At 36.8% G+C, this 288,358-nt stretch overlaps 1 protein-coding gene across 1 annotated transcript; it reads left to right on the top strand.

Annotated features, from left to right (window-relative positions):
• The first annotated feature begins 47,414 nt into the window (after positions 1 to 47,414).
• CNTNAP4 (contactin associated protein family member 4) lies at positions 47,415 to 287,578 on the top strand. The gene is made up of 24 exons (XM_069879913.1): positions 47,415 to 47,601; positions 95,779 to 95,889; positions 125,553 to 125,746; positions 196,401 to 196,548; positions 207,396 to 207,599; positions 207,767 to 207,945; positions 209,906 to 210,049; positions 212,630 to 212,891; positions 222,197 to 222,346; positions 227,436 to 227,607; positions 233,803 to 233,909; positions 236,472 to 236,591; positions 241,458 to 241,655; positions 248,469 to 248,625; positions 252,423 to 252,550; positions 261,096 to 261,266; positions 266,103 to 266,321; positions 269,157 to 269,396; positions 270,584 to 270,808; positions 271,782 to 271,915; positions 273,096 to 273,183; positions 282,183 to 282,401; positions 282,759 to 282,830; positions 286,939 to 287,578. The coding sequence occupies exons 1-24, from the start codon at positions 47,517 to 47,519 to the stop codon at positions 287,130 to 287,132; spliced, it is 3,921 nt and encodes a 1,306-aa protein (XP_069736014.1). The 5' UTR covers positions 47,415 to 47,516; the 3' UTR covers positions 287,133 to 287,578.
• Positions 287,579 to 288,358: the final 780 nt, after the last annotated feature.

Genomic DNA, 288,358 nt, shown 5'->3' with positions numbered 1-288,358 from the left:
CTCCAGGGGAGGTGAATCAACCACCTCCCTGGGCAGCCTGTTCCAGTGCCCAATGACCCTTTCCGTGAAAATTTTTTTTCTGATGTCAAGCCTGAACCTCCCCTGGTGGCACTTGAGGGCATTCCCTCTTGTCCTGTCCCCTGTCACTTGGGAGAAGAGGCCAGCACCCTCCTCTCTACAACCTCCTTTCAGGTAGCTATCGAGAGCAATGAGGTTTCCCCTCAGCCTCCTCTTCTCAAGGTTAAACAACCCCAGCTCTCGCAGCTGCTCCTCATAAGACTTGTTCTCCAGCCCCTTCACCAGCTTTGTTGCTCTTCTCTGGACTCGCTCCAGAGCCTCAACATCCTTCTTGTAGTGAGGGGCCCAGAACTGAACATAGTATTTGAGGTGTGGTCTCACCAGTGCCGAGTACAGAGGGAAAATAACCTCCCTGGACCTGCTGGTCACACTGTTTCTGATACAAGTCAAGATGCCATTGGCCTTCTTGGCCACCTGGGCACACTGCTGGCTCATGTTCAGTCGGCTGTCAACCAACACCCCCAGGTCCTTCTCCTCCAGGCAGCTTTCTAGACAGACTTCTCCTAGTCTGTAGCACTGCACAGGGTTGTTGTGCCCCAAGTGCAGGACCCAGCATTTGGCCTTGTTAAACCTCATGCCATTGGACTCTGCCCAGTGGTCCAGCCTGTTCAGATCTCTTTGCAGAGTCTCCCTACCCTCCAGCAGATCGACACTTCCACCCAGCTTAGTGTCGTCCACAAACTTGCTAAGGGTGCCCTCAATGCCTTCATCCAGGTCATTGATAAAGATATTGAACAGGGCTGGACCCAGCACTGAGCCCTGGGGAACCCCACTTGTCACTGGCCTCCAGCTACCATCTACCACCACTCTCTGGGCTCGGACATCCAACCAGTTTTCCACCCAGTAGACGGTTCGCCGGTCCAGTCCAGAGGGTGTTTCCTAAGCAGAATGCTGGGAGAAGTTGTGTCAAAGGCTTTATTGAAGTCCAAGAAGACCACATCCACAGCATTTCCCTCATCCAGTAGGGGAGTCACTGTGTCATAGAAGGCAATCAGGTTAGTTTGGCAAGACCTGCTTTTCATGAACCTGTGTTGACAGGGCTTGATCACCTGGTTCTCTTGCATGTGCTTCATGATAGCACTCAAGATCACCTGTTCCATGACTCTTCCCGGCATTGAGGTCAGACTGACAGGCCTCTAGTTCCCTGGATCCTCCCTGCGACCCTTCTTGTAGATGGGCACAACATCAGCCAGTCTCCAGTCCAGTGGAACTTCCCCAGTCTTCCAGGACTGTTGGAAGATGATGGAAAGGGGTTTGGCAAGCACATCCACCAGCTCTTTCAATACTCTTGGGTGGATCCCATCTGGCCTCATAGATTTGTGGGTGTCTAGCTGGGCAAGCAAGGCTCTAACCACCTCCTCTTGGATCATGGTAGCTTTGTTCTGCACCTCTAACTCCTGGGTGTGTACACAGAGAGAACAACTTTCCTTACTATTAAAGACTGAGGCAAAGAAGGCGTTAAGTACCTCAGCCTTGTCCTCATCCTTTGTCACAGTTGTTCCATTTGCATCTGACAGGGACTGAATATTCTCCCTGGTTGTCAATTTAATGTTAATGTATTTATAGAACGACTTTTTGTTATCTTTCACCAACTTGGCCAATCTGATTTCTAGTTGGGCCTTAGCCCTCCTGATTTTTTCTCTGCACAATCTTACTTCCTCCCTGTAGTCCACCCAAGATGCTTGTCCCTTCTTCCAAAGCTCATAGACATTTCTCTTCTTTTTGATGTCCCTCAAGATCTCTGTACTCAACCAAGTTGGTTTTTTCCCCGCCAACTTCTTTTCTGCAACATGGGGATGGCTTGCTCCTGAGCTGCTACGATTTCCTTTTTGAGGAGTGCCCAGTCCTCGTGGGCTCCCTTGCCCTTAAGGACTGTCTCCCATGGGACTTTGCCAACCAGCCTTCTGAAGAGTCCAAAGTCTGCCCTCTGGAAGTTTAATGTGACTGTTCTGCTAATCCCCCTCTTCACCTCACCTAGAACTGAAAAACCTATCATCTCATGGCCACATTGTCTCAGGTATCCTCCAGCCATCACATCCCCCACAAAGCCTTCTCTATTCACAAACAGCAAGTCTAGGAGGGCGCCTTCCCTTGTCGGCTGACTCACTAGTTGTGTGAGGAAGTTGTCTATGCAGTGCTACAGACTAGGAGAAGTCTGGCTAGAAAGCTGCCTGGAGGAGAGGGACCTGGGGGTGTTGGTTGACAGCCGACTGAACATGAGCCAGCAGTGTGCCCAGGTGGACAAGAAGGCCAATGGCATCTTGACTTGTATCAGAAACGGTGTGACCAGCAGGTCCAGGGAGGTTATTTTCCCTCTGTATTCTGCACTGGTGAGACCGCTCCTCGAGTGCTGTGTTCACTTCTGGGCCCCTCACCACAAGAAGGATGTCAGGGCTCTGGAGCAAGTCCAGAGAAGAGCAACAAAGCTGGTGAAGGGGCTGGAGAACAGGCCTTATGAGGAACGGCTGAGAGAGCTGGGGTTGTTTATCCTTGAGAAGAGGAGGCTGAAGGGAGACCTCATTGCTCTCTGTAACTACCCAAAAGGAGGTTGTAGAGAGGAGGGTGCTGGCCTCTTCTCCCAAGTGACAGGGGACAAGACAAGAGGGAATGGCCTCAAGCTCCGCCAGGGGAGGTTTAGGCTGGACATTAGGAAAAAATTTTTCACAGAAAGGGTCATTGGGCACTGGAACAGGTTACCCAGGGAGGTGGTTGAGTCACCTTCCCTGGAGGTGTTTAAGGCACGGGTGGACGAGGTGCTGAGGGGCATGGCTTAGTGTTTGATAGGAATGGTTGGACTCGATGATCCAGTGGGTGTGTCTTCCAACCTGGTGATTCTATGATTCTATGATTCTATGCACTCCAGGAACCTCCTAGGCTGCTTCCTTTCTGCTGTATTGTATTTCCAGCAGATATCTGGAAGATTGAAGTCTCCCACAAGGACAAGAGGTAGTGATCTTATATGAACAACTCCCAGTTGTTTATATAAGAGCTCATCAGCAGCTTCTTCTTGACTTGGTGGTCTATAACAGACTCCCATCACATTATCTGCCTTCTTGTGGGCTCCTCTGATTTTAACCCACAAGCACTCGATCCCGTCATCACCATAACTGAGCTTGAGGGTATCAAAACACTCTCTAACATAGAGGGCTACCCCACCACCTCTCCTACCCTCCTGTCCCACCTGAAGAGTTTATACCCCACCATAGCTGCACTCAAGTTGAGTGGGCATGTTGGACCAGATCAACTCCAGAGATCTGTTTTAACCTAAGCTGTTCTGTGATTCTGTCTTGAAAACTGTTCTATTGCAATGGAAGGCTGTCTGGGATTGGTTCCACTTTTGTTTTACGTATCTTCCAACTCTGGTTACTTCCTTTTGCTTATGTAGGCTCACCAGTTAAAAAAAAAAAAACAGTTATGCAAAAATTTTGGCATTCTCCATTAATATATCTAAGAAATGCCATGATATTTACAGAAATTCAAATGAAGAGAAAAACAGGGAGGGTATCACAAGTTAAAATAAATTTTAACTCTATCTATCAGGCAACTTATATACGGTTTCTCCCTTCTTAGCAATCGGCACGTCACTATGCGATGTCAAAAGATATAGAATGAAACTTACTCTAGTAGTTAGTGAGAAGTGTGATGAGATATACTATTCTTAAAGTACAGTCAGAAAATGAAATATTTTCATCACATAAAACAAGATAAATAAGAGTTTGCTGCTGAACTGCTGAATCTGTCATTTAAGCTACAGACATTTTTGGTGTGTTTAAAGACAAGCAGTCTTAAAAAAAAAGAAAGAAAACTAAAAACATGTCTTCTATTAATAAAATTATATTTGGTTTACATGGCAAAGTTAGTGGTAGCAGGGCATAGGGAGAACTATGTGAAAGGCCTCTGTGAGACCAAGGGTTGTCCATTGTTGGACAGAATCAATTCCAGCTGGCTCAGAAAAGGACATCAACACCAGTGGAGAAGTAGGAGATGCTCCAGGCACCAGAGTAGAGATTCCCCTGCAGTTTGAGGAGAAAACCAAGGTAAAGCAGGTGTCCTTCTGCAGCCTGTGGAGAGGATCACAGTGAAAGAGGTAATCCTTGAGGCCTGTGAAGAAAACCATGCCAGAGTAGATATCCACACTTCAGCCCATGGAGAACCCCATGCTCCAGCAGGTGGGCATGCCCTGAGGGAAGTCACAGTCCATGGAAAACCCACACAGGAGCCATCACCTGGCAAGACCTGTGGCTTGTGGGAAGGAATAGGTTTTCTGGCAGAAATTGTAGTCTCTGGGATGCCGACAGTGGAGCAGTCTGTTCCTGGAGGACTGTAGCTTGTGAAAAGGACCAGTGTTAGAGCACTTGTCCTTTTTTCTCACCACCTAATTCTGGTTTCAAATTGGCAATACATGAAAATAATTTGCTCAACTTGAGTCTGTTTTGCCTGTCACAGTAACTGGAAAGTGATCTCTGTGGTTGTTTTTTTTTTTTCTCATAAGCTTTTGCATCTTTTTATTTCTGTCCTACTTAAGAAGAGAAGAGAGAAAGCAGCTGGATGGAGTTCTGGCAGTCAGGCAAGGTCACCATGTTACAAATATTTGTTTAATGACCCTGTACAATAATTCATAAAGCTTGTTCATTTTTGGAACGATACAATTATCTGATATATTCTTTTGTCTTTTATGATATATGCTACCCATTTCTTTTCATTACCAAGCAATGGTCTGGGACTTTTTATATTGACTAAGTCAAATATTCCCTAAACTGAGTGTGCTGAAGTCTGACAGGAATAGTTAATAGACCCTGCTGTTGCTAACTTTTCTGTGCATTGACTTCAACAAATATCTGATACTTTTGACAAACTAAGATATGTTCTGTAAGGCACTCAGTAGATCTCATCTTTTTATTTAGTGGTCTCTGTTTATTAGACAATTCACTTTGCACTAATCATTGCATGCAACTTAGCTAACCACCTTTCAATAGGAGGGACTTACATGAAGAGAGAATTGAACTATTTCTTTATACACATTGATCAGAAGAGAATATGTAGGGGGTGGTTTTAGAGGGATAACATATAAGAAAATTTCCTTACTGGTTGATTAATAAGACTCTTCCTCAATTGCTGCAATAGGATTCTTTAAAAAGAAAACACTGATACATGATTAAATAGGAAAAGACATTACTAACACTCCATGGCATTGGTAAAGACTCTTGTATCAAAAGCACTCATAAGAGTACTTATAGAAAACTAAGAAATTCATACCAGCATAATGGACAAGGCTGTTAATTTCCTAAAATGGATCTTGAACAAGATCCTAATACCAATTATTTCTATGCACATGATAAAAGGAGTTATGTATCATCTTAGTAAAAAAAAGACCGTCATCCTGCTAGTTTTTAATCAGTCACAATGGAGATTAACTCATCCCATTAGTCAATGAAATATCCTCTCTCTCTATCAAGTCATCCTTTGATAATTTTTTGTCCCTCAAATATCTAGTCATCTTCTTGCATTTAAATAATTTCAAAGGTAAGCTGACTGGCAGTAAGAAAGAAATGAAAAAACTGTCTTTCCCTTTTGCAGTAACTGAGATTATCTTGAAGAACTCACAGTGTAAAAGAACAGTTAGAACTCTAAACATCTGCATCAGGTAAGATATCACATTTCTTGAATTCAGGATTTTTATTTCTAACAATCCTGTCTCTATGCAAACAAAACAGTTTGATTGTAATACATCATGAAGTTTGGTGTGATTTTATGAAGAGAAAAACAACCAATACCTTATATAATCGCATAAATTTATACAACACCCTTTCTTCTGACAGCAGCATTCTGTTTCTTCTTCCAGACAGTTAGAACATTGAGCTACAAATTGTGTAATTTGTAATATGCAAGAGGGAACACTACAGGCTGTACAAGCAGGGACAGAGAACCTGTGAAAAGTATAGGGATGCTGCTTGTATAGGGATGCCTTCTATAGAAGGCCAAGGCACAGCTCGAGCTGAACTTTGCAAGGGAAGTGGAGACTAAGAAGGGCTTCTAAAGGTACGTCAGTCAGAAAAGGAAGATTAAAGAAAGCATGCCCCAACTGATGAGTGAAATTGGTGACCTGATATCAACAGACAGACTGAGGTACTCAACAATTTTTTGCCTCAGTCTTCACCAACAATCACTCTCCTCACCCCTCCTGGGTCAACGGACAACAAGAAGGGGACCTGGGGGTCCCTCCCACTGAGGGGAGTCTGAGGTTCAGGACCACCTGAGAAACCTGAACATATATAAGTCTCTTGGAACCTGATGAAGTGCATCCCAGACTCCTGAGGAAATCGGCTGATGTAATGGCCGAGACACTCTCCATGATATTTGAAAAGTCATGGCAGTCAGGAGAAGTCCCTGGTGACTGGAAGAATGGTAACAGTGTGCTTATTTTTAGAAAGGATAGAAAAGATGATCCTGGGAACTACTGATTTATCAGCCTCATATCTGTGCCTGGGAAAATCATAGAACAGATCCTCCTAGAAACTATGCAGCATATGGAGTACATGGATGTAATTAGCAGCAGTCAGCATGGCTTCACCAGGAGTAAATCCTGCCTGACCAAACTAGTGACCTTCTATGATGGAGTAACCACATCACTGGACACAGGAAGCCCAGTCAATGTAATCTATCTGGATTTCTGTAAAGCCTTTGACATGGTCCCCCACAACATCCTTCTCTTTAAATTGTAGCGATATGGATTTGATGGGTGGACTGTTCAGTGGATAAGAAATTGGTTGGATGGTCATATTCGAAGAGTAGTGGTCAATGGCTCAAAGTCCAGATGGGGATCCATGACAAGTGGTGTCCCTCAGGGGTCCATACTGGGATGAGTCGTGTTTAGTATCTTCACCAATGATACATACAGTGAGACTGAGCACACTCTCACAAGTTTGCTGATGACACCAAGCTGAGTGGTGTAGTTGCCACATGGGAAGGATGGGATGTAATCTAGAGGGACTGGGACAAGCTTCAGAAGTGGGCCTGTGAGACCCTCATGAGATTCAACAAGGCCAAGTGCAAGGTCCTGCACCTGGGTTGGGGTAACCCATGGTTTCAATACAGGATGTGGTATGATGTGATTGAGAGCAGCCCTGCAGAGAAGGACTTGGGAGTGCAGAATGATGAGAAGCTTGACATAATCCAGCAACGTGCACTTGCAGCCCAGAAGGCCAACCATACCCTGCATAAAAAGTAACCTGGCCAGCACGTCAAGGGAGATGATTCTGCCCCTCTGTTCTTCTGTTGTGAGACCCTACCTGGAGTACTGTGTCCAGTTCTGAAATCCTCAACCTAAGAAGGATATGGATCTGTGGGAATGGGTCCAGAGGAGGGTTACAAAGATGATCAGAAGAATGGAACACCTCCCATATGTCGACAGGCTGATAGAGTTGAGGTTGTTCAGCCTGGAGAAGATAAGGTTCTGAGAAGACTTTGTAGCAACTTAACTTGCTTAACTGGAAAGTTAACCTCCAGGTCTTGTAGGACCTGGAGGGCCTATAAGAAAGCTGGGGAGGGACTTTTTACAAAGGCTTGTAGAGATAGGACTAGGGGGAATGGCTATGAATTGGAGAGAGGAAGATTTAGACTAGGCATAAGGAGGAATTTCTTCACAATGAGGGTGGTGAGGAACTGGAACATGTTGCCCAGGAAAGTGGTGGCTGCCCCTTCCCTGGAAGTGTTCCAGGCCAGGTTGGATGGGGCCTTGAGCAGCCTGATCTAGTGGGAGGAGTCCCTGCCCATGGTAGGGGAGTTGGAACTCCAACTCAAACCATTCTATGATTCTATGATGTTAATTTGTACAGTCTCTTTGAATCTGTAATTTTGGCCCAAACTAGCAAAAATACCAAAGTACACTATAAATAATATTTCTACTTCTTGTGAATTATATTATACAGTAGTATCAGTCTGCATGTAGAAAATAACTCTAGCCATTGGGGTTGAAAAGGAAATAATTTTGTAAATTTTTGCAACAATCTGTCCAGAATCTTAACTCTTCCCTTCTAATTTACAGTCATTAATTCCCCTTAGAACTAATAATGCCTCTGTTTCTACTGCTGTTTTGACACACAATTCCATCTTTGACCTAAAAAAAATGGGAACTCCACTTTTCAATATACAGTAATTTTCTAAGAAAAAATACCTACCTTGGATTCTTAACGACCAAAACAAGCTTGTCTTCTTTATGACATACGAGATTATAACCAAATGAAGAACAGGAAGTTGCCACGGTGTTTCTGAGCAGAAGACCACTGTACAGGGAAGAGCTGGTGGCCCACACAACACTAACCTGAGCATGGGCATGTCTGAACTGTGCTATCCTGCATATCCAGCATGGACTTCAGGATGTATTGTACTGCACAGAACTTATGGTTGCAAGGGAAGTCCATCTAGCTGGTGGCAACAGACAGGCCTGCAAGCAGTTATCCCACTTGGTATCAGCAACTATGCTACCTTGCCTTTATCCAGAAGTTCTGTGTGAGAATCCTCTATGGTTGGCAGTGAAAATGATGAAGTTTAGTTTTTTTATTTTTTTTAATATATGACTAAAAGGAGTTACTGTACCACACACAGGATCTGGCCAGCTCACTTGTGTGCTGTGTCCTAATCAGAGACACATTTGATGTTGCAAAAATTGAGATTCCCAATATCTGAGATAAGTAAGATTACCTATACTATCCTGTCTTCCTATGCAAAGTTACCTTTAAAAAACAGTCTTTGGATCGATACTTTACAAAGCCTGAGTGCCTTTCTTACTGGGATCAAAGCAAACCAGCACATCCTGGTGTAAAACAGATGCTAAGAAGCTCTGCAGACATGATAAATTGCAAACTGCAGTGTCTTTGGAGGGAAGAGATGTAAGCAGTTGCAGCTGAGATGAGTGGTGTAAGCAATTCTCAAGTAATGAAAAATAAATCTCTAGCCTAGAGGGAAAATTAAATGTACGAGTGAAATTCCTACTATTCCAAATAAGATATAAGGTATAAGATACAGAATGAGTATGACTAATAAAAGAAAACCAGAAGAATAAAAATGTAAATACTCTGGATATCCATGTAAGCAGAAAGTCAGACTAAAGTTTACATGTTGCTTAGAGAAGACCACATATTCTAGTTCAGTGCATTGACAGCTGTCTCCACTGAATCAGAATGGCTCCTTTGAAGGGGATAAATGATAACAGGCTACTAGCAGGAAAAGAAAACCGTGATCCAAGGATTACAGCTGAGAACTAAATAGTCAGCCTGTTGGAACTAAATGTAGAGACTGCCACGTATTTGTGGAAAATACTATGAGGCCACCCCAAACTGGAAGCAAGACGTCTGCAGTAATTCTGTCATTGTGCACTTGAGTAACAAAAGCACACTGTTTTGTTTGCAAAGTAAAAAAAGAAGTCTTGAAATCAATATTCATATTATATATTGCCTTGACTTAGTCCAATCGCCTTCTCCATACAACGCATCCTAGTTATCCCTACAGAAGAATTATCAACTGAAAGACATATATGATGTAGGTATGCCAAGAAAATTATTCCCTTTCTACATTTTCACCCCAGGTTATTTCCCCTTCCATGAAATTAAATGAAAAAAAACATAAAGTTGAAAACTTTCTTAGTAGAGATTTTTCTCACTGAGTGGCCCAAAGAGACCTTTTTAAATGTTTATATCCTGCACTTGTGAAAAAGTGTAAGTGGCCCGTATGCAACACTTTCCACAGAGCCTCAAAATTTCTACTGCTAGTGTGAATCTGGCCACAGGTATTTGTTAAAGTGGCATATTACTGTAGAGAAACATCAGCCAGATCCATTATTAACTAATATGCACTGTCCAAAATATTTGTTTCTCAAACATTAGCTGAATCTTGACTATGAAGAATTTTCACATTGCTTCTGTTGCTAAGGTAACAACTTTTCATATTGTTCATGTTCATGTGAATCCTAATTTTTAATGGTTTCTAAGAAACAGAGAAGCAGAAAATGCATAACAGTCTGCAGTGAAAGATGGGGAACATGTCTGAACACTGTTCTGTCTTTCAAAAGTACTATTTATTTCTTCATGAGAAGGAGAAATGAGAATTTTCTCTTTAAGGTTTCTTAACCTCCAGCTACAGGAAGCATTGTGCTTACAGGCTCTCACCCTGATGGAGGACTTCATCCACCCAGTCATCTGCTGGAAAAGTAGCTCAGAAAGATGCAGGCTATCCAGGAGACTCCTAGAGTGCATTGATGACAACTTTTTAAGCCAAGTAATAGACACCCCTACCAGGGCAGATGCAACACTTGACTTGATGATCATCAATGTGAGTGAGCTAATCAGGGACATCAAGGTTAGAATCTGCCTAGGATGTAGTGATTAATATCTTCATCATTGGCACAGACAATAGAATTGAGCACACCTTCAGCAAGTCTGCTTGATACCCCTTAGGGACAGGATTCCATACAGAGGGACTATAACAAGCTGAAGGAGTGGGCTTGTGAAAACCTCATGAAGTTCAACAAGGCACAGTGCAAGGTCGTGCACCTGGATCAGGGCAACCTGTGCCTGCACCTGGTCTGGCACCTGGGTCAGTATCAATACAGGCTAGGGGATGAAGAGTTTGCAAGCAGCTCTATGGAAAAGGACTTGAGAGTTCTAGTGGATGAGAAGCTGGCCGTGAGCCAGCAATGTATGCTTGTATCACAGAAAGCCAACTGTATCTTGGGCTGCATCAAAGAAAATGTGGTCAGTGGTGGAGGGAGGTTACTTTGCCCCTCTATGCTGCTCTGGTGAGGCCACACTTGGAATACTTTGTCCAGCTCTGGAGTCCTCAGCAGAGGAAAGACATGAACCTGTTGCAGTGGGTCCAGAGGAGGGCCACAAAAATTATCAGAGGCCGGGAACCTGCCTGCTTGTTAAATGATATTTAACAAAAAAAGACATTTCAATGCTGCTCTAGAAATTCATTTCCAGTGACTTGCTAGTAGGAGATTATGATTTAAAACTTTCACTTTAAATACTACTGCAATCTGATACCTTGATCCTTTATCTAAATATCTAGAGTGAACTTACTAAATAAATTAATTGAAATTGATAATCTTGATTTAAGACATGTAATTAATGATAAGCGTGTTCTTGATTGTCTTTATTTGTAGGAACTCTCTCAGTCTATCAGAGACTGAGACAAGATTTCATTCCTGGTTCATCCAGTTAGGCTTTTTCCAGTGTTTGGGCTGAGTTTAGCACTGCCTGATGAACTAAAGGTCAAACAGGGGTAAGGCTGTTGATGATGGATGTACCAGGGTGTAATCAGAAGAAAGAGAAAATCTCTGTATAAAAGCTGCATAAGATGTTGGTCAATTTTGGCACACCTACAAATAGGTACAGATACCATAATGATTTAACAGAAAATTAAAACAAAAGTTTTTACAACCAACTCTTAAGAAATGTGAAGAAACGCATAAAAGTGGAAATACCTCTTCCTCTCCTGTTTTTTTGCCACTTTCAATAACAATATCAAAATCAAGAACAGAAGGTATATTTTCCTTCAGAGTGATTTACTCTTTGTACTACAAGTAATGAATTCTAGCTGCCTATTCTATCATGCCTATTTGATATTAATATAAGAATGTGATAAAAATTAGTAATATAAGGTTTGGTTGAAATGGTTCTTGAGTAAGATTGATTAATAAAATATGTAAGTATAGCATGGAAACTTACCATGATATTATGGACAATGAATTTCTGATGTGCTGCAGTGCAACAGCATAAGTATTAGAAATGCATTATTACTGCAAATTGTAGACTATATTACAGAACAGAACTTGGATGGTACCAGATGTTTTTCTTACTCTATCGCTAAAGAAGTAAAGTGTCTGACAATTACCTGTACTTTTTCTCACTATTATTAAAGAAGAATTGTTTTGTAGTGTGGGAACAAATGACAGATCGTTTAGTACGCATGTTTGGTAGAGAGAAAAAAATGAACATTTTAGTTTCTAGATAGTGGAGTAGCTTAATGTTTCTGGGAACCATTGCATAATCTGCCATTTTCATCTTGTTAACAAAGAATGAAGGAAAATGAATAAGCTACTTAACCTAAAGCTCTAATCAGGAAAAAGAAAATTTGCTTATTTCTATTCTAATTAGTGGCTTATGGCTTGGAAAATTAGCTATCTATGTCAATCACAAGTTTAAAATTCTGTGAACTTTAAATTGGGGTGGATAAAGACCCACTCTAGCCTTTAGGAGGCCTTGTTTGCCGTGGGGATACTTAGACTAAGCTCAATAGATTTCACGGAATGTGAAATTGCAATGATTCAAAAATAAGGCACCACATGCAGGCTGACAGTGGCCAAACTGGACAACAGTGACACTGAAAAGAGAAAATTTATTATTAGGAAAACATAAAAAACTTATGACTGACATTTCTGAACCAGGACTAGATGGAATTCAATTTATTTTTATGCAGGATCAGCTTCCTCTAAAATGCAGAAGACTGAAAACAAAGACTTAACTTTGGTGACAAGGTGGACAGCAAGATTTTTTTTTCATTTATTTCAGGAGCAGTATAGACTCTTCTTGAAAAAAAGAACTGAGAATTATAAGCAAATATATATATACTTTTTTTTAAAAGAAATGGTAGAAAACATTTACAAAATCAGACATAGCTTCTCAGGCTGAATTTTTTTCCTAGTTGAGTTTTGCTAGTACTTCAAGAGGTTTCTGCTAGCTGAGAAATGCTGCATTTATGTTTTTTCATTTTTATCATCTAACACTAAAAATTCACAGAAATGTGTGACCCTTCTTTTCTACATTATGGGATTTTAAAATGCTTTTTCACACAGTATTTCACAAATCACTTTAAACATGGTAAAATACATGTGTCACAGTTCTTGGTTAGCTGAGAATCATTATCCTTGTCTGTAAGTCCACCTTCTGCCAAGTGATTTTGACCGGGAAAGTTTACACCATTGTTAAATTATGAATCGTATATAAAAAATGCACACTCTTAATTGGCAGCTGGGTAAATGGTCCATTATCAGAAGACAGATTAATTTCAGATTCATTAATTGGTTTATGTCGTTACTTTGCTTTGCTTGTTTTATTGTTTTCCTTTTTTTAAATTAACCACATTTCTTTTGCAATCCAGCTTGATAACCTCATAGCTGCATTTATACTGCTTCTTGCTACACAGTATCCTTCGTGTAGACTGTGTGAAGTAAGAGAAGGCAAAGAAAGAGCATTAGTTAATGTCTTTGAGACTGCAATATTTTTATAAATGTCATTTTGATGCCAGTGAAACAGCATTTTTCTGGCACTGAAGTGCTTTTTCTGAAACTACCACATATGTACGGATTACTGCAAACAGTGGGGATTCAGCATTGTGAAAGATAATGTAATGCTCTCCTAAGCATGCAATAAAGAGGACAGATTTCTGCTAGCACTTTGAAGAAAATAATTATTACAAAGGGGTTTAAAGTTATAGGGTTTGGGTGCCATTGGTGAAATATGTTAGAAGAAACTGGATTATAAACAACTCCTTAGAATTTAATTTAGTAGCAGTTGAATGCATAAAAGGTGGAAACCTGTCTATGATTTTTGTGCAGTAGACCCACCGAGAATTAAAATTAAGCAGACACTCTCTGCAGTCATTCGGCATTGAAGCTTGCAAGACAGAACACATTTTGTAACACTGAAAATAGGGAATGGATTGAGTTTAACCTGCACTGAAAAGGCTTTTGTCCTGGCAAAGCGATGTAAATCTAACTTCATGTGTGCTTGAATCAGAATCTCACTGGTAGCCACGCTTATTAAGAAGCAAAGAATGGACTATTTTATTACACTGACAATTCCTCATTCTTCCTCTTCCTAAAAGCAAGTTTAAATATTCTTTGTTCCAAAGATAACATTTGTTCAAGTTGGAAAATATCACCTATTACAAAAATGAGTCCTGAGGAGAAGGAAAGGCAGACAACTGTAAAGAAGTAACTTGGAAAAGACAATCTAAACAAACACTTTACAATGTAGTCTCCTGTTTTCACCTAAAAGGAGGCAGTTTAAGACAGTTCATGAGTGTAGTAGAGATAACGGCAAAAAAAGGATTACTGCCAGCTTAAGTTTTGCAGTTCCATAACTATTAAAAAAATCATAGTGGCTGGAAACAGCACTAGCTAGACTAAACTCCATCACTTCTGTGAAGTTACATAACTTCTGTGAAGCTATACCACTGCTGAACAACCTGTAATACTTTATAACTGCTTCGATAAAAAATGCTATACCTTTAGTTAGGTAAGAAACAACAACAAAAAAAATTAGGTCCAGCAATTTTCTTCCTAGGAGTCCTTTTATGCAAAATAAGCCAAATATTCATCCTGATTCAGTGAGGGCAGAGTTAAAATAATACTGCTATACTTCTCAAATTCAAAGGAGATGCTCCTTATCTTTGTCCACAGACATTCTTAAATTTCTTGCACAACAGAATTGGGGGTTGAGGAGACAGTGAGGAGCAAGCTTCTCAACAAAGATAGCAGGTCACTAAAATGGGACAAATCTTTTCAGGTCTGTACAGTTGAAGTCAGGGGACTAGGAAAGTAAAACATTGTACCAAATAACAGTGACATATATTATATGCTTATGGGAAAGGGTCTCAGTCTCTTAATGACCCCTGTAACAACTACATTCCTTGAGTTTCTCCAAAATTCTTCTCTAATTTTGCCTATATATTGAACAACTTATTTTCACAGTGCATAGCAGTGTCCCTAAATATTCATCTCAACTATTGTACATATTTGTTATTTTGAATATAAGTATTTTGTCAGGAGAAAGTCTCATAAAAACTTTGCAGGTCATTGGATATGCTTCTTAATTTAAATATCCAAGAGTTTATTCCATCAGGCAGCTCTTTAAGCTTTGAATATAAAACATTCACTGCTTCCTTTACTGAATTTGATGCAAGTGTGAGAAAGAGCAAAGTCATCCAGCAGTTATGAAGATAAATATTTTTCCAGTTTGACTTATTTATGCACATTAATTGATTCTATTTACAATTAAACATATTGACTCAGTTTTGCAGTCTGATTACTCTCATATTTTTCTTGTAAAAAGAACAGGCCTAGCTGACTGTTCATGCACATATATGCATTACTTATAACACATAAAATTCTTCGCTGGTGTTCAAGTGCATGTAAGTTCTACTAAAAGTGAAGCAAGCTCTTTCTACTACGTAATATCTACATGACACCCACTAATAAAATCTACTAGTAAATTTAATGCAAAATAGAGAAATTAAGGCCCCCACAATATATCGTGTTTTTAACTGTGTCTTCTGCCGCTGTAAATAATGAATAGTTGGCATCACTACTGAAAATCCTCTTGACTTTTTAAAAGTTACCATCATAGCAGAGTGTTCAGTCCTCTGCACTTAAATTTGTGTCACTATTTTCAATATAATTTTATTCTTTGGATTAAAACTACTTTTTCAATAGTGAATTATCATAAGAATTGTTCTGTGTCAAGAAAACACATAAACCAAAAAATATACATATTCTATATGGGAAAAATGGTATGAAGTTCATGTAAATACATAAAATATCCCCTTCATTACTTCTGTGATTACATGTGTTGGTACAGACAGTTGTTAGTGTAGCTGATGAAAAGTGTGGTGTCTCTTTTACACAAACTGCAGTTAAACCCTGCAACATATTTGCAGTACTTGAATACTGTTAATATTAAGTACCATAATGTCAGACCTGAACCTCACGTGTTATAATTTAGGCTAATTACTTCAAATCATTCCCAAGATGAGAAACGAAAAAGGAATCACTTCCTTGTAGCATGTAAGACCCTAGAAAAAAAAAGGTTTTATTGATTCAGCAACCCTAATTTCTTTAGTCTTTCCTGATAGGTTGGGAATTATTATTTTTGTTCTCCTATACTAACTCCAGCTATCATATATTTATCAAAATAAGAGACAGTAGTTATCATCGTATTTGGGATCAGGTGAGAATAAGTTATAAACTGTATGAATAAATCCTAGTTGCATTATTCCTTGAGTAGTATTACGTATACTTCAGAGGAGGTAATAGTTTAGTTAAGTCGATATGGAAATCTCTTATCTACTTTTAGATATCTATAATGTAGATATCTGTAATGTAGCATATACATCTGAGCTACTTATCTGAGTTATCTTTATAGTTACTATTCAGAAAAAAGTACTACTGCAGAGTGTTTTGTGTAACCTGTTTTAGACCTCTATTTTAGGATGGGATGAATTGCAGCCTCTCAGCATCTCTATCCTTTATTGACCATAAAAGAAGCTTAGACAATTAGCCCAGGTGTAAATTGGAATACATGACTCCCATTCAGCCTTTGGATGAAGTATATGACAATTATTTGGGCTCTCTCAGTGTCCTCAATACCTTCGAGCTTGTGTATCAGCCATGGATTTGGCAAGAGGAAGGTTTAAACTTGGGTTACGGAATATCAGGTGCTGGAGATGGGGAGAGAGGAAGAAAGGGAGAACTAAATCCCAATGCTTTCCACAATATCAGTCTTCAAGTCTGTTCGCTTTTAAGAAGGGTGAGAGGAAATGAAGTAGAATTATTTTTTTATTTTTTTATATTCTCTTCTGTGCCAAAACATAATGCTTGATGTCATCTATGTGAATATTTTGCATTTTATTTACAAATGTTTACTTTTCACAAATTTTAGCCTCAACTAACCTGTTATAAGCATGGTTTCAGTGAACTGGCTGACTTTCAGAGGACACCTGTGATGTGACCTGTTCCACCTCCACTGCACATTTCACAGCAAATTCATGGCACAGTAAACTCTCTTTCCACTTAGCTTGACATATTAGCTTGAGAGTTGATAATGCCGTGGTCCATAAGTAAGAAATGCCTTTTGTTAATTAGCATAGCCAGGAAAACTGGGAGAAGATACATATCAGCTGTTATAGTTTGCAAGTGAAGAAAAATAAATTGTATGAAATGAGATTTATATTTAGAAAAATTTATGTGGTTTGCAGTCCTATAAGCTATTTTTTGGAACTTCAAGTTAAAATCAGTTTTAATAATTTTTTTAATAATATCTGAATCTTTTGAACACAGTTGTCGGCCTGTGTTTTTTATGTCAATAATGTATTTCAGTATCTGTTTTTGAAATATATTCTCATTCTCTTATGAAGGTGGAAAATGTAGCTTAACAGAAGGAAAAAAGTAGTAACATGATCATGAAAATAAAATTATTACATTTTTGTATTACTTTTAAAATCCCGTTGCAATAAGAACTTATTTGAGATTACTATTACCTCTCCTGCATAAATTTTGCAGTTTTTCTCATGAAACTGCAAGTATCTTTTAACATGTTAGTGAATCTTCCCCACCTATCCTACTCTGTGACCAAATTTTCAAATTGTAGTTGAAGATGTCAATACTGATATCACTGTCCTGGGTCTTGTAGCCCTTGGGATCATGTTTAAACATATGGACTTAAATCACCAAATTTATTCCTTACTTAAATCAGCAAGAAAGAAGCCTGCACTTAAAGAATATATTTTAGTCTTGGTTTATTTTCATCATATTAGTCCATTTCTAAATAAATTTGGAAATTATTGATTAGTAAAAATTGAGAGTAGGATGACAGGTGACTAAATTAGTACTTGTACTGCATTTAGTGTTTCTTTTTGTTGCAGCAGGACAATATAGTAAGTAAATATTAAGAAATACTAGAAGCCACTTAATAGGCATTTTAAAAAGTATCACTGAAAACGAAATTTAAATTTAAATTTAAAAAAATAGAAAAAACATCTCTGTAGCTCTTTGGATGTATTTTAATTTTTGTGAGTTTGTTGTAGTAATAAATGAAAGGGACATCAGTACTTGGGAGGTTGATAGACAACTATAATTAAATAAATCTATGTAATTAAGTAGATTTACAAGAAAAAGGGGAAAATATTCAGAAACTATTTGGCCACCTAATCCATTAACCAATGGATGTACTCCCTGCAGATACTGAATTCTGGACCTGTTCTTCAAGCTTTTAGAAAAAATAACTTTGTTTACATTTTTTTCTCATTTTGGTCTACAACAAGAACATAATTTTAGAAGTCAGATTTAGAAGGGCTTTAGGAAGTCTGTGGTACAACTTCTTGCTCACAGAAGGTTCAGCCATGATCTCACACCGGATTGCTCAGGGCTTCATCCAGCTGAGCTTGAAAAACTTGAAGTACAGAGCCTGAAAGGCGTCTGTAGACAATAAGATTTTCTGCCTGACTGCCCCAAAGGAGCAAATAATTCTCTTCACATACAGTCTGAACTTCTTCTTTTGTTATAGATAATATAAAAGATGTTATAACTTTTTCATTTTTAAATTTGTACATGCACAATGCAACTGATGGCAGAATGTTATCAGAATTTCTTAGAAACTTCAACAGCAACTTTTGAGTGCCCAAATATTATTTTTGTACCTTAATTTTAGCTTTTGTAGTTCTAGTAAGAATACATCTAGTTCTATACATCATATATCCCAACTAAAATTTAAGGCATACATTTATTACAGAAAATATATTTATTTCTTAACAGGTTTGCATTCATTTCAAATGTCATCACTTTTCTAAATTACATAAGTGCAGTCTCATGCTGTCAGGACACATGGCTGTTGTTTCCATTGAGACATTCTTGTATAAATGGCTGGCAGATTTTATGGTTAAATTAAGGCACAATTAACTGAAAGTAAGAATGAAATATAGAAAGCCAACATATAAATACATAAATTAGAATGGTTTTGTATTCTAAAGGAAGCTGAGAAGACTCATGAGTATCTGAGGATGGGAATGGGAAAGGAATTAATAAACATGTAAGATCTAAGTTGTAAGTTAGACTTCTTTGTTAAGTTGCCCCTTAAGAGATCCGTTTCAAGCTATTGAGAAATACATAAAATTAATAATTACCACTACTGTACTTGCTGTACAATCAACTTCAAAAGTAGATAAATAAGCTCATTTACTTACCTTCAAATAATAAAACTATAAAGATTCTGACATCCTTTTTCATAGAATCTCCTCAATAATGAAATATTTTATATATTTAGCAGAATGAAGTAAAATCTAGTTTCTATGCATTTATAGTAAAATAATATCAATACCTATCTATGATAAATGAACAGAAGAAAACAAACAATAAATATAAAAATGCCATACCTATACTGACATGAAACAGCTCTGACATATCTGAATAGCAATGCTCTCATTTGTTTCTATATTAAAACTCTATAAACTGAATTACTTGATTTTCACAAGCTCAAAGGCAATTTAATAAAGTAGGTTTTAAGGTCTGCTTTAGCTTATACTTTACTACCAATTTCTTGGAATGTCGATTCAATGTTGAACTTTCCTCAATGTCAAAAACAGGTAAGGGAAAATTAAGAGGTCTTTTATGGTCGAGGTTCCTTTGGGAAATGACAAACGATTATTTACCTCTGTATAACACACACTTCTGACAGATATCCAAATGCTGATAATTCTGTGGCCAGCAAAGCCAACTTTAGTGCGGAATTAGACTTATAAATCTTAAATAAGTGGGATTAGAATGAATATTTGAGCACATTATTAAGCTGATCTCCTGGCTCAGTAATACTTCTAGGCTATTTCAAATTCACTGGTATTCATACTTAGAAGTATCCCTAGACAATCTGACCTACCACAGAATGGCATTTCAAAATGCATATTGCTTATCTCCAAGAACTGCAGTCTTTCTCTGAACCCGCAGATCTTGAGGCAGACTTCTGTATATTTCTAAGAATACCTTAAGCTTTTTTCTGTTCCTTTACAACTGATAGGCTTCTTTTACTTCTATAACCTTCCCGACATATAACCATGGAAATAAATGGGGAAAAAAAAGTTTATAATCGTAATTATAGACTAACAGATTATTTTGTAGCACTGTTTGCATAATGCTCTGAAGGGTTACATTTCATAACAATGTTTGAATGAGTAAAATTACTTCGTTCATGAACACCTCTGTTACTCTTGGCATTGAAAACTCTCAAACTTAAATCTGGTGAAGACATGTATTTTGTGGTTAGGTAAGTTTTGTATCATAGACTTTACTTTGATGTTCATGTTTCTCAATCGATTACCTCTAAAAAAACAGATGTTAACAGCAAGAAAACGGAAATGTATTTACGTCAAAGTCTAAGCTCATTGCATGAAGGACCATCTGAGAGATGAATCCCATGACATGGACTTTTAAGTGCATTTTCCATGCCTCCTTGTAATGTAACATAACTAATGTATATGGTGGTGAGATAATTCAGAAGAAAATTACTAGTTTGTGTGAGCCCGGTCACCACCATTCACAACAGAAGAATCTGTGAAAGAGGGACATATACTGGATCTCTCTTGCCAGGGTGTGTTACTGGAAGTTAGAGGTCCAACACCATTTCTTCCAAGCATCTGAAGATGAAGCACAATTCTTTCCACATATGCCTTCTCACGAGTTTTGAATTGCAACTAGTTTAAATGTAGTTTTCAGGAAATAAGGTTTCTTCTTTCAATGAACTGTACTTTGACTAGGAAACTGATCTGAGCAAAAGACAGACATTTGTGGTAGGATTACCTGGTTGCATCTGTAAGTAAAAATAGAAATCTTTGTGAAAAGAAACTGTATTTATATAGGACTATAAGCGGATCTATAACTGACATTTTTATTTTCTCAATGTCTACCACCCAAGCATGTAGAAAAAGAGAAATAAAGTCTTGGTTATTTTAAGTGCCTAATTGTGACAGAAAAATATCATTTTTTACTAATCACGGCTTATATTTCATTAGTGAGATCTTCTTTTACCACTGTTATGAATATTCTAAACTAAATATCTGATACTGCTGCTTTATTAAAATTAGGAACTTGATACCGGTACAAATAGATTTTAAATTTATGAAGGCTGATATAATTAAAATAGACATGCTGAAAGAAAAATGCATCTATTAAAAATGTTCAAGGTGATCAGTGTCAACATTTTGATATTTAAAGCTAGGATTTAACTATCATGAAATATAATTTAATTAATTAAAAAGGGGAGGAGGTGTCTGCCTCCTTTTTTTAAGAATCAATGATACTGTTATCCTATTTCTGATACGGGATAATGTTGAAACTGAAGAAATAATTACGGGTCAAATTGAGTGAATCTGACTTCAAATTCATTGAATTCTGGTTTTTGAAATGTAAGACCATACTAAGATGTTACATCTACAAGATGTGCCCTAGTTGCAAAGACTCCAACAAGAGACGGAAAGAAGAGAGAAAATATTTTACTCATTTGTCTGGATATCTTGCTAGTACAGTGTGAATTACATGCTGGATCAGCAAATCTCATCTGTTCAGTGATTTTCATGCTGTAGAAGACCATATTCTAGTTAATGGAACCTTTAAGCAGGTTAATAAAATAGGTTAATTTTATACTGAATTAATAATTTTACAATTTCCAAGGCTCCTTACAATTATGTAACAATTATTTTCTCCTTTTTTATTCTTCTAAATTAATTCTCAGGATGATGAATTATCATCAATACTAGTAGCATGATGGAACAATCACAGAGTGTTTTTCTAGTCCAAAACCCCTTGCCATGGATAAAGATACCTTTCACTAGACCAGGTTGCTCAAAGCCCCAATCACTTTGGCCTTGAACACTTCCAGGGAGGAAATATCTTTGACTTCTCCAGGCAACTTGCTCCAGTGCCTCATCCCCCTCACAGCACTGAACTCCTTCCTTATATCTAATCTATATCTAATCTCTTTCAGTTTAAAGCCATAAACCTTAATCTTATCTCTATATTCAGTCATGAAAAGCCCTTCTCCTGATTTCTTGTAGGTCCCCTTTAGGGACAGGAAGACTGCTATAAGGTCTGCCCAGAGTCTTTTCTTCTCCAGGCTAACCAGGTCCAACTCTGTCTTCAAGAGGTGGTCAGCTGTCTGCTCATTTTTGTGCCCTCTGGACTTGCTTCAACAAGTCCACGTCCTTCTCATACTGGAGGCCCCAAAGCTACTACAGGTAGAGCTCATGAGAATGGGTACTGTTGGCTTTCTGGGCTGCAAGTGCACATTGCCAGCTTATGTTGTGTTCCTCATCAAGCAAAATCCCAAGTCCTTCTCATCAGGTCTGCTCTCAATCCATTCTCCACTCAGCCTGTAATTGTGCTTAGGATTGCCTCTACCCATGTGCTGGACTGTGCGCCTGCCTTGTTGAACTTCATGACGTTCACACAGGCTCATATCTCAAGGCTGTCAAGGTCCCCCTTGACACCCCTTCTCTCCAGCACATTAACCATACTACTTGCTTGATGTCGTCGGCAAAGATGTTGAGAGTGCACTGAATCACACTATGTCACCAACAAAAATGTTAAGCAGTGTGTGAATAACACCACTCATCGCTGGTCTGTGCTCAGGCATTGAACCATTAACTGCAATTGTATACATATGACCACCCAGCCAATTCCTTATCCACTGAATTGTCCACCCATCAAATCCATATCCCTCCAATTTAGAGACAAGGATGTTGTGCAGCACAGTGTCAAATGCTTTGCATAACTTCATGTAGATAGTACCAATACAGTTCACAGATTATGGCAAGAGCTTTGGTCTCCTTGGTGCTCTGCACACTGGTTGGCCTTTCCACCCTGAAATATGTTACTGACTTTCACTTAGAAACCATAAAGCTCGGTAAAGATTTTGCATTTCCAGAAAGCCATTCAATCTTCTATCTTCAGGAAAAAAAAAGTCTTAAAAATGAATAGAGCAGAAACAATAGCAACATTGTGTGATGAATTGACTAGTTTGTGTTTCATCTCTTAAAAGTAAATTGTGTCTGTTAGGCACAGGCTATCCTAAGGAAAAGTATGTAGCCTAAAAGTAGGTCTAGGTTAAGAACATATTTTTTTCAGGGGAGTTGTAAAATTGAAAATTATGATCCCCATAAATAATGGTTACACCTCACATTATATTCCTCACTCTCCTATCTGACAAAGAAACCATCATAGTCCTCTGAATTTAGTATTTCTTAAGTAGTTCATATCCATTTAATTTACAAGAACAATAGTTTAAAAGTTACCTGAGAATATGAGGTAGCCTGACAGCTAAAGTAGCCTTTTGGGAAGAGGAAATGAGAGAGAGGGAAAGAAACAAGTTCCTTGCTTGGAGAAGGGTATTAGTCACAAGGTTATTGCATAAAACACATCAGGAACTAATTTTTTCTTAATCTACTCACAGAAACTGCAGATAAAAATGTTCTCGAATTTATCTTAATTCATATACAGTTTGGGAACAACTGAAATTGTGTTTTCCCAGTGTCCAAAAAAAGAAAAAAATATTACTTAAATTTCAATTACATGCACTTTCAGTAGTAAAACGTTTATGGGAACAAGTACTTAATTATATATTTGCACTCAACTATAAACTTTTCTAGAACACAATTAAATAGCACAGTTGAATAACTACGTAATGCTCTGTACTGACTTTCTCCACTATAGCTTCACTATTGTTTCTCTATTAATAAAATTTCTACCACAAAGGCTGAATGATAAAGAAAATTTCTCCTTTCTTTTTCTCAACCTTAGTTTTCTGATGAAACAGCAGATGACATAAGATTTGTGTAAGAATCACAATGTTTTAATTCAAATAAACTGTGGCTTTTTTTCCTCCTAGTTCTATTGGAACAATAGAAGTCAGTCTTGGATTTAAGTTTGTGTCTGCATGGAAAATGAATTTAGTATATACTTGGGTAGTAAAATATTTCCAACACCTGAGATTCTAACAGGAGCCCTCACACTCTCACATGATTTGCAGTAAAATCCTGAGGTTTTTCGGATCACACAATATGCATCAGTGAATATATGAAGAGGCAAACACTTCCATAACGCTTTGCAGTGTCTAGGTTTCTACTTTGTATTGTTGAGCTCTGTGTACAGCCACCCACTTCCCAAATCCTCTGTGTTTATTCATGCGTTCTCTTCTCCTGAATTCCCTTAGAAGTTTTCAATACTGAGATTTCAGCCTGTTGTGGGATGGAAGACTGATTTCCTGCCCCATTCTTATCTGGCCTATTTTTTCCAAATTTCTGATAGATTACTATTCAGTTATTTTACACACCTTCTCCCTCTTTATTTTGGTAGGTTAAGCATGAGAAGTCAATACATCTGTATAATTTGTCGGTTTCTGTCTTCACAGTTGGCTTAGACTATTTTGAAAACCCAATGAATAGTGTCATGTAGGCAGAACAACTTTCTGTTGGCAACAAATTGGCAATAAAATCTTACTTGACTTCCAACACTCTTTTTCCTGATTGGCAACACTGACCTAAAAAGTGCTGAGGCCTTTCCATTCCTTATACTGACGTAGCTAGTGGATTTATGCTGTGGATAAACTTTGCCTGCTAACATTATTTCCCTTGTCTTAGAACTTCCTTAATAGTGATGAGCTATGTCTGTTTCTGACAAGGGTTGGATAGGTCTGGAATAGTAACAATTGAGAATGTTGATTGTCACATTTTTCCATAGAAGTTAGATTTTGTGATTTTTATCTTTGAAAAGAGATCCATAATTTCTATCACATGGAGATTCTTTGCATGTACTTTGCCTCCATGCATGTGCTAGTGAGCAACTAATGTAGTTTAGTTTGAACTGACAATTTTGGCTCTGGGCTTCTTGTGAGGCCAAGACAGAGCAGAAACAGTTAATAACTGGACTAGGTATCACAGCACAGGGCAAAAGGGACACTAGATTCAGTGTCTAAGGGTTTTGGGTATAAGAAAATAAGAATCTAAATACACAGTTTAAATTACAGTTTGCTGAAGACTCTCCTGCTGCTGTTAGAAAGCATGAAAAATAAATTGCTGGGTGCCCTCTTTGCCTTTCTTGTCCTGGGACTGTCCCTGTAGCATATGTGCTGGCAACTACTGAAAGAGTGCCAGACGTTGAGCAAAGCAGCTGCCTCCAATTTGGCTCTCAGGACTGGAGGTTCCCGGGGCAAGGTTACTGCATAGTGTTACTTGTAGCAGGTGCACCTGACAATCTGGTATACAAGCCCTCTTTAAGATAGGAAGTTTAGGTATTGCTGTAGAACATAAGGAAACTCATAAGAGTGGATGCTGTTTGGATAGATCTCACCTTCCCTTCCCATAGCTGTTTTCTTCAGGCCTTTAAAGTGGCATGAGTACTATTGTATTCATGGCTGAGGGAAAGTGTTTTGTAAACTCGTGCTCTGATTTCCCTATGCAGCAAACTTTTAATGCTATTTTACCCCAAATGACCCTGGATGTCACCACATGGCCTTGCCTATGAAATTAAGTCTAAATGAAAAATCCAATAAATAGCGAAATTTAACAGGCAAATTATTCTCAGATTTAAAGTTAAATATCCCGGTCCAATTAAAGTCTGCAGGTGGCTTGGATGAAGATTTGACCTTTAGACAACATACTGTCCAGTTATACATTATTTCAATATTCAAGATGTGGCAAAATCTGCTGTTTCCATAGAATCATACAATGGTTTAGGTTGGAAGGAACCCTTAGAGGCCACCTAATCCACCCCCCTGTACTGACTAGGGAAATTGTCAACTAGATCAGGTTGCTCACAGCCACATCCAATCTGACCTTGAATGTTTCTAAGGATGGGGCATCTACCACCTCTCTGGGCAACCTGTGCCAGTGTACATCACTGTCTGTAAAATATTTCTTCCTTATATCTGGTCTAAATCTACACTTTTTTAGCTCAGAACCATTACTATTTATCCTGTTGCTACAGGCCCTGCTAAAACATTTGTCTTCATCTTTCTTATGAGCCCTCTTTAAATATTGAAAGGCAGCAATAATGTCTTTCCTCTTCTTCACGCTGAATAACCCTAATGCTCAGCCTTTCTAGATAGCAGAGGCATTCCATAGCTCTGATCAGTTTTGTGGCCCTTCTCTGGAGTTGCTCTAACAGCTCCATGTCTTTTCTGTCCCAAGGGCTCGAGAGCTGGACACATTACTCCATGTGGGGTCTCATCAGATTAGAGTAGAGGGGCAGAATCACCTTTTTTGACCTGTTAGCCACACTTCTTTTGATGTAGTCCAAGAAACAAGTGTATTTCTGGGCTGTGAGTGCACACTGATATTTCATGTTCAAAGTCCTTCTCTACAGGGATGCTTTCAATCGCTTCCTCCTCCAGCCTGTATCAATACCAGAGGTTTGTCCTAACTACATGAAACTCATAAAGTTCACACAGGCCCAGTTCTCAAGCTGTGTGACTCACTTGGTGTTGTATGCAAAACCCACTGTCCTTGAACCCACTGTCTATATCATTGATGAAGATATTAAACATTACTGGTCCCAATGCAGACCCTTGAAGGACACTACTTCCCACCAGTCTCCATGAGAAAAATATTCCATGTGGAGAAGTATTTGCATTACCAATCTATGTGCAGCATATTCCAGTATAGTGGTAAATAGTTAACAACTTCTGCACATAGGAGTTACCTGAAAGGAAGAGTATCTTGTGGATGATAGTACATGCTCTTCTGCACTCAGTGAAAAGTACTTATGTTACAGTCTGTTAGTTTGGCACTTATTTTATAATACCATTTGTTTAATTGTTCCTTTTTAATTAAATACAACTTATTCCAGCAGACTGTGAAGAGCATCTAAATTAATCTACAGCCTTGTAGTGAAATTAAATTTGCTTATTAAACAATTGTCAACTGTTTAATGATTAAAAAAAATCCACTTTTATTAACTCCCATACAGTACTTCTTGGAAATCAATTTTCAGTGTTGTAACTTGAGTGAAACAAAGAATTTGTTTGAGCTAATTATTGTTTAAGAGATTTTCTTAGTTATAAAGTTTTTTTTTACTAAAAGAAATTTGAAATGCTAAAGAACTGTGAGAATTCTAATACTTCTTTTGTAGGAAAATTTGAAAGTTCTATTTCATTTTATGCAAAGAAAAAACAGCATTCTCTTATACTTGGAGACACATACTATAAGAATCTACAAAAACAATTTGCATTGTAAGTGTTTTAAATGTGGTAAAGGGATCTTTTCTGACCCCAGTATGACAGCGTGTGTATAATGTACTCTCCACTCACATATTCACATTACCTACTCTGCTAACTACAGAAATCAAAACTACATTAGGAAAACAGAGTGAAAGTTGGAAGAAAAAGGTTTAAGACATATTTTTCTTGGAAGTGTTTGACTAATAAGCAGGGAAAAGAAAAGGTCAGGTTCTGTGCCCTCTCTACGGACAGCTTTAATTTCTGCAGAGAGGTAAGACAAGCTGTGGTTCCTGTGCTATTCTTCTGCAGAAAGGTATTAGACTTTAGAGGAGTGAGGATCTAGGGAACTATCTGTGTTAACTATTGTATTCGGATGTTAATAATGGGTGACAGACAAGTGACGGAAAAGCCCATAGCAAGAAAAAAAGAAAGAAATTTAAAAAAAAAAAGAAAGAAAAAGAGAGAGAGATATTTTTTCAGAGTTTGAAAGCAAACATCAAGAACTCTATTTTAACTTTGTTGAGTTTGAGGTAATAGCTAGACTTCTAGCTAGACATGCCAAATTGACAAACAGAGAATTCATTTTGGAAAAGAATTTCTGTGACAAGGTATGTCTTTGCTTTTTAGCTTTTCCTTTTGAAAGGCTTACCACAAGTCAATCTTAATCTTTTAAACAAAGTTTGGGTTTGAAGAAAAGATATGAATAAATCAAAAGATGGAGAACACAGTGCTGTAGATTAACATGAAGATTTTACTGGTCAAAGTTCACCAAAATTAAGTATGGTCACATAAACTGTGACTGGAATCCAAATATTTTATATTTAGCACACTTTCAGAAGAGAAAATAATTTTAAAGTAAATTTTTACCTCAACAAAACACATTAACCCTCGTTTTATATCGGTATGAAATGATTAATTATAGTAAACTCAAGAATTTAATATCTCTGTTTAAAATAATATTTAATTATGCCTTTGTCTACACCTACATTCCATTAATGTGAGATGCATATGTGTGCTTAGCATTGATATAAAGACAGTAAAGAACAGTATGGTTTGCTCTAGGTTTTAAATATCTGAGAATGCCTAAAAACATCAACAACAGTATAACCTAATTATGCTCAGAAGGAGAGAGATATGTAAAGTTGCTGCAGCACATATATATTCTGGGGAATCACAGAGGTCAGATATAAGGAAATTTTTCACTGAACTAGCTTTTGAGATCCCAAAGTTAAGGTGTGCTGGTAAGATACACCTCAACACAGGTTATGACATAGTCACAGAGATGGTCAGTTTTAAGGATGAGAGATGTGGAAAATGTAGGCAGTACTGCAGGTTTGGGAGTGGGCTTGGGGTAACCGTAGCAAGCTTGAACGCTTCATGCCAAGCAGTCTGTAATATGCACTGGCTTCCTGGGTGTAGATAACTTCCTAAATATCAAAGCAGTTTGATACGTTCAGGATAAAAAAATCTAAAAGGGGTAATTTTTTTCAATAATAATAATTATTAATAATAATTTACTTTTTTTTTTTACAGCTTATTCTCAAAGTTGGCAAATGTAGGGCTGTAAATACCTTCACGACTTCATATTTTATATCTCTTTCCTCAGGAACTTAATAATTGTAGACAAGGGGCCGAGGTTCAAAATAAGCATGAAGATGATGGGGGACATATTTACATTTTCCAAAATAACTACACTAAGAATTTACTGTCATGAAATGCAATAACAAAAATACAAGTTGTTTTGCACAGCACTGGCAATTTACCTTGCTCTGATCTTCTGTGAACAAACATTAAGCAACTTAATAAATGATATGCATAGTCTTCCACCCTGATGCATCTTTAGATGGAATTACCAGTGGATTGCTTAGCACACCTGTAGCTTGAATTCCACTTGCTTAATTGTTCCCATTTAAATGAACACTACTTATTTCAGCAGATAGTGAAACAATTTTCAGTTAAAGTATGGTTTGGTAAAACAGGGACCAGTATAAGAGGATGGCTTTCCCCCCTGTTTTCTTGTAGCATCTACTGTTATTTGATTTTTCTTTAAGCTAGGTAAATCTATTATTTTTGTATCACTAGGGAAACTCATGGAAACTTTGCAACTTAACTCCAGGTCCTTATTATTTTTGACAAATCCATTAAGTAATTAAAGCTACTAGAAGCTACACGCAGTCATTAAGGTAAGATATGCATCAGCCATCTTCACCTTGACAGGAGTTAGCAGAGTAAACACCCACACTGAAGTTTTGCATGTGACAACAATTTCCCCTCAGAAAATCTCTGGGTTGTAATTCACAGTTCGAGTACTTAAGGGTGTAACTTTCTTTCTAGACATCTATCCTTGGAATCCTGAGTACATGCAGTGCCTTTGCTTGCCATTTCCTAAAGCATTTGCACTTAACTTTTGTGGTATAAATCTTGGTAGCACAGATAAATGAAGGCTTAGTATGGTGCAAAACAAACTAAAGCTTCAAAATAATTTTGTTAAAAAGAAAATGTTTAGTCCTTCCAGGAGATGAACATGACTCCATTCTCATGGGCTGCTTAGGATATAACTGCAAGCTATAATGAAGTGCTTTTAGAGTACTGAATGGTTTGATTTTTCTATACAGGGTTTTCTGTGTTGCTAATTCATATTGCAGTCACCTGTACCTTAAAAAACCCAAAAAATACAACGAACTGACCAAAGGTATCTTCCTTGACTCAGTTAAGAGTAAAGAGGAAAACCAATCTTGAAAAAATATTCAAAAGCTGTACCTAAAATCCATAGAGCTACATATATGTTTCAAAGATCATTCATCACTGGCTTTTCACTTGTTAGGTTAGTTTCAGTTCTGCTGTGTGCTTTTTAACAGTGACTAGTGCCAGGCAATTGTGTATGCTACTGTCTCACATCCAGCTATCATTTATATTCCACATATATTAGCAGTTTCTACATACTAACTTATATACCGCTATCCCTACCAGGAGACATTTTTGCTTGTATTCCCATACCCTTTCCAGAAATGCTGTGAATCTGTCAGGTATTGATTCATGTGTGCGACTCTAGAGCATTTTTGAGTATGCATATCTTCTAAACAAATGGTGTTTCAGAATTTGTCTGCAATTCATCTTTAGGATGGAGCTGGAGCATACTGTGGGAGAAACCCATAGCCATAGCTGAGGAGTTAGGAGTATAAAGACATCATTGTACCTTGTTTTAGTGACGCTACTGCATCTATGCTTCTGCCACAGGCACATTGCCTCAGAGCCTATGATTCTGGGATACTCACACAGCCAATACTGGTTAGGTCTCTTCAAATTCCAGTGTTGTTTCTGCTTTGGTCTTTATTAAGATACTTAAAGTAGCTCTACCTTTGTTGTGAGCATAGTTCAACGAAGCTTATAACATAACAAAGCCTGTCTTAGTTGTTGTGCACAGTGAAGATGCAGTTATTCTCAAGTAGAGAAATCTTTAATTGGTTTTAGTTATTCATTTAGTTATATACTGTACAAAATGCTTTGGGGTTAGCTGAAAATCTGTGTCCATGCAAACTATTATCTATATATTCAGCTATTTCCTAATTTGAAAATGGAATGTTTTATTTTAAATTTTTATTTACCTTTTTTCACAAAATGAACTATAAAAATAAAAGAATCCACTTGCCTTCAAAAATTGCTAAAACATATTTTTATGTTATTATGGTTTAAATTTTTATATAACATTTTCCTGAGAAAGAATAGATCAGTATGTGGATTTTCAAAGTAATATGAGGACTACTATTTTTAGAAATTATACTTTTTTTTTACTAATTGACAAACCACGTAATTTTACAATTTCCTGTCTGTTGCATTCATGCTAGAGGAACTTCCTGCTGATCAAATCAAGTCAAACTGAAATATTTTTACTTACTGAAAATGAAAACCTACCGCTATGGACTATTTATATATAATATCATTATCTACTCTAACACCACTCGTTAAAGCCCAAATATGACTAATTTTAGAGAGTGTAGCTTCATGTAGAATCTCCTAGGTTCACAAATATGATTGAGATCAACATGCGATCGGATATCAGATTTAGCTAGCTGAGTTTACCTTTTACCTTTCACAAAGCCGAGATTCTATCGAATACAGAATCTGACCAGGTATTTGGATTGTGAAATAAAACCATGGAATTAAAAGCTGCTGTAACACATCTCTATTTCTCTTTTGGTTTTCAAGGAGGAAAACTATATATAAACATCTTCACAAATACTTCACAGATAATATTTTATATTACAAGTTTCAAGTGATTGTGCCTGAGTACAGGTTGTGGACTGATTATAGCCAGTTTTACACAGGGGTACAGATGGTACATAAGCAGCCATAATAAGATCCTTTTCTTGTGTATTTTGTAAAAGAAAATCATGCTTCCCTGATTTGTGCATTCATTCTGAACAGAGGAATTGGAAACTCCTACTACTCTGGGACCTCTCAGCCACACACAACATGACAGAAAAGAATTCTCACTCACTCTAGCATGTATGTAAACCAGTTTTACACTGGGATAGGAAAAACATGTAACCATTTTCTGAAACAAATGTGTCAAAGTTTTGATTTTGCATTCTAGTTCCACAGAATGTGCCTTTAGGATAATTGGTTTATGATGCATTCCCGTCATAGCCAAATTCTGTCAGTAAACTTTCAAATCTAGAAATAATTCTGACGCACATTATGTGGAAAAAAAAATATGTTATTAGAGTGTGGCTTTAATGCACCACCATCTTTATGGTGGTATTTTTTTTTTTGTTGGTTGGATGTTTTTTTGCTTTTTTAACCCTTGTGCATTCTGTTGCTGAACATCTGTTTACCAGACTCAGAACCACCACCTAGTAGCCAACAGTAGACTGCAAAAATCTGAAAAGAAAACCATAGAAGCCATGGCTCTGCCCTCTGCAGGTTTTGATTGCTTTAGAACATCAATCAAGATGCCTGGATAATGTATTATAATCCCTCCTCTTCTATGCTCTTCCTCTTATCATTAAAGAACAGTTTATCAAAACACCTCTTGTAAAGACACCAAGTGTCAGTTTGACTGCCAGTCGCTGAGAACACAAGTGAAGGGGCTTTAAGTAGTATTCCTTACTACTTCAATTATGGAATAATAGTGGGAGACGTGAGGATTGCTGGGATATCACCTATAGATCTGAATCTTATCCCAATAGGATATGAATTCAGTTGATTGTCATTCTGTGGATAAAAGCTGTATGAGAAATGAAGGCAAAGGCTGTGACTCAAGGGCTAGGACTTGGATAATATGAAGCATCTGAATCTGCTTGAAAATATAAGCAAAGAAAATCAATGTATGTGGTACATATTGTTATAATAGGAGGTTAAGACATTTATGATAAATGAACCAATTCCTTCTTTCCTTCCCCCAGTTAATAAGTGTCACTTCTGTAATGGTCAAATGGGTATATTTTTGTACTGTCCTACATGGTGCTACTCCCACTGATATGTTTCCAATTAAAAGCAAAGAGGCTGCCTTTTCAGTCTTCTTTTGTATATTTTTCATCATAAATACTGTATCAATACAGCCTTTTTTTCGTTCTGTTTTATGCTACAGTGAGATCTACTTCAACAGCTACAAAAATAGGTAGGGGAAGCAGATTTTTGATAATCTGAATTTTGGTGTCAAACCAAGCTCCTCCTTAGGGGTTTCATAAACAAGGGATCTGATGCCAGTTGTACAGTTGGAATTTCACATTAAGCACTCATTTTGTAAAGTTAGAGGAAACACTCTTATGCGGGAAGACTTTCCAGAGACTAAGCAAAGAATTAAACAAAGATCTTTGGCTAGCCATTTTTTCCACTATTGGGCAAACATATAAAAACAGATACAGTGCCTTTACAGTATTCCAGTAGGTCATATTCACAAGTCCTAGGAGTCTATACCCAAGCTGAAGTCAAAAGCATGGGCTCTGCAATGGGGAGATAGCTCTCATACCAGTATCTTAACCTTGCAGCATTTGAAGTGAGTGACAACAAATGCCTTATAAATTTATATTCATGAGTTATTTAAAACATCAGGAATATGCTTATATGTGTTGAGTATGTCATATGCTGGGAATAATTTTCTGAGCTCTACTTTCAGTCTACATATATATTTCTACAGAGACCCTGCACATTTGAATTAGTGATGATAGGCGATTCGGAAAACATAAGAAGCCATACAAACATTTGCTTATTTCTGGAACTAATATTTAAGAAAATTCTGAACGCTTGGTTACATTTTTACTCAATAAATTTTCATCTCCCCAAAACTTTGGTTTTTGCAGTTTTCTGCCCTTCAATTAGTACTAAGGAATATAGTCACTTGGACAAAGTTACTATATGTTAAACCAACTCAGACAGGAAATGATAAAAATGTCATTTCAAAAGCATGTTCTTAGGAAAGTAAGTACTTTTTTATGAATAAAGAGGAGTAGATAGAGGTCTTCCATGAGACAGTTCACCTGTTTCCTTTATGAGAAGCTTAGCCAATCTGAAAGTTTTATAATGAGAAAACAGTGTATTTTGTCATTTAAAGATTTCCGGCACAATGCTGTCACTCTTCTGTGGAACAAATAATCACACTTTTTGCATTGTGCTGCCCTTTTAATTTGTTTTTTGCTTGAATAGCAAAATAACTGCTCTGGAATTAGAAATCCAAGCAAAGACTTTTTTGAAATGTGTCTGGTTAATTTGGAAATTCTCAAACCCTCACACAGTTATATTCACACAGACATCTGAAGAACAGCAGTTAGGATAACATTGCTAATACTGAAACATAATCAGTGAATTAACTACTGAGCTCTAAGAGCTGGGACTGTCTTTACATCCACTGTAGACTACCCTGCACAAATGTGTGCAGCATCTCTGTTGGCACTAGTAGGCTGATATGTTCTGCTTAGAATACTGCTTCTTTTGCAGCTGGGAAAACATAATCCAGGAGTGCAACGCAGGCTGGGATCTACCCACCTGGGGAGAAGCAGCTCTGTGGAAAAGGACTTGGGAATCCTTGTGGACAAGCTTGATATGTGAAGAGAGTGCTGCTGTGGCAAAGAAAGCCAACAGGATGCTGGATTGCAATAACAAGGGCATCAGCACCAGAGATGAAGAAGCACTCTTCACAGCACTTGTCAGGCTGCACTTGGAATACTGTGTTCAGTTTTTGTCCTTACTATGCAAAAAAGAGATGTTCACAGCATGTAGACAGTCCAGAGAAGGGCCATAAGGATGATCAAAGAACTGGTGAGCCTGCAATATGAGGAAAGGCTGAAAGAAATGAGTTCGTCCAGCTTTGAAAAAAATAGCACTTACAGGAAATCTTATGTTCCAGTATTTAAAGGGTGGCTACAAAGAAGATGGAGGCTCCCTTTTTTACAAGGATTCACATAGAAAAAGAGGGGTTCTCATGGGGAAATTCTGATTGAACATAGAAAGAAATTTTTTTGCATTGAGAACAATCAGCCATTGGAATAATATCCCCAGGGAAGTGGTGGATTCCCCAACACTTTTAATATTCAGATGAACAGGGTGCTGGGCCATCTTTTCTAGACTATGCTTTCATCAAGAAAGGCTGGACCACATGGTCTTCGAGGTCCCTCCCAACCTGGTAGTATATTCTATGATTCAACTGTATTCCATCCAGACAGTTTTTCAATATCACTTGCTCATGAGCTTTCCTTCTCCCAGAAGCCTGTACTTTGTTTCTACTGTAGAATATAAAAGTGACATTTCAAAATTATGTTTTTGATCTGTATTGTCAGCCAGCCTCTATTTAGAGAATGGAAGACACTGCTAAATCTGAATGATCAGCCCTGAAAGTTCACCTACGCTAGGTGGTTCAAAGCTGTTGTGTTTAAATTACTCAAAAATATTCTAGAATGGGACTCAAAGTGGAACGAGGCACCAAGGGCATCACTTGCTTAAAAAGTCATGCTCTGATTACCTTACATCCTTTACTTCTCAAAAAAATATTTTTTTTTTGTACACATCTTACCTACAATCTCAAATAACATTTTCTCTACCTAAATTAGGATTTGAACAGTGTTTTAACAGATTCAATAGTTTGATTCTTAAAATACAAACATAATTTGTCGGCTTTAAGTGTATGCTTGTTACAATAAATGACACAGTTGAGATCTAGGCGAAAAACCTCATTGAAACTGATGTAAGACTTTCCAGTGGTGTTATCTAAAGCCTGGATCAGGATCAAAAAGTGGATTTATTGGGTGTATATTTATATGTGAAACCAAGAAAAGTTTTCTGGTTTTGTAAATATTTCAGCCTAAAAAGCTGTCATAGAAAAAGAAAACCAGAATTAGATCATACATATGCTAAATATATTAATTTATTTTTTAAGTAAATGAGAAAAATATTATATTTTTCAGACTCATATAAAGTGTCCTTTGCAGAGGCTTTCTGGGGCTTTTCTTGCTCTTGTGTTGCTTTGCCCGTCCATAGTTCTATTGTATATATTACTACAGAATTTCCTGTGCTTAATTTCCTTGAAAATAATCCTGTCACACAGGAGGAAATTATAAAAGTAATAAAGGATAAGTAGCATCTTCTCTTACTGGTCATTGTAACAAACCAATATAAAGATTCTGTAAAAGAGGGGAGAGAAAAGTAAACAGCTTTAAAAAAATGTAAAATATAGCCTGGGGCTCTCTAAACCATAAGATTTCAAAGAGACTGCTTCAAGAGAGATGTTTTTTTATCACAGGTACTATATCCCATAAATATGAGGCAACTTCTTACCTATGTATTTCTGATCAGTCAATCCTATTAACAGCTTCTCTAAGTTTTTATAATTTACTTGTGCTTAAACTGTATAAACAAACCAAATATATCTTATCACAAAAAAACATAAGAAATATTTTGGCTAAAAACCGCATTACTAAATTAATTTATCTTAGGCATTAAAATGGTTTCATTATTGTATTGTCCATGCACTTTACAATTAACAATGTTTTCCTTTTTTATACAGGTTTGAGACATGAAAAAGTAACAGTTATTTCACTCTTTGAAAAATGGGGGAACTGGAATGATCATAAGACCTAATTCCCTGCACCTAAAATACAGGTAACATAGTGTTGGAGCTGAGTAACAAGCTTGGAGCTTTAGCCATGGAATTGTTTCTGCACTCTGCATAGAGCAGTCACTATGCAGAAGATGGACCTAGTCCAGGGAAATATAAGGGGAGTTCAGATGTATCCTTCTGATTCCTAGACTGCAAAATCATGCTTGTTTACGCACTTATTCTCATTTCTTAATAGCCAGGGAATCTTAAACTACTTTTTTGACAATGGAATAGTTTCTGCATATGGGAGACATTTCCCTCTACTATTCAAAGTTGACCCTTTAAGAAGTAGAGATATGTGGCTTCAGTTTCCATTTAGGATGTTTGGTGTTTTCCACTCATGGGGCAAGCACTGCAATCTTCAGACTGCTGTGGAAAAGGAAAGATAAACTGCTACAGAAACCACAGTTTGCAAAGGATGTTTTTGGCCATAATATCTTGCCCTAAATGGCTCAGACTTACTTAGGAACGCTGTGCAAGCAAGGTATATTCAATAGCTTGTATTAGACTAGTGTTAAATTATTGGCTTATAGTCCTCTCTTATTAAAGACAACTGACATTTCAAGTTAACTAATTTCTAAACTGGAGATAATCACATTTTAAGCCAATATCCAAGTGAAATTAGGGGTTTTTTTCATTATTCAAAATACCAAGAATCTATCATTTCTTTGCTATCCAGAATTAATAATTATTTAAATGTCATAAACACAAATTTAAACATAGAGACCTATTCTGAAGATACTGTTCTGTATTTAAAGGTTATGTTTTTAGTATTACTCTTTTTTCCAAAGAGTCAGTTTTCTGGCTTAATAAAATTCCCATGAATAGCTTTGTGACTGAGACTGGAACACTGGAAGTATAGTCGTTTTCACAGCTACAAGAGAGACTATTTTCTATTGGTTTTGTTGCGTGCAAATATTCTGAAGTTCTGGCACTTAAATCATATGAGGTAAAGATTAATACAGTTTTGCAAGATCATTTAATGGGGAATTTTGAAACCAAATCCATATAAAGGTTTTAGTAGCGGTCAACTAGTTCTTTTCTATGTACAGATTAAAAGCAAAGAGTCAGCATTATTCATACAGAGTTACAAATCACTGAGAGCTCATTACTCTGTCTTAATATAAAGTCCCAGGTTTTAATTATCTCTATTTCCTATATAAGTTATATAAGAAATAAAGAGCTTATAATCATTTCATTCACAAAGTGCATGAAGTTGCATTTCAAAACACAGCAAAGCCAGTTGAATACTTTATTTCTTCTGGATTATTAAAACATGAAAAAGTGAAAGAACAACTATAAAGCATATTGAACGTGACATCTGTGAGATTAATATTTTATCATTGACAACATACAAGTGAATAAGCAGATCCATCACTATACAACACTGGCTATGAATTTTATTCAGTCTTTTGTGAGATTTTTTTTTATTAAGGACATTATAAAAGTAAAAAAACCCATCCATTTGTAAACTCTTTATCAGCTACTGGACAAATAGTAACTTGTATTACATTGACTGTAAAAGTCAATGTCCTTTAAGTTTGTAAAAGGGTTACAGGAGAATGGAGAGAATTTTCCAGATAAAGAAAGTGGTCATGACCAGCATAGATGGCTTTCACTATGTGGCAATCTCTGTCTGGGCTCCCAGAATAAAAATAGGACTGGGAATAAAGAGAGTATAGAACCCTTTCAGCTCTTTTTGTTCAAAGTTGGAGAGTTTCTGCAGAAGGCAACGACAGCATTGTATGCAGGACCTTTCCAGTGATGCAAAGCTATAGTTAAACCAAAAATTGCTCTCTTTTTTTTTTTTTCTGTAGGTGGTTGTTTGTTTTTTGTTTTTTGGTTTTTTTTTTTTTTTAACCTCAGCAATTTATGTCCAGTGTATTCCCTTGAGTGATTCTGAAATGATAAATAAGACCAACACTTTGCCTAGTTATTTTGGTTGATTGTGGAATTCCCTTGTAGTCCTTTCCTCTATCACAGAAGTAATCTCTAGACTTGTCAGTTTGTCTGTTCTTTGCTTACATTCTTTCACATCTCCGTAAAATTTGCATGTTTCACAGCCCTGCTTAGTTTTTAACTGCACTAACGGTATTGCTGATATCAGCAGGGGCATGCGCAACTCAATCAAGGTTATATTACAGACAAATCATTCTCTTCTACGGGAAAAGTACTGAGAAAGATCAATACTAAACCTTGATTTGTGGAAAACCCAGAGCATTATCTACTGTTTCAGGAGGGATAAATGACAGAATGGAAGGCCTAAAGAATATAATCCTCCCTGTAATTGCATCAAGTGTGAGGATCTGAAGCGAATCTTGATTCCTAGTGGAAAGAAACAAATGCCTAGCCTCTGCAGTATTCCTTCAAGACATTCCTCCCAATGCAATGTGGATGCTCTGCTGCTGTCTTCCTTATTGCATATTAGTTCTTGCTTCAAAGAACACCAAAGTTTGGGCTCAGAATTTAATGCTGCTTTAGGTAAACTGCAGTGGCAACATACCATGAACTATTTGTAAACAAAGTACATCCTCCAGAACAAGGGTAACAATGACTGTGCAAAGGATATGAATTAAGCACTAGAACAAATAAGGCAATACTATGTCATGCCGTGTATTAAACCAACTGGTTACTGCCTTTTTTGTTATTTTACCAACCTTGTGAGAAAAATATCTTGCTGGCAGTAAGTAGAAAAAGGGTAGAATGACAGCTGGAGAAAGCTGCTAGGCACCTCTGATTCATTAGCATCTTGTTTGCTATCCCAGGACTTTGAGATGCTGTATCTTCATGAGGTTTCCCTGGAGATCAAACATAGAAATACGTAATTCCCATGGATCTCTCATTGTCAGATAAGAGCTTGTCTAGGTTCTTGATGCAGTATTCAGCAAAAAGGGCAGCCTAAATAAGTGAGTGAATTTGTCCAGTCATGTCTGTAGTAATGAAAAAGCACAAGAAGAATGTATTCTTTTTGGTTTTATATAAAAGAGAATCATACAAAAAAATTACTTATTCTATATTCAGAACGAAACAGCCTTTGCAAGAGCTTGATTGTTTCTTGACATGGATAGGGAGAACTATTCCTGTGGTTGCTGATCTTCTGTCACTGCTTGTATTCCAAACGCCTCTCCCTCTTAGTGTCTCTGTTTCACACTGAAATAAAGGCAGACTACCCACCTGCAAGGAAATTCTACTCCTTAAAGAGATCATGAACATATTTACTAGCTAGGCACTGGTATATTGAGAGTTTCTCATGCTATCTTGGGTTGTTTAAACCACATATAATCAAATCTTCACATTCAGGCTAGATACTTTGCATATAATACACAAAGGAAATAAGGAATTAACAACAAAAAGAGTAAAATGATTTTCTCTTATCTGATGTCTGCAAAATAATACCTAAAGGGAAAAAAACAAAACAAAACAAAACAAAAACCCCAAAAAACAACAAATCAAACCAGAATAAAATGGAAAAAGATTATTTACCTTCATAGAACTGTGTGTGTGTCTTAATGCTTTGAGCAATGCCAGCAACTGTTAACCTACAGTGTGTAGAATCTGACCCTGGTCCATAAGACGAAGTCCAGATCAGTGAAATACTGGTCATTTACAGCTTAGTCTAAGTGCTAGCAATGCTGGTGTGACCTGCCCATTCAGTCTAGAAATATATTCTTGAAAAACCAAAGTCCCATATTTTTGAAAAAGCAAAGTCCCATATTTTTGACCTTGCTCAATTTGCATGAGTCTGTTTACTGCTTTTCTTCTTTTATATTATCTCTCTGTTACACATTGCTTTAACAAAGCACCAGATTTGTATCCTAATGCAGTCACAAATTCTGTTGGCAAACGAACAGTTTCACACAAATTAAAACAGAGAAGCCAAATTACATGGCTTTTTCTCCTAACGCTGAGGAAACCAGGTTTGTGTAAGCAACATCCTCTGTTATATTGCAACTGAACCCTTGTCTGCTTTCCACTGAATTGACAGATTTCGAATACAAAATGATTACACACAACAAAAGTCTAGTAGTGCTGCATTTTTATTCATATAGTCTAAACAAATTTTACATAAACAACTTATTCAAGTTTATCTTCCTAATACTTCTACTTCAAGGAAGGTTGGTTTTTGTATAAACGAATAAAACACAGGCTCATTACATTATCATAGTTTCATGACTCTGCTTTCTTGGCAATGAAATCTAGGCTTGATACATAAAGAAAACCATGGAAGATGTTCTTAAACAGGTACAGACAGACCTGAACTATGTTTCTTATACACTGGGTAAACAGACACAAGACAGGTCCAGGCTGAATGCTTTGCTGTCTTATATGCATCAGATTGTGTACCCACAGCCTTGGATATGATGAGAGCAGTTTCACATCTGACTTTCAGGTACCTGAAGTTTTCCCATTTCAGCCAGGCAGCTAATCTCCCTATCTGGTGCCCAGAGAAAGCGAGCTGTGAATGAGAATTGCACCAACCTGAATGGTAAATGAGTCATGACCTAAGTTTATCTGCACAGTGCACTAAATTAAGGGAATAATCTTAATACATTGTTAATGTAGAAGCATTCACAGACTGGTCAGATTTCCATATCTATATCAAACAGGAGTCACAGCCCACAGCCTTTTCCAAAATTTAACTGTCTCCTTTGGAAAATGACAGAGGAGTTATTCCATTATTTGTAAACTTTTCCAGAACATCTGGCATTTGGACTCAAAATCCATGGTGTGGATCTTGGGTTCTCAGCCTTGATCACACCTAAAGGTTTCCAAATCCATATTTCTAAACCTTAGACAACAAAACTAAAAATAGGGAGGTGGGTTCTCTGTATCCTTTGTTCATTTCTTATCAGGCCTTTTGGCTTTTACTCCATTCCCAGCTCAGAAACCTTCCTTCCTACAGTAATATATTACAATACTGCATTCCCATTACAAATATCTCCCAGGCCCTGCCAAACTAACCTGATGGCTTTCTATGACAAGGTGACCTGCTTGATGGATGAGGGAAAGGCTGCAGATGTAGTGTACCTGGACTTTAGTAAACCCTTTGAAATCATTTCCTACAGTATCCTACTAGAGGAACTGGCTGCCACTGTCCTGGACAGGTGTACCGTCTGGTGCATTAAAAAGTGGCTGCATGGCTGGGCCCAAAGAGTCGTGGTGAATGGAGTTAAATCTAGCTGGAGGCCAGTCACAAGTGGTGTTCCCCAGAGCTTGGTGCTGGGTCCCATCCTCCTCAATATCTTTATTAATGATCTGGATGAGGGGATTGAAAGCACCCTTAACAAATTTGCAGATGACACTAAACTGGGAGGAAGTGTCGATCTGCTGGAGGGTAGAGAGGCTCTACAGAGGGATCTGAAGAGGCTGGATTGATGGGCTGAGGTCAATGGGATGAAGTTTAACAAGGCCGAGTGCAGAGTCCTGCCTAGAAAGCTGCCTGGCAGAGAAAGACCTGGGGATGTTGGTCAACAGCTGACTAAATATGAGCCAGCAATATGCCCATGTGGCCAGGAAATCCAATAGCATCTTGGCTTGTATCAGAAACAGTGTGGCCAGCAGGATCAGGGAAGTGATTCTGCCTTTGTACTCAGCACTGGTGAGGCCACATCTCAAAAGCTGTATTCAGTTTTGGGCACCTCACTACAAGGAGGACATTGATGCCCTGGAGCATGTCCAGAAAAGCTGGTAAAGGGGTTGGAGAACAAGTCTTATGAGGAGCTGCTGAGGGAACTGGGGTTGTTTAGCCTGGAGAAGAGGAGGCCGAGGGGAGACCTTATTGCTCTCTACAGGTACCTAAAAGGAGGTTGTAGAGAGGTGGGTGTTGTCTCTTCCCCCAAGTAACAGGTGATAGGACAAGAAAGAATGGCCTTAAGCTGCATCAGAGGAAGTTTAGACGGGACATTAGGATAATCTCAGAGGTCTTTTCCAACCTTAATGATTCTCTGAACTTACTGTACAATGATCTACCTTTGATAAATTGATGTGATGCTTTATGATATCACCACCTCCTTTCAATCTCCATGTCTTTAACTGTTCTGCTCTCAAGACAAACTCTACTTAGGACCAAAGTCACCAAAATAGCTTAGTATCAAGTCCTGCAAGTCTGTTTTCTTGCTTCCTTTTATTTTGCTCCATTTCTTTTCTTCCCACAGATTATTTTTTATGTTATCCTTTTAAAAAATTACCCCCTTCACATTAGACTTGTTAAAGATTTTGTTAAAAGATGTGTAAAGTCATTCCCTAGTGCCCTGTATTGAAACTCTCTCTTCCTTTATTGGGAGCCACAACACAGAGTGTTCACTGTGTAAGAAATAAAGTGCTTGACTATGAAATGATAAGTTTCACAATGGCTAATAGGATGTGTTTTCACAAAATGACAAAAACAGGTACCTTCAGCATCACTTTCTCACTTTCAGGTGAGAAATCTGAATGACCAAATAGCGCCAGCAGATAAACCATCTGTGCAGCCACACATGTGGTTCCATCCTTCAAACGCATGTTTACAAGTATGTTAAAGGCGTGAATTCTTCTGCAGGTGCATGGATCCACATATACTCTGTTCTGCTTCAGGTATCACTGAAAAAGAAAAAGGTTTTAAATACCTAATGAAGTAATATTTAGCTGCAATAATTTTTAAAACGTGCCATACATAGATAGCCTTTTTTATTTTTGTCTTTTTAAGAAATACAGCCTGAAATAAAACTTGCAGCTTTGTGATGGAAGACAAACTGTAGTATTCTACCCCAGTGTAAAAAAAAAAAATACTGTTAAGGGCTACTAGTCACGTTGCCTTTATTTCTGACAAGCATTTTTTATTCTATCCCATCCCTCTTATAGACATTTATGATTAAAAATAAAAGTGTACTAGTATAAGGTGGATATGAACTTTAGTTTGTCTTACAAATGATTAAAAAATGTTCCAAATCTCATTATTAGTGTGCCTAGCTTTATCTACTGCTGTTCATTTCTTTCTGGTTCATATTTGTCTCTGTGCACTTTTGCTCTCTGCAGTTTCTGGAGACAATTACTGCAGTGTTTTTCTGCAGGGTTGCTAATAGTGTTGGGAAGCAGATTTTACATGATCTTGAAAGAGTTCAGTTTGCATTAAAAAGGTACATTCTCCAGCTGCATGATATGACTAAAAGCAGTAAAGAGAAATCTGTAATACCAATAAAACCGCAGCAGGTGGCACTAGAAGGAATGTTAACCAGGGCCACGTGGCAGAAGAGGGGATCAAGAAAACAGAAATGAACAGGAGAAAAAGAACAGAAATGGTTCAAATTCGTATCTATTTCTCTCTAGTTTCTTGAAACAAAGGTAAAGTGGCACAGCTGGTTGGATACAGAAAATGCTGGCTTGGTGGAGCTGGGTTAGTTAAAAGTGAGATCAAGAAGGTAACAAATGAATAGGCAATTTCCAGTTTGGTTGATGGTTTCTGAGGACTTCATTGGGAATAAGGAATTTACCAGGGAAGATTAAAGCAAGTATTTTCAGTAAGCTAGTATTGATGTTGTTGACTTTGCTTACTTCTATGTTTGTGCTTTGCAAACAAATATTAATTTATTACATTTGTTGTCATTAAATAATGTATACTGAATATCTGTGATACACTGAAAATGTAAATAATTGTTCTCTTGTAAAACTGACTTTCTACCAGAGTTAAAAGAAAATGCTTTTGCTGGCTTATAGCTTATAATTGCCTTATGTCCATATCATCATTTGCAATTGTTTTACAATTAATAAGCAGATCACAGTAGTACTAGGAATACGGTCAACATGAATTTAAAAGTGCTGCCTCTTCATAGTCAGGAAGTCACAGTGACAATAATTTTGAAGAAGAATTGTTTTCTATTAGTTTTAGTCTACTAAGAAACAGGACTTCATTACAAAGTCCTTCATTTGTAAATGAAGACTGGAAGTACCCAAGTAAAACTATTCAAATTTTGCAAACCCAAATTTTGCAGATGTTTCCACTGTGAGGATGAATCTATAACAGTGCATAATCATTATGCTGTGGAACTTGCAGTCTTTCTAATTAATACATATAAGCAGATTTACTAGGAAAATCCTCTATTACATTTCAAAGAGATATAAAATGAATAAGATTTTTGGCATGCAGGTGAAATTTGAAAGGCAAGACATAAGAAAGAAAACAAAATACTAAAACAGTAAGGAAAATAAGAGGTTAATCAGAAAAGAGGCACGTAAAAAAACTGTGCAGTCAAACGGAAACAGGAAAGATTTGTTTGAGTTCCACAAAGAGGAGCTCAGAAGTTAAAGAAAACATGGACATTGAATGGAGGAGAAAGGAAAATGAGATGCTGGAACAGAGACATAAGATTACATGAGCAGAAATATGTCATGGATGCAGGAGGGAGATATGTTATGAAGCCAAAGCAGAGAGGAGGTTGCAATATTCTAGGTGAATCAAGCTATGTGCTTTTTAGATACCATAGATTCATCCTTGGGTAAAGATGATGATTAACTTGACATTCGAGATACATAGTGTTGTATAGACTTCTGTAATTCTGTTTGTCCACACATAAACATATGTACACATTTCAGCATACTTTGCTCTGATTGGCTTTTCCATAATTATAGAAGTATATTCCTACATTTTATTACAATGCACTATATATTGTATAGTACGTTCTATCAAACTATGAATTGACTTGTAATTTAGCTTAAAAATAATCCTATGACCTTTCTCTGTCAGATGCACCTTTTTGGTGACTGTAAGCTATTTTAGAAGACAAATATTTGCCCACAGTGCCACTGGCCTTTATACTGAATTTGCATTACCTTACCAGAATAATAATTCTTTTTAATTCCAGGCCCTAGGGTCCTTAGAGCTATTCCTAAGGAACATCACTCCACTGAAAGTTCTTGTCAAGATTTTATATGATATTTGTCCTATTTTTAAACATGAAATTTTGTGTAGTTGCAGAGTCCAGGACCATCTCATGAGATATACTTTAAAAATGGGATGCAGCACAGGGAACACTTCTATGCTCATATTAATTTAGTCAGAAGGTCAATAGTAACTGAAGGAACTATATGACAAAGAAAGCTAGCTTATAGACAAGTTACTCTACAGTTGTATTAAATCCTGGAAATCCAGATTATAATTTAGAGGAAGATTTAGGAGACCTGGAAGGCAGTTTATGATCCAAATAATCTTTAGTGAAGTTTCTCCATGCTTTTTTTTTCCAACTAAAAGTTGTCATGGAGAAGAAGACCAAATGCACAACAGATTATTTTTACTTCCCCTGAATCTTTCTGCCCAGTATGCTAGCTTAGAAATAGGCTTTTTTAATCTTAATCAAGCTGATCTGATGTTTTTAAAAGAATGTTAGCAAGAGGTGGATTAATCACCTTTCAAATTATATTTGTTTTAGCATTTTTATTTTCGATGTTTTGGCTTAGCCTTGAGTACATTTTTACAAAATCTGAATTAGTCTGGCTAAGGTAGCATCAAACTGAAACACTTACTCCTCCTTCTCTTTTTCAATCAGAGCATTTTTCAGGGGCTCAGGAAGTTGATTTAAATAAGCAACTAAAGTTCAGATGCTTGTCAGGCTTAATTCACAGTTCATTTGTGTCCTGTATTTGCTCCTGACACCAAACTGTTCTACCAGGCAATTTGCATTAAATGCCAGTCTTTGCAGCATGCAAGAAGGAAACTCAGCAGTATGGTGCCTAGTGTCTAACCCACAGATGTGAGAATCCTTTTTGTTGGAAACTGTTGCCGGTATATCTGAGCACAGTTCATCTGAGCACCTAAACAGTTCACAGGAAGCAGGAAAAAAAAAAAAAATGGGGTCACTGGGCTGAATTTGCAATTTCTAAGTCTGCTGACTATGTACGTGACAGTAACTTATTTAACAGTCCTTATTTAGTGCATTGTCATAGTAATTTCTGCCAAAATATAAAGACAGTGTGTATACTTCTGGAAGCCCTGCAGAAGTAGCAGTGATGGAGCCACTGATGTGGTCCTTTAATGCAGCCCTTGCCCTCATTAATCACAGAATCACAGAATGGTCAGGGTTGGAAGGGACCTCTGGCATCTAGCCCAACTCCCTGCCAAAGCAGATTCCAAGTACAGCAGGTTGCACAGGAGTGTGTCCAGGTGGGTTTTGAATATCTCCAAAGAAAGAAAATCCATATCCTCTTTGGGAAGCCTGATCCAGTGCACTGTCACTCTCAAAGAAAGAAATTCTTCCTCATGTTCATGTGGGAAGTTTGCTAGTAAGTGCCTTATTGGTCATACTTGGGGTCTGCATCTTTTCTATAGTTAACATACACAGCAATTTGGACTGTTTTGCAAAAAACATGTTTCATAGATAGTTTAACTATAATGATCTAAAATTCCTCTGAAGTGTTTTCCCAAATCAAGCTCTTTCCAATGTAAATTAAGTACAAACATTGGGACAGTTTTAAACACCTTCCTCTTTGCAAAAGTATAGAAAGCAAAATTTACTTTATGTAGGTATTTGGGGTCTAAGTATTTTTGGGAAATCTCAGCACAATCACACATTTATAAGTGTTTACTCTTAGGAGTTGAGAATTGAATTCTTTAACGTCAGTATTAATAACGATAAATCTGAAGAGGGATATTAATAGTGCATTCATCTGAAGATCAGCTGATCATTTGGTCCTACATTTACTTCATAAGTGAAGGTCGACTGCTATTTTTCCTTGTAAGTGCACGTTCTCTACTACAGTCAAAATGCGTTCATTAAACAATAACGTAGAACTGGAAGTGTAAAAACCATGCTGAAAACCTGCAGCACGCAGAGCGAGTGCTCTGCCCCGCCTCCCCATAAAAAAAAAAAAAAAACCCAAAACCAAAAAACCCCTCGATATATAATGACACAGTACTGGCCACGGCGAGCACCCACTAGGCGACTGCGTCTCCGTGGTCATGTGTTGGCTGCTCGGGCTCATTGTCTGGCTTTGAGCAGAGCCCCACGTTTCCTACCTGTCACCACAAGGGGTGTCCAGGACGCGCGGCGAACGAGAGGCTTAAGTCACCGAGCAAGTCTGGCAGTTTAGCCTTGAGTGATTCTGTGAAATCGAGGGAGAGCTTCTCGCCGCTGCTTCTCCGAGATCGCTGTCGTCGGAGGGAAAAACAGATTCGGGGGCGTGTGCGTGTGTGTGAGCAGACGCAGAGTGCATCTGACTGAGGTGTCTGGCCTCGAAGAAGCTCTGCGTGAAAAGGCAGAGACAGAAGGAGTAGGCAGCATCAGGACTGAAGTATAGAGCAGCTGTTTCCTAATATTCCGGTTCTTTTGGGTGCCTCAGTGAATGTGAAAATGGATTCTGTCACTGAAATCTTCTTGATGCTGCTGTTTCTGCTGTCTGTTCGTAACTGGCACACAACAGTGGCAGGGAATAAACGTAAGTATTGCATATGATTTAAAACTCAATCCAGAGCAATTTGAAAACTTCTGGGGTATTTTATTTGCATTTAGAATAAAAATTATTTTTAAGGAAAATGCTTACTGCTTTGAAATCATGGCAGCAAGTTACTAGGCTGAAAATGTTCTAAAATCCTGCTATAGATTTTTGTAATGAGTCTGTACAGAATACTGTTTATGAAGCTTACAGTCTAAAAGTCTCTGAAAGCAGCATTTTGCTAAGGGATGCATGTTCAGCTCCTTTTTCATTTCTATTTTCTGTTTATAAAAGTGCAGCATTTTTCAAGGAATTGTGTCCTACATGGAAATTACTGGCAGGTTTCTTTTGTGTACTGTTTCAGCTTGATTTTTAGGAATTCATAATTTTGAAAGAAATATCTGCATCTCCTGAATTAAGCTGACACTCAAATAACTCTGATAAACATCACTCTGCAGTTCAAAAGCAGTACAACTCTAACAAGAAAAAATGTGGATAGCAAGATTTTATGTTCTCGGCATTGACTGCTTAGGCAATATTCTTCATGCATGACAAAAGGAGAGAAAGCTATCAGTTCCAGCAGAAAGTTTTTTAAAAAATTAGTAATTCATAGTTAGCCAGTAGGGTGGTATTGCAAAATAAAGATAGTGATTACAGTCTTAAAGGCAATGTGCCCTCTAGGAGGCAAATCTGACATATACCTGAAAATCTCTGTTTCCAGTGTTTAATTAGATTATTTATCTTAAAATTAAAAAAAAGAGAAAAAACTTATCAAGAAACTAATTTTCAAGGGATTTTTCATTCATTTATAGTTCTGAGCTATTATGGTTCCATTTGATTCAGCTTCAGCAATCTGAAGAATTTTATTTTGCATCCGTGTGGTAGAATGGTAGCCTAAAATCCAGATGCTCGTAGTCTGAACTAAGCATATTTTCTTCCATTCCTATTAACGCACTGGTTGTGCTTCACAGGAATGGGGAGGGCAGGAGCAGTGCTTCTATGGGAGGAAAGTGCCTACTAAAGCAAGGAGGAACGTTCAGGAATAACCTTACAGCTCAGTGGCAGGGGACAGCTCCCTGGAAACACCTGAACAATGGCAGAGAAGTTTGAAGTGCTCTGTGGGTCTGTAGCATAGGGTTTTGCATATGGATGGTTTGTAAACTAAACGTTAGGCAGACGTTCACATTGTAGCACCAAAATGATCTTGTGCTGTCATTCAGTAATGATATCTCATTTGATACTTGAGTGCATACTATAGCCCTAAACATGAATACTAAGTTCCTCTTGTTAAACACCCTGCTGCAGTCCAGCCACAGCTTTAATTCTCTTCATAACTCTGCATTGTACAGCTTATGAATACATCCATTTTCACAAGACCATGATAATTGAATTGCACATTAATAGCATTTGGCAGTATGCATAGAACTAAATCAGTTGCTTACAAGGAGGCATATTAAAACTATTGCAGGGAAGACTTGCATCACACAGCAAAGCAGTGAAGCACTAGAGGTCACTCTTACAATTTAGGAAACAAGGTTTGAAGAAAGGGCTCAAGCTTGTTTGAAATACAGAATAGTGAAAGATAAAACAAATCATGTGTGAAATACATTTACTACTGGTTTTCTCATGTACTTCTTAAAAACAAGCCAGACTCAATTACAGTATCAAATGAGTGAATTGAATGAACAGATTTTTCACATACATTCTGGTATTTATTAAGGTATAGTATTTTTATTTATGAATAAGTTCTAACTTGGACATAAAAACACTCATCTGGAGTGTTTTGAGCTTTCTTCATGCTACAGGCAAGGAAACTGACTGTGGGAAGGGTGAATGAAATTAAAATAAGGAGTGGGTGCTAATATGTGAAGATAATTTGGCCAATCTATCAAATATTATTCCTTTTCAATATTAATGTGGGTAAAAAATTAAAATCCCTTTATAGATATATTATTTTGGAATTTTCTGGAGGAGAGTTAGCTTGTTTTAAAAATGAGTTATTTCAAGTGTCAAGGTAAGAATTTGGTTATTTTGCTAAGTTTAATAAAATGACCTCAGAAGAAAAGGTTTTTCGTAACTACTGATTACAGCAGATACATGCAGCAAACATTATCAACTTACTTGAAGTTATTTCGTCCTTTTTTCTGGAGAAGTTGACCATGATTTGAAATCCATTGTATTAGGTGGTTCTACTATTGGCATCTGTGTAGTCACATACATTTATAAAACCAGATAAGGTTCAGTGTTCGTGCATGAATTTTGGTGGTTAGATTGTCCAGTAGTCTTCCAGTCATCAAAAAGAATAGGATTTTTGTAGTTTTAATTCTTCCTCTAAATTAATCTATTTTTCTTCTTTTAATTTTATGATACTTTCTTTAAAACCAGATCCTCAATACCTAAGTTTTGGTTTGTCCTTGTTCAGAACAGCTGCCATTAAGAAAAGACCACAGTAAGGACCTTTACGCTTCACCTTGAAGTGTCAATGCTAATGCCACTAAGTCAGTTGTGTAAAGAACATTTCTTGGATCAAAACCTGATGTGTTCAGAATAATTTCTGTCTTAAGCGAATCACGGTATACTTCTTCTGAGTAAATTGATTTTGAATTTCTTAGGTTATCTGAAGGTGACAGACCCTATCATCTATAATATGAAAGTTTATTTCTGAAGTTTTATTTATATTTTTTTTTCTTTGTTTTGTTGGGTTTTTCCCTCTGAAAAATAGTGCTGTCATTTCCAACTAAGAGAGGTAGTAATTGCTGCTGGAAACTTAAATATTTTAAGAGATCTGTAGTAGTAGTGCTCCAAGGTTTCCTCTGCTTTCTTACTCCTGGAGAGTTGTAGTTCCAAAGCACTTGGAAGAAGTCTGAAATCATAGAATAACCAGGTTGGAAGAGACCCACTGGATCATCAAGTCCAACCATCCCTATCAAACACTAAACCATGCACCTTAGCTCCTCATCCACCCGTGCCTTAAACACCTCCAGGGAAGGTGACTCAACCACCTCCCTGGGCAGCCTGTTCCAGTGCCCAATGACCCTTTCTGTGAAAAATGTTTTCCTAATGTCCAGCCTAAACCTCCCCTGGCGGAGCTTGAGGCCATTCCCTCTTGTCCTGTCCCCTGTCATTTGGGAGAAGAGGCCAGCACCCTCCTCTCTACAACCTCCTTTCAGGTAGTTGTAGAGAGCAATGAGGTCTCCCCTCAGCCTCCTCTTCTCCAGGCTGAACAACCCCAGCAACCCTGACTAAGTAATTGTGTAAGAAATGTGCAACCCTCACTAAGTAATTGTGTAAGGTCAAGCTTGAGTTTTAAATGAAGGATTAAAGCAAGTACTCCTGTCAAGTTTTTTTCACTGGGGCTAGGAAACATTGATTTATTGTCAACTGTCTCTACAGTTGTAAATCAGCAAGTTACTAAATCAGCCCTTCAGAACTCTGCAGCAACTGGTACTTTAATAGATGCAGTAACTTATTTTTTTTAAACCCTCTAAAACTGAAGTGTTGCACAAAGCATAATTAAACCTCTACCTACATCAACTCAACTGTGACTAAAAATTAATAATTTTAACCGGATAGAAATAAAAAGAGAAAATTGGGAACTTTCAATGTAAATTCTCCCTTCCTTATACCTACGTCTTTTTGCTAAAACTCTCCAGTTTTGCAGAAGCTTTTATCAATTCAGATTTTAATATTGTACTGCAATGATCACAATTTCTGTAGATGCAGAAATGTTTCTTATCATTGTTGCTACTGGGTTTGCTGTTTTTTAATATCAAAGATTTCTAGCTCATGCTACAATTGAATGCCTATTCTAAAGCTGGCAGGGAACAACTGTTAATGATGCTGAAGCTTTCAAACAGAGGACTGAGTGATTGTATAACTTGACCATATTATCAAATGCAAGTCATTGTATAAGTAATATCCCCAGGGAAGAGATTACTTGGTACAAGGAAAATACTGTATCTTAATCCAGAAAACAATTTAATGCTGATGTTCGTCATTGATACCAAACAGTTCCATAGACTATTTGACAACATTATGGATTTGCAATAAAAATATACTGTAATGCTGTTTATCACAACAAAATTATTTCCTTAGTTTTAATTTATTTCCTTCAGTTTATTTTAACCTCATTAATATTTATCTTCTGTTTACTATTATCTACCTCTGCTCTGAGACAGCAGTGGAGACCCCATCAGAGATCAGGCCATCTCAGGGCAATTGTTTACATGAATAAAACATTACGGACATATCTAGTATATTTTGAATGTTTTTAGTACAGTAACATCAAAAGCTTGTATCAACATCAAGTCTAAGCTGATACTATTGCAAAAATCTATGAAAATTTATTCCAGACTTTCAAGGTTGAGAATTCACAGAAAGGCCTTGGGTTGATGATTACACTCAGTGTTCTCAACAATTTACATCCTATTGCTTTAGGCTTGCAAATTCCTGTGAACACATTTGTCCCTGAGTTCAGTCAACAGGATGGAAGGAGCAAATTTTGTTGTGACTGATGAGTAGTGACAGACAAGTAATGATATTCTCAAAGTGGGATAGAATCAATCTTAAAAAGAAAATGCAGTATGTTTTTTTTAAAGTATGTTGTTACTGCTAGTAGTAACATTTGCATTATATGTTAGGATCTGCTGTGTTTTAGTTAAGTACCAGTAAGGAGGTAAAAGTTATCACTGACTTCTTCACATCTTAATAATTCTGGAGTTATGGACATTCTGCTTGCTCTTGTACAAAATAAGTAGATGTAAACATATGTCTATGTTCATGTGTAAGAAAGACAACCTTTAGCTTAGGTGTTGTATCCAATTACCTATGTCTTACAAAATCACATACATTTCTATCATTGCATATAAAGTACAATGCTCAAGTTTAGTACTTCTTTCAGAACGCTTCTATGCAGCAGAGGAAAACAAATATTATTATGAGATATATTGTTAACATATCTCATCGGAGATATTTGCCATTATTCTGCTTAGTGGTTTGTCTTCTGCAAGAACTACAACAATTACAATTTAATAGTTTCTAACAAGTTTAGATGGGGAAAAATAGACCAAATCTCCCTTCCATCCCTTCTCACCCATGCTGCCTCCTCACCCCGATCAAGCAAATAAAAGAACATTTGAATGCTCACGAAGCATTGCGTCTTTCAAGTATTTATTTTATTTCCACCCCAAATTACCCTGTGCTTTGCTGCATCTTGGAAGTTAGAGAATTCAGTGTGCAGTATCACACCAGATTTGAGCTCTTTTCTGTGGGAAAGCTGAAACTGCTTCTCAAAACTTTTGTGCGTATTCCTTGTTAGTTGCTCTCAGCTATTCAAGTGATAACAGAGGTGGGTTCAGTGAGATCCATCACAAATTCCATGGGATTTCCTTCCTAGGATACACCAAGCAATTAGTTAAGAAGGATAAAGAAATACCAGAGACTAAAATTAGTCATGTACACCTCTGACTCCAGCAGTAAAATTTTTTAAGATGTTTCTGAAACAAAAGTTTCCCTCACAGTTTTCAGTTGTTTTTGTGAAGACAGAAGGAAAACCATAACAGTGATAACAGTGGTTTTAGTAGTTTCTGTACAATTGCGTGGGGATTTTTTTTCCCTGTTAAATATAACTGAGGTTAAATGTTTCCGTAGATTGATCTGGTAGGTCTTGTATATAAAATACTGATTTGTAACATACAGCTTCTAACTTTGGCATTCAAGGCCTGTGCATGACTTCTACATTAAAAGTTAGAGGGAGATGTGTCTCAGTAGACTGGCATGTTTTACATACGTGTCACTATGACAAAAGCTGTCTTTCTAAACTTGAAAATAACTTGAAATGTATATGAGATAAAGTGGGTTGTTATGATTAAAATAGTTTTGTTTCATTTCTTTGTAAAAAGTGATGCAGCTTTAATGCTAGGGTTTAACCAATTTCAGTTAACTGAGATTTTGACTCTGCAGGGTTTTCTGCCTATGTATTTAACTGTTCTTACCTATCCATTGCTTTTTGTGGTTTATATACCTGCAAGTATAGCATTACAGACTAATGTCTGTCAAACAAATACCCTGTAGGTCTCCTTCCATCAGTTGCAGCATATGCCAGTAACCTTGAGTTAAATCTGTGAAATGCAGAGGAGGGTTGGTGTCCAACTATTTTGGTTTTCAGAGGACAGTTTTCAGTATTTATTACAAATTGCTATTCTGTTTACTAGTAAGCAAAATGTAATGTGGACTATGAAGTAAAAATAATACTGTTTATTTTCTACTTAATGAGTATTTTGGATGCAATAATTTGAAAAGTAGTAGTAGTTTAAAATTACTGACTACATAATTATTATTTAAATACCGTAGTCACTTAATAGATTAGAGAAGAAAACTACGTCCAAGGTTTTAAATCTCAGAGAGATTTTCTTTTAAATCTCAGAGAGATTTAACAGAAAAGAGAAAATGTATGATTGGGGAATCTATCCAGATAGATAGCGGGTCTCGTTACTTTTTTATTGAGTAGATCTTGTTATTTAGTTTTGCTGGAGAATAAACTGTTGCTTGTCCTTGATGTTAAGAGTGCCTGTTAGATTTCTAACAATCTTTGAGCATTAACAATTTTACATATGTGGTCTTGAGGGAAAAATTGATTAGAAACAGCATGTTGCAATATTTGAATTTATACTTATTACATAATGTCCTTTATTTGGTCAATAGCTGAAGAAGAACTTGTTGTTTTTCAGGCACTTATCTGTTCACTTTTAAATCTAAATACAAAGCATTTTTCAAACCTCGAGCTGCTTCTAAAAGTTAGATTTATAAAGACATTTTCCCAGTTACATTTAAAATTTGCAACCAAAAATCCCCTACTGTATCTGATTGACCTGTTTAGAGTTATTGTGAAATGTACATTTAAAGAAAATTATAAACAACAATACAAATGTAGTCTTATAAAGTATGTGGTTAGACAGCATTTGAAAATATTGCACAGATGCTGTATAGTTTAATAAACAACATTACTGGGAAAGCAAATGGAATATGTGGTTGCTAGAGAAGTTCTAGAGCAGAGATCTTGAACAAGACCTCCAGAGGGTAACGCACACTATAAAACTGATGTTTCAGACAGGCTGAGCTGCATACAGGGAGCCTTTGTTTAGTTCATCTGCAGCATTGTACTGTACCCTCTGCTACATTAGACTGGATATGCTCAGTAGTGAGAGGACGGGAGAGGAAGGAAGATGGAAAAGTTTTCTCTTTGGGTTTACAAATTATAGTAGAGGTCATATGATGTGTATTGCTACGCAGTATTAATAAGAAAATGCTATATAATGCTATATGGGAAGCTAGAAGACATTTTGAATTGTAAATAGCCATGTAGGACAGAAGGGAGATTTTTGCCGGATTTTCACTGTTTCATTTATTAGAGAGTATGTCTTACTTTAGTTGCATGGTGATCTTTGATGGCTTCTACAGAGACAGGAAAATAAGGATTTATTTGACTAAAATTAAAAATCTGAAATGTGGATGCTTGCTTTTGAGCTAGCTAGGTTTCTTTTTAGTCATATGATAGAAAAGAATAATCCTTATAGGGAGAAGTCAGGTAGAAGATGGAAAGAAGAAATAACACATAAATTTCATTATCTAGTATAAGACAATTTGCAGTGTAGAAGTGCCATTTGTGTCATCATTTATTATGTCTCTGAGTCTAGATAACTAGGTCAGCTGGAGGCTTTGTATGCATTGAAACTTACCTGAAATTAGTTCCAGTTCCATCAAAATATCCTACTCTAAATGAATGCTAGAAAAAACTATAGCAAGTCATACTGAATGCCATGTACAGTAATCACCATCTACATGTGTTTTATATATATATGTATGTGTGTGTATGTATATATATATCTTATGGAATCATAGCACAGTTTGGATTGAAAGGAACCTTATAGATCATCTAGTTCCAATCCCCCTGCCGCGGGCAGGGACACCTCCCACGAGATCAAGCTGCCTAAGGCCCCATCCAACCTGTCCTTGAACACCTCCAGGCATGGGGCACCCACAGCTTCCCTGGGCAACCTGTGCCAGTGCCTCACCACCCTCATTATGAAGAAATTCTTCCTTATGCCTAGTCTAAATGTGCCCCTCTCTAGTTTATACCCATTGCCCCTAGTCCTGTCTCTGTGAGCCTTTGTAAACAGTCCCTCCCCAGCTTTCTTGTAGGCCCCCTTCAGATACTGGAAGGTCACTATAATGCCTCCTCAGAGCCTTCTTTTCTCCAGGCTGAACAACCCCAACCCTAACAGCCTGCCCTTGTATGGCAGGTGCTCCAGCCCTCTCATAAACATGTTATAACAAACGTGCTATGATGTATATGTATATGTATATGTGTATGTGTATGTGTATGTGTATGTGTATGTGTATGTGTATGTGTATGTGTATGTGTATGTGTATGTGTATGTATATGTTAGCATTTGGTGTTAAACCTCCTAGAGCCTCTCTTGTGCGGGTAAGTGGGTTTTTCTTGATTTCCCAAGGGTAAAGACTGCTACTGTTGATAATCCTAGACAAAATATAGGGCCTAAGTGAGGAGCTGGAAAGGTCCTACCAGTGAGAGCATATTTCACCATTTGTCCATATGCAATGTTCTAATAAAGTGAAAATCTCTTTAGCTTAAATAAACTGGAATTGTCCATTTTACTCACCTGAGACAGTCTGATCTTTCTACCCCTTCAACAAATCATGATCAAAGTGCCATTTTAACCCCAGTCTTGTCAAAACATGGTTTATTTCAGGTTTCTTTCTCACTTTTAAAGAAAGCACAAATTGAAAAGAGACTGTTTTATAAACAAAATCTGCAGAATAATACAGCACTTCTTTTCATAAAACAGTAGTGAAACAGATAATAGTATCTTGATATTTCTATGGTTACTTTAACACTGTTTTGCTATCCAGTTTCTAATGATGATTACAATTTAACTGGTATACAAGGTAGGCAGCCCATTTATGCTCCAAGCCAGCAAAATGTACCTCTCACTGTAACTGTTTTTCAGGATCAATGACAGGATACCTGTCTACTTTGCACCAGTCTAGTTTGCAATAGTTTTGTAATAATAGTGAGGTTTGCAGTCATTTTTTTAGAAAAAAATACAGTCTTCAGCAACGTTTTTTTTCGTTTTAGTCAATGAGAAATGAAACTGCATCGCGATGTCCTTATTCAAATAATGCTCCTAGGGAAATCAATGGGACTTTTGCCTAAATAAATATTGAATAAAAACTGTAGAAACAATGATCTTAATACTCATTAGAACAGTGGTATGCTGCATAGTTTGAGTATCAGTGGTCTCTTTATTTCCTTTCTATTTACCAGTCTTTTCACTTTGCCTTGTGTGAAGGTCTCATATACAAAACTATGTAACTAACAGGGATTAATCACTTGTCCCTCTTGACAAAAAGAATAAATATGTGGAGAAAAAGACATGTAGAATTTCAACTAGTTCTTGGGCTTAGGGAATTTATATGCCTGCGGTGAAAAACTACTGCTCTGTTTTTCTGAGCCAATGATTACATTTTAAAAAAAACCCAGAAAACAAACGCAAAAAAATGTCCACACTTAGTACTCACAGGAATATCTGAATACAGTGGAGCATACTGGAGGCTGCTGAGCTCTGCAGGTGTATTACAGTAACTCTTAGTTTTGTCAGCCTGAGTGTGGAAAATGTAGGGCTGTTTTCAAATAGCACCATGCCATCATGGTCTGGAGCTTCACTGTGCCCTGCAGTGATTACATTTCTGTCCTCAAGCAAAATCTCTCTCAGTCTGCTTTCCTATGGAGTAGACATGTCCTCCAGTAATTAAGACTGAGAACAGATCTCTTGGAGAAAGGAGTGAACATCATAACGCTTGTTTGCAAATACTAACCCATGATTTTAGCTTGTTTACCCTTACTCAAAATGCATCTGTAACTGCAAATATGTATCACTGAATATATTTATTTCTCTGTAAAATAAGAGAAACAGAGACATAGTGATTTGTGGTCTCATTTTGGAAGGTACTTTTGGAAAGTCTGGATGACAGTGATGAGCCTGGCGCAAGAAGAGGACTATGACAGCTTTTTGCTTATGGCACAGTGCTGTAAAAATTTTATTCTAACTTCATTAAATAATTAAATAACGCAAAATACAAAAAGAATTCAGTGAAATTTGGATTTGATAGCCTCACTGTTACTGTAGGAGACTATCGATGTACTTTTTTCCATATATAAAATATATATTTGAATTACATGTATGATATATTTGATATATATGTGTTTGATAGCAATAGTTGGACTCGATGATAGTGTGTTCTTTCTAACCTAGTGATTCTGTGATTCTGTATGCTGTATATGAAATATAAATGCATATAGCAATAAATAAATGTAAACCTCTCAAATGCACTAGGCACAGGTGACATGTTAGATGTAATTGTTGCACTGTCCTGAAGAAGCCTTTAAGATATATTAGGGAATGTATAAATCTCTTTTACAGAATAGAACTTTTTACCATCTACTCCTTGTCTATTGTTAATGTGCTTTGGGACATGATGATTTCTTTTTCTTTTTTCTCTTTCTTACCCAAGGGCTCAAAAAACTTCATCTGTACTCAACAGTAAATTTGTTTTGACTTTTGTGAACTGTGATTATCTGCTAGATCATTCTTATGCTGTATAGTTGTGCTTTACAGTGTCCTGATTAATTCTTCTTGAACAGGAGAATAAAGCGTTTAAAAATAGAGGCTGGGGGAAAAGTTGGTCAATGTGCAAGTACCAATATACACAATTTTGTGCCATTTGCAATTAAGGGTTGTTATGTTTGAACGCTTTGCAAAATATCAGCATTTTTTTGCTACCTTACTGTAGCCCAATCGTGGTAGATATCCAAGTAGATTGCCCCAAATTTTGAACAATGAGTAAGGGATGGATTTACAGTTACGCTGAGCTTGATATCTGTTATGCTTAGGATACTGCAGCAGAAAGCAAGCTGGTTTTCACCATCTTGCGTTATGGTTTTGGGAGGAGGGTAGAGGGGAGAAGGGTGGAAACTACTAAGCCAAAGATAGCTTTCCTTCTTCTATCTCCGCAGTGGCTGCTTAGAGATTTGACAATATTTTTTTTCTTGGCTAGGACAGTAATGTATTCTCTGTAGATGTACTAGGTAAGGATAGATTGAGAAATTCTAACTGAGATTCTCTGATCAAACTCTTATCACTTCTAGTAAAGTGTGTATTGGTGATGGAGGTATTGAAAGAGGTAGTTTCTGTTTTGATGTTTCTAATATATATTTTCAATGTCCCAGTGGATGTATTCTTAAGATACTGCCGCAGGTGCTGAAAATGTATGTTGAGTGGAATCAAGTTATGTCAAGTTTCAGTGCATGGTTGTGCATACTTGAACATTATAGATTGAAAGACATTATTCAAAACTCTGCTGGTGAACTAATATAGGTAAACTTAATACTATGATGGCTCACAATGCCTTACTTAGGAAATAACTGAATATCATGCTCGTATGTACATGTTTACATTTATAGTTATCTATAGCTACTTATATTCATATCTTGTTGAATGCTTTAACCACTTATCAGCAGATTTTTTTAATGAGCAATTAATCTTTCACATCTGTATAGTTTTTTGATAACAGCAGAGGTGTTATGCTTTTCTGATCCCATATATATGTATAGTTTCATACAGAATGCAGATTAGATATGTATAAATGTAAATACATTTACTACATTTAATTGTGTTATTTTTATGGCTTTAATTGATGTAGTACAATTGGAAAACAGCCTCACAAGCTAGATATGTCTTCCTCTCTTCAGTCATTCAAGTTGGATGAATATAACAAAAATAATCTTAAACCAGGGAGACCCCAACTCTTCAGGGTTTAAAAATCTTCTTGGGATCATAGAATCATAGAATCATAGAGTGACCAGGTTAGAAGAGACCCACTGGATCATCGAGTCCAACCATTCCTATCAACTACTAAACCATGCCCCTTAGCACCTCGTCCACCCGTGCCTTAAACACCTCCAGGGAAGGTGACTCAACCACCTCCCTGGGCAGCCTGTTCCAGTGCCCAATGACCCTTTCTGTGAAGAATTTTTTCCTAATGTCCAGCCTAAATCTCCCCTGGCGGAGCTTGAGGCCATTCTCTCTTGTCCTGTCCCCCGTCACTTGGGAGAAGAGGCCAGCACCCTCCTCTCTACAACCTCCTTTCAGGTAGTTGTAGAGAGCAATGAGGTCTCCCCTCAGCCTCCTCTTCTCCAGGCTAAACAACTCCAGCTCTCTCAGCCACTCCTTGTAAGAACTGTTCTCCAGCCCCTTCACCAGCTTGGTTGCTCTTCTCTGGACTCGCTCCAGAGCCTTGACATCCTTCTTGTGGTGAGGGGCCCAGAACTGAACACAGTATTTGAGGAGCAGTCTCACCAGTGCTGAGTACAGAGGGAGAATAACCTCCCTGGACCTGCTGGTCACACCGTTTCTGATACAAGCCAAGATGCCTTACCTTCCTATTCTGATGCTTGGCTGTATAGAGGTATCTATAGGAGAAATCAATGGTGAAGAAGGAGTTCCTCTGAATCTGAAACCCCACTGCTAAGACCATGTTCAAACTACACTTGCAGGAATGGACAGTTTCAGTCAGAAAATGAGGTACTATTTAGAGTAGAACACTGTAAAATACCAAATGTTTCTTAAGTGGTAATCTCTAATAAAATATGACCAGGAAAATGGGTGGTTAATGGCAGTGAGTGGTAAGCACTCAGTATGTTACTGGCTTGGAATATAAGGAAGAGTCTATTTTGTAGTATCCTTTAATGTCTGAGTAAAATTATTTGAAGGATAGTATCAGGACACACTTGAATTTCTTCTATTAAAATAATTCATTGACATTTTTCCTGCAATTAATGTTTGCTCTCACTGAAAGAAGAAATCATATGCCATATCATAGTGTATAGCAGTATCAGAACATGGTGTTTCTTATGAAGAAGGGATTGTGCTATTCCTTCAGACTGAACAGTTTTCATTTTCAAAGCCTGATTGCAAGACTCACACTGGTGTTATCTAAACACAGATGTTCTACTTGTCCAACACACAAGGCTTAACAACAATTAGTATGATGCATGTGGTTTTGGACACCCAGCTACAAATCACTTGAGTTTGTTTACAATCTTCCTTGCCAGTTTTTTATTATTTTCCGATATTTCATCCCCTTTCTTAAGAGGCAAATTCTGCTGGGGTGGCAAAGCTGGACACATTTTTGGGCTTGCTGGGTGTAGTGCAAAGTCGTTTACAGAGGCATGAAATAACATATAGAAAAAGGAACGAACATAGGTCTACACTAATGTTTTAAATCAGGTGTCCCACTCATCCTGTCAGGGAATTAAACTACTCAGCCAACCAGGCACCACCAGTAGATAGTTCTGTTTGATGCATCAAGCCCTAAAGATGTAGAATCATAAAATCATAGAATCACCAGGTTGGAAAAGACCCACCGGATCATTGAGTTCAACCATTCCTATCAAATACTAAACCATGCCCCTCAGCGCCTCGTCCACCCATCCCTTAAACACCTCCAGGGAAGGTGACTCAGCCACCTCCCTGGGCAGCCTGTTTACCCTCTATGCAAGCTGATTTGTCAGCTATGTTAAAGCAACACGTGCCTTCAAAATTGGAACACTGTATATGGTGTTGAAAAAGGAGGTCGTACACCACCAATCAGTTTTGTAATGGTCCTTGGCATACAGTGTATATTAACTCAGAAAAAATAGTAACGAGGAACCTTAATAGCAAAAGTACTTAGAATAGCATAATTCTGAAGTATAGCTACTGAGATTGGCACGCTAATGAAACATGTCAAAATATCTGCAGCTGCTAATCCTCGCTTAGTGCAAAAGGCAGATGACTTAGTCACAGTAGAGGCTGACCAGATCCAATTATTTACATGTTGATCTTTTGTAAATGTATCTAGTGCATGTGCCTGTAGTACAAGACTACAAAGCATGCTCAAATCTCATCAGGGAGGAAAAACTCTCATCAGGGAGGAAAACAGGAGTATCACCTCCTTCGAGTAATACAAACACAATTGCTCTAGCTCTTTCATCTATTATCACTCTGGGTTTGATGATCTGATATGGGGTAATTGCCCACACAGATTGAAGAGCTATGGCTTGTGCTTTTTTGGATTGAATTGCAATTCCATGTCGAGTTCACAACACTAATAATAACATTCCAAGATGGTGTCCTCTAGATAGGACACAGGTATTTATCAAAGATACCTGAAATAAAAGAACTTCAGAATATGATATGAATAATGCATGTAAAATAAGAGGAGAATTTGGGGTATAGAACCATATGGTATTCTCAGAAGCATATGAATCTTCACGTCTAAACTAATAAGTCGCAGTCCCATTATGCAATCTTTGTAAATAACTCCATTTCCTCTGTAGTTAATAGTTTGGGAGAGATACCACCTGGAAGAATTTCAGTTCTCACTGTGTTTTGTACTGGAGTTTTAATATAATCAGAGGGTGTTTGATTATGAATATTCCTGCTATTTAACAGAAAAAAAACCTGCCTTAGTAAGCTGTAGACTCCAGTGTTGTAAAGTGTTAGTACTGTTTATCTTTTCTAATTATTCATTCAACATCCTATTAATTCTTTAAATCAAGCCATCAGCTTGGAGTGGGTAGGTAACGTGGAATATCTAATTTATACCTAGCCCTTGAGCCCAGTCTTGGACATTAAGTCTGCTAAAATATGTTCCTTGGTCCATATATTGAAGAATGAATTGTTCTAATGCTGTATTTGTGTTATGTTGATAGCATATTTGGTGAGTTTAGTGAAAAACAGTCCTGACGCTATATCCACAGAAGTAAAATATATTGCTAGCCCTCAACAGGGACAGGGGCCTTAAGTGATTGATGTACCAGGTATTCAAGGCCCATTGACTCCATTTTATCTTTCCCCATGGCCTACATAATGCCATTAAAAGTAGCTGCACACAAATAGTATAATTACAAGCGTGTGATTTATAAATATGGAGTGGCTATGGAAAAGAAAATTTTAGCAAGACCTGCCACCACCTTCTATGTCTGGAATTTTTTTGCTGTTTTTTTCCATAAGGTTAACCATGTCTAGTACTGTAACTGCAAATGTTGGGGGTGACAGTATTCAATTCTGTAGAATCTACCATCATTCTCAAGTGCCGTCTGGTTTTTGAACAGGCCATATCAGATTATTAAAAGCAGTCACAGTTTTTGTAACAGTTCCCACTTGTTGAAGTGCCTGAATGGTTTCAGTAATTCACTTCTGGAGAGTGATAGATTGGCTAGGCCCTGTGGCATTGTGAGTTGTCAAAGTTGCGCTTGTTTCTGCAAGATAAGCTTGTTTTATTTGCAAAATAGAGTGGTTGGCAAGAAGGAGCAAGTGGCAATGGACAGCTGCATCTGGTAAAGCAGATAAATTGGGTGGTGCTCTCAAATTCATATCAACTAAGTGACATGTGGGGTGAAACGGATCCTGGTGTTGCTTCAGTTAAGAGCAAAAACATTCCCAACAGCACATACTGAGCTCTCCTTCTCAAAGGTACGGCGAACCTCCGGTCCCCACTTCTGACAACGCAAGTAGCCTTGCAAAGGGCTAATCAAATCCAACTAATTGACTTAGTCCTCACCTCACCAAGAGGTGCCAAAAGGTTTTCAAAAGTTATAAAACTGATACCTGAAAACCCTTTCTCGGGGAACTAAAAATGACCACCTTACATAACGGATGGGTTGACGGGCCTGGATCTCTCTTCCTCCACCAAGAAGAAATGTCTTGGTAAGAATTGCATGCCTCTGACTCTGCCAGACATTTGCCCAGAAAGATAACTGCTAACTTGAGTCTTTTATCGTTACTTGTTTTATATATATATATATATGTATATTCTACGTTCTAACCTTTCGTAAGTGTTTAAGCCCTAGCGCAGCAAGTGAGTTTATCAAGACAATGCCAAATTTGTTTTAATGCGACTCTTGAATTAAATTAATTACTGCCTCCAGCATTGCAAAATTTTCTCTCTGATGGGCTTTGCTGCAAGCAACTGCCCAGTTTGGGCTATAAACCACAAATATTAACCCTGTGTGTAGTAGTCTCGAAGGAGACTCTCACAGGTAACCAGATTCTGACTTGTGGCAAAAAGATGTATAATCACACACATATAATCCTTTAGTCATACACTGTTGACCAAGTCTGGGACTAGTAATGGATCTAGACATACCTGGGCTCCTCTCCAAGGGGATGCTAAGAAAGCAAGGTGGTACATTTTCAACCTCATGACTCAACAAGAGAATCTCCTTAGGCACCTGTCAGAATTTCACTTCTGTTTAACGCGACACCTTCTCCCTGTCCTGGAATACATTATTGTTTCACAATTACCAACTTGGCAGTCATGGACAGCACAAGATCCCTCTTCGGGAATCCATACAAGATGTTTATAGATGGAATAGCAAATACTGCTTTCAAAGTCCTGAAGCAGAAGCAACCATTTCGAGTTTCAACTGTTTATCCTGCCAACACATCAATACCCAAGATATAGAATCATAGAATCATAGAATAACCAGGTTGGAAGAGACCCACCGGATCATCAAGTCCAACCATTCCTATCAAACACTAAACCATGCCCCTTAGCACCTCGTCCACCCGTGCCTTAAACACCTCCAGGGAAGGTGACTCAACCACCTCCCTGGGCAGCCTGTTCCAGTGCCCAATGACCCTTTCTGTGAAGAATTTTTTCCTAATGTCCAGCCTAAACCTCCCCTGGCAGAGCTTGAGGCCATTCCCTCTTGTCCTGTCCCCTGTCACTTGGGAGAAGAGGCCGGCACCCTCCTCTCTACAACCTCCTTTCAGGTAGTTGTAGAGAGCAAAATGTTCTATGTTCTCTGTTCTTTAACTGGGGAAATTAACACCACTGTGGTAAATGGACTGGCATTTTCTATTGTTACAGTGAACTTAGCTCAGAGGGCAGGAGTTGGATTCCCCACTAGTCCACAGATATGCGATGTGGCTTGTTTATTATTACTATTACTATGTAATACTGTAACTTCAGCTCCAGTATCCAGCAGAACTAACACTTGTAAAATTCCCCTAGACCACCACTTTATAGTAAAAGGAATATAGTGGTCCACCTTATGGTAACAGGCTACAGTGGTGGCAATTTTGCAGAACCTGTCAAACCTTGATTTCTGCTGTTTGGGCAATTGCCAGGTAGTGCCTTTCTTTGAGGTTGCAGGCAGGGGTGGAAGGTAGGTGCAGATTTAGTGGTGGAGCCAGAGGCAATTGGATTTTTTTGCATAGGTACTACCTTTTGATAACTTTTCTGGTATTGTAATCCCATTTATTTCTGATTGTGGGACACCAGCTTGTATTAGATCATACCATATTTGTTCCCATGTGACCTGTGATGTAATTCCTTTGAGTTTTACTGGCTTTTCTTTATTCACCACCTGCACAGATGGTCCCAAAGTTACAGCCCCAATTTCCCTCAAGGTATTTACTAGAGTGCCTGGATTACTGGCAGGATTTGTGGCTGCAGGCATAATCAAGGCTTTTAGTGAGGAAGGTGCTCCTTGAAAAAGCTGCATTTTGATACTTCTTGTTACTGCTGCCCTGTCCAAATTGAATCCTGTAATCAACACATGAGCCATTCCAGTTATCAAAATATTCCTAGGCACAGCACAATAAGATACATGATAAGCAGTACAGCAGTACAGCAAGCACTGAAGGCAAAAAGCAGCCACTAATGAGCACTAGACTCTGGCGTACAGTAAGACAAGGAAGCCTCATGGCAAGAACAGGAGCCTGCTGATTAATAGCTCAACAGCAGTAGCAGTGATACATTCTATCTGGGACATTCCAATCAAATCTGTCATTATCTTGAACCCCCTATACCTGGTGTTGGGCACCAAGAAGGGCTGTCATGACTGGCAACTAAGCACCACACAGCCACTTGCTCACCCTGCCCCCGTTTTATTAGTAATACATGCTATTGACCGTTCTGCAGTATCTTGGAAGTGCTCCGCTTGAGTAATCATTAGTTTCTTATGTGATTGCCTATGAATCTTCTAAAATCCCAAATTCCTTTTCCAATTCTTTCATTTTGTGCCACAAATTCTTGGCCAAGACCTTTAAGACCAGTAACCAGTGGTAAGTATCCCAATCTTTCCACTAACTTGTGAAAAGAATCTGTTACTGCTTTCCATGCCAATCCATGCAAAACCATTTTAATTGTCTGGGGGACAACACCTTCCTCTTCTTTCAGGCCATGCTACTGACAGAGCCTGTGTAGCCAAGAAAGTGGCCACAAGGACTCAGCACTCAGGATGGGGTCATCCTGGAATACGGGGAGTCACTGTTGTGACCTCCCCGTTTCCTGACTTTTTTTGCCAGCCATGGCATGCTTGTTTCTGGATCCTGCTAACTGTGTCAAATGCATGAGCCAGCACAGGCAACTAACACAAGAACAACCACAAAACCACAGATGAAATGCAAAATCCCTGAAGCAGCACCTGGGCAGAGGGACACAAATTGGGATGCATGGAATGCGGAGCTTGGTCTGTGCTAGAAGATAAATGAACCTGCTGGTTTTGCTCTTTTATAAAGGATACATACAGACATAGTTTATGACTGTGCTTTGACCTTTCCCACAGCAAGGCAGAAATCTCAAGTATGTTTGATAGGGTGTGTTTAAGTTTTGACACCCCTGATACAAGTGACTTCAGCATGGTTACAAAACTCCTCACCAGTGTTCTGTTGTGTTCCCACAGGTCTGCAAACAAGTCATAGCAGGTGCCTTTTATACACCTGCCACACCACCAGTCCTGTGAGTGGTTTCATGGTGCACCTTAGCCTATACTTGGGTACATCTCTCAGCCCTGTTCTGCTGCCCAAAGTTGGCCTCTGAGGGATTACTGGTATGCCAGGATGGCTACGGACAACAGGGAGTCATTCTGTCTCTGTCATTCTTGCTCCCTTCTGCATTTTGGCTTTCTTGCCCTCCGTGCCACATCGTTTCACATTCACAAGTTTACCACTGCTGAGAAGTTACTATTTGAATTCCCTCTTCACTATTTTTGTAAATATGTAGCTTTTTAATTTTTTTTTTCATTATACTTGAGACGTTTGGCTTTGTGGCTGGTACATTAGATTAAAAGTTTCAGCAGACTGATGTATAATACTGCTATTGAAGGTTTAGATTGTGGGCATGGACAAAATACAGATGTCCATTGCTTAGTCTACTGTGATAGCTAAGAAAATTTAAAGTAAAGAATGTTGCCTAGACCAGATTTTTGAAAGAGCTGAAAAGTCATGCATTTACATAGAAATATTTAAACTCCCTTAATGTGCAGAAAATTATCATAGAAACAACATTTTCGAGCGTTGTTTAGGGTCTTTTATTTGGTTGGTTTGTTTTTAGTTAACTCAGTTTTACGTGGTTTTCAAGGGTGAAGTTTTCTTTAATATGAAATAATGTTACATGATTAATCAAAACAAAGATTTGTTGATCCAGTACTCCAACAGTGAAACAGTGTTTTGTAAACTCCCTCTATTCTCTTTTGCAGGCAACGTAAATTCAGTTGCTTGATCTTTTTACTGTGGCCTCATTCTTTCCCTTGGCATGTTCTCCAAGAGTTGGAATTGTCTCTATTCCTGACATGTAGTTTGGCTGCCAAGATGAGCCTTGGTTACTTAGCTCTTTATTGTTTTTTACTATTACTAAGAAATGTGAAGTTTTCTCAGTGATATGAGTCAATGAAGATATATCAGCTTGGAAATGTTGCATGCATGTGAATGTTTGAAGCAACAACTCATGAAAAAAAAAAGAAAGGAAGTGCCTACAAGTAACTTAAAATATGTACTGCTGGTAGGCCCTCTGTAATGCATCATCTTCTGTTATAGTAAATGGGTTTATGTACAGATTGTTTGTGTATGTCAGCACTCTGCACGTACAGTGTTACTAGCTCGTATAGTTTTTATGCTGTCTTTTGGTATCATAAGCCTTCTCTGAAACTCCAGTATTCAATTGTGCAAAATGGTAGCTTTCCAAGGATGTTTTTGAGATGTAATATTTGCAGTTGTGGAACAGAGAATAGAAACTTTTCATGAGTTATCTTATTGAAGGCATGAATAATCTCCGTGCATCTCTCAAGAATTTTAGGAGTGGGCCCCATTCTGGGCTTCCAGTCCTGGCTGTTAAAGGAAAGACTTCAGCAGGAACCTAGCTAATATCAGCACCTGTAAAACAGCAAGGCCTTTTAAATATATTGCCTGATTTTTCCCTAGTTGTGAGTCTCACAGTCCTTGTATGTCTTAGCTATTTTTGATTTTTGCTTTGAGAATTGATTGTAGTTTCAGGTAACTTCTGCCCTTATTAGGCAAAATTAGGGTGGGGGATGGGTAGGGCAGGGCGAGACACCCCAAAAACCGATCAAACAAAGGAGAAAGAATTCTTTCTAATTTAATTCTAATTAGTTAAACTTCTTAATAGTTTTATACACAATATCAATGAATTCTTTAGGCTAGCAAGATTGCACTTGTATCTGTGTGTTCAGAAATCTAGATTTAAAGAATAACTTTGCTGGGGGTGGGCTGGGGTTATGATTTTTAAGTTTATTTTGATATTCTGTTTTGTGTTTGCATCTTTTTAAATGTGCTTCACACTACAGAAGTCTCTTTAACCACTATTTTGTTCTCAGTTTTTACCTGATTTTCCTGTTGATGGCCATGGGTAGTTGCATATGTGAAATTAATACAGGACACAAGTAGTTTAATTGTGGATATCAATGCAGAATCCAAACGAGGGTCATAAGAAGAAGATCTATTGTTGCTTTTCTCTGTAAGTTTCAGATACAATTTTGATAAACTTTCAGAGAAAAAAATGCAGATGCAGAACATCCTGCCTCATTCACAGCTACTGTGTGTTGAGCTCACATCCATAAGACATGATGTCTTTGCAAATGACAGAAAGATCCTTTTTAATGCCTCTTTTCTTTCATTGGCAGCAGTTTTGACCAATTCTTGATTCTTATATGTCACACCATAGAAAGGAGTCTTTTTTTTAATTAGAAAAAACTACCAATTTGTTTGAAAAGAGATAAAAAATCATGACACTTAGGAAAGGTCTGGTTTTCAGTAAGACTTCAAGTGGCAATTAGTGTTCTCTTTATTAGATTAATAGATTCTATTTATAGGGTCCAGCAGGACTCCAGATGGAGAGCATTCCTGATTGGTGTCTGTGGAATTTTCTGAGCAAGGCATGTTATAGAGCATCCTGCCACTGCATGCCTTCTGTAGGTAGCAAGATACAGAAACTAGCAAGATACAGAAACTAGCAAGCTGGGCCAACAGGCAAATGTTGAAGAGGTTTTTATGTGCATTGCTGGATGCCTGCTTCATAGCTCATATAAAGTTTCTGCTTTTAAAAAGTATATCAACATAATGTCTATTCCTTTTGGTTCAATTATATTTTGACATAAGTATAGCTGAAGCAGGTACTATGGAGTTGTGAACTTTGGACTGTGCCTTTTCTTAAATTTTTGCATGTTGTCTGCAAGCGTTCAAGAAACATGGGAACAGCTTCTTATAGATCTTGTCTAGGTCTGTCTTTATCTTTTAGAGAAACTGATTAGACATACAAGTACGTATTTTACATGTAGAATAACTGGTTTTCTCCCTCTGTCCAATTGCAATGTCTTTGCCAAAGAAGAGTTTCATGTGACCCTGGGTTATGTAGATTATAGTTCTGCTGTATGCACAACAGTAAGCAAAATGGTATGATTGTTTTTTTACCATGTATTACACTTCAAGAGTGCATTGTTTTCAAAATCTTATGTTGATAATTGTCTTTGATAGTGCTGTATTCAGTCAAAATCCCCAAAATATAGCTGCTTCTCCACCTGCCCTCTGCATCAGGTTTTGATGTTGATCTAATCACAAGAAACACACAACGTTATACTATATTTAGATCCTGTCTTGAAGAGACAATGAATTCGTAGTACATAATTAGGGCAGCAGCATTCATTGGAATTATGAGATGAGCTTTCTTTTAATACTGGATAAATTCATTAAGTAATAATGCAATGCAGTGTTTTTCTAGGGACCATGCTGTGTTAGGAGATCATTCCACTTGTTTTCTTTAAAAGTGAATCTCATTTCTTTAAGCAGGCCAACAAGGTAAGGGATACAGCAAAGCAGAAACCTTTTGCCTTTGCAGGGATACAGACAACCATGTGTGGAAATATGAGGGAAATGTCCATAAAGGGATTTCCTCTCCATCAGCATGCAAAGACTGCTGTCACTGAAAAGGATGAATAAAGACTTGAAATGCTAAGTCCAGAGTAAAATGAATGAATACTGTGAAGCAATGCATACTTTTCAGAAAATGAAGCCCATACTTTCGCTGTCAGTGGTACCTTTGAGGTTTCAATGTTTGCCAAGAGATTAGGATTTTATCAGCCTAAAATGATGACTTTATTTATAGCTTCAGTAAACAAAGCAGTAGAAGCTCTCACAAAATTTTCATTACACTAAAAAATTGACGCACTGATAAGAGGTGAGATAATTTAGCTAACAAACTTAGAGTTTTGTGGGTTGGTCTTGTGACTATAAAGGCAAATTTCTCTCAAAATCTGATCTTCCGTATTGAAAAGAGTTATTGAACTACAAGATTTATTCTGCAAGTAAACTGAAAATTAAATCATGCCTCAAAGGCCTTATTAATTCTTTTAAAACAATTTAAATTGTGGCATTTATGAGGATTCTTTTGGAATATTACTTTTATACAGTATTTCAGTATTATTGCAAGATGAGGAAAGTGTAATAAAAAATTTTTCCTTTCTTATTTCTGTCTCCCTTTGATAGATCTTATCATTAGTTTGCAATATTGCACTCTGGGAATAAGTGGAATGTGAGGATTCCTGTGCATTACCTTTGTTTTTCATTGTTTCAGATAAGCACCCTGATTAGCTTTATGCTATACTCACACAAATATGGTAGTGTAAATAATCTAAATAAAGCAGGAGCTCTTCAGGTGTACAATCTATATGTCTATCCGCTGTCCCTCAACAGACCACAATTTCAAGTGCACTTGAAAAACTGAAATAATCATCAGGTGTAAGCTGTTGATTTTCATTAAAAGATTCATTTTTTTAAATTCTAGATTTTCTGTTCTGTATGATGAGGCCTGACATCATCAGTACATTTTATTGCTTTGTAGTGTGTTATTAGTTAACTAGAATTCTATCAATCGTCTGAGAACAAGGAAACAATAATGCTGAATTTTGTTTTCTATCCCACTTCTTTATTCTGCTTAGTGAATTTATAATGTGAAATGGAAAAATGAGCCCTGGAAAAGAAACTTTTTCCTTTTTATGAGTCTCATAATCCAGAGTGTACAAAATCACAATCTATTTTCTGCTCTCTCTTGATTGCCTCTCCAAATGACTGAGGGTTGTGGATAAGGTGCTATCCACTGCCATTGGCCTATAGTAAATACCCGTATCTTTAAGGTTGGGTTGTGGATTTGTAATTCCTCTTGTTAAGGCAGCAATTGAATGTGATAAATTTTAAACATCCACTTGCTTTTTCACAGTTGTTCTCACTAGTAGGTAATTTTATGTTATCTTATGACTGAATAATGCACTTCAGTCTGTCTGTCTAATGAGATTCTGACTTGACTTGTTATTTACTGTCAAGTACATGACCTTGGACTTTTAGTGCAGAATATCATTCTATTTCTGTTACACTGTCAGCATCTAGCTCTTTCTTATGGTTCTTTCTTATGATTCTGTTCTGTATTGTTGACAACTCCTAGTTTTATAGGGACATGTCTACTTTTTTGTTTCATGGTCTAATTGAAATTAAGGAATGCCTGGTTCCCAGACAGTGAATTCCCGTGCAGTTTGATTCTCCCCTTCTCAGTATCTCCTATTACCATTTTCCTGTCCTTATGCAGTAGGTAGCTTCTTCTGTCATCTACTCATGAATGACTGGCAATTTCCTGTGCAACAATAGATAAAATCAGCCACTGCTTTTCAATCTAAAAGTTGCCTGTCATAGAAAACCATAGACTACTTTGACATGATTTCTATTAGATAACCTTTGTTCCATTTGATCTAGTTTCCCATTTACCTCTATTTCTTTAAATATTCTTTTCTTTCAAAATTATTCTAAAGTTTTACATATTCTTGATGTCAGGTTTACAGGTTTTTACTTCCTGCTTTGCACCTCTTCTGTGTTCCTCATCTCCTCCATTCTGAATTTATACTACACAGGGTATTGTCCAGTTTTTCACTAGCAATTCTCCCTGACAGATCAATTCACTGTGCTTATTTCAGGATCTCTGGTATCTTGCATTAAGTTTCCAGAACTCAGCAGTAGGAACTTTATTATGGGATGTTACAGTCCACTGCTGGTTTTTTGGTTTTTTTTCATCATATTATCCGTCTTGTTTCTGCCCCTTGGGTCATCAGTCACACTTGTAGAATACCTTAGAATCATAGAATAGTTAGAGTTGAAAGGGACCCTAAAGATCAGCTAGTTCCAACGCCCCTGCCATAGGCAGGGACATCCCACTACACCAGGCTGCCCGAGGCCCCATCCAACATGGTCTTGAACACCTCCAGGGATGGGGCATCCACAGCTTCCCTTGGCAACCTGTTCCAATGTCTCACCACTCTCATTGTGAAGAAATTCTTCCTTATATCAAGACTAAATCTGCCCCTCTCCAGTTTATACCTATTCACCCTTATCCTATGACCACAAGCCTTCATGAATAGACCATCTCCAGCTTTCGTGTAGGCCTATCATAGAATCACAGAATCATAGATTCACCAGGTTGGAAAAAACCTCCAGGGTCATCGAGTCCAACCATTCCTATCAACCACTAAACCATGTCCCTGAGCACCTTGTCTACCCATCTTTTAAGTACCTCCAGGGATGGTGACTCAGCCATCTCCCTGAGCAGCTTGTTCCAGTGCCCAATGACCCTTTCTGTGAAAACTTTCTTTCTGATATCCAGGTGCAGCTTGAGGCCATTGTGCCTTGTCCTGTCCCCTGTCACTTGGGAGAAGAGGCCAGCACCCTTCTCTCTACAATCTCCTTTCAGGCAGTGGTAGAGCGCAATAAGGTCATCCCTCAGCCTCCTCTTCTCAAGGGTAAACAACCGCAGTTCCCTGAGCCTGTCCTCATAAGTTGTTCTCCAGCTCCTTCACCAGCTTAGTTGCTCTTCTCTGGACAGGCTCCAGAGCCTCAACATCCTTCTTGTGGTGAGGGGCCCAGAACTGAGCACAGTATTTGAGGTGTGGTCTTACCAGTGCCAAGTACAGGGGCAGAATAACCTCACGGGACCTTCTGGCCAAGCCATTTCTGATACAAGCCAAGATGCCATACCCCCCTCATAGACTTGTGAATGTCTAATTGGCCAAGCAAGTCTCTAACCACTTCCTCTTGGATCATGGGAGCTTTGTTCTTCTCCTATAGCTCCTGGAGATGTACGCACCGGGAACAACTTTCCTTACTATCAAAGACTGAGGCAGATCTCCCTGCCCAACCGTGCTGGGTTTTTTTTACTCTGCCAGCTTGGTTTCTGGTACATGGGCACAGCTTGCTCCTGCATTGCCAGGGTTTCTTTCTTAAAGAGTACCCAGCCCTCTTGGGCTCCCTTGCCCTTAAGGACTGTCACCCATAGGACTTTATGAACCAGCCTTCTGAACAGTCCAACGTCTGCCCTCTGGAAGTTCAGGGTGGTCATTCTGCTAACCCCCCTCCTCATCTCACCTAGGACTGAGAATTCTACCATCTCATGATTGCTTTGCCCCAGTTGTCCTTCAGCCGTCAAATCCCCCACAAGGCCTTCTCAGTTCACAAACAGCAGGTCCAGGAGAGCACCTTCCCTTCTTAGCTTTTTCACCAGTTGTGCGAGGAAGTTGTCTTCCACACACTCCAGGAACCTCCTGGACTGCTTCCTCTCTGCTGTATTGTACTTCCAGCAGACATCTGGTAGATTAAAGTCTCCACAAAGACAAGAGCTAGCAGTCTTGAGACTTCTCCCAGTTGCTTGTAGAAGAGCTCGTCAGCTTCTTCTGTTTGGCTAGGTGGTCTATAACAGACTCCCAACACAACACCTGCCTTCTTGTGGGCTCCTCTGATTTTTACCCATAGACCTCAATCCTGTCATCACCATAATCGAGCTTCATGGTGTCAAAACACTCTCTAACATAGAAGGTGACCCCACCAACTCTCCTACCTTTCCTGTCCTGCCTGAAGAGTCTGTACCCCACCATAGCACCACTCCAGTTATATGAGACATCCCACCACGTTTCCATGATTTTGACAGAGGTTGTTATATAACTTAGTAGCTAACTTCAGATTTGATGAGAGCAAAGAAATTTCACATTCAATATTAAATGTTTTCATACTTCTGGAAGAAATGAGATGTGTGTGACAGAAAGTAGAGTGTCTCATCAATAAACATAGGCACACTGCACTTGTTAAACATACTGATTTGCAGAGTCATGGATATTAAATAAACATGTACTCAGAATTCATTCTTAAGTTACAACATAAAATATGAGTGATAACAGCCAATAAATGTTTAAGTAATATGAACGGTGGAAATGTTTCTGGGATTATTGCTTCTAAAAATACTTTGCATACACTTAGTTTTATATTTGCTTTTTTATTATATATGGAGGGTACATTTCAATTTGACTTTGTACTATTGGTTTTTCTTTCACCTATTTTCCTAAGCTGGTTAAATCAAGTAGCGTACCTGAACTGCTGCAAGTCAACACAGGAAGGATATGAATCTGCTAGAATGAGTCCAGAGAAGGGACACAAAGACAAGCAGAAGGCTAGAGCACCTCCCCTACAAGGACAGGCTGAGAGAGTTCATAGAATCATAGAATAGAATCATAGAATAACCAGGTTGGAAGAGACCCACCGGATCATTCAGTCCAACCATTCCTATCAAACACTAAGCCATGCCCCTTAGCACCTCGTCCACACGTGCCTTAAACACCTCCAGGGAAGGTGACTCAACCACCTCCCTGGGCAGCCTGTTCCAGTGCCCAATGACCCTTTCTGTGAAGATTTTTTTCCTAATGTCCAGCCTAAACCTCCCCTGGCGGAGCCTGAGGCCATTCTCTCTTGTCCTGTCCCCCGTCACTTGGGAGAAGAGGCCAGCACCCTCCTCTCTACAACCTCCTTTCAGGTAGTTGTAGAGAGCAATGAGGTCTCCCCTCAGCCTCCTCTTCTCCAGGCTAAACAACCCCAGCTCTCTCAGCCGTTCCTCATAAGGACTGTTTTCCAGCCCCTTCACCAGCTTTGTTGCTCTTCTCTAGACTCGCTCTAGAGCCTTGACATCCTTCTTGTGGTGAGGGGCCCAGAACTGAACACAGTATTTGAGGAGCAGTCTCACCAGTGCTGAGTACAGAGGGAGAATAACCTCCTTGGACCTGCTGGTCACACCGTTTCTGATACAAGCCAAGATGCCATTGCCCTTCTTGGCCACCTGGGCACACTGCTGGCTCATGTTCAGTCGGCTGTCAACCAACACCCCCAGGTCCCGCTCCTCCAGGCAGCTTTCTAGACAGACTTCTCCTAGTCTGTAGCACTGCATAGGGTTGTTGTGCCCCAAGTGCAGGACCCAGCATTTGGCCTTGTTAAACCTCATGCCATTGGTCTCAGTCCAGTGGTCCAGCCTGTTCAGATCCCTTTGCAGAGCCTCCCTACCCTGCAGCAGATCAGCACTTCCACCCAGCTTAGTGTCGTCCGCAGACTTGCTAAGGGTGCACTCGATGCCTTCATCCAGGTCATTGATAAAGACATTGAACAGGGCTGGACCCAGCACTGAGCCCTGGGGAACCCCACTAGTCAGTGGCCTCCAGCTGGATTTAACACCATTTACCACCACTCACTCTTTGAACTCATCAGAAGGCTGGTTGGCAAAGTCTCATGAGAGACAGTACTTAAGAGCAAGGGAGCCCATGAGGGCTGGGAGCTCTTCAATAAGGAAATCCTAGCAGCTCAGGAGAAAGCCATCCCCATGTTCCGGAAAAAAAGCCAGCAGGGGAGAAAGCCAGCTTGATTAAACAGAGTGATCTTGAGCGATATCAAGAAGAAGAGGTGGGCATGTTCAGCCTGAAGAAGGCTCCAGGGAGACCTTACAGCAGTCTTCCAGTACTTAAAGGGGGCCTACGGAAAAGCTGGGGAGTGGCATGTTATCAGGGAGTGCAATGACTGGAAGAGAAGTAACAGCTGTAAGCTGAACGGGGAAGATTTAGATGAGCTATTGGGAAGGAATTTTTTACTGTCAGGTTAGTGAGGCGCTGGAACGGGTTGCCCAGAGTAGCAGTGGATGCCTCATCTCTGGAGGTGTTCAAAGCCAGGTTGGATAAGGCTTTGAGCAACCTGGTGTAGTGGAAGGTGTTCCTGCCTATGGCATGGAGTTGGAACTGGGTGATAATTAAGGTCCCTTCCAACCCAAACCATTCTGTGATTCTGTTAATAAATGTTCTGAATTTAATAAATATACCTAGAAAAAATGAAGACCCTCACCACAGAAAACCAAAGGTGACACAGTAGTGAAGTTCTCTGATTTCATAAGTGTGTTGTGCCCAGCAGAAATGTTTTAGTTTTGTAGTATCTTAAGTATTTTTAAAAAAGTAATTAAAAATATCTCTCCCAAGTTCCTGAGCAGAGGTTTTTTTGAATATTCTTAATTTTGTTGTAAAAGTTACTTATCTGTGCTACTCAGCCAATTCAGTTTCTTTAAAATGTTACATGGAATCTCACCAAGTGTGAAATTTAATGGTCTCTAAGTAATTTTGTTTGCATATATGGACATAACACATACATTAATAACTGTAAATAATTACAGTAGTAATATGTAGACATCTCTGTATGTGAAATGGGAAAAATACTGAGTTTCTTGGGAGCGATCCAGTATTGAAACTCTCTTGGTATGTATAAACTTAAAATGATTAAAATGTGCTACATTATAACAGTAATGACATGCCATTTTGAATAAATACAAGCAGTTAAATGTAATGATTATTTTATGGAAATTACATTGGCTCATTACCAATTTTTACGGTACTTCCATTATGTAAATTTAAATAACTTTTAGCTAACAATGGTATTAAACAACAATATGAGTAGTACAGTAGTACCTAACTGAATTAAACTAAATAAGAAATGCCAGTGGATTATATTAAAATGCCTTACTTAAATGGCATTCAGTCCCATAACTATCTTGAGATACTGTTTCTTTCCAATTTATATTATATTCTTTTGATAATATAGGCAGAGCGGCTGTTTCTCTACTTGACTTAGGGTTTTGTTTTGTTGATTGTTCACTTGCATGAAGGAAAATATTAATGTTCCATAGTGACCCTCTGCCTTCCCAGCCATTAAAAAAAAAAAAAAAAAGAAGAAAGTAAACTTAATGATGCTGTATGCTTTTCTTGGCCTCTACCAACTTTCATTCTATACAAGGTACTTAGGACTCTAAGAAATTAGGAGTGTAAAACTTATCTATAGCCAGTTCAAACTTGAGTTTTCTTGAAAGCTGTCAGTCTTGACATAGCCTTCTCCAACCTTGTTTTTTCCTACTAATATTTAAGCCACCATCAGTACATACCTTTAGTTGTCACACACTCTGATATTGTGTGTGTGTGCATGTGGGTGTACATAGGATATACTCCACTGTAGTGAAAAAAAAATCTATTTACTTTCACTTCTTTTAAACTTAACTTCTCTCATATTAAAAATTAAAACTGAGGAGGAAAACAAATAACGAAAGCAAAACTGATAGTAAGATCTGTCATGATCATAATAAAATTACACTCCAATGAATAAGGTTTTCTGTAAGGAGAAAAGCCTGGTAGTGGCTGAGTTCTGTACATTTCACTGAGAATGTGTACGTGTAGACATAACTTGTACTGAAAGAGTTTGTGGAATTGAACTTCCAGTTCACTGTATGTGAAATATGCAGTTTGAATTCAAGAATTTTGTTTCTATATGCAGAGGGAAAATGAACTAGAAAGTGCTAGCACTAAACAAGCCACCTTCTGAGACTGAATAGAGATTGACAGAAGACATTTTGAACTCCATTGTAAACATTTACAGGGCTTTGTTGTTATTTGCAATTTATGGTGTGCATTCCCTGGTGTCTTGTAAGATGGAAATCCATCTGGAAGCCTTGCCTATAGGCAGGACATGTACAATACTTTTCCTTTACAATCACAACGTTTTTAGGAATTTCACTATCTTTAGAACCACTCCCATTCTTGAAATTTTGTTGCAATTAGGTAACAGAATGAAGAGCTGGATAGCAATGAAAGGGAGACGAAATTAGTCACATACACTCTATATGTATAGTTACCTAATTATTATTGTTTAAGGAACCAAGTTAAACTGTATGCTTCTTTCTTCATTTACATGTTTTAAATTCATGGAAGAAATGGGAGAAAATAACTATCGAGTTGCATAATGCTAGGGAGACAGCCACTAAGCCTTTTCTTTGCTTCATTAACATCATCATGTATGTCACAAAAAGCAAGCTGAATGATAAGGGTGGAAATATTGCTGGCTAGTTCTGCTTCAAAGTGGGTGAATAAATATAAGTGTGATTTTTCTCTTATTAGCTTTTATTTGGTTTTCTGTTATTATTTTTATTATTGATCTGAAGGAGAAACTTACAAATATTATAAAATGAGCAAAGACATTTTCAAGTTTCCCAAATGCAGTAGTGTACCATCTCCATCTGAGGGTATGTTTCCTACTGAAACAGTATTAAACAATGCACCTTTCCCTGCGCCCCCCCCGTCCCCAGGAGCTACTACATTTTTCCTTGCTTTACTTTCCCCTCCTCTGAAGACAACAGGAAAAACATGTCCTCACTGACATATTTTTAATTCTAATTGAGCTGAATAGAAGGCTGAAGGCACATAATTGAAATCTCTATGAAAAATAACAGATTTTAGCAGACTGACTTAAGAAGCTGATGGGTTGCTATTGAGAAATGGCCCTGCCAGCCCAGGTGACAGGTAGAGATGAAATTTACAGTTGTCCTAACAACTCAGATGGAGTTTGCCGGCTCTGCTTCAATTCCATTTCCCATGAAAATAGATGCTGAATCTTATAAAAAAAAAAAGAAAAAAAAATTACCTTTGGTAAATTACAAAAATAAATTGCAAATACAGTGCAGGCTGCCATGCCAGTTCAGGTACTTTCCTTCATTCATAATATGTTTACTTCATAAAGAGGGAAGCCAATCAGTCTTTCTTCAGAAATCAAATTTTTAGACTGATTTATGGGGTTGTTCTTTTCTTCTTTTTCTTCCCATTTATTTCCTCCAGTCATTGCAGCTTTTTTACTATCTTTAAGGATAAGCTAATATGACTAAATATGAGCTAAATATGACTGCTCTTTAGACAGATCATTCTTAGATCAAATTGGAAATTTTACTTTTTTACCTTTCCAAAACTTAAATTTTATTTAATTTAAAAGACTTTGTATTGTTTAAATTAAATATTTTTGTTGCTGAATGGCCCCTACAATGAGCATTTCAAAGGCAGAATTCATTTATTATTGTAAGTGTAACATTTGTAAATTGTTACTTTCCCATTTATTGTGCAAATCATTCCTTCTTAAAGTGGTCACCTGGACTCCTGAGTATCGTTTCTTTGAAGGCAAATTGTACCCAAACCAGAATGCTTCCAAGCATACTAGAATTTTTGGAGTGGCAGTATATCATGATTTGAATTCAAGTCAAATTTTCAAGTGGGAAAAAAACCCAAACAAACTAACCCAAACTTCCGTAAGACTTTTCCTCACAGTTCTTAACTAATAGAGGGACCCTCCATAAGTTATTTAGGAAAAGGAAGAATAATTTTATTCTCCTTCCACTTCCTAAATTCTGAGATGGCATCATGCTTAATGAAGGGAAAACTGGATGTACCAAGAAACAGAAGTTAAAAATAAACTGCTATTTTTAGTGTGTACTATACTGGAAATAGTTAACGGCATTATTGCTGTTGGGAATACTTGTTAACTTAACACAAGCTGTTGTAAAGTATGTTTTACACAGTTCTTATTTCCAATTTGAACTTTAAATAGGCTTTATGCAGAATTAAACACTTGAAAATTGTCTCATAATATCAGTTAAAACTAAATCTCCAGAGAATAACTGATGCCATTAGATTGTGTGTCATTGTACAGAGTAGCCTTTCAGTAAATCTTATGGCAAAATTTATAATAAAATTTCCTATTAATTTTTTAACAGGTAATTGATTATGAAAGGCTTATAGTGATAGGCTTGTAATGATAGGACTAGGGGCAATGGGTATAAACTGGAAAGGGACAGATTTAGACTAGACATAAGGAAGAATTTCTTCACCATGAGGTTGGTAAGGCACCGACAGAGGTTGCCCAGGGAAGCTGTGGCTGCCCCATCCCTGGAGGTGTTCAAGGACAGTCTGGATGATGCCTTGCGTAACCTGATCTAGTGGGAGGTGTCCCTGCCTATGGCAGGGGGTTGGATCTAGATGATCTTTAAGGTTCCTTCCAAACCAAAATTCTATGATTCTATGAAGTTTACAAAAGCTATTTAATTATGATACAAATATTGGTATTGTTTTGTATGAAAAAAGTAAACAGGAAGGCTTTTCTATTAAAGCAATTACATGCCCAGCAGAATACAAACATGTTTTGTCACTGAAAGCAACTTTAATGTTTGGCTTGTAATCTTCTGTTGATTTAATATATATTTAAGTTATAATCCATAGAATCAAGAGTAGATTAATCCATGTATAGGTAAAGGAAGATGAAACATAGTGTCAACCGTAAAAAATTTTAACCAATTATGGTGTTTTAGTATCACTCTCTGTGACAATACTAATGCTTTAGAGGATAATATGGCTTAAAAGATCAAGATTGTTTTTTCCCTTCTTTTCAGTGCTGGATAACAGTTTAGAATTTCTACTGTCATTCATGCATCTCTTGGTAGATTTTATTATTTTGATCTGTAGCTTACCAAATTTGAAGTTGTTCTTCCAACTCCTTCTCAGTGCGTTTGCTTGCATGAAGAGGCTTGCAGGATTGTAAACCTGTTTATGAGAACAGAAAACTCAGCTATTCTCTTTCATTTATCCCTATCCTTTGAAATAAAGAGAAAAGAAGTGAATCTTAGTGTGTAACCTTAGTCTGATGCTACTCTACTCTTTTTTGTAATGCCTTGGCTCAGTATGATGTAGAAATAAAAGTACTTTCATATTCACAGAGTACTGGTCAACAGCTCGATGTCCAGATGGAGATTCTTAACAAGTGGTCCCTCAGGGGTCCCTACTGGGACCAGTGTTGTTTAGTATCTTCATCAATTATATAGACAGAGAAATTGAATGCACTCTCAGTAAGTGTGCAGATGACACCAAGATTAGTGGTGAAGTTGCCACGTCACAAGGAAGGGATATCATCCAGAGCAATCTGGACAATCTGAAGAAATGGGCCTGTTTGAACCTCATGAGGTTCAACAAGGCCAAGTGCAAGGTCCTACGCATGGATTGGGGCAATCCATGGTTTCACAGGATGGGGGATGATGTGACTGAGAGCAGCCCTGCAGACAAGGACTTGGGGGTCCTGGTTGATGAGAAGCTAGACATGAGCCAGCTATGCACGCTCACAGCCGAGAAGGCCAACCTTATCCTGGGCTGCATCAAAAGACACATGACCAGCAGGCTGAAGGAGGTTAAGCCCTCTATTCCTCTCTTGTGAGACTTCACCTGGAGTATTGTGTCCAGTTCTGGAATCCTCAACATAAGAAGCATATGGAGCTGTTGGAACAAGTACAGAGGAAGGCTACTAGGATGACACGAATGGTTGGACTCGATGATCCGGTGGGTCTCTTCCAACCTGGTTGTTCTATGATTCTGTGATTCTATGATCAGAGGGCTAGAGCATCTCCCACATGAAGACAAGCTGTGAGAGTTGGGGAAGAGAAGGCTTTGAGGAGACCTTATAGCAACCTTCCAGTACCCAAAGTGGAGTACAAGAAAGCTGGAGAGGGCCTTTTTACAAAGGCATGTAGTGACAGGACTAGAGGGAATGGCTATAAATTAGTGAGGGAAAGATTTAGACTAGGTATTAGGAAGAAATTCTTCACTGTGATGGTGATGAAGCACTGGCACGGGTTGCCAAGGGAAGCTGTGGGTGCCCCATGCCTGGAGGTGTTCCAGGCCAGGTTGGATGGGGCCTTGGGCAGCATGATCTAGTGGGAGTTGTCCCTATTCATGGCAGGGGGATTGGAATTTGATGATCTTTAACCCAAACTATCCTATGATTCTGTGATTCAGCTAAGAAGCTGCTATAAATATTTCTAGAAAAACTCCTGCCTCCTTCAGAGGGATTTTATCAGCACATATAATGTTTTCATATTTAAATAAGAGTCTTTAGTTGTTTTTGAAGACTTCTGTTGATCAGATAGTTGGTTTTGAAGTGTAATCTTAAGTAAGAAAAATTACTAGCCAATCAATAAAGTCAATCTTCCCTCATATAGATGTACTTAATGTATAAAAAATTCTTCAGTCTTGTATTTTAATGCAATCACCTATGAATGCTTTTTAACTTTGAGTACTACAAGATCTCACCTCAATTTTCTGAAATTAAAGAAGTTTTCAAGTTCTTTAGTTTGGCTGTGATGTTGAGTGCTTTTCGAAATATATATATATTCATGTTGGGAATAAACTAGCTGTACATGAAGTGACTGAAGGTCACTTTCATAAAGAAAATACGTTCAGAGATATGGCTGCAGAAGGCCAAGTAATTATGAAACAAATCTGTTGATTTACTTATAAAAGAACTCAGTCCTGTTGTAATGAATTTTTTTTCTTTCATTTATCATCTTAAGTGAGGGAAAACAAGAAAAACCTAATGCTTTAGACCAGCTGACTGCTCGAGTTTCATAATTTAAAGCAGTCAGGAAGCTAATGATTTGATAACCTCAAGATTCATCCTGCTTAGAGGGATCTGCATGACTTTGAGCTTTTATACAGGATCCTAAATTATATCAGTTCTATCCTTGCATTCCTGGTATAAAGGTTAAGGGAAAGCCTACATGATTTTTGGTAGCAAAGTTATTATTTTGTGGCTTCTATTTGAATTTGAACAATAAAGATTTTATTGTATTTAGAATCCTTTGTTCACCCTTTCCTGAGAAAAACAGTTTTGCTATCTAGGGTACACTTTCTTCAAGTCATGTCAAAAAAAGGTTAATAACATGTTCAGAACAAAACCCTGTAGTCTGATTCTATTCAACATGACATCTCTGTGATATCTATTCACTATCAAACTTAACAATGTATTAGAAAAAAAGAAAGAAAAGGCATCATTTGTGCATTACAGATTTCTTCTTTCAAAGAAAACATTCCATCAGTTGAAATGCTCTAATTCATTTTAATAAATTTAATTGCGAATAAGCTGTAAAAAAAAACCAAAACAAAAACCTCTGAAAGGTTTGTTTTATACTTTAATATTAAAAGTGGCTATTGGGGAAAAAAAACAACCAAAAGCCAAAATAAAACCCAAGAGAAGAAAAGTAGAAGGAAACTATTTCCCTAGTTTCTACAAGTAACTTAGGAACATTTAAAATTAACAGTGTATAACACTGATCTTCATAGAATCATAGAATTGCTAGCTTGGAAAAGACCTTTGAGATCATCAAGTCCAACTGTACCTGTCCACTACAGAATCATGTTCTAAGCACTTCATCTACCCTTCTTTTAAATACCTCCAGGGATGGTGACTCAACCACCTCCCTAGGCAGCCTGTTCCAGTGCCCAGTGACCCTTTCTGTGAAAAATTTTATCTAAAGTCCAATTATCATAGAATCATAGAATCACCAGGCTGGAAGAGACCCACCAGATCATCGAGTCCAACCATTCCCATCAATCGCTAACCCATGTCCCTCAGTGCCTTGTCCACCTGCCCCTTAAGCACCGCAAGGGAAGGGGACTCAACCCCCTCCCTGGGCAGCCTCTGCCAGTGACCAATCACCCTTCCCGTGAATAAGTTTTTCCTAATGTCCAGCCTGAACCTCCTCTGGCACAACTTGAGGCCATTCCCTCTCATCCTCTCACCTGTCACTTGGGAGAAGAGACCAACACTCACCTTGTTACAACCTTCTTTCAGAGAGTTGTAGACAATGGTAAGGTCTCCCCTCAGCCTCCTTTTCTCTAGGCTAAACACCCCCAGTTCCCTCAGCCACTTCTCGTAAGACCTGTTCTCCAGCCCCTTCACCAGCTTCGTTGCTCTTCTCTGGACGCGCTTCAGGACCTCAATGTCTTCCTTGTAATGGAGGACCCAAAACTAAATACCTTAACCAAGTTACGACAGCCCCAGTGCTGATTAGAGGGGCAGACTCACTTCCATGGTCCTGCTGGCCACACCGTTTCTGATACAGGCCAAGATGCTATTAGCCTTCTTTGCCACTTGAGTGCACTGCTGGCTCATATTCAGATGGCTGTCAGCTAACAACCCCAGGTCCCTCTCTGCTGAACAGCTTTCCAGTCACTATTCCCCATGCCTGTAACGATGCATGAGGTTTTTGTGTCCCAGGTACAGGACTCTGCACTTGGCTTGCTAAACTTCGTACTGTTGGTCTCAGCCCATCGATCCAGCCTGTTCAGAGTCCTCTGTCGAGACTCCCTACTTTCAATAAGATTGACGCTTCCACCCAGCTTAGTGTCATCTGCAAACTTACTAAGGCTACATTCAATCCCTTCATCCAGATCATTGATAAAGATATTGAACAGAACTGTATCCTGGGAACAGCACTGAGCCCTGGGGAGCAGCACTTGTGACTGGCCTCCAACTAGATTTAACTCCATTTCTCACTACTCTTTGGGCCTGGCCATGCAGCCAAGTTTTTTACCCAGCAGAGGGTATGCTTTTCCAGGCCAGTGGCAGCCAATTTCTCAAACAAAATACTGTGAGAAATGATGTCAAAGACTTTATTAAAAGTACAGATACACCATATCCACAGCCTTTTTCTCATCCATTACAAGGGTCACATTGTCATAGAAGGTGATCACATTAGTTTGGCAGGATCTGCCTTTCATAAACCTATGTTGCCTGGGCTTGATCACCTGTTTGTCATGTATACACTGTGTGATAGCACTCAAGATTACCTGCTCCACGACCTTCCCCAGCACTGAGATCAGACTGACAGGCCTGTAGTACCCTGGATCCTCCTTCCAACCCTTCTTGTGAATAGATGTAACATCTGTCAGCCTTCAGTCAAGTGGAACTTACCCAGTCAGCCAGGACTGATGGTAGGTGATGGAAAGGGGTTTGGTGTGCACCTCCGCCAGCTCCCTTAATCCCCTTGGGTGGATCCATTCTGGCCTCACAGGCTTGTGAATATCTAATGGGTCAAGCAGGTCTCTAATCATTTCTTCTTGGATAAAGGGAGCTTCGTTCTGCTTTTCCTCCCTGTCTTCTGGCTCAGGATGCTGAGTACCCAGAAAACATCAGGGACAAAAAGGGCATCAAGTACCTGAGCCCCATACTCATTCTTTGTTCAGAGCCTTGCAAGCCCGACTAGACACCCACAAGTCTATGGGGCCGGATAGGATTCATCCAAGGGTATTGAAGGAGCTGGCGGATGTGCTGGCCAAACCCCTTTCCATCATCTTCCAATAGTCCTGGAAGACTGGGGAAGTTCCACTGGACTGGAGGCTGGCTGATGTTGTGCACATCTGCAAGAAGGGTTGCAGGGAGGATCCAGGGAACTAGAGGCCTGTCAGTCTGACCTCAGTGCCAGGGAAAGTCATGGAACAGGTAATCTTGAGTGCTATCATGAAGCACATGCAAGAGAACCGGGTGATCAGGCCCAGTCAACACAGGTTCACAAAAGGCAGGTCTTGCCAAACTAACCTGATCGCCTTCTATGACAAAGTGACTCAGCTGCTGGATGAGGGAAAGGCTGTGGATGTATCTTCCTGGGCTTCAGTAAAGCCTTTGGCACAGTTTCTCACAGCATTCTGCCTGAGAAACTGTCAGCCTCTGGCGTGGACAGGTGCACACTCTCCTGGGTGGATGGCCGGGCCCAGAGAGTGGTGGGAAATGTTGTGAAATCCAGCTGGAGGCCAGTTACAAGTGGGGTTCCCCAGGGCTCAGTGCTGGGTCCAGCCCTGTTCAATGTCTTTTATCAATGACCTGGAGGATCGGGAGGCTGTGCAGCGGGATCTGAACAGGCTGGACCGCTGGGCAGAGTCCAATGGCATGAGGTTTAACAAGGCCAGGTGCCGGGTCCTGCACATGGGGCACAACAACCCTATGCAGTGCTACAGACTAGGAGAAGTCTGGCTAGAAAGCTGCCTGGAGGAGAAGGATATGGGGGTGTTGATTGACAGCTGACTGAACATGAGCCAGCAGTGTGCCCAGGTGGCCAAGAAGGCCAATGGCATCTTGGCTTGTATCAGAAACGGTGTGACCAGCAGGTCCAGGGAGGTTATTCTCCCTCTGTACTCAGCACTGGTGAGACCGCTCCTTGAATACTGTGTTCAGTTCTGGGCCCCTCACCACAAGAAGGATGTTGAGGCTCTGGAGCGAGTCCAGAGAAGAGAAATGAAGCTGGTGAAGGGGCTGGAGGACAAGCCTTATGAGGAACGACTGACATAGCTGGGGTTGTTTAGCCTGGAGAAAAGGAGGCTGAGGGGAGACCTCATTGCTCTCTACAACTACCTGAAAGGAGGTTGTAGAGAGGAAGGTGATGGCCTCTTCTCCCAGGTGACAGGGGGCAGGACAAGAGCCTCAAGCCCCACCAGGGGAGGTTTAGGCTGGACATTAGGAAAAAATTCTTCACTGAAAGGGTCATTGGGCACTGGAACAGGCTGCCCAGGGAGGTGGTTGAGTCACCTTCCCTGGAGGTGTTTAAGGCACGTGTGGACGAGGTGCTGAGAGGCAAGGTTTAGTGTTTGATAGGAATGGTTGGACTCGATGATCCGGTGGGTCTCTTCTAACCTGTTTATTCTCTGATTCTATGATTCTATGATTTGTTAATATTGTTCTGCTAGTGTCCAGTAAAGGCTGAACATTCTCCTTTGCCTTCCTTTTCTTGTTAATATATTTGTAGAAACATTTTTTATTATCTTCAACAGAATTGGCCAACTTAAGTTCTAGTTGGGCTTAGCTCTTCTTATTTTCTCTCTGCATGATCTCACTTCATCCTTGTAGTCCTCCTGAGATGCTTGCCCTTTCTTCCAAAGCTCATATACTTTCTTCTTTTTTCTGACATTCATCAAAAGCTCTCTGCTCAGCCAAACCTGTGGACAACTCATTTTCTGGTGCACAAGGATGGCCTGCTCTTTCACTGTCAGGATTTCCTTCTTAGAGAGCTTCCAGCCTTCTTCATCTCCTTTGCCCTTTAGCACTGCCTCCCAAAGAACTTTATCAACCAACCTTTTGAACAGTCCAAAGTCTGCCCTCCGGAAGTCCAAGGTGGCAGTTCTGCTGACTCCTCCCCAGTGCTTCTGCTAGAACTGAGAATTCTATCATCTAGTGTATCGCTATGCCCCAGACATCCTCCAACCATCACAACTCCCACAAGGCCTTCTCTGTTCACAAACAGCAGGTCCAGCAGGGCACCTTCCCTAGTCATTCCACTCACCAGTTGTGTCAGGAAGTTTTATTCCATGCACTCCAGAAACCTCCTTGACCATTTCCTTTCTGCTGTATTATACTTCCAGTAGACATCACATAAGTCAAGACAAGGGCTAGTGATTGTGAGACTTCTCCCAGTTGCTTGTAGAATATCTCATCAGACTGTTCTTCTTGGCTGTGTGGTTTATAGCAGACTCCCAACACGGTATCTGACTTATTAGGTGTTCCACTGATATTTACCCATAAACAATCAACCCTACCACTGCTACCATTGAGCTCAAGGCAATGAAAACACCCTCTAACATAGAGGGCCACCCCACTGCTTCCTCTTCCTTGCCATCTGTTTAGTGAGGTCAGACTTCATCATGCATGTCAGTCAAATTGACAGTCTATTACACTGTTTACTGTGAATGATGGTATCAGATCTCAGTAGATCTTGATTATTCTGTAGGAAAACATATTTATATTTGCAGGTCATGTATGTCTATATATTTGAAAATATAATATCACTTTATTTGTTGTTGGCATTTGTAAGCCATAGAGTAATTAACAGACTTGTCAGTGGAAAGGAGTATTTGAACTTAAATTAAGTGATAGTGATAGTTTTTAATGGCAGAAACATCCCTTCATAAAGATTTGGACATGACGTATGAAGACAAACTAGAGTAATAGTAAATTGAAGTCTAGTACAGGATTTCAGATAGGGCTTTAGTACTCGGATCAGTTTAACTTAAAACTTTCACTGATAATCTGAAGGTATCCAACATATTGGTTATACATCCATCATAAAAGTATTTTGTAAAATTTCTAATATGTGCTTGCATAACTCTTAGTTCTGTGATCTATTCATGTACAAGAATTGCATTTTATGTCATTAATGCAGGACATCTTAAATTGCATCAAAAACTGACTCGATAATCACAAAATATGTAGCTGTAAATAAATATCAATAAATTGAGCTTTGATTAGAAGTATGACTCAGAGACAGTTAATACACCCAGTCCTCTTTTGTCAATGACATACACATGGAACCAAATGACACAATAATATGTAAATAATAATAATAAAAAAAGAGAGGTAACTAGTTACTAAAGGATGGTCTGAATTGTCTGTTTATATATTGACAGTACAAGACATCATGTTTCTTATTGCAATTAATGTATACTGGATAGTATGGATGTGTATATTTGGGATCTACGAAATCAGGTTATGTCCATTAAAGGGGAAGGTATCCGAGGATCTACTGGCCTAAGAAATGCTTGAGGTCACTATGGAAAACTTCAAAATGGGATTTGTGTAATGCCATGATTAAAGTTTTGACGAAAACAGTATATGACAATAATTGAAAAAGGAGATAATGAAGTTGGAATCAGTTTGTTTTCAGCACACAGCACTGACCTCTGCTACTGATTTCTGTAATGGTAGCTTCCCTTCAAAGTAAGCCTGCAAAGTGATGCAGGAGCTGGGAGCTAAGGCTCACAGAATAACACGAAAGGAATTTGTCTTACTAGAGAAATGAGAGGTGACTTGATCACCATCTGTACAAACTTACATTTGAAATAATATAGCTGACAGTGTGGACAGGAGACTTTTCCTTTGTATGATGACAAGATAGCAAGATCCACAGGCTTACAACTGAAGCTAAATTTAAGTTCTTCTCATTGAAGTCTTATCTCTGAAAAAACGGATTTTCCCCTCAGAATAGTGATATTTAAATTTATAAAATTTTAAAGAAAAAGAAAAATTTACAGCATTGTCAACTGAAATTAGATTTTCTCTATGTGTATTTGAATTATGTGCTTTCTGTTCTGTTTCTGGGACAATTCTCATAGTCTGTAAGTGGAATCCATTTTGTATTGATCTTGTTTTTCCTGAAATTAATATATGTGTGTACTTTCTTGTTTCCTCTTTTCTTATAGCGCCATAACGAGGACTTTATATGTACTCCCCTCAGCATTCTCAGACCTCTTGAGTTTACTTGCTTGTGCTAGATGCTTTCAAGAGGAGCAAAGCTAGCCCTGTGTAGTCAGGGGCCAGAATACTAAATAACTAGTTCCTCTCCTGTATTTGACTAAAGAATCAATGGAAGTCACTAGTGTTGTGTCTACTATTGGAACTTTCCTCTTGGTTTTCACCTTTTGTCCAAAGGAATTGGTCCTAATTATATCCCTGTGATAAGTGCCGGAAGGGTTTTAATGTCCCTTTCTTTGAACCCTCAGCTGTGGAAATAGCAGGCAAATGCTTTGTAGTTGAAAAGATAACAAGAACTGTTAAAGTCTCCTAAAACCACTGCAAGTTATATTGTTAGGGATGCTTTAAGAATTATCTCAGTTTAACTGATATGCAATGACTGATAATGTTTGTCTCAAATATAACGTAATGCAGTATGACCTACCTGTGTTGATCTCTTAATAAATAACTGTATTTCCAGACTTGTGTACAGGAAGTTACTTTTGAACTCTTGCACTTCTCTTACAAAGAAGTATTTTTCTCTGACAATATAGTGATAGTAACAAAAGTAAATATTGATAAAAGTCATAAAATTGTGAGACACTTGCAGCTTAGATATTCCTACCTATGATCATTTTCCCTTAAACAGAATTCCCTCACCTTCCCCCAACCCTGTTTAACAGCAAGTAGAGTTTTGTCCTGCAAGCATGTTATGTTTTCACATATAATAGGATCTATAGATAAGAAAGATTACAAGCCAGTAAGTGGCTTGTAATTTAGTTTTACATATATATATATGTATGTATGTATATAAAACATTATGTATAAGCATAGAATTATGAATAATATTGTATTTGTTGCCATAAAACTTGTCTAGGAATTAGTGGCAGAGCATGACTGTCAGACTGGAGCAGAAAGTAAAGTCGAGGGTATTAAGTGTTGCCGCATTCTGTCTGTGGGTGGAATCTTGCAGACTTAGATTCTACCCATTTACAAATGTCTCCTTAGAGAGACTCTGTAAAATGACAAACATTCAGAAAAAGACAATTCATAAAGTTTTCATTCTAAGATGAATCTTACAAATGTAATTGCCTTTCTGAAAAAAGCCATATTAAAAAAGATATATTTTTTCTAAAATATTTGTGAGTTTTTCTTTGTATTTATATTATTGATAAGTGGGTAGTATTTTTCTGGTCTTGGAGAACTTTTTATTCGTGATTTGTTTAAGATTGCTTATCGCAATATCATAAAAATGTCCCTTTCAGTGGCAGTTGATGGGATTTACTTGCATGGACTTATGTGGAGTAGTTGTTTTGGTTTGTTGTCTTTTTTTTTTTTTTTGGTTTTCAGGCACTGGATTATGGTTTTTATTTTTCACTGAAACACTTTGATATAATTTTGCCTTCAATAAAAAGGAAGCATACTTTTCTAACTTTAAGTACGGGAAATTTGTTTTGTGTTCTTGTGAAATGTAATCTGATGGGAAGTCTCTACTGTTGAACTAAATTTGATTTAATAAAATCAAAGTTAAAGTCATCATTGGAACCAACAAACAAACAATCCCTTCCCTATTCTGTGTGAATTCTATCTGCATCTGCTAGTTTAGGAGAAAGAGCTTCACTTGCATGAGAAAGATGAACATTAACAAACTTCTTACAGGCTCTGACAGTTACTATTTCTTCTATTCTGTTTCATTAAGACTGTGTTTCTAGTTGTCCCTTGATGGTCTTCTTGTCTGAGGATTAGGGATGTAGTTTTTCCTGACTGAGGAGAGATTGATAAACTTTCTTTGATTTGGTTTTTTTGTTATTGTTGCGTTTTGTTTTCATTTGGCTTACTGTAACAGCTGTTTCTCTTCAATGTTAAAATGTTTATTACTGTGCTCATTAGGCACTCAGTGTTTTCTGTGAGTCCTTGATAAAGGTGAAGAACTGAATGATGTTTTAGGGAAGTCAGTCTTTCTAATCTTTTTTTCTCTGCTACTGATGTCCTGCTTTACAAGGAGTTTAGTAGTTTATTATGAAATTGCTAGTTCTTGTTTGCTGAGAAAGTGTTGAACTTGTAAACTAAGTTTACTAATTTTACTAAATTTTAAACTACAATTTAAAGAAGTAGGTGTGTGCAACAATATAATATCTGGATTCTATTTCATTGAAAATTTAAATAAGGGAAAATTTAATATATGAATTGGTATGTGCTCTTCTGTTGGGATATTTTTGTTTAGATTAAAATGTGTCTTAAGTAAAGTTAATATCTCAGTGTAATACGTATCCATTTTAGATATTTTTGAATAGAATCCTTACTGCATTGTCATCTTGTAGTAACTAGGCACTGGACTCTGATGTTTGCTCATTCAGAGTAAATTTGCAAGCATATTGAAATATATGAAAATATATGAATCTACATTATGGACTAAGCTGAAACATTAGATGACAAACATCAGCCTGTCACATTCAGACTCACATCATTGACGTATATCATTAATGTTGCAAAAGAAAAAAAGATTGTGCTCGTGAATGTCATTGTGTTTTTTTCACTGCACAAAAATATACACTTAGGCACCTTGAAGAAATAAATCTTAGGTTGTCAAAATATTCTACTATTTTTATTATTATGTTTATTTTAACAAGCTACTGCTTTGGTCAAAACCACAAAATTTACTTGATCAACCATTGTGCTGTAAACATAACTGTGATAAATGCTTTACTACATGATATCCTATTTTAACTGAATCTGTTGTAGAACTCATAGCATAATCTATGTAAATTATGATGCTGTTGTATGAATAATATCCTGATTTATTCTGATATGCATAATGAAATAGTATTTGAATCTGGAAGAGGAATTATAGGAATTCTTTGTACATGCAGAACTTACAGTTTTAGTCCTATGAAATGCCTCAGTTGATGTATAAATTTGATTGAATTTGCACTGGAAATTTAAAAGCATGCTTTATATAATTTGAATAACTTTTTTCATTTGGTGATGAAACAGGTAATATATTTTTTTATACACCCTCCCCCATCTGCGTATTCTTGTTTGTTTTTTCTTGTTATCTGTTGCATTTCAGCTTTTCACTTCTTATTCACAGAGTAATGCCTTTTTATCCTATTGAATACTACTCATTTCAGACATTGTTTTTTAAATAGCAAATATTACAGACCATGTCTGCATACTGCACTAGCCAAACCTAGCATTTCAGAATTATTCCTCCTATTTCTTACTGTACAGCTGCTTAGAATGGCTGTATGTCTGAGCTTGATTTTGTTTGCTGAAATGTCTCTACATCAGCTTAATACAATTAAATACATATTCTTTCCTTCATACAATTTAATACATAAGATTCATAATGATACGATATTTGATACTATATCCTTAACTACTGTTTAAAAAATAAAAGAATATTTATCACAAAAATCTAATAAGGTCTATAAGATGAATAGCTTTTAACAACAATTCTTTTAATATTCCTATTACAGTAAATTACTGAAGTATTTATTTAGCCTGGAGAAGTTGTGTGAAATACCCTTAGAAAGCCCTAGATCACCTTCAGCATTGAGAACTGCTCTGTTTATATAGGAAAGGTGTCCAAGAGAAAGGAAGAGCATGTGAGAAAACACTGAATTCAAAGTGTTTCTTGTGTAGTATGTCTCTCACTGTGAAAAACATATTTTCCCTACAGAATTGTCATGCTCTATACATTATGCTTTCATTTGCTTTTATTTAATTTGAGAAACAAGTTAATACTGACCATCTGTTCCCTGCCAATTTCCACAAAGAAGAATTTAAGTCTCAAATACTTACTAAATTTGGAGTTATACTGCACATTGGAAGCTGCAATAACAATATCTTTTTAAGCAACATATGCTAAAAAATAAATTGATATGAAATTCTTTTCATGAAACAAATAATTGCAAGTGTTGAAAAATATATAAAGAATTATTCAGAGTAGGTGTATTTGTTATACTTTGCTCATTTCTCTTTGATCATTTTTGTGTAAAGGCAGAAATGTCTTGCATTGTTCAATTTTTGAGAACATCTTGCATATATGCAACTGTTTATGTAACTATCTATTGTAAATTAAAATTGACATAAGTGATTATATGTTATGAATTATTATGGGGTAAAAACTATACAGGTGCTCAAAGCAATATATGGCTTTCACAGAAATACGTGCCACCTAGGCAGAATAATGCAGTGCCATTTATTCCTTTCTAGTTTGTATATTAGGAAGAAAAGAGGTAAAAACCATGGTCAGCAGAAGGAAATAATGCAAAGACACCTGTTACATCAGTCCAGTGGAAATGTGGGTTTTTTCCTTACAAATTAAGAATTTGTGGACACTTAGACAGATCTAGCAGTGTCGTGAAATTATGTATCTGTTGTTGTGCATTTGGTAGTGCTTGCAAGAATTAATCATGTGGTCTTGTTCCAGTGGTCCATTACATAACACATTCCACTCGTCAGCTAGAAAAGCAAGGTTGAAAGTATGAGACGTGAAAGTGATGAGCATGTCTCATCACCTGGAGTACTCAGAACAAGAAAGTAATAGACCTACCGGAGTGGGTCTAGAGGAGGGCCACAGAAATTATTACAGGGATGGAGCATCTCTTCTATGAAGACAGGCTGGAAGAGTTGGGATTGTTCAGCCTGGAGAGAGAAATCTCCAGAGAAACCTTATTGCTGCCTTTTAGTTCTTAAAGGGGTAATCTGCATCTGGTTTCACTACATCAACAGCTATAGTAGCATTCTGTGTGAAACACAGTTCCATTCTCTTTCTGGTGTAGCTGATGACTCAGCTCTTTTTATTTTCTGTGCTGTAAAGAAAACCTTTGCTGATGACATCCTTTTCTAAGACTTACCAGTGTGATGCATTTGCTTATATGATTAAAGTTTGTTTCCCTTCATTTTTTTTCTTCTTCTGTGCTTTTCAGTTGGACAATTTATCCAAAGTAGCACAGCCTCTTTCACCATTATAAAACTAACCATAAATAATGAAGTGAAAAATGAGCTTGTGGTTAGACAATGAAGAGTAGTTATAGGATTTTACAATTTTTTTTTTGTAGAAGGCTAGAGGAAGAAATAAACTTATGAAAGAAAATAATAATTCTATTTGTTCCTTTCACATCAATGAGATACTGTGAATTTGGTGGTCTTATGAAAAGCAAGTGATACGTTCTCCTTTGTAGTGACTGGATATTACTTATGGGATTTGAGAGAACTTATAATTGTAGCTGTCATAGTCAGTATCCAGCGTTCAATTTCGGAAAATCTTTGCTTAGAGAACCAGATAAACTAACTTTAAACAAAACCAAATAATTTTTGGAGGTGATAAATATATCCTTGTTGTGTTCATAGAAAAGTCTTGCTGCTAATAAAATTATCCATAATAATTCAGCAGAAATGCCTAATTATCCATGAATCAGGAAAGATTTTGTATTAATTAATATTCATTATTTTGATAGCAGAAACCTGGTAGACAAGCAGACGGGTTAGAAAAAGAATGACTCACCCATGACATGTCACTTACCAATTGCATCTGGAGAATGTGTTTGTCCTAAAAGAAGCATTTCATAAAGATTCATATTTTACATAATTTCCTGTCATTTTCTAAATAACAGATGCCAGCACAGTATATCTTGGAAAAGACCTCCTTACATTTCTTCTAGTGTTTTAAAATCAGTCTTCTTTCTGCTAAAACTAGAACTGTTGTTGATTCTCGATGTGTATTTTTCAAGTTTAAATGGAGAATGAGCACATGCCCTGTATAGCAATTGAGCTGGAGAGGCATTTAACTTCCAAAGTGTTGATTATCATTTGCTTGCTTATGCAACGTTGACTGTGAGCTACAGTTAAGTCTTCTTTTTCTGAAACTCTCAGATTTTATTCTGTATGATGTTAGGACTTATATGCTAAGAACTGTGCTATAATGATTTTGTGCTGCATCTTTATCTAACACACATACCACTGGCAAAGCAAAAGATTGTGTTCGTGGCCATTCTTACAGTGCTTAAAAGAGATTATTTTTTATTTAATTTGATTAATATTTTTTTAAGAAATGGCTGTATTTTATATGATCGCATATTAAATGTGGTTGCACAGACCTGTGCTGGCAGCAGGTCTAAAGAAAATGAAGGGTATGTGCTGAGGTTGTTGGTCCATGCTACAAGGAAGACTAGAAGGCATCCATTGCTCTCCATGTAAATGATAGTGAATGAGCTGTGAACCATTTATCAGTATGATCTCAGAAATTAGATTGGAAGTGGGCATGTACAGCCAGTTGAAAAACATAATAAATTATACCTTGGCAGTCTCATAAAGTACTGGGTAAAAAAAAAGGGGGGAGGAAGTGCTGCCTCAGTACTGATATGTTTTCATATAATACAACAAGAGGAAATATTTAGAGATATGCTGTTCACAGATACAGGACTGATTCAGATATTTTTCTACTGTTCTCTTTGATTATAGCTACAGTAAGCGGTGTTCATTGTATTAACCCGAACATGATATTTTTCACTGACAGATAATTGTGATGATCAGTTGGTGTCTGCTTTGCCTCAGTCATCATTCAGCAGTTCATCAGAGCTGTCTAGCAGCCACAGCCCTGAATTTGCAAGGCTTAATCGAAGAGAAGGTGAGTGCATATTATGTGTTGATTGATGTTATTTTTTTACAAGCTTTTTTAAGCATTTTATTACCTGTGCTTAATGTTGAAATGATACATGGTGAGGAAATTCTGGGTTATTTGGTCTGGAGAGAGTTATGTTTGTTTTCTTAAGGAGAAAGGGAAATTAAAACAGTTTCAAAGAAGTCACTTTGCCATGTCCACCAAGTTTTTCCTAGTAAAATTATACATTCAGACACTTGTGAACATTTTAGTAATTTTTTGTGTAAAGGATTCATCCTGACTGTAATGCAAATCTTCATTTCATTTTCCAGCATAAAATGTAGACAGCTTTGGGCATATATCTGTGCCTACTCCTAAAGCAAAATGTATATTAATACAATTTCTTAGCAAGACAACAATAACACAAATAATCTTTTTCTCTTAGAAGACAAAAGCAGATTCCTTTTGGAAACACAGGACCAGATACTAATGAAATATTTTTCAAAATCTGTTTTCTCTTTTTCCTGGCAATTTAAAATTTTCATTATTGTAATTTATTGTCTTCACTGAGCCTAATATTTTATTATGCTTATTCCGTGACACTGTGGCAAGCTACATAACTGGCATATTTTCCGAATTTTTACTACAGTGCAGGAAACTTGCCTGTTAGGTTATTATTTATGTTATATCTCTGTATTAGTCTTCTGAAAGCTTTTTATAATTTCTTAATTTCTTTGGTATATTTGTTAAATATATAATGTCAGTATTTTTGGTCAGTTATGGGATACTTTTATTCAATGCAATTAAACTCAAACAGCATTGTTATTTTTATCTTTTCTGACTTGTGGCTAAAAGGTATGGGACACCCATTTTAGCTGATATTTAGTAGTAACTCAAATCATACAGAATCATAGACTCAGAGAATCATTAAGGTTGGAAAAGACCTCTGAGATTAGCAATCCAAGCTTTAACACAATGCCAATATGCCTATTAAACCATGTCCTGAAGTGCCACATCTACATGTTTTTTTAACACCTCCAGGGATAGTGACTCCATCATTTTTCTAGGCAGCCTGTTCCAATGCTTCACTACTCTTTCAGTAAAGAAGTTCTTCCTAGTATACAATCTAAACCTCCCCTTGCATGACTTGAGGCCATTTCTTCTTGTCCTATCACTTGTTACTTGGTTGAAGAGACCAGCACTCGCATTGCTACAGCCTCCTTTCAAGTAGTAGAGAGCAGTAAGATCTCCCCTCAGCCTCCTCTTCTCCAGGTTAAAGGGTTCCAGTTCCTTCAAATGCTTCTCATAAGACTTGTTCTCCAGATACTTCACCAACCTTGTTGCCCTCTTCTGGACATGCTTTCACACCTCAATGTCCTTCTTCTACTGAACACAATATTCAAGGTGCAGGCTCACCAGCACCAAATCCAGGGGCACAATCACTTCTCTGGTCCTGCTGGCCACACCATGGCTGATACAAGCCAGTTTGCAACTGGCCTTCTTGGCCACCTTGGCACACTGCTGGCTCATGTTCAGCTGGCTGTGAACCAGCCCCCTCCCTGAGGTCCTTTCCCAACAGGCAGCTGTGCAGCCACACTTCCTCCAGCCTGTAGCATTGTGTGGGCTTGTTGTGACCAAAGTGTAAAACCGGGCACTTGGCCTTGTTGAACCTCATACATATATTTTGTGTCAAGGATACTGTAGGAATTAGACGTGTTTTCTTTACCTAATGTCAACAGTTTTACTATACTTTCTGTGTGAAGGACATCTATTCTGAAACAGTACACGGTGCCTGCTCGGTTATATAAAATCTGTCAAAAAACCCAAGCAAACAATCAAAACATATCTCAAGACTTTGTGCTGAGTTTGTGTCCTATTTGTAATAAGTAATAATGTTCAAAAGTCATGTTAAAAATTACATTTAAGTACATTGAATGTTACAGAGATAAAAATTAACTTTGAAATACCAAGAGATCTAAGTCATCAACCTCATTAAGCAAGTATCCAGGAGCTCGGTCATTCCTGTCAATAAGGTGATTTTTCTTCTTTTTTTCCCCAGCTTACCAACAAGGCTCTTGGACTTAACATTGCAGTGCTAGTATTAAGGAAGAATAAATATCTTTAGGAAGGACTTTATTAAAATGTGGCAATATGGTGCTATTGGTAAACAAATCTCACTTTTTGACATACCTAAAAATAATACTCTGTTTTAAAAGTATGGCTTTAAAAACAGCTGAAGTCTGGGTTGAAATTAATTAAGTTGATATATCCAAAAGCATATGTTGCTGTTTCAAGTCATTTTTGTCTGTTGTTTATAAACCAGCCATGATCCACAGTGTATCTAAGTTCAAGGAACTTACGAAGCACCCAACCTTTTGGTAAGTTTTCTGGCAATGTGAGCATACAGTGGCTGGAGCTGCTATATGGGTTTGGGGAAGAAGGAGCTTCTGTGGACACAGACTTCTGTTTAATCCTTACCCATAAGGAAGCAAGGAAAAAACTGATATAAAAGGTTTAGTTCTGGGAGACCTAACTGAAGTATTGAATCTTATGTCACAATCTAATCATAATAATTAAGAGTTAATACAGATGATAAGAACCATGCTGGCTATTTAGAGTCATTCAAATGCATTCAGTTCCTCCTTGTAGATGTCGTTATCATAGTATACATCCATGTATATAATTGACAAGTGTGTAAATTAAATTCTAAGGAAAACCTGACTATGTTTGTGGTCGTATATACATGAAAGTTTTATTTTGGTGGAGCAAAGCAAGTCATTATATGTACAAAGTTATGAGTAAATGGTTTTAGTCATGCAAGAAATGATTGTTAAATTATGTAGAAAAATACATAAGAACTAGAAGAAAAAAAGGACCTGTTATTAGGAGACTATGACTTGGATTGCTGTGTTGTCAGTGATCACCTATACACAATGAACACAATTACACTTCCACGATTATATTGTCTGATAACTGTAAATAGGTTTGCCTTTAACATAGATAATTCTCTACTTTGAATAAAACCAAATCATTCATTCACCAAAGTCAGGGCCTGGGAATGTCGACAACTTTCTAACATGCAGTTTATTCAAGATTACAGGTCCTTGTCCAATAATTTCCTTGTTTCTTAAAACACCAAAATAAGGGAAAATGGAACAGAATTTAGACAGGAAAAAAGTGTAGTATTTTTACATAGATCACTTAGGAGTCAAATTGTTTTCATTCAGCGGGAAAGAAATAAAACAAAGATATGTATAAACCTAGATTCATTCAATTAGCAAAGGAAGGGTGGAAATTTACAGAAAATTTATCAGGAATGTGGGAAATTGCACTGAAGCAGGGAATTGTTCTTTAACCAAACAGCTTTATGTTTACTAGTTGTAGAAAATTAATCGGAAATGTTGATGGAGAAGCAAACACTATAGTTTAAAAAACGTACACTAACCACTGAAGAAAGTGTTAACATCTGGCAATAACTTGTTAAATGTTCTTTGAAGTATTAATTATTATCGGTGCATTGGTTTCCTGGAGTTTTGCAAGTACTCAAGCACTGCCAGTGAGTATTCCTGCTAATTCTGACATCAGCTCTGCTTGCAATAATGGAAAAGTAGATAGAAGAGTCAAGTAACAAGAATTAAGTAAAAAAACCAAACACTAATAGCAGTCAAATATTTTTTTAATGGAATAATGTAGCTTATAAAATCCTGATTTAATTATTTGAGGTTAGTATACATAAATGCGGTGATTTATTATATGTGGAATTTTATAGACTTCGGGCCTAATGTTACATGACTTTCTAATTTTAAATAATAGCACAATATCAATACAGTCCAAGTTAAATAGATTAAGATCTAGCTGGTTGATCTCAAAAAGTGTTTATCACCACTGGTGTTTCAACAGAAGTGTGGAGGAAACTCCTAGGCCAACTGGGTTCAATACTTTTGTTGATTATATACAAGTACACATAAAACATCTTTGATGAAATATATAAATGACATGAAGATTGTTGAAATAGTAAATAATTATGGCAAAGCAATTATGCAGAGTTATGGTAAGAAATTTACCTATTAAAATAAACACTTTAGCAAGATGAGTTGTAAAGTGTTTAGAAGAAAGAATGGTTGCCATACATCTCAAATATGAACTATACACTTCAGAGATATCTTTGTAGCTGTATACCTCACCAGTACAGTGTGTGGAGGATCCTGAAAGATTTGTTGAAAAACCAGGCTGTTTTTCTGTGCTGGTTCCACCACTGTGAACAGATTACAAAAAAAAAAAATTGTGGGAGGTAATTTTGTTTATCTTTCCACATGAGGCTAAAAGCAACAAAAGGGAAAAAAAAGCTGAAAACCCCCCAAAACAAACAACAGAAGATACAAAACACAGCCTGCAGAAGGTATGAAAAAGACAGATGGGGACAGAAACATTCAAGCATTTGCATGTTTTAAAAGCAGGCACGTGGGCCTAAAGAGAGTCCTTTTTTAAAATCTTACTTTATTTTTATGATTTTTGTTGGGGACAAAAGAAGGGGGGAAATGGCCAGCATGCAGAGCATGCTTCCTAGGACTAGTGATACAAACCATAAGTACCAATATCTACCCTGGACCACGAAAGATGTCCCTCTGTTTACCAATAATTTTCATGATGAGTAGTCAGCTGAGGTTTGACACTACAGACTCTTTACTCCAGAAGAATTCTTGACATTTTATCTCCCAACCAGATCTATGGAAGAGCCATCTGCAAGAAAGGCAGGAGGTTGGGTCGTTGTTGAGGTCAGGATCTTTTGATCTGGCTGTGAATGACTTCTGCATATTCATACACAGTTACTTAACTGGAACACAATATAAGAAATTTGAATGTAGAAGCTATCAATCATCAAAAAAAATCTAGTTTATAACTTTCTATTTCCCTGAAGCAGGAAGAAACCCATTTTTTTTTTTAATTACGCTGTCAGTTTACATTGCCAGATTTTCAGAAGCAGGCTGAAAATTGAATGCATTAACAGGTCTGTTTTTTCTCTTATGTGTATATGGAGCTTCTTTCTCTTTCTCATTGGTCTTTACCCTACCATTAACTTAATATCAAATACACCTTATTGCATTTTTTTTAGTATAAAGAGCATTGAAAGAATAATTTATTCAGTACAGTACTGCAAAGCTGTTTGGTTTTTTTCTTTTGGTTTAAAACACTATATTTTAATCATTTTTTCGAGAGTTAACACTAAGTAGGTCAAAATGTATAGATTAGTTTTATCTGTCAGTACTTAAAGACATCAAGGAAACAGAGAAAAAAAAGAACATTTCTCACACAATAAGAAAAGTCTGTTTTCAACATTTTTTTTAAGAAATAGTTTAAGCTCCATAATCTAATGTAAAAACAATGAAAAGTAGACAAATTAAAATTCTTAATAACAGCTAGATTTGTTAGTCACCAAATGATAATTAGAAAAAGCATACTCCCTCCATTTGATTAGTATGCAAATAAAATTCATTGATGTTTTGTTTTAGTACAAGCAATGGTAAAATGAAGACGGAGTGAAAAAGATTCAGTCTGATGGTAGTCATTATGCTGTTATAAATTAACAGCAAATCTAAGCTGATCCAGCTAACATCAAGATTGAGATTTTTATGACTTCAATAGATGTGTCTGGAAAAGGCACAAGTGACATTCTAAATCTTTTATTTTTAAACTAAATAAAAAAAAGGCAGTGGCTACAATGACTTATGCGTAAAAGACCAGATGATGTGTGCTACTTTATTGTCAATTAAATTCCTGTACCATTCAGTTACTGTGGAAGAATTTTAATTACTGCAATAATTAGAGCTTTCAGTAAGGACACCATCAATCTCTCAGTATATTAAATACAAAATTGTTTTTAGTACTATTGTGCAGTTTCACTTTTTATGTGGAAAATGCTTTTAACACCTGCTTTAACCATCTTAAAGAAAATATTTGGTGTATATGAAACTTGTATATGGTATTGCAGATACACTACAAGTTTCAAGATATTATCAAGTTTACTGCAGCTTTGGTGAAGGTAGGATTTGAAGCAGTAGTATCTCAATTATGTCTGAAGTTAATTTATGTTGGATTTGTTTTGCTTTGTTTGAGTTTGTGTCTGTGTGTGTGGTATGATTTTGATGTTGCAAAAGATGTAAGGGAGAAAGAGAAAAACTGAGAAAGAAAGAGAGAAACTGAGAGAAAGAAAGAAGAAAGAAGAAAAAAGAAAAAGGTGGAAAAAGAAAGAAAGAGAAGAGTGAGAGAAGTAAGGTAAATAAATAAGATACAGAGCATTGCTTTCATGAACATTTATAAGGAGTAAAGAATATTCATACAGTTATTTCCAGAAACCAAATTCCAGCTTTGTCATCAAAATCCATTCAAATGTAACAAAGCATAACAAAAGGTTTCAATCAGAGTTATTTCATGTGTGAGAACATCTGTGGAATAGCAAATTCAAATTATGGTGAAATCCACGGAAGAAAAAAGATAATGGTAATAAGTGTGGTTTATTGTTGACATTGTTTGGGACTCTTTTTCTACCTGAAATACAGCTCTGGTAGTAGGAAAAAAGTGAGAACAATCTTTGCAAAAAGTTGTGTACTTTAGAATATTGTGTAGAATTGCAGTCTTCAAATACTCTTATAAGCAAACGTGAATGGGCTGAGAGCAAGATCAAATAAAATTTACTCTAGAAATAGAATTTGCTATAACTCAGGTATGCTAGCAAAATTGTTGAGCTCAATATAATAAAAAAGATAAATCTGGATCTGTCCATATTGGTATTTTTTTATTTAGACTGTTATAAATATTTTTGAAATCATAGAAAAAGGTGGAATTTTATCCAAAATTTGAATCAATATTCACTTTTTGCTAGAATGGTCAAGATCAGGGATTTTGGATAGTTTCCCATATTAAAAAACAATAAAAAATTTTCTATATGATGCAGTCTTGACTATTTTCCGTAGTAATACAAAGCAAATTTGAATGTCTTAAATTCCATTTTTAGATGAATTCTTAAATTTTTCAATTCTAAAGCTGAATAGTATAAAAAAAAAAAAAGGTTCCTCCTGCCACACCCCTACAAAAAGTTCAGTGTCTTTAATTTTGACAAAAGATCTGTCTTTGCCATCTCTTTTAAAGTAGTTTTCCTTGTCACGTTAGTGTTCATTTTTCTGGTATACAAGGTGTGCCTTTCTGGTTTATGATCCTACTCATTCTGGCCCTGGACTAGAACAGAACTGTAGTACCAGCTCCACTGGATGGAGAGCTCAGAATTGCTAGGTTCTAATAGACTGTAGCATTCTCGTGGATATCTTAGTCACTGTTTTCCTCAGTGTCATATAAGCAGGTATTTAAATAAACACTATCATAACCTTATACCATTATGTTTCATTTGTGATATTACATTCTAATCTAGGCCTTTAGACATCTCAAAAATGCAGAAATTCTTATACCAAGCCACTTCAGAAAATAATACGTAAGACCTGAGAGTAAATTAGTCATTAATTAAACATCTTTTAGAAATAAGACTCCTCATATTAAGTTGACTAGTATCTAAAGTAAGACTAACTGGTTGAAAGTAACATTTACTTGATTCTGCCTCATTTTTTACTATACAATTGAATAGAAATAAAACGTCTAATAATGGCATTTTATTTTTCTAATTTTATTTTTAAGTTTTAAATCAAAACCAATGCTAAAGATGGACGTAATATTAAATAATATCCTAAATACACTGATATATGTAATGGCATTGTATATGGAAAATGAACATTTATATTTTCATTCACATTTTAAGCTTTCTGTCACAATCTGGTCCTAATCAGGAGACAAATTAATGAGTAGAATTTTTGTAGTGAGATTGACAGTGGAATCCTATTACTTAGTAGTTTTGAATAAATTCCATTGGTCTCCACACAAGCTGAAGAACAGGAGTGTCTGTCTACCAGTCATATACCCTTTTATTTTCCTTCCAAAACAGAAGTAATTTATATTCTAGATTAATAGTTTTCAGTTACAAACTATTGTAGTTTGCAGAGAAATTAGTGTTAGATCATGAAAATTAGTGTGAAATAGAACCATTACATTATAATTAGTACTATATTTCTTCCAGATTTTCACTGAACAACAAAATGTATCCATGGTTCCTCAGTCATTTTTTACTGTGTTGTCCAGAAGGTCGAGTTATAGCCAGACAAGCTGTAATAAATTATGTGGATGTAGTGAATGGAGAGAGGGTGCAACAAAAGTTTCAGCTGTAGAGAACAGTGCGTAGTAGCTCACTAATATCCTTGTCCATGTTGGAATAAATTCCATTTGTTGCCTCCAGTATAAATATCTCAGAAAACTACTATGATCCACCATCTAAGCCTGCAAGATAATTGTGTGAATTTGCCTTTATGATTTTCTTCATCCACAGTGCAGTTTTTACCCATAACTCCTCCCAATGACTGAAACCAGTGGAAAAAGGACAAGTAGCTCCATGAGCAGGATTATTGATGTAGAAACAGAAGTGATAATGGACTTTAAGTTTGTTTTTTATAAAGCCATTCCAATTGTCATGATAGTAGACAGTGAGGTACAGTTAAGTAGGTACTGTTTTGGATGGAAATGGTAGAACTTTCAATGAACCTTTTTTTCCCCATTATAAAAGTAACAATTTTAGAGACTTACCTGCTTGCTACTTCATTTTTCTCTGTCACTGTTTAACACAAATAAGAACTCTGCTATATGCTCTGTAATATGAAGTTCAGTATTATATTTTTTTCATATATTAAGGTCATTTAGGAATTAGTAGACTATAATACACCTTAAAGTTAATATTTGTGTCATTTGCATGATGCAAGGTATTTCTGTTAGTTATTTTCTACAGGTAGGTAATTAATGACAATGTGGATAAGACACAAAGCTTTTGTATGTATGCTCTCTTTATTTTTCCTCAACTCTTAAATATGGGGAAAAAAAATTCCTTAAATATTATGGAAAGTCAGCTGCTTTATATGATATTGTAGTTTTTACAGCCCTCCTTGATTTTAAATATTAGGAACCAAAATTACAGTGTCATGAAGATTCTAAAATATAAATGAATTGGTTAATATCCTTTCTGTTGTTGTGATCTCTTCCTAGTGTCACATTAGTACTTGGTACCAGTTCATACCAAATGTAAACTTGACCTTTGCTTCCAATATTGTAAATTGTAGTTTATAAATCACGTTAAATGAAAGTAAAAGGTCATCAGTAAATTAATCTGCTAAGTCTTTGGTAGGTCGGGTAAAAAAAATTCTCTTCCATTGTATAGTACGTGAGTATATCTAGGCTACTGGAACTATTGCTTTTTTTGTTCCTTTTAAGAATAATTCACATTCCAGGTTTTTATTGTTTAGAAGAGAGGGTTTTGGTGTGCTTTTTGTTTGATTTTTTTATTTTTTTCTTGTGGTGGGTAGAAGAGCCTTCCTTTCGTATCAATCATAATTAAAAAAACCCCTTCATTTTATACAATCATTTGTTCAACACAGTAATCTGCTTTCATTCTGCTTTTGACAACTGAAAAACAGTTGTGCACCAAGTTTATCATGGGAAAGAAAGCGAACAAATAGTGCACTGCGTATGTTTGTGCACAGGTCTCAGTTCAGTCTTTTTGACAAGGGGTAGTCTGGGTTTTTTTTTGGTGAGCATTGCAGGAATAGAGTGATAGCCACTGTTAAAGTCAACTCTGCAAATACTCTGCAGTCAGCAACTGATTGTTTATAGTAGATGTATCATATTTTCTGGCTGATGTAGTCTAATTCTTCAGTAGGGAATTAGCCTGAATAGAAGTGGTGCTGGTAACAGTGTCACCTATTCATTTCTGTGCACTGAGGTTGCTGTCTTCCTTAAGCATGAATGGATTGATGAATGTCTCACTCACAGATTATTCCCAGTACCATTTGCAAAACAACATAAAGTGATCATTGCTGAATAGTCTGACCTAAAAAGCAACAGGAAAAATAAAATAAACTCACATTTTTTGATCCATAGATATTCTACATGGATATGAACTAATTCCACAAAAGCATTGTCAAAAAGGATAACTTGTTTTGGGACAGAAGATAAGCACAGAGAAATGCAAACCTAAGTAATTATGTTTGGGGAATTAGTTGTAAAAGAAAATCCAAAATAGAAATCAGAAATAAATATTCAAATTAAAAATTGTTACCAACATGAACAAAACTATCGCAGGAGAGGTTATCCATTGCATTCAAGCCTAATTAAATAATTTTCTGAATGCTATAGTAAATTTGAAATTCAGTAGTAATCCTCAAGATGTTTTAAAGTCTGAAATCCAAACCAGAATTTTCAGTCCATTAGCAAAGTATTTTGTGAAAATTTTTTTTTTTTTTTTTTAATAAAAGGGCCATGAAAAACTAGTACTCACTAAATCTCTAGGAAACATGAGAAGGACAAAGTTGAGATCATTTGCATCTTTGCCAGACCAGTGTTTATAATGCAAATTTTAAACTTTGAAAAAGGACTCTGAAGACTGAAAAAGTCTGTTTTACTCAATAGTGGCCAAAGATACTACATTTTATGTTAAAAGAAGTAGTTTTACAGACTTTATCAATATTTATTATTTGTTGATTATTTGAAATAATCTGTTTTATAACAGCTTCTCAAATGGAATGAAATCTATTCAGTAGTAAACTCCCTGCAAGTGTGAGCACTATACTACCTTACAAGTGTAGCTAATTCAAATTTGAAATGCATATGGAATTTTAAGTAGATAATTAATGTCATTGATCAGGTACTGATTTAAAAATATCCACAATTGAGATTTACAGCTGCAAGATGAGAGACAGAGGGTGGGAATTTTAACAAAGGCACAATCCAGAATACTTTGATGTGAATAAAGCTTTAAGTGCTATTGCTGATGATAGTTAATTTCAGTAATACTGCGAAATTCCACTGAAAAATCATTAAAAAAAATTAAAAGAGTATGTTAAAGAAAAGATTTAATAATTTAATAAAAATATACAACTAAGTGTATACAGTAGACTTCCTCCAAATTTTTTCAGTGTTATGATTAAAATGTGTTTTTGATAAGTAATTGAGTAAAAGTTATGCTTATTATTTTTAGAAATAATGCAGCCAAAATCTGCCTTTGATATTACGTACTGAAGCTGTAGAAATATTGATGTTCTCTGATGGGAAATCAAAAGGGTCTATTGATTCTAAAATAGTGTAAATTGTCACAAATAGATTGGCAGGAGCTCACTGACAAAAAGGGTTTTCAGACAGCTCTTGATATTTCAACTTCTAACCTTTTAAATGGGATTAAGCTGCCTCATGCCAAAGTGTGCCTGATTTCTAAATACAGAATGAAGAAATGAAGTGGAATCTCCACTTCTGCTCTTATGGAGCTCTAGAGATAAATAGGTTTACATCTATCAAGAACGACCTGTTGTTTGGTTATTGTATGTTTGTACTTCTGAAAAAGGATGTTTGAAGTAGAGAAGTAAGAGAATTCATAAAATAATTGAATTTTTAGTTAAACTCCACAAAATGGGTAAAAAGTGAACTGTAGTCAAATGTGGATTCATTCTAAATGCACGTGCTTAATAACTGTAAAAATAAATTAAACCAAACCAAAATCAGGATTGATTAAGGATAAGAAAGAACAGGAAGATACATCATTATGTATTAAAAATAGTTGCAGATGTTTTCTCAGTTATTTCTAGCTCTTTTTTCACAAAAGATTTTTTCTTAAGATATTCAGTGAACCATTTGCATGTCATTCAATGTATCTTTAGATCTATAAATTTCAAGATATCTTATAAACATGTTTTGATTAGTGAGCCATGACAGGTTAAATGGATATTTTATCTTCATTAATCATTAACTCTGGACAGTGTTTGCTTAGTCCTTTGTTATTTTATGTCTCTAGGTCTTCAGTTTCTTCTCAGAAGTAAACGCCTTGTTAACTACAGAAAATCCTTTTGATTTTTTTTTTGCTAATAAACATGGGACACATTATATTGCTAAAAAGAATATTGCATACTGAAGTGACCACTAGCTGACAAAAGAGGCATTCTTCTACTTGGAAACTAATTGCTCCTGATTAAAACTGATACTTCCATTTCCTTAAAAACTGATGTCTGTACTTTTTTCAAAATACAGCTATTATCAGTATGTTATTATGATTTACAAAAATGTAAGTATTCTGATTTAGATTTTCAAAGTTTAAAACGTGCATAACCATTTATTTTTCTATTTTTCTAAGATGCAAATATTCAGTAGAAAAATGAGTAAAGGTACTTTGAGCATTATCAATGTATGTCTCATACATGACCTAGAGTAACAATAAACTGTAACAAATTTTTGTTTGAAATGGATTTTTAATGATTAGTCAAGCTTCTTCTGTTTTAAAGTAATTCAATGGCTTCGTTTTCTATATATTGTGCTACTTGCAATTACCCTCTAACATTGCAGTTGTGTTTAGGTGTGATGTCTTCTTTATAAACTGAAAATTACTTGTCAGACTACCCTAAATTGCTTTTCTGATTTACCTTTTACCCCTTCTGATAGTTATAGCAGTAGTAGTTCTTAAATATATTTTGAAGAAAATTATTGTTTCTAATAAGTAGTTTATGTATATACTCACAAGACTAACTATTAATTCAATGCAGAAAGCCAGCTGTCTCTATTTAGTAAAACCTCAATCTTGAAACTGGTAAGCTTGCAAAGGTAGTCGTGGAAGAGCAGGCCAGGCAAAAATGAAACAACCCACTAAAATACCAGATTTCACAACTCATTACATCGTTTACTGTGTTTCCTCAAGGGATTGTTTTGCCTTTTGGAGAACTGAGAAGGCTTGATTACTTGTCTGGCCTGTGGAAATAACAAAAAGCTTTCATCATTTAATTTTTTACTCGATGGAAGTGCCAGAGATATAAATATAAAATAGAAGTAATCTCAGCTTATTACTTCCTTATAATAAAAGGAAAGCAAAACAAACAAAAAACTCCACTTCACCTTCTATTTGGATCTGCAAAAAGAATCTCTTATTTTTGCTGCCATATGAATATTTGTCACATAAAATTAATTCTGTGATCATCTGATGCCTTTAAATTTGCTAGTGTATATATGTAGGAACACAGGGTATATGTAGATGCTTAAGGGACCGTGTGCATGCATAGGATTCTTCATGCTCAGATGAGAAAGCACAAAAACCACCATGGCTCTGTTCTCATTTTTTAAGACCATGCAAAATACTTTTCCTCTCACAAATCCAGGAGAGTTGTCTGTGTCCATTTTGCCCAGGACTCCTAGGATTTTTTTTCCATATTCATGTGTTTCACTTTCATATCAAAGGTAGCTAAAAATATTTAACTAGATTGAGACTTAATGAGTCACTGTTAAGCAGTTGTCCCTCAGGATTTCATCATATGCTGGGACTAGCAATTGAAAAAAAAACAGGGAGAATTTGGCAAAGTTAGGACTGAATTGGGACTTCTGGCACATAAAATCATAACACCAGGAATGTCAGTATGAATATTGATACATTGTTTGACCTAGTGCCAGGACGTGAAGCAACTGGAACCTCCTCCTGGGAGGGCATACGTAGTGACAGACAAGAAGAATTTCCTAAATGCCAGAATTTAGAGAAGGCAAGATTCCCAGTGCAGTTTCTGGCTATATTCCTTGTTCAGTAGCTCTCAAGTCCTTTCATATGCTTTTTCCACTAATTTCTCTAATCTTTACAAAATTTCTAAAATCAGAACAGAAAAAAAGGCACAGTTAATTTTGTAGCTTCCTACTTGTTGAGGCAGTTTTGTTTTATGTTGTGGTCTTTAATCAAGGTAGATGACTGCTTGGACTTAGTTTCACCTTGAATTACCAGATAAGCAAAGCAGACGTGAAAGGCTGCCACATATAATTACTGACCCTGGAGGTATAGAATACCCTACCATGACAACAGTTTTCAGAAAAAAGTTCTTGCCTCAAAGCCCCTAAAGAAATTGAACGTTACCCGCAGGAACCTGATTCAGGTTTTGCTACTGATAAGCCTTTGACTTCTCATTGAATCAAATGCAAATAGTATCTTAGTGTCATAAAAGTTACCTACTGGCAATATCTGTCCTTGATTTGTGCAACATGCTTTTTCCCCTCACAACATTAATATTTATGAAAAAAATATGACCCAACAATCAGAGAACATGCTCTTTCTAAGACTGTAATTTATTCTCTCTGAGAGCATTCTTCACCATTCCATATTTTCAGTTCACTTCAAGACTTTCTTAATGTATTCTTCACACATTAAGTATTTTTGTGTTATTTATGACTAATCTGATGCAGTTCTATTAAAGCCAGCAGAGAGATCTGGGTGGATATCAGAAAAAAAAGGAGAGCATATAAGCTTTGGAAGAAGTGGCAGGCATCTTGGGAAGACTACAAGGATGAAGTGAGAACATGTAGAGAGAATACGAGAAGATCTAAATCCCAACTAGAACATAGATTGGTCAATTCTGTAAAAGACAATAAAATATCTACAAGATTCTACAAATATATCAATGACAAAAGGAGGTCCAATAAGAATCTCCATCCTTTACTGGACACAGTGGGGACATTAGTAAAAAAGGATGAGGATAGGGCTGAGGTAATTATACAATTAGAGAATAGTTTGGGTTGGAAGGAGTTTAAAGGTCGTCTAGTGCCAATAGCCCTGCCAAGGGGTGGGACACCTCCCACTAGACCAGACTGCCCAAAGCCCCATCCAGCCAGGCCTGGAACACTTCCAGGGAGCATACACAGCTTTCCTGAGCAACCTGTTCCAGTGCCTCACCAACCTCATAGTGAAGAAATTCTTCCTTATGTCTAGTCTAAATCTACTCCTCTCCGGTTTATAGCCATTGCCCCTAGTCCTGTCGCGACATGCCTTTGTAAAAAGGCCCTCGCTAGCTTTCTTATAGGCCCCTTTCAGGTACTGGAAGGTTGTTATAAGGTCTTCTCAGAGTCTTCTCTTCTCCAGGCTGAACAACCCCAACTCTCACAGCCTGTCTATGTGTGTGAGGTGCTCCAGCCCTCAAATCATCCTTGTAGCCCTCTTCTGGACATGTTCCAACAGCTCCATATCCTTCTTATGTTCAGGATTCCAGAACCGGACAAAGTACTCATGAGAGAGGAATAGAGAGACAAAATCACCTCCCTCAACCTTCTGTCCACACTTCTTTTGATGCAGCCCAGGATACAATTAACCTTCTGGGCTGCAAGCGCATATTGCTGGCTCATGTTGAGCTTCTCATCAATCAGTAACCCCAAGTCCTTCTCTGCATGGCTGCTCTCAATCCCATCATCCCCTGTCCTATATTAAAACCACGGATTGCCCCAATCCAGATGTAGGACCTTGCACTTGGCCCTGTCGAACCTCGAAGGGCCACACAGAGGCTCACACAGTTGCACTTCTCCTGCTTGTCCAGGTTGCTCTGGATGACATCCCATCATTCCCCTGTGGCAACCCCACCATTCAGTTTGGTGTCATCTGCAAACTTGCTGAGGGTGAACTCGATCGTGCTGTCAATATCATTGATGAAGATATTAAACAGCACTGATCCCAGTAGGATCCCATGATGGACACCACTTGTGTCTATCTGGACATTGAGCCATTGACCACTACTCTCTGAATACAACCATCCAACCAATTTCTTATCCACCCTAACAGTCCACCCATCAAATGTATATCTCTCCAATTTCAAGAGAAGAGTGTTGTGGGGGACCATGCTTTACAGAAATACAGATAGATCACATCCATTGGTTTTCATATGTCCACTGCTGTCATTATCCCATCATAGAAAGCCACTAGGTTGGTCAGGTAGGACTTGCCCCAGTGAAGCCAGGCTGGCCACCACTAATCACCTCTCCATCCTCCATGTGCTTTAGCATAGCTTCTAGGAAGATCTGCTCCATGATCTTCCCAGGCACAGAGGTGAGGCTGTTCCCAGGTTGGTAGTTCCCAGGGTCATCTTTTCTACCTTTTTTAAAAATGAGCACAATGTTACCCTTCTTGCAGTCACCAGGGACTTCTGATTGCCACGATTTTTCAAGTATCATGGAGTGTGGCTTCACAACAACATCAGGTAACTCACCCAGTACTCTGGGATGCATTAATAGGAATGGTCTCATCAGGTCCCATAGGCCTACATATATATTCAAATTCCTCAGGTGGTCACGAACCTGATCCTCCTCTACAGTGGGAGGGTCACCTTCTTGTCATCCATTGACCCAACAGGGGTGAGGAGAGCAGTTGTCAGTGAAGACTGAGGCAAAAAAAGTTGTTGTTGAGTACCTCAGCCTTCTCCTTGTCTGTTGATAGGAGGTCACCATTTTCATCTATGAGTGGGGGTACATTCTCTTTAACTTTCCTTTTCTGATTCATGTACCTGTAGAAGACCTTCTTGTTAGTCTTCATTTTCCTTGCCAAGACCAGTTCCAGCTGTGCCTTGGCCTTCCTGATGCCATCCCTACAAAACCAGACAGTGTCCCTACACACTTCCCAGGTTCCCTATCTCTGCTTGCACTGCCTGTGCAGTTCGCTTTTGTTCTTCAGTTTGACCAGCGGGTCTCAACTCAGCAACACTGTTCTCTCCCTGTCCGATTTCCTACACCTGGGGACTAAGCACACTTGTGCTTTATGGAAAGCACCCTTAAATATTTGCCAGCTCTGTTCTGCTCCCTTGTACCTGAGGACCATGTCCCATGGAGTCCTATTGAGTAACTTCTTGAAGAGCTGGATGTCTGCTTTCCTGAAATTTAGGGTCCTGACTACAGTCCTTGCTTGCCCTATATCCCCCTGGACTTTGAACTCTACCAGTGTGTGATCACTGCAGCTCAGGATGCCTGCAATCTTGATGACACTGATGAGTTCACTTGTATCAGTGATCATCAAGTCCAGTGTTGCATCACCTCGGGTGGAGGTCTCTATTAGATGGCTTAAGAAATCATCTTCAATGCACTCCAGGAGTCTCCTGGATTGCCTACTGCTTGCCATGCTACTTTTCCAGCATATGTCAGGGTGGTTGAAGTTCCCCTGTAGGAAAAGAGCTGGCAAGTGTGAAGCCTCCGGTAAGTGGAGGAAGAAGGCTTCATCAGCTGACTCTCCTTGATCAGATGTCCTGTAGTATACACCAACCACAAGGTTCCCATTGGTTCCTTGGTCTTCTATTCTGACCCACCAGCTTTCAAACTTTTCATGGCTACTTCAAAGACAGCTCACAGAATCACAGAATCAATAGATTTGAAAAGACCCACTGGATCATTGAGTCCAACTATTCCTATTAAGCACAAAACGATGCCCCTGAGCACTTCATCCACCCATCTTTTAAATACCTCTGGGGATGGTGACTCAACCACCTCCCTGGGCAGCCTGTTCAAGTGTCCAATGATCCCTTCTGTGAAAAATTTTTTTCTGATGTGTTGGAATTGGAGAGCGACGGAGGGAGTTGACCAAACTTGGTTAGGTGATCAAAGCTCCGTTTATTGATTTACGGTTGCTTCTTTTATACAGTGTTTAATTAGCTTATACATATTACAAAAATCTAGCTCATGATTGGTTACATATAATTAGCTCATACATATTGCAAAAGCTTAGCTTATGATTGGTTACATCCACCTGCAGAAGTTACGGTTTATCATGCTTGCACAGCTATATTCTATCTTGACTACTCCCTCAATGTGTTCCTCCTTTGACACTAAAGTTTCTGTTTAACCAGCATAACTCACATTTTACAAGGACGACACGTCCTTGATACCTCTTTCTGAAAGCCATTGTTGTAAATATGGCTCTACATCTCCCCCGTTTTCTTTAGGCATTGCTAATGCAATTTGATTAATACATTTTGATACACACTTAATGGCAACTTGTATGCCTATCAATATTAAAATGATGATGCCTAACCAACGTAAACCTTCTTTCAACAGCCCTTGGAGCCAAGGTCCTTCAAAGACAGTGTCCATTTGTTTGTGACCTTCAACCTGCAAGAATTTCTCTACACTGATGTCCAGCCTGAACCTCCTCTGGCAGAGCTTGAGGCTATTCCCTCTTGTCCTGTCCCCTGTCACTTGGGAGAAGAGGCCAGCTCCCTCCTCTCTACAACCTCCTTTCAGGTAGCTATAGAGAGCAATGAGGTTTCCCCTCAGCCTCCTCTTCTCCAGGCTAAACAACCCCAGCTCTCTCAGCCGCGCCCTGTAAGACTTGTTCTCCAGCCCCCTCACCAGCTTTGTTGCTCTTCTCTGGAAACGCTCCAGCGCCTCAACGACCTTCTTGTGGTGGGGGGCCCAGAGCTGAACACAGTATTCAAGGTGCAGTCTCACCAGTGCCGAGTGCAGAGGGAGAATAACCTCCCTGGACCTGCTGGTCATGCCATTTCTGATACAAGTGAAGATGTTGTTGACCTTTTTGGCCTCCCTGGGCACACTGATGGCTCATGTTCAGTCGGCTGTCAATCAACATCATCTGGTCATTATCATCCGGGTAGCTTTCTAGCCACTCTTCCCCTAGTCTGAAATAGTGCAGAGGGTTGTTGTGCCCCAAGTGCAGGACCCAGCATTTGGCCTTGTTAAACCTCATCCCATTCTGTAGTATACACCAATCACAAGGTTCCCATTGGTTTCTTCGTCTTTTATTCTGACCTACAAGCTTTCAACCTGTTCATGGCTAGTCTTCAAAGACAGCTCTTCACATTCTATCCCTTTTCTGATACATAGAGCAACACCTCCCCCACCTTCTTCCTGATCTGTCCACTCTGAGCAGTCTGTAGGCATTGATAGCCACACTCCAGTCATGGGATTCATCCCACCAAGTTTCAGTGATGGCAACTAGACGGTAGCTTTCTAGTAGCATGGTAACTTACAGCTCCTTCTGTTTGTTTCCCAAGCCTTGTGTGTTTGTATAGAGGTCCTTCAGCCAGGCTGTTGGTCGCATTGCCTTCTGAGTGGAAGACTCTCTATTTCCTTTAAGGTGTTTTGCGCAAGTTTCCTGCCTGGTACCTACAACCTCAGGAGCCTCCTGCTCATCTCCACAGGACTTCAACTGTGTTGCGACGTCCCCAGAATACCCCTGGAAAGCAGGTGGAGGGGCCCTGTCCCTCCAACCACTGTGTGTCCTCCCACCACTTGTCATAGGCAAGTCTGATATTATCCCTCTCCCCCTTCACATCTAGTTTAAAGCCCTATCAATGAGCCCTACAAGTTCCTGGACAAAGACCCTGTTCCCACTTTGAAAAAGGTGGCTCCCATCTGCTACCTGTAAACCTGCTGCCATGTAGGCCATCCTATTGTCAACAAAACTCGAAGTTATTATAGTGACAGCAGCCACGGAGCCATGTATTAATAGACTAGACCCATCTGATCCTAACAATATCACCCCCTATAACTGGAAGGAGGGATGAAAAAAATCACCTGGGCCCCAGGTTCCCTCACTTGAAGTCCCAAAGGCTTTAAAATCTCTTTAAATCACCCTTGGGCTACAAACTGCAACTTCATCACCTGTCACATGGAACAGCAATAACAGATTTCTGCCTGGTTGATGGACTTGCTTCCACTCACTCCATCCCTTTAATCCCCTGCCTACATCCTGGTTGGGGAAGATGTCTAATTGGCTAGGCAGGTGTTTAACCATTTCCTCATGAATCATGGGAGTTTGGTTATGCCCCCCTCTCCCTGTCTTCTGGCTCATGAGGCTGAGTACCCAGAGAATATCTCACCTTTTTATTAGGGGTATGATTTAGAAGTGGACAGGTATGGTTGGGCTTGATGTTCTCAAAGATCTTTTCCAGCCTAGGGATTCCATGATTCTATGATAAATATCTTTGCAATCCAGTCAGTAATATATATTTGTTAGCCATCTGTATTTCATACATGAAATAAGTGGTATGCTGGTTAAATTGAAAGGACTTAAGGAGACATGTGTGTGTTTATATGTATATGTATATGTATATGTATATGTATATGTATATGTATATGTATATGTATATGTGTGTGTATATGTGTGTGTATATGTGTGTGTATATGTGTGTGTGTGTATGTGTGTGTGTGTATGTGTGTGTATGTGTGTGTATATGTGTGTGTATACGTATATGTATACGTATATGTATATGTATATGTATGTTTATTTGACAGGTACTGTCAGGTTCTTATTTTATTTATATTTTTATATATATATGATGAATATTTCTATATGATGTGTATATTTCTATATGATGTGTATACATTTATATAGTGTTTATCATAATAATCTATTTTAAAAAAGTTTTAAGATATAAAGCGCCAAAATTTCAACTCAAAGAAGCCTACTGTTCCAGAACGTGTTTGAGATAATAAGACAGCCATAAATCTTTTCAGAAATAAGAGCAGAGAGTGCAGTCCCATTTCTTAATAATGTCCATCTATCAAATCCTAGTTACCTTATCACAGACTCATAGAATCATGGACTAGTTTGGGTTGGAATGGACCTTCGAAGTTATCTAATCTAACCTACCTGTAGTGAGTAAAGACATCTTCAACTTGATCAGGTTGCTCAGCATACTGTCCAGCCTGACCTTGAGTGTTTCCAGGGATGGGACATCTACAACCTCTCTGTGTAACTTCTTGCAGTATTTCACCACCCATCATTGTAAAAAAAAATTCTTTGATATGTCTAGTCTGAATTTACCCTCTTTTTGTTTAAAACTTTTACTTGTGCTACTGCAACAGGCCCCACTAAAATGTTCATATTCATGTTTCTTATTAAAAATTCAAAGGCCGCAGTAAGATCTCGGAGCCTTCTGTTCTCCAGGCTGAACATTTCCACCTCTATAGAGTTAGTTAAGCTGCCATGTGAATGAACACTTGTCCATAGACAGGAGAACCAAAGCAACAGTTTGGTCAGACATTAGTTTGCAATTGGAAATTACCAATTGTATAATTATAGATGTAAATGAAGCACAGATATTGTCTAGTCACATTTTATTTATGGTTATATCCATTTGTTGCCTTTTATTATGTCCTAAAATGAGTTTTAATATTTATAACTAGCATTTTATTTACCTATACATTAATAAAAAGAGATTAAAAAGAATAAGAGATTGAAAATAATATTCAAAAAAAGTGGGAATATTTCTAAATATATAAATATTTAATGGATTTTTGCTGATATCAGATTAACTTCAGTTTCTTCAGAGACACGTTAAAGAACTTTCAGTTTAAAAAATTAATTCTTGCAAGCAAGAAGAGACCGTGTATTATTAAATTGTACTGGATGACATAATATTTCTGAAGGAAAAATAGTTGGAATCACAGTAGCATGCAGAAACTGCACTGTTCGATTTATCAAGGCTTTTAACAAGAATATTACTTTTCTGAAATGGATGGAAAGTTTTCTACACATAATCTAATATGATTTATTTATTTTTTCATATATTACGTAGCCTGGTCCTAATAGTACTGCTATCCAAAATGGCTGTCATTAAAAGTAAGAAGCTGTGATGCTCTGAAAAGAAGGGATTTGAATATGCATAAATGCACAATTTTCAATGTGAGAAAGCTTTCAAGTTAAACATAGCTTTATAAATAATCCAGCTTATCTGTGCATTTTTTATACACTAGTTGTCATAAAACTGATGCAAATACAAAGTCCCTGAATTTCTCATTTGGCTGTTGAGGTTGGTTGATTTAGTTTCATAAACATTAATATGATATTTCTGAAAATCATAAATGAGGATTATTGCCATTATACTACACTGTAAAAAAAAAAAAAAAAAAGAAAAAAGAAAAACTGATGAGAAATAAAGCTTTGTTCCAAGGACAAAATTTAAGTGAATTGAATTGCCCTTTTTTCATTGCTAAGTACTTGAATTAACAAATTTTGTCCTCCAAAGTTGCTTGAAGCAGTAATAAAACTCTTAATCTAGTAATTATTATTGCTCTACTACATATAATTTAAACCTTTAACCAACAAAGATGTTATCTTCTATTTCTAATAATAAAGCCAGATGTGATTATATTTGCTGATCATGAAATTTCATTAGTCTAGCTCAATTTCATTTTCTCTTTTCTATTTTTCTAGCCATCATAGTTATACTCAGACTTCTTTTCAATAAAACTGAGTCAGGAGTGTGCATTCTTCTCTAATTTAAAGTGTACAGACACCAGAGTCATGATAGCTTATTTCTAAATTCTGTGGTGATTGACATCAGACATCCACGAGTTCTCAAAAAGCACAGGTAGTGCACAAAGACAAGAACAGAAATTCACTTGGATTTGAAGAGGAATCATATACCTCATTTTTAGTTCTTCCTATATGAGCAGAAATATTAAAACACAAAAGATAAATGAGCTAATGGGTTATTTAAATTGCGGGTTTTGGACAGCTACATACTAAATTGCTATATCAACATCTTAACATTCAGATTAGTATGGAAAAGAGTATTGAAAACTAAATACACTAACTTAAGGAAAACTAAATACACTAACACTTAACTAGTTTTCCTGCTAAGGATCTAGCACTATGAGTCTATAGATATAAACAAATTAATTGCTAAATAATCTTGTAATTATTGAAAAATGTCAGTAGAGTGACAAATACTTTAATTAATAATGTGCCTATTTTCTAAAAAAGTATCACATGACACGTAATTGCATAAGTGAACAGAATGCTGCTCTGGGAGTCATACCTGGAACACCAAATTAGGGAAATAGTGTTGATATAGGGGACATTGCACTTAACAGTTTGATCGCATCCTTTTGTGTTTTGGTCAGGTCCAGTAGCTGGCAAGTATACATGCACACAAATGTAACTGCATAACTACATTCATATTGAGAGTCTTGAGAAGCGTGCCTTACACAGAGCCAAGATGTAATCAGACTAGATCTTTGACTTGACTTATAGATTATCCATTGTATTCATTTTCTTGTGCACATAGACACAAACTGACTTTAAGCACCAGAAAAGTGAGACTACACTTGTTCTCTCAGTTATAAAGTTATGTTCTCTTTGTGTATGTCAGATCTGCATGCATGCCAATAATCAGCTGGAGTTGGCTGGTGTTTGCCTACTGCTAGCTGTAGCAGTTTATATGCACAATAATTTAAAAAAAAATAGAGCTTTTCTGTTTTAAATATATCCACTTAAATTATTTTGGCTTGGAGACTGTAGGTGCCAACTTTTATCTGTTGCCTTTGCTGTACTAAATGCACTATACTACACATGCTAAAACAGGTGTTGAAGCAGTGAATTGACATTTCCAGTATTGAAACGGAATTTTCAGAGGTACCACTATCAGAAAGTGAATTGTCAAAGACTGAGATTAAAGTAGTGATAAAAATGGCAGAAACAAATATGGTCATCTCCTCAGAGATGCTGCTCTGCACATCCTGTAGCAGGTAATATATATATCTCCCACTGAGTAGAAATGGAGATGATCTGTGTAGCTTTACATTAGAATTGGGTGATAAAAATCAAAGAGATTTAAAAATTAGTTTGATATTATTTTTAAATTTGTTGTCATTCTTTTTACAGTTCATTGATATAGCTGTTTAACATGCCCCAAAGCAGTGTGCCATTCCTCAAGGAAAATAGAAGAGTGTCTGAAATATTATTCTACTTTTTCTTGAAAAACTTTTTTCAGTCCATATCTATGTCAATCCAATCTCCTCTTCGTAAATGTCAGTATTTCCTATTAAAATGCAAGTGCTGGATTTATGTTTGAGGGGACAGGAACACTAATTATAAATAAATGTCTGGATCAAAGAAATACAACCTGTATGTATGTGTCTGTATACATATATACACACACACATATGTATATTTGAATTTTTCAATGTAATACACATTACTGAAGACTGTAGCTTGAGTTAGAAAATTTCATTTAATTACCCTGAAAAACACCATCAGAACACTGTCACAGTGGGATATATTTAAAATGTTTGCATTCTTCTTGTGTCATATGTACTGACGCCAACTGATCAATACAAAATTTTTAGTCTTGCTTTACTTTTCTTTTAATTGTTTGACAATAGCCAGTAAAATATTGGGATGGCACGCTGGCTTAAAGTGAACAGTGTTCCATAAAAAAGGAACCAGGTTTGATGTGTTTTGATAGGGTTTTTTTTATGTGGTTGTTTCACATCTGAGGGAATAGAAAGGAAACAACCAGAAAGAAAGACAAAGATCCAAATACCATCTTTGACCATATAAAAATATTTTTGTCTATGAAAGCTATCACTAATTATTAGTGCTGGCTTTAAACTGCAAGACATAATAATAATATGTTGGGAAAACACAGAAAACACATAAAAGTGGTTCACTGAAAGCAGCTCTATGTGAAGAGTATGTAAAAATTCATTAGAGGAAAGAAGTTGTGTAACTTTATTAAACCGTACTGAACAATTTATTGGAATTATTTGTGTTATTCTTTAGTTTTGTTGTAACAAATATTGATGCAATAAATGAACATTTTCAATTTTCACTCCTTATGGTTTATATTTGCTAGCAGAATGTTGTATATACACAATTAGAAATTAGATCAGTACAGAATTCTAAATGAGAATTCTTCTTAATTGCAGCAGTGTAAAGAAAGATGGTGCCAATGAGATTTTTATATTTTGTTTTTTCCCACAAAGGTTTCTATGTATGATCTACCTATGAAAATTATCTCCTCAGATAAAATTCACAATCATGAGATGTAAACAATCCTCGCTTTGCTGCAGAAAAAAAAGAGAGAAGATTTAGGATGAAAAGTAGTGACCCAAGCTTCACACACGTCAGGACTTGGTAATAAACTATCCTAAACCAGGATATAACTAGCAGCTGTAGAAAGAAAAGAGAACTTTAATGCAAGAATGCATTTTCCTAAGAAAGAAACAATGTCGTAGATTATGTCCTGACTTAATTTGAGCCTTAGACTATTGTTGGAATACGTGCCAAAAGAGTGTACTCTAGCAAACTATGTGAAATTCCTAGTTCCTGGTTTCAAGTAAGGGAGATATTTTATTGATGATCACCAAATAAAAGTGAATAGTAATAGCTAAGGGTAAAGCAAATCTTGCAATGAAGTGGCTCCCCTAAGAAGCATTGTCTGTCAAGAGCAGAAGCTGCATTCCTAGCAGAAATCTGTTGGAAGGACATTTTTCTACTATCTGTCTTCTGGGGTGGACAACCCCTTTAAAATAAATAGTAGGAATAACTCAGTCTCAGATTATATCCCACACAATCACAGCCTCATCATAATATTTCTAAAAAAAAATCTTTATTTCTTATTTATTTTGGTAAGTCTAAGTCACTGTCAATAAACTCTTCTTTTTCATAAAATATGACATTCACCTTTATAAAATATCTCCCTGGGAATATTAACATAATGATTGATTGGGGAGAAATGTCTTCAAAGCCTCCTGAAGGTAGAGTGTAAAATGGTATTCACTCACTCACTCACTCACTCACTCACTCACTCACTCACTCACTCACTCACTTACTCACTCACCTAAAATTGCTGTTAACATGGCAGAAAGGAGATGAAATAAAGTTAGCTGCATTCTTCTGTCTCCATAAAGTTAAAGCAAACTTTGTCATCATTATTACTATTTCCTAGCAACTTCTGTGATGCTGCATCAGATCCAAAATGCCTCTGAAGCTTCTCATGACATAGTAACTATTACTTGTACTTATACTAAGCTTAAGCTATCTTTGCAAGTTTGTAGAATATGAAGACAAAACCAGAAAATGGCTAAGAAGCTGTGCATAAAGTTGGGAGTATTTCTTAGTTTTACCAGTTCTTCTTAATAGTTAGGACAGCTTCAGATAGTACTTAGTTTCCTAGATTCAATTTACTTTATTTAAACACTAGTAAAATTGACAGGATATGATGAAGGTATTGAGTGGTTTCCTGCAGAATCCAGTTATGCAATGATGCTGAACCATGGCACTGACCTGAAGGACAGCTGTGGAGTCTTTTCTATACACTGATAAATGGCAGGCTTCTTTTAGTCTCATCCAAATGAGTAATATGCTTCTTTCATGCAGAAAGTAATTTCTTACTAGAAATTTTAGATTCCAAAACTATTCAATGTACTGTTTTTGTAATCTCTTTATTTAGAGGTATTTCTTTGTTCTTACAATTTATCTGAGCACAATATGTCTGCTAAACTCAGGAGTTTAACATAAGAAACAGAGGAGATTACAGAGAAGAAAGCACCAAGGACTTGGGTCGTTCTTCAGACAATAATGACCCTTTTTGAAGAACTGTGCTTTACTGCAGCTGAGCATTGAATGCCCTTTTGTCTTTTTAGGTGTTAGAATTAGGTATTTTTAATTACAGTTTTAAGTATAGGTAATACAAGAGCATGAGAAAGACTTATTAGTTTTGAAAATAATCTCATGGGAAAAAGTATGATTTTACTTAGATCAAAGGAAAAAGATGGTGCAGTTATCAAGCATTTGGTTGAAACATACTGTGCAGAAACTTTATATATGGAGCACTGACTGCAGAGCTGGCTTCTGGTCTAACAGTCCCTCTCTACTTCCTCTGTGTTCAAAGATCTGTCCTGTATTTCTTATTCGTAGTTCAAAGTCCTTCATCTTCTTAGGTTTACTTGCCACAGTTTACCCACAGTTTCAATTTTTTATGCTCACATTCATGTCTTTTATTGGTGAGATGCAACTCAGAACAATATTGTTGCATAGACTTTCTGAAAAACTAGCCAGGTTGTTCTTTACATTGCTTGGCATCTTTGGCTATTTAGGTTATTCCTGATAACTGCATTTCTTGCATTTTGGTAGTATATAAATGACAATTACTGACTGCATGATCTCTGTTTCTTGGATTGTCATGTTCAGAGAAAAAAACCTTTGCAGTGTTTACTTAAGTGTAGGCCTACAGTTTACAGTTATCTATTTGTGAAAAAGGTTGTCTTGCTTTTCAGCTTAAGAAAGGAGATTATGCCATATTTTGGTATTTTAGGTATTTTGGACACTGTAAAACATCAAATTTGACTTCTCTAAGTCTTGGATGCCTCAGTTGTCAATTTCTTGCATGCACAAAAACTGCTTTGCAATATATACAACTAAATTCATCCCTGGTGCAACTTCGTTGACTTCACACTAAAATCAGCTTCTGTTAAATGATCCATATGGGAAATACACTGTTTGGTTAATCAAAGGCAAGTGTCCTTTATGATGTGTGTTAGTTTAATTCTGGTATTTTACTTATGCGTATTGCTTGTAGTTATTATGATTAAATATGCAAAAATTGACTGAATTTGAAGTGGTATAACTGATGATGCTGGCTAAATTGTATAACGAACTATATGTGAAGAAGTTGATGGAATGCACATATGAGTGAACTGTGGCGTGGTTTACACAACAACATAGACAACGGATGGATGTTGAGAATAACAAGAAGGATGTTGAGGCTCTGGAGCGAGTCCAGAGAAGAGCGATGAAGCTGGTGAAGGGGCTGGAGAACAGGCCTTATGAGGAATGGCTGAGAGAGCTGGTGTTGTTTAGTCTGGAGAAGAGGAGGCTGAGGGGAGACCTCATTGCTCTCTATAACTACCTGAAAGGAAGTTGTGGAGAGGAGGGTGCTGGCCTCTTCTCCCAAGTGACAGGGGACAGGACAAGAGGGAATGGCCTCAAGCTCCACCAGGGGAGGTTCAGGCTGAACATTAGGAAAAAATTTTTCACAGAAAGGGTGCTTGGGCACTGGCACAGACTGCCCAGTGAGGTGGTTGAGTCACCTTCCCTGGAGGTGTTTAAGGGACAGGTGGACAAGGCGTTGAGGGGTATGGTTTAGTAGTTGATAGGAACGGTTGGACTCGATGATCCGATGGGTCTTTTCCAACCTGGTGATTCTATGAAAAGGGGGAATCTTTATATCAATTTTTATTCTCTGTAGTTCAGAGTCACTTCTGGGAATAACTGTAGTTGTTTTTAATGAGTTTGCTAAATAATTTTATCAGTAATTGTGATGAAGTGAAAATTCAAATCCCCACTCAGCTACAATCTCCATGACAGTTTCATAAGGAAACCATAGAAAATTCCTGTGGAAAATGCTATAGATAAATCATGGAACTGTTGTCTCCTTTTATGAAGAAATGCTTGAAAAGAGAAACTCAATGAGTAAAGGCAAAATATCTCAAAGTATTTATGTGAAGTTCTAAATCCTGATTAAGGTAAAAAGTGAAAAAAAAATAGATCTACTGTCTTTAATGTCATCCATAGATTTAAATCTGTTACATCTGAATTAGTTCATAAATGTGTCGACAAAGGAAATATGACTTACAGGGAGTTTAATGTATTTCTCTCCACTCTTCCAACTTACCTTGCTCTATAGAATGAACCTCACTTTTTCTGCCTGATGAACACCTATATGACTTCCCATCATTTTATTTCTAAATGACAATTCAAAATCCCTAATTTAAAATTCTTCTTTCTAATTTTTATTTCTAAAGGAAGCAGTTATGAGCTTGACTCATGACTGAACAGAATTCAACAATATGTGATATTTTATTTTGAAATGTTATGCATCTTGAGGCCTATACAAGTATAAGATTTGATTGCACATACTTCCAAATAATACAGTTTATTGATTGATGTGGGAAATAGACACGGGTTCATGTTCTGTGTCTGTATGCTTTAAGAAGTTTTCAGGATGCTAGTTATGTTTTGTGAATTTGTCTGAAGTAGAACCAAACCTGTGCTTACAAAATGTATCTTTTATCATTCATTGTCACCCCATTTTCTAATAAAACCCATCAGATGCTTGCAGTGTCTGAATACATGCAAATTTTCCAACATATATTAGTAAACCAGTATTTTTTTCCTACAAGAATGTTTGTGACCTACCCTTGGAATCTTCCACCCAACTTTACACACAAGGTAGTAGCCTGATCTGAGTATATAAAGGCAAATTAAAGAAGACAAGGGAAAATTGTATTAATATGATGTCTTCATTTCAACATGCTGTTTTGATTAGTTGAAATACTGTAGAAGTTCTAGATATAGCTCTGTGTTTTGATCTATACTTCATCTTTGCAAATTGGTCTGTCTCCTGATTGAAAGTGCACATACATACCTCTTACTCTCTTATCATTTCACCTAAAAACTGGTTAATTCCATTACGAGTCTTATGCAAACTTATCATCTAAGCGTGCTTTTATCAGTTTGGATACAAATCTGTATACCCATTCCTCAGATAATAGAATCAGGCAGAATCATTCAGGTTCAATGGGTCCTCAGGAGATCTTGTCTTCCATATAAAATGGAATTGAGATGTATAAAACAAATAAATAAAATTCTGACTTTCTGACTTGAAGAGGTTTGTCTGACTGTGTAAGATTACTCTGTAAAATTCATTACTAATCTCAGAGAGAAAAAAGGGAGTGAATACATTCAGAAGGACTTTTAATATTTATAAATGGTTACATATAACCAGTTATCAGTATCATTTTTTATAATACTTGCTAAATAGGATCAGGGCAGTTTTGGTGCAACCTTATCTGGTATTAGAATCATAGAATCATATAATAGTTTGTGTTGGAGAGGACCTTTAAAGGTCTGCCTTGGACAATGACATTTTTCACTAGATCAGGTTGCTCAAATGAATTTATTAGTTCTTGCATATACAAGTTTTGTTTTAATTTATGTCTGTAGGAGTACATTTAAAGTTTTTTTCATTCTTTTTAAGGTGCTGGTGGCTGGTCTCCTCTTGTGTCCAACAAATATCAATGGCTTCAGATTGATCTTGGTGAAAGAACTGAGATTACTGCTGTTGCCACTCAAGGTGGTTATGGGAGCTCTGATTGGGTAACAAGCTACCTTCTGATGTTTAGTGATGGTGGACAAAACTGGAAGCAATATCGTCAAGAAGAAAGCACTTGGGTATGTTCTGGCAATAATGAGAATTAAGTTTCTGCAGAAGACTTAAAATACTTGTACTATACATCATTGCAAATATAAGGAAAATAGTGGAATATAAAGAACTACACTGAAAGTATTTAGATAATTAAATACACAAATTTAGCTTTTAACAAGATAAAAGGCTGTAAAAACTAAAGAAACATCAGAAACCTAGCCTTAGCACATCTCTAGCAGGAGTATCAAGGACATATTTTGAGGACTAAAAATGTACTGCATAATCTCTTTTGTGTTGTTATGTATGGTAAAGTAGTTTTCCAAAGTATTAATCCTAGTATGCTAAATTTGACTTTTAATTAGGATAAAAAAGAATAAAATATTTTTTTTTCTGGAAAATTTAATATCATTTTAAATAATAATAAAAAACAATGCAAAGAAATCAAAATCATAACTAAACAAATCCCAGTTTATTTGAAAACAAATAAATAATAAGCAATATTTAATTTTTTGCCATCTAATTCAGAACCTACTTTCTACTATTCTAATTCAATTGTTTCCTGCTATCTTTGTTGCTGATAATAATAATTAATAAGACCTGTTATTTTCATCACCTTCTAGTCACATGATTTTATTGTGAGCAAAGGACACACAATACCAGAGAGGCAATGTCCAAAATCCACATAAAAAATAGAATGATACAGTGTTAGACTAGAATTGCATATTTCCTTGATCCCCGATGATTAGCAGCTTGGACCAAAGGAAGAATATTGATACCTGCAGTCTGCAATTTCATCCTGCTAGGTTTCTTCTGTACTCCACATACAAACAGCTGTTTAATTTTAAATTTTACTAAGCTTTAGGCTTTGCTTGTTTTTTGCTGCAGTTAAATGTTATGTTAAAAAGTATTTCATTTTATGCATTTTAGTTTTGTTGACTTTTAATTCAAAATGTTCTTGTCACTCTTATTGTCAGACCCTATCTATGGTATAATAAGATTATGCATTGGCTTAGTTGTTGCATAATTATCCTTCTTTTTGAATTTACTACATACTTCTGCTTCAGATTATGCTTTCATAACAAAGAGAAATAAATGAGTTTCTAATCCATATGGTTGTGGGGAATGAGAAAAGAAAAACAATCTTCCAAATGTTAAATGAGAATAAGCTGTTACAATATTGTCTTTGTTCATTTCCAGACAGGCTGATAAAACAAATCTGAGAGATAGAGTTGCTTGGTCTTTTCAGTGAGGGGTCTTTTCAGTGAGGGTTCTTTCAAAATCCCATATTGATATTGCAAACAGTGATACAGATAGTTATTGAATATTGCCACTAGTAAAATACCAAGAAAATGTTCCAAAAATTGTTGAATGCTGATGCAAACATTGGGATAAGGAGACTGTTAGATCTGTAGGAGGGGGGCAAAATAAGGCCTTAGTTCCATTATCTCAAAACTTAATAAAAGAAATTATTACTTTAATGACTGCAATGCAGATTGGAAGTATGGCTTGCAGGCAGTGATGCATAATTCGAGGACGTAAACCATCAAATTCAAGGATAGTCTATTGATCTTTTTTATGTATCTTTATTTAGGAGTTCTGCTTCTAGGAGTATATATTTTCTCTTTTGTAAATGAATGCATAGATGTAGTCTCGGAATGAAACTCTTAAATCTCTATTTATTTTATAGATTTTCTCTGACTATTTTCTGTTTATGTCAAGTCTTTTCAAATGAAGTGCTATAGTTCATTTCAGGCAAGAATATCCCACATTTAATGATACCTGCTGTGTCATCTCTATCCTCTTTTTAACCAAGTCATTGCCTTATTCCAAGATTGCTTGCTGGAGGTAATTTTGATCCTTTTTTATCTTGACTAATACAGTGTATTAGAAAGACAAAAGGCGCACAGTTTTGAGGGTCTCGCGTTGCTCTAAGTACTTCAGCATTCACTGTATATAAGGATTTCTTTTGTAAGCACTCTTTCTAAACTTAAGTAGAAAACATTTGTGTCTTCTCTAAAATTTCACAGCTCCCTACTTTTCATCAACTGTTTCAGAAGTTAGTTTTGTTTTGTGTTTGTCATCTTATGGTTTACCCTGACTTAAAGTTCTAGAGTTTCTCTTGTCCATGGAGCTGATCACAGCTTTTTTACTGACTGTAAAATTTTTGTAACAGTTGAGATACAAAGAGGACCGTCTAGACATCTGCAAATGATCAAGTTATAAAAATATCTGAACAATCCTTCAAAAGTACAATCTTTTCTAAGGTTGGCTACTCTGACCTTGGATGTCTTTGGTAGGTTGAAATGAATCATGTGTGACTGTTATACTTCCCCCATCTATAAAATTCTTCATTGCCTAGTGGTGCTGAATTTGGATGTAGATATTCTAAAGTTAGGTGAGATTAACCTCTTTCCCCTCTTGTGGCTGCTAAATATGATTTGTTTTCACTTTTCTTCGTACTAGGAAATGATTTAGAGAGGATCATGGTGACTATATACCTTACCCTGCAATATACCTTTATCCGAGCCGTTCTCATTAATATTTTACTAATGGCATAAATGCATACCTTACTTGCTATTTTATACCTATAACGACATTATCTTTCACATAGGTTGTATTTATTGATTAAAATCCTTGTATTACTAAAGATACTTTTGAACGACTAACTCCATTACAGTTACTAGGACTACTCTCATTGCAGATTAAGTACTGTAAAGTATATTTAGGTATAGGGCTTTTAAAAAATTTTCTCTTAGCTTGAAAAATAAAAACCAACAATGTTTGCACACTAATTTTGATTTCTTTCTTCACTGACATGACTATCAATGCAGTTTTAAAAGATATTACTAAATCTTTTCTACACTGCTTTTGATACTAATATAAAGCCTTTTCAGGTTTTTTCCATTCCTAGGATCAAAATCAACATGTTTTTAGAAGTTGTTATAGTTCTGGTGAAGATATAATTCTCAAGTGAAATAGTTGTTATTGACAGTTGTTATTGACAGTAAAATACGTACTTTTGGACAGAGGAAAGACCAATTCAAATAAATTTTATGTTTTCCTTAATGTAATGTAAACATGTTTGAACAAGGAATGTTGTTGCTTTTCTTTATGCATATCCTCTTAAACTTATTCGTAATTTTTCCGTTCTGTAGTATAATTTCAGATACAGTAAAGCCCACCCTCCCAAGTCCAAGCTTTTGCATAGTTCTCTTTTAACCTCTAAAATTTGCATTGGTTGCACACCTGTGTGTGCATATTAAACTGTCAGCTTTGTACTCTGGAAAAGACAATTCTTTTTGCTTGTTTTCATTCAAACTTCAGGAGTTGTGTGGTAGAACATCACTAAAAAACTATGACAAACTTAGGCTTTGGTTCAAGAAGCATTAAGACAAGCTTTACGTTTTTCAGTATTACTTTTAATAGTAGTACTACTATTATTTTTTTTCTGAGCAATTTGTAAACTAGTTATTAGCACCTTAGCTCATTTTGTACTTGATAGTTTATATTATCTGTTTGGAGCTGTGCATATTTTTCCTGTGAGAATAAATTGGGAAATTTCTGACTATTTTTACAACATCTGTTTTAAAAGACAAATCTTTGCAACACAGAAGTATATTTATATCTCTGTTTGTATGTATATTTAAATTCTAGATCTATTTTCCATTTAATTTATCTTAGCTTAATTTAAAGCTGGAAGTTTGCTTTATTACAATTTTCTCAGTCTTGTGAGTTCACATAGAAGTAGTTTCTCTCTAACAGTTACTGCTCTGATGGTATAGAATAAAACACATGAATGCTGAATGACCCGTTGCACGTGCATTACTATACGTATTTCCAACTTCCTCTTTAAAAGTATTTGAATTGTTGTAGTTTATTGGAAACTTCCTGTGCTGTAAAATGACTCAACATTATGGAAAGTTCCAGATTAAGGAATACCAATTCTCGTATTCTGTAATAGTGACATACAATTCAAGAGTGTGGAGTTGCTTCACTGTTTCCTTGAAGCCAAGGGCTCTTCATAAGTCTCAGGGAATCACGTTTGTTGGAAGCTATAATCCTTTTCCTTAGAGAAAAATAAGAGTCACTCTTCTTGATAATAATCTGCTTCACTGTAAAAGCAAAACACTGTACCTATATGTTAATTAAGACTTCTCTTAATTACTTCTTTGAACTAAAACAACATTGTATTGACTCCTTTTGCAGCCCAAGGCATACATAATAAAAATGGGTACTCCATCACTACGTTTTTCTTAGATACAGATTCCAAATGTTGTGGATTCAGGATGCAGACTGATGTGTCACTTCTTCTGTTGCTACTCATGGAAAATAAAGAACTTTTTTAGCTAAGAATTAAAGTAGGACAGATGGTGCTGACTTCAACACAGTTGGTTCTAATGCGCCTGTATTTGTCATAGATTTTTCATCATTCACTTATCTTGCATTTTTCACCGAAAAAATACCAATAGAACAGCTTTAACTACTTGACTCAACTGTATAAGTCAAGGATATATGAAAACTTAGCTGCAACTGTTCTCTGTCTTTCTGCAACATGCTCAGAGACAAAATCATCATAGTTAGCTAGACTAAGTAATTCATATGTAAAAACTCCAAAGTGCACCAGTATGTAAAAAGCGGTTAAAAAAATATAAATTATCGCAGCAAAGTCAAGCTCCAGCTGCACCTTGGGCTTCCTGACCCCAGCCCTACAGAACCGGGTCCCTGTACTCTTCACAGGTTACTTGTCCCTGCTTGCACTGCTTGTGCAGTTTGCTCCTATTCTTCAGTTTGACCGGCAGGTCTTGACTCAGCAACACTGGTCTCTTTCCTTACCTGCCTGATTTGCCTACCCTGTTCTTCTCCCTTGTCTCAGAGGACTGTTTCCCAGGGGGTCTTACTGAGTAATTCCTTGAAGAGCTGGAAGTCTGCTTTCCTGAAATTTAGGGTCCTGACTATACTCCTCACTTGCTCCATATCCCTCAGGACCTTGAACTCCACCAGTACGTGATCACTGCAGTCTAGGCTGACTCCAGTCTTGATGTCACTTCTATCAGTAACCATCAGGCCCAGTGTTGCATCCCCTTGGGAAGGGGTCTCTATTAGCTAGTTGAAGAAATTATCAGGAGTCAGGGTGGTTGAAGTCCCCCTGTAGGATGAGAGCTTGCAAGTGTGAAGCCTCCTGTAGGTGGAGGAAGAAGACTTCATCAGTTGACTCTCCTTGATCAAGTATCCTGTAGTATACACCAATTACAAGGTTCCCATTGGTTCCTTGGTCTTTTATTCTGACCTACAAGCTTTCAACCTGTTCATGGCTAGTCTTCAAAGACAGCTCTTCACATTCTATCCCTTTTCTGATACATAGAGCAACACCTCCCCCACCTTCTTCCTGATCTGTCCACTCTGAGCAGTCTGTAGGCATTGATAGCCACACTCCAGTCATGGGATTCATCCCACCAAGTTTCAGTGATGGCAACTAGACGGTAGCTTTCTAGTAGCATGGTAACTTACAGCTCCTTCTGTTTGTTTCCCAAGCCTTGTGTGTTTGTATAGAGGTCCTTCAGCCAGGCTGTTGGTCGCATTGCCTTCTGAGTGGAAGACTCTCTATTTCCTTTAAGGTGTTTTGCGCAAGTTTCCTGCCTGGTACCTACAACCTCAGGAGCCTCCAGCTCATCTCCACAGGACTTCAACTGTGTTGCGACGTCCCCAGAATACCCCTGGAAAGCAGGTGGAGGGCCCATACCAGCACCCTGTCCCTCCAACCACTGTGTGTCCTCCCACCACTTGTCATAGGCAAGTCTGATATTATCCCTCTCCCCCTTCACATCTAGTTTAAAGCCCTATCAATGAGCCCTGCAAGTTCCTGGACAAAGACCCTGCTCCCACTTTGAGAAAGGTGGCTCCCATCTGCTACCTGTAAACCTGCTGCCACGTAGGCCATCCTATTGTCAACAAAACTCGAAGTTATTATAGTGACAGCAGCCATGGAGCCATGTATTAATAGACTGGACCCATCTGATCTTTGCAATGTCACCACCCTTAAATGGAAGGAGGAAGAAAAAAGGAGTGTGTGTTTTTTCGTGGTGGGGCACACATGTTTCTAATTAAGACATGAGCAGTGGAAGTGGGCTTTATTATCTTCCACTGAATCCATCCAAGATGTGTCCAAACAAGAATCTAAAATCTCATTTGACATAAGAAAAATGAAGCTCAGTGACAAAGGGTTGGATACTGGAATATTTTTTTAATTCAGTCATCTGAAATGTTTGCTTAGTCTGTTACTTCACTTGATGTGAGGAGGAGAATAGAGACGTGAATATTTCATAACTAATAATTTATTCTATGAATGTTTTCATTTTCTGCCTGAGAATTGTTTGTTGGCAGAATATGATTTTGCATAAGTGAATTAGTGATTTTCAAATTATCTGTAGAGTAGTACTTTTAAAAATAGTTTGTGATTTTTATTCAGCTTGCTGCAGTATTCAGGAACATATCTTTAGCTGTTCTCAATATGTACACAGATCACAGTGATATGTTTAAATTCCCCAGCTAAGTAACCTTGAGTGTTAAGATCAGGCTTTCTTCAGTAAAAGTTCAGAATAATGAATTGAAATGAATTTCCAGAAGAGTTCTGTACTAATTTCATGACACTGTGATGAATACATTTATAGTACCCCATGAACTCAAAAATTATGTGTAGGGAAAACAAATGAGATATGAAAATGGTTAAATTAATTTAATTTGAAAAAGATTATGAGGGGTCAGTTTTAATGTCTCCACAGTTCTAGGGAAAAAAAAAATAAATCCAAGCATCTCAATCCTGTTAATCTGGGTATTTCTAGTCACATCTTATTTCTTGCCCTTCCTCTTTGGCTCCACTGCAGCTACTTATCTTTCATAGTTATCAGAAATAGTACATTGAATAACATCTTCAAATATTTTTGGTTAACTGATGAAACACAAAATGAAACTGACCATTTTGTTTTCCCTGCAACCCAAGCAGTGTTTTGGTGTAGGTACATGCATATACCCACAACCACAAATGCAGATACATTCCACGATAGAAAACTGACTGATACAGCTTCTAATCAAGAGACTTTGCATACAAATAAATCTTGTATATATATCACTGCAAATATTATGGCAGTCCAGATCTGGGGGACAAAAATTTCATGCACAGAGTTAAAGAAGCCATATTTAACTAAGGGCAGCAAGATGCCTTGAAAATATGCAAATTCAGCAACATGTAGAAGTAAATGTTCTACTAGAATTAGACATGCACAGGTTAATTTTAATGTATGTACTACTACTGCTGTTATTAAGTTGTCTTAATGAATAAAAGCTCTGGAAACCTAATATTAGTGCGTTACTTCATTATTTTAAAGACAGCTGTCCATGTAAACTGTTAATTTAGAACTAGAGTTAGATTCTGGGGCAGATCCTGTAAAAAACTTCGGGGCAGATCTTGTAAAGAACTTCTTTTCTAGCAGTCACCTGTGGCATTGTAAATTTCTTAGAGAATGCAATAGAAGAGCAACTACTGTTTGCTGTATTTAGGTCGCAGGAGAAACAGCAAGTAGCCAGTTCATTGCTTCTGCCTTTCTTTGCAGTTTTAGTTAGTGAGTTTGTGCTATAAAAGCCAAAGCATTAATTTGTGCTTCTAATCTGCACAGACCTTGGAAAAAGCAGTACTGTTATCTTATTTAGTGACCCGCCTACTGGATAAGGTTGTAGTATTCTTGGACTTCAGTAAAGCCTTTGGCACAGTTTCTCATAGAATTCTGCTTCAGAACCTGTCAGTCTCTGGCCTGGACAGGCGCACGCTCTCCTGGGTGGAAAACTGGTTGGATGGCCGGGCCCAGAGAGTGGTGGTAAATGGTGTGAAATCCGGCTGGAGGCCAGTGACAAGTGGGTTTCCCCAGGGCTCAGTGCTGGATCCAGCCCTGTTCAATGTCTTTTATCAATGACCTGGATGAAGGCATTGGGTGCACCCTTAGCAAGTTTGTGGACGACACTAAGCTGGGTGGAAGTGTGGATCTGCTGGAGGGTCAGGAGGCTCTTCAAGGGGATCTGAACAAGCTGGAATACAGGGCTGAGACCAATGGCATGAGGTTTAACAAGGCCAAATGCCAGGTCCTGCGCTTGGGGCACAACAACCCTGTGCAGTGCTACAGAGTAGGAGAAGAGTGGCTAGAAAGCTGCCTGGAGGAGAAGGATATGGGGGTGTTGATTGACAGTGACTGAACATGAGCCAGAAGTGTGCCCAGGTGGCCAAGAAGACCAATGGCATCTTGACTTATATCAGAAATGGTGTGAGCACCAGCTCCAGGGAGATTATTCTCCCTGTGCACTCGGCACTGGTGAGACCACACCTTGAATACTGTGTTCAGTTCTGGGCCCCTCACCACAAGAAGAATGTTGAGGCTCTGGAGCGAGACCAGAGAAGATCAAAGAAGCTGGTGAAGGGGCTCGAGAACAAGCCTTATGAGGAACGGCTGAGAGAGCTGGGGTTGTTTAGCCTGGAGAAAAGGAGGCTGAGGGGAGACCTTATTGCTCTCTACAACTACCTGAAAGAAAGTTGTAGAGAGGAGAGAGCTGGCCTCTTCTCCCAAGTGACAGGGGACAGGATGAGAGGGAATGGCCTCAAATTGCACCAGGGAAGGTTCAGGCTGGACATTAGAAAAATTTTTTTGCAGAAAGGGTCATTGAGCACTGGCACAGGCCGCCCAGTGAGGTGGTTGAGTCACCATCCTTGGAGGTATTTAAAAGACAAGTGGATGAGTTGCTGAGGGGCATGGTTTAGTGTTTGATAGGAGTGGTTGGACTAGATGATCCTGTAGGTCTTTTCCAACCTAATGATTCTATGATTTTGTGATTTGGTTTAATAACAATTGTAGCTGTCCATTAAGGTAATTATTCTATCTTTACCTCAGATTATCTCTTAATCTACATATAGTGATGGTGTAACACCATATTTTTATGAAAATAATTCACTTTGATTTATGCTGAATTATTATTTAATTATTGGTTGTCTTAAGGTCAATATCTTTATAATATCTTGTTTGTGGAAAATAGTAAGTATTACAAGTAGAAATGAATGGTTTAGTTCTTTGCTTCTCAGGTGCTGGCTGTTCTAGAGTCATATGATACTGATCATATCATTCTCACACTAATATGAGCATTTTGTGCTTGAACACATTTTCTTGTCTGAAAATGAATTATGATGGATAGGAAATAAACGTTCTATGGATTGGAAAGCATTACCCCTATTTTCTGCAACAATGCATTGTGAACAATGCAGATAACCTGAGGAAATCAAGTTGTCTTTGAAAAAAAAAACAAGTTCATCTTCAAAAACATAATGGGATGTGTTTATTTTTCTCAAGGTCTGTTGAACTAGAAAGTAGTAGCACACCTCATATTCATCTTCTCTGTTTACCCCAGCCACTCTCTCATACGTGATAAAAATAGTTTAAGAAGTTGACTTCAGAATTCTTTTGGAAGCATGTCTCTTATCTATATGGTTTTCTTTTATGCCTGGTACAACCCCTGAAGTTTAAAGTTAGCTAAAGAGAAGCTCCTAAGTTTTCATGAAACTTTGATCATTGAACTTTAGAGAAAACCTCAAGTTTATTTCGACTACATACAGTCTTAAATCTGATATTGTGATGGTCATGCCATTGTGAGAGTATATTATCTTTACAGAGTAGTCATATATGTATAATCTTCACCTTTCCCTTCTAGGAACTTAAAATTCCTTTAGAAAACTTTTTAAACATTGAAATTATAGACGCCTAGAGGTTGAAATAGGAATTTATATCTGTATCTCTTAAGACAGAGTTCATAATGGTTAATTATGCAAGGAGAGCATCTTTTAGAGTATGTATGAAATTTCCATTGATTTTTGAAGTAAATATTCATTCAATATCAATGTCTTATTTTATCAATACCACTTTCAATTGATATTGACCTGACCAATATATTGATAAAATTTCCACTGTGCGTATTTCTTAGTTGACTAATATTGCATGTGATCATTGTATCTTCACAATTTGGGGGCATTGTTCCTGTGTAATGCTACAGTATTTGCTAAAATTTTACAAATTTGTACTTAATATATTTTCTATTCATTTTTTGCAAAATAAATCATGTAAAACCAAATGATATTAATAACCTATATATCAATACTGTTTGGTTTCTTGTTGTCCTATTTTGGGAATTTTTTCACAGATGGAAATGAATATTATTCCTCTACTATATATGTGCCTGCTTCTTAGCAGCATGTATTCCATATTTAATAATTATATTTTCCGTGGTAGACTGGTTTTTAATCCACTTAAATCTACATTCGCTATTGCCAGACAGTGGCATTTGCTGCCAGTTGTTTTAAAGGTCACAGATAAGTAGGCTTAAAATTAACTTTATTGTACATTTCATCCTTTGTGTAAAACTTGCTACAGTTAAACTGTGAAAAGAATATTTCAGTGTTTTAAATAAGTGATTTAGCAATTACAGCACCACTACTTACCTTATATTTAGTAAAGATTTCTATGAGATCAGTTCTGCTCTTTGAAAATCCAGTGAAAAGCTTTTCTATACGACCTCTTAAATTACTTTATTTCTGAAGGTCACCAACCCTAATTAAAATATCACTGACAAATATCCCTCAAGGTGCCTTTTTCTCTGTTTCCTTGTATAGTTAGCTCTAAGGAAATCAGCTGGAATCTCATGGGTTTTTGGTCTCCAGAAATGAGTGGAAAAAATCAGAAAAGCTTCAAGAAACATTTTAACTTATGACCTTTAATGCATTTGAACATGCATCTCCATTGTAAAAATATTTATTTCTTATACTTGTTAATTTACCTGAAAATTTTTCAGTGGATTTCCTTGTGTGAAGGTCAACTATTTTATTTAAGTGGACATATTTAAACTGTATTTGACATAGAATGCTCCGCAGGCATCCTTGACCCATTTCATCTATGAAAAAGTAAAGGAATTGAGCATATATATTTTTGTGTAGAATTCAGTAACTCCCAGTATTTCCCTTAGAAAACAACTGAGTTTTAATATTCCCTGTTAGTTAAAGTTATATTTGGCATAGTAAACAGGTCAAGGATGCTATAAATTTGTCTGTCTTACTATCACATTCACCTCTCTGACAGCTTAGGTTGTGAAAAACATCAGGGAATTCCTTATGGGACTCCATGGCATTTGCAATAATCACCTTTTTTTTAACTAACTGTCTGTGCAGATTTTTGCTCCTATCCCAACCTTTATTATTATTTATTAGAATTATGGGCAGGAAAATTTAGGAAAAGTCATAGTAACTTAACGGCATAATGTCCTGCATCTGAATCAGATAGCTGTGGGATTTTTCTTCACATTTGTGAACTATTATTTTGCCTTTATTACAGAATATTTCTAGTAGAAATACATCTCTTTAAACCTTCCATGGCAGATGGATCCTGTATGAACTACTTATTTTATTTTTGGGGAATTTCACTACATTACTTTTAATTTACATTTTAAAAAAATAATCCCACCTTCTATTTCCTCTGTTTTCTGCATTTTACTAAGGAATTAAAATAGTAATATGGTAAAGAGAAAACTGAAATCTGAAAGATTTGGTGAGATGAGTTGTGTAAGATGCATGTAATTATTAATGAAAAGATCTGTTTTCTATTCATGGTTTATGAGCTAAGGTTGAATATATGTCACGTCTTTTCTAAATGCCAATATATTTAAATATTGTGCAAATGTGTAGTGTTAAGCAATACATTCTTTAACTGCTTGCAATTGTGAGATGGGAACAACACTACAAAAAGGAATATGTAATTGCAGATAATACCAGAGGACAAAAGGTTTAAATCTGTTTTAAAGGAAGTTATTTTACTGAATCATGTCTAGGATAGAGGGAGATGAATTAAGAAATAAAACTGGAAGAGAAAGGAAAAATCATTACTGGCACTGGAGAGATAAATTCCATTTTTGTGGGTGATAGAGAATAACTCATTCTTTGTCTTCTGGTTTACTGTCTGATTTTTCAGGTAAGACCATAACGGAAGTCCTGAAAGCTCCCTCTGTGGACAGAAAGAAAATTTTAATGCTGTTTCAGTTGTCAGTGCACACCTGTTCCCTCCCTGTCTTCCAGTGCAGTATACAAGATATTGATTGTCTAATGATTTCAATTTGGATATTGATATTTTTCAGTAACGTTGATAAATATTTTTTTAAGTGAAAGATGCTATTTAAAACTAAAATATGATAAGCAAGGAAATCTATTTAATTCCTTCTTTCAGATGTTGATGTAAACAAGGAAAAGTTGGGCTTGCTTAGGCTAGAGAAGAGAAGGCTTGAAGGAGACCATATACAAGCTTTCTAGTACTTAAAAGGGGGCCTACAGGAAAGCTGGAGAGGAGCTCTTTATCAGGGAGCACAGTCATAGGATGAGGGGTTATAGTTTTAAGTTGAAAGAGGGGAGGTTTAGATAAGATATTAGGAAGAATTTTTTACTGTGAGGGTGGTGAGACACTGGAATAGGATGCCTAGAGAAGTCATGGATGCCCCATCCCTGGAGGTGTTCAAGGCCAGGTTGGATGAGACATTCAGCAACTTGGTGTAGTGAAAGGTGTCCTTGCCTGTGTCAAGGGGGGTGGAATTTGATGATCTTTAAGATCCCTTCCAACCTTCCTATGTTTTATGATTCCATGATTCTAAAAGTAATTTATCTGGACATATATTACCAAGGTAATATTAAAGAAAATTACTACTATGCTCTTTGGGTACTATGCCTGTTAAATTACAGAGATCTAGTATAAATATTTGCAGTAGTTCTGCAAATTCAGTGTTATAGAATTCAGATTTTTTTTTGATGAAAGCCATGTGAACCATAAAGTCTTTTCCATAGAATTTTACATTATTTGCATAAATATGAGAAATATTAATAATGAATTGGCTGATACCTTGGGAAAGATGTTGAAGAACTTTACAGAGGCAAATTGATGTCATCAAGGAACTGCTGATGCACACATGTTATATGAACCATCTTTTGTGATACATTATTATTTTTCAAAGTATACTCATGTAACTGAATCACATGGCAAATGTAGTATGTAGCTAAATGAAACAAGAAGTGACATAACATGAATGTAAAAAGAGTAACGCAATTTCTCATTCTGTGGACTTGAAGTTCTTCTTAAGAAACAGCTGAAGTAGGCAAAGCATGCTGATAAGGGATTCATAATGTTGGATAAAATTGCCAAAGTTAAGCTGTCTACTGAAATGGAGTTTTTTGTGGTTTTTTTTTCCCTTGTTACCCTGCTTCTGACCTGTTAAAAGAAGCAGAAAGATTTATCTATATTGTTATATTTGATTTGATAAACTTCGACCATATAAGATTATGCACTGAAATGTAGAACTATACTCACTATGTTAAAAACTCAGTGTTCTTATTCTTGCTAACATTTTAGTTCAGTTATGGAAACATATTTATATCAAGATTTTATGAGAGGTATACAACCAGTATTATGCTTACTGTGTTAGGCTTGCTATGTATTTGAGGAATTTGTTTCTCCAAACACATTAGTTCTTTAAGATTACCAAGCTGAATAAAGAACAAGAAATACAATAGTACAAGTTTGGCTTGTTGTAGGAAAGAGCATAAACCTTGATGATAAAGCAAGGAAAAGAAGAGTTAGACTAAAATGGAGAAGAGGGAGAGTTAGATGAGGAGGATGGCATAAGGAGAAACATACATGGTGACATAAGCAGGAGTGAGAATTAAAAGACAGCTCTGTGAGCAGAATGAAGCACTAAAGAGAAAAGATCTAGGAAGGCAACATAAATAGAAATAAACAGAAATTTAGGCTGGCATATGATTCTTGTGAACAAGGAAGGCTAGGACTAGAACTAAAGAAAAACTTGAGGAAACCAAAGGAAAAATCCATTAGATTAATGGTTATTTCCCTTTTCATAAACACAAAAATGATATGCATGGAAAAAAATTCCATTACTATTTTTTCAGTCCTCCTGTGTTCTTGAAACTTTGTTTGCAAACTCACAGAAAATTTAGCATGAAAAAGGTTTTATATTTCAGTTGAAAACAACATCAGAAAAGCAAGCAAACAAAAAAATTAAGAAAAAAATGCCAGTAGAAGTTGTGGTTTGAATTTTTTTTGTTTTATTTTTTCTGTTTGTTTTGTTGTTGTTTTTTTCTCCTGAGGAGCACTGTGGTACTGATGCATAACCATATACCTAAGGAAAAAAGACTTGAAAAGCATTACTTTTTCATTTTTTCATTGACTCATTAATGACTGTACGTAAATCACTTCTCAATGCCATAAAGGGGAACATTAAAATATATTCTATAGAAGATACTTCATTGTCAAAAAAGAAGTTAGACTTTATGAATGTCAGAGTAAGTTCAATAATTTAAACATATTGTTGTATACCGGAAGAAGAAAATTGAAGATATTTGTCATTGGCTTCATCTCTCCATTACTTTTGTTGGAACAGCTCTACTCTTATTACACGAGGGAATAGCTAAGATTATTCCTCGGTTGTTGTTGATTTACTACAATTAGAAGACCCAGAGAAAATACTAGTTGTGGGGATGGAATTCTAGTTGTGTGGAATCTGGAATGTAAACCTCACAAGGTATCCTGGAGAACTTTAGCATTAAGAATTTACTAGAAAGAAGATGAGGAGTTTGAAAAAATATTAGAAAGAATACTACTATGTTTACAACTGTAACATGAACCTAGAAGAAATAAATGGTCAACACCAAGGAAAATGAAATATAGAATAATGGAAATATAGAATGGTTTGTGTTGAAAGGGACCTTAAAGATTATCAGTTTCTAACCCGCCCTGTCATGGGCAGGGACATCTTCCACTAGCAGGCTGCCAATGGTCCCATCCAACCCGGCCTTGAACACGTCCAGGTATGGAGCAACCTCCTTGGGCAACCTGTGCCAGTGCCTCACCACTCTCATTGTGAAGAATTTCTTCCTAATGCCTAGTCTAAATCTGCCCCTCTCCAATTTACAGCTGTTGCTCCTAGTCATATCTCTATGAACCTTTGTAAAAAGTCCCTCCCCAGCTTTCTTGTATGCCCCCTTCAGGTACTGGAAGGTTGCTATGAGGTCTCCTTGCAGCCTTCTCTTCTCCAGGAAGAACTCTTACACTTACAACTCTTACAGCCTGTCCTTGTATGGGAGGTGCTTGATTCCTCTGATCATCTTTGTGGCCCTCCTGTTCCAACAGTTCCGTATCCTTCATGTGATGAGGGTTCCAGACTGGACACAATACTCCAGATGAGGACTCACAAGAGTGCAGTAGGGGGGCAGAATCACATTACTCGTGCCCCTGGCTATGCTTCTTTTGATGCAGCCCAGGATACGGTTGGCCTTCTGGGCCACAAGCACACATTGCTGGCTCATGTCAAGCTTCTCATAAACCAGCACCCCCAAGTCCTTCTCTGCAGGGCTGCTCTCAATCACATCACCCCCCTTCCTGTACAGGAACCACAGATTTCCCCGTCCCAGATGTAGGACCTTGCACTTGGCCTTGTTGAACCTCATAAGACTCACACAGGCTCACTTCTCAAACTTGTCCAAGTCCCGCTGGATGAGATCCCATCCTTCTGGTGTGGCAACTGCACCAGTCAGCTTGATGTCATCTGAAAACTTGCTGAGGGTGCATTCAATCTTGCTGTCTATATTGTCAATGAAAATAATAAACAGCACTGGTCGCAGTATGGACTTAGCACGAATCTCCATCTGGTTATCAAGCCATTGATCACTACTCTCTGAAAGTGACTATCCAATCAATTCCTTACCTACTGAACAATCTACCCGTCAAATCCATATTTCTCCAATTTACAGAGAAGGATGTTGTAGGGGACTGTGTCAAAGGCTTTACAAAAGTCCAGATAGATCACATCTGTAGGTTTTCATATGTCTACTGCTATCCCATCATAGAAAGCCACTAAGTTGGTCATGCAGGACTTGCCCCTGGTGAAGCTATGCTGGTTGCCTCTAATCACCTCCCCGTCCTCCATGTGTTTTAGCATAGCTTCTAGGAGGATCTGTTCCATGATCTTCCCAGGCACAGAGGTGAGGCTGATAGGTCAGTAGATCCCAGGGTCATCTTTTCTACTTTTTTTAAAAATAGGGATAGTGTTACACAAGCTTTCAACCTGTTTGTGGTACTCTTCAAAAACCACATCTATCTATGATGCTCAGATTATTTACTTCAGGAAATATGAATATATTAAAGGCAGCACATACAGGTATATAAAAAATGAATAGGAAAAAATATTTTCAAACATGAAGAAGAACATTCTGTGTTGGGCAAATGATCTTTTAGTGAGTAAAACCAATTAGTGTCGATGAGATAGTAAAACTTCATAGCTTCATCTGAAGTTTCAGAGTGCCATGATTAACTATTTTTTTATAAGACTGTTATAGTTGGATTTTTTTTTTTTTTGATAAACAGCTTATCTTTCTTATCCCTGAACTGTCAATAGATAACTTAATATTGTGCTGGAGCATGTGCAAAGAAGGGCAATGAAGCCCATGAAGGGTCTAGAGCACAGGTCTTATGAGGAGCAGGTAAGGGAAGTGTGGTTATTCAGTCTGGAGAAAAGGAGGCTGAGGGGAGATTTATTGCTCTTTGCAGCTACCTGAAAGGTAGTTATGCTTAGGCATGTGTTGGTCTGATAGGATGAAAGGAACAGCCTTAAGTTGCATCAGGGGAGGTTCGGATTGGATATTATGAAATTTTACTTCACTGGAAGTGTTGTCAAGCAGTGGAATAGGCTGCAGAGGGAACTGGCTGAGTCACCATCCCTGAAGGTATTTAGAAGATGTGAAGGTGTGGTTCTTAAGACATGGTTTAGTGGCCAGCTTGAAAGTTTTAAGTGTACTGCTGGACTTCATGATCATTCTAACCTAAATGATTCTGCAATTCTGTGAAAACAGATATTCATAGGAGTGTTGCGCGTTGTATTTCACTGGAAGCCAAGTATCTTCAGTATATCTGAAGCCAGATCCAGGAGTTTCATGTTCCAATACTGAATGTTTCTGTCTCTTCTTCTGTCATTTTTAATAGATTTTTAGTAGATGAAGACTGGAGTACAGTGTTATAGAAACACTGATCAGTCAGTCAAGTTTCCTAACAAAGTAAATAAAATATAATATAAAATCTAATTTCCCTGACTATGAAAAATCTTCCCTAACTAGAAAGCCTGAAAAAGTACTTACAGATAGACAAAACTAATAGAGACTTTCAGTTAATGAGTCAAGGAGCTAAACTGTTGGTTTTCAAATGACTTTATATTACAAAATATTGTCCATCTGTAATATACTCATTTCCTGAAAGATGGAAAAATTGATATACTAGTCTACTAGTCTCCACAGCATACATGCACCTTCAGACATGTGTGTTGAAAAACTTTCTGGAACAATGATAAGAATAAACTTTTCTTCAATACTAAGCAGATTCTTTAAATTATAATATTTCAAAAGAGGTTTCTGAGTGAAATACAGAGAAGCTGTATCTTCCAAAAGAACAAAAATAACAAAGCCATCCCAGAATATTTTCAGATCAGGGAAGCAAAGGGAATGTTCTGTAAGCACCTAAAAATGTTCATCAATTTAACATGCACATAGTTTTCCCTTTAGTATCTTTTTTCCCCTGTTTTTTTTGTAAGATTGAGACTGATGGAGTTCTGTGGAATTTCATAAATTCTGACTGAAAAAATTAAAATCACTCAAAAGCTGGATGAAGGCTACTTGCATGAAGCCCAACTCTGACATTTATAAATTTCTCTGTTCTTTTCATTGAAATGCACACACAGGGAACAGTTTTGAGAAATCAAAAAAGTCTGTAACAGCTGTTTTTTGGCCTACGCTATGGACAGAAAAATAGCATTCCACTGCTGAAAATGTCAAGCAGAGATGGTTTTACAGTGACTTGGTTACAACAATTGCCTTTTTGGTCTGTTTCTCTGGACCAGATTGTAGTCTTTGTTTATATATATAAAAAAAAAGTTCTTTCATGTTGAGTGAGAAATACACGAACTAAGAGTAGCCCTGAAGAGAAGGACTTGAATTGTTGGATAAGAAGCTTAACATGTGCACTTCCAACCCAGAAATCCAACCATATCCCCAGCTACCTCAGAAGAAGTGAGACCAGCAGATCGAGGGAGGCAATTCTCCCCTTCTGCTTCACTCTTGTGAGACCTCACCTGGAGGTCTCCAGAACTGCATTCAGTCCTCAGAACAGGAAGGACATGGATCTGTTAGAGCAAGTCCAGAGAAGGGCCACAAAGATGGTCTGAGGGTTGGAGCACCTCCCATATGAGGACAGGCTGAATTGAGCGTGTTTAGCCTAGAGAAGAGAAGGCTTTGGTGAAGACCTTATAGAAGCCTTCTAAAAGTTAAAGGAAGCCTACAGGAAAGATGTAGAGGAGCTCTTTAGCAGGGACTGCAGTGATGAGATGGGAGGTTATGGTTTTAGTCTGAAAGAGGAGAGATTTAGATTAGATATCAGGAAGAAATATTTTACTGTGAAGGTGGTGAGGCACTGGAACAAGTTGCCCAGAGAAGTTGGGGATTCCCCATCCTTGGAGGTGTTCAAGGCCAGGATGGATGAGACTTTGAGCAACCTGTGTAATGGGAGATGTCATTGCCATAGCAAGGGTGTGGGAACTACATGATCTTTAAAGTCCCTTCCAACCCAAACCATTCTGTAACTCTGATTAAACAGAAATTTAAAGCACTAATTGTATGTTGTGGAAGTTGCTGTATATTTGAGTATGATGCTAAGAGGCAAATACAGAAAAATCTTAGAGGTTTGCTTTTCTTCTTTGTAGTATCTGTATTGATTCAGTGATACCCCTGCTAGCTTGTTCTGAGAAAAAATTGACTTTCTGCATTTGCAGTAGATAGACTGCAGTTCCTTTTAAAACACCATATACCTGTAAACCAGTTCCTGGTGCAAACTTCAGAAATATTTCTGCCAGGGTTCACAGCAAACATCCAAGAAACTGCTAAGGCACTGAGTCAGTAGAAAGCAGTGGCTTGAAGCTAGTTTATAATGAAACTTAAATAAAAGTAATTGTATTGTTTTACCCAGAAGGTAGTATGATACCCAGATGAATAGTTGAAAAACAGAAAGCTATTTGGCTACTGTGGTTGAAAACTTCTGAAGTCCTTCCAAAGCAGGTCTATCACAGTGGGAAACAGAGCCCTGGTCATAGTAGCTACCTTTTATTAATCATGTATTAACAGACTACATTTTGGATTTCCTGTCATATTAGAAGTATTATCTATGGCTATATTCACTGTAACATAAATTATTTTAAAGAAGGTCATAATTCTAAGAAAAGTAGAGACCTGTAGTAGTATCTATTCTATGTTTTGTTTACTGTTGTACATAAGGGAAGACCGAAGCCATATTTTGTGATTTGATGACACAGAAAGTACCTACTTAGTCTTGAGTCTAGGCACGTGGGTTAATGTCTCTTAATTTCTTTGATTAAAACTGCTGTCTGAGATCCTTAATTCTGAAGAGGTCACATTAGTTCCCTAGCAGGATTATGTCCACAGGCAGAAGAAAAGAACCTAGTATAAACACAACAGTCTCTGCCTTCTCCTGCACTTTGCTAAGTGAATCCTGGCCCTGTGAACAGAGAAAAGTCAATTCAATTTAGCCAGCCATGTCACATTAGAAAAATCTAAGCTCTGTGCACTGCCAGATTCATATTATTGTTGATAAATCAGGAAAAAAACCCTGCCGATGTTCAAAACAACATTCAGATCAACATGTTGAAAATAAGAGTCTCCCTTAAAGGTTTTCAGATGGAGAGAGAAAGAGTTATTTCACTGAGGGGGGAAATATCTTTTGCTCTGTTTAAGTAAGTATTCAAAGCAATGACTTGTTTATTCTTTCACACATTATTTGAAGCAATATGCAGTTCTAGCCAGTCATCTGAGACCCAAAGGAAAATGAAGCAACTCTGTATGAGAAAATTTTGTTAATGTAAAACCAAAAAAAGATTTTTTTTCAATATTGGCAAGATCGTATAGCAAGTTTACAGATGTAATAATTAAAAAACTAAATCCCTTACATGTCCAGGAGTACTGAGAAAATAAATATTAAAATCTAATGTTTTGTATGTTAGCTAGAAATCTAATTACAGGTAAAAGTGGTGTACACAGATTCACTGAGAGCAACTAGTAGAAATTATTTTCAAATTATTAGTCATTAGGAAACATAAAAATAGTGGAAAAGCTTTTTAGTTCCTGTGCATGAATTTTCTAATTTAAGTGATTGTTTTGCCACAGGTATATGTATTTTAACATTTAAATTGCAAGTTGCAACAGCTGAGTCAATTCCTTTTATGAGTCAGTTCAATATGTTCAAGCATATGTTAAATTTCTCTTTCAAACAACTGTACCTGTCAAAACCTAAAATGTATTATTCAACCCCAGACAGAAATATTTGGGCATATCTCTCAGTCTGCAATAACAAAGAACCTTGAAACCTTGATATTAGTGGGAAGCAAAATTAATTAAATACACCCAAAAGAGTATTAGTATTGAACATCTCCTGAGATATTGATGGTTATGCTTTAATACTTATTTGGTCTTACAACTTACTTGTTTTTCCTGTTTCCAATGGAGATTAAGAAAAAATAGGGAGGAGGAGTATGTAAGAACGTATGAAGACATAGTCAGCTTCTACACTCATGAAATACAATGAGAGTTATGGTCAAGCTTCACCTTCAGTTGCTAGGGAAAAATGCAGAAGCTTATTTTGAGAAGTGACAAACAGTGAAAACATCCTGTAATTCTAACTGTTTGCTTGCTCATGGAAAGAAAACTACTGACTTCTTCATTTTCCTCAAGTGAATGAATCCTCCAAAGCATGCAGAAGTCATTTAGTTAAATTTTCTTCATTTTTCCACTGTCTAAAGTTACAGTAGAAGAATGTTACTAAGAGACCGTGGTCTTCACCACGACTGGTCCGCAGGCCATACACCACTGTCTTATCAGGAACATTTGTCCAGTGTCATTTTTTTCAAAGATTTGTGGGTTGACAAGGTATAGGATGCTAAAGTGGTAACTTTACACGATTTCCTCGCACCTCAGTCAACTTTATTACCAGGTAAGACCCTGAAATTAATTGGATTTTAAAGCTAGAGACATAAACACAGACTTCACTTCATGAATGGAAAAGACTGAATCTTAAAGGAGGGATTTTTCATGCTTTTTTGCCTAGCAAAGTCAAAATCAATTGTGGTCAAATTCTTCAAGTTGCGGAAACGACACCTTGATTTCAATTTATTTGGCCTACATTATGTTTAATTAGCATACATAACTTCTTCTGGGTTTGCTTTTTTAAGGCTGAGGGTAAGTTTGACAGGCCTATAACACTCATGAAAGTTGACTAAAAAATTTGTGATCTGCAGCTTGAAAATTCCTCCCTTTTTAATTTTTTCTTCTTGTCTCAATTCAGTATTGCTTTCTGTAAGAGCAGTTTGAAATAAATCCTGGATAAGAGATGAGGAGTTAAATATGTAGCAAAACTGAAGTTAATCTGTAAAACCATCTAGCTTGATTTAAGACATGAGTTTGTGATTACATTAATCTTAAGATGTCTACACTTCTCACACTTCCTTTTTTAAAGCTGTTATTTTAGTATATTGGAGAATGAACACAGGAAGTGGTCTGTGTATTTTATTTATTTGATTTTGCTGTTAAAATGTCAAATAGTGAAATTCCTTTCTTTTCTTCTTTCCTCTGAACAATTCCCTCCTCTTTTTTAGCTTAAAAAGTTACAATTTTTTTCTGAATGTAAACAAATACAATTTTTCTCTGAGCAGTAAGAGTTGTAGAAAGAGGCAGTTGTGGTGATCTCAACAGCAAAAAAATCCCCTTTTCTCTACGTTGTTGAGATTTACAAGCACTCTGGATTCTCTTCCTGGCTGTCCATAGATTGCCATCAAGTTCTGGGACACAGAGTGGGTGGTGAGAGTTGAAAGAAAGTGTATCAGGTCCAGGAGAGAAAATTTATTCTTCATGTTTACCAGATTCAAATAATTGCTTTCATAAACTCAGTATCCCCACAATCTTACTGTACATTGATAGCAGAGTAGTAAAGAACCCAAATCAGCAATTGTTACCTGAGATTTTCTCTCAGTGAAGGTACCTATCTATCAGTAGGGTCTGAACTACTGTCTTCATCTACCCATGTGTTTATCTTCTTGTTTCTTCTGTGACAAAACCCTTTAAATTAGATTTCTTAGTGAAATTCCTGAAGACAGAAGTCTTGAATCTGGGACAGAGTACTAACATTCCCCATAGAATATTATAACCGATAAAGATATCTGTGAAGAGGGAGAGGCAAGTAAAATGATTTTATATATGTTTATAATAATTGTGGTTACTAACATGACAAAAATTGAGAATATTGCCTGGATGAAGGATGTAAAATTAGAGATCTGTGTAAATCTTTTCTCTCTATTTGGCACTGGTCTGGATATTATTAGACTTCAAAAGTAAATAGTTGGTGGAGAATTCTTTTGGGTCAGCTATGCCTGTTCAAATGATGTTTTTATGTGAGGGAAAGAGTGTACAGCTACATGTGAGGTCTTGCTGCCAGGCAATAACAACACTTCGGTGTCACATACACAGGAAGTAAAAGTTCCTGAATAACCAGTATACCCTCAAATATTTTCAACCTTTTACAGAATCATAAAATCATTTAAGCAGCAAAAGAACTTAAAGGTCATGAAATCCAGCTGTAAACATAATGCTGCTAAGTTCACCACTAAACCATTTCCCTAAGAATGATATCTCCAGAGATGATGTATGAGCCAGCAGTGTTGAATATGAGCCAGCAGCATGCCCCAGTAGCCAAAAAGGCCAAGCACACCTTGGCCTGTGTCAGAAACAGCATGCCCAGTAGGACCAAGGAAGTGATTCTGCCCCTGTACTCTACACTGGTGGGGCAGCACCTCATATACTGTGTTCAGTTTTGGGCTCCTCACTACAAGACGTTGAGGTCCTGAAGCATGTCCAGAGAAGAGCAACAAAACTGGTAAAGGAGCTGGGGAACAACTCTGTTGAGGAGAGGCTGAGGGAACTGTTTGGAGGTTTTTGTGGCAAGTGATAGGACAAGAGGGAGTGGACTCAAGTTGCATCAGGGGAGATTCAGATTGGACATGAAAAATTTGTTCGCTGAAAGGGTTATCAAGCACTGGAACAAGCTGCCCAGGGAGGTGGTTGAGTCACCATCCCTGGCATTGTTAAAAAAAGACGGGTACACGAAGTGATCAGGGATATGATTTAGTAATGGACATGTACAGTTTGACTCGATGATCTCGGAAGTCTTTTCCAACCTAGTGGTTCTATGATTCTATAATGACTCCACCACTTCCCTGGGTAGCCTATTCTGATGCTTGATAATCCTTTCAGTTAAGGAATTTTTCCTACTCTCCAGTCTAAACTTCATTTGACACAACTTGAGGCCACTTCCTCTAATCCTTATAAACTGTTACTTGGCAAGAGGTGAATACCCACCTCACTACAACCATCTTCCACATAGCTGAAGTTTGTAAACTGCAATAAAGTCTCCCCTCAGCCTCCTTTTCCCCAGACTAAGCAACCCCAGTTCCCTTATCCACTCCTCATAAGACATGTGCTCCACAACCTTCACCAGCTTTGTTGCTTTTCTCTGGATATGTTCCAGCACCTCAATATCTTTCTTGTTGTGAAGGGCCCAAAGATGAACACAGTATTTGAGATGTAGCCTCACCAGTGCTGAGTACGGGGGGGACAATCACTTTCTTAGTCCTGCTGGCTGCTCTGTTTCTGCAATTGGCCTTCTTGGCCACCTGGGCACACTGCTGGCTCATATGCAGCCAGCTGTCAACCAGAACTTCCAGGTCCTTTTCTGCCAGGCAGCTTGCCAGATATTCATATTCAAGCATGTAGTGTTGCATGAGGTTGCTATGATGAAAGTGCAGGACCTGACACTTACCCTTGTTGAAACTCATACAATTGACCTTAGCTCATCAATCCAGCCTGTCCAGGTCCCTCTGTAGAGTCTTCGTTCCCTCAAGCAGATCAATACACTCGCACAGTTTGCTGTCATCTGCAAACTTACTAAGGGTTCCCTCAATCCACACATCCAAATTGTTGGTAAAGATATTAAACAGCACCAGACTCAATACTGAACCCTGGGGAGCATCAGTTGTGACCAGCCGCCAACTGGATTTAACTCCTCTCACCACAACTTTTTGGGCCCATACTTCCAGCCGGTTTTTAATGTAGTGAAAAGTATGCATACCTGTCCAATTCATGAGCAGCTGCTTCTGTTTTTCAGGAGAATGCTGTGGGAAATATGGACAAACCAGTGGGGAAGAAAACTAGACTGGACGAACAGGGAGCTTTTACTGGAACACAAGAAGAAAAAAGCTAGTTTGTCAGCTTTGGAAGAAAGGACAGGAAACTCAAAAAGAGTGCAGAAAACTCATTAGGCCATGCAGGGAGAAAATTAGAAAGGCAAAAGCCCAGCTCAAACTCAACCTGGCCACTGTTGTAAAAGATTACAAAAAATATTTTTACAAATACATCAACAACAAAAAGGTAATCAAGGATAGTATCCATTCTTTACTGGATATGGAGAGGAACATTGCTACCAAGGATGGGGAAAAGGCTGAGGTGCTCGTTGCTTTCTTTGCCTCAGCTTTCAATAGTCAGAGCAGTTGTCTCAAGGTATTCAGCCCCCTGAGCTGGAAGACGGGGATTAAGATAAGGGTAGCAAACTCATAATCCAGGAGGAATTAGTCAGTGACCTGCCATGCCACACGGACACTCACAAGTCTGTGGGACCAGATGAGATTTGTACAAGTAGTGGAAGCTGGCAGAGGAGCTTGCCCATCCACTGTCCATCATTCATCAGAAGTCCTAGTAAACAAGGGATGTCCCAGACTAGTGGAAGCTTGCTAATGTGACACCCATCCACCAGAGAGGCTGCAAAGAGGATCCAGGAAACTACAAATCAGTTCATGTTGAATGCACTCACCAGACACGTGCAGGACAACGAGGGGATCAGGCTCAGCCACCATGGGTTTATGAAAGGCAGGTTCTGTTTGAACCAATTTGATATCCTTGTATGACCAGGTGACCCACCTAGTGGATAAGGGAAAGGCTGTGAATGTTACCTACCTGGACTTCAGTTAAGCATTTGACAATGTCTCCAACAGTGTTATCCTAGAGAAGCTGGCAGCTCATTTCTTTGACAAGTGCACTCTTTGCTGGGAAAAAAACTGGCTGGATGGCCAAGTTGGAAGAGTTGTGGTAAATAGATTTAAATCCAGTTGGCAACCGGTCACAAGCGGTGTTCCCCAGGGCTCAGTGTTCGGGCCAGTCTTGTTTAATATCTTTCTCAATGCTCTGGGTGATGGGACTGAATGCTCCCTTACTAAATTTGCAGATGACACCAAATTGGGCATAAGTGTTGATGTGCTTGAGGGCAGGAATCCTTTGCAGAGGGACCTGGACAGACTGGATCAATGGTCCAAGTTCAATTGTATAACATTCAACAAGGCCAGGTGCTGGGATTTGCTCTCTGGTCACAAAAACCCAATGCAATGCTACAGGCTTGGAGATGTGTGGCTGCAAAGCTGCCTGGCAAACAAGAACTGGGGAGGTGCTGGTCAACAGCCAGCTGAACATGAGCCAGTAGAGTGCCCAGATGGCCAAGACCAGCAGCATCCTGGCTTGTATCAGCCATGGAGTAGCCATTAGGAGCAGAGAAGTGATGGTGCCCTTAAATCCGGTGTTGGTGATGCTACACCATGAACACTGTGCTCAGTTTTGGGCCCTTCAGAAGAAAGATATTGAGGTGGGGTAGTGTGTTCAGAGGAGGGCAATGAAGCTGGTGAAGGGTGTGGAGCACAAGTCCTGTGAGGAGTGACTGAGGGAACTGGGATTCTTTAACCTAGAGAAGAGGAGGCTGAGGGGAGACGGTATTTCTTTCTACAACTACTTGAAAGGAGGTTGTAGCAAGGTGGGTGCTGGCCTCTTCAACCAAGAAAGAAGTGATAGGACAAGAAGAAATGGTCTCAAGTGCCAGGAGAGGTTTAGATTGTATACTAGGAAAAAATTCTTTGCTGAAGCATTGGAACAGGCTGCCCAGGGAAGTGATGGAGTCACCATAGCTGGAAATGTTAAAAAAATGTGTAGGTGTGGCACTTCAGGACATGGTTTAATAGACATGTTGGTATTTTGTTGATGGTTGGACTTGACAATAACAATTCTGTGATCCTATGAGATCTGTTTAGTCCAACAGGATCTGTCTTTCACAAACCTGTGATGTCTGCTCCTGATCACCAGCTCGTCCTAGACATTCTGCATGTTGACACTCAGTTCTGCTCTGTAAGTATTCCCAGCACAGAGATCAGACTGACAGTGCTGTAGTTCCCCAGATCCTCCCAGCTCTTCTTGTAGATGGGCATCACATTTGCTAAACCAGTCAACTAGGACCTCCCTGGTTATCCAGGACTGCTGATAAATGGATGAAAGTAACTTGGTAAGCATTTCTGCCAGCAACTTCAGTACCCTTGCATACTCAATCATAACAAATAAAAAGTTTTCCACAGGCTAGAAATAAAATGGATCTATGATTTTCTTTCTGGACTCCAAAGTTACCCCTGAGACTTAATGGGCTAAAACCACTATTCCACATTTTATTTGTTTCTTAGGAGTATTTCACCACCATCATCAGTCATTTTTTTATGTGTGTCGTTTAGTAATCACTTTCCATATGTGGATTTGAACTTTTTCTTCCCTTAACTTCAAAATAAAATTATTTCTTAGCTTTGAGACCACAAATAACTTTATTTCTGTGAATAGCAGTGTTGTCTTGAGCATATTTACAGATGTTTTATTACATCCCTGAGTTTTGTCATTTCCCATCTATGTAAATGTTTTCTTATGTTCCTCATATGCGTTGTTTTAATTCTTGAATCTTCATATTATTACAGTGAGGCAGATTGTATTTTTACTTTACTTTTTAAAAGCATTTTGAATGAAAAGAATACTAATTCTTCTCTGTTTCTGCTGATTGTATTTCTTGCATTGTAGAATTGCACCTAGAGCTAATTTGACACTTAGTATGATGTGAAAAAATTACAAGTGCTTATTTTGACCATTATAGAGAACTAAACCCTTTGCTACAAATCTCTGGCACAGAAAGCCTGTAGCCAGTTAACAGGTCTGTTTGCTTAAGCCATCAACGAATGTTGAATTGGGATACTGAGAAGTAACATAGCTGTTTCTTCACACTCTCATTCAACAAACCACATCATGTAGCATAATAGAGATAATTGTTAGTAACATCCGGTAGTGCCATTACTTTTTAGAGCTGTCTAGATGTGGCAAGTGGTGAACACGTGGTTTTATGGATATGTCAGAGATGTCAGTTAAGTTAGAAAATAAAATTTTACCGTCAGTAGACAGAAGATTGGCTTTGAGAGTTGCATTTCTTGCTTTACCTGTTGCCTGTCCAAAATGTGATGCTATTCTTACATTACAAGGCACAGGGGAAAATACTTGGCCAGTATTCACTGATTCATTGGCCTGTTGTGGTTGTTCTAGCAAAATTATAATATTTGAATACCTTTGATACAAAGCCCTGTCTGTAGGCTGATATAAAATTTTGGTGATTTATGATTAGCCAATGAAAGCACAGTAAAATCATCTTCTTACCTCCATCCATTTCTGTTCTCTGGATCTATTAATCCATTGATAAATCTGTCTTCGTGTTCATGTCTGTATCTCTTCCTATCCCTCTAGACTGTCTTACATTGAACTCAGTAACTAATTCCTTTCTCATTTTTTTAATTTCAGCACTGCAGTCATGTACCATTTTTCCTGACTCTTTAGCTCATTATACTGTAGATAGCTTATACACTGGTCACATATATTATAAGGCTTACCTTTACATATGTAGCCTTTATTGAGTATGTGTTAACCAATGTTCAAAAAGGACTCCATGTGATTTCTTGCTCATGCTCAGCATTGAAAAAAACTTGAAATCCTTTGTTATTGAAGGTCATTTGTTTCCCATATTATTTGGGAGTATTTGGTAGTAGTACACTTCTTTAAGAGTACATTTTTTCTTGAAAACATTATTATCAAGACTAATATTTCTTTGTTCCAACAAATATTAAGAAAAGATTTATTTTTCATGGATTTCTTGTTCATGGGAATACAAGTATGGTATGGTCCTCCATCATAAGAAAATGATGTTCAGGTAATGGGATAGATTATAGATCTGTACTCTTGTTTTCAAATTCTTCATCATATGTAGGTAATCGCACTGTATTTATCTATCCTGTTACAAAAATTTATTTGTTTCATTTCATATGGTACTATTCTATACTGCAAAACAGAGACTGATAAATGAAAGAAGTACTTTTTTTTTTTACCCTTCTTATATTTTCACAACTCATCTGTCATCAGGAGAAGACCTGAAAAAATTCAAATTGATTCAAGAAACTGACTAAAGAAATTTCTTGCTCTGGCTTGTGGGAGAAGAAAATAAAGAGGAATGTACAGTTTAGATCAAGTCTTCTTTGAGGGTTGGTTTGTTACAATATTTACTTAAGAGTTTGTGATTGACATTGGAGGAAAAAATCTAGATGTGCTAATTAAATTTTATGTTATTTCATTTGTGTTGTCCTCTTAGAAGGACAAGAGTAACTTATAAACAGAACTGGATAACATTGAGTATTGGAACAGCGAGAATGAAGAACCAGTTAGTAGTAACAGAGAGATGGTCATTTGGAAGAAACTCAAAGCTTGTGTTTCTTACCTGGAAAATATTTGTGATGTGTTGGCATGGTTCTGAAAAAAAAAATAAAATATGTGTGTATGAGGTAAAACTTCTGAATGAAATGAGAAGCACTTGGATAGGAGTCATGAGTAAATCTCCACTTGTTACATTTGATGCTATATTAGTCAGGCATTATACAGGAGAGTGCAAACTGGAACAGATACAGAATGACTGAATATTGACTAATATATGGAGAGCCTATAATTTAAGAGAAGGCAAAAATATTTTGATTTATTTAGCCTAGCATGAAAAGCTGAAAATAGCTTTTGTTCACTGTCTGTAAATGCATCAAACTAAAAGGAGATAATTATTTAATAGAAAATGGCAAGAGGAAGCAAAAACCCCTCTAAGTTGGCTTAGAATCAGTTAAACACCTCTTGTCTATTTTTTGATAAAAATCAGGAGAAAAACAGCTGACTGACTTTTAGTCAGGTTCCAGCAATAGCTTTTCAGCTATTACATCTGCGTGTATCTTTCATTCCTACTAGTGCTACTTCGGTTTGACGGTGGTCCTAAAAAAAGACAGAAATGGCTTTTATGATAATTTTTCTTCTCTTACTCTTTTTTTTTTTTCACAATGAGTTACAGTTGGAACTTCATCACAATAATAAAACTTTCAGCTGTGCTTGTTTGAATCTATTTTGCACACTTAAGCATTTTATTTGGACATCTGTTAAGCTACTCTTTCTCAGTGCAGGAAATTACTTATTAAAAGTTTTTCTATCTAGTTTTTGAGGATTATTTAATTACTGTTTTCAGGAATTTATTAGATCTTTTAATCTTTTTCCATTATTTTTTTATGATCATATTCAGATCTGTGCTTGCACTTTTTGCAAAGTTTTTTTGGCTTCCTCTGGTCTAAATATTTCAAATCCTTGAGATACTTGTGCATCCACTGATCACCTGCGGATGTTCCTCTGAAAGTACTTTCTTTTTTATAGCAAAGTAAACTGAGACAAAAGCCTTTCTCTTTAAAAGAAAGATTTAAACACTTTAAGGATTGTTTTATGAGGATTATTGTGGTGGAAATGATAGGACATGCTTACTTGTGACTTGCCTTTCTGAATCAGGAAGTATTGGTGTTAATAACATTGTTCACACAAAATCAATATATAAACACAAATCAATAGAGTGTACATGAATGCCTAAATGTTTGCAAACTGGGACTATAAACTGAAGTCAGCACTAGCACAATTAAACAGCTATATCAATAAGTGCTTCAGCCACACCAGCCTAGTACCTAGGTAATTTTTGCTTGATTGTGTTCTAATCCAAGAATGTTCTATAGTAATGGAGGTGTTTATTTCTATATTCCTGCTAGAAATCTTTAAGAACAAGGGAGGAAGTCTGTAGAAAACTAAGTAATGTAGGCCTTTGCAGACAGTAGATCTGAGCAAATTGTCATTATTTCTCCAGCATATCCCTTTCTGGGGTTAAAGCCGAAGCTTTTCTTAGCATTATTTTATTTCGATATCTCCGTATCAAATAAGATTTCTTTGGCAGAGAAAGTATTTAAAGTGTCATAGAATCATAAAAATGACAGGTTGGAAGGGACCTCTAGGATCATCTAGTCCAACCTTTTTACATGATATATAGTTTATATGAGATGGCTCAGCAACCTGCCAAGTTGAGCCTTAAAAGTGTCCGGTATAGGGAAATCTACCACTTCCCTGGGGAGATTTCTAATGTTTAACTGTTCTCATTGTGAAAAATTTCCTTTTGTCATCCAATCAGAATCTCTCCGGGAGCAACTTATACCGTTATGCCTTCTTTTCCATGTGATTCCTTGTAAAAAGGGTGTCTCCATCCTCTTGTTAGACACTCTTTATGTACTGGTACATGGTAATAAGGTCTTACCTAAGGTCTTCTCAAGGCTGAACAATCCCAGTTCTCTCAGCCTTACACTTCATATGTCAGTTTCCTAGTCATCTGATCATCTTAGTGACTCTTCTCTGGGCCCTTTCCAGCCTGTCCACATCTTTTTTGAATAGTGGGAACCAAAACCGAATGCAGTACTGCAGTTGTGGCCTGACAAGTGCTGAGGAAAGTGGTATAATGACTTCTTTATCTCTGCTGGTGATGCTCTTCTTGATGCAACCCAGCATCCCGTTGGCCTTCTTTGCTGCTGCAGCATATTGTCCATCAAGCCCCCCAGGTCCCTTCTCCACAGAGCTGCTCTCCAGCCAGGTGGAACCCAGGCTGAGCTGCACTCCACCCAGGTGGAACCCAGTCTGAACTGCACTGCAGGGTTATTTATTTCCAGGTGCAATTTACACTTCTCTTCTCTTTACATTACACTTATCTCCATTGAACTTTATAAGATTCCTGCTAGACCACTCATCCAGCCTGTCCACGTCTTCCTGGATGGTGTTTCTTCCCTCTATAGTGTTAACCTCATAAGCTTGCAGTTAAGCCAAGGGATTCTCTTGCCCTGCCTACTTCCCTTGCCATTTGAGAGAATAAACTGGTTTTGTGCATGTAGGAGAGTGTTTTTGAAAAACTCTTGGCACTCACTCCTTTAATCTTCATGGAGGCTTTCCATGGGATATCTTCAAACCAAGCCCTGAGCAAGCTAAACTTTGCTCTTCTAAAACCTAAAACCTTGGTCTTGGAACTAACCTTCAGCGTGTGCAGCAGTATTTCAAACACCACAATATTGTGACCACTGTGGCCAAGGCTATCACTTTCACTACAAAGCTACAAAGCAGGTTTTCTTGGGCTGTAAGTAGTAAGTCCAGCACTGTCCAATTCCTGGATGGCACATCTAACATTTGTTAAATGGAGTCCTCTGTGCATTCCAGAAACTCAATGGATGACACGTGAACTGCTGTGTTGTTCTTCCAGCAAATGTCTGAGTAGTTAATGTCACCCATAAGAACAAGGTTTTGTTGACCTGAAGCTTGCTTAATTCATAGAATCATAGAATCATAGAATAACCAGGTTGGAAGAGACCCACCAGATAATTGAGTCCAACCATTCCTATCAAACACTAAACCATGCCCCTTAGCACCTTGTCCACCCGTGCCTTAAACACCTCCAGGGAAGGTGACTCAACCACCTCCCTGGGCAGCCTGTTCCAGTGCCCAATGACCCTTTCTGTGAAGAATTTTTTCCTAACGTCCAGACTAAATCTCCCCTGGCGGAGCTTGAGGCCATTTCCTCTTGTCCTGTCCCCTGTCACTTGGGAGAAGAGGCCAGCCCCCTCCTCTCTACAACCTCCTTTCAGGTAGTTGTAGAGAGCAATGAGGTCTCCCCTCAGCCTCCTCTTCTCCAGGCTAAACAACTCCAGCTCTCTCAGCCGTTCCTCATAAGGCTTGTTCTCGAGCCCCTTCACCAGCTTCATTACACTTCTCTGGATCTGCTCCAGAGCCTCAACATCTTTCTTGTGGTGAGGGGCCCAGAACTGAACACAGTATTCGAGGAGCGGTCTTGCCAGTGCCGAGTACAGAGGGAGAATAACCTCCCTGGACCTTCTGGTCACACCGTTTCTGATACAAGTCAAGATGCCATTGCTGGCTCAAGTTCAGTCACTGTCAATCAACACCCCCAGGTCCCTCTCCTCCAGGCAGCTTTCTAGACAGACTTCTCCTAGTCTGTAGCACTGCATAGGGTTGTTGTGTCCCAAGTGCAGGACCCGGCATTTGGCCTTGTCATTGGACTCTGCCATTGGACTCATGCCCTCATGCAATTGGACTCTGCCCAGCAGTCCAGCCTGTTCAGATCCCTTTGCAGAGCCTCCCTACCCTCCAGCAGATCGACACTTCCACCCAGCTTAGTGTCATCTGCAAACTTGCTCAGGGTGCCCTCAATGCCTTCATCCAGGTCATTGATAAAGACATTGAACAGGGCTGGACGCAGCACTAAGCCCTGGGGAACGCCACTTGTAACTGGCCTCCAGCTGGATTTAACATCAATTAACATATTAACATTATAAATTATATTATATTAACATCAAATAACATTAATTGACTCAAGTATTGCTCTACCAGCCTTGTCATCTTGTTTTGGGGGTTTGGTAGCAGATGCCTATTGCAAGGTCTCCCTCAGAGATAATCTTTCTGATTTTGACAGGGAGGCATTTGGTAAGGCTTCCACAATCAATACTTGACTTCCATAAATTAAACTTTCCCCTTAATATAGATTGCAACTCCTCCACCTCTTCTTCCTTGTCTGTCTTTATGAAACAGCTCATAGCCATCCATCACGATCCTCTAGTTCTGTCAGTTGTCCCACCACATTTCAGTTATTCCCATGATAACATGACTTTCTGACTGGCCATGGAGCTCTAGTTCCTGTTTCCCAGACTGCATGCAGTAGGATACATATGTTTCAGGCAGTTGATCTTTCAATTCTCATTTAGGCAAGGCACATTCTACACTTCTCTGGCTGGGCTGGTTTGTTCACCAATGGATTGTGGTGATGATGGTGGCATGAGCATTACTATACCAGGTCCCTTTTCCCCAAGTATTTCAGTTTAAAGTCTGCCTTGGCAAGCTGGCCAGCTTACTGCCAAAAATCCACCTGCCTCAAAGAGGCATACCATCCTAGCAGACTGCAGTCTTTGTAGAAGGTTCTATTGTTATAAAAGCCAAAACCCGTGCAGCAGCACCCTTGCATCCTGCTGTGTAGGTTGTTCAGAGAAGTTTCAAGTTGTACAAAGAAATTTAGGGGAAAATATCTCATCTGCCTGGACAGACAACATACAAGTAGATATTGAACTCTTCATTAGTATATCTTGACACGAAGGAAAAAAATGAAGACAGGAAATGTGGAACATTAAATTCCAGTTTTCACAAGCTGCTATATTTTGTTGTTTGCAAAGATATTGAAAGAATGAGTTTGCTTAGGTCAGGAACTTAATGGCATTCAGAAACAGTTTATAGTGAAAAGAAAAGTTTCCTGGTACACCTCATAGATCACTTGTTCAATTTAGCTTTATAGTCTTGCTAAATTTCTGCTAGGTGGAAGTATTTAACTGTGAATAAATATACATTACACATATTTTGAAAAGGCTAAATTGTTTTTAATCTATATGTAAATGTGCTTTAAATGTATTGTGGTGTTTGTTCTACTTTATTATGTTACTGATGCAATAGATAACATACTAAATGCTAGAATAACTGAAACCTAAAAATTGTTACAGAGGAATATAGGCATTCATTATATTTAAAATGTAGTATGGCAATGAAAATGATAATGCCGTTACTAAAAGGAAAAAAAATTAAAGAGGAATGTTTTCATCGTAGTAATAGCAAACGTGTTGAGTACCTTGATCAGATTCAATAAATTACTTACAATATATAGAACCGACACACTGAAGTACTGAACAAAAGTCTCAAAAGATCCTTTAAAAGAGGATTTTTACATTGTGTAAGCCAAGATTTTTACTGTTGTACAAGTAAACTGGCCATGGTAGATAACATAATTAAGCTGTTTCCTTGATTTTGTTTGAAAAACTAGAGTTTACTTCATTATTAAAATACAAATGAGAAATAAAAGCACATGAACTTGGTTCAGAATAATATTTTTGTTTGTAGTTTTCAACAGAAATATTTTCACCCTTTCTTTTAGCAGTAGTTCAAAATATTTGATCTAGATCTGTTTTTTACAGATTTTTTTGCACTTGTTTTTTGTTTGTTTGTTTTTTTTAACATAGTTACATTGCCCTTCAAATCCTTCTGATAGTTTGTATCTCAAAGGGCAAATGTGCTTCTTGGAACTAAGACTACCTCACTTCTGTGCTGAGTCTCCTCTTATCATTATGGCCCATGTAGAGTTTGCATACAGGCCCTGAGGTTAAAAATGAAGGCCGTAAGGAGTTACTTACTTATGCAACATGTTTCAGTTTTATGGTTGGTTTACAGAATATGAGGGGACAGGAAAATAGATGGCTGCTATTACCATTATTATTACTTGAAGAACTTCTTTTCTGATCCTTTTTAAAAAAATCTTTCATTATGTGTTATGCCAGCATATTTTCCTATTGCAGGTGCAATTCATTCTCTTGAAAGGATGTAAAATACAATTCTTATTATGTCTTCTGTCTTTTTTTACTTCAAAAATCAGTCAGTAACTGGAAAATCCCATTGTCTCTCATTAATGTGAACAGATAATGGGTAGTTAGTAACTTTTAAGACATTTGGCCAGGTCAGCTGGGTTATCAAGACTTAAATCCTGTTATGTACTAGTTAAAAATTTAAAGATATAAACAAGTAAGAAGGATAAAGCTATGTTCATGTTTCTAAAGTCAAAGCTCATTTTCTGAACTATTCCTCACGCTTGGCTTTTTTAAGGAATAAATTTTCCCTCCTTCTCGCTCTGCTTGCCTCCCTCTCTTTCCTTCTCTCTCTCTCTCTCTCTTACTCTTCTGGTGGTTTAGAAAAACATGACAATGAAATCTAAGGTGCCTGCATTCTCAGAAATCTGACAAAAATGTATTACCCTTCGTCAGTTTATGTATTTGTGATTTTGTACCTTTTTATGGTCTTGGCAAGTTAATATTGGAGTAAGGTAATATGATTTTCTTTCCATGAACATTAACATGTTCAGATACTTCTCCTTATAAATGTAAAGGTCATTTTGTACCGAGGCACTTTTTACTAGACCTTTCTAGCAATGAGGGTTGGCTTACTGCCATTGACTTAAAAATCATTGAATCCAGTGCTGCATGAACCTGTGTTACAGCATCTATTTGCACCAAAATTCATCAGCCATGAAAATGATGAATTTCTGTGAAAACCTCAGACATCTTTGGATAAAACTATTTCTCCATAAGAGTAGTGCTGACACTAAAATGCGTTTCAGGCTAAATAAATTTAATCTATTTATCTCAAATGCATTCAAACTCAGTAAATTTTAACAAAAATATATTTGAGTTTAATTTCTTTATTTAAAATATTAGGAAAAAATCTAGTTTTAAGGTAATAAATTTTATTCATATTTTATGTTTCATGTAAAATCAGATCAACAGAGAACTTGTAATCTTATGTGAAGAGGAATTTCTTCAAAAAACCATTCAATTGAAAATAAATTTAATGAGCTCAGGCTTACTAGTGGAAATACATTTTGTAACTAGTTGATAATAAAGAAATTATCTGGTCCCTGAACACCTCGAACGTATTTCCAGCCATAACATTTTTTTTAAATAAGATTTTCATGCCAAGACACATTTTCAGCATTTCAGTATTTAAATTCAGTTCCTATGAAATACTAATATTTAATGTAATTTTTTTAATCTTTTTTAATATTCTTACAACGATCTATACTTTACCATCAGCTATGATTCTATTAGCAAATAAATGCTGTTCTAAGTATTGTTGAACTCTTCAAAGAAGTTCAAGTATTTTCATTGAGCTCCTTAAAAAATATTTCTGAGAGAGCTATCAATTTCGGCATTTGCATTTTGTAAATAATGACTTTGTATCAGTATGTGTTTGTTTCCAATGTGTCTTTGCTATTCATACACTAAAAATGAAAATTCAGAGCTGTGTTGTTGGAATAGGACTAGGCAGAATTGCAGTAACCAGCACCTACTTCTCTTGCCTGTTACTTCAATGGGCTCAGCTGCTTAAATGTCAAATATCATAGGTCTCTTGGAAGTCATTCATGCACAGAAATTGCTGTCATGCTGAGAACAAACTAGTAGCCTTCTGAATTATATGCATCCATTTTTCATTTTATGAACAAAGTCACAAAGCAAAAAAAAGTGGGTGGTCTGTTGAAATGAAAAGGGGAGGGGAGATGATGTGGGTAATACTATAGTTTCAACATCATTTAAGTTTATTATAGTTTAACATAATCCTGGTCCTGCTTATTTCAGTGATATTGGACTATATGACCTTTAAAGGTCCCTTCCAGCCTAAGCTATTCTATGATTCTGTGGTCAACCCTGATCAACCCCAGCAACACCTCTGATTTTCAGGTGAATGTGTACACCTTTTAGGTTACCTCTTGAACTTTCTTGTGTCTTTTAAAGTGATTAAGTTAATGACCATTCAGAAATTGTGTGTATAAAGTTATGCAATTTCATTAAAAGCAATTGCTTCTCTTTCTTGTAGCGGTATTTTAGATTTGACAGTGAAATTAAAAAGCTTTGTCTTGACCTGTTAAGTAAGACAGAAAAATTGGAATCTCCCATTAGAAAAAAAAATTCCGTTCCGGTTTCATTCAGGTACTTGAAGACATAACATTCCTTTTCCAAACACTTTCTACAAATCAATCCTCTATCTTCTTAGCAGATCTAATTCCTTGTAATGTGGAATTCAGGATGGGGAGGGAAGAAGTAACTATCATATTACTGTTATTCTCCTGGAACGTGATATAGATTATTTGACTTAATTCCTGAGCACCAAATTACTGCATAAATACTCAGTCCTACAGAGTGCTATTTAAAAAGGAACTGCAGTAGAATTATTTTCAATAAAACCATTTTAATTCTCCAAAGATGTTCATGAAAAGAAAAAGGCATTATATATAAGGGCATATGGAAAATTCTGCTATAAACAACATTCCACCATTCAAGAGCTTTATAAACCACTTAGATTTCTTTTGATCAGCTTAGAATTTAAGCTATATTTATTGCTTTTTATAACAGTACAGGATAACTGGTACTGTAGGGTGTCATATACTTTTAGATCTGCTGTCTTATAAACCAAGACCAATTTTATCAAATCCTGAAGCTCACTTCAGAGAAAAAGATTAAAAAGCAGAATAAAAAAATGTAGTACCTGTGGGATGATAAAGGTTTTTAGTTCCGGCAATCTGATATGAGGGATATTGAAATTAAACTTCAGCTGTTCACAATATAACCAAAGTCCCTTCCACAGGATCATAACATCAAAAATGTTCTCGATACTAGCTGAAGAAATCTTTCTCTTGATATTCACTAGAAGATGTTTCTCTTGATAATATGCTTGAGAATATGCATCTAAAAGAAGTGAAATATGCACATATTCTGAAACTAAATAAGCGTAAACTTATCCAAAGCTGTAACGGGAGTGGTTCTTTGGATGCAACATACTTTTAATGTGAAAAAGCTGTGTATTGGATGGAACAATAGCAAAGTTCTCATCTAAGTAGATTAACTTAGTGATGCTTAGATTAAAAAGCAGACAAGACATTTTATTTCAAGCCTTCTACTGTTTGTCTTAATTTTATTTTCAAAGTGGAAGAGAATTACCATAAGTAAGGTAATTTTTTGTGTAAAATTTGTAGGTTATAGTTAACTAAACATCACTAACCTTGAAGGAAAAAATAAGGTAATTACACAGTTAATGCTTTTTAAAATATGTATATATATTTAAGAAAGAGTTTCTCACCTGTATATTTCATATTTACATAAAGGAAAGAAAATTAATCTTAAAACCAGAAGTATTACATTATTCCCATTGTACATAAGTTGATGAAAACAAATAGAAATCTACAGCAGATCTTCTGTGTCCTACTCTACATTTTTAAGTTCACCAGTGTTATCACCAAGATCTTGTAAAGTAGTGTTAAGAGCATATATGTGTAATATGTAGTGTGCTCAGCAAAAAGAGTAATTATTTTTTACTACGTGGCAACAGGACACAGACTAAATAGAGAATCTACTTTCATTCTACTAGACCTCATCATTCCTAACATAGAAGAATCCCTTCCATCAGAGTACGTTGTATTGCAGTTTCCAGTCTGAGATGAAAGCTGATGAGACTCAGACCACAGGGAATATTGCCAGACTGTTTTGTAGTGTACAGAGTGCTAGACCTTTCCACTAGGAACTGAAGTAACATCAACAAAATCTTTCACATAGGTCATCAGACTGTCTTTAGACAATGATATTCAGTCACTGCTGAGTTGCAATGACTTTAAACTGGTCACCTTGAAATGAAAAGCTGCCTTTCTCAATTCTTACTCTCTGGAGTATTTAAATTCGCACACAGCCTTAACATCTGTCCTGGGTGAGATGTACTGAAGAGTGATGATTTCAATATGTGAATTAATTGGGCTCCTGACAGACACATTTAAAATGAGGGCAATGACTTAAATGTTATGGAAATAATTGTAAATCTGAAAAAGGTACTTCTATCGAGTTATAGTTCATTTTTGTTGATTTACTTGAGTGCTTGTTGAAGATATTCTTCAGACGTGTGCTAGAAGCTGAGAGAGTTCTACAATAAAAGTGATATACTGTGAAACAACAGCTATTCCTCAGCTGCAGTCAAGAAGGAAACTGTTCTGTGCTGTATTTTATTCTGTGTGTTCTCTTTGTGGACCACCTTTGATTTTGTTTTGCACCTTATATCCTAGGATCGCTTTATACTTAGAATGCTACTGGGAAACCTCTGATACCTCTTGCCTATTTTCTCAGATCATGTGATGCAGTATACTGTATGTCCTAGCCAAAATTACTTCTCCTTTTCGGTTTTTTTTTTAAACAAAGGTTGTGTTTGCAGTATCTGCCAAACCTGAATTATTTTTCTAAAACTTTCTGTGTTAGAAAACTGCCTCACTCTGAGGTTAGGAATGGAGGAAGATTTTCAAATAAATCTAACTGTTCACTTCTAATGATGATAAAAAGAAAAAAAAAATCTTTGCTTCCTAAAAGTGTGCTCTTTTTTTTTTTTTTAGAAATTATGATATATCTATTATCTGGGACACAAATTCTAGAAACAGGTACATCTTTCTTCTGCCCCTGGCTAGACCTCATCCTTATTAAAGATACTGTACTAGAGACTGTAAGTTAGGCTCCTGATTTTTTTAGTTTTTTTCCAGTGTTAGTGGAAGAAACCCATCCCTCCTAAAATAACGATTGTTTTCTACATGTACATAGTTATGTCTGTGTTCAAGCCATTTTATCAAGTACCCCAAATATGTTCTAGTACCCAAAAACTGACATTCTGGACATGCAGTCACAATATTATTTCCAAGAAATATTGCCAGAATTAGAAAGTGTTGTTATGAATATTCTTCCCACGTACAAAACTTACGAGACAAAACAAGTCTGAACTGTGGTTTCAGGATTTGCAGTGTTCAGCATCAGAACATGTGTCACTTCCTTGTAAAACCTTCTCTCATAATCATGAATAGAAACTTTCTATTCACTGACAAATAAGATTTTCTTCTGGAATTGCCATGTATGAAGAGCTAACACTTTTGTAAGCACTTCATTTCAACTCCTTTTGCAGTGACCCAACACTGCTGGGAAAACTGATTCATCAGGGACAGTGTACATCCAGGAGAAAAGGCTTGCTCCTGATTGAACAGGCACTGAAATAAATTTTGTAGTCTATCTATAAACTTAGTCTTCAATGCAAAGTGTCACCCACCATTCCCTCACTAGGTTAATTCTTCCTTTCCAAAAGAAATGCTTATGAAATGCATGAATAGATATAATTACTACTTACATGCTTGGACTTAATATTGTGCTTTTGATCTATTGAGAAGAGTTAACACTGTAGTCCCTTAGAACCAACGGTATCTGTGAACAGCCACAAAAATTTTCTGGAATATTACGAATATATCTTAGATAAAGTACAGAGATTTAACATTTTAATTGAACAGTCAGGAGGAAGAGTTTCTATAGTTTAAAGTTAGCTTATTGATTTAAATGCAGGTAGGACATGTTTTATCTAGGACTCTTTGTGTTGGACATTGTTACAGATTAATATTGCATATTAAGAGGTTTTAGCATTTTAAGAGTATTTCCTCATTTTTAAGACTACAGTGGAGTTCATATATCTTATATTTACTCTTAATTATTGACTAGTAGTTCCTTGTTATTTGCTGTAGATCTGTGCTGAGATTGTAACATAACTTACTGCTGTTAAGACAGATGATTTACCTTTCTGTTCTTTTTAACAGCAAGTTTGACTTCATAGGAGGAAATAAATCAGAAATCTATAATTTTTGGTAGGAATGCTGAGAATCTTCCTTTTTACCTAGACCTGAACAATATGCTTAAAAATATTTTGAAATAATTGTGTGATGATTATCTTACAGGACATTTAATGCAGTGCAATTAAAACAGTTAGATATTAGGCAGTAGTGCTACATAGTGTGCAAACTGAAGGTTTTATATGATCATTTGTACTTGTATTTGTAGTTTAGGTAGCTTTAATCCCTTTTATGGAAGGCAGTTCTCATAAAAAGTTTGGATAGCAATGTTATCAGGATATCCAGCTACAGCAGGTGCAGTGATGTTTTTAGTGTTACAATTTATTATCACTTTGGACTATAGCTTTGTAAACAGATGGACTTACAAAACATTTTCTTCTACAGAGAAGAACGAGCAGGTTTGTAATTAAAAAAAAAAATCTACATGTACGAAGACATTTAAAAGCTGCTCTAATGTGGAAAATTTACAGTCCCTTCCTCTTCAGCATTGGATTTATTTTTTCACTAGATTCCTGAAATTATTGTTTCATTTAATTCTTATTAAATTCTTATTTAATTCTTATTAAAAAATAAATTATTATTTGATTTTAAATCAATTACATTTCTGATTAAAGTTGCCTTTCCTGATTTTTTTCATAGATCTATTACATTTACCTGAACTTCATTACGATTTCAGCCTCAAATTCATTACAAGCGCTTATACTATTGCTCCTGCCCATACATTCCAGACCTTCAAAAAGTATTTTTTTTTAATTTGGTCATTCATTCATCTTTCCACAATGAAGGCTGTTGACCACTAGAATTATTCTAAGCTATGCTACAACTGCAGCTGCCATTGTGCAATTACGACTAACTGTAATTTTTCTTCAATTCTTAGGTTTAAAATAGTTTGGGGTTTTTTTTTTAAAAAAAAAGTCCTCATATGCTTCCTACTTCTGCTATTCTTATTGTATCATCATGTTTGGAGTTCAGTTGTCTTTCTCTTCTAATCTGCCTCTTCTATATAAATATCTTCCTCCTGTCTCTCCCCTAAAAATTCCACAGATACTGGATAATCCAGAAATACTGTTGAAGGATCAATAGTCTTCAAGTCATCTGTAAAAACTGTTTGTACTTCATTATAGCAAAATATTTTGCTGTAAGGCATTCTCAGAAATTTCCCAAAGTAACCCAATAGGCTCATCTTTTCATTTTGCTTAGATAGTATTGTTCCTGAATGTACCTTAAGAGACCTTCCTCGATTTACAGCAGTAAAAGAGTGAAACAAGAGCATTATTCCCCTGGTTCTCCAATGATGGATTTTCCCTGGGCTAGGGAAATAAAAAGTATCACAGTTTTGCAATGAATGATGAATTAACAACAAGTAAAGTTTTGTTTTTAAATTTAATATTAGAGATTTGCCACTAAGATATTGTTGAGCATGGTGAGATACGTTATTTCTTTATAGCATCCTTGAGATTTTATTTTACATTAATTCAGCCAACAGACAAAAAACAACCCAAACCAAACAAAAATCAAACAACCGAAACAGCAACCACAAAAGAAAACAGAACAATAAGTCTTCCATCATATGACAGTGAAGATGCATCACGTATTATTTAATGGGAGTCTGAATGCATTTTAACCTCCCTTTTCTGGGTCTAGAATTGGATATTGAGAAACTAAATGTCATTGAACAATTTTAATATCAATAGTGTTACATTATTATCATGACTAAAGGTATTTTCAGGGATTCTGAAAAAAATAAAATCATACTTTAAACATTTACTTTGGAGAAAATGTACTGCTAGGGTTACCTGAAATAGTAAGGATTTGATGAAAAAAAGAATAAGAATGTTTGCAATAATTTTATTGCAGTTACTTTTGATTGTCTTAATATAAGAATCTCAGCAGGTAAAATGCAATGGACAGCTTGATAAGAAAACAGTGATTTCAATATTTTTTTCAACAAAGTCTTTTGAAAAGTTACTATATGGAAGTATGAGTTAATAAAGATGATGATCACTGTCAAAAGCAATCATTGAAAGTGCTGTAAGTAACATAGCACTATATATATGCATGTTCTTATACATCATACAATATATAACACAATATTTTATATAATATGGAACCATATTATAATTGAATATTATATTATATTATATTATATTATATTATATTATATTATATTATACATTCATATTATATACATTAGACACTAGTCTTCTGCAGATTTATGTTAGGTGAACAATAGAAAAAACGGCGAAGATAGTATTTTGAAAATCGTTATAAGGAGGTAGATTAAAAGTTTCTATTAATTTTTTCAATTTGATTAATCCAATTCATTTGCATAATTTTAAAATGTTACTTGACATTTTTAGTATGATATTACACTGATTAGCAAGATCCCAGTTCTGAAGGGTAAACCAAAACAATTAAGCAAAATGGATAATAGAACTGGGTGTTACTAATTGTATCCTATGTGTGTTTATCTCAGCCACTAGAAATTTAGAAAAATTGTAAAAGGAGGGTAATTATTCTTCTTTCAGTTTTGATGCTTAAAAGTATTTTATGTAATGAAAAACATATGCATTATCATCAATCATTTTTCCTCCCTCAAAAGGGCAATCACTTTCAGATGTGGCTTGTTGATTTGGTATTTTGCAGTGCACCAGTTCACCAGTCAGACGAAAATAATTACAAAAAATGTAGAAAAAGAATTTGGTCTGCTTGCATTTCACTGTGAAGTGCTCTGTTTTGATTAGTGACAAAATTCTGTGATTTGAATAAGTCTTAGGCATTTCAGCCAGTGGCAGACTGCAGGTGGAGATGTGTATTTTTATATATAAAATTTATTAACTTTTTGATATGCCTAAGTAATGAAAATAAACAACTTTTCTTTTATTAACAATGGTTTTACTGGCATCGGTTTCACACTGTTTTGTTGATACATGAAGTAATGCCAAGTCTGTTTCCATTCTCCGAAGATGCAGAACACTTAATGCAATGGAGCTGGTAGAGGTGTACAAGATACTTGCTCTGTTGTAAATTATGTGAGCTGGTACTGTCATTAGTATTTTGCGAGCATACAGTGACAGATAGAATGTGACTGCAGAATTTAAGCACCTGGACTATGGATGCTGAGGTTGTAAAACAAACCTGAAAATGAGGCAAAAATTTATGAGTAGTTAATATGTTTTATGTGTTTTAATTATCATGGTATGAATATATATTTAAAATCTTAAAATTAGAAAGATAATGCTATTTATTAATGTCGTATATTATTAATATATTAGTACATATTCATTAAATATATCTGAATTCTCACATTTTTTTCCCCCCTGTTTGTAAATGGAGTTTGGGAATTGAATGTCATAAATTCCAAATAAAATGGGATTAATGATTCGTTTATATTTCCAGGAAGCTGACAAACCAAATGGTATCCTCAGAGTACTTCTGAAGCTGTTAGCTTTTAACAGATAAATAATAGCAAGATAACATAAAATCATGAGATATCTATTTCAGCTATCTTCAGAGAGATTTTCTGCAATATAAAGTGAAATTATTCTGTTGACCTCTGCCGTACTTTGTGTGGTATCTAGACTGTTATCATGAAACGTAGAGCTTCGCATAAGTGAGTTCATCAAGAGATGATATACTTCAGATCTTGGAAAAATCAAAACATTAATAAGCTGACATAAACTGAAAGAGTTTCTAATTATGCGCTCTGCTTGTCTCATTTCTTTTCTAACTTGCTCTACCACACAGTAAACCCATGACAGTTAATATAACTGACATTAAGCAGGCACTACGAAATGGTATCTTTGAAAAGTAATTCTTAATCTCTGCAGTAGCTGCTTAGAAACACATCTTAAGTGTACTTCAAGATAGCCCTTTGAGATACTTAAAGCACCTAGAAAAGGCTTAGCCCTTTCAGATCACTTTAGAAGTCCTTAAAACTTCCTAAAAATTCCAGACAAATATAAAGCCAAGCTAGTGGGAAAGTCCTGAGTAGCCTTATCTGACCTAATATCTGACTTTGCTTTAAGCAAGAAGTCAGATTGAATGACCTTTCCAACCCAAATTGCCCCACGGTCCATCAAAACGGTATTCTTTCAAATTATTCCTGAAGTTTACTTTACTGATTCATCTTTCCTTCTTTTTATTTTCCATTTCTCTATACTACTACTATTTTGTAAAAATACTGAGATGATGCAGAAATATACAAAAACATGCTAACATTTCATTTAGTTGCAGTGGAAGCAAGATGGTTTTAACATTGCATGAACTGATGAGCTCTCACAGAATCACAGAATCACAGAATAACCAGGTTGGAAGAGACCCACCGGATCATCGAGTCCAACCATTCCCATCAAACACTAAACCATATCCCTCAGCACCTCATCCACCCGTGCCTTAAACACCTCCAGGGAAGGTGACTCAACCACCTCCCTGGGCAGCCTGTTCTCTCATAACAGTCCTATTCCTTGTCTGAATTCTCAGTATTGAACTGTCACAGATTCATTGTCAAATGCCATGTAAATTAACAAAGATGATACTTTTATTCATATTATACACATATTTGAAAAGATTCCATTTCCAACAATGAAAACCATTAAATTCTACAGGTATTCTTACATGTTCACCACTCTCTGTTTCTTAAATACGCATACAAACTTCAGCTCCTAGTACTACCTTTGAAAAGGGTATGTGAAATTTTGGAAGTATGTTCCTGAAAAACATGACTTTTTACTTTTTTTAAGTAAACCAAATAAAAGTGTAAACTTTTTTTCATGAGAGAAGGGTGACAACCTTGTGCTAAGCAAGCACACGAAACTAAAAGTTGGCTGAAGACATCTCTTTATCACAGGTACAAAATATGCATTGCAGTGCCAAATGCATAACTAGAAACACATAGTAAATAGTAAAATTGGTCTGTTCAGTTTCCAGATGTTCTAAATTTGCCCATGATGTCATTCACGTTATCTTGCCATTTAAAATTTTCTCCAATATGATCAATGTATTAATTTCTTATTGCCTTTTTTTGGTACCATAAATGTTGGATAAATCACCCCTAGATTGAGTTATGGCTTAGATTTTGGTCTGGTGCATTTATAAGCTTTATATGAAATACTGTAGTGAAACAGAGGAAAAAAATCTGGCTTCGTTGATAACATAATGTACATGGTAAAAAAAAAAAAAAATAATCTTCTCCTCCAGAAAAATAACTCTGTCCTTCCGTGTTAAAATGACTGCATGTGGGCTGCCACAATACAAGAGTTTGGGACTGTAAACTGTGTATAAATATAAGCTGAATCCTCAGGAACAAAAATGTGAATGGAGTTTAAGAATTATTCAGAAATGAGACAGAAAACCTTATCACCTCATTGTGTAAGTATGTATTATGTTTGTGTTCAGTGCAGACATGATCACCCATTAAAAAAATCGTATTATAGAACTGGAAAAGTTTCAGGGAATGATAGTTTAAAAGATTAAAACATGGACAGCTGACATAAAAGAAATGACTAAATAGACTGACATTCTGGAAAAGAGGTTATTTGGTATGAATGCAATAGAAATCTCTAAGCACAGTGGCATGAAGAGAATGGAAGACATTCATTCATTGCCTCTACCAGTACAGCAGAGCAGGAATCATGTACTGTGCTCATGACTCAAAAAAAATTCTTCACTTTGAGGATGTTTGTTCTTAGTAAGCTGCTTAAATTTGTTCTTTGAAGACTTAATGAGGGGTGCATCTCACATTACAGAATGCCTAACCATTCCTTGTACATAATGAATTTTGAAAAGAAATTGATCTAATTGTTATAGCAATATCTTTATAGTGATGAAGGTAATAGTATTGTCACTAAAATAAAACCTTTTTATATGAAAGGTCATATATATGTTCTATCAAAGAACATATATATGCTAGTTTGCTAGCACAAATAATTAGGGACGTTGGTTATAACAAAACAAACATTCTGTGTTTGATAGTACTCCTAAAAAAAAATTAACTTTTCCTTTCTTTCAATTAATTTTATAGAGGATTTGTATCATAGGCTAAACCCGTTCTTGATACTCAGTTTTGGATGTTTGAATAACAGATAATCACTCTGTGGTATTTTCCATGGCTCTTATCTGTTTAGACAATATTTATCATAATGCTATTATAATTTGTTTGAAGACCGATTTGGTTGTTCATATGGAGTCTGGAATACAGTTTGGTTAATAAGTGTAGTGTAGAGATGAAATTATATTTGCATTTCACTATATCATACTGAGAATGCAAATATTATTCAAGCTGGAAAATCTTGCAGAGAAAATATCAAACATAGGAAAGAAAATATTTTGAAGCAGTAAAGAACTTGTAGTAACTCATGTTTAGTAAAGCCAGAAAATCATAGTCCTCGGTAAAAAAAGAATAGATATGCTTTTTCTGGACCCAGATAGCCAGTATAGTTATTGTCTTGCATGTAATAAAAAGCTAAGATTTAAAAATAAATAAATAAATAAATAAAATACAGAGTCAGATTTATTTTAGTGAGGGATCTAATCTTTTGAACAATTGTGACCCCTCCAGTTCTATTTGTCATAGTGAGCCTTAAGAACATGAAATACATTGCCTTTGGTGATGTAGACAGGAGAAGCTGAAAGCTGTAAAGGTACTTTTGTGAATGCCAGCAAGAAAAAGCTTCTGCGGCTTCTGTGAGACTGGAAAATTTATATGGTTTCAGTTATTGCAAGTCAATAATGTAAAGATTTATACAATATAATATAAAAATATATAAATGTACATGTAAATAGAGTGTACATAAGATTTTTTTTTTATTTCTTGTTGGAGTGAGGAAAGCCTCAATAATGCATGGTGCAGCTGTACTTTATCTTAACCTATAACTTTTTTAATGATAAGAAGTTGAGTCCACCAGTATGTTTAATTTTTTTTTTAAGGATGGTTTAGTCAAGTCAGTTAAATTAATTTTCATATTCAAACAGATTAGAGGTAGAGACACAGATATTATTTGGCACGGTAAAAGAAAAACATACATAACTTTTTAATGACAATTCAGCTAACTTTAATTGATTTTAAATTATTTTTATATGTTTATTAAATCATTTTTATACATTTATCTTAATATACTTAAAATTACCGGGAACAATATGAAACACGAACATTTGCATGTGTGACTTTACCTTAGTTTCTATTCTTTCATATATAATAATGAAAGAAAGCTTTCCAAATGTAGCCTATTTAAAGAGATTTCTTAAAAATAATTAAAAATAGAAAAGTAAATACACTTGCTGTATATTACTTGCTTGGCAATAATAAATTGAGATTTTATTTTAAAAAGTGTATATTTTTTTGCTCCCGGTCAAAAATAGTGGAAAAATATACAGTTCAGAAATGCTTTAAAAATATAAATATAAATAAATGTATATATTTTTTTAAAAAAATAGGGGACCAAGAGGGGAAAAATAAAATTAAAACAAAACCTCCTAAAGCTCAAACTGACTTTCTGAAAGTATGGCAATGAGAAATAATTAAGATTGCCAAATTCTAGTTTACTGGAGTGAAGCAACAAAAACAGTTATGTTCCTAATTGGATTAAGTATCCATAGCTAATGTTCTCAGAAAGAGATTTTATTTAAGAAGAGCTTGAATGGTTGATTAATCTTGCATTTTTTCCTCAGTCTGGATAAAGCATACTGCAATAGATCTAGCTTACATTATTATTTTACTATTACATATTTTCCACATTTTTTTTATTTCATCTATCATGTTTTCCTTTCTATTTTTTTCTAATTTCTGTACTGAAAATTTATATTTTAATACTTAAGCTGAAAATACTGTCCTGAAAAGAATGATTTCGGAATGTTGTGAAACATTGTGCCCTTGCTTTGTTTTAAAAGCAGTCCATTCAGGTGAAGTCAGTGGAATTATGAAGGGATGTTAAAGCTGAGCAAAAATGATCAGAAACGTGTTAGAATGTTAAACATTATGGATTTAACAAGCAGGTTTTTATTGTTTTTTTTTCTTATTGCTTCTACACTCCAGAATCAATGTACCTTCACAGAAAGCTTCCATTTATCCTGCTTTCTGTCACTGACAGTGCCCATCATTAATTTCCAGGCTTGGTTTTGCTCACCTATGGAGGTTATTTCTAACATAGCAGGGGTATTTCTTATACAATCCTATTTCATGACTTTCTGAGGGAGTACATAAATTCTAATAGATTTTTGGTGATATGAATTCAATTTCCAATCATAACAAGTATGAGATACTCAAAGCTTTGAGACATTTTTCCCAGCTTGCATGGCTCTCATGAGTTTTCTGTTAATTTGGCATTTCTGAGCTGGAGCTGGATTTCAGTTTCTTGGGCCATAGCTGGAGAAAACTACAGAAATGTCTATAATCAAGTTAATGTTTAGATTGGCAATACTGCTGGTAGATTTGGCTAAGTAATTAGAAATGTTGTATGTGGGGAAAAATAGAAACTGATGATTCTGTTCTTATTCTGGAGAAGAGAAGGCTGAGGGAAGACCTAATTGCTCTCTATAAATACCTGAAAGGAGGTTGTATAGAGGAGGGAACTGGCCTCTTCTCCCAAGTGGCAGGGGACAGGACAAGGGGGAATGGCCTCAAGCTTTGCCAGGGGAGGTTCAGGATGGACATCAGGAAAATGTTTCATGGAAAGGGTCATTTGACACTGTAACAGGCTGCCCAGGGAGGTGGTTGAGTCACCTTCCCTGGAGGTATTTAAAAGACGGGTGGATGAGTTGCTGAGGGGAATGGTTTAATGGCTGATAGGAATGGTTGGACTTGATGATCCTGGGAGTCTTTTCCACCCTAGTGATTCTGTGATTCTGTGTTTTCTGTCAGAGACCTCGGAGCAAGCTAGATGAAGGAATTTACTCCTTTGTGAAAATGATAAAAACTATGCTGTAAAACCAAGGAGCAGGGTAGAATTTGAAGAGAAATGCAATTTCTGAGTGATGATCCTCAATCCGATAAGGTGTAGAAAGTGACTTACTGAGAATATAGGCTGTCAGGAGACTTCATAGGTCATGACCAGAGAAAGAGCCTGGGAAAAAAGCAAGTCATAAAAGTTAGGTATTAGCCTAGCTCTCTGCAGATGCAGCCTCAGGTGGGAGCAGGTTGTTCGGGAATAGCGGGTGCTGTACCTAGAAGAAGCCTTGCTAAAAATTTTTTTATTTGTATACATCTTAAGCAACATGCAGTAGACCCATAATGCAACAGCAGTTTACCTCTGTTGTGCAAGAGAACTAGCTACAAACTTCATGGAAGATTGCTACAATTTCTGGTAAGATTACATAGAACTTTTTTTTATTAGCATTTAAAGGTGTTCTTTACATTCTGCACTGTAGCTCTGTGTGGGGTTTTCATGGATTATCCCCAAACTTAAAGCCAAGGATTCAGAAATTTGGACTGAGTGGTAAATGAGGACACACAGGAGTCAATTACAGGATCCTTTACAGCACAATTTATTATTTCCAAAGATTAACAACTATATACTTTAACAATTCTGATAATAAAATACACTATTGCATTTTTTATAATAATCTTCTCTTAAGTCTTTGTTATGTTACACACAGGTACACACAGATAGGTGCAGATTGGGACAGACTTCTGCTGCAGAATTTTCTCACTATATCTTTAGCAGCTAAAAGCTGTTAGAGCACCTCAGACCTTAGGAGCAAGCATTATTCAGAAAGACTTGATTTATCTGTCTAATATGATGCTGATGATAATTATTTTGGGCCACTGGCTATTGGAAAGAAAGCAAGACACGCAAGTGGGGATCACCTTGAATTACTTCTATTAGATTTTTTTTTCCTTTCTGTTTAATTACACGTGATCTGTGTTCAAAAAAGCAACTTTCATAACCTTCCATCAATAATAGTAACAAATAAACTGCACAATAATGATCTTTATGTTTTTTCTTCCTGTTAACTTACTAGCTTCAACAAGCCCAGCTCCTAAGTATAGTCCTAAAATTTCTTTAGTGTCTGTAGCAAAGCTTTAATTTCCTTTCTATGTCTCCTACCTCTTTGGCAAGATGAGTAAGACTCCTGGTTTGCAATCCCACGCATGCAAAAAGCTGATCAGTGCATAGACTTGCAGTTTTGAGAATGGCCTTCCTTCTATGAGAGATGCTAATTTAAATCTCTTTCTTTACCAACTAACTAGAAAAGACCAGGCAGACTGGCAAGCAGCATGATCGCCTAAGTCTTTTTACATATGACAGAGGTCTGAAGAAGTTTTATGCACTCTTGGTGATTATTCCTCTAGTAAGATTGCTCTTATGATAAGACTTCATACAGACTTAATGACGGTAAAATTTTTCAAAGACTTAATGAGAAACCAAATAACTATACGCACTGAAAGCAGATTCTGAAAAAAATCAAAGTTCTCTTTTTTACTCTTTTTACTGTTGTCAGTTTTGGTTGATAATATTGTGGAATAAATAAATGAATGTAAAAATACACGTCTCATAAAACCTTATGTTTTCAGCTAACATATGTAGCTTAAAAATAACAGAAGTATTTTCAAAATGGTAGCTTATTTTAAGTTATGTTAAGAAATTACTTAATATCTACTAAATTCATGTTTGTGATTAAGTCCTACTCTTCCATAATTGTATTGTGTACTTATTGATTGTTATTTTTTTTAATGTGTATTTATTCTAAATGTTTCTAGGGAAAACATTTTAAATACATCTACCAAACTCTGATATTACTTGTAAATATATTTTTTCATTGGCTTCTTTTTTTCTGGTATGGAAAAATGAATTTACAGCATATGACGTTTATTAATATTTTAAATACAAAACAAAATTACACTTTTAGTTAAAACATATTAAAAATTGTTTAGTCACTCTGTGTCATGTGAAGAAAATTTAAAATACCTGAAGAATTATTTCCATATTCTGACAGATCTAAAAATATATTCAATCGATACCCTATCAAATTTTCATGTCCTTTTCCTATACTTATTTTGACATCAGCTCTGATTGCCAAGATGTTAATTTGTCAAGCAGAAGCAGTCTTCTTTTATAATTAGCTTGATAGTTGATTTATTCAGTGATGACAAAGGTTTTTAGGAGCAATTTCTTGTTTCAAAGGGAAGGTGCCTATTATAAGTACTAAGATGTATCATAGAATAAATGCAGTATTGGTTTAATTCAAAACAAAACAAACAAACAAACAAAAAGTAGTGCGTTATGTAGCTGTCATGGAGAAGGACAGGATCAATTTTTAAAATAAACTAGGCAATATTTGGAAACTTGGATTAAAAGACCAGTTAACTCCAGCTGAAGGCCGGGCACAAGTGGTGTCCCCCAGGGCTCAGTGCTGGGTCCAGCCCTGTTCAGTATCTTCACCAATGACCTGAGTCATTGGTTGCATTGAGTGCACCCTAAGTAAGTTTGCAGACAACACTAAGCTGGGAAGTAGTGTTGATCTGCTTGAGGGTAGGGGGGCTCTCCAAAGGAATCTAAACAGGCTGGACCGATGGGCTGAGACCAATAGAGTGAGGTTCAACAAAGCCAGATGCTGGGTCCTGCACTTGGGACACGGCAACCCTATGCAGTGCTACCAACTAGGGGAAGAGTGGCTGGAAAGCTGCCTGGAGGAGAAGGACCTGGGAGTGCTGATTGACAGCCGACTGAACATGAGCCAGCAGTGTGCTCAGGTGGCCAAGAAGACCAATGCCATCTTGGCTTATATCAGGCACAGCATGGACAGGAGGTCCAGGGAGTTTTTTCTGCCCCTGTACTCAGCACTGGTGAGGCCACACTTCAAATACTGTGTTCAGTTCTGAGCCCCTTGCTACAAGAAGCATGTTGAGGCTCTGGAGTGTGTCCAGAGAAGAGCAATGAAGCTGGTGAAGGGGCTGGAGAACAGGCCTTATGAGGAATGGTTGAGGGAACTGGGGTTATTTAGCCTGGAGAAGAGGAGGCTGAGGGGAGACCTTATTGCTCTGTACAACTACTTGAAAGAAAGTTGTAGAGAGGAGGGTGCTGGCCTCTTCTCCCAAGTGACAGGGGACAGGACAAGGGAGAATGGCCTCAAGCTGTGCCAGGGGAGGTTTAGACTGGATATCAAGGAAAAATTTTTCGCAGAAAGCACTGGCAGAGGCTGCCCAGGGAGAGGTGGTTGAGTCACCATCCCTGTAGGTATCTAAAAGATGGGTAGATGAGGTGCTCAGGGCAGATAGGAATGGTTGGGCTCAGTGATCCTGGAGGTCTTTTCCAGCCTAGTGATTCTATGATTCTGTGATTTTGTGAATGACTAGAGAAGAGATGGCTCTGGGACCTTATTGCGGCCTTCCAGTACTTAAAGGAGGCCTTCAGAAAAGCTGTGGAGGAGCTCTTTATCAAGGAGTTTAGTGATAGGACAAGAGGTAATGGTTTTAAGCTGAAAGAAGGGAGATTTAGATGAGATATTGGGAAGAAATGTATTGCTGTCAGGGTGGTGAGGCATTGGAATAGGTTGCCTGGAGAAATCATGGATGCCCCATCCCTGGAGGTGTACAAAGCCAGGTTGGATGAGGCCTTGAGCAATCTAGTGTAGTAGAAGTTGTCCCTGCATATGGCAAGGGAGTTAGAACTAGGTGATCTTTAAGGCCCCTTCCAACCCAAACCATGCTATGATTCTGTGAAAACAATCCTCAGTAGAATTACTTTTGTCTGATGCAGTCTGCATTTATAAAGTGAAATAAGAACACTTTCACTAATATGCATCTCTACAACTGTATCTTTCCTACATTCAGTTGAGGAATATATTTTAGATGGATTACAGTGTTTGTTACATGAAACACATGTTAATTTGGTTTGGCTTTTTTTGAAGAGTCCTTATAGGAGATATAAAAAAAAATTAAATAGGAGCCTACTACTAGAGTTCAAATTTTGATTTGTATCTGAATTCCATCAAGTTATCAGATAGTTAAATCTCAGTTGAAATGCATTTCAGAAATATTTCATAATCAGTTTAACAGTTCAGATGAATTGTTTTCTCTAGGTATATAAGGCTAACTCTCTGTTCTCTTCTTCCTCTAACTTAGTTTTTTTCCAGACATATGGAATAGATAGGGATGACTGGCAAATTAGAAGTATACTCTTGAGGCAGCTTTATTTATACCTACTTCACAGCATCTGTGTGCACCAAAGACAGTTTAAAGATGCTACAATGTAACTAAGATCCATTAGGTTGTAATATTACAAAAAGTCCATGGCAGTAAAATTTGATGTTTCACACACTTTAGTACACACTACTTCAGCCCTCTATGCATATAAAACCAATCTAAAGTTGCTATTAAAATTATTTTGAAATTAGAACTCTTGTTTCACAAATATATAACCAAAGGTGTAACATTTTTATTGTAAAGATTCTTTACAAGGAAAGAGGATTTTATAGAGCTCTAAGCTCCACAAGCAATGTCTACATTTTTTTAAAAAAAGGAAATATAAAATAGTAAAATTCCATTTTTCTGAATATAAGGTATTACTTTCTTTCATGCAGAAAGCCATGAGATGATATCCATCCCCAGTTTCAATTTAAAGAATGAGTTTAGGAGCAGTTTCAATGCATTGTGGAATCCGGGTGCTTCTCTTAAAAAAGCTATTCCCACACGGTCTATTTAGAATACCCGGATTAATGAAATACAAATCAACATCAAGACTATACTTGAGCAAAGAGAAGATTAACTGGAAAAATGTCCCTATCCATGTACCTGTAATCATTTGATCACAATTTCCAATTTTGCAATACCCAAATGGCTCTTGCTGCCTCTCATCCTTCAAGCTTTGTCATGAATGTTAGACATAAAAGGTACTGAATATTCAGGAAATGATGATAATAGAAGCTGGGAAAACTTGTACTTCAGCAGAGCTGTGTGGTTTTGATTTTGGTTCACAAACATGTTGCTGGAACAATAGCCTCCTGCTAGGGGCAGCATGTAAAGCAAGTGAAAGCAATTCTTACTTTTACTTAAGGATAGTCATTTTTAACATAAAGAATTAATATTGATCACATTTCTTCGATTGCATTTTATGCAGTGGGAAGTCAATAATTGAAAGAAAATGGTTGAATTTCTAGGGGTAAATATCTTGTATTGTGGACTTCATAATGCTTGCAAGCCCCCACTCATTACAAACATTTTTCTAGTAGTCTGTATTTTAACTTTAACTTTCATTGACAGATAGACACATAGAGATGCGATTATTAATAAGCGCTAGGTGTGATTACATAAACTAAAGAGATTAACATGACAAGTTGCCAGCAGTATTCCCATATACTCAGTCACCTCCACTGAAGAAGCAGACTTATGGTTATTCATGTTGTGCACCAAATGGAATTTATTTCCATTAACCCGTGTAAGATCTGATTCTTGATTACTGGAGCTTAAACCCCTTGAAAGACCCTTGAGGTCTCAATTGAGTGCTATGCCCCTCCTGTTGTAACAATGAGATATTCATACGCTTGTGTATTCTCACTTCAGATTTCTTCTAATGCATTTCTCTCTTGCTTTAGCACCATTAGAGAGGAGCTAGATTTGACAATATTTACAGTAACACTAGGAACTATGAAACAAATATTTAAATGCCTATGTTTGAGATAAATCAATGCCAGTGTGAGTTAGGCTTATAAGTGGTATGTCATTTGACATGACTGCATTATGTATTTTAAAACTTGGGAGACAGCAGTTGAGACAATTAAAGTAAAATATCTCCTAGTGCAATTTACCTTTTTTTTTTTTTTTGTTAGCAAACAGAGAAGTTGAAGTAAAAGGTTCTGTAAAGGAGACAGGATTAGACTTCAATGACACTGATTTGGTTTATCTTGTCTGCACAAAGTAATGTATCAGAATTATTGTAAATACTATACTAGTACCTTACCGTATGTCATATTTTTCCTGTGATTGGTGGGGTTATTGAGATTTATATTTAGAAAGAAACTGTGTCACTGTCAAAGAATCAAAGGTATGCCTGATCTGCAAATTTGCCACAGGTTAACACATCTCTGAGCAGCAGCCACAAAGGCCGAAATAGTTTTCTCCCATCTGTATTTGGAGATCCTTTTGTCATCTGGGGTCAGCTGTCCCAGCTGTGTCCCCTCCCAAATTCTTGTGTACTCCCAGCCAACTCACTGATGGGGCAGCATGAAGAGCAAAAATAGGCCTTGACTCTATTGAAGCACTGCTCAACAGTAATTAAAACAACCCTATATTATCTATAATATTTTCATTCCCATACAAGCTGCTTTGAAGAAAATTAAAGTATTCCAGCCAAAACCAGCACACTTTTCCAGATACTTCCAGACTTTTTCCCAAACATAGAAAATTCTTTCTTCCTTTCCCCTCACTCCCCCACCTCAACTTCTCCCAAATAAATGAGTCATATTCTTTGAAACTATTCTGCTAAAACAGGATACACCGAAAGTACTCCTGGAAAGCCAAGAGACCTTTTACTAAATTTCATACCATTTCATTCCACAGATGCCAATTGCTTTCTTTTACAAAACTTTCCTTGCTTTGTTTAATTCAAGTTTCTACACCTCTTTTCTGCTGCTCTGCATTTCTGTACAGCCTCCAAACAGACTCCGTACTGAACTATCTCATACTGTTACCACTTGCAATGCTGACAGAGAATTTCTTATTAGTATTAGCAGCTTAACGTGGGTTGCTTTAACCTCTTGTCTCTGATTTTGAAGGCAGGACTTTATTTTTATTATATATCCTTATGAACAGCAAAGTTCTGCACTTGTGAGTGGAATAAGACTGTGTTCTATGATATCTCTGTCTCTTCTGCTTACATTGCATGTGTTTTTAAGCATCGTGTTCACTAAATTGTACCAAGAACTCATTCCACATTTAGGCTTATTTACATTGTATTCACGAATCACAAGAGGTTGCAACACAAACGTCAAAGTTATAAATCAAATCAATTATGAAATATGAACCTTCCTCTAAGAAGGAAGTAGTAGTATTTTCAAGCTTTCACAAATTCTAATTTAAGCTATGAGGATAACTGTGTTAGCTTAAAATATATGTGGGGTTTTTTCTCTGAAAGCATGAAGATTAAAAGTCTACTTTATTTTGACTAATGAATACATGAACAACTGACATTCTCACATAACTAATCAACTCCAGGAGCCAGGTTTTTCCTCTGAATGCTGAATGCTTCATGTATCAACCTACCCATGTTTTTCATCCCAAACTGATGAAGAAAGAAGAAAGATAACTTGATGAAAATGGAAGCCTTACACAGACGTAGCATCTGAATGATCATTTCAATATCTGTATCAATTAAGTGTGGGTTTGATTTTGCTTTGCCTTTTATTTCTATAAAAGTCTATTTTATAGTCTTCATCTGTTTCAATGTCTGTGAGGTATATAGCTGAAGAATAAAAGTAGTCAGCTAAAAATCTGGCAAGCTATATGAGGGATAGTTACAGAATGTCATCAGGTATCTTGAATTTGAGGAGTTATCCTGTTGTCCCAACTATTTTTAGTGTGGCTACAGAAATATTTTATACTTTGCATTTAATTTTTCTGAGTTACTGATAACTGCTGCTGAATGCAGCCTTAATATAATACATTTGCTGAACATTCTTCTAAAATTTAGTACAGAATTAGTATACAGAAAGGTCTTTGAACCTTATTGTTTACAGTCTGTTTGAAAAGCTTAATCTCTTCAGGGAGTATCTGTGGGGTTTAATTTCATGTATCTGTCAAAAGAATAAGGCACTGAAATGCCACTGATTTCTTTGGTGAGTCAAGTGAAATATTTGAGTAAATTGGAAACTGTAGTGACATAAGAAACTGATTATTATGTTAACTTGATGTGTGATACACTATTGCGAGTCCATAATGATGAGTTACAGAAGAATTAAAATACAGCCATTTCTGTAAAGTTAGAAATGGTATAGACTTTTCATAAACTTCATATATGAAAAGCCACATAAATAAATTTAATAGGAAGCCTTTTTATTGAATTCTTTTATTGCCAGTGAACCTCAGGACACAATAGCTACAAAGATTTGCTCTGCGATTCATATGCTTCATAGTGAATGAGGTTTTCTTCCTTTCTTTTTGGTAATTTAATTTCATTTCAGAGCAGTGTGTGAAATTGTATGCAAAGAAATGTTGTACTCTAATATTAGGACAAATTTTCTATATGACTCTGAGCAAACAGGATTCCCACATAGTGTTTTACATTTCAGTGCATGCACTGCTGTTGCGTTATAGCTATTGTACGTATAAATTACCTGAACTATCTTTATTTATTATTTCTTTCTGGTAGTGTCTGTGCTATGTTATGTGCTCTGGCAGTGTAATCATGAATCTTGATTCCTACGTAAATTTCATTCAAATAGAAATATACCATACTCCCAAATTTTACAAGTTTTAACAGTATATGGAATAAATACATTTAATACGTTATTGCTTTTTGAAAATATTTCTTTACATTTATGGAGTTTATTATTTCTAAGTATGTTAATGTATTTGATTTGACAATCAACATTAAATAACATTGGCAAAAACATTTCTTTATCCAGCACAATAGCAGTTAAACTTCAAACAGATTTGAAAGTAGAAAAGACAGTTACACTGTTGCTTCAATACAAAATTTAGTGTGTTCATATTTTACATATTAGAATCATAGAATCATAGAATATCCAGGTTGGAAGAGACCCGCTGGATCATCGTGTCCAACCATTCCTATCAAACACTAAACCATGCCCCTTAGGACCTATTGTTTCAAATAGATTTACTGAAAAAAGTGCAAATAAGCTTTTGCAATACTTTGATTAAAAACTACATTGCTTGCTACCCTTGGCGATCATCACAGATACCTTAAGAATATCAGAATGCAGATTCATGGACTACAACTCCATATTTTAAAAAGGTATGTGTAAATTAATTTCAGAGAAAGCATTAGCTAATCTTTAAGTCATTGTGGGTAAAGATTGTTTAGAATTCCAGTAATACTATTATGAAACACGTTCTCGTTTTAAATTTTCAGATAATATCCTTAAGGTACATGTACTTACGTATTAATAAATAAATAACTAAATAATAAATAAAGCAGTTTCATAATCACATATTGGGAATTAATAAAGATGAATTGTTATGATAATTTTTAAGAGAGAAATAAATAACAAACTTTAATGTTTTGCCTAACTGTGTTAATACAAAGGCTCCCTCCAAAGGCGGCAAGTTATTTCATACTACAGAAGGATAAATGAAATAAAATATGAGGTAGATGGAATTATTGAAAAATATAGTTGTCTCTGGTGGTTTACATTAAGACATGTGTAATGTATACATTAGTCCCTATGCCATGACATCTAGACAATGAAGTATTTTTTCATTTCAGATCTTCTGAATGACTAGCAATAGCCATTCAAGGGCCCTAGAATCATTCCCTACTGACATAGTCCATCAATGCCATTGAGTAAATGGTGTTTCCAGCTGCTACTGCTGCAAAAAGAAATGAAACCCACAAACTTCTGTTGTATCTTATTTTTCAAATATTAAAATCTTTCTCTTCTATTCTTGTATGAAAGTAAACTGTTTTAAACAGCAAATGAGAAAGACAGAAATGGTTCCTGTTACTGGGTCCATTCACAAAAGTTAGCTGTCACCTTTGATAAATTACTTGGTAAGTGCAGTTTCATTCTGTCTTTACCTCCTGCTTCTAGAGCTGATATCTTATGTAAAGGCATGCTGATAATCCACCCACACAGTGAAAGGCAACAAAGAGAAAGAAACATGACAAAATGTCCCAATGAATAAAACACTCATCTAATGTGAACAAATAACAGAAAGAGAGAGACTAAAGGAATATTGATACAGCTTACTCCAGTATCCTGTTTGTGACTGACAGTGGTGGAAAGCAGTAAGAACAGTGCAAGGATGTAGTAACTCTGCAGCAGGTATTGTGTCCAAGCTAGTTGTAATTCACAGCTTATTAAAGCTGTGAATTTCTCAGGAAAAGAAATAGGTAGAGGTCACAGCAATAGTGCAAAACTGCACCACCATCACCAACTGCATACACCAGAAAATCCAAATTGCACATCATTAAGATCAGGATTGAAATAAGAAGTTTGAAGTGTAAAGACAGGTCCAGTATTTTTACAGAAGAAAATCAAAAATTTGGGTGAAGGAAAGAGAAGAGAGTCTTAAAAGGGAATGTTTTGAATGTCAAATATCAACTTAACATTCAGAGAGTATTGAAGAGAATGTGTATCTTTGAGGGATGAGTTGTGTGTCAAGATTTTGGTGCACTCCCTTGCATTGCATTGGAGATGTTAACAGCAGTAGTCCATAAAATATGGAGGAGTCTGAGCCTTTCAGGGTTTCCACTGGGATTTCAGTCTGGTATCATGTTATGAGCTCTATTTTTTGCCTCCTAATCACCTGGCTCAAAAAACAGTCCACAAAAGGCCTCCATTTTATAATGTGAATTCAAATATCACAAAATCATAAAATCGTTGAGGTTGGAAAGGATGTCTGGAGGCCATCTGGTCTAATAATTCTGATTAAGCATGATCATCTAGAGCTGTTTGCCCAGGAAGATGTCCAGAGGGCTTTTGAAGATCTCCAAGGATAGAGACTCCACAACTTTTTAGGGTAACCTGTTCAACCTCTCTGAAAAAAAAATACTGTTTTTATTTACAGTAAAAGGTTTTCCTTATTTTCAGGGAGAATGTCCTGTATCTGAGTTTATGCCTATTGCTTCTTGTCTTATGATGGAATACCACTGGAAAGAGCATGACTCCACCTTCCTTGTGTCCTCCTTTCAAATATACATATTAATAATATCTCACCTGAGCCTCTTCTTCTCTATGCTGAACTGTCTCAGCTCTCTCAGCCTTTCATCCTATGGACAAAGCTCCAGTCCCTTCATCATCTTTGTGGCCCTTACCTGGACTGTCTCCAGTATGTCCATTTCTCTCTTATACTAGGAGGCCCACAACTGTACACAGTACTCCAGATGTAGCCTCACTAGTGCCAAATAAACACTTCCTGGCAATACTTTGTCTAATTCAGTCAAGGATACTATTAGATTTCTTTGGAATAACAACACATTGCTGACTCATCAATGTCATATGACTCTGGCCTGTCAGGTAGCACACACACACATACACATACCAGTTTTGTGTTATCAGGAAACCTGCAGAGGGTGCATTCTGTCTCTGGAGATGCTAAACAGAATTGGATCCAATATTGACCCCGGGTATGCATCATTCATTCATGGGCTTCAGCTAGATTTTGTGTTGCTGGTCACCATCCTCTGGGCCCAGCTGTTCAGCCAATTTTCAGATGTAGCAGAATTAAAGTCACCAGTGGAGTCATGCTTTTACTACATATGTACAATAGCTCAGTGTTTCTTTTGCATCTGATTAGAGTAACTAGTAGCTTGTATAGCTAAAGGTATTAGAGAACTGTCTTACAGCCCCATAGTTCTTCTTTCATACACTCTATTTAGGCATTCTGTTCTGTTTTGAGGTTTGATGCATTACTGTCAGTAAAAGTGATAGAGTGAGAAAAGCCTGTCAAAAAGTCACAGATGAGAAACTTTCTATATAAAGGATGGTGCTAACAGTGATATACAGCCTGTCCATCTGATTGCTGTGTCACTTTGCTACACTGGAATAACATGTTCAAAATTATTTGATTAATATTATAACAACATTAATGATTTTCTTAGCATTAACATTGCTAGGCTTTGGTTGCAAAGTAAAGAATTCAGTGACAAGAGTCTTAGCATGAAGGGTCCACAGAGATTTTTTTGATTAAGAAAGTGGAGTTTCTGAATTTCACCTTTTATTTATATTGAAGCTTGTGATATTCACCTTTTAATAAAAATTGCAGGGAACACAGTCATCCTGCTTCTACGTTACCACTGCCAAAGAGGAAATTGCAGTGATTTAAGTCTTCAGGTGGAGATACAGTTTTATATAGAAGTTTGACCTGCTGTTTCACAGTTTGCTGAACATTTCACCTGTTTTTTCTCAATTTTCCTCTCTGAGAATTGGTGATAATAACAACTACTTTTTCAAATGTTTTGACATTTCTAGAGGTCTCATTAGTTTTCATAGTTGCTGTTTGCTTGGTTCTCACTGTTCTCTAGAATGCGTTTGCAAATGCTTTTCTTTGAGGCTGTTTCAAGTTCATCTATCTGTTTTAGTTAATATTATAGGTAGAACATAGATTCACTGTTTGCATGAATCTATGTCCTGACCGTCTTTTTAAGGAGAATATGATCAGCAAAAAAAGTACAAAAGTAGAATGAAAAATAAGATGGCATGAAATACAATCCAGTTCTTGGTAGAAGGTATGTCATGGATTGCTGATGCTACGATTTTATTTTAGAAGCCTAAATAATTTGTCTTATTTTGGTTTTGATGTTTAGCTGTCCTCAAGCACTTTTAGGTGGAAGATAAATCTAGTTTAAAAGCCCTTGGGAAAAGTTCATTTTAAATGATGTTCAAAACAAAGAACTGCAAAGTTCTTTGAGAAGTTGAATGTAGTTTTTGTATGTCATAGAGGAATTCCACTAGCCATATGAATTTTCTTACTGATCATTTTAATTTTATGATGAATTTCTTTTATCCGTCACTGTCTGTTGTCTTTTATGCTATGGATTCTAGGATTTTTTTTTTTTTCTGTTTAAATCCTGGAAAGCTTTCAGAACTGTTCTATCATTTATTCAGTTTGTGAATTCTACAAAAGAAAAGAAAAATAAAGAGCTTACAAAAGTTAAGATGATTGAATAGCCAAATGACAGAACAATGTAACAAGATATGGCTATGCGCTAGTTAATATTAATATGAGCATAAGGAGATTAAGTTTTAAGCCTAAGAAGACACATCACTAAACAGCAGAGGATTAGGTCATGGTCATATTGGTCAACCAGTTTAATGAAGGAAAGCATTCCCCCCAATATGCTGCCATAAACAGTAAAAGGTGCTACTGGTAGGAACTGTTACCTTCTTCTGAAATGTTTCAAGGAATACTTTTGGATACTGAATAATTTCAAATTGCTATCTATATGTAGAAGCAACAGTTTTATTTCTTCAAATGATACCCACTTTCTTCCTGCATTTTGTCATAATACACAAGAATCACTTTGAGGTGTTCTGCAATGAACAGAGACACAGTTTAGTAACTTCTTATGAAAGGAAGCTATACATGATAATTATGTACATTGTAGTCTTTAATTAAATATATTTCCTTTTTACATTTCTAGCTTATCTTGTATTAAACTATTAGTGATACAGTTGCAAAATAAATAGTGGGTTTAGACATTCTGAAGAGCACTTAATAGTCTGGTTTTGCCATCTGTAATTTTAATAGCACTCAGAGATGAATAGTAATTAAATAAGCAATTTGCATCCCTCTTGGTAAATGAAATGATTTTTATAAGAAAAAAAATCAGTAGTATTTTCTGTGCTAAAAGCTACAAGATTGTGATTCTGAACTTTTGATATTAAAGTAGAATAAATTATACTTTAACAGAAAATTCTACAGTAAAATGAATTAAGAGTTATTTAAAATACAGTCTTGCATGGTATTCTTTAAAACATTCTTAATGGACTGCAAAAACTAAGTGAAAAATATAATTATAGATGAAGTAGTCTTTTCTTTCAGGGAATTATTTTTAATTTGTTTGGTTGGTTGGTTGGTTTTGAATAATATTGTGTTCAAATAGAATTGTGCTCTGTGAATCCCATGCCTCAAGTTTAGAATATTAAATGATGAAATCAATATGCCGTAATATTTTAAATAATTTAAGCAAGCACATTAAGAATATTTGTATCATAAGGAAACAGACAAGCAAACATGCCCAAACTCCACTGTAAGTAATGAAAGATGGTAGACCAAAGGAACCAAAGAATGAAATAGCAAACATAATATCTTGTGCATGACATCAATATACCCAACACTAATTGGTCATGGTTGCAGTATGGCAATGATTTTAAAATACCTCTTTGCTTGGAAATTGTGTTATTGCTATAGCTGGTCAGATATTTTTCTTCTGACCATAACATTGGTCAAATGATGGACACAAAGTGTTTTCAGAGTGAAAGACTTTCATATTAATCTTTTTCATTTTAGCCAAAGAATTCCTATCTATTGACTTTCAGGACCAACTTCGGGAGACTAACAATAACTTCTCACAGTGGTAACAGGATGAGAAGGAAGAGTCTGAATGTTTGGGTTCCTGTGCAGTGAATAATTAATTGATGTTGATGTTAATTGTACTGTGTGCTAGGTTAACTTAAATAGGCACACATGATTATTTTGAACTCCCTTGCTCTCAGAAGAGCTCAACTACTAAACTTCATCTTCTGACAACATTGTCCATGTTGAGGTCCTGCTCACATTCTTGTCACAGAATCACTGAATGGTAGGGATTAGAAAGAACCTTTGGAGATCATCTAATCCCCCCTCCCCTTGCTAAAGCAGGTTCACCTGCAGCAGACTGCACAGGAAAATGTCCAGGCAGGTTTTGAATATATCCAGAGAAGGAGATTCCACAGCCTTTCTGGGCAGCCTGCTCCAGTGCTCTGTAACCCTCAAAGTAAAGAAGTTTTCCCTCATGTTCAGATGGAACTTCCTGTGTTCCAGTTTGTACTCAATGTCCCCTGTCCTACCACAGTGCACCATTGAGAAGAGTCTGGCCCTATCTTCTTGATACCTGCCCTTTAGTAATTTATATGCATTGATTAGGTGCCCTCTTAGTCTTCTTTCCAGGCTAAACAGGCTGAGCTCATTCAGCTTCTCCGCATAAGAGAGGTGTTCCGGTTCCCTAATAATTTTTATAGACCTCTGCTGGACCCTCCCCAGTAGTTCCTTGTTTTTCTTGATCTGGGGAGCCCAGAACTGGATGGAATACTCCAGATGTGAACTCATTAGGCCAGAATAGATATGGAGTATAACCTCCATTGAGCTACTTGATACAGTCTTCTTAATGCAGCCCAGGATACAATTGGCCTTCTTGGCCATGCAAGCACATTTCTGGCAATGGTTAACTTGTCCAGCAGAACTCCCAGGTCCTTCAAATTGCTACTTAACCTGTATTGGTTCAGGGGGTTATTTCTCATGAGATGCAGATCTCCACACTTGCCTTTGTTAAATTTCATTGGGTTCCTCTCCAGCCTGTCCATATCATCATTCTTGCCCTTTTTGAATATTGCAGTGATAGAGCTTTTCTCCAGTCCTCAGGCTGTTCCTGTTCTCCATGATCTTTCAAGGGTGATGGAAAGCAGCTTAGCCATAACGTCTGCCTGTTCCTTCAATACTTGTGGGGGCACCCTATCAGACCATGGATTTGTGTTGTGTCCTGTTTTCTTAGATGATCTATAATTTGATCTTCCTCAACAAAACGACAGACAGTCTTCCTTTCTCCAGACTTTCTCTCTTTCCCCCTGGGATTCCTGAAGGCTGACTTTAGCAGTAAAGACTGAAGCAAAGAAAGCATTCAGCAACCCCACCTTCACTGCAACCTCCATCACAAGGGAATCCACGTCATTCAGCAGTGGGTACTCATTTTACCCAGTCTTTTTGCTGCTGGTGTCCTTTGCCAGATTTAATTCTAAGTGGACCTTGGTCTTCCTTGTTGTATCCCTACATACTCTGACAGTGTTCCTGTAGTCCTCTGGAGTAGTCAGTCCTTTTTTCCACCTTCCATGTACTCCTTGCTTCCAGCTGAAGAAGCTCTTCTTTACAGAAGCTCCTTGCTCATCCATACAGGCCTCTTGCCTCCTTTGCTTGATTTCTTATTTCAAGGGAAGCACAGATCTTGAGACTGGAGGAAGAACTGTTTAAATATTGCCCAGATCTCTTTGACCCCCTCTGCCTTCTAGAGCCCTATTCTACAGGATTTCTCCAAGTAGTTCTTTGAATAGGCTAAAATTAGCTCTCCTGGATTCGAGTTTGTAATCATGCTTATCACATCTGTTTATTAAAATCCTGTTTATTTACTTCTTCCGTGCAGGGTCCTGAACATCACCATTTTCTAGTTGCTGCAGCCAAGGCTGCCCCCAGCTTCCTCATCACCAACCAGACCTTCTTTTTTTCATACAAGCAGCAGCATACCTCTCTGCATTAGGTCCTCCACCACTTGTGTCAAGAAGTTATCATCAATATTTCGTATCTCTTGGACTGTCTGTGCCTAGCTATGTTTTCTTTCCAGCAAATATCAGGGTTGTTGAAGCCCCTCATGAGAACAGAGGCCTGTGATTTTGATACTACTTCCAGTTCCCTGTAGAAGGCCTATTAAACATTATTAAACATGAAATGACAATTTGCATCTAAGTATACTTTGTTAACATAATAGTATTTACATTTAATAGGAATATTTATACTAAATGTTGTTTCTCGCAATACACAATAATGTAAAGGTATTGTGCATATTATTATACTAAGTATATATTATATGTTATTACAATATATTTTTATTATAAATATATATGTAGTATGTTTCATATGGTATATATAGATAGTGTATTGTACAGTACAAGCTGCATTAGTAAATAAGTTCATCTGTTCTATATGATCTGAAGTATGGCTCAGTGCACACAGTGATGTCTCTTACTCAGCTTTACCTATGTGGGACTTTAGTTAACGAAGTTAACATGGTGCTGGTCTTATCCCTGGTCTAAAAACACATTTACTTTCTAGATGGAGACTGAGGAGAGAAATAAAGAATTTCCTTTTTACTTTATCTTGATGTAAGCTTGTCTTCACAATGATTCTACACTTGGTTGTATGTTTCCATGCACAGGATTTAGCTCTAATAATACAGTCTGGAATACATGTGTAATTTCTGATGCCATAATGAACTGAATAATTCTGTCTTCAAAGTAGGTTACAAATAGCTTGAGGTAAAGAAACTGCAGGGTTAGAAATTGAGTAGGAGAGTTCAAATGAGTTTGAGAGGAGGCCTTCATATCAGGCTTCGGTACGGCCCAGGGCACTCCTCCTTCTTGGAATAAAATAGGCTGTGAGGAGCTGTCTATGTAGACTTCTGTACTGCTGAGTGTCCTTCTACTGTTTGAGGCTAAACTGCAATATACTGTTTCAGTGTTTCAAAAACTGAATTCTTTGAGAAAGATTGTATATCTTTATGCTATTAAAGAGCCCTATAACATAGCATATATAAGAGCATCAACTAAGATTCAGTAGACAGTTATACTTGAGGGGTTAGCTTTACAACCCGATTAATATTTATGCAAGCAATGCTTATTATATCCAACATTCATATTTGCTGAGGGTCACACTGAGTCCTTAGTCCATATCAGATACCTGTATAGATTTTGAGGACTTTACATAATGTAGAATAATGACATGTTCACTTTGAGTGATTTGACACAAGAATGAAGTGACCTGAACAGTCTGAAGAAGGCAGAGACTAAGAAAGGAGCTCATTATATGGTTGTAGTTGTTATGTATTTAAATGATTGCTGGACTGGGTTTGTTGGACTAAATTTTCTTCTACTGTAAAGATAGGAGTGTATCCATCATGTTGAATATGCTTCCCCTCCAAAAAGCCTACAAGCAACTTTCACAGGCTTCAGGTATGCCTTTAGTGCTTGTAGTCTGGAGGAAAAGCTGTCTAAGTACCTCCTCTTTCTCTTTCTCTTTCTCTTTCTCTTTCTCTTTCTCTTTCTCTTTCTCTTTCTCTTTCTCTTTCTCTTTCTCTTTCTCTTTCTCTTTCTCTTTCTCTTTCTCTTTCTCTTTCTCTTTCTCTTTCTCTTTCTCTTTCTCTTTCTCATGAAAAGGTTTAAAACTGAAACACTATATATTCTAACCTTAAGAACATTTAAAATCAAGCAATAAAGACCCAATTAATACTCAACTCAATATTCCGTAAAATGTGTTCTTTCCAGATAAAAGCTGTGTAAAATGACAGTCAAAAATATTGATTTCTAAATTGACCATTCTGAATGGTCTAAGGGGTAGTTTGAATTACTTTCAGGCTGTTACTGAAGTGAAAACTCTAATTTTAAATAGAGAACATAAGGCCTAAGTGTGCCCTGTGGTAAAAAATCGAGCAATATGTATTCTGTACTCAAAACTTACAAGCAATTCTCATGCCTTTAGAAAACTGTTTTTGAAAAACTTTAAATATTAACCAAACACTTCATTTGCTCACAGTGTTTAAACTTCTGGAGCCTGCGTTCTGGTTCAGTCAACAACCTAATTGGAACTTTCATTGGCAGCTACATTTGTTACAGACTGCAAATAAGGATTTGAAGGGACAAGAGGTCTGGAAGAGTCTCACCCTCCAAATAGTAGCTCTTCTCTGGTGTTTGTTTTAGCCTGTTTCCACCTTCACCCATTGTGATAGTGAAATTATGAAGCATAAAGCCTAAAGTAGTGTGGACATTCAGAGTCACTAACTCTCACTGTTTATTCCTAGCTTAATAGGCTAGCTGTAATGAGCCCATTCACTAACTGTTTTCCTTTTCTTTATTCTTTCTGTAGCATGTTCAGTTATTAAAATTTGTAGAAATTTTACTAGCACAGGGGAGGGAAGGTGCAAAGATTCATGTACAGGAATAACGAATGGATTGAAACTCACCTCTGTTTCAAAAACTTATGCAAAGGGAAGCTGCACACCTAAACATGTTGGTTTCTATGTACTTCTGCAATTGCAATGTCTGTGGCTTATGGCCATAGGAGCAATAGTGTTCCCATATAAGGAAATGTATAAGCACGGAATCACAGAATCACGAGGTTGGAAAAGCCCCCAGGATTATTGAGCCCAACCATTCCTATCAATCACTAAACCATGTCTCTGAGCAACTTATCCACCTGTCTTTTAAATACCTCCAGGGATGGAGACTCAACCACCTCACTGGGCAGCCTGTTCCACTGTCCAATGACCATTTCTATGAAAAATTTTTTCCTAATGTTCAGCCTGAACCTCCGCTGGTGGAGGTTCACCCTTGTCCTGTCCCCTGTCACATGGGAGAAGAGGCCAGCTCCCTCCTCTCCACAACCTCCTTTCAGGTGGTTGTAGAGAGCCTTCTGTTCTCAGGGCTAAACAACTCTGGCTCCCACAGCCGCACCCTGTAAGACTTGTTCTTCAGCCCCTTCACCAGCTTGTTTGCTCTTCTCTGGACACACTCCAGAGCCTCAACATGCTTCTTGTAGCAAGGGGCTCAGAACTGAACACAGTACTTGAGGTGTGGTCTCACCAGTGCCGAGTACAGAGGGAGAATAACCTCCCTGGACCTGCTGGTCACACCGTTTCTGATACAAGCCAAGATGCTATTGGCCTTCTTGGCCCCCTGGGCACACTGCTGGCTCATGTTCAGTCGGCTGTCAACCAACACACCCAGGTTGTTCTCCTCCAGGCAGCTTTCTAGCCACTCTTATCCTAGTCTGTAGCACTGCATAAGGTTGTTGTGCCCCAAGTGCAGGACCCAGCAATTAGCCTTGTTGAACCTCACTGCATTGGTCTCAGCCCATCGGTCCAGCCTGTTTAGATCCCTTTGAAGACTCTCCCTACCCTCCAGCAAATCGACACTTCTACCCAGCTTGTTGTCATCCGCAAACTTAATTAGGGTGCATTCGATCCCCTCATCCAGGTCATTGATAAAGATGAACAGGGCTGGATCCAGCACTGAGCCTTGGCGGACACCACTTGTGGCCGGCCTCCAGCTGGAATTAACTCCCTTTACCAACACTCTCTGGGCCCAGCCATCCAAACAGTTTTCTACCCAGGAGAATGTGCACCTGTCCAGGCCAGAGGCAGTCAGTTTCCTAAGCAGAATGCTGTGAGAAACGGTGTCGAAGGCTTTACTGAAGTCCAAGAGGGCTACATCCACAGCCTTTCCCTCACCCAGTAGATGACTTGGTCATAGAAGGTGATCAAGTTATATTGTCAAGACCTGCCTTTTGTGAACCCGTGTTGACTGGGTCTGATCACCTGGTTCTCTTGCATGTGCTTCATGATAGCACTCAAGATCAACTGTTCCATGGAATTCTCCCCATCAAAATATTTCAGAGAGCATTTTCTATCTTGTTTATCGTATATATAGATCCAAAATGCTAGAACAAATTCTTTCTACTTCACATATTACAAGCAGGTAATGAGGGAAAAAATCCCTGCACAACAATGGCCATGTAACCAACAAAATTATGATTACATCTCTTTTTTTTTTGTTCTTCCTTACATTTGCTTATGTATCTTTATGGTTTAGTTATGTAACAAACAATGAAACTAGTCTTACTAGTTGAATACTACATTTTTTTTTATGTTAATAATTTACTTTTTTGTCAGTTATCTGGGAAAAAGGTTGAAATTTAGATTTTTCTTTTTCAACAGAACGTCGAATTAAAATATTTTTACAATACTCTGGATTCTTTCACTGGAAACCAGAGCCTTTCCAGGCCATGATATATCAGTAAAAAAACTTACAGAATTCAACATATTATGCACCTAAAACACAAGTTTGCAATGAAATTTATCTTACCTTTTGGTAAGAGGAAATCATAGCTCTTACTCTAATTCTTATGAAAAGATATTACGTGGTACAATATGCTGATGTGCCAGGTTGTTGTACACGTTTAGTGAAAGGAATGGTGGGTTTTGAAATGTTTCATTCACTTAAATTTTAGAAGGTGAAGATTTTTCAGTAAGTGTTGTGTCAGTAATAAATAGGCAGATAACAATACGATGAATCTATCCATTGTCCAGAGGAATAGTCAAGATTGACTGGGCAATCATTCCAATGGAATTAACTGACCATTATATTTTATTCCTGTGCTTGACCGTTTGCCAGATGAGGATATACAAAGAAAAGATTAGCATGACTTCCATATACTTCTGTATTCAATATGGATGTGGCTGATCTCTTTTTCATCTTCTTCCAGGCCTTTTCTGGAAACACAAATGCAGATAGTGTCGTATACTATAAGCTTCAACATTCCATTAAAGCAAGATTTCTCCGTTTTGTGCCTTTGGACTGGAATCCCAATGGCAGAATTGGAATGCGCATTGAAGCCTATGGATGCACATACAGTAAGTGTTCTACTGAATCAGCTAAATGAAACAACTTTTCATCATTCATGTCTTTTGCTACCTAAATTGGACTTGAAAGGACATTTCTAAGCTTGAATTTTATCTTGAATAAAACTGTTTTAAAAGGTTTGTGTGCAGACTTCACTGTTTCTGCATCATCTAACAAGATGTGATGCTTACTTTCCAGTTCTTTCTCTGTAGGAATGAATAGTGTGGATGTAATTCAATAACTAATTTACTGCAAACTCTTTTTTTATATACTCTTAAAACCTACATCTTAACAAGGTATGGTATCCATCTGAAGGGTGAAATGTGGAAAATGTTTTATATATATAAGGTCTCAGTCCAGAATCAAGAAGAATACAAATAGATAGACCCACAAATACACAGATGAAGGGTATTTGTTGTTATTAAGGGATACTATTAGAATGCTTTTTGTGCCACTAATAAAATATTAATAACCCATGTAAGCATTTGGAAGACAAATGCGTAAGTATTATGGCTGCATTGATTTGCTGGCAATGTAAATTTTCCTGTTGTCTTCCTGTCACTGTTCTTCACTGCTGGATGTTCTAAGAAGTATTCCTTTTATCAAGTTGTTTTTTCCTTTCTAGTTTCCATTTATTTTTCATAAGGGATATAGAATTTATTTTAAGCATCCTTTTTAATTACTTGTTTTAAGAACTTTTATCTGTTGGAGCTTTATTGTAGGATTTTTTTTTCAACTCTCGTGCTTAAGTCATGCTTTAAACAACTAATCTCTTCTGAATGGTCTCCATAAATGTCTCTTCTATATTCATTCATTAGTATCTGATCTATTACTTAAATCAAACATTAGTAGAACACACTTCTGGAGTTTCTGCCTTAAACTTGACTTTATAAAATGAGTAAAAGACCGTGAACTAAGGATATTGAATATTTCAGTCTGTTTGGAGGAGGTCAGGCAATTTCAGAAATTAGGGAACTGCCGTATCCTAGATAATAGACAGACAATGCCAGGAGAATGGTGTGAGAAGGTAAAACCACACAGAATTCCTCCGTGACACATGCTTGGAGACTGGGAACATGACTTGTTAGTTCTAGAACAGTCTGTGACCAAGATTCAACTTACCCTGCACTATTTTAAGAGCCCAGACTACTAACGATCAAAAAATGGAGGTTGAACCGATGGCTTCATAATGCTTAACTAAGAGGTCATCTGAGTTTCTGATTTGAAATGTTATCATTGTGATACCTGATGAGAGAACATTCTTTTCTGCCTTTAAACTTAAGTGAAAGTGCATAAGCTTTGCTTCTTCCCAGTGCTTTGCCTTGTGCATTTGACAATGTTTAAATTCTTACTCAAAGTCTTGTTCTCAAGCTGAAGAGCTCTCTTTTGCACATTTCTGAATCTAGATATTAATTAACTGTGTTAACTGATATTTTGTCTATCACACCTTGCAAAATATCTTATTGATCTCTTCTATGATACAGCTACTGTCACATTACCTGCAGAAACTATGAGTCTAAAAAACAAGAAGAGGACAGTCCATGCTATTAAAATAACAAAACATGTAGAATAAGCAGTTACACAGCTGAAATATTTTGTGTGTGGTCAGTAGCTACTTTGGGGGAAGATTATATATTTTTCTGTATTTTACTTATCTATGGATAAGCTTATGGAAAGAATTTAAAAGGAATATTTACTTCATTTGTTATCCATTGTAATGCAATAGGTAAGGACTGTGCAGTGTTAAAGTATGGAAACATTTTTTAAAGCTGGTTGAGTTTTTCTCTGTATTATGAGTTCTTGAAATGCTTTTTTTTTCTATTTATAAATGCATTTATTCCAAATGAATTGCAGATTGTTTATAATCTCTTCATTATTTTGAACTTCAAGAATTATTGTGTGCTTTTGTAGTTCAATTCAGTGGTTGCTGTTGAAGACAAACCAGGTGATCATGTAGTCTTATAGTCCTAAATAGAATTAATAATTTGAAAGATTAATTCTTTCTTCTTTCTCTTCAGTCTTTTCTTCTATTTATCAGACACATGTAAGACACATACAATATAGCTATTGTTACACTAATTGTGCCTGTCTGTTCCTGAATTGCTATGTATTTTTCCAGGCGGGACCAGAAAATAAAGAAATGCACAAATGCCAATGTTACCTATTTATTTTTTATTCACACTGTCCATATTTCTCATTTTGCATTCTTTCCTTCAGAGACCTCTCACTGGGCCTTATATTGTAAGAGTAAGCAACTCTCTTTCCATTCACCACCAAATAAGTGCACTGTGTCCTGTAGTCAAGTGCAAATGCAGTATTTTCTTCCTTCAATCTATCTGTTTCAAATTGTGAAACCAAAAATAAAACTGCAAGAATATATAAAGTTGAACTCACTGTTTCATAAAGTGATACTGAAAAATGCATGTCTGTTACATCCAAAAGCAGTCATTACTATCAAAGTGAGGTAATACTTACAGGGCAACTATGGCAGTACTTTCAATTTGCTTACTCTGTTATCTGCCAGCTAAATAACCTGTTCTAAATAACTTAGCCTAGTATGCTCAGAACAAGTGTTTCATCTTTAATTAAAGTCTCAATGAGATTTGGTAATATTCATGATAGATGTACATAGCATAAATCAAGTTATTGTGAGTCTAATTTACTACTTACTACAACTTTTTAGGCAAAGGACTATTGCATTGTATATATTTGTAAAGCATACATCTACAGCAAATCCATCCATCCATCCATTTCGGCCTCTTAAAACTTATGGAAGAGATAAGCTAAATAAGTATAGTTAGTCATGGAGTTCTGTGAAACTTTAATAGAGTTCCCCTGTATTCTTTGTGTCTAGTTCTTCTCACTCCTCACTCTGTTAACTCTGATATGTTCCTCAGTTCACCCACTCCAGTTCTATAGTCTTTTTCATGTAAGAAAGAAAGAAACATGGTTTCGATCTCTAGGTGACCTCCCTGCCTTCATGTGTACTAACAAAATCTGCATCACTACACAACAAACACTCAGTGCTGCCAAAAAAAATCCCACTCCAGAATCTCTCTCAGCCTCTGCTTGATGGTTCTTCCTATACAGTATGTGTAAAGACGGTCACTTCCTGTATCATGTTCCTGAAATGTCAGATTGTGACGTTAAGCAGTCTAAAATAGAGTTCAAATTAAGCTATACTCTGAAACTAAAAAAAAAGGAAAATTATAAGCCTCTCTGGCTTACTCTTTCCTCCCTTTATTACAGTGTTCTCTTCCTCATCCCATCCTCTGAAAACTAGTAGAATTAAAAAAAAAAATGTTTCTAATAGACAAAAAGAATCATAGAATAATAGAATCACTTGGTTGTAAAAGACCTTTGAGATCATCAAGTCCAACAGTACCTGTCCACTACTAAACCGTATTCCTGAGCAGTTCATCCAACTGTCTTTTAAATACCTCCAGGGATGGAAACTCAATCACCTCCCTGGCAACCTGTATCAATGCCTGATAACGTTTTCAGTGAAGAAATTTTTCCTAATGTCTAATCTGAACCTCCCTTTGTGCAATGTAAAGGCAATTCCTCTCATCCTGTCACCTGTCACTTGGGAGAAGATACCAACACCCACATTGCTACAACCTCCTTTCAGGTAGATGCAGACAATGATAATCCTCTTTTCCTCAATCTCCTTTTCTCTAGGTTAAACAACTCCAGTTCTCACAGCCACTTCTCATAAAACCTTTTCTCCAGCCCATTCGCCAGCTTCGCTCCCCTTCTCTGGGCACGATCCAGCACATCAATGTCCTTTTTGCAGTCAGGGACCCAAAACTGGACACGGCGTTTAAGGTATGGCCTGACAAGTGCTGAGTACAGGCGCAGAATCACTTCCCTGGTTCTGCTGGCCACACTGTTTCTGACAGAAGCCAAGATACTTTTGGTCTTCTTGGCCACCTAGGCACACTGCTGACTCATATCCAGCCATCTCTCAACCAGCACCTCCAAGGTCCTTCTCTCCAGGCAGCTTTCCAGCCACTCTTCCCCAAGCTTGTAACACTGCACAGGTTTTTGTGTCCCAGGTGCAGGGCAGAGCACTTGCCCTTGTTAAACCTCATGTGGTTGGTTGCAGCCAGTGATCCAGCCTGTTCAGATCCCTCTGGAGAGCCTCCCTACCCTAAAGCAGATAGACACTTCCTCCCAGTTTAGTGTCATCTGTGAACTTACTAAGAGTACACTCAATCCTCTCATTCTGATCATCAGTGAAGTTATTGAACAGAACTGAGCCCAACACTGAGCCCTGGGGAGCACAACTTGTGACAGACCTCCAATGGGATTTAAGTCTATTTGCCACCACTCTTTGGGCCCAGCCATCCAGCCAGTCTTTTGCCTAGCAGAGGGTGCCCCTGTCCAGGCCAATGGCAGCCAGTTTCTCAAGCAGAATGCTGTTAGAAATGGTGTCAAAAGCTTACTGAAGTCCAGGTACACTGTATCTACAGCCTTTGCCTTGTCCATTCAGCAGATATCCTTGTCATAGAAGGAGATCAGGTTACTTTGCAGGATCCACCTTTCACGAACCTGTGTTGACTGAGACTGATGACCCAGTTGTCTTGTGTGTGCTGTGTGATAGCACGCAAGATGACTTTCTCTACAACCTTCCCTGGCACTGAGGTCAGACTGACAGGCTGGTAGTTCCCTGGATCCTTCCTCCAACCCTTCTTGTAAATGGGCATTACATCTGCCAGCCTCCAGTGAAGTGGAACTTCCCCAGTCAGCCAGGACTGCTGGTAGATGGTGGAAAGGGGTTTGTTGAGAAGCAATTCTGCCAGCTTCCTTAATGCCCTTGGGTGGATCCCATTCAGCCCTATAGACTTGTGGACGTCTTATTGGCCAAGCACATTTCTAAGCATTTTGTCTTGGATTGTTGAAGCTTTGTTCTGCTCTCCTGCCCTGTCTCAGGAGGTTGAGTACCCAGAGGGCATCTTATCTGACTATTAAATACTGAGGCAAAGAGGACATTAAGTACCTCAGCCTTATCCTCATCCTTTGTCACTATTGTTCCCTCTGCATCCAGTAAAGGATGGAGATTCTCCTTGGCCCTTCTTTTGTTGTTAGTGTATTTGAAGAAACACGGAAAAAATGAATTTACATGTGAAAATGATTGTTGTAAAAGCTGTGGAATAAAGATGACTGGAAACTAAATGCACACTGTACTTTAAAACGTTGCTAGATGCAGTGCCTAACAACAAACACTGCAGATACTGTAGTATGCAAACCCTCCCCCAGAGCCCTCTAACATTGTTAAATATCTTGAGGCTTTTTTAGCACTCCCTTCCTGCCTGGAATACATAAAATCAATGGCACAGTTACATGAGTCAAAGAAAGGGCTTCCCATCGTTTTTAGAACTGGGGTAATGCACTTTCAAGGGCTTGATGTGAATGAGATTGTAAAAAAGATAATTTTAAAGGTGTTTGACTATGAACATTTTAACATGCCCTTTTTTCCTCCCAATGTGTTTCTTTAAAGTTATTCCTAAGTTCTAACTTACCTATAATTTCTGAACACTGCTTACATTTCCAGGTCCACTTTCCCAAATCTGTAAAGGGCCATAGAGTAGATTTCTCATTTTAATACAATTAGTCAGGAGTATCTGAAGACAACTAAAAAGGCCAAGTAGTTTCCACAGTTTCATTTTTTTTCTTAAAAAACATTAACATTGATTTAAATTAATTTAAAGTTCAACAAAAATCAACTCGCTTTCAAAAAAAGATATTACGACCAAAATTTTTGCTCAGGATCACTAGAACTCTTGATCCTATGTTATGTGAGGAGGCTTCCAGAACTTCCAGTTGCTCAGAGGCATTTCATCACTTCCAAAAGGTATTTTTATGATATCCTAAGGATTTATATTGCATTAATTTGAGAAAGTGCCCTGAGTTCAGCTGAGATAGAGTTAATTTTCTTCAGATTCTTATATTGCTGTATCAGTGAAAGGGCAGGAAGTTCACAGGAAGCTGGGAGGGAGCATAGGACTAGCTCCAGAGCAGAGCAACAAAGCTGATGACGGGGCTGGAGAACAAGTCTTATGAGGAGCGGCAGAGAGATCTGGGGTAGTTTAGCCTGGGGAAGAGGAGGATGAAGGGACACCACATTGCTCTCTACAACTACCTGAAAGGAGCTTGTGGAGAAGAGGGAGATGGCCTCTTCTCCCAAGTGACAGGGGACAGGACAAGAGGAAATGGCCTCAAGCTCTGCCAGGGGAGGTTCAAGCTGGACATTAGGAAAACATTTTTCACAGAAAGGGTCATTGGGCACTGGCAGAGGCTACCCAGGGAGGTGGTTGAGTCACCTTCTCTGGAGGTGTTTAAAGGATGAATGGACAAGGTGTTTAGGGACATGGTTTAGTGATTGATAGGAAAGGTTGGACTCGATGATCTGATGGGTCTTTTTCCAACCTGGTGATTCTATGATTCTATAGTGATGTCATTTGAGCCAAATTGGCCAATGGGATATTCCATACCACATGAGATCATGCTCAGTATATAACAGTGGAAGTCAAACATGAAGAGGGGTGATTTTTGCTTGGGAACAGTCTGGACATCAGTTTCCAAGAACAATGAACAATTTGACTGTGCATTACTGAGTTTGTTCTTGTCCATGAGTTTTATCTTTCTTCTTTTCAATTCTCCTTCCCATCCAGTCGTGGAGGGGCATGTGAGTGAGTGGCCACGTGGTACTTAGTTGCTGGCTGGAACTAAACCTCAGTAGAAAGACATTGTAACTTGTGAAAATGAAAGATGAGTTTTCACAAAGGAAATCAACTTTTTTAAATTTTCCTTATATACAAAAGTGAAGTAGAGAAAATCCATAAAGTCTGATGTTCAAGTCCAGGGACTGTTAGAAACAGAGAGCAGTTGGTAAATATGAAACAGGAAGATAGTATGGCACCCTGTGTATCTGGGCTCATTCTTTCTATACTAATAACCCTGAAGGACCCAAGGTTTATCACTCACAACTCTTTCAATTTATTTCTAGTGGTGATGCACAGATGGTATAGACAAAATATGTGTAAGAAATGTAAGAATTTTGATTAGGATCTGCAACTCTTTAACAAACTTCATTTAAGCATGGCGGTGGGGAGAAGCTTTGTTTTCATTAATCTTCCGGATTTGGACAGAGTAGTTTTTGCTTCACAGGATCTAGTCCTGGAAATAATAAAAGGGATTTTGGAGAACTCTGATAAATGAATTTATGACCTTATCTCAATAACTACTAACAAAAGTATGTTCCCAATGAAAAAAAACAATGTTTATTAGTACCTACTAAGAATATATCTAGTTAGCTGGTTTGATAGATACATAATGATGTATAAGCTCTATTATTGAAATTTTTAATGAAACTATTAAGCTTCACATGCGTAATTTAAATTCAACATTGATTAATACTTTTACAGTCCATATTTACTCAATGAAATGATGAAGTAAAATAGTCAACCTAGGATCCATTTTCAGGTAGAACGTCATAGTTATACATCGTATATTTTGTTAATGAATTCTTCATAAGTAAGAAGTATGTTATCATGATGTAAAGAAAGTCAAGAATATGTATTTAGAAAACATAGTTTCATTCACTTGACAAGAGTTTTTGAAAATAGAGTATAAATGACTGACTTAAAATACTGTAATTAATTTTAGTTGAGTTGATTTCCATGCTGAAATTGTGAAGAAATATTTTTAGTGAAGTTAAATAAGGTTAGTAAATAGATAATGGGTTTCAACTGACTTCCAAGAAGTCAACCACTCAATTGAAAAATAACTTCAAATTTTATTGAATGTCCTTCATTTCTTCATTTATTTCACAAATGTAATGTTCAAGGGCAATTATCTTTTTTCTACTTTACTTATGAACTGTGAATATTTATGAGCTTTTTATGGTATTACCAGTTCCTTTGTGTGTGTCTTGTTCATCTTTACTTACTTTGACAGATATTCTTTTGAATTATTGGTATAAAACTGGTTTGGGCTTTTTCTTTTCTCCTTTTTCCTCTCCTCTCATGTTCCACAAGAAACATTGTCCCTACCTTTTAGCACAGTCATGAGAAGTACAAATGTAAGCAAATGCCTCAGAAAGCATGCGTTCATAACATTATAATGAAAAATCCTCAGTGTTTCTCTTTACTTTATCTGTAAAACTGTGGAGTTTATTATTTTGTTTATTATAGTACAGAATCAAGCAGGCCAAGGAAGGTAATTCACCTTCTCTGTTCGACTCTCATAAGACCCAACCTGGAATACTGTGTCCAAATCTGGAGTCCCCAGCACAAGAAAAGTTAACACACTGGAGTGGGTCCAGAGAAGGGCTACAATAATCATCGGAAGGGTAGAACACCTTTTCTGTGAAGAAGAGTTGAGATAATTGAGGCTGTTCAGGCTGTGGACGACAAGGCTCTTGGGAGTTCTTGTTTTGGTCTTTTAATACTTAAAGGGGGCTTGTAATGATAGTGAGACAGTTTTTTACACAGCCTGTGGTGAGAAGGCAGTAATGGTTTTAAGGTGAAATAGTGTAGATTTTGATTGCACATAAGGAAGAATTTTTATTTAATTATTTATTTATTTTATTCTGCTGTAAGACTGGTGAGGCACTGAAACAGGCTGCCCTGAGAAGTTGTGCACACCCCTTCATTGGAAGTGTTCAAGGTCAGGTTGCATGGGGCTTTGAGAAACCTGATGTAGTGGAAGAAATCCCTGTCCATGGCAGAGGCATTTGAAGCAGATGATATTTAAAACATTCCTTCCAACACAAATTATTGTATGATTCTATGCTATGAATGTGTCCCTTAAGTTGTGTCCCACTTGTCCCCATTGCAGATGTTGTACGATACCCTATCTGTCTTCTTACCTGATTTCTAGGGGGTTTGCTGCTTGCTAGCAACTTGGATCTAGGGCATTGTGGATAGACATTAAGTCTTGTCCAGACTTCAGAATATTCCCCTCTGCTTCTCTTCCATGTAAGCACCAATGATATTGCCAGGGGAGACCTGATGTGTATCAAATCTAGTTACAATGCTTTAGTGCCAATTTAAGTGCCTTTACACAAACACATATAGCATGGGAAATAAACAAGAGGAGTTAGAGATGTGTGCGCACCTGCAGAGCTATGATCTCATGAGCATTACAGAGACATGGTGGGATGGATCTTATGACTGGAGCACTGGGAAGAGGGATACAGGCTTTTTCCTAAGGATAGGTGGGAAGGATGAGGAGGCAGTGTCACCCTCCCTGTCAATGACCAGGTGGAATGGATGGACCTCCACCTGAGGATGGACGAAGAGCCAATTGGGAGCTAATGGGTCAGGACTAAAAGGAGAGCAGGGACAGGTAATATTAAAATTGTGGTCTGCTACAGGCCATTGAACCAACAGTAAGCGGATGAGACTGTCTAGGGATAGGCACAGCCTCATGTTCAGAAGTCCTGATTTTCATGGGGGAACTTCAGCCATCCTGATATCTATTGAAGGGACAACACAGCAGAGCATAAACAATCCAAGAGGTTTGTGGAATGGGTTGATGATAACTTTGTTCTCCAAGTGACAGAGGAGACAACAAGGAGAGGTACTATGCTGGACTTTGTTCTCACTAACAAAACTGGGCTGTTGGGTAATATGGAGCTCAAGGGAAGCTTTGGCTGCAGTGATGAAATGGTGGAGTTCCAGATCCTTAGGGCAGTGAGGAGAGCGTGCAGCAAACTCAACACCTTATTGTTCAGGAGAGCAGACTTCGAACTCTTCAAGGATCTGCTGGGTAGGGAACCATGGAATAACACCCTGAAGGAGAGGAGGGCCCTGGAAATCCGATTAATATTCAAGCGTCGCCTCCTCCAAGCTCTGGAGCAATGCATTCCATCAAAGAGGAAGTCAGACAAAACCACCAGGAGGCCTGCATGGATGAAAAAGGAACACCCAGACAAACTTAAGTTCAAAAAGGAAGCTTGCAGAAGGTGGAAGCAAGGATGGGTAGACTTGGAGGAACACAGAGGAATTGTCCAAGCAGCCAGGGACCAAATTACGAAAGCTCAAGCCCTAACAGTAGTAAATTTGGATCAGGACATCAAGGAAAAGAAAAGCTTCTATAGGTATGTCAGCTTCAAAAGGAAAACTAGGAAGAATGTGGGCCCTCTACAGAAGGAAACGGGAGACCTGATTACCCAGGATATGGAGAAGATTGAAGCATTCAAAGAGATTTTTGCCTCAGCCTTCACTGGTAAGGGCTCAGGCCACACCGCCCAAGGCACAGAAGGGAAAGCCAGGGCCTGGGACAATCAAGAACCAACTACCATGTTCTTGTGATGGTGACTAAGTCATAGCTATCCTACTGCAGAATGGCTTCCAGCTCCTTCAGTTTGTAACCCATGCTGCATGCATTGCTGTACTACTGTACAGATATCTGGATTTATTTCAATAGTGGCTTAAATCTACAGTCTGCATGACGACCCTGAAAATAAGTTAAAAGTGATGGACATAATTTTTTCTTCTATATTTTGATAACTGGAAGTTCTTGTATTTGGTAAGAATACGGTAAGAACTGGTTAGTCCAAGTCCTTCATAGCTCTGAGGAATGGAGGACCTTTCAGCATCTGAGATTAACACTACAGCAGAATAGAATTCAGATATCTTCTGCTTTATTACCTGGTGATAGCATCATAATGAAAACAGGATAGTCTTAACATTTGTGAAAGAACAGGAATAGCAGAAATAGGGTACATTTTACTGGCACACATGAATCTGGGAATATTTGAGGTGGGACTTCATATCACATTAAGTGATATACAACTGTTTGTTTTAGAGACAGCATTACACATTACCTTTCATTTCTTTACTCCTAGGGTCCGAGGTGGTTGGCTTTGATGGGAAAAGTTGTCTAATTTATACATTTCATCAAAAACCCGTGAGTTCACTGAAAGATGTGATTTCTCTGAAGTTTAAGGCAATGCAAAGTGATGGAATTGTCCTCCACAGAAAAGGACAAAATGGAGACCACATCACCCTGGAATTAATTAAAGGGAAGCTATCCCTACTTATTAACTTAGGTAATACCTACAGTCTCATAAAATCTAATAAATTTATTAAATTTGACTAAAACCTCTTTTAATTTTGTAAGTTGATTGTAAAGTATAGTATATGATAAATTAGCAGAATATATTTGAATAATTATATTTTTATATGAAATTAATAATTTTTCCTTTCTTCTTTCAAGGTGATTCTAAAACACATCCTTCTAATGCCCAAATTACTCTGGGAAGCCTTTTGGATGATCAACACTGGCATTCTATTCTCATTGAGCACTTTAACAATCAAATAAATTTTACAGTGGATAAACACACACATCATTTTCATGCAAAAGGAGAATTCAATTATTTTGACCTTGATTATGAGGTGTGAAAATTACTTTCCCTTTATTATATTTGTTGACTTTGTTTTGTAAATGCAGTGAAACTAGCAAAGGACTTACGGAAGTCTGTAATGCTTAAGACTACAGGGATTTTCTGTCTTCTTAAGGAATTAACCAAAGAAAAGGAGGTGGTGTTTAGATTTCTAATGTTCCAGTAGACTGGTGACTAAAAATTTTCAGTAGATCATCTTTTTAAACTCAGACTTCATTATTTCAATTTTTTTTTACAATTATGTTACAAATGCATTAGACGGTATACAAACATAAGGAATGAGTCCAAATTAAAAGTTATTGTTTTATGGATTGATGAAATGTACCATAAATCAGTACAAAAACATTTTAGAAATGTTTGGATTAAGACTTAAATTCCTGTTAAATCTAGCAAATGTACTGTGAAAAGATGTTGCTTACACAAACAGTAGATTCATGAAAAGCAGTCAGTGTAATTTGCTATGACTGTTTCTCACCTATGGTTAAAAATACAATTATTACACAGTTGTAATGTGATGACTGGGTGCTTTATGTTTGCCCCTGTTCTGTTTGATGGATGAAACAATGAATGATAGAGCAGAGTGTCTTGAACTTGCAGGTCTGAATTACTTTCTTCTACTCACTCAAGTTTATAAGCAGTTTGAAATAAGATTTCATGCTGTACTGTATCTGCATTATCCCACTTAGAAAAATATCGTTCACAAGATTAGAGTCCTGATTCTGCTTAAAGTTTCTGAATCTAAACAACAATACCATGGCTGGGAGTATCATATCAATTTAAAAAAAGACAAAAAAACAAGAAGCAACAAATGTAAATTAGAAAATAGATTTATTTTACTAAATAAACCAGTATTGTGTGATAACTTTTCCTCTTTTTCACATACTGTAGTTTAAAAAATGTGTTACCAATACTAGGTAGAAAGGAAAGCAGAAGCTTGATAAAGCCTAAAAACATCCCCAAAACCCAAAAAGTCTGGACCAGTGTGTTTAGAATTGCATTTTTTACTATAAAAGCCTTACAGTTTAATTAATTAATGAACCATGATACATTTAACTTAGGGGATTTTTTGATAAAGTTTTTTAAAATATTATGTTAAATTTCAAAATTAAAAGATAAATAATTTATTCTGACCTTCTGTACAATATCAACCAGAATAACTTTGGAATGGGTGAGTTCTAAAGTTCACTTAAACTGGTGTCCGGTTTCTGATGGCACCCAAGAGTGGAAACAGACCAGAATATATCTCAAGTCATTCTTGTGGCTATGATTTTCTAATATAATCTACTGTTTTCTAAATGTTTCTAGCTCAGGGACTTATTAAGACAGAGTTATTTTCTTGAATTTTATAGCTCTCAATGGATTTTTAATTTTATTGAATTTTCCAGTCTCTTTCTGAGCCCAAGTAAACCATGACATCAAAGAACTGCATAGCCTAACTAAGGATTTTAAGAGGGAAATAATATCTCCTTTCATATCTTTTGAATCTTACCTAGAAATTTTAGGTTGGTACTCTTTTATTCTCTATTACAGTAGTTATGATTTGCACACCATGGAGAAGCCAGGCTCGAATTTCCTATAGAAGTTGTTAGCAGATTCTCTTCTCTCCTTTTATAGTGTTCAACATGGTCTGCATTTACTAAGCCTTTTCCTTCTTGGTTTTGCAGTTCTAGTGGACCCTGAAAACTGATGACTCTATACTAAGTAACTCTTAAGAGGCATCCTCAGAAGAAAAAAACCCAGGCATTTCAGAGTATCTAAATGTACCCATATGACTTGATACAGCCTAATTTTTTTTTACATGTTCTTTTAATATGTAGATGTGATACAAGGAAATAATCAATAGTAGTAGCTTCTTTATTGGGCAGTTCTTGACTTCTGCTCTTATGCTTTTCACAACTTCTTTCCTTAGAAAATTACTTAATAATACTATTGATTTCTCTTCTCTTTCTAAGCTCAGCTTTGGAGGGACCCCAGTGCCTGGAAATCCAGGAACATTGTCACACAAGAACTTTCATGGGTGTTTTGAAAATATTTATTATAATGGAGTGAATATTATTGACCTGGCCAGAAGGCATCAATCTCAGATCTACTTTGTGGTAAGAGATTCATAATTAAGATACAAAAATATGTAAAATAGAGAAAATAATAAGACTACAGCCACTTTCATATGCAACTTGTTAACGCACAGTTCTAGTAAAATCTATGTTGTATAATAAATTAAAGGTCAAGGAATCACCTAATTGAACTGTTTTATACTTAGTACTGTACAGGCTTATTCAGTAGACAACATAGGATGCATTTTGTTCTTCAGCTCTTTATGTGGTGCTCTGATGTGTGTGATATCTCACTGCTATTTGTTATCTTACTGTTGTGCATATACATAAACCAGTGGGCAAAATATAGAAGTCTAAAGTCACTGAAGCTTATGCTTTGACTTCTGTAATTGACTAGAAAGAGGACCAGCAGCGCATTTTAGAAGCTTTCTATTGCTGAGGATAGTGATCCACTCTGTTTTCTCCAGAGCATTATAATTTTGATAGACAAGTTCTGTTTGTCAATTTTTACTGCCCTTCCTCTGAAGAGCTGTAGTTTCAGTTGGTGGGTTTAATGCAATTATTGTGACACAGCCAAGAGCTATACTAGACAAACCTCTATCGTTTAGAAAAATGGTTCCAATAACAAACCAATGTTCTTCTGTGTTACAGAGGGTTTTCTATAAATTTCAATAAGTCCTTTGTGGTTTGGTGTTGGGTTTTTGTTGGTTTGGTTTTTGGGGTTTTTTTGTTTTTTATTTTTTGGGGTTTTTTCCTCCAGTAGTACAAGAGCCATTTCTGTTTGCGGCCTTTGATTATTTAACAGCAGGAAAAAAAGAAGTATGATGGAAACAATCAGTTCAAAATAATTAATAAATTGTTAAATCCTTTCAAGCTCCAAATCTTTGGATGTAGATTTCAGTTCAGAATAGGAACAACCAAATTTGGTTGCATGTCCCAGAAAAAATGGGTGATGGACATCTATTCTCATGAGAAGCTCATCCAAAATATTCCAGAATTAACTGAACTGATACCTGCATATAATATCCTGTCCATAATGCTGATGGATGGTAGGGAGAGGAGAGTTACAAGAAGCTCTGTGTGGACTGATGATAAGGATATTTTGAAATTATTGTCATAGGAAATTTCATCAACTTCAGCTCAAATGATTTAAACTGTTGTGCTACTTTTGAAACTATTTTGGTAATGTTTTATAGCATAAATGTGCCAGAAAGTGTCTATGTTACCACAGAATTCTTGTTAAATTACCACTTTGCTGATCTGATACCGTATCAGGCAGCTGTCCAAATGAGATGAAGGGGGAATCTGCAGATGGTAAGCTTTTATCATTTAACAAGGTTTGTTAATCTGACAATTGCCTTTTCACTATAGGTCAGTTTAGTTGACTATTTATTTCTTTACAGCTGAGCTCATAAGGCAGAGCTTTTATTTATTTATATAGATTTTCTTTGAAGAAAATGGAAACAGATAAACTTCAATGTCTTATCTTGCCAGGGGCTATTGACTACTTTTCTTAGATTGATTTTTTAGATTTTTACTATAAGGTCAAAGTTTTATTTAAGTTCAAAAGTTTAAAAGCCCTTTGTGTTGAACAGAAGTTTAATGCACTTTTAATTTTAATGACATTAATCTTTTAGTAATTATCTGTACAGAAGAAATTATCTGTAGTTCACATGGTGCCAAGAAGTCATCAAATCAAAGCACATGTTGCATCACTCTCACAGGGCATAAAGTATTACCTAAATTTGATGCCAGACCCCAAAAAGTGTTCTGTTCCCATTCCAGTCTTCTTATTTATGCCATCCAGTACAACCACAGCTGCAGGTAAAGCTCAGAGTTTTTCAATGAACTTATATGCAAGTTTATTTAGGTACATGTGATTTCAGAAAGAGTCAAGCATAAAATAAAGGCCAGGTGCCAAAACACAATTCACGATGCAGTCCATATGGGCCTGCTTGCACATGTGTTTTCTTTTGTTTTATGAAGCATGTATTTCACATTGGAAGAGTTCATACATGGAATTTTTTCTAACTCTTTTTGAAAACAAAAACTGTAGTCAGTGTGCATCTCCAGTTACATTGATTTGAAAAGGTTTCTCTTTAGGCCAGTAAAATGATTTTTTTTTCTCAAATTTAAGACCTCCTTAAATGATCAGTAGCCATGCTTAACATTTTTGTCTGTGTATAGGCATTTAGACTCAAGTAAATATATGTAACAAACTTTGCTTTTAATGGCATTTCATCTGACATTCAGAAATCTGTCTCGACCCTAATGCTTCTTGAGGCTAAGCCAAAATGGAAGCAGAGGAGGTTTTTGTCTAACTCCTGAAGTACCATTAAATCACCCATGTAATTTAGGATCTTATGTCATTCACTTAAAAGTCCTCGCCATTCTTTGTTTAGGCAGATATGCCTGTTTTGTCAGAAAAAAATAGGTAAATATTTCTGAAACTGTCTATGTTCTTAGTTATTCATACTTGATTTTAAGACTAACATGTTCAAGTACTACAAAAAATTGGTTCTCTGCAAGACATTTTGAAACTGTGTAGTTTCAATACAAAAATTCGCATGACTGTTTTCCCTTAAATGTTCCTAATGCTATATTTGTTCAATTTCTTTCTAGGGCAACGTGTCATTCTCATGTTTAGAGCCACAAGTAGTTCCTGTTACATTTCTAAGCTCCAGTAGTTATCTGGCACTGCCAGGCACATCAGAGCAAGATGAAGTATTCATCAGTTTCCAATTTCGCACCTGGAACAAGGAGGGACTTCTGTTGTCTAGTAAACTACACCAGGGTTCAGGTGGCTTCCTCTTATATCTAAGTAATGGGAAAGTTAAAATCAATCTTCATAAACCAGGAAAATCACTGAGTGACATTACTGCAGGTAACAGAAAGATTCCTACACATAAGAATATATAGGTTAAAGTCACTTAAATAAGTGCCTATATTCTTGACTTAGTTTTATGATTACTGTGTGTATAATTGTGCTTTATTTGTGTGGATTTGAATCCCAACTGGTTTTAAATGCTTCTTCTCACAAGCATGTATATATGTTTTTTTTCCCCATGACCAAGTACAAATTACTTGCAACAATATAGGCTGAAAATCTGAGTCCTTGGCTTTTCATACATACTGTGTATAAAGCTCATGTCTATTATCCAGAAAAACTGAGACATCTCAATGACTTTCCGTTATGGAGTGCAAACGGGTGAATTTCTTACTCTGCCAAGCTACGTCATTAAGATGCTTTTTACCATCTGTCAGATCCTTCTCAAGTTATCAAGTAACTAATTTTAAGTAACTTCAAGAACTATAAAGTTCTACATTATTATAAATATTATGTGTGTTATTTCCTATAGCTCTCCATAAAATGTGAACAGAGGATGACTAATACCAGGATGTATACCCAAAAGCTGGGACAAGTTTGAGTCTGCTTCTTTGTTTTTGTTTGGCCTTTTGTTTGTTTGTTTGCTTGTTTTAATAATTTTTGGAGGACTACAGTAAATTGAAGGACTAAATAACTGAGAGCTAAAGGGTCACTTTTGTAGTTAATCACTGAATTGAGACTAGATCACCTACTTTTGCTAATGTGCATTGCTAGGCAGTCTTCAAGCATACCCTCTAGTCTTCTTCTGAACCACTGTCTTGTTGGTAAACAAATATATAAGGACAGAATGACAAGGCAAATATAGTAAGATACAGTCATACTACAGATATTCAACTGGAATTCTGAGAAGCATCTCCCAGCTTTCATTTTCATTCACTTTAAAAGCAAAGGGACTCCTTGTTTCAAAAAATACCAACCATTCTTCAGTTTTTCTGAGTGCTGTTAGAACACTTGATGTGAGAACATCAAAACAGCTGCCCCATCCAGGAGTCTCCTTCAGTCATGAAATATGAAAGCAGAACTGAGACAATAACATTTCCATCTTCCTTGGATTTTTTAAAAAATGATGAGAAGCAGTAACATCACCATGTGATAGTATCAATACCTTCACATAGCAGTGCTTTGTCAGTAGTATACTATGCTCTGACACTCTATACATCACAGCTGCCTCAGAGTTCCTCATCCTATATGTGAGCAAAATGAATTTTACACCTTTCTTGTAGAAGGATAAAAAGGTCCTTACAGTATGTGTTCTCAGACAGGAAAAATAGAACTAGAGAGATAAGGTGGATAAATGGAATTTTGAAGAATTTATGAAGATGAGAAAATAAGGCTGGGATAAGGGTGGTTTCTGTATGGACAAAGAAGAGACCATTAGCTGGGAGAATATATTATAGACGCAATGTGTAATTTGACTGCATTAAACACAATGTTGATATCTGAAATATCAGTTGATCCTAGATTTATTTTGAAGCGTATACAACCATAAATCTCATGTTTCATATTTCAAATTCATGAAGCAGGAACATTATTAGTGAAAAAGAAGCCAAGTTAATTCCAGTAATGTCTTGTGTAAACTGAGGATGAGGATGATGGCTCCCACAGCCTAGAATCTTTCCCTAGGCTGTGCCATCCTCAGAAAAACATAAAAACATCCTCCATTAAGAAGAAGAGGAGAGTGATTATCCTAGGGGATTCCCTTCTAAAAGGAACGGAGGGACCCATCTGCAAACGGACTCGCTCCACAGAGAGGTCTGCTGCTTACTGGGGGCATCAGTGAATGAGGTAACTAGAAAACTTCCTTCCCTGGTCCAAGAGATGGGCTATTATCCTCTGATAGTATTCCAAATTGGTAGTGATGATACAGAGAACAGAAAGCCCAAAGCCATAAAAACAGACTTCAGGGCTCTAGGGAAAATGATGGAGGGCTCTGGGGCTCAAATAGTATTTAGCTCCATTCCAATGCTAAATACAGAGGAGCAAGAAATCAAAAAGAAGAAATTGATTAATGCCTGGCTCCAAGCCTGGTGTGAGGAGAGAGGATTCAGTTTCTTTAATCATGGGATGACCCACACACCCCAAGGCTTTCTTACTAGGGATGGGACATACATATTTCCTAGGGGAGCTAAAGCCCTTGCTAAAAATCTAGCTAGGTTCATTAACCGAGCTTTAAGCTAGATGTGAAGGGGGAGTGGAATGAGACCAGGCTGGTTGGGAGTGAGCCTGGAAGTGGGGTACCAGTGACTTGGGGATGGTGTGCTGGTGAGGACCACCAGTACATCACCACAGAGCAAGTGGGGGTGATTACACCTGATGATGGTAAGGAGGAAACTGGCACTCTGGCATTAGCTTGTCCAACGACCAGACAATTGGAAATAACCTGTATTCCCTCTATGAGGGCTGAAGGTTCGGCAGCCCAGCTGAAGTGCATTTACACCAATGCATGAAGCATGGGGAATAAGAAGGAGGAGTTGGAAGCTGTCATAGGGCAAGGAAGCTATGATGTTGTTGCTATCACGGGAACGTGGAGGGATGACTCATATAACTGGAGTGCAGCTGTGGTGGGGTACAAACTCTTCAGGCGGGACAGGAAGGGTAGGAGAGGAGGCGGGGTAGCCCTCTATGTAAGAGAGGACTTGGGTACCATTGAGGTGGATTGTGGTGATGAGGAGATCGAGTGCCTGTGGGTTAAAACCAGAGAAGCCCAAAAGAAGGTAGATTTTGTGATGGGAGTCTGTGACAGACCACCCAGCCAAGAAGAAGCAGATGATGAGCTCTCCTATAAACAGCTGGGGATAGTCTCTAGACTGATGCCTCTTGTGCTCTTGGGAGACTTCAATCTTCCAGATATCTGCTGGAAGTACAATACAGCAGAAAGGAAGCAGTCCAGGAGGTTCCTGGAGTGTGTGGAAGACAACTTCCTTGCACAACTGGTGAGCGAACCAACAAGGGAAGGTGCCCTCCTGGATCTACTGATTGTGGACAGAGAAGGCCAGTCGGGGATGTGGCGGTAGGAGGACGCCTGGGACAAAGCAATCACGAGATGATAGGGTTTTCTGTTCTAGGTGAGGTGAAGAGGGTGGTTAGCAGGACAGTCACATTAAACTTCCAGAGGGCAGACTTCGGACTGTTCAGAAGGCTAATTGGCAAAGTTCCACGGGAGACAGTCCTTAAGGGCAAAGGAGCCCATGAGGGCTGGGAGCTCTTCAAAAAGGAAATCCTAGCAGCTCAGGAGAAAGCCATCCCCATGTTCCAGAAAAAGAGCTGGCAGGGGAAAAAAACCAGCTTTGTTGAACAGAGAGATCTTGAGAGATATCAAGAAGAAGAGAAATGTCTATGAGCTTTGGAAGAAGGGACAGATGTCTTGTGTGGACTATAGGAGGGAAGTGAGGTCATGCAGGGAAAAAATCAGAAGGGCTAAGGCCCAACTAGAACTCAGGTTGGCAAAGTCTGTGAAAGATAATAAAAACTCTTTCTATAAATATATTAACAATAAAAGGAGGATGAGAGAGAATATACAATCCCTATTGGACACAGAAGGAACAACAGTGACAGGGGATGAGGAAAAGGCTGAGGTACTTAATGCCTTCTTTGCCTCAGTCTTTAATTGTAAAGGAAATTGTTCCATCTATGTACAAACCCAGGAGTTAGAGGAGTAGAATGAGGCTCCCATGATCCAAGAGGAGGCATTTAGAGAGTTGCTTGCCAAGCTAGACACCCACAAGTCTATGGGGCTGGATGGGATTCATCCAAGGGTATTGAAGGAGCTGGCGGATGTGCTTGCCAAACCATTTTCCATCATCTTCCAACAGTCCTGGAAGACTGGGGAAGTTCCACTGGACTGGAGGCTGGCTGATGTTGTGCCCATCTACAAGAAGGGTCGCAGGGAGGACCCAGGAAACTACAGGCCTGTCAGTCTGACCTCAGTGCCAGGGAAAGTCATGGAACAGGTGATCTTGAGTGCTGTCATGAAGCACATGCAAGAGAACCGGGTGATCAGGCCCAGTCAACATGGGTTCACAAAAGGCAGGTCTTGCCAAACTAACCTGATCACCTAATATGACAAAGTGACTCGGCTGCTGGATGAGGAAAAGGCTGTGGATGTGGTCTTCCTGGACTTGAGTAAAGCCTTTGACAGAGTTTCTCACAGCATTCTGCTTCGGAAACTGTCAGCCTCTGGCCTGGACAGGCGCACGCTCTCCTGGGTGGAAAATTGTTTGAATGGCTGGGCCCAGAGAGTGGTGGTAAATGGTGTTAAATCCAGCTGGAGGCCAGTGACAAATGGGGCTCCCCGGGGCTCAGTGCTGCGTCCAGCCCTGTTCAATGTCTTTATCAATGACCTGGATGAAGACATTGAGTGCACCCTTAACAAGTTTGCTGATGACACTAAGCTGGGTGGAAGTGTGGTGTGGATCTGCTGGAAGGTTGGGAGGCTCTGCAAAGGGATCTGAACAGGCTGGACCACTGGGCTGAGACAAATGGCATGAGGTTTAACAAGACCAAATGCTGGGTCCTGCACTTGGGACACAACAACCCTATGCAGTGCTATAGACTAGGAGAAGTCTGGCTGGAAAGCTGCCTGAAGGAGAAAGACCTGGGGATGTTGATTGTCAGACAACTGAACATGAGCCAGCAGTGTGCCCAGGTGGCCAAGAAGGCCAATGGCGTCCTGGCTTGTATCAGAAACAGTGTGACCAGCAGGTCCAGGGAGGTTATTCTCCACCTGTACTCAGCACTGGTGAGATCATGCCTTGAATACTGTGTTCAGTTCTGGGCCCCTCCCCACAAGAAGGATGTTGAGGCTCTGGAGCGAGTCCAGAGAAGAGAAATGAAGCTGGTGAAGGGGCTGGAGAACAGGCCTTATGAGGAACGGCTGAGAGAGCTGGGCTTGTTTAGCCTGGAGAAGAGGAGGCTGAGGGGAGACCTCATTGCTATCTACAACTACCTAAAAGGAAGTTGTGGAGAGGAGGGTGCTGGCCTCTTCTCCCAGGTGGCAGGGGACAGGAGGAGACAGAATGGCCTCAGGCACCAGGGGAGGTTAGGCTGAACATTAGGAAAAATTTTTTCACAGAAAGGGCCATTGTGCACTGGCACAGGCTGCTCAGGGAGGTGGTTGAGTCACCTTCCATGGAGGTGTTTAAGGGACGGGTGGACAAGGCGTTGAGGGGTATGGTTTAGTATTTGATAGGAATGGTTGGACTCAATGATCTGATGGGTCTTTTCCAACCTGGTGATTCTATGATTTTATGATTCTAGAACAAGTAGGAAAACTATTTTGCATTGGTACTTAGAAAATAAGTTACATGTTTGATTGTATGAAGGATATAATGTTATATGGAGTATATGCATTGTAGTGGTAGGATCTAAGTTAAAGCAATTATCAGAGTAATTTTCAAGGCAAAAGTCTCAATGATGCTATTTTGTGCTACTTCATTCTGAACAATGACAAATACAGTAAGTAAATCAAGCAATTACTGAAATAAAAAAAAGTATAAAATAATTACGATAAAATATTAAATCCTCAAAACACCTTTCGGACACCACAGAATTAATAAGTTATGTGAAACAGGGAGAAAATGTCACAAAAAATTATAATCACTTTAAACATAAAAGGAGAATTGCTTATCTGTAATGTTCAGAAATCATACTTTGGCAGTTTAAGGGAGAAAATAAGAGCAAAATAGAGCCAAGCAGAGCAAAGCAACAGCCACAGGATTTAAAGATGAGGCCTCCTTAATCTTTGTTCTGTGCCCCTGTTTCTTTTAGATTGATTCCTTACTTCAATTCCTGATATAAAATGAAAATTCCTTTGAGGAGGAGAAAAAAAGCGAAAACAGAATAAGTAAAACATGATTCTGAAGCTCATTATATTTCTACAAATATATAATGATTAGAAGTAAGATTCCAAACAGTTGATTATTTTAATCCAGGAAAAGACTGTAAACCAGTACTGACCACAGATAATGTTGAAATTTACATAAATACTTTGATCCTCTTACTGTGACTGATAGTACCATCAACCCTGATGTTGGTTATAATATAAAATAACTGATGCACAGAGAATACTATTTTAATGGCAAGTTTCCCATGGCTCACATTTGAAAATATCAATTCTTTAGTAAGAATGTTAGTGGTGTGTATTTAACAGTGATTAATTGACTTTTTAGGAGCTATTTCAATTACAGTTCAATTAGGTGATGTATGTTAAAGAAACTGTTGCCATGCAGCATCATTTTAACAGACCAGCTGAAGGTAGTGGAACTTCTAACAGCTGTAGACTTGCATATAGAACAATTTATTTAGTTGCAAATTTTCAGTAGAATACATTATATTAGCAGAAACACCCTAAAATAAATCTTGACACTAAACTGAAACAGAATTTAAAGTCCTCATGCTATGTTAAGCTTACTTTTCATAGTTTACCAGCAGGAATTCTATTTGTGAAGACCAACTACTACAAAAACATCTTATTCTTTTCTGAGCAATAAGTTAGCTAACAATATATTATGGGGAAACCCTTTATTAAGTTTTTGAAGTATTTATTATTATGCTTACTAAAGCAATTCAAGTCTGTGTTTGGAGATTGAGTAATTAAATTATGGATCGTTGTACAGATTTGTTCCCCTATAGGCAAAGACTTATGACCTGGCTTTCACAGACAAACACAATATTTGATGATTAATTCAAAGTGCATAGTTCTTAAATGGATTATCATCTGTTTTTTAAAGACTTTTGCAACCATGTGAAAATGGAAGAGAGAATTGCATGATAATTTATGAGTTATTTAAGCTTTACTGTTCTTTTACTTAATAATCTCTGAATATCTTGCCTTTGTAGATCCTTTTGCAAGCTAGTCCTCAAATATTCACAAAGAAATAACATAGATTAAGAAAATCAATTAACACAAGGTTAATTTGTGTTAATTTCTATGGGTTTGTGATTACTAAAGTGGATTTGTGTTGAATGATGAGACCAAATTGAATTACAACATATATAAATGCTTGAGGTCTTATCGCAGTTTCTTCATATGACCCTGTCTTTCTATGCAGCTTTTAATTTCTGTGTAGCTTTTAATTAAGTTATGTTAGCAGACATTGCATTTGGTGGTTATGCTTCAGAGCAATCTGTAAATTACTTTTTCTAAACTAGTTTTTTTATGTTTCATACTGCTTTCCTAGTAAGATATATATATATTGTCTTTTTATGCCTGTGCTCTTAAGGTTGAATGTTATTGTTCTGCAAGATGTCCCACAAATCTTTTTTTATTACTTAGATATCAAAATTATGAAGGCGCTACTAATGAGAATAAATTATTGTCTTGTTTAATAGCTACCTTATTATGAGCTAAAAGTTTAATTGCTATTTGTTCCTCACTTATTTTTTCATAAAGCATTTTTAAAACTCCTAGTGGAGCACCAGATAATGTAATTTTCAGATGGAAGGGAAATATTAGCAGTCTATTGGCCTCCACCATTTATATGTTGTACCACTCCGTAGTGGTGCGAAATTCATTTAGTCATTTTTCCAGTAACTAAAAGATTTTTCTACTTCAGTCATTCATTCAATCTCCCTTATGTTGGGACATTACCTTATCTACCCTGACAGTCAAATGTAGCAATATTTAGAATATTGTTTTCTCCTAGAACAAGGGAATACTGAAGTTGAGAAACTAAGAATTAAAAGCAAGTTTCCTTGCAGCAACTGAAATGAAATTGCAGAATCTTTTGTTAGATTTAACATCTTCAGTAACTACATAGATAGAAGGATTGAGTACATCCTCAGCAAGTTTGATGACACCAAGATGAGTGGTGAAGTTGATTCACCAGAAGGAAGGAATCCTAGGCAGTCTTCAGGAGTGGGCTCATGAGAACCTCTTGATGTTCAGCAAGGCCAAGTGCAAGGTCCTGCATTTGAGTTAGATCAATCTCCAGTATTAATACAGACTGAGGAATGAGTGGCTTGAGATCAGGTTGTGTATATAGTGAGCATTGTGATCTAATAAAAGAAGTCCCTGCATGTGGTGGGGATGTTGGGCTACATGATCTTTAAAGGTCCCTTCTAGCCCAAAATATTCTATGATTACTAAAGGAAAAAATAACATATTACAGAGAAACAATTTAGAAAAATATAATTTACCTGAAGTACCTATAAAAATAAAGAAACTCCTTGTTTAATCTTAAGGACGGTGTGAACGAAGCTGGAGCTTTTGGTAATGTAAGGTTAAGGGTACTGCTCCTGTTAGGATTTGGTTTCTTCTTATGTGGTCCTTAATAAATATAGTGGTTGAAATAAGGAAACAAATTCTTAAAAATATGTGTAAGGCTTATGTAATATTCAATGTATTAGAGATATTTTCTAGATGATAATTTATCTGAATTTATAATGTGATTATAAGATTTATCTCTTGAGTGCATGCTGATCTTTAGATTACACTGTGTCAGTTAACTGTGTAAGTATCCTAGTTATGATGTAATTTAGTTGTTTGAAACTTTCTATCTTTCATTTTTTTTATGGTGGACTATTTCTTTAGAATATACAACTCATTCTAGAGAGGAGTGTATAAATACATGACATTTCAAGGGGTAAATCACACATCACAAAACATAAGCACTCTGCTGCTGAGAAAAGACATCACATAATTCAAAGGATTTATTCTTTGTTCTTCATTGAAAAAGTATCTTTGTTCTGCAGAATGCTCAAGAACGTGATTGACTCATGTAAGCACAATGTACTTACATACTGCCCTGTATAGAATTTTTTAAGGATATACATATGCTTTCCAGGATCAGAGCTTCAAGTTCATTGGTTGTTGGCACCTTCCACGTACAAAACCAGAGATAATGTAAATTGATGTTAGAAGCTAACTCACAGAAAAAATGTCACATATCTTTCCAATAAAAAAGACAATTGAAAGAAAAATAATCCTCTGACATTGACATGGTGGTTGCTGAAGATCACAGTGATAGCTTAATGATAACCTCCTCAGACTGAGTGTAGTTTACATCATCACTGCATTGAACGGATGTATTACTGGTAAGAAGTATTACAACAGTAAGGCCTATTCAGAGAAGTAATTTTATATTTTCTTATCATATGTGAAGCAAGGCAATGGACAAATGCTCTGTCTTCACAAAAAACATTTGTTCTCTTTCTTATTTTTTTTCCCTTTAATGATCACTTGGAGGTTTTATGTGAGCTCTGATTGCTCTACAGCTCTCTCCTCTTTTTCACTTTATAACATTCAGGTAGTATAACAAGTAATGGGCATTTGTTCTTATTTTTTCTTTTTCTTTACCTTCTAGGTTCTGGATTAAATAATGGCCAGTGGCATTTGGTATCCTTCTCTGCTAAAAGGAATCGAATCAGTGTAATAGTAGACAATGATGTGACCTCATCTGCTCACAGCTCCATACCTCTGCAAATTCATTCAGGAGGTGCTTTCTACTTTGGAGGTGAAATACGTTGTTTATTTATGCTGGCAATATCCCGCTGTTAAACATAGTTATTTCCTAACATATCTAATCAAGTGGTGAGCATTATTTGACTTGCCTCAAGTTTTCTTTGCCTAGCTTGGATATCTCTCAAAGGATCTGGTTTTCATGCACTGCCATGATCTTTTTGAGTTTGTGTTTCCTTCAAGTTGTATAACATGGAGTAGGATAAATTCCCATCCTAAATCTTTGGTCACTATTTGAACATCATTCTCTGATATCATGCTGTTATTATTGAATATTGTCTGGCAGACAGACAGACAGAAGACGGTCTCTTGTTGCACACTTACTGTGTTGCTAAATCAATTTTTTGCATCTTCCACTGGGATAACCTCAAGTTTTAACCTCATGTGAACAGTTACTTACTTATGTAAATATCCTCTATACATTATACATATTTACAATATTTTTTAATTTTCTTTTATGACAGTGACGCAACTTTCCTGTGTATGGAGAATATAACTTCTGCCTAAAACCTGCGTTTTGATATCTTCCTTTCCCTAGACATATCATGCATATTGTTACTGATAGAGTAACACCCCTCAGCTTCCCTGATTTCAGCTTTACAGCTGCTGAAATCAGCAGTTTGTGCATGTCATACAAACTTGGAGAAAATTAGTAGAAGGTTTCTTAGTTTAGAAAAATTGTTTATTAAAATTCTATGTCATATACCACTATCAAAATGCAGACAATGCATTTTGACTTTCTTTCTCATATACATGAATATTTACCATGTTTCTACATGCTGAGTGTTGAAACATAAATATCAGCCTTCCAGGAGAGGTGTCCTGGGGACATAGTGGTTAGTTTGCTTGTTTTAATAAATATGTGTATATCTAACTGGAAAAATATGCGATAAATGCAAAATTTCTAGTCGTGTTATCATCAAGTATATACTACCCCTCTGAGTTCTTGGAAAAAGAGCAAAAAGAGATTATTTAATATTGCAATAAGCACATAAGGTAAATAGGGGAATTTTAATGGATTTTAAATTATTTTAGTGGATTTCTTCCTATCTTTAATATCTGGCCTGCAGTTATAAGGAATCCCCATTTCATTAATATTAATGATGTTGACTTTTCTCAACAGAACTGGAAGACGACACAGCCACAGACACAATGAAAAATATCAGAGACACAATTCTGCATGCCATCTAGATGTAAAAGTTTTTCTGACTTCTCTAGCTTTTTTTTATTGTTGTTATTTTAATATGATCTCCACTGGAAGTACCTAATTCAAATGAATGTCAGATTTTTCAGCAGAAATTACAGAATTGGTTTTATCATTTTATTGTAGAATGCTATAAATAATGTGATTAGACCTATAATTGATTTGCTTAAGTACATGTGGTTCTGAAAAGTTACTGTGCTTGTGTTTGGAGTTTTACAAGTCTGCAGATTTGTTGCTCTGAAAGCAATATGCCAAGCAGATAATATGCATTTCCTTTAGACATAGTAACGGTTACTAACAGTTTGGTTCCTCACCAGATTAAAACACACTGAGAATTTATTTCGTTTCAGTTTTTCTTCATTTTCTATTGCATAGTTCTTAAAAACATATCTTTAGTATTTATATTATTGTACCATCACTTGAATAAATTTACTAGTTTTCACTATCATTTTTCTCTCCTGTACAGTAAACCTCAACACTGTCTTTACAGGACTTCAGAAAGTACCTGTTATCTCTGTGGAACAGAGAAGCGTCTTGAAAGTACCTGCTTCCTAACATCATGAAACAAGGCCTTTGAATATTGTGAATCAGAATGCACTATTTTCTGACTAAGATCAAAGAATGGCCCTTGTGCGTACTTGCAGAAGCACTACAACTCTTTGGAAGAAAGTCAAAGGAAAAAATCATTTAGGCATATTTGTTTATACAGTGTTGGGCTGCTGTTGGGAAAACTGTTGAATGGACATAGTTTAAATCAAATCAGGATCAAAGCAGTTTATTGCTTTATTAACAATGTTTAATTAGTGAACAAGGCATTTCAGGATCAGTAGCACATCAGAAACCCCACAATATTAGATACTTACAGAATGCTACTCATAGGCTGGGTACAATATCCAATTGCCTAGCCCAATTCTCTGTTCTAAACAAGTCTGATTAGGTCAGGAAATACAGGACAGTGACTGCTCAAACCTTCAACAGCTTCAAGGATGGATATCTCAGACCCGAATTCAAAATGGTTTTTTGTCCCACTACTGTGAGCTTTTGCAAAAAGTCTGGCTCCATCTTCTCTGTATCATTTTATCACGGAGTTTTATCTTCTGTTTCCAAGGCTGAAGAGTCCAGATCTCTCAGAATCTCCTTATACACCCTGTGCATTCAGCTCCCTGACTGCATTGGAAGCTTCTGTTGGACTCACTCTAGGATGTCAATGTCTTTACTGGGCACTCCGGAATTACAGCACTTCAGATGTGGTCTCGTAAGTGCTACTTAAAAGGAAGGACTACTTCTCCATATCTGCTGGCTGTGCTCTTGATAATATAGCTCAGAATGCCATTGACTTTCTGTGCTTGCAAGGACTCATTCCTGGCTCGCAGTCCACCTGTAGGCTACCTGGAGCTGAGGCCTTTCTCCCTGGGTCTGGGTATTTATCCTCCAGCTTGGTACCAGTGGTACATGTACTTGTTCCATCTCAGATTAAAGACCTTGAAGTTGTTCTTATTGAACTGCGTGGCATTCCTGTCAGCCATTCATACCAAAGTCTGTAGTATTGCAGAGGATTGTTATGGCCCAAGTACAGGACCTGACACTCAGATTTAGAATCACAGAATCATGTCGTCCCAGCATCATAGAATCACCAGGTTGGAAAAAGACCCACCAAATCATGAAGTCCAACCATTCCTATCAAATAGTAAACCTTGCCCCTGAGCACCTCGTCCACCTGTGCCTTAAACACCTCCAGGGAAGGTGACTCAACCGTCTCTCTGGGCAGCCTGTGCCAGTGCCCAATGACCCTTTCTGTGAAAAATTTTTTCCTAATGTTCAGCCTAAACCTCCCCTGGCAGAGCTTGAGACCATTCCATCTCGTCCTGCCCCCTGTCACTTGGGAGAAGAGGCCATCTCCCTCCTCTCCACAAGCTCCTTTCAGGTAGTTGTAGAGAGCGATGAGGTCTCCCCTCAGCCTCCTCTTCTCAAGGATAAACAACCCCAGCTCTCTCAGCCCATCCTCATAAGACTTGTTCTCCAGCCCCTTCACCAGCTTGATTGCTCTTCTCTGGACTCGCTCCAGAGCCTCAACATGCTTCTTGTGGTGAGGGGCCCAGAACTGAACACAGTATTCGAGGTGCAGTCTCACCGGTGCCAACTTGTTGAACCTTATACATTTGGCCTCAGCTCATCAATCCAACCTGTCTAGATCCCTCTGTAGTTCCTTTCTTCCCTCAAGCAGATCAAGATTCATGCCTAACTTGATACACTTTGACCCTCTAATTTTCTCCCTGCATAACTTCATGACAACCATGTAGTCTTTATTATTTGACTGTCCCTTCTTCCAAAGGTCATCAACTCAGCTTAGAAAGATCTTGTTCAGGCATATTTAGCCTTGAAGCTGAAGTTACATAGTTACCTTCTTGTCCTTCACCTATAGAAATGCCTTCTAAGAAGATTCACTCCAGGAAATTTCCAGGGACTCCAATAAGGCTGACTGGCCTCTACTTTCCTGTGCCTTCCTTCCTACGCTTCTTGAAGATAGGTGTATTATCTGCCTTTTCCAGTCATTAAGAAGTTCACCAAGGTTTGGGAATTAAAATTATAATGGTTTCACAATGACAATAAAAATTGTTGCTATGACACTGGTCAGCTCCTGCAGCACCCTCAGATGCCATTTGGACTTGTTCTTCCATTATTGTGAGTAGTGCTTCTCTTGTTCATATTCTGCTAGAACATTTAAACCCTAAGCATTAATTTTGCCAGTGAAGACTGAAGAAGAAAGGCCTTGAAAAAAACCAACTCTTTTCAAGCCTTTGTGACTAGCCTTCCTGACCCAAGGAGTAGCGTACCCATGATCTCCTTAGCCTTCTTTTTGCTCCTGTCATACCTATAGAAAGCTTTTTGTTGCACTTCACCTTCCTTGATAGTTTTAACTCCACCTGAGGAGTTAACTCCACCTGATTCCTGTACTGCATAACTAGACATGCAGGTAACATCTTTGTATTCCCCTCTGGATTGCATGTCCCTGAGTTTTGTGAGCTTGCTTTCTGTGTACTTTTCCTTTTGTGTTTGCTCTCACTCAGGATCTCTGTGTTTATGTTTGCAGATCTTCTGCCCCACTTGCTCAGTCATTTTGATATTGCTACAGACTATTCTGCTCCAAAGGCTTTTTGTTCAAAAATGTCCAGCTGTTTGCTCCCTAGCACACTTTCCAATCTGAAACTCAAAACATCTCCTTAACAGACCAACCTTAGCTCTTCTGAAATCTAGGGTTCCAAGTCTGCTTTTTTTGTCTTGCTCTTTTCTCTGTGGGTCATAAACTCCACAGCCTCATGTCTGCTGTAATCAAGACTGACCTTGATATTGACATTTTCAACAATTTCTTCCTTGTCTATGAGTAGCAGATCCAACGGAGTGTCTTTCCTAGTTAAGTCATTGATGACCTGCATCAAGGAATCATCTTCAGTGCTTTCCAGAATCTTTTGGACAGCTTGATAAATTACTGTACTTTGTAACAACTTTCTGTCTTATTTGACTTCAGTTTTGACTCAAAACTTTACCAAATCATGTGCATCTTGTCTTGTAACCTAGCACTTCATGACTAAGGTCAGTCATCTGTTCCATCTTGATTCTATTGATTGATTTGGAACTGCTTTTTGAGTTATGCCTTACCCAAATTTTTAGTGATGATTTTGGATATACTTTAAAAATATAAGACCACAAAGAAATATTTATTTACAGTTGCACCACTATGCCTGTTCGGGAGAGCTTCTGGCTAAAGTGTTCCACCCACAGAGCTTACCTGGAAAAAATCAAAGTTCAGCCTACTTCTGGAATATAAAATTTCTCAAGAATTTCTTTTTTTCAGCTCATGTTTCATGTTTTTTTTTCCCAGGCTGCCCTAACACTGGAAACATTTCTGAATGTAATACTTCACTTTCTGGCTTTCAAGGATGCATGCGCCTCATTTCCATTGGCAACAAAGCAGTGGATATGATCTCTGTTCAGCAAAATCTTTTGGGCAATTTCAGTAACCTACAGATAGATTTATGTGGCATTATAGACAGGTAAGAAAATAACATTTACTCATTTATTTATATATTTGGATGTTTTGTTTTCAATACTGAGTTAATGATAAAGAACAAAATGCTTACAAAACAGCATACTGCTTCTTTGGGAAGAATTCTGAAGTCTAGAATAAGTGCAGCATATATAGCACAGCAATTAGATTTCCATGCACTGCAAATAAAATAAGAGTAACTGGAATTACGGTTATTTGGTATTTCTAACAAATTTTAAATATCTTACTTTTTTTTAAAGTAAAGCTAGAGACACACATCCCCTCCTGTGACATGTAGCCCTACTCACTTTTTGCAATAATGTGTTCTTACAACTTAATGCTGCTTCCTATATTCTATGCATCCAGAAACACTTTAGATAGAATTAATCACAGTGAATGAGAAGTCTCTTTTCAGCTATGTTCTGAACTAATCAAATAAGTTTCAATATATATTATTGACATCTATCTGAAAGAAAGTGACTAGTTTAAGTGGCTATGCAGGGAGGAAAGTCTGTATACCTACCCTGAAATAAACCAAAATACTTGATTGAAAGACATTGCTAGAGTCCAGTATGGAGAAGGTACAGGTTGAACCAAAACTGGTTTTGTGGAACAGCAGAAGCTGCTGAGAAGAGAACAAGAAGGCACACAAGGAGGCAGTGGAAGAAGTTTTCTGCCGTAAACTCATGAGAATGCAGTCACAGGCATCTGTGCAAAGTCTGCTGTAAGCCGGGGATTCTTGCTTTGAACCAAGAGGAAAGTCTGTAATGGCTGATTAGGCAGTAATGAAGTGGCACAACCAGCAGGGGAAAGATTGGGTTGTAAATACTTCTCCTCCACTCCCTAATTTTTTTCTCCTTCAAAGCTAATTATTGATCTAAAAAATCCTAGCCATTGAATTAAAAGACTTCTAAAAATAGCTTACTTTGGGGAAAATAGTGTAGGCAGAAATCTGCTTCAAGATCACAGCCAATTTCAGGTTCAGTCACACAGACATATTTCTGTGACATGCATTCCATGCACAGAAAAAGCACTGTGTATTGTCTATCCAGGTTAATGTTTTGAAGAAAATCACAATGCCTTGTAGATGTAAGACAAAATTAATACTAGTTCTTTACCTAATTGTGCACAAAAGTTGACAGAGGAAAACCTCCAGAAAGAGGGTAAAAAAATCTGCCTGCAATGTGATCCTTTCAGTCAGGTCGTAATGTGTCTTCTCAATAATCTTCCTACACCTATCAAATTTTAAAAGCGTATACTGTTGGGTATATATCATTCTTTTTGTTAATTTATCTCCTACTGAGTTAATTCTGACTTTGCCATAGCCAGTAAGTGGAATAGACATGCAACTAAGCAGAGTTAAGCCTCAGTTAAAACTTTATCATAGAACTTGTTAGGGATTTGTATTTGAGATGCAACATACATTTACATTTTTTCTTAGTTTTCTTGCACCCTACTCCTTTTTACCCGTTTTCTCATTTTTCACTTATTTCACTGTCTTGTTTTTGTCATCTCTGACAGAACTCATGACACTTTCTTCCAGCTTCTAAAGTACAGTATAACTGTTGGTTTTTCAACACTGAAGTTGAACTTAGTCCACTTCTATCACTCTACTAGATATTTTTGTTTCTGGTAAAGAGGCAACATCAGGAAAAGAATCAGGCCAAAAAAGTGTAATGTGGGCATCTGCATATTCTTTCATCAAACACATTAAAGGAGAGCTAAGCAAGATTATGAATGGAAAACATTACCAAATTGACTTCTATTGTAATTTATTTCAATTACTGTCTCCAATTTATTGTGGATTTTTCAACGTATAATGTAACTGGGGACCCCTCAAAATGCACATCTCAGAGCTGTGATTTAGGAATAATCTCTTCCTTCATGAATGCAAGAATGTTTTACCTAAATTTTTTAAGGAAGATGGTACGTATTTGCATGTAGAGATGCCAGTTCTTTTCAGCTTTTGAACAGCCATAGTATGTTCAGTGTTCATGTGCATTTTCAAAAAGAATTAAGTGTGTGCAAGTAAATATAAGTCACTGTAAACCTCAGTATATAGAAATCAGGCACTATTTACAGTATTCCAAATGTCATAGCACTTGTATCTTATTCACTACAACTTTATTTTTTTCAGAATCCTTTTTGATTTTAAGCATTATACCAAAGGGGTTATATTTATATATATCTATATATCTCACTCCCTCATATTTTTGTCTTCTTGAATTTTTATAACATTTAAAGATAGTTACTATAATTATTTTTCATTAACATTTTATATTATGTCAGTATGACTGCCATCTGATTTTATTTTTTGATGCCAGTATGGATTTGTGTAAGACACTAAAACTTCCCAACCTTAGTCATTTTCAAATTGTTTTTACTTCTTTCTGAGACTGTGAATGCTCCTTTATTCGGGTTTATGTTACTCTCATAGTTTATCAACTATGGTTTCCCATGATCAATGATACCGAAGGGTGAAAAAAAATCTTTTTGGAAGGTTTTATTTGGTTCATTTTGTTTTCTTTAAAAGTTGCTGAAGTTAAGTTATGTTTTCTTATATCTTGACAATTGCACCTTTCTTGGAGTAACTCTGCCAGATTTAGTTTTCAGGACTCAGCATGCTTACCATATGTCTTCCTAACTAATCAAAATAGAACTGTAATCCATACATTTTTATCAATTTCACTAGTCTTTATATTTTATTTCAAAATATACTGTTTTTTAAAAAGCCTTCCTAGTCTTGAGTTAGCTTGCTCCAGAGACTGTTTCTTTCCTGTTGCTTCAGACAATCTCTTTCCATTTGCTATCTACAGCTCATCATATGGAATGAACTTCATGTTTCTGTGTATCAAACTAATTCTATACCTCACCATAAGTCCCCATTGATACAATGGATCCTTCTTTGCCAACATTAAAATTGCTTACGTGTTAAACAACTTGTAACAAACTAATTTAAGGGAAAATATTTTCTTCATGCAATGAGTGCTGTATGTCGTTAGATACCCTAAGCTAAAGTAATCAGCATTTTTTCCACTGTGCTCCTAATGGTAGATATTCTACCTCCACCTAAGGGCAAACAAACCACTTTTTCTGTCTAGGAGTCTTCATGGGTGTCTCTGCATCTGCAATTCCAAATATTGAAGCACTACCCAAGTTCTGGAGTTATTCATGACTTTTGCAGTAGAAACAGTGGACCACCGAATGTATTGATTTTACACATTTAAAGTGTCAGAACACAAAAATTGCTTTTTGCATAGTGATCTGAATTTTTATGCAATAGTAGATGAACTGAAAATAATTCTATTTTCCATTCTTTACCTCATATATGTATATTTTTAAGATATATAGAGTATTATTTAATTTATCAGGTTTACAATCCTCATTGACAGATGAGGATAATCATTAATTTATTTGTTGTGATATAATTTATTAACCCATTTGTTGTGTAAACAAAAATTGCTGTACAATTTTCCTCTTTTCTTTTTTCTGAGTTCCATAAATTTCCTTCTCCTATGCTTAAATTATTGTGATTTTTTTCTAGTCATTGCTCTTCCTATACTCCTTCATTTAACCTTTTCATTGTATAATATCTCCGTATTGTTTCATAGCTTATATAGCTCTTGGGCATGCAAATAACTCTCTTCATATATTTCTCCTTAATATATTTTTGCTCAGCTCCTTTATCACAATACACTGGTTTAATAGATACTAATTTTACATAAACCATTGATAAAATAACTTTAATGGACACAGTAAATGCCTTACAAAGTTAGTACTTTTAGTCTCTGAGAAGAGAGTTCCAGATGCATGTCTTATAACTAAATCAAGCCCAACACAGAAATTAATGGTAACTTACCAGGAATTACTACCTTTGGTGTCATGGCCGCAGTCTGTTTTTAAAAAAACAAAACAACAGACTAAATGGTTTTATATGGAAAAAAAGCAAGAAAAGGAAGGGAAGGGGAGGCAAGGCAAGGCAAGGCAGGACACTGGCACCACAATAGTTTTCCAATATTTTCCCCACATTTTAAGAATTGAAGAAAGAAAAGTAATGAAATTGCAGCACTTATTTATTCTTTTAAAATAACTTTTGACTATATCTAAAGTATATTCAGGTTCTGTACCAGTGTTGTCCCTTGAATATTATCTTGTTGTTAGCCTGCTGCCTTAGTTTTAAATTGTATATAATTGTCAGATGTCATGCACTTAAAAGCCTACTGTCAAGTTACATGTGGTAAATGCTTAATCAGCTGGGTTTGGTTTGTTTTTTTCTGATTCTTGGTGATGAATCAGAAAACTACTTTATACAGACGAAGTATTAGAAATACATTTTCATTAGAAGTATTTTTAATAGAAAATTTGTCTTCTCAGAGAAAGCACTGTTCTAAATCTTGCTTTGGATATGGTCATAGCATATAATACATTCATAGGTTCATTTTGATGTAGCTAGTGGCTACTTTACATTATACATCCTGAAACAGAGGGGGGAGGTGAAAAATTTAGTGTTAAAAACGGTTAAATTAAACCAAGCTGGTTCCACATCTATTAAATTTAGTTCAAGTGTCATCAATTTCATCTAAGCTTTTCATCTTAAGAACACTATTACAAAGATTAATTAATATGGATAGAGGGTTTACACAAAGAAATACCATGTAAATCACTTGCAGTTTGGGAATAACGATATCTTCATCTTAAAGAAATAAGATGAGAAAAACTGTCATTGAATTGCATGCAACAAGAGCAGCTGTCAGAGTGTGCACTGAAAGTCCAGAATGGTACTTTATGTTATAGTAAATGTATACTTATAAATAACTGATGTCTAGTCTAACCTATAGAAAGCTAAATTAAGCATTTATCCTGAGAATTATTACTATGCAAAAATACACAATTCCTCCAAATACAGTATTTTATGTCTAAGTGTTTGAAAACCTGATGCCAAAAATTCATATTTGTGTTCCAAACCAGAGTTCATTCAGACACATGGAACCTACAGACTTGTCTTAGAAATATATTCCATGAGTGAGGTAATAAATTCAAGATCAGCTCTTTCAGTGGCAAGAAAGTCAGTTATTTCCTTAAAAAGGTGACCTGTATCACTCTGCTTACTTTACCTACTCTTTCTTCCCCCTTCCTTCCCATCTTTGAAAACCTTTGCTTATCTTTGTTTATAAACATGAAAGAAAGATAAAATTCTTTAAGAGTCAGGAGGAGTGAATGTAAAACGTCCCTAAATTATTCGTAAGGTGGATGTATGAAGTACTGGACTTTCTACAATCTTAATACCCTCCTAAAATTTCTTAAGTGATTTAAGAGGCGTTTTAAGGTCCTGTGAATATTAGTGGGCTTGTTTTTCTTTTCTTTAATATGAACAATAAAGCCTTTTTATACTTTCTGTGCTATATCACATAAACATAGATATACACATACAATCAATGCATTTACAATATTAACTAATTTCTAAGGTTAAAAGCTGGTTAATAATTGCTTAAGGTGTGCCACTATTTCAATATATTTACAGTTCTGTTGAAAGACAAATTTTCTGGTTTTCATCTCAGGCAATATTTTATTACATAAAACCTGAATCTTCAGGTTTCTGCTCATATCACCAGAACGAAAACTGGTTTTATTCTGTTTACGCGTCTTGTGATGGAACTGACTGAATACTGAATATTTTACTCTTTCTAGAATGGGAAGTAAACATGGTTGCAGAAAAAGATTTAGCTCTCAGGTGCTATAGACAGGTTGTTTTATTTTTATGTGACTTTTAAAAGAAAACTATTATTTCTAGAAAAGCAAGAAAAAATCTGTTTTGATGCTTCTTTGTCATGACACATCTTGTTCAAGAAATCTTACTAGATGCAAAATTTACCAGTGAGTTATCAGCATATAAATCTTGCATTGTTTTATTGTCTGTATTGAATTGCAGATCACTGAATGACAATAAGTAACAATTAGTCATGTTACACTTTAAATTTGTTCTCACAGGCTTAATGCATAATTAATCTATTATAAGCCACTGGAATAGTGGGGAGGATGAAAAGAAGTTTTCTAGTAATCATATTGACATCTTCTCCAATAAACTTGAAGACTTCCATTATGTTATTATACTTCTTTTCCATGATTTTGTATCCACTGATAAATAAAAGTAACATGCAAATGAATGGAAAAGAATGAAAATACTCCTTGTTTTTCATTTTAGGTGTTTGCCTAATTACTGTGAACATGGTGGTGAATGTTCACAGACCTGGAACAGTTTTTACTGCAACTGTGCCAATACTGGTTACAAGGGAGCTACTTGTCACTATCGTAAGTCTAAGATGCTTTCTGACAATGCTTTTATTTCTAATTAACTTTTTCACCACAAAAAATATATTGTTGTACTGATTATTCATATTAGAAGATTTTTCAATCATGTAAATATTGACAAGTTTGTTCAAGGAAAGGCCTTGAGAATTCAGAATACATAGCAAAAGAAACTAACTGAAACTTCTAATACTCCGTTTCACATTTTTCAAAATTTACATGAAATGGTCAGTAATATCCTCTTCCATCCATATAGTTCTACTTTCTGAACCAGTAAATAATTTAGAAATGTGTTTAATTCATCTTTATACATCACAACAATTTTTTTGAGGCAGTGGGACTACATTCTTATGCAAAGGTCATTATGTATTAAGCTTTAAACATGTTTATATAGTTTGTTGAATCAGACAGTAGATTAAGAGAAAATTAAAAAAATAAAATTGAAAGTGAAGTAGCTAATTTCACAGAAATTGCTCAGCATTTGTACCATTTTACGTATATTCTGAGAAGTAGAATATATGATTACTCTGGCCTTTATTATATGCATCTAATAACTAGTAATTTATATGCAGGTAATAACTAATTACTTTATGAATCTTTACAGATAGTTTTATAACATTCCAAACACCACTCTAATGATCAGATAAATGATTCTGTCTTTATAAATTATTCTTATAAAATCAGTACAACCTTTGTACAAAGATTTTATGAGAAGAACATGTACCTACAAAAGTGGGATTTTTTGAGAAATTACTGATTTGAGAAGACTGCCTATTGAATCTCACTGTACAGAGTCAAAAAGTGATGACTTTTAATTTAATACCTTAATTGTAAAGAACATAATGGCTGAAATAAGAATTTTATGAAAATTTATGTAAAAAAGAAAGGATGACAATAGTACAGATGCTTTGAATACCGGAGTGTATAATGTAAAACTACAAGACCAAAGTGAACTTGAAAGTGATTTGGTTCATTATAATTTGAAATATCATATGATGAATTAACAAATGATGTTTGTGAGGACAGGTTGAAGTTTCCCAGTGATTAGGACTCCATGAGAAATGTAAAAATATGATAAGAGTTATTAAATTCTTGTCCAAGATTTCTCTTCATGATAAAGAAAATGCTTTATCTATGGATATAAATTGGAAGTATTAGTGCTTGATTCTAGTGATTTCAATAATGATTTCAGAACAAATCCCTAAGGTAACTTTTTGTATTATTTCAAAAGAAAATAATGTCCCTTGAATTCTCAAAGAGATGTTCTTTTTGTTATAAACCTAGAAATAAGTTACTAATCTCAAAATATTTGTATACAAACTACCAAGTTTATAAAACAATGAATGAATGATTGAACCTCTTTTGCTCTGTTTAAATTTAACCAATAATTTACTGTAAGGAACCATAAAATTCCATTGAAAATGGCATAAATTGCACTTTCTGAATATTATATAGAATGTCAGTAACCATCAGGCAGGAAATACAGAGATCACACTCTTCCAAAAACCAGCTTCTTTTTAAAAAGCAGCACCTCTTTGGGTTACTGTACTAGTACTTTACAGTCTTTTTTATATAATTTAAATAATCTAAATTTATATAGGTGAAAATCTTCTGGATGTTATGATGGAGTCATCTATTTATTTGCATAGCCCTTGTAACTATTTTTTTTTTCTGAATCTAACAATTTGTCCTTTTTGTTAGTGTTTTCAAGTTCGGCTAATAGCTAATAGAGCTCACAGTCTAATTTTAGAAAGAAAGACCAGAATATTGTGACTGCTCTATAACAATGTAGTTGTTAAAGAAGTTGACCTAGTGTGATCTAGCTGTGGCATTATCATAATTTGTTCCTGTCTATTTAATTAGGACATTAAAAAGGACTTATAAGTCCTTTTTCTCAGGTTTGTGATCATAAAGAAGTCATCTCAAAATTTTCTTTAGGCCTTGACTGATATAAAGTACACATAACATGCAATCTATAATCTATCATTTTGTCTTTGCTTATTTAGTACTTTTAATGCAATCTCTGACAAGTTCTATGCCCTTTGTTTAGAAAAGGAAGAACATAAGAAGTTTGAAAGCTAAAAAATGCCAGGAGACAATTACAATGCCTAGAAACACTGTCTACCTTTTGTTATATATAATAACAACAACTAAACTCTGTTTTGGTTGAGGAAGGCAGTGTTTTTTTCCTCAAAATATGATCACTGGAGTCTAAGTAAAACCCTTGGCATTCTCATTACTTGGAAGTACTATTTACTCACGCACATTTCATAGTTTCCTCCCTGAAGTTTCCAGCTTGAAATAAATAAGAAAATGCTTGAAAATGCCCCTTGTGATCTCTCCAATAAATTTAACCAGGTGCGCATTACAAATTCCAATGAACCTTAATAATTTTGTGATTCTATGATTCCATAGTTTTGATTATGTGTTTTCTTCTGTATTCTTTAGCATTGAATGCATAACTGTTTTCCTCATTGATGTACTCTTTCTGCTTTTTTAAAAAAATTCCTGAGTTAAATGTAAAATTATGCCATTACATTTCTGATATAATGTATTCTTTTACAGCCATCTATGAGCAATCTTGTGAAGCCTATAAGCACAGAGGGAATACTTCAGGCCTCTACAATATTGATTCAGATGGAAGTGGCCCCTTGGGACCGTTTCTTGTATATTGTAATATGACAGGTGAGGTGATAAACTTCCTTAACTCACAAGTAGATTTGTATGTATGCTCATTACATTGGAACATGAGTTATCAAATAAGAAGACTCTGTAGCTTGTGAGTATAATGCATACATGCACAACTGAATTAAAGTGACTCCTTATCACTTGGAATACTGGGCAAAGAAATTCAAATAATAACATTCATTTTTGGGGAGCAGCTTTGTTTTCAATACAGCATCTTGAGGAGATTTGAGATAATGAGAAATACATCATGTTTTCTGATAGAATTTCTTATTTTTCCCAGAAGCATTCTAAAATGTTGTCATTCAGAACTGGCCTTTATTATGTGTAATACAGACATTAAGCTTCATCTATAAAACTGCAAGTAGATCTCTTAGGGAATGCAAATGCAGCAAGTAGAATTCTGCACCCTGCCTCCTTCTCTGCACCAGTTCTTTGAATCTAACTGTTTATATAACTAGGAATTTTGTATGTCAGAGTTAGTTGTCAGTCTGTTTTTTTAACAAACCAGTTGATGTTGTCTGTGTATTTCTGGTAGTATATGTCTTTCTAATGAGGCTTTCATTTAAATGGTTTTCTGAAATCTTTTTTTTTTTTTTATGTGCATGCATCCCCTCCTTTTCACTCAGCCTTTATTTATTTGAATGGCTTACCAGCCAGTTTGACAGCTGACCTGTTTGTCTTAATTTTTATGTTCTATATAGCCCTGAGATATATTTGTGTCTGTGTGTATGTGCATGTACAGAAAGAAATCTAAGTTTGCTATATTTTCAGCCATCTGTTTTTTGGAACATAAGCTTTTATCTGCCACCAATATGTAAAGCAATTCATATTTTGAAGAACTTGAAGGAAATAATCTTTGTACTCCCAAGCAGAGTGTCTGGTGTTACTTTTCCTTATATGCAGAATGACCACTGTACTCCTGTGCTGTAGTGCCAGCCAGTGTTACCTTTCCTGTGTCTTGGTGTGCAGGAAAATAATTTTTCTAGTCTCAAAGTAAATATGTAGTGTACTGTCTCTAGTACTGGGCTGCACCGATCACACACTGGCAGAGTTTAAAGTCCTGAGGGATAAGGGACTGGCAAGGAGTGTAGTCAGGACCCTAATTTTCAGGAAAGCAAACTTCCAGCTCTTCAAACTGTTCATCAGTAGGACCTCCAGAGATATAGTCCTCAAGGACAATGGAGCAGAACAAAACTAGCAAATATTTAAGGATGCTTTCCATAAAGTGCAAGAACACCCAGTCCTCAGATGCAGAAAATGGGGCAGGGAAGGGAAGAGAACCATGTGGCTGAGTTGAGACCTGCTGGTCAAACTGAAGAACAGGTGTGAACTGCACGGCAGTGGAAGCAGGCACAGGTAACCTGGGAAGAGTATAGGGCTGCTGCACAGTTGTGTAGGGATGAGGTCAGGAATGTCAAGGAGCAGCTGGAGCTGAACTCAGCAAGGGAAGTGAAAACTAATAAGAAGGGCTACAAGTGTGTCAATGAGAAAAGGAAGGTTAAAGAAAACTTATTTCCCTGATGGATGATAATGGTGATCTCGCATCAACAGATAAGGAGAAGGCTGAGGTACTCAACAAATTTTTTGCCTCAGTCTTCACTGATAACCACTCTCCTCACCTCTCCTGGGTCAACAGACAACAAGAAGGGGACCAAGGAGTTGCAGTCTGTCCTACCATAGGGGAGGATCAGGTTCGTGACCACCTGGGGAACCTGAACATATATAAGTCTATGGCACGTGATAAGATGCATCCCAGCGTACTGAGGGAATTGGCCAATGTAGTTGCCAAGACACTCTCTATGATATTTGAAAAGTCATGGCATGGATGTAATCCATCTGGACTTCTGTAAAGCCTTTGACACAGTCCCCCACAACATCCTTCTCTTTAAATTGGAGAGGTATGGATTTGATGAGTGGACTGTTCAGTGGATAAGGAATTTGTTGGGTGGTTACATTCAGAGAGTAATGGTAAACAGTTCAATGTCCAGATGGAGGTCTGTGACAAGTGGTGTCCCTCAGGATTCTATACGGGGATTTGTTCTCTTTGGTATCTTCATCAATGACATAGACAGCAAGATCAAGCAGCCTCAGTGAGCCTGCAGATGACACCAAGCTGAGTGGTGCAGTTGCCACAGTGGAAGGATGGGATGTCATCCAGAGGGATCTAGACACTCTGGAGAAGTGGGCCTGTGTGAACCTCATTAAGTTCAACAAGGCCAAGTACAAGGTCCTATTTTGGGATTGGAGTGATTCCTGATTTTAATACAGGATAGGGGACAATGTGTTGAAACCAGCCCTGCGGAGAAGGCTTAGTGGTTCCCATTGAAGAGAAGCTTGATAATTGCTGGCAATGTGCACTTGCAGCCAAGAAGGCCAACCGTGTCCTGGACTACAGCAAAGCAAGCAGGGGCAGCAGCTTGAGGGAGGTGATATGTCCCTCTATTCCTCTATTGTGTGATTTCATCTGTGTCCAGCTCTGGAATCCACAATATAAGAACATGTGGAACTGCTGGAACGGGTCCAGAGGACTGAAAATCAGAGAACTGGAGTACCTCCCATATGAGAACAGGCTGAGAGTTGGGGTTGTTCAACCTGGAGAAGAGAAGGCTCCGAGGAGATGTTATGGTGACCTTCCAGTACCTGAAGGGGGCATACAACAAAGCTGGAGAAGGACTTTTTACAGGAGCATGTAGTGATAGGACTAGGGGAAATGTATTTAAATTGGAAGGAGGAAGACTTAGACTGGACATTAGGAAGAAATTCTTCACTGTGAGGGTGGTGAGGCACTGGCATAGGTTGCCCAGGGAAGTTGTGGATGCCTCCTCCCTGGAAGAGTTCAAGACCAAGGTGGATTGGGCTGTCAGCAGCATGGTCTAGTGGGAGATGTCTCTTTCCATGGCAGGGGTTTTGGAAGTAGATGATCCATAAGGTCCTTTACAACCCAAACCATTCTATGATTTTAAAGTAGCTTTTAAAGTAATGCCTTCATATAGGTATGGTAACACAAGTTTCAGTTCTTGATTTTTGTAGGCTTGCATTGCAGTAAGTTTTTATAATTAATAGTGCTTTACATAATTGCTGTAGAAAGTGAAAAGAAGACTTTTAAGGAAAGAATATTTATGAAGTATCAGTGTAACAGGAAAGCTATTGAACCAATTTGATCTTAATGTAAGCAATATTGCTCCAAACTGGAGAAAGTCTGTTTCACAGTAGATTGTATAGCTTAGCATATACCTTTTATAAACATGTAATACGTTGTTTATTATTCAACAATTTGAAATATATGTATATTAATATGCAAGTCTTTTCAGCTCTTCTAGTAAAAGTGCCGAACTTGAGAACATATTTTTCTAGAAATAATGTCTGAAGAACTGAATATTTACTAGTGATTCATGGAAAAAAGTTTGCCTACATAGTTCAGTTGCTTCTGGAATAAATATTCAGGCGATATTTTCATGCCCTCAGTTACAGAAATCATAAGGCCTGTCTACACAGTGCAATGAAGTACATTGCTTCCATATACAGCAGTATCTGAGGTAAAAGTGGATTTAACAGTGGTATGTGTTTTTTAAGGAAATGCAGCTCTCAGTTCTGAAATAGTATTTCATCACCTTACAGTACTGAGTCAAGTGGTCATACTGTGGTAGTTGAAATAAATTAATATTTTGACAGCTGTTTGTAAGCAGCTTTCTGTTGAACCTTGGAAGCTGTGATTTTTCAGTCCCTGACTAAATACAGCTTTTGAGTAGTAATTCAAATCACAGAATCACAGATTTTTTTCTGTTGGTGAAGACTTCGAGTTCCACTGTAATACTAACACTGCCAAGTTTGCCACTGTGCCATGCCCAGGGATAACCTAATCCAGGTCACTGATAAAAGATTTTAAACAGAACCATCACCAATACTGAGCCCTGGGGGAAACCACTTGTGACTGGCCACCAAATAGATCTAACTTCATTCACCATAATTCTTCAGGCTTAGCCATCCAGACAGGTTTTAACTCAGCAAAGAGTATGCCCATCCAAGCCATGAACATCCAGTTTCTCCAGAGGAATGCTGTGGGGAACAGTTTCAAAGACTTTACTGAACTCTGGGTAAACAACATGCACATCCTTTCCCTCATCTACCAAGTGGGTCACCTTCTCACAGAAGGAGATCAAAGTAGTTAAGCAGGACTTGCTTAAACCCATGCTGACTGGGCCTGATCACCTGGTTATCCTGTATGTACTAAATGACTGCACTCAAGATGATCTGCTCCATAACTTCCCCTCAGAATAGTGACTACTATTTGATTTTAGATGGCTAGAATAACTCACCTTCATAAAATCTGGGTTTTATAGTAAATGTAGTATTTGGAAGCTACTTTTGTTTCTTTGTGTGATAGAAAAGGGCTGTAGACCATCTCACACAGAATAAATAATTCAAATTACAGTAAAATATGCTATGTAGCTAGAATCTAGGATAGATTTTAGTGTTCTAATATAACCAACTTAAGCCTCAGAAAAGTAACCATACTAAGTATCATTTCATTCTGTTCTTTCACTGCAGATTGCCAAGTAAACTCTAATTTGAGAGATAATTATTTGGGTGCTATCATTTACTGTTTCATTATTCAATAATGACAACAATCTGAATACCTGTTACAGTCATGCTATAATAACCTGCTTATAAATATAAACACTGATTAATTGTTTTTAATTTTTGCTCAGTGATTTATGTCTCTGTTTCATGTGCCCAAAAGCACTTTTTGTGATCAAAGATGTAACCTCAAATTTTGGTTGATTTCATCATACAATCTCTTTGCATTACAAATTTCTGCAACTACTTCTTATTCTTTATTACTTTTCACATGTGTTTTGAAAGATACAACGTGGACAATTATACAGCATAACAACACCAACCTAACTAGAGTCAAAAGTGCTAATCGAGAGAACCCCCATACTGTGTTTTTCAAGTACTCTGCCAGCTTAGACCAGCTTCAGGCTACAATTAACCGTGCAGAGCACTGTGAACAGGAGGTTGCTTACCACTGCAAAAAGTCAAGGCTTTTAGATAAGCCAGGTAAGTAAAACAGGTGAATCTTTTTATGTTATATACTGCATTTTATTTTACTGGCTACTAAAGGTATTTATTTCCATCAACATTATGGTATTTTGCTACTATAGAGTTTGAATTATACCAAATATCTAATACTCACATTCCTATAGGTTGCCAAGAGATACTTGAACCAAAAAAACCTAAGTGTCAATTTGTAGTGATCTCCATTCGGAGAATTAAATGCTCTCAAATTTAATTTCTCTCATAAGCCTTTTAAATTAACAAAGATTATTATTAATAGATCTTCTGTTCATTTTCCTCCCAGGGACTTTTAAATTTTAATGAAGGAATTACTGGGGAAATGTCTCTTTTAAAGAACACAAACTAGTGCATAGATACCAGCAGAAGTTTATGGCTGAAAGTTTTTAAACACTTAATGTGCATATTATGAATGCTTGACAAAAAGCATCAATAGCATTAACTTTCCACTGTCCAATATAAGCATTCATAGAAAAAATCCCAGTGGTGAAAATGTGGGTTATTGACAAAAGTGTAATTGTAAGAGAAAAAATAATGGAGATATTCTGATGTACTTAAAGAAAAATGAAATTATATAGTCAACTTAAATCTCAACTCTCACTACATACAGCTGGTGTTAACAGACTTTACCATGAAAATTCAATCTAAGTAGTCTGAATAACGGGGAAGTAAAAACCTCAATTGTTTGCTGTCTTTTTAAAAACTAGGTGGTTTTTTTCTACTTGTCCACCAGGAAGTTTGAAACTACTCAAGCTTATTTCTTGTCATTCTTTCCTAGTAAGCAGAGAGTAGGCCTCTGAGTGCAACAGTCTTTGGTTGTGTCTCTAAACTCTTTCTTTACATATACTTTCTTCTTAATTATGTCATGGATATCATTAGTAGACTTCTTAGATTAGAACTCACTCTTGGCAGAATATCTGCTTGAAAATGTCTCTGCAGTGTAAAAGATGAACCTACTGCTTAATATGTCCCACTGAACCTGCCTTTTACCTGCAGACCCCCAATTAAACTTATGATTAGGTGTTCAGAAAGAGAAAGCTCTGAGGAAAGAGAAAGTTAGGATCTAGTGACAGTCACCCTTGGCTTCTGCAGTGAGGTTGCTTAAACAAAGCAACACTGGGTTTTATGGTATAGGAATGAAAGAACAACATTCATTAAAGAGAATGAGGGTTTATGTTTTGCCTTCTGTTTAAAAGCAGACAGAGCTACATTTTTACAACTGTTCAGAGGATGTATTAACTTTGTCTAATCTTTTTTAGCATTCTTAATTAAAACAGTTCTTTAAAATAAAATTCAGATTTTCACTTTCCAAGATTTTAGATACCTTCAGGGATGGTGACTCAGTCACTTTCCTCTGCAGCCTTTTCCAGTGCTTCACAACCCTTTCAGTAAAGAATTTTTTTCCTACTATTCAATTTAAATCTCCATGGCACAACTTGAAGTCCATTTCATTGCTCTCTACATTGCTTTCTACAACTACCTGAAAGGAGGTTGTAGAGAGGAGGGTGCTGGCCTCTTCTCCCAAGTGACAGGGGACAGGACAAGAGGGAATGGCCTCAAGCTCCACCAGGGGAGGTTTGGGCTGGACATTAGGAAAAAATTTTTCACAGAAAGGGTCATTGGGCACTGGAACAGGCTACCCAGGGAGGCGGTTGAGTCACCTTCCCTGGAGGTGTTTAAGGCACGGGTGGACGAGGTGCTAAGGGGCTTGGTTTAGTGTTTGATAGGAACGGTTGGACTCGATGATCCAGTGAGTCTCTTCCAACCTGGTTATTCTATGATTCTATGATTCTATGATTTCATCTCATCCTATCATTTGTTACTTGGGAGAAGAGACTACTAGCTGCCTCATTACAATCTCATTTCCAGTAGCTGTAAAGGGCAATAAGATCTTCCCTCAGCCCCCTTTTCTCCAGAATAAACAACCCAAGTTCCCTCAGATGATCCTCATAAGACTTGTGCTCCAGACCCCTCACCAGCTTTATTGCTTTTCTTTGGAAACGTTCCAGCACTTCAGTGTCTTTCTTGTGAAGGGCCCAAAGATGAACACAATATTTGAGGTGTAGCCTCACCAGTGCCGAGGACAGGGGGATAATCACTTTCCTGGTCCTGCTGACTACACTGTTTCTGATACAAGCCAGGGTGCTTTTGGCCTTCTTGGCCATCTGAGCACACTGGTGGCTCATATTTAGCCAACTACTGACCAGCACTCCCAGGTCCTTTTCTGCCAAGCAGGTCTCCAGCTACTCACCCCCCTACCTGTAGCACTGCATGGGGTTGTTTTGGCCCAAGCGCAGGACCTGACAGCCTTGGTCCAACAATCCAGCCTGTCCTGATCCCTCTGTAGTGCATTCTTTCCCCTAAGCAGATCAAGACTCCTGCCTAACCAGGTGTGATCTGCAAACTGAGGGTGTACTCAATCCTCATCATCCAAATAGTTGATGAAGATTTTAAATAGAATTGATCCCAGTACTGAGCCCTAGGGTTCACCGCTTGTGGCCAGCCACCAGCTGGATTTAACTCCATTTATCACAACTCTCTGGGCTTGATCACCTAGCCAGTTTTCCAACGCAGTAAAGACTATGCCTGTCCAAAGGTATGAGAAGAAAGTTTCTCCAGAAGAATGCTGCGGGAAAATATAAGTGATACATATGAGTGCCAATACATTTTTTTCAGGAAACCTGATGATCATATGTCTGGAGTATCTGTTGATATAGATGTTGTTTTGAGCACATCAGCAGCAAAGAATTTGCATTTATAGAGTCTTAAAGTAACAGAATCACAAATCACTTAGTGGCTGAGGTTGGAAAGGACCTCTAGAGGTCATCTCATCCAACACCTCTGCTCATGAATAGCCAACTAGAGTCAGTTGCTTGGGACTGTGTCCAGACAGCTTTTGAATTTGTCCTAAGATGAAGACTCGACAATCTCTCTGGTCAACCTGTTACAGTGCTCAGTCACCTTCACAGTGAAAAAGTGTTCCCTGATATTCAGGAATAACATCCCGCTTTTCGGTTTTTGACCACTGTCTCTCCTTCTGACTCTGGGCAGTACTGGGAAGAACCTGTCTCAGTTGTCTTTACACCCATCCTTCAGATATTTATATATGTGTATGAAGTCCCCCAGAACCTTCAGGTTTTCAGGCTTAAACCATTTGTACTCTCCCAGCCTCTCCTCACAGGAGAGGTGCTACTGTCCCTTAATAACTTCTATGGCCCTACGTTGGACTCCTTCCAGTATTCCCATCTTTTTTGTAATCAGGATGCCAGAGCTGGACACAGTTTTCTGATTCTAGCCTCACCTGTGCTGAATGAAGGGGAGGGATGATCCAGTGGGTCTCTTCCAACCTGGTTATTCTACTCTATGATCTCCTCCTTCAACCTGTTGGGAACACCTCAACCTCCCAGTGCAGCCCAAGATACCACTAACCTTCTTTGTAGCAAGGGCACATTGCTGGTTCATATTCAACCTTATGTCCACTTGGATCCCCAGGCCCTTTTCCATCACACTGCTTTCCAGCTGTGTGGTCTCTGGCATAAATTTGTGCCTACTGCTGTTCCTCCTCAGGTGCAGGTCTTTGTGGTCCCCCTTGCTGAACTTCTTGAGGTTCTTGACAACTCTTTATCTTAAGCCTGTCAAAGTCCCTCTGGAGTGTCAGCCACTCCTTCTGAAGTCTTCATGCATGTAGGCATTCAACATGTTTGATAAGTGCTGGAAGATTAGTATTATATTTGCATAGTGATCACTGTAGTGGCTGTAGTCATACCTGTAGAATACCTGACTGAATCACCTTTAAATATCTAACTCAGAACAGTGCTGTAATGCAGAGCTATTTACAGAATTAGCCACATCAGTATTGCTTTCTCAAAGACATCTGTAAAGTCTTAGAAGCAGACAAGCTATCTACTGTTAAGCAAACATCACAATGTCTAGCTGAGCCCCTGTTAAAACTGGAATGTATCTAAACTGACAACAGTCAATGCGTTGTGAATATATGTTAAAACATTTTTAGTCTGGTAAATATTTTTAGTCTTTAGCCACAACAAAATGTAAGCCCAGCTCTGAGGCTGTGAGAGAAAGTTTTTCAAATATTCTCCAACGCACCATATTTTTCTTTCTACAAATATATACATAGTACTTGCTGATATCACCAGAAGGGAGAATTCTATTATCTTTTGAAAATTTTAAGGTTATGCCACCCCATTAAGTCTTTCCTTCTTTTATTTCTGGAATATCGAAGAACTGGGAGTGGGGGGAAAGTGGAATTGAGTATTCTCTCCTTTTTCATGTCTTTTTATTCAAGACATATCTTTCCATTGAAAAGAATGGAAAGAAGACAGAGTATATTACTTTTGTTCTCTAAAAAGTAGTAATTCCATATTTAAAACTGTTACCAAAAAATCTAGTTCTATAGCTTGGAGAGCTTTAGAAATATATTTTTCACCTATGTGAAACATAATTTCCAGCTTGCATTCTAACTTCAAGTGTCTCAAGTGTCTTTGAGTGACATGGTACCATAAACTTTAGAAGTTTCATTAGAGATTTTTATTAGTATGTTGCAAGTGTAAGTGTGAATTATAATAAAATGTTATAGAATGCCTAGACTATTTAGAAGAGCTCTGGGAGCTGAATAAGAATGCTGTTTGGAATGCAAATGCTTTAAAAAATTGAGGGATGTGTAGGAATGTAAAGGGATCTAATTTGAAATTTTGGACTTACTGACACAGTTGTTATTTCATCTATTTGGCATCCAAAGATAACCTTCAGCAAGATTTCCTATTTAAGATCACTCTTATGTTTTTGCTTGATGAGTTATATATGTGGTTCTTTTTATAGTCAGAATTACAAACAAACAAAAATTGCACACAGATAATAACTAAAGCATACGTGACATTGAAAGAAAATTCAAATAACATTTCATTGAAATAACTTTGTTTCATTTCATTTATTATGAACACAATGAAATATCGGAATTTAAAATGTAAACAGGTACAATATCAAATTGCATGCATGATTTAATCCCTCTCATTTCTGCTATCTGTAACCTCTACTAACTATGTCTGACAAGTACAAAATTTGATGATGGTCACATGAAATATGTTTTGGAACACACAATCCATGTAATATTTCTTTACTGACTGTATTTTAAAATATTCAATCAGCCTGGACAGGTTTTACAAATGATATCATTAAAGAAATCACCTGTTAATACATTTACATGATTATTATGAAGCGATCTCTAATAATTAATAATTTAATTTTGATTAGGCAATATCTTCTGTCAAAGCAGGATAACAGTCTGGTGTAATCAGTATGAACTTGGATCATTTCAATAAATGCTCTGTCCCCTCCCTGCTATGTGAACAAACAACTGAGACCAGCTTTTAAACATTTCCCAATGGACCTAGTGAAAGATTGGGAATATTAATTCATTACTACAAATCAAAGCTAAGGTGTGCTGTTGAAACAGCAGAAATATTCTGCCTTTTACAGTCTTAGTTGTTGGAGGCTTTTTAAAGTATTGTCTGATAAATTATTTATATACTATCTCCAAGGTTTCTTCCTCCTGCGATGGCTTGCAAACACAAACACTGATATTGAACATTGATGCCATTACGCAAGTTTGACTTTTCAAGAAATTACTCATGCTGGGTTTTGCCCTGCTGGGCTGAAAGTTATGTGGTTATGAATCCAGTCAATGTGTCTATGATCTGAGGGATTGTCAGCCTAACAGAGGTCTTATCTGACAGCATGGTTTAATAAACAGTGGCAGTTGTAAGTAAAGAGACTGGAAAAATGTCAGCTTCTTTGTGGGGGTCTGCTGCTGAAAACTTGGAGCTCCAACGGCAGCAAAAAGAAGTGCAACTATAAGAAACTATAATTGAACATTACTTGATTTCTTCTCCTGCCTTGACTCTCATGCATTGCATCTGCCACCCCGCTTCCTTCTAATTTGAGGTGGACTATCTTTATACTTCATATCTTTTAGCTATTATTTCTTCTGTATATATTGTCTGTTGCTTGGCAGCATCTTTAAACTTAATCTGCAGCACTGTAACTTTAAGGAACATCCAATTTTATAATTTACTACAAACAATACTGACTGGGTACATGACACAGAGATGTTATAGTCCTGGGAAACCTAACTTCTGCTCACCAGATATTTCAACTTGCTTATGGGAGTGCCATAGACGTGATTTCTGCTGTCTCTGAGTACATAAATTCTGAATCGGCTGTCTGTGACCTATCAGCTGTCTTTGGGCATTTCTGATTAACACCACTGCTCAGCTTCTTCACCTTCATCACAGATAGGGGTAGTACTCTGTAGTATTCTTGATAGCAAGATGAGACTATTGCTTCATAGCTTTTCTATAACTCTTCTCATTCTATTGCTGGTAGTTCCGTGATATGATCAAAAAATTAGGAATATAAACTACCTTGATTTTTTGGAAGATTGTATCTCCTTTTTCATGGGCCATTTTAAAATGAATTACATAAATGGACTGCTTAAGACAAATGATTTTAATATCATGGCTGGCTGAGCTAGGGACTGTGAGTTCCCTTTTCTACTAGTGCAAGAAAAAGCTGTGACAATCATTTAATACTGGATAATGAAGTATTAAAATGAATGGTTACTTATCAAGTAAAGGTAGTTTTTTTTTCCTAACTGTTTTTTTAAAGATTTTAGATGTAAGGGGGCGTGTTTGTCTGTGCAAACTTTTGGAAAGTTGCTTGGATTAGAAAAACTAGAAGTAGGAGACAAGATAGGGTACTAATTTTCTCTAACCTACATTCTAGATGGGATGCCTCTGAGCTGGTGGATTGGAAGAACCAATGAAACACAGACTTACTGGGGAGGTTCCTTGCCTGCTGTACAAAAGTGTGCTTGTGGATTAGAGGGAAGCTGCATTGATTCACAGCATTACTGTAACTGTGATGCGGACAGAGATGAATGGTGACTTTTTACTGTTGCTTATACATAACATTTTTTCCTGGGAAATACATAAAGAAAATAGGCAGGCCTTGCCTCATTTGGAACACTAAGGCAGTTGTAAATTTAGATTGTCACAGTGTCACCTGCTTCTTTGATATAGAATGCATTTTCCTACAAAATTAGAATTATGCACATTAAGTATTATTGCTAATTATTTCACTTTGAATTCTGGGAATGGTGTAATTTTATACAGATACTTTCTAGTTTGGTAGTATATTCCATGTTGGGCTTGATTACTTTCACGGTCCCTTGCAATCCAAAGTATCCTATGATTCTATGTTTTGTAATAAGACATTAATTCTGGCCTTTAGTACAACTTCAGATATTAGGTTTTGAGTACTGAAAGTGATTAAAATTAAAACAAAACTTTCTGGGAAAAGATCACTTAATTTATAGCATAATTTTAACTACACTTTTAATTTTAGACTTTGTATCCCCTTTTTTGTTATCTCCAACTTAGATAACTTAATTTGAACACCCTTTTTATCAACTAAGCAAAGCACTCATCCAAAATGCTCTTCTAAGGTGTTGGAAAGTTTACTAGCATACAGATCTTCCACTTGTACTTGAGATTCTCCTGTGTTGTTTATGATCTCAGTCAAATAAGTAACTTTTCAGTTTGTATTACAATGTCAAATCTGAACCTGTCTTTCAATTAAGATGATCGGATAAAGCTTTCTCAATAATAGCTCCAGTGCAGGACTGTATAAAGCAGACAGGGACTTTTCAAATGAAAGTTTTTCTGTTGAAGAAAATTCTAAGCTTTTAAAATTATAAAGCATCCTTAACTTAAATAAATCTAATTCAGCGCGTAGGTTAATATATGCGTGTTAATAAAGATATCAACACCCATTTTTTTTTGGAAATAAAAAATATAAGGAGGTTACTTAGGAAAATCTTGTGTGTGCAAAATGAAATTTCTTCTCAACCTGGATATGTACCCTTTGTTTAAAGGAACAACTAGTGAATTTGTTGCACATTACTTATTCTCTTATCGTGAGCAGAGAACTCAGCAGATACAGAAATGAAAATACAACAAAGGACTAGTCAAAGAACAAATTTTAACTGGCTTCAAAATTTTCTGTAGAAAAATGATTTATACCTGCAGTAAAAGTCACACAGTGATATGTGCTGTGCCTTTTCCAATAAAGAGGTTGAAAAAATATGGAGAACACTAGGAATTTCCCCTTTATTGTGCTGCACAAAAATACAAATTTGGATTCCCAACAGCAAAGTAAGTGTTAAAAACTGAATGCATTTTGAGACAGGATTTTTGAGTAAATGCTAGTATGTATACTATATTCTTGATTATTTTTGTTACTCATTTAATACATGCTCACATACATAGGCCTATTTATAATAGTAACATACTTTTAAGTACAATACATAGAGCATGACATATATGTCTTCGCTATAGCCACTTTGAGTAAATTGCATACGTTGATGAGTGTATTACATTGAAAATATAACTCATACTACATTGAAAATATAATCACTCCTGGTTAATATTTCTGCCTGTATCAATTTCTAACATTTTAATCTTCATTTTAAGTAGAGATATATCCCAGGAACTCCAATATTATCTAGGCTATGTTTACACTTACTTTGGTAGTTCTGCTTAATGTTATGTTTGCTTCCCTAGAGACTACTGGTTTGAATCACTTCACTCAATACTGTTCCTAGGGTAGAAAAAGCAGGTAGAAGTGGTGCTTGTTTGTGGTGTTGTCTAAGCACAGAAAACCAGACTTACACACTGTGGTTTCAAAAATATAGTTTTTATATCGCATTTTAATAGTGAAGTCTGTTTTACCATAGATTCAGCTCTAAAACTCTTTGTTTGACTAATTGAAACCTGCAAGTCTCTAGAAGTCCAAACAAAAAAAAAAAAGTTGTCTTTAAACAATTCTATTCCTAAAGATCTACAGAAATGCAAATTCTTTCTGCAGAATTGGTAAGCTAGTTTCTGTTTGGTTTCCCTTTGCAGCACATTTTTACTGAAGCAAACAGTGTCAGTGTTTTGAGGGTTTTCCAGTTGTAAAGTAGAAATCTGCAATAACTTATATCATCCAAACATCACATTTTTTTTAAAATGTTTTCCATTCTTCACATAAGCAAATGATTTCATAAAAAAAAAAATACATTTGTGTTCACTGTCCTTCAAGATACATATGCAGAAACTATATGAAGGGAAAAGCTGATGATATTAGTAAAGCGACAGGAGAGAAGAGGAAAAAAATCACTAGTTTCATTCAGCACAGGGGTGGAATTTCTTCCTTTTGTTTCACTCCCAGTGCATGATGTACTGAGAAAAGGTAGTGCTAAGCGCAGTGATGTTCCCAGAGAAATGTGGCTTGATTGCTGAGATGTGTGCCTCATATTTAACTTCTGAGCAGTGTGGTTTCCAGATTACCTCCTCTGTCTGGGTTTGTACTATTGTCTTTGAGCTATGTGCCTTACCCATTTAAGGAAAGATTCAACTATATTTATATGGATTGAATGGACAAATTAAATTTTTGAGAATGGTCCTGAGTGGTTGAAGATTTCGGCAGGTTCAGGGGAAGCAATTTTAGGAACAAAACTTGTGTATATGAAATGTTGAATTTAATTTCTGACACTTAGCTAAGAAAGACATTAAACAAGGAATTTGGTGTAAGATTACAAGTACTGGGATTGTGCTCTGAGTGCTAAGTTGCATATTTCCATTACTGTGAGTTGTGTAAAAAACATACACTGCTTTTTCTGTACACTCAGCATGACTTCGTGAAAAAGGGAAAAAAGAAGTTAGGTTTATACGAAAGTTATACTAATCTATTTCCTATTCCATAATAAATACAGGTCATTATAGATACAGTATATCCTCAGCAACATAAAATTACTGACATGGGTATCAGTTTAGGCAGCCAGTTAGGTACCCATTTATGTCAAAGAGTTTTCTCATGCATATGCAAACAAGTACAACTATAAAAGTACCCACTTCCTACAAAAATATTTCAATCCTGACAAATGATCATAATGTGAATGCTAAGCCATAGAATCTTTAAGGTCATCAAGTCCAACCACCAACACAACATCAACATGCCTACTAAACCATGTACCAAAGTGCCACGTTTACATGCTTTTTGAACACCTCCGGACACATTGACTCCACCACTTCCCTGGGTAGCCTGTCCCAATCTTTCATCTCTCTTTCAGTAAAGAATTTTTTCCTAATATCTAGTTTAAACCTCCTCTGGCACAACTTGAGGCCATTTCCTCTTATCCTGTCACTTGTTATTAGCAAGAAGAGATCAACACCCACCTTGCTACAACTTCCTTTCAGGTAATTGTAGACAGCAATAACATCTCCCCTCAGCCTCCTCTTCTCCAGGTTAAAAAATTCTAGTCCCTTCAGCTGCTCCTCCAGCCCCTTCACCAGTACATGCCCTCCTCTGTACATGCTCCAGCAACACAATATCTTTCTTGTAGTGAGGAGCCCAAAACTGAACACAGTATCCAAGTTGCAGCCTCAACAGGGCTGCACACAGGGGCACAATCACTTCCCTGCTCTGCTTGGCCACAACCTTTTTTACACAAGCCAGGATACTGCTGGCCCTCCCAGCCACCCAGTCATATATTTGTATTCACAGTTGCTTGTATTACTGACAGAGTTATGCAGCACTTTTTTCCAGAATTTAATTATTTCTTTTTCCCACAGAAATGTATAAATTATAATGAACAAATATTCAGGAAAACTGTGAGCTTTCATTCTACCTTTTCAGGACCAATGATACTGGATTCCTTTCCTACAAGGAGCATCTACCAGTGACTGAAATTGTGATCACAGATACTGAAAGACCAGGTTCTGAAGCAGCTTACAAACTGGGGCCTTTGCTTTGCCGTGGAGACAGTAAGTAACAACTGCAAGAGTTTTGCTAAGCAGCAATGGAGTTTGCCTCCAATGCATTTTAAATGTTGTTTACTAAACAACCTAATGTGAACTTTTTTTAAAAATTTTCATCCAGTTGTTTTAGAATTTAGAAACTGGAATTATAAAGGGAAAAGGCAAAATGCTATAGCCCAGTGCAAATGAATAAGTCAGTATAGTTTTCAAACAGATATTTGAGTACAAAATTGAGTGGTTTTGCACATTTTGAATTAAGTTTTGAATAAAGGATTTTATGAATGGGAATACATGAGTGGTTACGATATCATGGGATAAACATACCCTTCAATAGACATACATGCTTCCATCACCAACCCTTCTGCATATTAGCTTCGCGGAGTATTTGTGCCACTAGAAAAACTATACTATTGGAGATTAATTCAGTACATGCAATATCTCTAAGGAAAATTTTAACTCCATATAAGAAAATAAAATTTAGAATGTATGCAGTAATCCAAAACATAAAGTTTCTATGTACTGAAAAACTTAATGTGTCAAGAAATCATGTAGAGGTAGTAAGACAACTGGAGCAAAACTGATACCTTATCAAAGATTTGTGATGAGATTTCTGATTTCATTAATTTCCATCTTCATTGGTAAAGAAAACAGATTTGGTTTATGTTCAGTAGCAACCAGTTCCACAAAATACTGTGGCTAATATTGTTCGTAAACAAAAGTGAGGAGAAGTGATGCTACAGATCATACTGAAGTACTTAACTGTTAAATTGAAAGATTTTTTTCTACAGTTGAGTAAGAGGTTTAAAAATTAAATAAGTTTAATTTCTTTACATCAAATCTACCCTATGAGTTTTTATGAACTTCATTATTGTTTCAAGTACTTAGAAATTACTGGTTTTATTCTTTACATGATTTTTCCTCCTTCATTATATAGTGTTGTGTTAGTTTTTCAAATTTCTTCAGCCTTTATGAATAGGAGGAAATCAATACCAGTAAAGAAACTTCAATCTGTACTTTTAAGCTCACTCAAGAGACTGCACATATAAATAAATATAAATTAGTATGTATTTATTTTTATCATCTCCGCTTTCATTTCTGTGACTTGTTACAGTAATTGTGCCTGGAAGGTTTTTTAACAGATGTGTCTTACAGCAGCACGTTCTAATTTTCTTATGAAAATTTATAAGACAGGAAGAAACCCCTGTTGGGTAATTCCTTTTCGCTTGTCTGTCATCTGAGTGTGAGCTGATCATTCATCCTACCTATAAAAGAACTGTTAAATCATGGGGTTATGACATAGGAATATGATATGATTCAGAGTGGAAAGCACATAAGGAGGTCTTCTTCATACAGTAGGAATAGCTGTGAGCTCAGACCAGATCTGTCAGGGCTTTGTCAACTTGGGGCTTAAAGCCCCCAAGGATGAAACCAACGTTGCTTGTCCGGGCAGTCTGCTCTGCTGCTTTATTGTCCTCACTGAACATTTCTTTTTACTTAGATCAAGTGTGAAACTCTTATTTGAAATTATACCCATTGTTTTTTATACTTACACCTTACACCAAAGCAAAGAACCTGGCTCTGTCTTATTGGTGATTTCACCCTAGGTTTCAGGGGCTGTTGTCCCTCCCTCAGGCTGAACCAGCCCTTGTCAGCCTGAGGGGCAGTAAAAGTCCTCAAAATCTGAACATCCCAGTGGCCTCCACATACTCATTCCTGTTTATAATTTTTTTTCCTGTGCTGGAAGTCTTGAAATTAGAGGCAGTATTTAGATGTCGTCTTACAAGTGTTGAGCAGAGGGATATAACCATGTTTCTCAATAGACTAGCCATGCTAATAAAGCTGATGATGCAGCAGGCCTTCATTGTGGCCAGGGAAAATGAAACCATGGATAATGACAGCCTTGCAACAGAAGTATTTACAGCTCCTGTAGTACTAATAAGTGGGCAGAAATTAAATTTCACTACCCAACAAGTTCCCAACTACTATTAATTATAGAACCTGACCCTACTTATCACAAATCTTAAAACATGGAAGCCAACTAGCTTCCTTGGGTGAATCATTAAAACATGCAGACAATGCTCACACACATTGATCTCCCTGCTGTATTTGATTTTTCCTTAGTCTGTGTGATTGAAATAATGCAAAATTTTACACTGGTGAAAAATGATCACAGTATTTCTAGACAAGCTGCAGTACAGAGCTCTAAAATATCATGAAGACAAGCACAAGAAGTCAAACTCTGAATGTCAGAGAAAAAACTTTGTAATGACAGGCAACATTATAGAATTTGACTTCAGAAAGAAGCAATTTAGAACTGAAATAATCTCACTGAAAAGACCTTTCAGAATATAAATGTTAGCAGTAATAAAACAGCAAATACCTTGAGAAGTAATGTTCACTTTGATTGTTTAAAAAAAGCAGTAATTATGCAATATTTCTCAGCCATTTATATAAAAAAGGCAAAGATGGTAAGGAATGGTATGCTTTTAGAGAGGTAAGGACTAAAATTTGAGAAAATGATACAGGATTTCTGAATGAAAAATAAATGTTATATCGCAGAAATAAAGCACAAGGTATTGTGTAAAATATTAACTGTATAATATATGTAATAAAACATATGAATATGAAGCATCGCATATATATATGCATCATATATAATATGTTACCTGTGTTAAACTATTATGATACTGTCTTATTCTATATATTTTGTAGCATAATAATATATAAAATGCATTATATCTTATATAATAGATGATATATTAACATCTTTTCTCATATACAACACAATAATGTGTATTTCAATAAACATTCTATTGTTTTAATCATTATATTGGGAATGAGCAAGCGTTACAGCTTACTAGAATTATCTTTATGTATCAGCAGTGGCTTTTATAATGAAAATTTTCTTTAAAGTTCAGTTTTTCAGAAAATATAAAAAGCTATGAGTTGGAGTACATTTTGATTTCAATGTGTTACATTTTGTACTAGTCATGATAGATGAAGTAAATGTAAACTCACTCGTAAGATCAACGATTATATGCTAGTTGCACTTTGAAGATGCAAGAAGCAAGCTTTCCGTTATTAATGTGTTTTCTAATCTGAGGTTGCAGACAGCCATGAGGGTCTAATTAAAAGCATTTTAACGACACTTACTTTCTCCTGTGTCTTTGACTAGGTGGTGAACACAGAAAAGGTCTAGTAGCAAATATTCATTTCTCAAAAGTGCTCTCAAACAAGGGAAAATAGATTCTTTTGCATTACTGTACCTGGTTTCTTTATGTTGACTCACTTCAATGAAGCATGTTACTTCAAGAAAATCAAACCATATTTTCTAGTATAAAGCAGGAAAGAGTAAACTAACATAAGAGCAATAATATCAAACCCAATACCAGTATATTTCTTTTTATGTATAAAGTTCCATTCAGATATTAATGGTTGCCCGCAGCATTCTGATAGACTTAGCTATCTATATTTCTAAAATGCTTAAGTGCAATGAAAGTAGTAATGCTATTCTATGGAAATATGGTCATTTAGAGTTATTAGGTCATAGGATTTAGTGACATTCACCTCTATACATGATTAGTACTCACTGATTTCTGTCACTTTAAAATATATTACTGATTCATTTCTATATACCCTTTTCTGATGTACAATACATTTAAAAAATTGTATGCCAGTGCTGTTGGATTGAAAAAAGATGTCTAAATACAATGAAAGTTAAGACTCAAATTAATTTTTATCTATTGAGTAGTGTAACAGAAAAGATTCGAGGCATATGAGGACAGAAGAAAACTTTGGGCCGTAAATAGATAGAAATGCCACGGTTTTCATGAAAAAAAAAGGCTTCTCCATTATTTTTTGTCATTATTCAAAATCAAATCCAGACATTGATTAAATTTTGATAGACAGACAGTTAGTATAGCTAGATTTTTTTAAAAAACCGCACCATTCAAGGGTGAGGATAGTGTTGTTTTCCTTGCAAGAACTGACTAGAGATACTCCAAGTAATTACTTTGAAGTTCGAGTAAGTATGAGAGTTTATAAATGCATGCAGAACACTGAGAGAAAATGAATATGACAAAATTATGAGAAATTAATGGGTAATTATAATCTGTCAGCATCAGACTTGGCCCAAAAATATAAATTACATAGCTTTTAATTAAATAAAATATAAAATGAGGATAATGCAATTCAATGTAAAGATAATACATCATTCAGCATGAGTTTATAAAAAGTAAATTTGGCCAGGCTTTTGAGGGTTTTCAGTGCTAGTAAAGGCAATACAGATGAGGTAAGATACTTGCAGTCTAGTAAGTTGTTTGACCATGTGTCACATATCAATGCACAAATTCAACTGCAAAATTACAATATAAATGCAAGCACATAATCCACTGAATGTTAAGTTCCTAGTTTGACATCTGAACAAAAAAGAGCAACCCTATTGTGAGCTTTGGATATAATAATTTAAGAGATAAACTCTATTAACAGATCATTAAAGCAGCCCAGTAAAGTTTTTTAGCTGCACAATATTAAATTCTTTCTGTCCTGACTTCAATCTGATCAACATTATTTTGATCCTTTTTACTGCTTCCTGCATCACACAGAAGTTAAATACAAGTCTGTGGTTGCAGTTTTACACTATATGAAAAGGATGTAATGTTAAAAGATTGCATTAAAGAATTTGAGATGCATTTTTTAATGAAAGTGTCTTAAGCTTATTCTCTTTACTTAGCTCAGGCTAAATCAGAGGTGATATGCTCAATTTAAATTGAGCTTGATTAAGTAAGAAATGATAATGTTTCTGAAAGCAGGAGAGAAAATTAGAAAAATATCCAGTCAGGATTTGAATTTAGTCCAATAGGCTGAGTATATGCACATACATAACTATATTTATAAATTGTCAGCAAGAGCTTTTGGGACTTTTCCATAAATGGACAACTTTTAATTGAATTGGTGGAATATTTTCCCTAGGAACAATACTGTTTTTCAAACAAGAATTGATTCAAGAAATGTATTCAGTCACTGGCATATTAGAGGTCAAAGTGGATGATCACAGTTTTCCCTTCTGGCCTTTTAATCTATGAATCTTATAATAAGTTGCAATGTAGCGAAGCTGGAAGAAGTGATACTAATGGGGCAGCTGAACACTGCAAATTCTCAGAGGCAAACGGCTGCCAGCTGGTCAGACTTCATAACAAGAGGAGAAGAGTTTTAGAAGAAGCAGTTTGCACACTTCTTAGTAATTTTGGCCTCCTTTTTTCTGTGCTAGATGAAGGAAAGATTTTCCATGTAGCCAAACTGACAGAAATATTGGGCATTTTTGAAAAGCAACAGGTGCAACAAAAGCATGTAGTCAGTAATGATGGGTTTCCTGCTTCATTCTGCTCAGCAGTAAAGTGAAGCAACCCCCTAACACACTTATCCCCTAAACCCAAATGATACCAAACCCAAAGAAAACAAAAATACAATCAAACCCGTTAATCTGCAGTTAACAAATGATCACATAATTTAAAGAGACATTTAAAAGGCCAAATAGGGAGGAGCAAACCGAAGACAACACACAAAATCCTGATCAGCTGCTAGTAGTTTAACTGAGATCAGATAACCTCATAAGTTCAATTAGACAGGCTAAATCTACAATTTGCAATGAATATGCTTTCTACAGTATTAACTTCTACATTAATAGTACTATGCACTTATAATCTCATCACAGTGACATTCCAGTAAAATTCAAAGATCATATTGGTGTACCAAAGACCAGAGGCTGGCTCTTACGAAAAAGAGCACTCTCTGCTGGAAGCTTTCTTGGTACCTTTTAAGTGTTTAAAAAAATACCTGGAAGAGGGAGAATATGGGAAAGATGGAAGGTTCATTAAATGTCATCTTCACAAAGCCTACAAACACATTCAAAATAAAACTAGCAGCTCTAGATTAAAAGCAGTGTGCCTTAGCTATATCAGTCTATGTTAGAGATGGGTAGTATTTTATGTGTCATGTAAATCAGAGAATTTTTTTGTTTGAGGAAGAGCGGAGACTAGTTAAAAAAAAACATATACAGAAAATGTTTGACCACATAAGATCTTTATTATCTCTGCCTCACTGCTTACTATCCCTGCTGGAGTTCCATGCTGAAAGAATGAATGGTGCAACACTTCTTGATACTTAGGGGTATCAAGAAGAATAGATCGAAATGATAAAAAATATCAGCTTTGATTAAAAACTTGGGGAATGCTACTATGTACAATTGCACAATTATTTTGAGAGTTGCTTTTATTATCTTTGCAACATTAAAATGGCTACTCTATCAGCCTTGTTCTCATTTCTTCCTTTTTCACTTTAAAATTTAAAGTTGGTAAGACTAGTTCATATATGCCAAAAAAACTGAAGTAACTTTCACAACATAAAACATGATTGACTTGATGACCCTGGGGGTGTTTTCCAACCTAGTGATTTGGTGATAAATATGATGGTGTTCTATTTATGAAAATCAGGATCTTCTTTCTTTACCTATAGGAAGACTGCAGTCTTGCTACTCAGATAAAATGCTAAGTATTATTGGTTCCTGCCTACACAGTGTTTGGCAGTTACAGGAAACTAAATAGGAAGCAAGCCAGATGCCACATAGTGAAGAAATTCTTTTCTTATCCTCATTTGCAACAGCAGAAGGTACTTTGTAATATACCTTTGCTAGATCTATACTCAACCCCTTTATTGATACAGTAGCTTAACATCCATAAATCACAGAATTTCCAGAGCTGAGAAAAAGAACAACTAGATAGGAGAAAACAGGAAATTAGGAGAGGAAGAATAAAACTTCCTATCTCTGCCCTGCCTGAGGGGTTCCATTCTGATTTACAAAGATCATTCAAATGCTTCATTGAAGCTAATCGTATCATTACTCTACTGGACTGCTACTGCTGCTATTGTCTCTCTTCTAATTACTAGCAATGTTTTACCAATTTTGTATAAATTACTAGTATTAAACTTCCCATTGTGTCTGAATTACTGATAACAGCCAGCTCATTGTTTTTTAAATAGCTGTTATATCCTTGAGTCATAACTATGGTAACGTTTGCTCTGTGGGAGCCATGACCTGAAACAGTTGAGAAATAAGGGCTTAAACTTGATCTCAATATGTAAGGGTACTGCCCTTGGTTTACGACACTTTGCACAGGATGGTAACTCTGAGGAGCCCATCAAGCAGCACAGGAGAGCGAGGTGCAAAGCTATACTTTCCTCTTCCAGCCTCAGCCATCTGTTCACATCTCTGCCCTACCATGTAAAAAGTTATCCTGTTGACTGCTTTAACTTGTGATTGTTGGCAGCACTCCCAAGAGGCAAGTGTCATAACAAGCAATTGCCAGAATACATATGAATCTCCTGCCACACTGCTTTTCTAAGTGTGGGATCTGAATCCTTATTAAAACTCTGCTAAAAAGTCAGAAGGAATGAGTGAATCATCTTCAATTTTACTTCACCGTGCTGTCAACCAGACCTCTGTCTACACTGTTTCATAGAGTTCGATTTTACAAATAAGAAAGAAATTTGCAAATCTACACCCACTTCCACCCTTAAAACCAGAGGGCACCTGGAGCAAAAGTGATAGTTTCATGTACTATTTGGGCTAAGATCAGAGCATTATTGGGAGAATGTGTAATGGCCTTGTTCAATTAAATAGGAAAGTATGGAATGCCTCATCTGATCTAGAAGAAATATAGCTTACTAAAGAAACAGAGATACATCTGTAAGAATTCAGAAATAATAAGGTGATTCTGTTTAAACACCATAAATGCATATTATATTCCTAACAGAAGAGGGTGGTATTGGAAATTTTACATAATCTTTTTAATAATCAAGAAGAAAATCTAACAAATTCTGACTGAATGCCAGCCTAAAAAAAAATCAATCCAGCAAAATACCTGTTTAATCTTATAAACTTTTTTGAGTAAAACTGACTGACATTAAATTTATCATGTAATAGAATGCATATGAATTTCTAAACTGCAGTCAACTAACGAAGATACCTTTATAATATATATGCATATTTTAATTTCTTCTATAATAATTACTGGCAACTGTATCGTAACTTCTTTGTGATATCTGGTAAAACTTCACTGGGCTACAACAATAACACTGTTTTCCTTGGTTTTGAGAAATATGCGTAACAACTGCCAGTTTAAACTAGCCAGTTTAGTTACAATAGTTCATTCAAAGTTGTTTTGTTTTGTTTTTCTTCTTAAAAGGCTATATCACGCCCTAAATGGACCGTCTAGCTGAGTTGCCAGGCATTTGAATTCCAATGAATAGTTTTTTGGTTGTCTGAACTAAGCATCTTAATTATTCTTTCTGAATAATTTTTCTTTGTCTGCAAGAACACCAGTTTTTCATTTTATAGACTAAGCAGGAGACTTCTTTGGAAATTAGACTCTTCAAACATTGCAGACCCTTCCTAGCCCTGGGCACTTTTGTTTGTTTAATTGGTTATAAAACTTATACTGGCAATGTTAGATAACACTGTATCTATCACTTAATCTTTCATTATAACAACTAGGGACATTCTGGAATTCCGCATCCTTCAACACAGAGATGTCCTACTTGCATTTCCCCACCTTCCATGGAGAGCTCAGTGCAGATGTCTCATTTTTCTTTAAAACTACTGCTTCCTCAGGAGTGTTTTTAGAAAACCTGGGAATTCAAGACTTCATAAGGATAGAGTTATACTGTAAGTAATACGACTGATGGTTATTGTTCTTTTTATGGCTTTCAATAGGACTAATTTAGCATTATTTTAAAGGGAAAACACTTTAAAATTGTTCTCTAGCATTATTACTCTCATTACCACTATTGTAGCTTTATCATTCACCCAGAAATCCCAGAACTGGGACCATACATAGATCTATTGAAAGATAATTTCTGCTCAGAGCATTCTTAATCTAAGAGCACAGCAATTAGACCTTAACTGCTCAGACTGTTACTTCTTCCTTGCTCACTGCCTCCCTGCCACCAAATTCTCTCCCTCCAAATTTTAAGGTCAGGCATTACATTTGGCTGCTGGGAGATTTGCTCAGTCACAATGTGTGACTCACACCTGTGGCAGAGTGTGCTAGCTTAGTCACACTTTCTTAGCACTATTTTATTTTTTAAATTTTCTTTGTATATACAAAAACCTTGAGATTTTTACACATTCATAAATTTTTGTTGTACAAGAGAAAATTAAATGCCTCACTAAATGCAGTAAGATGACTAATGAGAATGAAAGCTCATTTATTTAGTCTTATATTGGTGATTATTAAAGCAAAACTTCTTAAGAGCATAAGTATTGTTTCGAAAAATATTTGGATTCAATTTAAATGACACATCAATTAAAAAGTTTTGTACTTGACAGGTGCCTCTGAGAGTTCTTTATATTTCTTTTTACCTTATTTTTTTACAGAATAATTGTGCTATCACACTCAAGTATAAAAATAAATATATAAATTGCATAATACTAAATATTACAATAGATGTGTTAATGCATTTTCATCACAAAGTAAAATATTCAGCTTGCATGGGTTTTTTGCCAATGTTAATGACTTAGATGATTGAAACAAACAGGAAAAGGCCTACTATGTTCATCTGTAGGCACTTTAATTATAGAATCTTCTTAAATACTTAATCAATTTGGTTTTGATTTTCTCAAACCGGCACTGTTTTTGAAAGATAGCCTGCTTTCAACAGTGGCTTTGACTTGTTCATTGACAGTATGAACTGCCTTCTGTCCTTCTGGTAAAATTCTTTGAACAAGTGAAAGAACAGTAGTATTATAAACTCAGTGTCATGCAATACAGAGAATGTACTGGGTCAGCACTTCAGCTGAGAATCTCTGAAGCAATGATGATATTCTTGTTTGATAAATTATTTTCCATTTTCAAAATAAACAGTTAAATTATGAAATCATTAAAGGAATACTTCTGAGATGTAAATTTGTTCAGACAGTTGGCAGAAGACCATAACTCTTTCTTCAGAATAATAATGTGCAGACAAACTTATTTCACTTGTCCTATTAGTTCATAAGTTTCCAAACTGCTGTATACTACTGAGGCATAAGAGAAAGCAAAAATCTGAATTGGTCTGTATTTTCAGTATTTAAAAATTTACTTAACCCCCCCCAAATTTACCTTATTACTGTCTAGCATGTGAAGATATTTCTTCAATTCCAGAAACATAAGTGAAATTATTTTTTATATGTCGTAAGTAGGATTGTTTGCAGTGGACTCAGAGTCATATGCTTCCACTGAGAGTAATACCAGTTTAAACTGAGAAATATACATTTTCATCAGAAGTACCATTCTCTCTCTCTCTTTCAAAATCATTGCATAGGATCATTCAGATTTCTTCATCATATGCTATTTTATAACTGATATGAATATGAATCACCAGCCAACACTTTATATTCTTTTAATAGTTCCACATAAATCAAAGCCTTTATTTGATTTGTGTAATAAATAATAAATAACAATAATGAAATGTCAGGTGTCAGTGTTTAAGATGGGGATGTATTAGAGATTATTGAACACTTGTTATGCCTTTAATATTTGGCATTCTCTACTTGTGAATAAAAATGTTTTTCTTGGCTCTCTATTGATTGATCTCAAGATTTATAATTCTTTATTTATGACACAATAATCTGTAGATCTTTAAGTCTAACTTTGCCAAAGCAAAAGTGTCAGATCAAGACTTTTAATAGGAAAGTTTAATGCTGTTTGTTTGGTTTCATGAAGTTATAAGCATGGCAGTGCATCTGTGTGTAATGCTCTAGAAAGTTGTTACAAAAATTAAGGTGTAAATCCTAGCTGTGTTTTAAAATACAGAGGAAGTGTGTTGTCTTGAAGAAGATACTTGATCCTTTTTTCTTATCTTACAGAATAAGAATTATAATTATTCAAGTCTTTGAATTTTTGTTTTAGTTCCTGTAATCTTCCACAGAAATAGTGGTTGAAAGGAACAAGACTGACTGAATTGTGAAAAGTACATTCTGTTAAATACTTGTATGACCTCAGGTTACATACTCTAGCCAAAAGTCTGAGCAAGTATTTTATCTAAAAGCAATGATTTAAACAGAAGTTTAAAGTAGAGTTTGGAACACTACAGTGTATTCATTAAGAAGGTCTTCTGTGATTACTTTGGATGTAGTTCTGAGAAGTCCAATTTGCAGCTGCTGTTGGCCTTCATCTGCTCAAATTCTCAACTTGTTGTCCAGGATGAATGGAATTCGATAGTTTCCTGTATGAAAGTGCTCAAGTTTCGTATACTGTAGTGTATTATTTGGTAAATACTTTCTGCACCTCTGTGTGATACTCATCGCTGATACTCAAAATTAATCTCAATGACTGTGCCTTCTGTTATTCATTTTAGCCATGGCTAGCTACTGACCCCTCTCCATGATTGCCATCAACTGCATCTTCTGCTCCACTTTGCCAATCTATAGCTGTGCTTTGCCCATGTATTAATACATTAGGGCCACAAAAGTCCCTGAGGGGTTTGGAAAGTTTTTGGGTAACACAAGTAGGTAGGGCCCACAATGTATTTTTTGAACTGGAATAGAACTTTTGGTTACGCCCTCTCCTCCTGCCCATGAAATGACCAAAGTTCTCTTTGCCTCAGTCCTTTGTCACAAGAGGACAAATTTTAGAACTCAGTCAGCACCTCTCTACATCCTGTGGTGTACCTTCCACAATGCTTATAAATGCCAAATTTCTTCCAAATTTGTAGTGTAGCTGCTTTTAGTAGAATTATTTAAAATATTGTAAAATATCAACTGATTATATTTTTGGCTTTTTCTGACATATTCTGATTAGACTACAGACACTCCAATGGATGACCATACAGTCATCCTTGCTGTCTGGGTCTCCATCCCTAGAACTTCTGGGATTGGTTCCCTTTTTTCAAGACTGTAATACTTTTTTAGTGGTACTAACAATATTCATTATTTCAGGCATTATTTCAAAACTTTTTATTATGTTTTTTTGCCTTAAAAATCTAATGAGCAGCATTATTTATCAGATCTGTTATTCTGATATGCTATTTAATAGGCACGTTCAGTGAGTTCAAAGCAGAATTTGTGTTTTCAGGCTTCACCCCAACAGTATCCAGAGGATTACAAAGACCTCCCTGCAGAAGGTAACATTCAGCAGAAATTCTCTTTACCTAATCACATGGAGTTTCTGTTGCTACTGTGTGGTTCATTGGTTTCTTTTTCTTCTTGTACCCCTCTGTAAGGGGAGACTGAGCTCTTATGGTGACCAAATTAAACAATTTTACCTTAAATTTCATTTACTGAGGAACAAATTTTAAACATCAGTTACTTCTTATTATTGTATAAAACATTGTTGATTTTTAAGCAGAAAAGAAAAATTATTACAAAAGGAACTCTGTTCAAAAATTTGCTCCACATTATGCCTTATTTTATTTGGAAAGTCAAATACTTTGTATATTTTTCATTTTACTTTTCACTCTCATGTTCACCTATTACAGCAAAATACATTATAACAACCAGATTCGTGGCTTATGGGATTGCAAGCATGTGGCATTACTCAGTCTAAAGGTTGGACAAAGTGGATCTAAAGATTATGAAGTCTAATGTACCTTTAAAAAGTGAAAATAAAATAAAATAAAAATATATAATTGGAATCTTTTTTCAAAAATTCACTAACTTCATCTTTGAAAATGTTATTTGAGGCTGATTTATTCCTCTTGGATGCTTCTAATTGTTTTGCTATTCTCTCAGAGTCCAGTGACATAAATGGCAACCTTACTGTTGGATTCAAGGAACCTTCTCAGACCTCTAGTACTTTAGTAAAGTTCTTAATAATTCAAAATGCTGGTAATCCTGTGCTTAGGGATTACTTATTTTCATACATTATTGTCCTTGAATATATAAAAGAAACAATTTCTGAGAGAATATTCATAATTTTCAGATCTTCAAATTCTGGCATGTTCCTTCTCTGTTTATTTTTATATGCAAAGATTCAGTTACAAGTTTCCAAGAAAACTATGAAAATGTGTAATGCGAAATTTTCTTCAGAATGACTTAGTTTAATTCACTGTATACATAGTTTTATAAACCACAGCAGAATTTGCCTTCTGGTATTTATAGAACTTGTGAGAATAAATAACAAAAACAAATAAACAGTAGAAGATATTGATTGGATTATAGTGGTGATAATTTAAATATATCTAACAATAGTAATCAATTAGCATGTAAGCAGGAGATGCTTTTTATCCAGTCTGAAAAACAATGAAGCTAACACATTTCACTGTTTCTCAACTGCTCTCTAGGAGTCCACACACAGTTTGATTTCTGTGCTGCTGGTAAATCATTGTTCTCACTATCAGCGACTGTCAAGAGACAACTTTGGGGATAAACCCCCTGAAGTAAATTTTTCCCCTAAAACAATCAGCTTTATCCCATGAAATTGTAGGCTAGACCTTATAGTAACTTATTCTGCTACTTAATGATTTTGTGAGCCAATTAACTATGAAATAATTTGAATGTCCTTAATTACTGTCCTCTTTCTAGCTGCATCTGAAGTGATTTTTTCATTTGATGTTGGAAATGGACCTAGTGAAGTTACAGTGCAATCGCTCACTTCTTTAAATGACAACCAGTGGCATTATGTGAAGGCTGAACGCAACATCAAAGAGGCTTCCTTACAAGTAGATCAGCTTCCTCAGAAGTCGCACATGGCTCCACCTGATGGGCATATTCGCTTGCAGCTCAACAGCCAGCTTTTTGTAGGTAGGCACTCAATTAATAGAAACTTTCCCAGTTATCATTATGAAAATATGAAAAGAAAAAGGAAAAGAAAAAAAAAAAGAGAAAAAGATGGCAACGGGGTCTTCTGAAAACAGTTTGTATGATGAGACCCTCTCTGAAAAACCCATGGAGATGTAGCTCTGTTTTGATGTTACAAATTCTGTGCCTAAACCAATAATTACTGCTGGATAGGCTTTCAACAAAACTTTTCTTCTTTTGAGATTTGTTTGAGGAACAACTAAAGGATCCCCATTTGTACCATTTTTTTAGTAGAACGTAATCTGAAGTTGAAGTTTAAAGGAAATTGTGTCATCTGTCTTCATCCACAGATTCTCAAGTTGCCTAGAAAAGTTGTGAATGCTCCATCATTGGAAATGTTTAAGGCCAGACTGGACAGATTCTTGAGAAACCTGATCTAATGAAAGATGTCCCTGCCCATAGCAGAAGGGTTAGTCTAGATGGTCTTTAAAGGTCCCATCTGCACAAATAATTCTTTGATTCTATGATCCCATGAACTACTCCTCTGCCCTTTGCTACAATATTTAATGAAATAATCTGACTGTGTTTACTTAGTATTGGAAATGAGAGAAAGGGACTATTCTTTAATTTCACGCAACCAGGGTCTAAACTGTGAAAGCTTCAAAGGAAGAAATTTAATACTTGTGCCTTTGTACTTTAGCAGATGTGATATTAATATATTTGGATATAACACTGGAAAAGCAGAAATAGAATAGCAGAAGTTTAATCACTGTTCATTTAGCTGTTAGGCAGAGTTAATGAGGAGCTATGTGTTATGTACATGGTAGTGTTCTTACTGTAATATTGTTATATGAATTTATTAGTTTCTGGTGTATGTATATGGTATACAGTATCAGGTCACATAGTCTGCCCCACTGTTAAATAAATCTTCGTCTAGATCCGCTGTGAAACACATCATACCAAATGAATATATGTTTTATTTGCTGTGTATTGAGGAGGGTTGCAGTTAAGGGAAGTTACAAAACTGTAGCTATAGAAACTATGCCTCCTTAGGAAAAACTTAAAGCGGGGGGAACCCTTGTATGTTAGTTTCAGAATTCTGACCTATACCTCAAAGGGCATGAAGTGTAGTAGATGGATCCTAGACCAAACATTGAAGAATTTTTTATTTTGACTAAAAGCTTGGGAGAGGATGCTATGATAGAGAAGATATCCAAGATATTAGCTATAGTGGAGTAAGGAGAAGTTTTAAAATTAATTTATATTCATGGTAATGAACTAGAACTGCTAATGGAAGGAAGAAGAGGTTTCTGTTTCCTGTAATGCAATAGATAACATTGCTGTTTCTGACTTGACTTAACATGTAACTGCTATTATATGAACAGCTGAAATTAGATCTATTTGAATTTGTTCTGTGAAGCACGACTAAGAAAAGTCTAATTCTACAGGTGTTTGTGGTAGTATTAAGTCTAAACAGTTTCCTAATTATTTTGACAGTTAATTGATCTCTAGATCTTCTGACCCTATTCCCAAACAACGTAATACTATACTAAGCTTTATTGGCAGTTACAATTTCTGATAATTTTTTTTTAAGAAATTTGCCATTGAAAATAATTGTGGGTTTTTTTGTCAAATACTTTGACAATTTCTAGCAAATTTATGTACATTCATCTCCCATATAAAGGTGACCATTTAAAAACTGTTTTGACTTATCTACAAGCAAGCATTCTAGCTTAGTTTCTTCAGAAAATGTTCAGGTGAATAATTGTATTAGAGACAACTATTTTACTACTGATGGTGTGGGGATTTTTTCTCTCAGGAAATCCTTGAAGATCCTGGGAGTAAAATGAAATAAACATTCACTATTGCACGGTGTACCTTGAAATCCCATATGAATTTGTGCAACTATTTTGAAATAATTTGGGGCACAGCTGATAAAAATGGCATTTGTTTAATTTTATTCCACCAAAACAGTGGTTTTGAAGTGTGTCATGGTAAGTAATGGTGATTCATTTGAATCATTTACATTATACATTTCTTGTCAGCCCAGACACCAGGTGTAAGGTGTCACGATCCATACCATGACTGACAGACACACAAGTCATTTCGTCAGTCATTAGTATCTTGAAAGAGGAAAACTGTACAGCTCATCATTCTTCCTATCCCTTTTTTCTTTTTTCTCTTTTATTTCTCCTCTCCTCTCCTCTCCTCTCCTCTCCTCTCCTCTCCTCTCCTCTCCTCTCCTCTCCTCTCCTCTCCTCTCCTCTCCTCTCCTCTCCTCTCCTCTCCTCTCCTCTCCTCTCCTCTCCTCTCCTCTCCTCTCCTCTCCTCTCCTCTCCTCTCCTCTCCTCTCCTCTCCTCTCCTCTCCTCTCCTCTCCTCTCCTCTCCTCTCCTCTCCTCTCCTCTCCTCTCCTCTCCTCTCCTCTCCTCTCCTCTCCTCTCCTCTCCTCTCCTCTCCTCTCCTCTCCTCTCCTCTCCTCTCCTCTCCTCTCCTCTCCTCTCCTCTCCTCTCCTCTCCTCTCCTCTCCTTCTTTAAAAAAAAACATAAAAAACCAAAACACTTAATTTCTGGTTGTTCCTCCTTTGTGAATTAATAGAAGTATGCAACATTGCTTGGTATCTTACTGTGCAAAATTCTTGTTTCCCACTAAAAGCTTCGATGATTTGCTGTAATTACTTGATGGAATCAGATATGCTTCTAAAGCTATTTATAAATATTTTCACATGCATAGGCTTGTGTCTTGAAAATTCAAAATAAACTGTTCAGGGGCGTAAAACATAGATTTTTACACATCAGTTGTTTTAAGTTTTTAAAAGCTCATATGAATTTATTTCAGGTGGAACAGCATCCAGGCAAAAAGGATTTGTGGGATGCATTCGTTCATTACAGTTGAATGGGATGGCCTTAGACCTGGAAGAGAGAGCAAAGATAACACCAGGAGTCGAACCAGGCTGTCCTGGACATTGTAGCAGTTATGGTAACCTGTGCCATAATGGTGGAAAATGCAGAGAGAAATACAGTGGATTCTCCTGTGACTGCACTTTCTCTGCCTATGCTGGGCCATTCTGTAAGAAAGGCAAGCATGTGTTTTAGCTTCATCAGTTATTGAAAACAGAGTCATACAGTCCATAATAAGATCTTTACAGCACTTTAAACATATGTGTAAATGCTTGCAAAATATTTATGTTTTACTTAACATTCAGTTGAACTTGTCCATTAATTGTAAATTTTGTTAAATACTGTGTTCTAGAGATATGTTCAACATTTTTGTTTAAAGCAGGAACCGCATTACCTGAGAGCATCAGCTTATTTTCTTTAATGCTATGCAACTCTTTTGATTCTTTTATAATATACTAAGGACAGGAAATATGTCTTTATGAGTAAACCTTTGAATTTCTGTCTTTCAAGTCTTAGTCCTAAAACTAAGACTGAATAGGAAAATAAACCATGTAGCAGAAGAACCTTAAGCTTCTTTTTACTCTAAGAAGAAGGTGAGATTATTGGAAACATGTCTGAGACCATATTTTCAGCCATTTTAAAGGAAGTTCTTTGGTGATGGTGTCATACTGGTAGATGATCACAAGTGGTCAAGTTTGAATGTAAGGACTGAAGTTTATCTAGAACTTTGGGCATTTGCCTTTAAATCTGATCAGCTAAAAATTACTTGCTTCTTACATGTATTAAATTAATTGTGCAAAGTACTTAACAGCTTCAGTTCCATAACTTATGCCTCTAAATTAGTGAGCACAACATTGGCCCAGACACCCCTGCCACCACAAGAAAAACGAGACACTTGAAGTGCTTCCATACTCATCATTACTGAGTGTGGAATGGTACTTTCCTCCTCCCCTGCAAACAGGTATGTTTCAGGTATGGCCAGCTGTAATCAGTAAGTTAGGATTTAAACTGTTGCACCTATTTCTCTGTAGCAGCAGTATACATGCAAGACAGGAAACATAGAGCTTGAGGACATAGATAAACAAAAAAAAAAAAAAGCAGAAATCATGTTCAAAACTAGGCAAAAAGAAGTGCTTCTTAATGCAACAGATAGTTGAGATACATGCCTAACTGGGCTTTTTCTCTGTCCCAGGTTGTGCCTTATTTTCCTCTATAGTTCTAAGTAGTAATCCCATTTATATTTCTTCTTCTTCTTCAGCTGCATCATAATAGTTAAGAATACATTTCATTTTGTCTTGGGGCAGAAAAAAAGAAAAGAAGTATTGTTTGCATGATATTTAAAAACTTAAATGCTTTTTGTTTCAGAGATCTCTGCCTATTTTGGGACTGGCACTTCTGTGACATACAATTTTCAAGAATACTACACCTTAGCTAAAAATTCCAGTTCTCACGCATCTTCTTTTTATGCTGACAAGACACTGAACAGGGAAGAGATTTCATTTGCCTTCCGAACAACACGGACACCAAGCTTACTTCTTTATGTCAGCTCCTTCTACAAGGAATATCTCTCAGTCATTCTCACCAGAAACGGTGAGTGCTCAGATGAACCATCTGGAAACACTAATGAATGTCACAGCTGCTAAGTCAGGTTCACTCTGATACCCAGACCTGAATCACAGACTAAGCATTGTCCTCTTGTTTCTTTAAATGGTATATTTATTTTTCAGCTCCACCAAGCCATGTTTTCCAAATGAAAAATATTCCTCCTAATGTAATTCCAAGGAGGCTTATGTGTGTTTACAAAATTACTTGTTTCTGAAATCTTTTAGAAATGCAGTAAAATATTTTGTATTAAATTTTATAATAGTTTGAAGTTAAACACAAATGTATATGATCTATCTGCTGCTCACATGGGATATTAATTGCCATCCTCATGATATACAATGAAATAACCTACATTTTGAATGTGTATTATCCATTTTCCAAATTAACCCAAGGTCATTTCATAAGGTAGTTATATAATTATGAAAATATGCATAATGAAAATATGCATATATGTGTAAAAATAAACGTAACACAACTGATATTTCCATTTAAGGGGAACTTTTATTTTATTCTTTCTTCTACAAGTAGATTTTTACTATTTTTCAAAGCCCCCACAGACTGATTTGAAACTCTGCAGTCACAGTGTTTCTGTGTTCAAAGAAGATTCTGAGGTTTTCCAGATACAGATTTGGATGTAGAATAACTGTAATACCCTCCTGTCATGTCAGTTGGAACATATTTTACACATGACTGTGTAAATTGCCTCTGTGTTCTTCTGTGATACAGTCTACGTGTGTACAGATAAGGTGCTAGAAATTATTGTCTGCATCCTACTGAAATGTCAATTGATCAGAGGTTTACAGGTCTGGATAGCGTAAGCATTATGTCAGTTCTCGGTAGTCAATTCCTTAAATAAATCAAACATTTGGTTTGCTCTTCAAATACACCTGTGAAGCAGGAGGCATTGCCTATTGTGTATGTATTGTACTATACCTTTTTGTTTTGTTTATCCCTGCAGGAAGTTTACAGATCAGGTACAAGCTAGATAGCCATCAAGATCCTGATGTCTTCAACATCAATATGAAAAGCATGGCTGATGGACAACTGCAACACATAAAGATTAACAGAGAGGAGGAAATGGTGTTTGTAGAGGTAATTCAGTTAGGCAGAAGAGTGTGTTATCATTAAAAGTAGAAGATCCAAAGCAAAATGAAATACATAATTACAAGGCAATTACCCCAAATAAACTGTATTTTATTATCTCAAGTAAATTTAGCAAGGCTTAGCAGACTCATAATGCAGAGTGTAAGTCTGCAGTAGATGATTCCTTTGGCATTCATCTTATGTATTTCAAGAGGTCAATACCTCATCACCATTTTATATGAAAATTCAACAGATTTTTTTTATGACTAAATTTCACAAGTTGTGATGTGTACAGCTGCTGCAATTTGTTTTGAGTCTTGTATTTTGAGGGTTTTTTTGTTTCAAATTATTTATGAACTACAGTGTAAATATGTTTCCATCAAGATAATAATTTAAGCCTATGTGCCTAATTTTTCTCTGGTCTCTTTTACATCAAAGGAATGCGGCTATTAAGAAAAATATATATAGCTTTTGTGCAAATTAATGATAAAACTGAAATGTTTGATTTGCTAATAGTAGATGCTAGCATATAAAAAAGTCTTGTTTTTTAACAGTTAAAATTTAAAAAATCTGGATCCTTCTAGTTCACGTTTTGAGGCTGGAGCTGTGTTTACATAATTCTGCATTGGTACAAGGCTTGAAGGCAAGTAGTTGTAGAGATACCCTAAGAGCAGAGTATTTACAGTATATTTGATCTTTATGAACTAAATTTTGAGAGTCTTTTTTAATGAAAAGAGCTTTTTTCATGTTTTTGAAGGTTTGCTATTTGTTTCATCTTATAGCTTAAAAAGAAAGAATCGGCCAAGTCAGTAAGATAAATAAAGCATTATTAAGTGGATTTCTTAAGTATCAGCTATAATGAGTGATATGATAAAACTGATTCATAAAATCATAGAATCACCAGGTTGGGAAAGCCACCGGATCATCGAGTCCAACCATTCCTATCAAATACTCAACCCCTTAGTGCCTCATCAACCCGTCCCTTAAACACCTCCAGGGAAGGTGACTCAACCACCCTCCTGGCAGAGCTTGAGGCCGTTCCCTCTTGTCCTGTCTTGTTTTTATGCTATAACTAATAAATGCTTCTCTCAACTCCTTTTAATTTTAATGATTTCATATATCTTTTTTCAAACTTTAACTAATATCTCTTTTGTTATTCTACTTTATTGTCCACTATATCATTCTGCAGGTTAACCAGAATGAAAGAATGAAGTTCATTTTGTCTTCAGGCACAGAATTCAATGCAGTCAAGTCTCTCACACTTGGCAAGATTTTAGGTAAGTGTTACACCACACAGTTTCCTAAAGCATAGATCAAAATATCATCAGAACATATAAGAAAAAATAACCTTAAACTCATGGAAAGATATTTGTTGTCTTTTATTTAATTAAACCCTGAGTCACAATCAAGGTAGAAACTTCAGTCTTGTCGAAATACAAATATAATTATGGTTAAGTACTTCCTGAGAATGATAAGTGTGTTCCATTGAAAATAATTTCACGCTTCTTTCTCATTTTGTAGTCAAGCACTGTGAAACATATTTTTTTTTTCACTCTCAGGAAAAACATATCATTGTGGAATCATACACAAAGGCCATAGAATACTATTAATCATGTACTATATTTGAAAAAATTTTCTCTGATTAGATTTTGACGTAAATAGATATGGACAAGTTAATGTAAGCAAAAAAAATGTAGGATTTATTTTAAAAGCCATGGCAAAATAATTTGTATAGCAGTGACTTATCAAAAGCTGTCTATTTCTTTGTAGTAATGATCAGAATGGAATTTACCTATATTTTTCAATTTTTTCCAATTTTTTTAAAATACAGTAGCCTTAACTATTACTCTTATGATCTTATTATTTTCGTCTCTGTCACATTGGGAAAATTCAATGATAGAGAAAGATGTGGTGCTGGCAAAAAGTTAAAGGATATCTCTCTTTAAAATACTTTAAAGATGATGTTGTTTCTTCCCCATACCAAGGAAGGGCTCATTTCTGCTTTGTTCCTCTAACAGCACTTTTTGTTGCAGCAGCATGAAAACAGAGTTGCTATAGTTTGTGATATATAGCAACTAAGACTACACTGAACTTTTCACCATGTTGTAGTTAGACTTATTATATGCATCCTTCTACAAGTGGTCTTGGGCTAAATGTAGAATAAATAGGTTTACCAAAATACAGACTTTTGGAAAAGATTTGACCTAAATTTACAGATCTTAATTGTTTATAATTTCATGCGGCACACAGGTTCTCACTATTACTAAAATCAATTCTATTTATTTTAATAAAAGCCTTTTTTTAACAGAAATTATGAAACTAACAAATGTACTACCTCCCTCTCTGTTTGGTGCTTGAACATTTAGCCAGTAAGATGCCTGTAAAGGAGTGATGGTTTCCCATTCTTTAAAATCTCTTCAAATAATCTAAAGTGTTAACAAAGGCCTTTTGCAGATATAAATTCAGAAAACTATTATATGTGACATAAAAGAAATTGAGTTTTCATCTCAACTTGATATAGAAAATATATTACTTTATCTTGTTCCTCCAGGCTTATAGGAACTATTTACATGTTTTATATAAACCTACCCTAAAGTAAAAGTTCAAAGAACTGTTTTCTCTACATTCAGTTGCATATGGCTTAGTTTAGAAGAATTTTACTATTGTGTGCCTGAGATGCCCCTTCAGGATTCGTATATCTATGACTTTTTGTATAGTACCTTTGGGAATACCGTAACAGCTTTGATAAATCAATGTTTCTGCTGTTGCAGTAGACCCAGAAATACTGTCCTGGCTGCGATGGTAGAAAATTCTGTTATGTTTTCTTAAAGAATCTTCTACTCACAAGCAAAACATTATCTGAAATAGTGCATCATGCCTCTCGATAGGAGGCAGTAAGTCTCCACCAAGTTCTGTCTGACCTCTATCTACTTTCAAATAATCGAAATCCAAATCCAAATGTGTATTAAATCAGTTTTCAACTCTACTCTCAATGAAAAATATAGGGGTTTTTTTTCTGTTACATATAGTTGTGCATAAACACACATGCATACACACAAAAGTCATCTCCATATATATCTTCTCCTATATCTTAGATAGCAAAAAAGGACTTAATGAAATTTTCAGTTCAATTTTACTACAGACAAGCACAGTTAAGATGATTTCTGAACAATAATTGTTTAGAAAAGTTTGGAAAAGGAGATTAACTGAGAAAACTTGAAAGTAATATTTCAAGTGTAATAGGCTGATGTGTAAGTTCATAGAACCACAGAATGGTTTAAGTTGGAAGCAACTTTAAAAGATCACTTAGTTCTAATCCCTGTGCCATAGGCAGGGACATCTTTCAATCAGTCAGAGTGCTTAAAGCCCCATATAACTTGACCTTGAACACTCACAATGATGGAGTATCCACAAATTCTCTGGACAACATATACCAGTCCAACCACCCTTATCATAAAAAAAAAGCAAAAAACAAACCCACATTTTCCATATGTCTAATCTAAATCTACCCTCTTCCTGTTTAAAACTTTCACCTCTTACCCTGTAATACAGACCCTTGTAAAAAAATTCTCTCCATTTTTTCTTATAAGCTGTTTTTAGATATTGAAAGGCTGCAATAAATTCTCCCCCCCGACTTCTCTTCTTCAAGCTGAGCAACCTCATCTCTCTCAGCATATCTTCATAGGAGAGCTGTTCCAGCCTTCTGGCCATGTTTGTGGCCCTCCTCTTGATGCGCTTTAACAGATTCACATCTGCCTTTTACTAGCAACCCCAGGGCTGGACACAGTAGTCCAGATGGGGTCTCGTAAGAGTGGTGTAAAGGGGCACAATCACCTTCTTCAGTGTGCTGGCCATGCTTATTTTTGTGCAGCTGGTCTTCTGGCATGTGAGCACACATTTCCAGTTTATATCCGGTTTTTAATCCACCCATATACCCAAGTCCTCCTTCTCAGAGCTGCTCTCAATCCCTTCATCCTCCAGTCTGGAATGATATTGAGGATTGCCCCAGAACAGGTGCAGGACCTTGCATTTGTCCCTGTTGAACTTTGTGAGCTTCACGCTGGCCTCAAGCCTGTCCCACTGGATGGCATCCTTCCCCTCTAGTGAATCAGCTGTATTGCTCAGTTTAGTGTCATCCACAAATTTGCTGAGGATGCACTCAATCCTACTGTCTATACAAACAGTAAAGATATTGAACAGTAATGGTTTCAGTGTGGAGCCCTCAAAGACACTGCTTCTTATTGATCTCTATTTAGACATTGAGTCATTGCATGCAACTATTTGGATAATGCCATACAGCCAGTTTCTTATCCATATAATAGATGGTTGTGGTTTTCAGTTCTGAGAGTGTTATCTAGAAGAAGTGGATGAATAATTTTGAACATATAACAGAATTAATACAGTGATAATTGCTTTCATAATTATGGCAACCAAATGATAAGTAGCTTAAAAGTATCAAAGAATGACATTTAAAGAACAAATTACTAGGCTTTAAAAAAAACCGTAATTGTTGTTTAGTTGTGATTGCTTGGAACAGTCTCAGTGTGGCTGATCTGTTTTCTTAATGAAAAAATAACTAAGGACCTCTAACACAAACAGAAATATGTGTTAGTTTTTAAATGCAGATTTTCTGTATAGAACACAAAGCCTGGGAAAGCACTGGTATGTAAATATGCACAGAGGGTGGAAAACAGAGTGATAGTTTAAGCATAACTTTAAAGCAATATTAGCTGACATATGAAGTACTAGAAGACAATGATTTAAAATATTTCAAAACTTCACAAACCTATGATAAAACCGAATCAGGAGTTTCTAGTGTTTTAAAGTGTAATAGTCCATAGTAGTTACAGTCATGTGAGTTTAATGCTACATTGACCAGTTCAGAAATAAAGGTTTTATTGTTTGTGTTGTGAAATTCCATATCAAACTTGCATAAATTTACTTAAAAATGTATTCCGACAATGTAACAAAAAGCGTATGTCTAGGCAAACAGCAGTCTCTTTCAATCAGGGCCAATGTTATTTCTTCCAAAGAAACCACACTGTTACAAAAGTTCAAAAGTAGGAATTTTCAGTTATATGATGGCTTCATAGCGTCCCAGTACTGTGAAGCGTGGAATTGTGAACAACCTGCAAGGGTATCAGCCCACTTTAGCTCAGGTTACTGGATCTGTCATGAAGAAAATATATATTATACTTCTCCCTCTTTCAAAAGAAAGTTGCTATTGAAGAGATGCTTTTTCTTTTATAAATCTGACTGATTGAGGACCTGCTTCCTATGAAGGTATGTCTAGAGATGGAAGGAGACTTTGTGAAGGCAGTGGAAAAAAGTAATGAGTGTTTGCTGCAGTGAAGAAGTCTAAACAGGAGTGACAACATACAAAATCGTGTATTTCATGTGCTTTGAAATGTTGTTAGGAAAATCCCACACATTTTAAAGTGGGCTAGAAAGGTATAGATTTTCTAAGAATTATCTTCAGTTGGAGAAGCACTTGTCTGAGCTCTTCTGCAGGTATACATAGCTTAGGGGCTTTGATTAAAGAAAATCTGAGGGTTAGCTGCTGAACTGGTTTTGAATTCCAGGAAAAAAATAATCAGTATTCTTCCTTAGTTCCTAGAACCTAAGACTTCCAATTTAAATACTTCTGAATTTATGTTATGCAATGTTGTGACAGAATAGTCAGAGAGTTAGGCTGTGTAAGGACTCAGCAAAATATGTGAAGGTTATGTTGTGAGAGAAAGGAAGAAGAAGCACAGTCAGCCACAGAGTTCACAGGATAGAAGCCAAAGGTCTTCTTATGGTTTTTTATTCCTTCTAAGAATGCAGTTTCTCTCAAAACATCCAACACTTCAGGAAAGCTGTAGAAACCTCTGTTTTTACAGCACCCTACTGGGGAAGTAATTTACTTCTGTAGAGCAAAGCCACATTTTCCCAGGATAGAGCTTCCTAGCCTTCCCTAGGAGGACGCTGGCTATAGAAGAAGTTTTTCTTCAGTGGCAGCTGCTAACCTTTCCACTCCAACGGAGACAAAGATAGGGTTTCAGCATACTTTATTTAGGTCTGATTTTTAACAGCTTAAGAGAGTGTGTGATTTTAAGCTAATTCACTTAAACAAAAGTATACCATTGAATGAAGACATCTTCAACAAGATAAAAATGGGTTATTTCTCTGATAAATAAAAAGAAATTTTTGCTAGACTCTTAATAACAAGGCCTAATTTAAACCAGTGGAACATTTTGTACCCACATTTGAAATGGAGTTTATGTGTGATCAAACAATTCCATTCTATTTGTAGTGAAATTGTCCTTTCTTATATTGGTTCATTTGTCGCTGAAATGATAGGACGGTATAATTTAGTTCTGTCTTTATGGAAATATCTTGGAGGATAATTAATATCAGCACAGGTTCTTTAATATCTTTTATTATTATAATTCTATTGGTAAAGGAATGATAGAATTCCAAAACTCTCACTGTGTTCCACCAATATGTAAAAATATAGTGTTAACTCATCCTGTTAAGTGAAAATCAGCTTTTTAAAAAAATAATCTCTGTGTACTTCCAAGCAAGTGTTGCAGTGATGCTGCATGCTTAATAATAGTTGCTTTGAAAATATAGGTTTCTTTTTAGGCAGCTTTTTCTGCTATATGAATTTGGGAACTGATGTAGAAATAAAACAGTAAAATTCAGTCTTTTAAAGCTGATTTAGAAAAAACTTTAATATAAGACTGTTAGTGTAAGATATGAAGTTTTACATAGCTCCCCAGATTTAAAATGCATATAATTGTACACCAGCAAATTTACACAAAACATTTTCTTTATTTTTTATCAAATTATTAATTTAGTCAGCTAAGCTTGTCAAGTCTTGCTTCCAATACAGGAGCTTTTTAGGGTGGTTAAGTGGAAAAAGAGAAAATTTCTACAGTTTTACAATCTTGGGCAAAATACTTGTGTTTAAAAAATCAGTTTTCAGGTATTTTGTCGACATTATTTAGTTTGATGAAATGTTTCTGTTGCCGACATATTTGCCTTAAAGATCTTTATTTTAAAGTTTTTTTCTACTTGGTCCCAGCAGTGTGACAAGTGACAGTTCCACAAATAACATCAATTTATGACTCCTGATTACTGGATTTGTATTGTTGAAAAAGCAGAACAAGTCTCAATGGCAGAACTATCTATTACTTCATGTTAATGTATTTGCTTTCTGTACTGGCGCTTTTGTCAGCAGTAAAGTCTTGAAACGAATAACAAAGTAAGGAAAAGGGGCCTGGACTGTTTGGGAGTGTTTTTAAATGATATTCTTTTGTGCACAAAAATCAGAAGAATAATTGTTCAGTGACATATTTTTCAGTACATTATCTCCTCCTGTTTTCTTCAATCTGAATCATAAGTAAACTGTAGTAAAATAATGGTTTATTTCATTGTTCGTTTTTTTAATTAAAAAAAACCAACCAAACATGACAGTGAATAGCATTTATTTGGTCACATATTAACCACAGGGGAAAAAAAAACCTCAACCAGTTGACCACATATTATTTCCCTGAAATCAGCAGGTGTATAGATGTAATTAGTTATAACTGTAATTAGCACTTTTAATGCAGAAAGTCTGTCCATAATAAAAAAAATCATACCAACACAGGCTTGTTGCACATATGTGACTTGCACAAATGGTAGTCCATTCCAAGCACATTGTTAGTACCCCCATCTGATAATTTAACTGTGAAAGTCAAATACGTATTAATTTTTTCTACTGGGTAGATTCAAAGAATCATAGAATCATACAATACCTCAAGTTGGAAATGACCCATGAGAAACATTGAGTCCAACTACCTGCTCGTCATAGGACCACCTAACTCTAAACGATACCATTAAGAGGATTGTCTAGATGCTTCTTGAGTTCTATAAGGCTCGGTGATGTGACTACTTCCCCAGGAAGCCTGTTCCAGCAACTGACCACCCTCTCAGTAAAGGAATTTTCCTATGTCCAAGCTGGAATTCCTCCGATGAAGCTTCATTCATTTTCCTTTTGGCCTATTAGTGTTTACCAGAAAGAGGACATCAGCACCTTCCCCTCCACTGGTCTTGAGGAAGCTGTAGACTGTAATGAGATCACCTCTCAGACTTCTCTCCTTCAAGCTGAACAAACCAAGTGACCTCAGCCACTCTTCCTGAATATAGCCCTTGAGATCTTTCACCATTTAGGTTACCTTGCTCTGGACACACTCAGATAGTTTGCTGTTCTTACACTGGGGCACCCACAACTGCGCACAGTAGATGAGGCTGAGTCACACCAGTCCAGTGTAGAGTGGGACAGTCACCTCCCTCAACCAGCTGGCTATGCTGTGCTTGATGCATCTCAGGAACGGTTGGTCCCTTTGGCTGCCAGGGCACACAGTTGGCTCATAATCAACTCAACATCAATTCAAACATCCAGATCTCTTTCTGTGAGGCTGCTCTCCAGCCTCTTGTCCCTGCATTTGTGTGTATAACAAGGATTACCCTGTCCCAGGTACAGAATCTAGCACTTCCTCTTCTTAGATTTCCTACTGTTGGTGATTTCTCAGCTTCACGTCTAGCTAGATCTCTCTGTAAGGCCTTTCTACCTTCAGGGGAGTCCACAGCCCCTTTTAATTAGTACTACTAGCTTACTTCCTTAATATACATTTGACTTGTGCACCCAGATTATTTATGAAAACGTTGAAGAGCTTTGGCCCTAAAACTGGACCCACAGAACCCCACCACCAGCCTGATGTAACCCCATTTACTCTAACTCTTTGAGCCAAATCCATCATAGAATAATTGACCCAGAGTATTATGGACTTGCTGATTTTGAGACAAAAACCATTGTACTTGTAAAATTTTGAAAACTTCAACATCATAAAAGTGGAAATGTCAAAGATAGTCTGTTGATTGCACATTTTTTATCTTAAAATATTCTGTTAGGAACTGTATGTCTGCTGACTTTCAGTACTACTTTGCAGAGTAAATATGGCTGAAGCAGAATTCAAGAAAGAGGGTTACTGAGTTTGTTTATTGCTTTTTGGGTTTCTTCTTCTTGAAGAAGGTAATGTAGGTGGAATAATTTTGTATTTGCTGAAAAAAAAATTGAGTACACTTAGCAAAGGAATTGCTATAAAGAGGTGTAACTGCAATTTATTATAAAATACATTCACATATAATTTGTGTGTGCCATTTTCAATCAGTTAAATTTGACTTAAGCACTAAAGCATTCTATCAAGGCACACTAGCCTGATTTTCACTACTAACCTGATTGTATTGTGGACTGTGTTGTACTTTGATATTTAAAATTGTTTTTATAACTATAGTAAAGATCACAAGTCCCTTCATAGGTTCTAGGATAAGATGAAGGTGGAAATGAATGAGACAAAATTCTTATTTTATTTACACAAAACTTGAAAACTTGATTCCTTTAAGAATCCTCTTTGAATAATTATTACTTCCAGAGTTTTTCTTAAATTAGAACTGTCAGAGTAAATAAAGTGTTCTCCAATGCCAAAGTAGTGTATTAGAAATCCTTGGCTGGTGAATAAATAGAAAGCTTTGACAGGGTACATATTTGTTTTGTTTTGTTTTGTTTTGTTTTGTTTTGTTTTGTTTTGTTTTGTTTTGTTTTGTTTTGTTTTGTTTTGTTTTGTTTTGTTTTGTTTTGTTTTGTTTTGTTTTGTTTTGTTTGTAGGAAAGATAATGGTATCATGTTTAAAAATGTATAACAAATTGGAACAACATTCAGTTTTTAGAATTTCGCAGAAAATATTTTGATGGATTTCCAAGATCTGAGGTGTTCAGAGAGTTTTTGTTTTGACAGACTTGATGGTGATCAGGTGGAGTAGCTATATGAATCTAAGGAAAGATGATGATTCAATAATGTCCATATTTATGAGAAGAAATCTGATAAAATATGTTTTTTCATGAATGCATAATTCATCCTTATCTTTTTGAACAATGATTGCATTTTAATTTAAATATTTTAGTTATATTTGAATATTTTTGCTTTGGAACTTGTTGTTGTAAGTTAAAAGCATTTCCTTCAGCAGTCTAGCAACTGTCACCTGTAAAAAAAAAATCCAAACCCATTTGAATGTATCTGACTGTCTTTTCATTAAAGATAAACGACAAGGAGATTCAGTGAATCTAGATATATTGCTGTTACTCACATACACTCAGAGGAACATAGTTTAATTATTCACTTATTTTTCTGTCACTTTATTTTGCACATTTGCACTATGATTAATTGTGTTCTGTTCCTTTTGATTAACAGAAAACAGTGATGTAGATGAACAGACTATGAAAGCGAGCTCTCAGGGGTTTATTGGATGTCTGTCTTCAGTGCAGTTCAACCACATTGCTCCTTTGAAGGCCGCCCTGCACCACAGCAGCTCAGCCCCTGTCACTGTAAAGGGACGCTTCGCTGAATCCAGCTGTGGTACTTTAACTGGCACTGACTCAACATCAAGTGAAACGACCCATTCATTTGCAGGTGACATATGGTTATCACTTGTACAGATCTCTGAAACAAAATCTAAATAGAGTACTCTTGCCCTGAATCACAACTGGTTTGTTTTTTTTTTCATGTGGGTTAACATCTCAGGAGTAGTTTAAAAAATAATTCTCTTTTATATGAACTGAATTCCTTTCATCTAGCCTTTTTCTTTTCCTCTGAATACTTACATTTTTATCTTCATGTCTGCAAAATGTTATCTGTATCACTGTTGTTCTTCGCATGCTTACAGACCCACATTACTGCCACTGTACCATACTGTACATGATTTACCACATCTAAGAACTTCTTGAAAATGTTTCTTTTACTTGTCACTTGCCTTTTTTTCTGCTGCAGATCACTCTGGACCAATAGATGAGGGAGAGCCCTTAGCTAATGCAAACAGAAGTGACTCAGCAGTCATTGGAGGTAATAAGAATAATACCAACTCCACAGGAATTTTTTTTTTTGAGAACTGTGAGTGTTTCAGTACTGGGTGAAGTCAGTGTTAGTACTGTGTGCATAAGCAAGCTAGTAAAAAATCTTGATTTTATTCTGACTGGCAGGCAGACAAAAAGCAAGCATTGTTTTAAAAAGCATTCAATATCTCTCATGTTTTCTTATTAAATAAATTTTTGCCAACAGTGTTGCTAGAGATTGGAACATTCTGCTGAAACAGAAGATATTAATAACAGGCTTCCAACCTACCTAATGTTAGTGTCTGATAAAAAAAAGCACTTGGATATGTTGTGACAAATACCATATGTTTAAGAAAAGAATAGTCTTTGTTCCTTGACTTTGCCAAAAAAATGCATTTTGCTGCACAGTCAAGTTTAAAATATTCTTTAACATATCTAAGCAGCATGGTATTTTTCATGAGAAAATGGGATCTGACACTGGTTAAATCAATCTTTTAACAGACTGAGGAGAGTTTAATTTTGGTTCCACATTTGGAATGCAATGTACTGTTGGGCAGACCATCACTTGCACTGGGTAACAGCTTAGAAATAAAATGCAAGTTAAAATAATAATAATAATAAATAATAATTGTTCTTCTGAGATACCATTTTCTTACTATTTCTTTTGGCCACTTTTATCAGCTCAAATGATCCTCCATTAATTTTTTTCAAAACACTTACTTTTAACAGTGGAATAAAGGAAGAAATATGTACGATTGCTCCTAAAGTGATCACGGTGATAATCCCTTTATTTTTTATGCCTATCAGAACAAATAGAGTGCAATGCTTCTGACAGATACCTTATGCTTGAAGTAAAGGACTGGTAATCAGGATATGCAGGTTCCATTCCTGTATTGTTGTGACTGACCTTGAGCCGAGATCCATCTCTTTTGTAGGGGGAAAGCCTTATAGTTCTGTTTCTTTAGTGAGACCGAAGAGTATTCAAGAGAGCGTTAATCGGGAGAATTTGGGATTGAAGGTCCACAGGAGAATTTTAGCTCCTGTAACCAGTACAGAAGCAAGTGTATGGCTATGTCAGTTCAGTAGTTTTCTTTCAAAGAATATTATTGTCTCTTGTGACAATCTTCTCCTGTAAGAATTTCTTGTGGTATTTCTTCTCTTGGGAGGAGGTGAGCGAATGAAATGTGTTTTCACGTATGAGGATAGCATTGTCACAGCATAATTCACTACTTAAATTTCCATTAGCTACTTCAACAGAAAGAGGGCAGAGAGAAGGGAAAGCTCATACTCTCCATCTTTTAAATTCTGGATAGGTTTCCTTTTTAAGGGTTTTGAAAGACTCAACAGACAAATGATACAGTGGAATTTAGCAGAAAAAAAGCTGCCAAGGTTTCTCACTGAGGATAAAATCATTTCGGTTTCTGGAAGATGGAGTTAAAATAAGAACCTGCAGTTATCTGTACAACTGTTTTTTAAATAATAATGGTACCTACTGCAGTCAGCCCATCCACATTGTCAGTGACCTTTAAGATGGTAGTGCTAAAGATACTAAAACAGGAAGTGATAAAACCTAGATGTTTCCTAGATGTGTAGTGATACTCATGTCTGTATATTTTTATACACACAAGCTTTCAGAATTTTAACACTGAATTCAGTGACGTCAGAATTTAAAAATATTGTTTCTGAGTTCTTTTACATGTCTAACTTTGTCAAAAACTACTTTCAAAAGTAGGTATTATTTTACCTAAGTTTCTGTACATAAAGATCACTTTGTGTGCTAGGTAATTTAGTGTGGGTGCAGATTTGTAAGTGTGCAAAAAAAAAGTAATTTTTTAACTTCAAGATACTATAGTTCAAGTCATTTAAAGATAATAGTAACCTTACAATTTTGTTGTTGCAAAGCACATTTGGGAATATGCGCACAAAATTTTTCTACTGCTTAATTCTCATTATTAAATAGTCAAAGTAATGCACGCTGTAGAACACTTAATAAAAGGTTAATGAAGGTACCTTTAAATCAGTATAACTGAGAATTGTTCCAATTCAGCTACTTCAAACAAGGCAAGTTTATAGATAGGACCTTACAGAGGACGTGCGCTGTGACTATGAAACAAAGGAATGACTGTTCTATTTTATCTACATAAAAACTGACTTTACTCATATTATAGAGTCTATTCCAGAGAAGATACCACACACAAAAAAAAAATGTATTTCTTTCCTTAGGGATATCTGCTCATAATAGAGAATGAAAAAATATTGACAAGTGCTGAATTTTGGATCATCTATTTTTGTTTACATTGCTAGGGATTGTGTATTTTTTTGTTTCTTGCAGTAGTGGCCCAATCATGCAGCAAATTGTTCCTTCATCTTTTTTTTTGTTCCTGCATCCTAGCCTTGCTTTCTGCTTCTTTGATAAGCACGTTTTTTCTTCCCTTCTGTTTCATTTCTCCTTGAATTTCACTCCTGCCCAACCTGTAACTCAAGAACGTGAGGGCCTAAGACTGTCATGAGAGGATGAATGAGGAAGAGGGGAGATAAAATGGAAGTCTGTATGGTCATGCTTTTCCCTGTGGGAACTATCTCTTTCCTTACTGTTCCTAATCAGGTGCACCAGGAGTAGGGTGCCCTGGTAACAGTTCAACAAATCTTAGTCACCTTTAAAACTAAGTGCTCATTCCATTTAATCTCGCATGTGTTAGGTATGTGGCACATATGGTACCTGATGAATACCCTATATAAAACTTATGCTCCTGCTCCTTTACTTTTTAACTGATCAGCTATAACACCATAATGCAGATCTGCGCTGATTATGATTTAACCCTACCAGATGAGGCTGTTAAAACTGCTGGAAAAGTAAGCTTGCTCACTACCATCTGTGTAGATAGGGGTCTTGTTTACTTATGAATCCAAGATCCTGTATCCATATGAAGGAAAACACAACTAGGATGTCAGAACAAGTGCCATGAACCTGAAGGGAAGGAATAAAAACTATTTTATTTTACCCGTGACATGAAGTAGGCCTTTATTTTTTCTATTTTAGTATTTTAACTAGTATCTATTCATTACAACGATTCAGCTACGGAAGTGTGAGCCCTAGCTAATGTAGATAATGAAAACTTCTTCACTACATTATTATGTACCACAAGCAGTCAAACAGAGCTGAGCTTTTCTTCCATAAGACAGAACAAACATTAGATTTTCTGTCCTATTTGACATGAAGATACGTGACTATAAACAAAGACCAGTTCCCACTGGAGTCTTTATGATGAACTGGTTTACATTTTCTTTAACAAATTCTCCTCATAAATTGTATGGTTTAGTCAGCACCAATCATATGTGGTCTGACCTAATTTGTGTGGAGTACTGGATATGAATGGGACTAATTCTGTGTAACAATTTTACTGCAAAGAGTCTGAGATTTAGACTTCATGCTGTAGACAGGCAGGGCTCGTAGAAAACCTGGTTAGTAATTCCAGCTAGGTACTTTTGTCCTCAGCCTGTTTAGCTCTGTCTCTTTTCAGCAGATTCCTTCCCCAGACCTGCAGCAGTGATAGGAGAGACGACTGGAAGGTGAAAGCTGCTAATGGGACATGTGTCCCCTCCCCTCCTAATGACATGTGGCTTGATAAATGGTCCTGAGTGACTGAGGAAAGAAAGTATTTACAGGAGGTGTGGGAAGGTGAAGGTCATAGCAGTGCCCCTTGTATGACATGGAAGTCCCAGGAGAACAGATCCTCAAATCTGCAGTAGCTTGAGTTCCCAGCCTGGCAGGGAGCTAGGGGCTGATGGTAAACAGGGAAAAGGCACTGTCTTTTCTACAGTACCCTAAGGCCTCTACTAGTCTTAAATTTAAAAAATTATAGTATTCTGTGGTATTTATTTATTTATGTATGTATTTGTTTGTTTGTTTGTTTGTTTTGCTGTGAATTGTATGCAAGATAATCAAAATAATCAATGAAGCTTATGCTGCATTGATGTTTCTGGTTTGAAAGCAGCTGTGGCTTCCTATTTCTCCCCCCTGTTATGTGACAGTCATTCCTTCTTTGTCCTACTCTCTGGCCCATGACTTATTATTCATCTGTTCTATCGCTTGACTTTTTTCTCTTTTCTTCTCCTAGGTGTGATAGCAGTCGTGATATTTATCCTACTTTGCATCACTGTCATAGCCATACGCATTTATATTAAGAAAGGCATATACTCAAAAAATGAGGCAAAAGGATCTGAAAATGAAGACAGTGCTGAATCTGCACTGAAGAGTGAGCTCAGCATGCAAAACACAGCCAATGAAAATCAAAAGGAATACTTCTTCTGATTTACATTCATGATTTAATTTAATATAATAATGTGACAGTCTGACTTTCTCGCTAAGCCAGTGGCTCTCAATGGACAGAAAAAGCTCTTGCACTCTACAGTAAATGCAATGGATTTGAGACTTATTATACTGCATATGTTCAGTCTCAGTGATTGCTATAGGGGGTCTCTTTAAATTACATGCATTCCTTAGCTATTATACTGTAAATGCATTTTATGTAACAGTGAATTAGATATTGTAATAAATTTCATTGTTGGTAGTTTCCAACTGTTCTGATGTGACCTTCTACAACTGAAGTTTAACGCACATGCTGAATATGATTTTTGAATGGGAAAATTCTTATGAACTTATTCCCATGTTTTTCTTTCATATTTGATTCTGGAGTTTTGGTCAAGGTGAAAGATGGATTCTAATACTTTGTGTTACTGAAGAAATTCTTCTATGTAGCATTACTTCCTCAAACTGAAAATGCCTTTTGAACACTGTTAGCTAATGTCAGCTTCTGCTTGCGAGCCATGGAGTCTAGCATCCAAAACAAACTGTACTTCTTTCCCCTTAGATGTGGCCAACGTCATCACTATGCCTTTTTTTTTTTGGCACTTCTGTCTTAAAAACTGAGAGCATACAGTGTCTTGAAGTGCTGTTAAATCTCTTTTGTAATAGGTTTTTACTCATGGTCAAGTGGTGACACTGAGTTGGATTCATGCACATTCTAGGCATTTTAAATAAAATTGGAACTATAAAAGACAAGATATTTGCTTGGAAAGATCAAGTAATGCATTAACAATGGTTAAATTTCCATGAGTGAAAACACCAAAAGATGATCAATGTTATTATCCCTGGAATTTAGCAATGCTGCTTCTGTCAAGAAGTAGTGCTCTATCTTGGATGTACTCTCTGGAAACATTTTGTCTATGGTCTGCTCTAGACCTCGAGATTAAGTTGTTCTAAATTATAGATATTATTGATGATTATTATGACAATGGAATTAGGGCATTTAGAATCCAGTACAGTGGTTGGTTCTTCAATATTTCTGTTCTTCATCCTTAATAGTATATACTATATCTCTACAAGATAAGGTCTGATGATACTTCTCAAAACAAGTGCTTACTATCCTGACAGAGTAAATGAGATCTGTCTGTGATCTTGTATAAACAAGGTATCATATATGAAGTGTAATTTTAAGTTGTCTAAACAGAATATTTTAAGGTCACTTTAAACACCAT

The sequence above is a fragment of the Phaenicophaeus curvirostris genome, chromosome Z (genome assembly GCF_032191515.1).
Source record: "Phaenicophaeus curvirostris isolate KB17595 chromosome Z, BPBGC_Pcur_1.0, whole genome shotgun sequence".
In the NCBI taxonomy this organism is placed as follows: domain Eukaryota; kingdom Metazoa; phylum Chordata; class Aves; order Cuculiformes; family Cuculidae; genus Phaenicophaeus; species Phaenicophaeus curvirostris.
The sequence above is the reverse complement of the archived record's forward strand: the minus strand, read 5'-3'. Positions and strand labels throughout refer to the sequence as shown.

Bases quoted from the DNA above. Each gene is read 5' to 3' on its own strand.
- CNTNAP4 (XM_069879913.1), top strand. From the start codon at position 47,517: ATGGATTCTGTCACTGAAATCTTCTTGATGCTGCTGTTTCTGCTGTCT. The intron at 252,551-261,095 runs GTAAGTAACAAC...TATAACAACTAG, and splicing joins TTTGCTTTGCCGTGGAGACA to GGACATTCTGGAATTCCGCA. The intron at 282,402-282,758 runs GTGACATATGGT...TTTCTGCTGCAG, and splicing joins AACGACCCATTCATTTGCAG to ATCACTCTGGACCAATAGAT.